This window comes from Paramisgurnus dabryanus, chromosome 13 (assembly GCF_030506205.2).
Source record: "Paramisgurnus dabryanus chromosome 13, PD_genome_1.1, whole genome shotgun sequence".
Classification (NCBI taxonomy): Eukaryota; Metazoa; Chordata; class Actinopteri; order Cypriniformes; family Cobitidae; genus Paramisgurnus; species Paramisgurnus dabryanus.
In genome coordinates this window covers 2,135,310-2,407,315 of record NC_133349.1, presented here as the reverse complement: position 1 = coordinate 2,407,315, position 272,006 = coordinate 2,135,310, and the positions used below count along the sequence as shown (strand labels likewise).

Below are 272,006 nucleotides of genomic sequence, written 5' to 3'. Positions count from 1 at the left end.
TGTTCCACATTTTCTTTAACCCCACAATTTTCACAGTTCTCACTATTCCTTTTCCCCATTAAAAATAATGTACCATTCAATCCTGTGTGATCCACTCTTAATCTTGTTATTACTATTTCCTCACGCCTAGTCATTTCCAACTCCCACACATTCCTGTTTATTCTTAGATCCATCTATATAAATCTTTAAATAATTAAAATTATATACATGCTTGTTTAACTCCTACTTCCTACATTCTCTTTTCTTTTCTAATATATTAATATCAACCTTTAATTCTGGAAAAAAACATGGTGGTATTCTACTAACTGGATTGGCGAAATTTAAAGCTTCCATTTCATATTCCCTCACTTTCATTTCTCTAGTCCATCCATTCCAAACCCAAAAACCCCTGAAACTTGGAATACTTCTAACATTCCTGTATTGTATCTTTTGCTGGATTTTCTTTCCCACTTCCTTTCAGTCTAATCCAATACGCCATTGCCAGTTTTTTTTCTTCTTAATTCAAAGGTATCTCTCCTGCTTCTATAAGTATGTTTGGGCAAACTACTGAGCAGGTAAACAGATACCGTATTTTTATGATGTCATCGGACTATAAAACACTAAAATATCTTTATTTATTTATTTGTATTCAAACTTGTGAAGAGATAAACCAAATACAAAGTTATTTTCCTTGTTTAAAACTAATACCAACACTTACAAACTCTTGAAATTCATCAATAGGCTACAAAACTCAACTAAATTTGTTTGCTTACAGCTGCTGAGATGAGAGCCACTATGCGAGTCGATTTCTGATGGCCCTTCAGTAAGACAAACAAACACATGCTGTTGTGGATCAACTTTTCAATGAGTATGAATCAAGAGTCCTGTTGGGATTCTGGTGAGTGTAAAACGACTCTCCATTAATCTCTCTTGTTATATTATCACATCAGATGTGTGTATATCTCTGATGATATGAGCTTCCTGAAACAGGCAACTGTTACGTGTCAAAAACCATGGCAGGGTTGAACTTGTAACCTTTTCTTTTCTAACCACCTCAAAACGACATCACTTTTAGTTTCAGCCTCAATTTGACACCAAAATATCACCTGCAGTGTATTCACTTCATATCTGATTTATATTTACAAGTGGAAATTATTTGGACCCTCATGAATCAAATCTTAGACTCCCGATTCGATTCAAAATCAATTGTTGACGTAATTAGCATACAGTATTTGCACTTAAGGTTAGACTAGATAGGACTTGTGTTTCTTGTCTCTAAACTTTCATGTAATGTATTTTAATGCAACTGTGTGCTTAAAAAAGCCATTCTCATTTCTGATTTCTGACAAATTGTTGACTCATTAAATCTTCATGTTAACATTCTACTTGTTACTTCCACGAACTGTCACTTCATCTGATCATTATCATTATACACCTACGTTCAGGAGCAGGGGTTTTGGCAGTATTCATGTATTTGTCTTATACAGCGCACTCAGCGCCTCCATCTGGATTACAAACTAAGTGCATATTTTTACAGAAGTATGTTCATGTTCTTATGTCTAAACAATCACTTACAGGTTTTGGGAAATGTTCATTTATTGACAAAACAGATGCCGTAGGGATTCGGTCTTTGAAGTATTCAGCCTCCGGAGTCCGCAAGGCGAACTGAAATGATCCAGTCTAGCCTACGGAGGGAGTTGCGTCACCAGCTGTTCCTGCCCAACACGCCTGTCAGCTGGAATCAACAGCAGAGATGTTTCAGACCTTCAAAAATATAGATGGAGCCAGATATGTTTTATTTTATAAAATATGATTTTTCATTTGTGAATCGATTTAGAATCACCCATGTCCGCATCTCAATGTACTGTAGAATCGATATTCCCCTGGCTGAAAAAATAGCATAAACCAGAATAATTCCCATGCTGGTGGTGCTGGTTTAGCGGGTGGTCACCAGCAAACCAGCACCAAAACACAACATATGCTGTTTTTCCAGCAGGGTCCCCCACCCCTATGTATATTGCACACAAATTAATCATTTACTAAGTACCAGGATTGACACAATATATTTTTATGGAATGAGCTTAACCAAACTTTGCCAAGCTCATGGGCCTGCTGAAAAAAAATACCATACCAGCAGCATAAGTTGTGTTTTGGCTCATTTGCAGTACGTCTCTAAGACGTTTCGTAAAATATGTCATATAGACATACTGAAGATGTCTGCAAGATGTCTTTGATTTAGAATGTATGTAAAACAGCCCCTTTTAAGACCTTTATCAGATATTTTTACACATCATATGTATTACAGATCTTTAGCAGACATCTTCAGACCTCAGTACCTGTGTCATCTGCATTAAAATGCAACGTTGTAACACTGAAAGGTTTAATTATTATTTGTTTGCGAACAACCGACAAACTAAACGTAGGTTAAAAGTAGCAAGCTAACTGTTAATTGTGTGGCTGCTACTCAGTATAATCATTTTCAAGAACATTATGTAAATTAGGTCAATTATAGCCAGGGGAGCCCCGGTTTTATGACATTTTATAAAATAAATTAATTTATCATGAATTCTGTGTAATTAAACCTAAAATAATAAGGCTACTAACCAACAGCACTACTTTATATAGATTAATATGTTTTGTTTAATTAAAATGTTTAATTTTAGAACAGTTTTGGTCATACATTTCCTACAAGGGGGGCCGCACGCGGAAAAAGTTTGAGAACCACTTGCCTAGGATATAGACGAACACCAAAACGTAAAGGAACAGTATGTAAGAAATGTATTTCAATTAATCATAATATGGCCTGATATGTTACTAGACATTAAGACATCATTTTTATTTCAAATACTTATATCACTCACAACATTGGTCTGGCCAGGATATTGTCATTTAAAAAGTGGAGTTGCAGCCCTCAACTGATGTTTATGTTTTCATGTTGTGTACTGGCTACCAGTTGTGAGATTGCAGTACCAGTTTTGACCACAATCCTACATACTGTTCCTTTAACATGAACCTATAAAGAAATCATAGCAATTTATGTAAGAAAAATTGGTAGAAAGCCTCCACATTTCTTACCTTTACCACCTTCTTACAGTACATGAAGTAAGGATGTTTGTTCGGATCCCAACAAGTCAAGACAAACTACTGAGCAGGCACCAATCAGAGGCCACATTTTTTATGATGTCATCATGACTTCTTACAAATTGTTTTACAGTATTTTAAAACTACACAACATTAAAGTACACAAATCTATTTTAATACAAAATATGAACCATTTTCATCAACACTTTTCAATACAAAACCCTATTTTATAATTGAAATACATGGATCATATAAATATTAAATAAAGAAACATGTGAAGCAAATAAAACTTTTGTAGCAGATGGAGATGGCAGGTGTCTCAGTACTGAGTATGAATTATCAGTCATTAAAGATCTTTAATGTTGAGGTATCTTCCTTATATTGAGATATGCAGTTTCCTCCTGATGTGAATGAGACAAAAAACTCATTCTGACAATAACAATAATGTACTTGAAACATGTTGCTATATTTGGACAATTTAGGCAGATATTATATCAAAATATTTCTGGTGCAAATACATTCAGGGTCCTTTAATATCCTTCAGATGTTTTAATGCTCTGCTGTTACAGATTCTAATGTGTAGTTTAAGAGCCATAACTGCCTGGTACAAGAAAAGGTTTTCATCACAGAATAAATCAAATCAAAAGCAACACTTGGTAATATATCATATTTGGCCCAGTGATTTTAATTCCATTCCGCAAACTGTTTCAGCAGTTTTCCTCTTCAGCCTTTGTCATGTTAATAATTTTGCATGTTGTTAGGCAAAACTAAGAACCACTGGCTTTACAGAAATATAAATTATTTTCACACGATGCCTCCACAAGAATTAAAAAAAAGTTGATCATTATTCAAAACGTATTAAAGCATTGTCTAATGCAGTGGTTCTCAAACTCGGGATGTCATGGGAACCTATGTGCATTGCGTGTTATGTCAAAATATGTGCCTGCTGCATACCCATCGAAAGGGTTCATGATAAAAGAGACGCTCATTTCTTGCAAGACACTAACTTGAGACTAAACTTTGATTACAAATGAGATAAAGCGATTATCTAGCAAATGCGAGCATCTCTTTTATCATAAACCCTTGTAAAGCGTTACGTAGCAGGCATGACGTGCGATTTACATGGGTTTACATGACGCAAGGAACACATATGGGTGCTTCCCGCGAAATTAGACTTATGAGGTGTCATGAAACATTTTGATAAAAAAGTAAATGCTATCAAAGTAAGAAGCATGCAGTTACAAACATCTCTTCATGTACTATTTTGCACATGATTTCAAATGACATCATATAAACCAATGTTGTTAAGGGGAAAATTTTCATTACCGCAACGTGTCCATGACTGGATTTTGTTCTTTGACATGGAAATATTTATAATTAAAAAATCTAAAAAATAAAAAGCTTCAGTGCATGTTATACTATAAACATTTACAGTAAAGAAACATGTGGTGTTTGGTGATCATTGGTAAATGTAGAGACAATAATAAGGAATATAAATGTGTCCAAGACCAATTTTCTCATCCTCCGCAACAATTTTCAATCATAATTGTTGGAAGGGACATAATTGACTGTGACACTCAAGATGGCTACCAGGTAAGCAGTTTGTATTTTTTCTCTTCAGATAAAAATTGAAATTTTATTTGTCATAGTACCTAGACAACTTTTAGTTCTCATTACCGAAACATGAATTTGTAAATGGATATATTTAATTTAATATCATGTTGCGGTAATGATAATTTTTGATAATGATAATCTAAAAAATGTGAATAATTCTATAGGATTATATGAATAAAATAGTTTTCCTTTATTAATAAAAAAATAGCAAAGAAATGTAACACATGATTACATAAATACAGAATGTGCAAATGTTTTGCATTCAGCATCCACTTGAGTGGTCTGAATACTAAGAATGTAACTTCGGTCACATTGGTGCATCAGAATTTCATAACACTGGCATTGGCATTGATTTACATCTACTGATGATGGTTGACTATCAAAAAATATATAAATAATAAAAAATAAGCTAAATAAAAGCATAGCATCGGTGTGCTTCTAATCCTTAGAGATTCTACTCAGCCATAGCACTCGACACATCCAGCATCGCAAATGTAATATTATTATGTCATTGGGATGTGATCTCTCTGTTCTCTACTTTGCTGTCCCATCTTTGAACAACAGACAGAAGAAGCTGAGTGACAGCCAAGCATGGCCATGCGCCTGATCAGCTCTCGCAAGACGCTCTTGAAAGTCTCTCGGAACGCTGAAGAAGAAAAGTAGAAGATGAAAGGATCGAGACACGCGTTTAGTGTACAGGGGACCAGAGTACACAGCCTCCATTCGGTGCTGTCGCTGCCACCATATCCCACAACAAGAAATATGTTGAAGGGTATGAAACAGATAATGAAGACCAGGAGCGTTACCACAGCAATGGCTCTTTTACTTATCTTGGCGTTCATATCTGGTAGATTGGAGAGGATGTGGATAAACTTAATGTAGCAGAAGCAGCAGATGAGAAACGGTGCACAGAGAAGCACAACGAAAATCTCCAGACGATACGGCATGGAAATCTTCAGCTGTATGTCGCTGAATTCCTCTTGGCAGCTGTTCCTATCAGATGGGTTGGTGAAGTTCTGGTTTGGAGTATAGCGGTAGTATGTGATATAGATAATACTGCACTGTGCAAAGGAAATCAACCAGAAAAAAACTACGGCTACCACTGAATTTCTAGGATTGCTTTTTAACTTGTATTTTATGGGGAAGGCCACACCCAGGTAGCGCTCGACGCTGATGGCCGTCAGATGAAGGGTGCTGTTGTAGATGGTGGAGTAGTAGATAAAACCCGTCAACGGACAGAGGAAGTACGGCAGCGTCCACTTCATGTTGGCTGCCTCTACCATACGAAACGGCAGAAAGCAGAGGAAGATCAGGTCTGAAATAGTTAAGCTAAGTAAGAGGATAACTATAGGGGTGGATCCTTGGTGGATCTTCTGGCAGAAGGCGTAAAAAGCCAAGATGTTGGCAGGAAGACCTGTGATGAGGGTGAATCCATAAACTCCTAACACCAGGTTACTGAGAGTCACTGTCCACGCCATTTCTACAAACCTGTAATATAGAGACAACAATAATGAATGCATAAATAATTGAGGAATTGTATACAATTAAAAATAGTCCCCTTGGTTACTTTCAATAGCAGGGGACTATTTTCAGGCAGTGCGTAATATCACTACGCCTGCTGCAGCCATGTTACGGCAGCAAAGTCCTTGATTATTATGCCATTTTGAGAGTATAGTTTCTAGCCATATCTGCCGAGAAAATCACAACTTTACATTTTCCGTCAGTCTTAGTACACAATGCTAATGTTCTAACCAGATTCAATGGATTTTGCTAAGCTATATGCTAAAAGTGCTAGCACCAGACCCGGAGATCAGCTGAATGGATTCCAAAACGGTAAAGGGGGTCACACACCGGACACGCCGCGTCGAGTCAAGTCACGTCTAGGACAACTCGGAGGTATCGTACACCGGAAGTGCACATTAAAAAGCGCGAGCTTAGACAGATAGTGTCTACTTCAAAATGCAAAATATATGTTAGCAGCCAATGTTAATCGTTAATGATTTGGGACAAATATGATGTTATTTAATGTTAAACTATGTGAGTGGCACTACGTTGCGCAACAGGAATTATTTTGAGCAACTTCCTGAGTTGTAGCTGGGCGCCGCGGACAGGCACCACCTGTCGGCGCCGGTGTGCGTATACTCATAGAAAACAATGTGTTTGATTTTTTTAGAGCGCGCTGAGCTGCGCGTCCAGTGTGAGACTCTCTTAAGAATCAAATTTTTAACTCTAGGGGAGCTGGAAAATGAGCATATTTTCCAAAAAAAGTGGAATATCCCTTTAAACGAGTTCACGTTTGCGTCTTTTTGGCTTAAACGGACCAAATGCTCAAATGTCAGAATAGCCTTGGTCACCCCCTACCCACCCTATTAAAAAAATTCTAGTCCCAACCCTGCACTGAAAATAGTGATGTTTTACTTTTTAAAACATTTTAATTTGTATTTTTTATATTTTGTAAATCAATCATGAAATTAGTATTTGAAACACGTAGGTTTAAATGGTAAGTGTACCCATTAAACCAGGGGTGGGCATTACTGGTCCTAGAGGGCCACTGTCCCACAAAGTTTAACTTCAATCCTAATCAAACACACGTGAAAAACCTAATCAAAGGCTGCAGGATTACTTGGAAATTTAATTCGGGTGTGTTTTAAGGTAAACTTTGTAGCCCTCCAGGAACAGAAATGCCAACCCTAGCTGCATTAAGCCCACTCCAGACGTTTTACTTAATTCATACAATAGCCTACCTTCATTTTATATTCTGAAATGCACAATAACAAATTAATAAAGAGATAAATATTGCATTTGAAATCATTGTATTTCCTATAAACAATCTTAATATCTATGGAAAACACTTATGATTTTGATGGGCTTAATGGGTAAACTTACCTTATACGTTTTTGTGTCAACTCAAATTTCTGTCAAATCGTCCTTTAACCTTGTACTTGCGCAGATTCGACGCAAAACCGCTGATGAGCTGCTGCGGCGTCCGGTGTTATTTGTCAACATGCATACCGCAAAAATGCGCACTGCCTCTGCTCGTGTACACAAATATCGTGGCTTAAACTTGTAATGTTGTACAACATTGAAACCCTTTATTATTTTTTCGTGCACAACGGGCAAACTTAACGTAAGCTAAAAGTATCTAATGTGCTGCTCCGCATAATAGTTTTTAAGTAGGCTACATGTACGTTCTTTTGCATGGGGTCTTAAACAACACCAAAACGTAAATAAAACCTTTATACCAATTTATGCAAAAAATGAGAGAAAGCTGACAGCTCGCGCATTCCTTACCTTGGCCACCTACATGTGGAATTTTCTCTTCTGATCTCAACAAGTCTGGGCAAACTACTGAGCAGGTAAGCAACAAACAGATACCGCATTTTTATGATGTCATAAGATACAAAAATACAAAACACTAAAATATATTTTTCTCTTTATTTGTTTTCAAACTTGTGAAGATATAAACCAAATACAAAGTTATTTTCCATGTTTAAACTCATTTATATTTGAAAATCAAATGCCACATTTTTATTTTATACTATAGCCCTACTTTTAGTTTTACAAAAATGCAACATTTGATTCTTGCATTTTATTTGCGTGACCCGGAAGATATTGACCCGCAGACAAATTATGTTAACCCTTTGATGCACAACATGGGTCAAAACCCATACTGAAAAATCCATCCAAGACCAGCATACGCTTGTAGTTGGTTTTAGCTGGTTTAAGGTGGGAGTAGCTGGTTTAAGCTGGACCTGTCAAAGCTGGTCAAGGTGACCAAAACAAAAAAAAGTGACCAAAACACAGCTAGACCATCTTGTTACACTTGCATATTAAAAGTAAATAAATTTTAAAGCATTAAAAATATATATTTTTCCCTCCAATAATTTTCATTCCAAGGAAATTTATTCACGTCGCATTGGAAGAAAAACTTTGTTTATGTTATGAACCTGTAAACATAAGTTTGGAAAAGTTTTAAATGAAATATATTTTCAAAATCTACTTTATAAAATGAACTTGTATTAAGCATATATATATAAAATATATTTAGGCAAAGAAAAACATATGGGATGTAAAATTAGAAATGTATTTCCAAATTCAAAAATTTTTCAATTGAGCATAACATTCTACAAAATATATTAAGCATATATTTAAAATATATTTTAGCCAGATAATTTTTTTTTTTTGCTTTATGGGTAAAACCAGCTCTCCAACTTATGCTGGTTTTTATTTTCTATATCTCTGCAAGAAATTAATTTTATCATTCAGTGTTCCAGTTATTCCTAAACTAAAGTTTTTTTTTTTTGCTTTTTTGTACACAGCACTTTTAATGCACAACATATCTAAAATAACCCATATTTATTCCCTATGCCATTTCAATCAAAGATTAGTGTTGTTGTTGTTTTTTTTTTTTTTTTGCTGAATATTTAAAATAAATACATTTTGTCATTTATTATTTCAGTTCTTATTTTAATATCTTTCTGATTTTCACAAATTATTATATTAATTTTTTTTTCTTACTAACAAACAAAGTGTTTTTGTATTTCTACATCAATTTTACACAGATGGTTCAGAAATGTCCCATATTACAAACATTTTATATTTCTACAAACACATTTACTGTGGAAAAACTATTCTACACATTTCACAACTCAGTGGCTGTTTTGTCTATTTGATGCAAGTCGTACATGTTTTACAACAGAAAAGATTTGATATATCTAGGATCCAGTCCACACAGAAACTAAAGGCTGATCTAGAGCTACATCTGTGCTCATCTCATCACTGATATATCATACAGAGTAAAAATATAGAAGACATAACAGTTCACATAAACATTTTAAGGGCGGATAACACTTTGTGTTTCCTAAAATATTGCATGACCTCATTTGACTTCTTGCTGTTGTTGATCACACCTCTGGGGTGGGGTCTAGATCGCGGTCTTGGTCTCAAGGCATAATTTCCTGATTTGAGTATTGGTCAAGTACCGCAGTTTGTTTTGCAGTATCTGAATGAATGAATGCTGAAATAAACACAAAATAGACAGTCCAGATTCCTGGAATAGTTTTGTTTTGGGTGTGATGTTGATATGGGTCTGATGTGAGATTTGGGGAAAGGACTGCAAAATAAGAAGTTATGAGTAAAATGGTTTCCTTTATTAATAAAAAAGTAGCAAAGTAATGTTACACATGAATACATTTTTCACAGACAATATAGATAATGTTAGATCGTGTCTTATAATATATGTTCGAAAATGCAGCATTGTAGCTTAAAAGATGCAGTTAAATGTAAAATACAGCAGGTACATTTCAGATACATAATGATAAAAATATATATATAAAAAAATAAAGTACATGCAGGTTCACTAATCCAGACAAAGTCTCATATTTTGGGGTATCAAAGTCTTTGAAATGATTTTACTTAGACAATGTTAATGATATTAAGATTTTATTTTCATGTTCTTTATATTATGTAGGATGATTTTATGTAGAAAACAGTAAGTCATGACTTTAGCTGGGTTTTCACAGGTCAAATACAAAATGTGCAAATGTTTTGCATTCAGCATCCACTTGAGCATCTCTGTAGGCTGAGTACTAAGAATATAACTTCAGTCACATCGGTGCATAAACTGGCATTGGCGTTAATTTACATCTACTGACAATGTTGACTTAAAAAAAAATATTCAGCCACGAAAGAAAAATAAGAGACCACTTCAGTTTTGATTTTAATCATCGTTTCTAGGTGAATTGTGACCATTTCAGTCAATGTCTGTTGAATTTCAACAAAAGCAAACATTGGGAGTGACATTGGGTCACTCAACAGCAAATGTAAAAAATTTCATTTTTCAATTTTTCAATGTAAAAACATTCATTTTTTGTTGTTGAGAAAAGAATTTTCTTGTTTTGACAATGTTTCTTCCACTTCAATTTTAGTAAATAAATGCAAATAAACAAATCATGTTTGGCAAATTTGGCAAAAAATGTTATCTGTAGTTCACAGAACGAAACTAAATTTATAATTTTACTTAAAGGTGCAGTGTGTAATTTATAGAAGGATCTCTTGACAGAAATTCAAAATAATTTCCAAAACTATATTATCATGGGTGTATAAAGACCTTTTTATAATGAACCGTTATGTTTTATTACCTTAGAATGAGACTTTTTATCCCCTTACATGGAAGTCGCCATTTTGTGCCGCCATGTTTCTACAGAAGCCCTTAATGGACAAACTTTTTTTACTAAGTTGTCTCCGATGGTGACATGTTTTTCCGGTGGTGGCTAACGTAGCTTCTCTATGTGTTTCAAAAGCGAGGGGTGAGCAGTGGACTGAGCCATCGGTTGCAATTTGCAACCTCACCACTAGATGTCGCTAAATTTACACACTGCACCTTTAAACACATACCTATAAAATAGAGCCAGTGAAATGGTATCTTAATTTTTCCATGGTTGTATAAATAATTAACATAAGCAAGAAGACGCATAGCACTGGTGCTCGCCACAGCACTCAACACATCCACCATCACCACAAATGTTATGTTGTGACATCAGTGGGAACTGTCCGATCGCTGAACTCTCTCCCCTGCTATCCCACCTCTCAATAGGGGGCAGTAAAGAGCTGAGCGACAGCAAAGCATGGCCATGCGCCTGAGCAGCTCTCGCAAGATGCTCTTGAAAATCTCTCTGAATGCTGAAGAAGAAAAGTAGAATATGAAAGGATCGAGACACGCGTTCAGCGTGTTGGTAAGCAAAGCATACTGTCTCCATTCTGTGCTATAGCCTCCAATATATCCCACAACATGTGTTAGGCTGAATGGCATGAAACAGGCAATGAAGACGAGAAGGGTTCCCACCGCCATCCCGATGGCTCTCCTTCGCTTCATGGTGTTGATGTTGGGTAGATTGTAGAGGATGTGGATGAACTTGATGTAGCAGAAGCAGCAGACGAGAAGTGGAGCACAGAAGAGCACAATGAAAAGCTCCAGACGATACGGCAGAAGGATCCTCAGCTGTTCTTTATTGAATTCCTCGTAGCACGTGTTCCTCTTGGATGTAGCGGTGATGTTTGGGTTTAAATAATGGTATTGCATGACATAAACCATACTGCAGTGTGCAAAGGAAATCAACCAGAAAAAAGTTATGGCTATCGCTGCATTTCTGGGATGGCGTTTTAACTTGTATTTTATGGGGAATGCTACACCCAGGTAGCGCTCGACAGCGATGGCCGTCAGATGAAGGGTGCTGTTGTAGATCATGGAGAAGAAGACAAAACCTGACAGCGGACAGAAGAAGTCTGGCAGCGTCCATTTCATGTTTGCCGCCTCTATCATACGAAATGGCAGAAAAAGGAGGAAAAGCAGGTCTGAAATAGTTAAACTCAGTAGAAAGACATCCATAGGTGTGGACCTCTGCCGAATCTTCTGGCAGAAGGTGTAAAAAGCCAGGAGGTTGGCAGGGAGACCTGTGATGAGGGTGAATCCATAAACTCCTAACACCAGGTTACGGAGAAGCACTGTCCACGCCATTTCTACCACCCTGGAATAGAGGCAAAAAAAATAACAAATACATAATTTGTAAAAATAAAAAATCTTTCTCAACAATTCAAGTTCATACTTTCAGGCTGCTTTTGAAACATTTGATGAAACTGAAATTTAAAATGAAAATGTAATTTCATATTTTTTGCAAAATAAATGACAAAATATGTTTGCAGTTGCATATTAACAAGGTCATTTATATTTACTAAAAACAAGTGTAGCACATAAATCTATCTTGTTCTATTGTGTTACTTTCGTCCAAGCTGACAGGGTCAAAGTAACAATGCGCTATATGTTCAAAGTAAAATTATACAGAAGTCATTTTACATTTAATAAAAATTCCACCTGGTATTGATAGACCACACTTGTGAGTTATTGACCACAGCAAAAATATATCTCTGTCTATAACATTAATTGCATTTTCTTAAAAAATTTTACTTTCGCCCCAGCTCTCCCCTTTTAGTAATAAAAACCTCAAAGCAGGACTTATTAAAGCGACACAATAAAGCTTTAATATGTTTCAAGCATTATTTATTCAAATGAACATGGAACTTCTGTCATTTTCAATGCCCAACAAAGATTTTACAGGCACAAAGTCAACTTAAAGAAATGAAAGAAGACTTACCTACCTTAATAATTCAATGTAACAAATCACTTTCACTCTTAAAGTTGCTTGTGCTTCTTATAACGGCCTCGTGGTGACATACCTACAGTATAATGACATAACAGGAAAGAAGCAACATTTGCTTCCTGTTTTAATTTAAACAGTTATAATTTAATATAATATTATACAAAAAAATTAACAACATTGTATGTTACAACATGACTATCGAGTATTAATGCAATGACTTTTAAAACACATCTAGTATTAGGCCAGATCTCATATTTCTTATACATACTGTATGAACTCATCTGAACTGAAGAGTGAAAGGAGACAATATGATTTAAATATAATAGCATAATATTTTCTAAAATTATGTGATTAGAAAAGTCATGACAAATGTTTTTACATTATATTTTTCTTTAGGATTTTTTAAAAATATTTTTTAAGATGATACAAAAGTTTTTTAATTTTAAAGTATTTTGAATGCAAGACGTAGGCAATTAAATCAAGTCAAGCTTTAATGTCATTTTAACCTAGCAACACAGTACATAATAAAATTAGACAACGTTTCTCTATAGACCATGACACTGAACTAGAAAACAACACAGAACTAAAGACTAAAAGTTTTTTTTTAACAAAATAAAGTTCATGTGAGCAAGACAGAAGAACAGTGCAACAACAAATACAATACAACACTACACACATTCCTACAATAAAAAGAAATAAAAACAAAAAATGCCAACCAGGTTCTCTCTGCTTAGCCATCATAATACGTTGCATCATTGGAGGAACTAACTCACGTCTGTTTCCCGAAAGCATAGTTACTTTTTCTCTGTAATAGATGTCATAGCACAGACCACAGCTCGATAACTGTAGTTTAAACCACACCAGTTTGTAAATGTTCGTTGGAAAGATGGTTTCTGAAAAACATACAAATTAAAAAAAAATGCTGTAACAACGGAACTTGCGACTATGGTTGGCAAATGATGCTTTTGGGAAACTCACCCCATACAGATTCGTATTACAGAAGAAAGTGCTTGTTAACATGTCCACATGTGTTACAGAAGCTGTCTGGGCCAGTGTGGTAAAAGTGTTAGGGTTAGGTTTTGAGTTTACAGGGTTCCCACGGGTTCTTGAAATTGTAAAATGTGTAAATCTGGGGGAAAAATTCAAGGCCCTGGGAAGTTTTTGAAAATATACATACATAGATACAGGTCATTGAAAGTGCTTGAATCTATTTTATGCAAGAAGTTTTCTGTAAAAAAAAAAAAAACACTAAACACTAAATTAAAAAAAAATTCTAGAAACATTTGCTTACCCCATTGGCAGATTTTTTTCGCTTGTTTTATGCACAAAATCACTTAAATTTGATATTCTTTTCTAAAAACTAGACTTATTTTCTTGAGTTGTTTTGCTCATCAAGAAAAAGCATCCCTGAGGCTATTTTGGGGATTTTCGCCTGGATTTGGCCTACCCAATTTCAAAAGCTTCTCATACCCACATGCAGAGGTGCACATACAAAAGTTTGGTATCATTTTACAGGAAACCTTTTGAAATTACATAAAACACTGTTAAAAGTGGTCAACATGGTTGTATGTGTTGTCAGTCCTCTAATAAACACAAAAATAAATAGGCACTTTTTGATGTTTTTTTTCTAAAGTCTTTATTTAAAAGTGTATAACTCTGGCCCTGAGTGGTAACGAAACCTGCAGACAGTTTTGTTTAATTCCAGCAATTGCCAGCTTACAGAGGAAAAATTCATTTTTTCTCTATCATAATAAATGCAAAAGTTATTTTACTCCAACTGATGGGAGGAATAATACGCTTTTTGTATACAATGTCTGCCTAAAAACATTTGAAGTGCTCCCATAACCACATACAGTGGAATAAATGCAATATCTTTATATCATTTTGCAGAAAACCCTTTAAAGTTACATAAAAAGCTGCTGTTTGTGACAAATTTTGTTATTTATGTTGTTTTTCATATGATGAAACACCAAATTTTCTTTTTTTATGTTGTAAATACTGTCTTTGATAGTGTATAACTCTGGTTCTGTGTGCTCTAGCAGACTGCAGACAGTTCTGGTTGTTACCAGCAGCAGACAGTAAACACCCAAAAAAAGAATGAACTCTTTAGCATGTCGCATTCAAAAGTTATTCTTATTTTACTGAAGGGTGTGAAAATACTATTTTCATATAAATATTAATTTTTTGTTTTGCACATATAATAAATAGCAAGGGATTATATATGCACACAACCAAAGAAAATGCTGTGAATGGACTCATTGTTTAGAGTAGGACCTAAGATAAAAGATGGTGTATCATTTGTGGCTATATGTGCTATCTGAGGCAGTTCACACTCAAGTTTCACATATGTTTACAAAAGACCATTTTTTACCTTATTATTCATTCAACGATTGTTGGATATGTGTTAAAAATAGAGCAAAAATAACGATGTAGACTTATTCCTGAGAATGAGAGCTTTCATTTGATATAAGACTTGCCCATGTTTGTCATACTTGAAAAATATGAAATATGTGAATATTAAATCATATAATAAATTGTCGGGGGGTGATAGTGTAAATTAAGTGTAAATAACTTTCTTACAGTAAAAGATATGTCAAAGTGATGCATATCTGCAGAAAGAAGAGAGTCTAAGCTTTCAAACAGTATCTCATATGTGGTACTGGGGTCCATGACAGACCATTAAAAATTAAAGGAATATTTTATATTAAGTCAAAATAAGATAATTCTGGACCCGGTACAGGGTCCATAGAGTCAAACAAGTTAATTTAACAAGAAAATATTAGCTTGAAAATCATATTTTGCAATGTAATATTTGACTTTAGCTGGGTTAGGGTCACATACAGAATGTGCAAATGTTTTGCATTCAGCATCCACTTGAGTTTCTCTGTGGTCTGAGTACTAAGAATAACTTCAGTCACATCAATGCATCAGAATTTCATGAAGTTAGCTCTAGCTTTAATTTACATCTATTGATGACATAATAAACAGGCAAAAAGAAACAGCACTGATGTTTATCTAAGCCTCAGAGATTCTCAGCCACAGCCATCAACACATCCACCACCGCAAATGTTATGTTGTGACATCAATGGGAACTGTCAGATCTCTGTGCTCTCTCCTCTGCTGTCTTACCTTCAGCAGGGGGCAGTAGAGAGCTGAGTGGCAGGAAAGCATGGCCATGCGCCTGATCAGCTCTCGCAAGATGCTCTTGAGAGCCTCTCTGAATGCTGAAGAAGAAAAGTAGAATATGAACGGATCGAGACACGCATTCAGCGTGCAGGAAATCAGAGTGCATAGCCTTACTTCGTTTCTGTACATGCCAAAATATCCCAGAAATTGTGATATGTTGAAGGGCCTGAAACAGATAATGAAGACCACTAGCGTTCCCAAAGCCATCCCGATGGCTCTCATCCTCTTCTTGGCATTGATGTTGGGTAGATTGGAGAGGATGTGGATGAACTTGATGTAGCAGAAGCAGCAGATGACAAGCGGTGCACAGAAGAGCACGATGAAAATCTCCACACAACCGACACATACAGTAGACGATCAGCTGATTGAAATTGAATCATTGAAGTTTAATATATTTTCACATCTGCGATTTTTGCGAAATCCAGACCCACACATCTAATAAATCTAAAAATGAGATTTGGAGCCTCAACGTTTGATTTTAATCTTTGACACTTAAAGATATTAAGGTTATATTTTCCACACAATGTTCTTTACATTATGTATAGGACGATTTTATGTAGAAAACAATAAATCACAAAAAATTTATGTGGTTTTTCACACATGGGTCAAATCACCTTCATACTGTATACTGGTCAACCCACCAGCCTCATTTGACTAGCTGAAACATCCTATTTTAACTATGCTAGATCAGTACTAACCAGCATAACCAAGTGTGAAAATCATCCTGTTTTGATCTAGATTTGATCAGTAGCCTACTCTAAAGGGAACACACTATAAAATATGCAAAATTAACACACAAAATACTCACAAACACTTTAATACAGAGCTAATATAAATGTGTTTGCTTACAGCTGCACACTACACAATTGTGAGTCATTTTCTGGCCCTTCAGCAAGACAACACATAGTGTTGTGCAAAAAAACCTCGCTTTTTCAATGAATGTGAGTCAAGAGTCCTGTTGGCATTTTTTTACTTGATTTACAAATGAAACAGATAAGGATTTGGCAAAATGACAAAAGAAAAACATTTGGCAAATGTTTTTTAAGAGCAATTTAAAAATGGCATTTAAAATTATGGGAACATGTAATAAGGTTGTATTATAAACATGAGTAAATGCGTTACAACAAACAATGAACAATATAGTTTTTCAGAATATATTTATTCTTGTTAATGTAAGTTAATGTCAATACAGTTATTCATGTTAGTTCATGGTGCATAAATTAATTAATGTTAACAGATACAACCCCTGATTTTACAAATTTTTTTGTATACTTATTTTGTAATTTTATATATTTTTTTGTATAAATAAATTAGGATTAATAAATGCTGTAGAAGAATTGTTCATTGTTAGTTCATGTTAGCTAATGCATTAACTAATTTTTTAACAAATACATCCTTATTGTAAAGTTTGAAATTATTATTTAATGTAATATTTTATTGTTTAATTTATATGTTTTAAATCAAGAATTAAATAAAGAGTTTTAAAAAATATATTTTTTTATTTAAAAATGATTTTCAAATTCACAAATGTATTGTTCTTTTTTACCTTCATTTTTAAAAACATTAATAAAAGAAAAACATTATTAAACATGTGCATTAATTTTTCCTTTTTCAAAGTGATTACTTTTTTTCATTTTTATGTTTGAATCAATAAATCACTAAATTAATTCTTAATTTAATTTTTAAGCGGCTTCGTTTAATTACCTTGAACAATCATGAACACTTTAAACAAGAGTTTTCTGGCAATAAAAATTTATTCATTAATAGTAATAATAACAAAACACACAGGACAACTTTAGTAGCATACAATGAGAAACTTTCATATGTTTCACACATTATTTATTAAAATTGACATGGTACAATGATTTTACAGTCACAAAGTGAACTCAAAGAAATAAAAGAAGCAAACCCTTAATACCTTAAAAAAAAAAACGTACCTTTAATAATTCAGTTTCACAGATCACTTCCTTTCTCAAATGTTGCATGTGCTTCTTATATAGGGTCTCATTGTGACATTTACAGTATAATTACATAACAGGAAAGAAGCAACATTTGCTTCCTGTTTTACTATAAACAGTTAAAATTTATGACAATATTATACAAACATACATTATATATTAAGGTGTGAAACACTGTAACTTTATATGTACAGCCAATGATTATACTTATAAATTTCAGGCATGAAGTCCACGTGACTCCAAGATTATGACACAGAGCAAGATAGGGAGAGATTTTAAGGCTGGAATTTACAGTGGCTTCTTATCAGAGACCATGAGGATCATAACTCATGACGCCATCATGAATCCCCTTAATGTGCACAGGCAACATCACAACTTAAGTCATTAAACTTAAATGGCATCAGCTGACTTATATATATATATAACTTATAACTTAACTTATAAAGTAATCTGAACCGTATGTTGCCTTATTGATTTTTTTTTTCACCTGTAGGAAAGATACAACAACACTTTGACACACACAATGTCTGTAATTGAAAGAATGATCGGAAAGCTTAAACATAGATTTCAGCGAGCTGTGCATTGAGCTGTCAAGGGCTTGCAAAATGATTATGGACTGTGTGTTTCTTTTTAACATGTCAAAGACGTAATCTGCCTTTGAAAAGGATGAAGTGGAGAGCCATGAAGCAGAAGTGGCTCATGAAGCAATTCTGCAACAAGATTCCCAGCAGGCTGGATTTGCTCTCAGAGATGCAATTAGTAGCAATATTGGTAAAAAAAAAAAGTATTATTATTATTATCTTATTATTATTATTAGTGGTAGTGGTAGTGGTATTAGTTTTAGTAATAGTAGCGTATATTAATGCTAATGATACAATGTAATATTATCGCACTTGCAATAAAACACAATGTTATTTATTGCTAGGAGGAGTATTAATATTTATATAAATGAATTATTATTTGTATATATTTATTTTGTTACTATATTTGCTTTTATAATTTTATTAAAAACAAAATTTTTATCACATGTATTTATTCGTCAATTGATGTGATGTTTTGTCCAACAAGTTCACATATAAAGACAAATTTTATGAATTTTGAAGTAAAAATTCAGCTTTTTATATTTTTTAGTAAATGCATTTGCACTTCAAAATAATAAAATTTGTATTGGTCTGTGCAGATTTCCTTGTTTGTTCCTTGACATGTGTCTTTAACTTTTGTTAAACAAAGACCTTATTTTTTGTGACAATCCAAAAGTCTATGGGAAAAATGTGGGCTTTAAATAGTAATTCTTTAAATAGTAAATTTCATTCTCTTAATGCAGATTCATCCATTATTGTGTAATTACTAACCCTAACCCATACAAGTTATTAAGTACGATCACAGAAGAGGGGAGCGGGGTAAGTTGTCACACTGTTCATAACTCCAATACTAGTGGCTTTATCTCAAAAATTTAATATCTACTTTGTCTGATGTCAGTCTATGAGGCGTCTATATGTAATGTTTATAGTCATAACTCTCTTTCTAAAGGTCTTGGAAGCACCGATTTGAGATTTGCATGATTGAAATCTCAAGCGATAAGTTAGGGTGAGCATTCTGTAGCTCGCTTACATCCCAGTAGTTCAAATAAAGTGCCTCCTTTAGTATTAGTGCTGGGGGGATCTACATTCTGAAGACGAGAACAGTTGTGAATTTCTTTGGTAAATAAAATGGTCTTCACTTTGCAGTCGCAAACTTCAATACGCAATGAGTTGACCAGAAGGGAGTTCTTGCACCATTTAGGGTTAATCTAACACTATCTTGTCACAAGATGGTGCTAGATTTTATATTGATTCTTTTACTGATTTTTTAAGATTCTTGTATTTGTTTGCAGACTCACTAGATGGTGTATGAGTTTTAGAAATATGCATGAATCATGATTTAATCAGCTGGTTATATGTGTAACGAGATAAAAAACTCAATAACATTTATATGTGAGTAAATCCTGCATTAATGAAATGCATCATTATTGATGTTGCCGCATGGTGGCGCTATAGCCCAGGGAGTTCAAAGGAGAGCAGAGTAAGGGAGAACTGCTGTGAAAGAGATCATGGTTATAGTATACTTTGATAAAGCACATGTCTCAATGTGGAGAGAAGGACTACTGATTAAAATACATAATATGGGTATTGGCGGAAGGATGTATAATCAGATTTTAGACTTCTTATCAGATTTCATATTAAAGTTGGAGATGATTTTTCAAATGATGTTAATATGGTAAATGGTATTCCACAAGGCAGTGCTATTAGTCCAATGCTGTTTAACATTATGATAAATGACATTTTCGAAAATGTTGGTACAGGCATGAGCATATACACAGATGATGGGGTTATGGAAAAGAGGGAAAATATGAGACATATGATTTATAATATTCAGAAAGTTATAATAAAAATGGAAAGATGGACATATGACTGGGGATTTAAGATGTGAATTGGTAAATCACTGTAAAAAATTTCGTAGAAATTACAATGTTGTTGCAGCTGGGTTGCCGGTAATTTACCGTAGATTTAAATTTATGTTATTTACTGGCAAGAGTTTGTTCAAAGTTAAATAAATTTTAAATATTAACAAGTCTTTATCTTTACAGAATAAAACTATACAATAACAGCCTCATGCAAAGCATTCTGGGAACCAGAAATCATCATCAACCTTTTTCTGTTTTTTGCTTCAGATTTTGTTTCCCAGAATGTTTTGCTTGATGCTGTTTTTTTAGTTTTACTCTGTAAAGACAAAGACTTGTAAATGGTAAATGTTTATTTAACTTTGAACAAAATGTTGCCAGTAAATAACATAAATTTAAATCTACGGTAAATTACCGGCAACCCAGCTGCAATTTCTCCGGATTTTTTTTTTACAGTGTTAGGCTATATGCTTTTTGCCAGGTAAAGAAAGTTAGGATCACTAAAAAAGTATTTATTCAATTTACGAATTTATTTATTTTTAATTTTTTTTAATGTAGCTTAAATAAATTGACTGCGGCCATTTACCTTAAAAAATTGAGTCAATTGAATAAAAATTTTTTTTTTAGTGAAATATACAGCTTAAATTATGGAAAGATTAACAAAGTTCAAATATTTAGGATTATGGTTTGATAAGAAATATCTCTGGAGGACACATGTTAAATAGATTGAAATTAAGTGTATTAAAGTACTTAAAGGGACACTCCACTTTTTTTTAAAAAAAAAGGGCTTATTTTACAGCTTATTATCATTAATTAAGACAAAAGTAAGAGAATCATGGCAAGAAAAATAGAACATAAATAACCAAGGGTGATATTATTACAATATCCATATATATATATATATATATATATATATATATAAATATACAATATTCAATTAATGTCATGTTCTTTAAAGGGAATTGCTCAAGATAAAAAGTGATTTTATTAAGATTAATGCTTGGACTTGGACTTTTTGGGTTTAAAGTCAACCCTATGTTTAATGGTAAAATTTGATGAGTGTAATGTTACAGAAAATGTGGAGCATATCATTTGATTTATTAATTTAGGACAGTGCACATTAATAAACATTTCTGTAAATGTGCCAGTGTTAGCCAACAGGCAAATTTTTAACTGTATTTCATTTCATTTGGCAAGATGTTATATTATGCACAAAATAAGATATACGAGTTGGATTTTGGGGGCAGATGAGAACATGATGGAATGTAGTAAAGTTATATTCAAGTTTCTTAAAGACACAGGGTAAGAGCACGGTATTAGTATGATTATTTCTAAGATTTTTTCATATGATAAGTGCATGAAGCCCTGAAGTTGCACATCCCTGTACAGTAGATGGCGGTATGCACCTGAATTAGCAAAAGCCAGTAAACACTTTGTAGTGTTTTTGTATGGGATCATTTCATTTTATTCATTGCCAATGCAATCTGTGAACTTTCCACGTGCTTCCTAATTTGATTTATTTGAATAGGTCTGGAACGAAAACATCAAACTTACCACATCACTTTAACTGCTCTGCAGGTAGCAGCAGCAGCACCAAAATAAATTTGACATCATCCATGTCCACAGTGCGCGTGCGTTTATACACATGCTGCTTAAATCTTTAAATGTCACATTATGGTTAATATTTTCGTGAAGCAGATAAAGTCTCAAATATATGATAGAAAAAAAAGAGAAAATGAAAACAAAAGCGAAAATACCTTCTATGATTTTCTAAATTGGATATGAAACTGTGCACGTCCGGGTGACTTGAAGCACAGACGCTCGCGCTCAGCTGCCTACACTTGCGGTCTTTGCATTTGACCACTTGACTACTTAAATGAGTTATTTCCTGTAGGCTATTTTGTTCAAGTGGGCGTGAAGATCCATCTTAAGCGTGCATGTAGCTTTACCTGATGGGACACTAAGATATACTAAGATATACACACTTACAAATATATATTTTAAGTAGCCTTAATAAAAAAACACTGCACTAAGGAGTATTTTCCCAGACAGGGTTTAGGTTAACCCAGGACTACTATACTGCCCTCCAAAAGCTAAGTGCAGTAACTACGCAAACACTGAAACCGAGAAAAATGCCCTTAAAGTTTTTTACACCAGCCAGTCAAACATGCAACAATTTTGGCACAAACATTTCTCTGAAATTGGACAAAATTGAACCAGGAGACTTTGTCACAAGACACAACAGGGGCACGTTCAATCTCACACCGGTGCGCAACGTTTTGCTACGATTTCCGGGTTGAACGACATGTTTCCTGGAAACGGTGTGCAACGGAATGCAACAGGTTTTAGAAGCGTTTTCTCTTGTTTGGTGGGTGTGTCAGAAATGTCGGTCCAATCAGCGGCAAGATGTATAAAACCACGCGATAGTAAAGAGACAGCTCGCTCAATGGGTTCAAGTTGGAATGTTGTCTTTCATTCTGGACAGCAAGGTCAGTGACTGAAACATTGAGGGTATTTTACAGTAATAAACACACATTTATAACGATTTCATCAGGCTTTAGAGACATTTAAAAAAGAACACAAAGATTGGCCTCTCAGCTACCGTAGTTGCAAATCTTGCGTCATCACAACAGGGTGTTCAATGCATCACCGTTTCAGTTTAATAAACGTTGTGCAACGTTTTGTCGGGGCTGAACGCAGCCCTGATCTCACAAAGCCCATTTTAACCCTTAACTCATTTTTGACCAAATGCGTAGTTACTGCGCTTTGGCTTTGTAGGGCAGTATAGGCCTTTTTAAGTAATTTAAGATGTTTTTTTACAAACAGACCTTACAAAAAACAAAAACAAAACAATGAAATATGTTAAAATGAGTTTAAAAGTTTTTTAATTAAAGCAGCTCAAACATGCATTTCTGGGATACCCTGTACTGTAAAAATGTTAAGAAAGGATTCCTTTTTTTATTAAGGATACTTAAAAAATATATTTGTGCGTTTTCTTTAAATGAAATGAACACATAAACGATTGTGTTGGACTTGATGAGACTATTTCCAGTGCACTTATTTATTGCTGTTCTTGTGTTGCCATAATTGCTTCTATTGTTTACCTCACTTGTACAAAAGCGTCTGCTAAAACTTTATTTTGTGCGTGCAGCTTTATTAAAGTTTATTGTTTATTTTAGTAGTCCCTGAAAAAATGACAATTAATGTTGTTTTTAATTATGTGAAAAAAGCAGTTGCAGATGTTGTAAACGTAACAATGTTTGCATTAATGAAATGTGTAAAACTTTCCGTTTTACTACCAAAGAATGTGATATCCATTTATTATCTACAATTAACGTAGGCTACAATTAAAAGTTTCATATGCTCCGAAGCGTTATTCGAGATGTGGGTTTAGTGTGGGTAAAGGGCACTGCAGTTTGCCACCTACTTCCTGTCGAGTTACTATGGGTATTTGTGGGTATTGAACGCAGCAACTAGTGACGACCGATGCCGCAAAACCGCTGAATAAAATAACTTCCCAAAGTGTCTTTTATTTATTTTTTTTGCATTTTTTTCGAAATAAATTATATTTCTGAATCTGAAATATGTTTTGATAGTTTGATAGAGTTGCTAGTTTTAGGGCAGGGAAAGTTGCACTCTACACATTTTTTACACATATCTTTTTGTGTTAAGCTTTTAATTTTCTGTGTTTTATTTTAACACAAAATCAACAAGTTCTGTTAAAAGGAACACAAAATGTGTTGCTTCAATAATAACACAGAGATGGGTGGATTCTGGGACAAAGCATTTAGTGTGTTGTCCCAGAATCAACACTAATGTGTTGTTTTAAACACATCCGTTCTAAGAGTGTATGTGTGTGTGTGTAGAGAGAGAGAGAGAGAGAGAGAGAGAGATTAATAATAATAATATGTTTATTTTTATAGCGCCTTTCAAGAACCCAAGGTCACTTCACAAAAAGATACAATTAAAAAAGTTGTACTGTTAACTACAGTTAAAATACATGTTCAAAGGTTTCTCCTGTTGTTTAATAAATTGTTTAGCTGACTGTTTACCACAAACATTGCTCGGTGGTTATTAAGACATTTGACCGGATAGGTGTGGGTTTATCAAAAATAATGCATACACATGGAACATTTCTTAACCAATCAGAACAGAGCATTAAACAGTCCTGTGGTATAAATAAATATAAACATGATCATTGTCAATCTGTATAATGCATACTGCACACCCCATGCATTTCTGTGTGATCCAAACTGATTACCAGTTCATTCAAGTTACAGTTTTTATCAATATTTGTTTGTTCTCTGGGAGTTGAATCACATTATATTCGCCAATTACGATACTGGAACACTACAGGATAAACAACAATTTAAAAATCTTTTTATCAGTTTATCAGAAGGTAACAGGCAAAAACAGGATATGTTTGCTATAAAAAAACATTGCAGAACAGGACGTGAGGCCCGGGTGAGATGTCAAGAAGTTGTCTGGAAATAACCTCTGCTGGTTTGTTTCCAGGTTTGAGAGAATCATCACACATTTACACATTATGTAGAAGTAGGTGTGTGTTAATCTGTCAATCTAAAATTTTTTTAAAGATTGCATGTTTAGATATTACTACTTTAACTGAATAACAAAGTTAAATAAGGAGATATTAAGGGTGAAACAAAGGAACTTCTGTTGTATATGGAGATGGCAGCTGTCCCAGTACCGAGTGAATTATGAGTCATTATCTTTAATGTGGAGGTTTCTTCGGTAGCTATACTGAGAGAGTTCAACCACAACACAACCTGACAAAAGCAGTTTCCCCCTGCTTTGGATTCAAATACACACAAAAAAAACCCTTTCTGACAATAAAGATAATGTGTTTGAAACATGTTGCAATATTTAGACAGAGTTTAGGCAGATAATATATCAAAATATTGCTGGTGCAAATATCAGGAAACATTCGACATCCTTCAAATGTTTTTATGCTCTGCTGTGTTTCCGTCATTATGATTCGAAAGGCGGGGTGCATGATTTTTGAAAAACACTTTGGAAAAGGGAGTCGAGTACTAAAACACACTTGTAGCCAATCAGCAGTAAGGGGCGTGTCTACTAATGACATCATTACCTGGGTTGCGTATGTGTGGGGCGGATCTATCAAAAGCAGGTCCAGATTCTACTGGGGTAGGGGCCTGTTTGTTTAAAGGACAAGTTCGGTATTTTACACTTAAAGCCCTGTTTTCAGATTGTTTATGATGAAATAGAATGGTTTTGACTGAAATTTCGACATTTGCGGCTGCCCCGAGAATTTTCGGGTGTTTGTTGTTTCACCTCCCACCTCTACAATGGCTTTATAGGTGCACAGGAACAATCCTTCCTAAAATGCATTAAACTTTTGCAAAGACATGAAACTCAACGAGTGTTCGGGGTGTTCACTGATATGCTCACACAAAAATCGCTGCAAAAGATGCTTTCCAACAGGTGTTTAGCATTCGTTGTAAACTTGTGGACCTATTTTTCCAAACGCCTCACACTCGTACAGGGACGTGCACAGGGCGGTTGCTCAGGTTGCCCGGGCAACTGCCCATATGCCCTTCTCGACTCAAGTTGCCCTTCCGAGGTGGAAAAAAATAAATTGTACTTTTACTTTATTTACACTATGCAGCGATCCTTCGTTACTGTATTTTAATTAATTACGAAATTTGTATTTTATTTTTAAATTGCTATCTTGTGTTTCTGGCGTATTTTCGCGAATTAATGACTCGTTTGAGTCGATTCCTTACAAAGTGTTGCAAATAAACGAGTCTTTTGAGTCGTTTCTTTACAAAGCGAATGGGCCAAACGTTTTAAATTGGTTCGCAAATCAGTTTGAATGAATTGTTCAGATCGCTGCAAAAACGGAATCGTTCGAAGCTGTTTTACTCGTAACCTATAAGCTCGCAGAATATAACCAGTGTTGGGTGACGTGGAAATGAATTTACCAATCTTTTAACTAAAAGCAAAACTTCACATATGTACCCGCCATTACATACACGCGACCTGTTCGTCGTCAGACACAGTTAAACGCGTGCAACCTCCAGAAGCATTGTAGCACAGATTGAAGAAAATCCATCGATGATTGACATCTGATTCGCTGTATTGTACTATATGATGTAAGTGATTCTCACAAAACACACGTGACATGACAACGTAAGAAAACATGAGTTTTGTCTAAATCATTTTTATGTAAGTGTAAACTGTCAATGTCCTCAGACCATCTTAGGAGATTTCTAACTTTATACATATGCAAAACTGTTGTCAGTTTACTTGTCTGATATTTCAGCTATAAGCTACATCAACATTGAGCCTAGAGTTAATTTGTTAATTTGAAATGCTTGTCTATTCTGTGTTTGTATTCTTTTTTTCTGTACTGTTTGTGTACGTTGCAGTTTTACACATACTGTAGAAATGCCCTTCATAAGTATTCTTCTGTTTGTTGTGTAGTCAAGAAATGTCTAAACATTAAAAGATGAACATGAGGCAAAAGTAAAGAATCTGTCACATTATTTTTTTTTAATGGTCACTTAGCTGTGTCCTGATTGTTTACAGATGAAAAGCATAAAATGTGTAGGATCAGTTTGATTCACTTATGTGCATTTGTGTACAACACACATAAGTCAGCATTTAATGCTGTTGCTCCTTGTTGTTAAAGCATGTATGTGTTGAAACATAAACAAAGGTTAATAAAATGTGACATTCTAAACTTCTGACATACTGATATTTATCTTACCAATTTCTGGTCTCCACAGCAAACAGAAAAATCTTGTCTTTACAGTTCTGATACTTATGGAGGGCACTGTATTGTGTGTATGTGTGTGTGTGTGTTTGCTCGTGTATATCTAGATTTATTTTTTCATGAGTAACTAGTCACTCGCTTCTTGAGTATTATTTTCTTTGCCTACTTTTTACTTCTACTTGAGTAATTATTTATTTAGTTACTTGTACTTTTACTTGAGTAAAGTTTTTGGCTACTCTTTCCACCTCTGTTAAAATCCTCATGAATCTAGGCTGAGTTTGCCACGTTTAAGCCTAAATAATCAGACAGATAGCAGCTAGCTACAGCTTGGAGACAAGCAGCCTAGGCTACAATTTTTTTGGTAGGCATTAGGCAAACATGTTTGCTGATTTTAATAAAGACCCTGTTATTCTCAGTCCTTCATATAGGTCGTGAGTTTTAAAAAAAAAATTGGGGGGGTGCCCTTTATTTAGGTCAAGGCAACTGCCCCTAAAAATTCCTGTGCACGTCCCTGCACTCGTATATTCTTCCATTGAGAGCTTGAAAAATTAACACTCCAGCCCAGTTGGTGGCGATAATCCGCCTTTGCCAATTGCAAGAATAGAAACAAAGTTCCCGGCGCGGAGTACCGTACCTCACAGTAGAGGTCTTCTCGGGTCCAAAGAAATGTACCCGACCCGAAATGACCCGAATCACTTCATACCCGAACCCGACGTGCATAAATAAAAAAAATTTAAAGAAAGACCCGACCCGAGACAAACCCGAGAAAATTAGACCCGAGTCCCGACCCGAACTAGTGAATTTTTTTTTAACCCGACTGGAACCGAATGTAAACGGCACTGACGTGTGTGCATTCTGCAGACCCACGCGCAGCAGTCAGACAGAAAGAAACTCCGGTGGCCTTGCAACCAATTTGGCGAGCTGCTCCATTCGTTTTACTTTGTTATCTGACGACGACACCAACGTAACCGCTAAAATGTACATTTATAATTGACTGACATGTTTGTCTCAACGAAAAATGAACCTTCTGACAACCACACAATGTCGCAAGCGCTTTTGGCAAACAGATGAGAGGTTTGAAAAGGACATTGACGCACACAGGCGAGGTGTTCGTGTCTTCTCGGGTCCGTTCAGAAAAAACACATTCATTTTTAAATTACCCGAGACCCGATGCCGCTATTATTGGACCCGACCCGTGTTCGAGGCACATGTGAAACTTTTTGACCCGAACCCGATCGGGTCTCGGGTCGGACCTCGGGTTTTCGGATCTAAGTGGACCCGTGAAGACCTCTACCTCACAGCACATCTAATACAAGTCAATGGAGTTGGATAAAACTACGATAAAACCTGTTGGAATGCGTCTTTTGCAGCGAATTTTGTGTGAGCATACCAGTGAACACCTCTGACAACTCAGTGAGTTTCAAGTCTTTGTAAACAAAAGTTTAATGCATTTTAGGAAGGATTGTTCCTGTGCACCTATAAAGCCATTATAGAGGTGGGAGGTGATACAATAAACACCTGAAAATTCTCGGGCCAGCATCATATGTCGAAATTTCAGTCAAAAGCGTTCTATTTCATCATAAACAATCTGATTTATTAACGAAAATAAATACCTTCCGGTAGCGCCGCCATCTTTGTCGCGTCACATTCAGGATGAGAGCTTACACAGCCTACGGAGGCTACTCTGCTGCTGCTCTGTGCCCCCGCCCTCCGAATTTGTCATACGTCACTAAGAAAAGTGCGTACACTACGCTAATACTCTCTCCTGAATACAGAGGAGTCTAAGATGGTGGCGCTACCGGAAGGTATTTATTTTTGTTAATAAAGTTTTAAATATGGATATTTCTACAACAACACCGCACGGATTACCCTCAGAAGACCTTTGTTTATCATCCTGGAGCCGTTTGGATTTATTTTGTGAAGGATGGACACACTTTTTTTGGACTTGAAGTTCGTGGACTATGGGTGGACCCCGTAACATCACATTTAATCAACTGAAAGATCTAAAACATTTTCTAAAATATCCGAAAATGTGTTTGTCTGAAAAACGATGGACATATGCAACTCGGACAGCATGGGGGTGAGTAAATCATGGGTTTAATATCATTTTTGGTCGAACTATCCCTTTAACACAGTAAATGCTCATTGAGAGAAGTACTGTACATCACATCCACAACTTAACCACAAGCGCCACTCTTCATAACACAAACTCTAATAAATTAATAAGATAAATGAACATTAAACATTATAAAGTCTTTCTCTACCTAAAAATGCATAAAATAACACTAAATTTTAAAAATGACTCTCCAATGGCAGTTGCATGCAAAGCATGCTGGAAAAAAATAGATCCACACCCAAGTTAGTACTACAAAAATCATTAATGTGGTCCCAACATAAATTTAAGTGGATTGAAAATGATAAAATTAGGTTGACATAAAAAAATTGTGTTGTATTAACTTGTTTCGTTTAAGTAAATTAGACAATTAAAAGGAAATCAATAAACTATAGTACATAAAGATTTTGTGTTAGACTAAAGTAATTAAATATATATATATATATATATATATATATACACACATACACATACTTTTGCTCTTAATTAGATATTTTAAATTAATTGAACACAATTTGAATGTGTCCTTTCTAAGAAGGGCTTGAATCATTTTTTTGAGTGTTAGTTTGTCAATTACAAGCTGCACTGCTAATAAATTAATAACTTGCCCCATAGTGACAAAATGCAGTCCTGTCTCCATTTTCCAAGGGTGTCTTGTTTTGTTTACTGTTGGTTAGGTTACCAATACCACCATCATTCACCTTAAACAACTTGATGGAAATGCTAATTCGCAGTTTGATTCATTTTACGTTTTGACGGAAACCCAGTCTTTGTAGTTAAAGAGCCATAACTGTCTGGTACAAGAATATGTTTTCATCACAGAATGAATCAAATCAAAAGCAACACCTGGTAATGCCCAGTTATTTTTATTCTGATCATAAACTTCTTTGGTTATGTATAACCAGTTTTTGTCAGTTTTCCTCTTCAGCCTCTGTCATAATAATTTTGCATGTTGCAGAGCCAATGCAGCTGATGAGAATTTTTAAACATATCATCGTTGAATTAAATGACTTTTGCATTATTGTGTATTACCGTTATTTGATGGCAAAATGTGACAGAAATAAGAACCACTGACTTTAGTGAAATATGAAGCACTGCTTCTTCATATAAAATCCTATCCAATCCTTCTTGATATCACAAAAGCATGAGAGTGCAGAAATGTTTGAAAGAATGCAAATAAAATTAATGTTTCAAGCTGATCCAGATATGCACACTGTAAAAAATACTTTGCTGCCTTAAAATATTTTGTTGAATCAACTTAGATTTACACGTCATTTCAACTTACTATTATTTATCTTGAGATGAGTTGTTATAACTACAGGTGAGTTGTTATAACTTATAAAATATAGGTGAAAAAAGTAAACTTCATTTTATAAGTTGTAACAACTCATCTCATCTCTAGATAAATAATAGTAAGTTGACATGACTTGTTAATCTGAGTTGATTTAAAAAAAATTTAAGGCAGCAAAGTATTTTTACAGTGCTGCAAACAGAATATCCTGCAGATGTCTGCAATTATAAAAAGTCAACTATTTTCACACGACGCCTCCACAGGAAATACAAAAAAGGCTCTTGTAGACTCTGGTAACCGTGTTATGTTCTGCATACAAGTCTTTAGGTGGAAGTAGGTCAGTAAAACACGTCGTCATATTTAAGACAACCGTGCATGGCACAACTAATACAGAAATAGCAAATCTGTAATGTCCGCTTTGGCCTTTTATACAGTATAGTAAACTCTTGGGGTATGACCAAAACACATATACAGTAAACGTATCGCACAGAAATGGCGTTCTCGCTGTAATTGAGGCGTTTAGGTTATTGTTTAATCCAGGGGCGTCAGTTTGTGTTAAAAAGTGGTGGGGACAAAAGATTAGATGAAAAACCATTACAGCAGGATGGGAAAAATATTGAATAACGACACATCAAAATGGGCATAGTGTAGGCCGATCAACAACACAAAAAAACTCAAAACCCTCAACAATGTCGACTGCACATGTAACAGTCCCTGCAACACCAGCTGAACCGAACAGTCCCAAAGCACCATACTGTAGATAACAGCAGCACGTTAAGTCAATGATTACAATGAAATTCATAACATATGTAAAAGAAAACACACTATAAGCACACACCACAACATATGTGACGCAAAAAATGATTTTCAAGTAAAAATGTTCTTTGTATTTTGTCTTGTTTTCAGTAAAAAATATCAGAAAATTCTTAAATTAAGATGCTTTCTCTTGATAAGCAAAATGACCTCAGAAAATAAGTCTAGTTTTTAGACCAAAAATACCAAATGTGCATAAAACAAGCGAAAAAATCTGCCAATGGGGTAATAAAAGAAACCTTGAACTTTTTTCTTAGACATTAAATTCAAGAAAAATTCAAGAACAAATTGCTTACCCCATTGGCAGATTTGTTTGCTTATTTTATGCACAAAATCACTTAAATTGTATATTTTTTGTCTAAAAACTACACTTATTTTCTTAGGTCATTTTGCTCATCAAGAAAAAGCATCTTAATTTAAGAATTTTTAGATATTTCTACTAACAACAAGACAAAAATACTAAGTAAGAAAGTCATTTTTGCAGTGTAAGTTGCACAGGTATTGTTAGATTTTTCAGAATATTTTAACCAAATGCTTTCAAAAAGTGGTGGGGACAAAATCAGCAATTTCAAAAAGTGGTGGGGACATGTCCCCAGCGTCCCCAGTGTAAATGACACCTATGGTTCAATCATTATTCAAACTGTATATAGTGTTAAGCAGCCGTTGTCCAACAGCAGTAAGGCTTCTTCTGGCTTCCCATCATCTTTCAACCCAGACTCTTCTATATACTAATTTAATTTCTGTGACTCATTTCTATAGTTTGGCTGATTTGTACGAGCAACAAGCCAAATTTGTTAAGACGTTGATTAAGAGTGGGCAGGCATGACTTATAATTTATTTATTAAACTCTGAATTGTGAACAGGAATGAGTGCGGGTGTTACACCGAATTATGTGGCCATGCCATTGAAGTAGGTGCCGTTGTCAGACTAATGAGCTCATCACATCACAGTCCTACATATCACCAGGGTTACAATATTAAAGACATAACTGTTCAGATAAACATTGCAGGAAAACTCCAGAGCGCACACCACTTAAACAATACTTTGGGTTTATTGCATTAGGTTACATCATTTGATATCTCTCTGTTGTTGTTCCAAATGTGCACCGGACATGGGCTGTGCTTCAGATCATAAGAGCCATTCATAACAAGACACTTTTGTCCAAAAGTCACTACTGTACACGTGTCATATAACACATCACCTGGAACAACGTGTGTTCAAAGATCTTTCTTAACACTTAAAATCATGATGGTCAATGGAAATCATCCTCTTAAAGAAGGAAGAGAAACCTGCTGCAGATTCAAATAACAACCACAGTGTAAAACTGAAGTGTGAATACTTCATACAACAGATCACTATCAGATTTCACTACATTAGACTTGATCTGAAGGGTAAATGTCAATTAATGAAATAAAAATGACTGTAAGAAGATATGAGTCATACAGTTTTCCTTTATTAATAAAAAAAAGGAAATTAACAAAGAAATATTACACATGATTACATTTATAGCAGATACAGATAATGTTAGATAAAGTCTGATAATATCTGTTAGAAAAAGTCTGATAATATCTGTTAAGATACATTTGATAATATCTGTTAGATAAAGTCTGATAATATCTGTTAGAAAAAGTCTGATAATATATGATAGAAAAGTCTGATAATATCTGTTAAGATAAATTTGATAATATATGTTAGATAAAGTCTGATAATATCTGTTAGATAAAGTCTGATAATATCTGTTAGATAAAGTCTGATAATATCTGTTAGATAAATTTGATAATATCTGTTAGATAAAGTCTGATAATATCTGTTAGATAAATTTGATAATATATGTTAGAAAAAGTCTTATAATATATGTAGATAAAGTCTGATAATATATGATAGAAAAGTCTGATAATATCTGTTAAGATAAATTTGATAATATCTGTTAGATAAAGTCTGATAATATCTGTTAGATAAAGTCTGATAATATCTGGTAGATAAAGTCTGATAATATCTGTTAGATAAAGTCTGATAATATATGATAGAAAAGTCTGATAATATCTGTTAAGATAAATTTGATAATATCTGTTAGATAAAGTCTGATATTATCTGTTAGATAAAGTCTGATAATATCTGTTAGATAAATTTGATAATATCTGTTAGATAAAGTCTGATAATATCTGTTAGATAAATTTGATAATATGTTATAAAAAGTCTGATAATATCTGTTAGATAAAGTCTGATAATATATGTTAGAAAAAGTCTGATATTATATGTTAGAAAAAGTATCAGACTTTTTCTAACATACATTATCAGACTTAGATGAACATATATTATCAGACTTAGATGAACATATAGTATCAGACTTATCTGTTAGATGAAGTCTGATAATATCTGTTAGATAAAGTCTGATAATATTTGTTAAATAAAGTCTGATAATATCTGTTAGATGAAGTCTGATAATATCTGTTAGATAAAGTCTGATAATATCTGTTAGAAAAGGTCTGATAATATCTGTTAGAAAAAGTCTGATAATATCTGTTAGATAAAGTCTGATAATATATGTTAGAAAAAGTCTGGTAATATCTGTTAGATAAAGTCTGATAATATATGTTAGGAAAAGTCTGATAATATATGTTAGAAAAAGTCTGATAATATATGTTAGATAAAGTCTGATAATATCTGTTAGATAAATTTGATAATATATGTTAGAAAAAGTCTGATAATATCTGTTAAGATAAATTTGATAATATCTGTTAGATAAAGTCTGATAATATCTGTTAGATAAAGTCTGATAATATATGTTAGATAAAGTCTGATAATATCTGTTAGATGAAGTCTGATAATATCTGTTAGATAAAGTCTGATAATATCTGTTAGATAAAGTCTGATAATATATGTTAGAAAAAGTCTGATAATATCTGTTAGATAAAGTCTGATAATATCTGTTAGATAAATTTGATAATATATGTTAGACAAAGTCTGATAATATATGTTAGAAAAGTCTGATAATATCTGTTAGATAAAGTCTGATAATATATGTTAGAAAAAGTCTGATAATATCTGTTAGATAAATTTGATAATATATGTTAGAAAAAGTCTGATAATATCTGTTAAGATAAATTTGATAATATCTGTTGGATAAAGTCTGATAATATCTGTTAGATAAAGTCTGATAATATCTGTTAGAAAAAGTCTGATAATATCTGTTAAGATAAATTTGATAATATCTGTTAGATAAAGTCTGATAATATATGTTAGAAAAAAGTCTGATAATATCTGTTAGAAAAAGTGTGCATTGCAGCATTGTAGCTTAAAGCTTAAATATAATGAGACTTTTAAAGATGTACAATAAATCTTTGGTGTCTCCAGCGTGTGTATGTGAAGTTTTAGCTCAAAATATCATAAAGATAATTTATTATAAGATGTTAAAATTGACACTTGTGTGAGCAAAAATGTGCCATTTTGGGTGTGTCCTTTAAATGCAAATGAGCTGATAAAAGGATACACTTATTGCAAATGATAAAAATATATACAGACAACAAGAAATAAAGTACATATACATTTGTGAATATTTAAACTATGAGACCCTGTCTGTTCAATTCAGACTAAAGTTTCATTGATTAAAGATATCAAGGTTATCATTTCACAGAATGGTTCTTTGTAGAAACAGGGAGTTATGACTTTAGCTGGGTTTTCACAGGCAGGGTTACATCAGAATGTGCAAAGTTTTGCAATCAGCATCTGTTTGAGCATCTCTGTGGTCTGAATACTAAGAATGTAACTTTGGTCAGATCAGTGCATAAGAGTTTCATAACACTGGCATTGGCGTTGATTTACATCTACTGACAATGTTGACTATGATAAAAAACTGTATATAAATATTAAACATAAGCAAAAAGAAGCATAACACTCATGCTCATCTAATAATCCGAGGTTCTCCAATCTCTCATACTCAGCCACAGGACTCAACACATCCAGCACCGCAAATTTTGTCTTGTGACATCATCATCAGTGAGAACTGTCATAAGATCTCTGTGTTCTCTCCTCTGTTGTCCCAGCTCTTAACAGGGGGCAGTAGAGAACTGAGTGGCAGCCAAGCATGGCCATGCGCCTGAGCAGCTCTCGCAAGATGCTCTTGAAAATCTCTCTGAACGTTGAAGAAGAAAAGTAGAAGATGAAAGGATCGAGACATGCGTTCAGCGTGCAGAAAAGCAGCGCATACTCCCTCCATTCGGGGCTTTGGCCTGTAACAAATCCCACAACATGGGATATGCTAAAGGGCATGAAGCAGGCAATAAAGATCAGCAGCGTTCCCAGCGCCATCCCGATAGACCTCATTCGCTTCTTGGAGTTGACGTTGGGTAGATTGGTGAGGATCTGGATGCATCTGAAGTAGCAAAAGCAGCAGATGGGGATAGGAATGCAGGAGTACACGACGAAAAGTTGCAGACGAACCGGCAGGAGGATTCTCAGCTGTTCTTTACTGAATTCCACATAGCAGGTGTTCCTCATAGATGGGTCGGTAATGTTCGGGTTTGAATGATCGTAGTATTGAATGACATAGACAATGCTGCATTGTGCCATCGACAAGATCCAGAATATGATGACGGCAAACACTGCATTTCTGGAATTCCGTTTTAACTTGTATTTTATGGGGAAGGCCACACCCAGGTAGCGCTCGATGCTGATGGCCGTCAAATGAAACGTGCTGTTGCAGATGATGCCGTAGAAAACCAAACCCGTCAGCGGACAGAGGAAGAACGGCAGCGTCCACTTCATTTTTGCTGCCTCTATCATACGAAACGGCAAAAAGAATAGGAAAACCAGGTCTGAAATAGTTAAACTTAATAGGAAAACATCCATAGGGGTGGACCTCTTGCGGATCTTCCGGAAGAAGGTGTAAAAAGCCAGGAGGTTGGCAGGAAGACCTGTGATGAGAGTGAATCCATAGACTCCTAACACCATGTTACTGCGAGTCACTGTCCACGTCATTGCCGCAGATTATGTAGAAAATTCTTTCTAGGAAACAAATGATTGTGTTATTGTTAGGCACTTTTAAACTTCCTCTTACATCTCATTACGCTTAGTGAAGCAAAAAAACATCAGCAAACCCCATCATCATCTTATTATTTACACACAGTAAGTGTTTTCAGAGTCTAGGACAGCACGGTTTCAGCACTTCACAAAAGAAATGTCAAAAACGTCCATCCCACGCTGTTACTGGGGCAGTACCCTTTAACAGGTCTTAATATGTACCATTTAGGTACAGATGTGTATATACTTGGTACCAATATGTACCTCTGAGGTACTAATATAAACTCTTTGGGTCGGTTTTCCAGACAGTGTTTAGCTTAAAGGCGCTCTAAGCGAATAATGTGCGACGTCACTTCCTGTTGATGTTTGAACTGTTTTCAAACAGACAGAGCGTAGCTAACTCCTCCCCCTCCCCCTCCCTTCCGTGCTTTCATGAACGCGCCCAACCCCCACCCCCAAATCCTTCTTGTCGTTTATTGGCTGGAATACTTTGTTTTGTTTTGTGCTGCTAGGTTTGGCCATTTGTTGATATTGCCGTTTGTGAAGCCTGGGCTGTCTACAGAGATCGCGTTTTTTTACAGTTTGATCAGTGGACAGGCAGCAAGCAGATAGTGAGGAGATGTTTCCGGTATGTAACAAAAAATGTTTTATGGTCTAAAACGCTTCAATTCGCTTAGAGCACCTTTAATCCAGGATTAGGCCTTAGTTATATTCGGACATTTAAGTCATTTTTACAAATAAACATCACAAAAAACAATACGTCGCATCTTAAGACCATCTAATGATCTACTGATATATGATATAAGTCCTGTATAATGTATATGTATACATCTACTCTGTGCGTGCATGCGTCGGTATATATAGCCGAGAAATCAGTAAGGGGATTTCTAAGTGGGCTATTGACACAAAGTTTTCGCCAGATGTAGCCATCAAACCAAATATTGAATTCATACAAAGAAATCAGAACATTTAAGTATACAAGTTGAGTCATAATAAATAAAGTGAAATGACACAGGGAATAAGTATAGAACATATGAAGAGAACAAGGTGCAAATGGCATAGAAGGCCAGGGGATCACCTGAAATCTGTCAGTATTGAGAGAGAAACCCTGCCCGCTATCAGTACTAATTGATATCAGCTGCTTTAGTCCTAATTGATGGCCTATAAAGGCTTCTCATTACCCAGGAGGCACACAGGAAAGACTTCATGATGGCTAAAAGCAAAGAACTCTCTCAAGATCTTCGTAATCTTATCGTTGAAAAGCATTTTGATGGGAATGGTTATAGGTGCATTTCAAGAATGCTGAAAGATTCTGTGAGCACTGTGGGGGCCATTATCCAGAAATAGAAAGAGCATCACTTCACCATGAATTGGCCACGATCAGGTGCTCCACGTAAAATTCCTGTTTGAGTCCAAAGAATAATCAGCAGAGCCAAGAACCACTCAGGCAGAACTTCAGGAAGACCTTGCTTCAGCAGGTACTGTTGTTTCAAAGAAAACTATAAGCAATGCACTGAACCGCCATGGCATCCATGCACGCTCTCCATGCAGGACTCCATTGCTGAACAGAAAGCATGTTGAGGCTCGGTTAAAGTTTGCGAAAGAGCATTTGGAGAAGCCTGTGGATTATTGGGAGACTATGTTCAGATGAAAGCAAAATTGAACTTTCTACACACCATGTTTGGAGAAGAAATGGCACTGCCCACCACCCCAAGAACACCATACCAACAGTTAAGTTTGGGGGTGGAAGCATCATGGTTTGGGGCTGCTTTTCAGCAAGGGGTACTGGCAGATTTCATATTATTGAAGGCAGGATGAATGGAAAATGTACCAAGACATTCTGGATAAAAATCTGCTGCCATCTACCAGAAAGCTGAAAATGAAAAGAGGGTGGACATTTCAGCAAGACAATGATCCCAAACACAAGGCCAAGGAAACAATGAAGTGGCCAGTCAATCACCTGACCTAAATCCTATACAAAAACTATGAAGAGAACTGAAGATCAAAGTTCATAAAAGAGGCCCAGTTATCTTCAACATTTAAAGACCATTTGTGTGGAGGAATGGGCCAGAATCACTCCTGAGCAATGTGGACGATTGGTCTCTCCATACATGAGGCATCTAGAAGCTGTAATCATTCTTCATCACACTTATTCCCCGTGTCATTTCACTTTATTTATTATGACTCAACTTGTATACTTAAATGTTCTGATTTCTTTGTATGAATTTAATATTTAGCTTGATGGCTATATCTGGTTGGAATATTGTATCAATAGCCCACTTAGAAATCCCCTTACTGATAAAAATGCTGATGTGTAAAATACTTATTTTCCCCGCTATATGTGTATATACATATACTGTATATATGCAGCCATTCTCATGAAATGCATACAAATGTACGTACATACGCCAAATTCCAATTTTGCGTGCATATAATATGCCAGCCCTTCCCGTTCACTTATATGGCGCATCCTTTCGTGTCGTTTTATTTATTGGTTTCTCATTTGTTTTCAGTTTTTTTTACCATTGTCGCTTGGGCTTGGAGCAAGTCTTTGTAACATAAAAATGACATCCTAACCCAAACCTCAATTCTAACCCCAACTCCAAGCGACCATGGTTTAAAAATACACAAAACATGGAGAAACCTACATATTAAATGACATCCAAAACCGAAATCTAACCCAAGAGACAATGGTTTAAAAACAGAAAACACATGAGAAACCAATAAATAAAACGACATGATAAGATGCACCGTATAAGTGAACAGGGGCGTCGGACTGGGGGTAAAACCAGTACTGATTACCAGGGCCCCAAAGGAAGAGAGGGCCCTTAAAAAGTCTGGACTATATTATGGGGGTGGGGCATGGGGGCCCATCAAGACTGCCAATGCATAGGGCCCGAGATCTTGTGCAACGGCCCTGTAAGTGAACAGGAAGGACTGGCATATCATATGCACGCAAAATTTGAATTTGTGTTGTATGTATTGCTTGCACGATATTCACACTGCGTTCTATTTGTATGCATTTGATGGGAATGGGTTGATTATGTGAATACGTATACTGTATATGTGTGCATAGGTATAATGTAGAGAGCAAGACAGGAAGGATATGCCGCACCTCACACCTCCGTGGTGATACACATTAAATGTATATACTAACCTGCATGCTTAAAATAACCTGACGTACACCTTACTTAAACATTATGTGGCAGTTTCCCAGACAGGGTTTATTTTTAATCTGGGGCTGGGCCATGGTTATATTTGGACATTTAAGTCGTTTTTACAAGTATACCTTCCCAAAAACAGTAAATAAGGACATAATATAGGTTGTGCTGTATATGTAAATGAGATCATGTAGCAAACTAATTTCTAGTGCACATCAGAAATGTAAAGAAATGTTTTTTTAAAGGGACGGTCATCATGTTGCAATACTCCAGGTTCAGGGAATAAATGCTTTTAAATTGGGTTTTAAGAAAGAAAGGAACCTTGGAGAAGGCGCTGTTGACGTCTAGGTCTTCCTGATGGTGATTGTATCTACAGTATAAAGCATCAGATAACACCTTTCTGTTCTACTGATGACATTCAGGATGCTTCAGTCATTCATGTTAACATTATCTTGCTTCTGTTCCATGTGTGTATTTTTAAACATATGCTAATTTTCAATTTGTCATTTACAAGATATTTAATTCACAGTGATAACACAGGAAATGTGGGTTTCTGATCACATGCCTTATTTTCCTATTAAAACCAGCAGCATCTTATCTAACAGCATCTAAACACCGAGATGAGCTTTAGGGTGTTATATAAAACTATTCTGCAAACTAGGCAATTTTAATAATGACATTATCATGCAAATTACATTTTTTCGAATAATCATATTTATTATTATTATTACTATTTGAAGTGTGATGTCTTTATATATATATAATTATGTATGCATGCAGTGATGCAAATGTTAAATTGATTATTTAAAGCAATTTTTTTTAATGATAACAATAATATTATCCCGAGGTCCAGAAAGTTTTACGTGTCTCCTTATTTATTATAACACCTGATCCAACTCATAGTCCTTCTTCCAGAATGGTTAACATGTCTCCCTAACAGGCTGATGAGTTAAATCAAATGTTATAAATAAGGAGACATCTAAAACATTCTGGGAGGGGGGCTCGAGGACCAGGATTGGGAAACACTGGATTACAGTAACACAGGTGTGTGTTTAAGATGAAAACCTACTTTATTTTACTGTAAACTGTCAATTTAAAGATTTTTTGTATTTGGTCATACTGATCACAAAAAAATAATACAATCATATCTGAAATTCCTAGATAAGATGCATTTGTTTCCTGGTAATGTAATGAGTAAATCAATCTCTCCAAACTCACCATTTAACTTAATATATAGCACATATATGCAGTTTATAGTTTGTCATTGAGGCAAACTGGACACAACATTTTACTTTTGAATCATTCAAGTTCTAAATTAATCATCGTAAACCGCTCCAATAAAAAATAGAAGTTAATTCATAGCCTACCTTTAATGAGTCAGTCCAACACCTCAGAATCAGATGTGACACCACGTATTAAAGAGCTTGAATGATGTCACTGACACATGACACTGACAATACATCAGGAAAGAAGCTGCCCACCTTTCAGATCTTCAAAAGTAAAATGTATTCCAGTAATCAAGCTCGCAGCAGAAAGTCAGAGTAGCAAGTTTCTAATGAAGAGACTTGACTTCCTTCCTTTTTTTAAGAATGACCTCTTGAGATACTAAAATAGATTATTTCATTTCACAACACAAATTGTTTTAAAGCAGCTTTAGAGAAAACCATGACCTAACGTCTAAAGCTCGGGTGGGAGGATGCAGGTGACAGTGGAAAGAGAAAGAAGGAGAAGATGTTTAGATGGTGAATGGGGAAAAACCGTGAAGACTTAAAGATCTGCATCTGAATGAAAGTCCTTTTAAGCACATAAATGCACACATGCAAAAACCCGACAAGTTCAGAGTAGTACAATTTTTTGAGTTGGTTTATCTAAATTCGTTCAGGAATTGATTTCCACAAAATTTTAAAGAGCACGTATTACATCGCTAAAAATTTCATTTTGTGTATTTACAGTGAGGAAAATAAGTATTTGAACACCCTGCCGGTGTTGTAGTACTCGAGACTCTGACTCGGTCTTGAATCGGTCTCAAGATCATATTTTAATGGTCTTGGTCTTGTCATGGACTCGTGAGCATTTTTAATCGGTCTCGACTCGTTCTCGAATACATTTGGAATCGGACTTATTCTCGAGTCCACACGAGTCGCTTTTACGAGTCGTTTCTTTAAACTGATGTAAGATTGATAAGAACAATGGTTGGGGATTTTTTGCGCGCATCAAACTGGTGCGAGGTCAGACGGTCAGATCTGAGGAGGTTTTTGCACTGCCATGACTTTTACCTCAGTCCAGTGAGATTTAAGCATTAGATAAGCCGCTGTTACCCAAAATGATTTTATGAAACTTTATTAAAATAAACAACTAAAGTGTCAAGTTTTTAGGGTAAACTCCCCTCCACTTGAGCAATAGCAAGAAACTGCAGGATCTCTTAAACCTAAATAAAATCAAATCCTCATTTTAAAGAAATTTGTCTTTTTACTTAATTTTGTTCAAAAACGCTAAAGATGTGTTTAGTGTCAAGAGAGGTCACACTACACACAAATGATACTTAAAGAAGAGATTTAGTCCTGAAAATTTTAATTTCATGTATTTTCTGTTTGTATCTAAATAAAATAGATTAAAAAATAAATATGGATGGACATTAAAACTTCTAAAACAACAAGTCTGGTGGTGATGGCCTAAGACTTTAGCACAGTACTGTAGCTTATTAGCAATTATCTTTATTTAAATTAATTATTATTTCGTTTCATAAATAATACATTTACTTTGTAAATGTTTATGCTGTGGTTTGTGTTACAGTGGACCTGTGTATATTGAAGGACCTAATATTATAGAGTGGATTTCAAATCATTAAACTGCGGGTGACTTTGACATTTTTAAAGGATAATTCCGGTATTTAACACTTTGGGTCTCATTTCTGGTTTGTTTTGGATGAACTACAGTGATGGACACAGAAATTTTGACAAAGGGTCGTGTCTTGAGTTTTTGACTTGTTTAGAAGCGTCTCTTGACTGCTTCAGAATGGAAGTCAATGTCCATGCACAAACATGTCATTAAAACAACACGTAACGTTCATTTTCAAAACTGTACTACTCACCGAGTGGTGCGTGGTGTTTGTTGATGTTTCAGCGCGGAAAAAACCCGCTCGCTGCTGGCTTATTTGAAAAACGCCAAGCTTCCATTGGAAACAATTGAAAACATGCGCCGGCCACGGGCGTAAAAGTTTTGGTGTACCCAACCCCTTACAGAGGTCAAACATTTCCTGTAGTTTTTCACCAGGTTTGCACACACTGCAGGAGGGATTTTGGCCCACTCCTCCACACAGATCTTCTCTAGATCAGTCAGGTTTCTGGCCTGTCGCTGAGAAACACGGAGTTTGAGCTCCCTCCAAAGATTCTCTATTGGGTTTAGGTCTGGAGACTGGCTAGGCCACTGACCATTTGGAGGCCACGCCAGAACCTTGATATGCTTCTTACAGAGCCACTCCTTGGTTATCCTGGCTGTGTGCTGTGGGTCATTGTCATGTTGGAAGACCCAGCCTCGATCTTCAATGCTCTGAGGGAAGGAGGTTGTTCCCCAAAACTTTGCAATACATGGCTCCAGCCATTCTCTCCCTAATACAGTGCAATCACCCATGTGCAGAAAAACACCCCCAAAGCATGATGCTACCACCCCAATGCTTCACAGAAGGGATGGTGTTCCTGGGATGGTACTCATCATTCTTCATCCTCCAAACACTTTTAGTGGAATTATGACCAAAAAGTTCTATTTTGGTTTCATCTGACCACATGACTTTCTCCCATGACTCCTCTGAATCATCCAAATGGTCATTGGCAAACTTAAGACGGGCCTGGACATGTGCTGGTTTAAGCAGGGGAATTTCAAACCATGACGTCTTAGTGTATTACCAACAGTAACCTTGGAAACGGTGGTCCCAGCTCTTTTCAGGTCATTCAACAGCTACTACCGTGTAGTTCTGGGCTGATTTCTGACCTTTCTTAGGATCATTGAGACCCCACGAGGTGAGGGTTAAACAATGGACCTTTTTTCACCAAGCTGCTTGGCAATTTCCCCGCGGCCTTTTTCAGCCTTGTGGAGGTGTACAATTTTCTCTAGTGTCTTTGGACAGCTCTTTGGTCTTGGCCATGTTAGTATTTGGAATCTTACTGATTGTATGGGGTGGACAGGTGTCTTTATGCAGCTTACGACCTCAAACAATGTAGGAGTATAAATGGAGTGGAGGTGGACATTTTAAAGGCAGACTAACAGGTCTTTGAGGGTCAGAATTCTAGCTGATAGACAGGTGTTCAAATATTTATTTGCAGCTGTATCATACAAATAACTAGTTGAAAAATCATACATTGTGATTTCTGTATTTTTTTATGTCTTTCACAGTGGACATGCACCTACAATGACAGTTTCAGACCCCTCCATGATTTCTAAGTGGGAGAACTTGCAAAATAGCAGGGTGTTCAAATACTTATTTTCCTCACCGTAAGTGTTTGCATGGTTTATGGTTCTAAAAACACTTTATTTTTTACATACCGTACATCATTGTTGCTCCATTAATCCATGCCTCCCTGAAACGTGTTGATTTTGTACAAAGCTCATCATTCTGAAAAGCGCTGTCCTCCGATTGGCCAGATGTTGTGATTGGGCTGAATACCTCTGACGTCAACAGGAAATGTGACGCTCCTTACCATGTTTTGAAGATTAGCTCCCAATGCAATACTAACAGTTAATTTCATCTTTTTTATCAATACGAGCCGAATCTGATCCAGAAAAATGCAGATGACCAAGCTAATCGATGGAAGTTACCTGTGCAGCTTGAGCAGAACATAAAAGATTGGTAAGGTAAGGATACTAAAACATTAAAATCATGTCTGCATTTGTGATTGAAGAAACAACAAACAACAATTGCTTTTCTGCACTGCACAAAACACTGCAAAAACAAAATGTTTGAATCATGGTTTAGTAAACTCTTAATATGCAACAGTGCCCTGTCCCAAATGGCGCACTTCATGTGGACTTTCGGTCTCGTGGCCTTAAATTGCGCGTTCTCGCTTAGTCTACGAGTCCGTAGGGTGTCCCATCTGTCATTTTTACGCTTTGAAGTGTGCTCAACAGCGCCTCCTTTGCCCCCTTGATGCGGTCTTCAGCGAAGCCCGCACTGCAGCAGGCTTCACGCACTTTGCCAACCCAGAAGTCCTTGCGAAAGGGCAATCAGACCAATCAGACGACGGAAGGGAGGAGTTCACACTGACGGGCAACTTATCTACCTATTTCCGGTGTGATGCTCGAGTCTGTCCCAAAATACGATTCCGGTGCACCCACGTGGACTCGCATCAAGGGTCCCTAAAGTCTGGACTACGTGATGTCATCAAAGTGTGGACTCTGAGGAGGACCACAAGTCCGGAGTGTGCCATTTGGGACAGGGCGATAAACGACTAACAGGCTGTGAATCAGAAGTGGGCGGAGTTATGATAAAGGCCGGGGAAGTAAACTGTTGCCTACAATCCGTGTGTTTGTTGTAGTCCAAGAAAAGAGATTTATGTTGGAGACGATAACTTGTATCATTGTTTACTTTGGGATATGTATCTTTTGCATATCGGTAACGTACTAATACACTTACACACCAAAGGAAATGTAAAAATGTATAAAATGTGCTCTTTAAGTAAATAATATTTATAAATAAAAGTTTATATTTCATTGTATTTATTTTTGAAGTACACTATACTTAAAACTACTGTTTTACTATATAAGTATTGTTTCCATAAATTTTTTGATCAGACAATAGACAGAAACAGACAATGTGACTCATGTCTATGTAAGTGTGAAGAAACTGAGCTCATAGCTGCATTGATAACCACACAGTTAATGTTTTTGATAAATAAAGCAACACATATCTGACCTACAGTCTGAGCACAGGCATTACACTTCTGAGCAGGGAACCACAAAACTAAAAATAGCAAACTCTTTTAAATCTCCAACATAAATGAATTTTTAACACTACTGTGTCTTCCTCTTTACTGAAAACTACATAAAATATCACTTAATATTATGCTGGGAACTTAAAAGTATGCTGGGAACTGGAAATCCTCCTCAACCAATCGTGTTGATTTAACATTAAACTGAAGTAAATTTGCAGTGACTCTTTCTTAAGCTTAACTTTCGGGCAGATTAAATGCCATAAACCTCATAACAACCACCAAAAGTTTGTAATTATTTGCAGTGTTTGTTAAAATGAAGCTTTTGTATTGAAATGACTCACATTGCAAGTTATAAATAAGATTTTTGAGTTACCCAAGTTCTTTGACTCAGTTTTAGTTTGTGGAACTCAACATGGTGAAATTGTTGAACACACATAAAACTTTTAAGTTGAATAAACTTTTTTCACTGGTTTGAGACAGTTCACTCATTAAATGAGTACAATTTACGGTTCGGGTATATAAACTCATCTAAAGGATTAATAGGAACACCATACTAATTTACATACCTTAATTCTACGTGGCATTGATTCAACAAGGTGCTGAAAGCATTCTTTAGAAATGTTGACTCATATTGATAGGATAGCATCTTGCAGTTGATGGAGATTTGTGGGATGCACATCCAGGGCATGAAGCTCCCGTTCCACCACATCCCAAAGATGCTCTATTGGGTTGAGATCTGGTGACTGTGGGGGCCATTTTAGTACAGTGAACTCATTGTCATGTTCAAGAAACCAATTTGAAATGATTCGAGCTTTGTGACATGGTGCATTATCCTGCTTCAAGTAGCCATCAGAGGATGGGTACATGGTGGTCAACAATGCTCAGGTAGGCCCTGGCATTTGAAAAATTCCCACTAGGGGCCTAAAGTGTGCCAAGAAAACATCCCCCACACCATTACACCACCACCACCACATCACCACCAGCCTGCACAGTGGTAACAAGGCATGATGGATCCATGTTCTCATTCTGTTTACGCCAAATTCTGACTCTACCATCTGAATGTCTCAACAGAAATCGAGACTCATCAGACCAGGCAACATTTTTCCAGTCTTCAACTGTCCAATTTTGGTGAGTTTGTGCAAATTGTAGCCTCTTTTTTCTATTTGTAGTGGAGATGACTGGTACCCGGTGGGGTCTTCTGCTGTTGTAGCCCATCCGCCTCAAGGTTGTGCGTGTTGTGGCTTCACAAATGCTTTGCTGCATTCCTCGGTTGTAACGAGTGGTTATATCAGTCAAAGTTGCTCTTCTATCAGCTTGAATCAGTCGGCCCATTCTCCTCTGAACTCTAGCATCAACAAGGCATTTTCCCCCACAGGACTGCCACATACTGGATGTGTTTCCCCTTTCAAACCCTAGAAATGGTTGTGTGTGAAAATCCCAGTAACTGAGCAGATTGTGAAATACTCAGACCGGCCCGTCTGGCACCAACAACCATGCCATGCTCAAAAGTGCTTTTAATCAGATTGCTGCTTAACATACAGTAGGGCCGCATTTACATTGCACGTTTGAAGTAACTCAATTTGTTCCCTCATGTGGCACAGATCGGATATGACCCATGAACGTGTAAGCAGCAATAAAGCGCATAGTAAAAATTCATATGTGGAAATAAATCTGATATGAATCGGATACATTAGCATCCACAATGTCAGCGGACAGATAAGATATTACCATCTCAAGATATGTTGTGCGTCATTGAAAAGGTGATGCTGGCAACTGGCAACTGCAACTCAGGTTGACACCACCTGCGATCACATGACTCTTCATATCAATAGAGGACGACGGCTATGCTTAGTGGATTAATGTTAAAGTTTAGTTACTTGTTACAGCTCTATAATCTTGTATAATAATTTTGTCTTGTGTCCATTGCATAACATTTTACTTCCTCTGTGATAATTACCTTGAAATGTTTTGCAAAGTGTTTGGTGTAAATGCTGATATCAGATAAAAGTCACTTTTAAAAGATGATGTAAGTGAGTCGTCAAAAAAATATGTGATTTAAGCAATTTTGAGCGTGGCATGGTTGTTGGTGCCAGACGGGCCGGTCTGAGTATTTCACAATCTGCTCAGTTACTGGAATTTTTCACGCACATTTCTAGGGTTTACAAAGAATGGTGTGAAAAGGGAAAAACATCCAGTATGCGGCAGTCCTGTGGGCGAAAATGCCTTGTTGATGCTGGAGGTCAGAGGAGAATGGGCCGACTGATTCAAGCTGATAGAAGAGCAACTTTGACTGAAATAACCACTCGTTACAACCGAGGTATGCAGCAAAGCATTTGTGAAGCCACAACACGCACAACCTGGAGGCGGATGGGCTACAACAGCAGAAGACCCCACCGGGTACCAGTCATCTCCACTACAAATAGGAAAAAGAGGCTTTACTTTGCACAAGTTGTACAGTTGAAAAAATGTTGCCTGGTCTGATGAGTCTGGATTTCTGCTGAGACATTCAGATGGTAGAGTCAGAATTTGGCATAAACAGAATAAAAACATGGATCCATCATGCCTTGTTACCACTGTGCAGGCTGTTGGTGGTGGTGTAATGGTGTGGGGGATGTTTTCTTGGTTCACTTTAGGCCCCTTAGTGACAATTGGGCATCATTTAAATGCCACGTCCTACCTGAGCATTGTTTCTGACCATGTCCATCCCTTTATGACCACCATGTACTCATCCTCTGATGGCTACTTCCAGCAGGATAATGCACCATGTCACAAAGCTCGAATCATTTCAAATTGGTTTCTTGAACATGACAATGAGTTCACTGTACTAAAATGGCCCCCACAGTCACCAGATCTCCACCCAATAGAGCGTCTTTGGGATGTGGTGGAACGGCAGCTTCGTGCCCTGGATGTGCATCCCACAAATCTTTATCAACTGCAAGTATCCTATCAATATGGCCAACATTTCTAAAGAATGCTTTCAGCACCTTGTTGAATCAATGCCACGTAGAATTAAGGCAGTTCTGGAGGCCAAAGGGGGTCAAACACAGTATTAGTATGGTGTTCCTAATAATCCTTTAGGTGAGTGTATATATTTGCTGTGGTCAATAACTCACAAGTGTGGTCTATCAATACCAGGTGGAATTTTGTAAAAATGTAAAACGACTTCAGTATAATTTCACTTTAAACTTAAGTTTAGACCACACCTGCAGGGACGAAAGTAACACAACAAAACAAGATAGATTTTTGTGTTACACTTGTTTTTATTAAATATACATGACTATGACCTGATGTTAATATGTAACTGCAAACATATTTTGTAATTTATCTTTGTAAAAAAAATTATGAAATTACATTTTCATTTTAAATTTTAGTTTTATCAAATGTTTCAAAAGCAACCAACAGTACAAACTTAAATTGTTGAGAATAAAAAAATGTAACAGTTTGAACACTATGAAAATGAAATTCAATATAATTAGAATAATATCAATTTTTTTACATAATGCAACAGTATTGACAGCGGGACAAAAATAACAAGTGATACTTTCGACCCGACAGGATCTCCTCACATTTAAACACGATTTACTTTTATTTTGAAAACTCTGAAAAGTCAAACTTTAGGATGTGTTAGAGCACTAAATAACCTGTAGATTGATCAGTATTGTAACATATGAAACAAGAAACACAACGCGTAATAAGAACAAAATGATCGCTTTAGGAATTTACTTTCTGGATCTACACATGGAAAATGGTGAGTAAATAATGCCATATTTGTCAGCTCTGTCAGGGGTTGTGTGCCTAAGATGCTGTCGTAGTTTGGCATGCAACTCATTTTGTTACTTTCGTCCCGCGTTACTTTTGCCCAAGTTCTCTCCTACAGATAACTGTTTTGTACTCCTAAAATTTGGTACAAAATTGTTCCTTCAGACACACAATAGGTCCTTTATGGTTAAATCCATGGTTACTTTATAATTATTGGTCATCATAACGTCACTTACACTTTATTTTCACTAGATGGGGTAAAAGCCATAAAATCTTTATTTCTTATTATCTTTACACCTTTTATGAATACTACATCTATGAAGAGATGACATCCACCCTGCCCCCTTGAGAACTTCAAATAATTTTTATAAGAACAAGGTGCAGGTTTCTTTTTAAAGCAGCTGTAGAATAATACACAAATAAATGAACAAAGCATGACTCTAAAGCTGTGCCAAAATTTCTATGGTTTAATGATATGATGTTGATAGCCGATGTCCTCAAAAACATCATCCTCAGTTTAGTTTGGACTCAGACTCATTTCTGGACTTTATAAGGAAAGCAGCACAGATGACCCCATTCTGCCCTAAGTTTATTAACCATCGCACGCAGCATTTGCTTTTTATCATAACATACAGCCGAGGAAAACATTAAAAGACCACTCCAAGATTATTTTCAGCTTTTCCACTATTTATAATGCATGCATGTAAAACGCAATATATTGACTTCCAAAGTAGGAAAAACAAATATTATGGAAGTCAATAATTACAATCAGCTGTGTGCTTACCATCAAACGAACAACATTACAAAATGAGAAAGTGAAAATGATGACAGAATTTTCATTTTGGGTGAACTATAACTTGAATGGCAAAACTGGAATGGTCTTGATATTTTTTAAATATACAGCCGCAGAAAAAAATAAGAGACCATTTCAAGATTATTTACAGTTTTTCTAAATTATTATTTAAATTAAATACTATTTATAGGTATGCGTTTAAGTAAAATGATAATTTTTGTTTCATTCTGCCAACATTTCTGCCAAGTTCCTATTAAAAATAATGTTTTCATTTGCACTTATTTACTGAAAACTGAAAAGGGAAAACATGGTCCAAAAACACCCCATAAAAATAGCTTTTCGATCTTGAATACTGTCGAGAAAACATGTATTTCTCAATAACAAAATACTAATGTTTAACATGCATTTTAAGAAAATGTTATATAATGAATATACATTTCATGGTATGACCCTGATCTTTTATCACATCTTTAATGCATCTTTGTATACACTCAGTCTTTTACATTGCTTTTATATTTGCTTTTGTTGGAATTAAACAGACACTGACTGGACAGAAATGACCGTATTACATATAGAAATGAGAATTAAAGGCAAAACTGGAGTGGTCTCTAAATTTTGTGTGACCTGTATGTGTGACCCTGTCTGTGAAATCCAGACTGAAGTGATGAGATAAGGAGCACCAATGTTTCATTTTATTCATTTATTTCACATTGATTTCAATCTTGACTCAGTCAGTATTAAAATATATCAAGATTGTATCTTAAGAATGTTCTTTACATTATGTAGGATAAGTTTATGTAGAAAATAGTAAATCACAAAATAAATGACTTTATTTGGGTTTATACAGTCAGGGTGACATATAATAAACCAGGCCTGTTTATGCTAAAGTTATTAGCATTTTTCACATCATTAACATGCTAAATAAAAGAGATAAATTAATATGAGTCCATGAGTCGAGTCTCCTTCATACACAGATGCACAATCCATCCACGAACGCACCGTAGCGAAACGCGCTAACTGAGCAATGACATGAAGGATCTGTGAGCAGAGGACTGAATAAACACAAGAGTGTCAGTCCATTATTTATCATTTAGTAGTTCAGCTCAAGTCCTGAATCAATTTCCATCAGTACTGTCCTGATATGCACACGATGGCCTGTTTAACAGCCACACAGCAGTGCCAGCGAGAACGAGAGATCAGTCCTATTATTAATAATGCGCTTTTAGAAAAAAAATATCTTGTGCTTCATCCAAACAGAAACAGAATGTGCTTTGTAAGAAGAGTTTTTTTTTCTCAATGCAAGCGGTTTGTGTTTTCTCAGTGCCTGGGTTTTCCTCTGTGGACCTAAAAGAAGTAAATAGAAAAAGAAGAAATGCTTAGTTTACTATAAATCATGTCTACAAGCCCTTTCCTAAAGCTTGGATCAGCACAGTAAAATGCTTATTCCAGTGTCTTACTCAACATTTTACCCGTGCCTACCAATCATTACTGATGAATGTGTGGGATTTGTAATTAAGCAGAGGGAGGGATGGGGACCCAGCCAGTGCTTGAAGTGGGCCGGTACTCACTGATACGAGTTACCGGCTCTTATCTATTTTTTAATCTTTAGCATACCTGCACTTTTTCATGCGTTACGGTCAAGGGCGTAGATTTGGTTTGAACATTGGAAGGGGGTTATACGTTGGTATGCTGCCTGTTTTTTTATGTAAAAAATATATGTTTATGTGTTGTGTTATTGAATCATATATATCTATCTATCTATCTATCTATCTATCTATAATGGATGACATTAGCTAAGATAGCTAAAATATGTGGGGAGTGTACTTGGCAATTACACAATATTCTCATACCTCTCTCAGTTTTGATTTTTTTACCGACCTTCTTTGAAGTTATATATGAAGAGTTTGTTTCCAAAACGCAATAAATAAATTTTTATTAATTTCGGTAAAAACGTGTTTTCTATACCAAGAAAGTGACAAGATGAAAACCATTATTTTCGGTTACAAACTTTCACATAGAATCTTTAGGTTATAATAACATTACAAATTTGAATTTGATTTTCAAAGATTTTTTTTTTTTTTAAATCTCGCAAAATGCAATAAATCTAAAAAAGTTTAAAAAGGTTTTTTTTTCAAAATGCTATAAATCTATTAAATTAATATATAAATGTGCATTCATCTTTTTCATGTTATATTCATTTAGTTGACTAGTGGTATACACTGATTAAAAAAAACATTAATGGCATTAATCAAAACAACCTTACTTTGTCATATTAAGAACACTGTCATTGCTGCGTCGTCGCTGAACTTTTTTGACAGTGATCAGCTGTAAAATGTTTTGGTCCGGCTCGATTTTCGTTGACTTGGAGTAAAATAATGTAAAGTTTTTCATAAGATCCCCTGGGGTCAATGTGTTAGCATGACAGAAGCTTGATGGTGTTGGGAGAACAAGCAACAGCCGGCATTTTTTCGTCGCCCGAGTGGCTTACGATTCTTTCCCGCCTCAGAAAACCATCACAGGTTTATCAATGCCATCAAAAGTTTTATTTTGTTTTTGTTTGTTTGTTGATCATGAAGTACAAAGTAAATGAAAAAATATTGAAATTATATTGATTTTGGTGTTTATCACGTTTTGGAACCAAACGCTCAATTTTTGGTGCTAACATTACCCGTACTCTTCCATTCAAATACCACTTGCGTTGTTTTGGTAAAAAAAAAAAGTGAGGCATTTGTTTGGCGTCACCAATTGGGTTCAATGGAGGGGGGATATTTTTTGTCTTAACTCATATTTTATTAGGATCAAAATTCACTTTTCATTTGGTCTACTGTGGTTTTCATGTTGAAATATTGGGGGGGTTGTATTTGACAAATTTGAATATTGGGGGACACTACCAAACTACAACTCCATGAACACTCCCTGCATATAAATTCAGTATCTGAGAGCGAGATTCCAGTTTTGTGCAAAGGCAAATGAAACCATTCGTGCTCACGCATCATCATCTGCTTTTCTACTTTTGCACTGTTTCAACCTTTCGACTGTTATCAACACATTAAATACAGTCTAAAATCACAGAAAACATGATCAAGTTTATAAAATAAAATCTGCATAAACTAGTTGACAGTAAAATTAATGTACATGTCTTGACTGAGCAGTGTTTACTGCTGTTGTTTATAAATCTAAAGTTTTTTTGTGTTTATCTTTTAGTTAATCTTATTCACACCTGCACCACTTTTATTAGATTCTTTAAAAGCTACTCTATTTATGCCGTACTAAACTGCTGGTCTCATGCAGCTAAATAAAGGGTGGTCAATCTGCATTTGAAAGGGTTTTAAATCTCTATGGGGCAGCTTCCCAGACAGGGTTTGGAATAATCCAGTAATAGGTCTTGGTTATATTTGGACATTTAAGTGGCACTGCCATACATTAAGATGTTTCAGTGTAAGATGTTCTCAAATTAGGGCAGATCAAACATGCATTTCAGTCTGAAAATAGGAAAAGGCATGGCCGGGAAACTATCCATATGGGTTTTACAACCTCTAATTATCAATGTCAAGTGAGTACCAGAACTTTTTCCCATTTCGAGCACTGAACCTAGCAAATTACAACCCTCCCAAACATACATGTATGTACAGCACTTCAACCCCCCCAAATCGACTACAGCCTTAAACACTAGTTCTGTTACGTTATTTAAACAATTTCCAGCTCTCTCCACACACAAGAAGGTCATCTAGTTCAGTGGTTCTCAACGTTTTTCCTGGAGGCCCACTGCTCTGCACATTTTGTATGTCTCCCTTATTTAACACACCTGATTTAAATCATCAGCTCATTAGTAGAGATCCATATGCAGTGGGCCTACAGGAACAGAGTTGAGAACCACTGATCTAGTTTGCCTTACTCACTGCTATCTGCAATGCTTTTTATGTGTTAGGTCTACAGCGTGTGATTCTTGAGTTTAATCCCTGATGCAGAATCACACATAAGTGCATTAACATACAAGACAATACAGACAAGAGCTGCGACTCACCTGCCGCACATGTGCAGGCTGTCCATGCATGGCTGGGTGCATGCCTGGGTGCATGCCTGGGTGCATGGCTGGGTGCATGCCTGGGTGCATGCCTGGGTGCATGCCTGGGGGCATGCCTGGCATTCGCTGAGGGCTTGTATGCCATACTCGAGTCTGCCTGTGCATGTTTGGAGATCTGTGTGGTTGTGGCATGTGAACGGGTTGCCGGACCACATGCACAGGCTGGAGGTTGCGCGTCTGGTGCACGCGTTCCCGTGGCAGCGCCTGGAACTCGGCTGGCTGCAGCACCGGAGGTGGAGTGGGTGGCTTCTTACCTGCTTTGTTGAGCTTCTGTGTGGGTTGAGAAGGTTTAGATGGAGCACCGGGGTTCTGCAGGACGGCTTGAGTCTGCTGGTTTTGGTTGATGAAGGGGTTCTCCGTCTGCAGGACGGCTTGAGTCTGCTGGTTTTGGTTGATGAAGGGGTTCTCCGTCTGGATGGTGTGCTGGCGAAGGGCTTCCTGAGTTAGAGGGCTAGACGGCTGTGGCATGGTCTGCGTGTGATTTGCTCTGGCACCCGTTTGTGCTTGTGGATGGGTCGCTTGTGTCCGAGGACGATCGTGTGTCTCGGTGTGATAAAGTATGGTTGCTTCTTGAGGTAGATTCTGAGGAAAGTTCTGACTCTGAGGGAGTCGGGCCTGAGTTACTGCTTGTCTAGGGGCGGTCTGGTTTTGAGACTGTATAATGTTCTGCACATCGGGGCCGATTTGAGAGTGGTTAGGTGCGACCGATCTCTGGGGGTCTCTTCCTCGGGTCGCAGGAGCTGTCTGGGTCACCCCACTTGGAGGTTCGGCAACTCTGTGCCTCTGACCGGAACGAGCACCCCGTGCGTCTCGTGGGGATCTAGGCCGCCGCTCTAAGGATCCACCGCTGTCCGAGCTGTCAACTTGGGGGTTGGGAGGTTCTGCAACTCTGTGCCTCTGACCGGAACGAGCACCCCGTGCGTCTCGTGGAGATCTAGGCCGCCGTTCTGAGGATCCACCGCTGTCGGAGTTGTCATTTTGGGGGTTGGGGTAAGCTGGTGTCCCCCGCCAAAGGTCCCACGGCATCTGAGTTGGGTTGGAACGTCGGGGAGGCTCTTCTTTCGATGACTGCGAGTTGTCAGGGCGACGTCTGGTATCTGTTCGGTTACTAGGATGCGAGTAACTGGTCTGAATGAGTCCACTGGGTTGATGAGATCTATTCAAAGCATCGTCAACCCCGGTCTGTGCTGTATTATCCGATCGTGGAGAGCCACCCTGAGATGGATTCAGATGATCGGGGTTAGTGTTTTGTCTCTGTGTCGTGCTTTCCCTCTGGTCAGCGTGTTGGTGACTTGGGTGGCTTGCTTCTTGAGGGTACGTGTTGAGATTGACATTGACTGTGTGAGGCTGTGCGCTTATGTGCTGGTCAGTATTTGGCAACGTGTTGAGGTTTACATGAACTGTAGGGACAGGCGCACCAGGTTGAGAATTACCCGTTTGAATCAAAATGTTAGGATTCTGTTGGGCAGGCTGTGGGTTCGACCTGGAGTTGTTTGGATATGGATAGCCATTGTTTGAAAGTGCACTTAGGTTGTGCTGGAAAGCATCAGTGCTCAGATGTCCATTGTGACGGAGTGGGTTGGTGTTGCCAAGGCCGTTTTGTGCCGTTGCATGAATGTTCCCATTGCTGTTATTGGGAAGACTGGTAAAGATCTGCTGGTTCTGTGAGCTCGAGTTGTTTAGGTTTCCATTGACAGGAGGATTATTGTTGTTGTGCAGTGGAGGAACAGAAACCTGAAAGAAAGGTCCTTATTGATAAGCATTAAAGCAGTGGTGTTAAATGCTCTTTATCAGGCCATAAAATTTCTCAAAGACTACATCTATAAACTAGCTGTACAATCGTTTCACTCATGTGTCTGCCTGATATCTATGTAGACTTCAGTTGAATTATTCGAAAATAATGGACACCCAAGGTGGTAATCCGGCACGACGCAGGTGTGCATTATTTTCAAATAATAAGGACCGGAGTCACTTATTCCGCTTATATCACGGTTTACCACAAACATTGTTCTGGTGGTAGGGCTGGACAATAATTCAATATCAATATAATTCACTGTATATTCCAATAACGGGAATATGGTTTCTAAACACATTTCCGATATTTCGATACACATTACAACGCCCCATGGCCGTTCATGTGTCATGCCTTAAAACGTGAAACGTGTGTTAAACGCGTGTCTTTCTTTCAAAGTGCTTCCGTGTTGTCTTTCATAGCTAAGCAACCAGACCCATGGCGACTTTTGGGCCGAGGTCAAAGTGCTGCAAACTAAGTGCTCTTCCGCCATACAATATAGTTCTCATTTTTATCCGCTTAAAAAATCAGCACGTTTTATTTTGTGCCACCATACTTACTCATATAACTAATCATGTAATGGTCTTTAAATAGGGAAAACATGGAAGTGTATGGTGGCTTCAAAATGTTATTCCTGTTTGGATCCTAAGGAATGAATGGGGCTAGGCTAAATGCTAACACATTCATGACACACTGTACAAAGATTAAGTGCATGCATTGAAAAAAGATAGGTATGTATTAAGTTGTCTAAGTTGAGATAAGAACATAGTAAAATATTGAAAAATGGTAATGTTTTCCTTTAAACTTTTCGGTTTGAGCCCCCCTTTGTTGGTGCATCCCTTTATAGCCCCCCGAAACAAATTAATGATATAAAACAATCTCAAATTTAAACAAAACATTAAATGATTCAAATGTAGTGTTGTTTGGTTAGTAGCCTTATTTTTCTAAAAATTAATAAATTAATATATTATGTAAAAAGTCATAAAACTGGGTCCCACTGGCACCCTCTCAAACCCGCCAGTTTGAGAACCAAAATATAACTTTCACATTCCCATTACTTTACAATACACACAGCAGAATATTAAAATGAAGAAAATAACTTGTGTTTACCATGTGGCCGTTATTCTGGTTTGCTTTCTGAAGTTCAAAAGCTTCCTTGACTCTTTGATCAACTGCAATTATAAACACGCACGCATGTCAGTCTTTACCCTCCAGCATCATAACACACAACAACAAACAGCAGTAATAAAGATGATATATACCTTTTCTTTGTCGCAAAAGCACAATAATGACAATGATAATTATGAGGAGCGCAACAAAACAGGCAATAACGATACCTGCCACAGCTCCTCCACTGAGACAAGTGCCTAGAGAGAGATTTAAAGAAGGATTATAACTGGTTAATATTATATAACTTGCTTCCAGGAAAAGCATAAATGACAATTCATAGGATTTTCTGGGAAGTTGCTATTGTGTTTTTTCAGTATTATTGTTCATGTTTATCGTGCAGGAAGAGGTGCATGTCTAGGTTTTTGTGATTGATGCTTGACTTTGCAAACCCCATTTATAACAGAAGACATAAATAAAGACAGAACAAGACTAGGACTGTGTCCAATAAAATAAATAAAATCATTGCAGGTGGAAGAAAATTTCTTCCGTTGTGGTAAAACTTGCATTCATCAATCTGTGTTTGATTACTTACTCACCAGACGAGGAAATGAATGACACGCAAAAAAATGAACCGATCAGTCACAGAAGTGCGGCCAAGGACATTTACTCACCTACAATGAGCACATCAATCTGCTGCGCAGATGTCGCCCCTGTGATGTCATTTCGTGCTGTGCAGGTGTAACGGCCACCCTGACTGGTCGAGTAGATCTGCAGATCCAGCACGCCAGTGCCCGACTGGCCCGCGGTCACCGGTTGGCCGTTAAGTTCCCACGAGAATGAAGCTGGAGGTAGAGATGCGGATGTGCAGGTGAGATGGACGGTTTGGCCGACTGTTGCGTCTCCTCCACCAACGCACGCAGATGAGGTCTTATTCAACTGTGGGGCATCTGGACCATCTGGAGACCCGACAGAGTTAGGGATTATAAATCCTGTTTAATGCTATTATGCATCACTAGAGTTGGATTTTAAAATCTTACAGCAATGATGCATATTCAGAATGGATAATTTTACTGTACAGTGAATCATTTCTTTTTTTACTTACAGTAAACGCTGAGGCTGGAGCTGGCAGTTCGAGCACTGACAGAGTTGTTGACCGTGCATGTATATTGTCCTGAATCATCTCTACTGGCCGGACTGATGACCAGAGATCCACCATTGATTGTAATGCGGGTGTCAGAGGACAGTGCACCACCTCCTTTACCCCAAAGCACATTGACATCAGTGCCCGCTGACCATTTGCAAAGCAATGACATGTTTTTGCCTTCCTGAGGCACCCCGGGTAGAGACAAAGTCACTCCATTCACAGCATCTGAAAATTCAAAGCCAGACACATCACATCAGGAAAATGTATATAAACTATATCATATACAAACATAAAAAACATTTAGTTTGGTTATAAGCAGACATGCATGCAAGGTAATACAAAATTTAAAAATTATGTCTTTAATTGATTTTTTCATTGAGTAAAACAAAACCATAATAAACATTATAGTTATTTTATACCACGGGTCTGTTGAATGCTGTATTCTGATTGGCTGAGAAATGTTCCGTGGGTATGCATTAATTTTCGATAACCGCACACCTAACTTGTGAAATGTCTTAAAAATAGGCACCAGAGTAATGTTTGTGGTAACCGTGGTATAAGCGGAATAATTGACTCCGGTCCTTTGAATTATTTGAAAATAATGCACACCGTCGGTGTAACGGCACGACGCGATTATTTTCTTATAATTTAATGGCCCGTAGTCAATTATTCCTTACATAATAGTGCTAGCTTACAAATAGATAAACTGGCTAGCTAGCTAGATACTGTATAAACACATTTTGGTATTTGCTAGTTAAACTGTAAAAATGCAGAAAGTATTGATGGGCGATTCGAAACATTTACGAAATCTTTTGTTTCAAATCATTGGTTTGGAGCTTGTTTCAAACTTTCCAAAGTCACGTGATTTTAGCAAACGATGCTTCATTACGTCATAACCGTTTCGAAAATCCAACGATTTACCACTAGGGGGAGTTGATCACAAATGACCAGTGTAGGTGAACTTGGGTCAGTTTTATAATAAAAGTTCATAAAACATTCATCCTTCTGACTAATAACACGACCATTTTGTCTACTTTTTGTTTATAGACAGATTTAATGACAAAAAATGTGCATAATTAAACAGAGTTTGTTTTAATGAATTGTTTGGCAAAAATAAAACTAAAAACACAGAATACACTTTTAATTATGTCTTAATTAAATCAAATAACTTATTTTTCTTAAAAACATATTTTTAGAACAATCTTGCTATTATTTTGTAAAAAGTGTCAAATGTTTGGACAGATTTTGCTGCTTTTACACTATTTTGACCAGCAGGTGTCATCAGCGTGTGTGGTGTTACGAACGCTTTTAAAAACGGAATCAATTTGCGAAGCAATTGGTTCAATTGATTCGAAGCTTCGAAAAGCTTTGTTTTTCCCATCACTAGAAAGTGTGGCTTCTGTGGTAGTCAATGCCTGGATGATCCTCCCTTAAAGGCGGGGTGTATTATTTCTGAAAGCCAATGTGGACATTTGAAATCACCTAAACAAACACGCTCCTACCCGAATAGAATCTGGACCTTCTTTTAATAGACCTCCCCCACACATACGCAACCCAGACAACGATGTTGTTCATAGACACGCGCCTTACTGCTGATTGGCTACAAGTGTGTTTGGTAGTCGGCCCGACTCCCTTTTCCAAAGTGTTTTTCAAAAATAATGCACCCCGCCTTTAAGTGATATATAGAGCCGAGGACATTTTTATTTCAGGGGAGTAAGTGTTTGGGAGGGGTATTTTTAGACACAACTTTAATTATCTCACCTAAATGTTTTCTCAGTCAGTGAGTGTATTTGTCTTTAAAATGGCATTTTGTTGTTGCACGCTAGCTTACACACAGCACAAGGAAGTTTTAAACACATTTACTGTATGTAATATCTCGTAAAGATGGACATTTTGACATTATTTTGTGTGCAGAATTCAAGAAATGATCTGTGCATGTTATGGATGAATGCAAGTACATGCAGGGGGTGTGGCCTCAATGGCCCTTCAGTAAGCAGTGTGCTGTGTGTGCATGTGACTGAAGAATGTGCAGGGTAGACATTCAACTGAAATTGCATTAAATCTTGTCGTTTTAAACTAAATGATGCTGCAAGATTTTGTGCAAGTCTGCAACACTTAGCTAATTGAAAATCTTACCCAACACTTTGAGCTGTATCGATTGTGTGTTAACCCCGAGTCCACTGGATGCAGAAGGTTCGACTGAGACACTATAAGTGCCAGAATCACTAAGCTGGCTGTTGGTGATTGTAAGCTGAGTGGCGGTAACAGAGATTCTGCCCTGGTATCCGGGTACTTGTAGTAAAACCGGCAATCCGTTCGTCCACATGGCCAGTGTGATGTTTCCTGGAGTAATCCATCTGATAAGGGACGCATCAGAAGCCGTCTGTATCGTGAAGATCGCATTGTTTCCCGACGCCACCAGCACTGGGTTTTTCACAAACTGAATGGGAACAGGGTCCAAACACACGACGACCAAAGCCAGACCTGGTGGAACCAGAAATGTATTAATGGAGACCAAAGTCAGACTTCAGTCCTGTTGTCATTGCATTAGATCAGTCCCTTATGAAAAGTCAGCTGCTTTCAAGTGTCCCTTTAATGTGTATCATTTAAGTATCATATCTTCTTGAAATAAACCATTATTAAATTATGTCAACTACATGTATATCAGTATGTGTACAAGCTTTGTTCCTTTTACTATGTAATGTTATGAAAGCATAGTAAAAGGCATGAATTAATGAACGAATACAAGTGAAGAATGCAGGTAAAGGTGAATGAATAAGGTGTGGCGTGAAGTGAAACTTGAAATCTTTATTTCTCTCACCTGTCAATATGAAAACAACAGCAGGATGCAGCAGGATGTTCATGTCAGTCTGGAGAGCCTAAACACAAACATAATGTTAGTTTCAATCTATAACATATTAACATATTAACATATTACAGTATGTATAAACATAATATACGATCGTATTACAGAAATAATCATCGTATGAATCAATAAATAAACATTACAGTCCATTAGGGTTATTGATTGTATTTTCATGAAATATACTGTAATGTATACTTACTAAAAAGACTACTTCTTTTAGATTTCATCTTCATAAAGTACGTGTTTGGTCTGAGAACCTGACGCGCGTGTTTACTTCCTGATTTACCTGTTCTGTTATCACTTGGCTAACACAGGTGCATCGTTACTATATCAGAAAAACAAATATGAATATATAACAATATAATAAACTAAATAAAAACGCGTTGTAGTGTCTCACACACACACACTGTCGATTTAAAATAAGTTTTTATTACTTACAAATTGCACACCGAAGTTCTCCAAACATAGCCATCTGAAAACTACTAGACCACAAGCCACGCCCATCCTTTGTGTAACGCTTGTTTGACTTCATACGGCGCCGCAAGAACCGACAAGCGTATGACGTCAGAGTACCGCGAGAACAATTTAAGAAATCATATGAAGTCTGATTTCGTCTCGCGGAACTTTGACGTCATCCGCCTGTCAGTTCTAGTGGCGCCGCATGAAGTCGAACAAACTGCGCTCGTTTCTCAATCAGAAGGTTGCAGCCTGGGAGCCTGCTTTTATTAGTCAACTACATTACATTCGCAAATCAAAAATAAAGAACAAAAACTAAAAAAAAAAACAGAAGACAAGAACAAAAACTAAAAAAAAAACAGAAGACACTGACAAACGCCAAATACAGACTCGAATTTTACAATAAAAGTACCTTTTACATTTTTCTCAACTGAAGCGACTATCTTGTTTTAGAATATTAACAATTATCAAGTTGATTATTATTTTTAGGTAATCGTATATTGTTGTAAATTGCTTGACTTGTGGATGTAATGCTTAGTTCACTGAAATAAAGAAATAAACCAGGCTTGATGACGTACCCCATCAGTATTTTTTTATAACCTATAAATACCTTTTCCTGGCTCCCTGTGTGGGTAACCTCCCTAAAAAGATGAATTATAACATGTCACGAAAATAAAACTATGCTGATGTTCTTATTAATTTCCAGACACGCCCCCGTTTTCGGCCGGCCCATTTGTGGAGTTCCGCAGAACGAGTATTTGTCCTGAAGTCTTCACAGAGAGAAGATCCAATAACCTACAACGGCAAACAGAACATGACACGGAACATTAAACTTTAAGATTCAAAAGTCAAGGTAAGTAGGCCGAAAAAATAATAGCTAGGCTATCTAATATCTATATTATTGACATAAAATTCAAAACAAACCTGAAATATTAATAGTCTTGGGTTATTTTCCATAAGTAACAAAGTCTAATGTTATCTTCTTATTTAATTAGCTTTGAATTGTATATGTTTTATTGCTCTAATTATCTCTGAATGTTCAGGTGTCATGGGTTTATGGATGCTGGTCTGGTTTCTGTTTATGTTGTCTCACAGTGAGTTGTCTGATCTTATTAAATGAAATTGCTTGACTCCCATATAACCTGTGTATGCTAACCATTTGTTTCCACTAACATTACTTCAACAAACTAATGGTATTCAATTTCTTGTCATCAGTGCTGGTGTTTGTTCATGGTGGAATATCAGTGCAGTTTAAAACTGGAGGACCCTTGTATGTGGCTTTGGGTGAAACCCTGGTTTTGGAAGCTGTTTTTATAAAAAATCCAGAGGATAAGATCGACATAGTGACATGGGAGCGTGAAAGAGGAAATGTGAATGTGAGAATAACGGTCAATGCAGACAAAATATCTTTGGAGAAGGAAAAGGATAAAGCACTTTTGCGGATCAAGAATTTAAGCCAAGAGGATATGGGGACCTACAAGGTGACTGTTACAGACAGTAATGGACTCCAGAAGCAAGCCTCAATAGAAGTCAGAAAAATGGGTAATTACTGATCATGTAGGCTATCCATACATTTACAGCAATTAAAAGCCTGCTATTTCTACTTCCATGACTGAAAGAAAATTACTTTTAAAAAGAATCCAAATGTTTTAATACAAAAATAACAACAATTTAAATAGAAATAAAACAAATAATTTTTTTAAATATTAATCTTAAACTAATGGTCTGCTTTCTCTGCTTAGTTTTTTAGTTTACAAATTCTGCCATTTAAATAGGGAATCGGCATGGTGCAAGCAACTATTTTAGACTGTGCACTTGGCGCACAAACCATTTTCCAGATGCTAAATTAGCAAAAGTGGATTCGGACACATCTTTTAGATAATGCGCTTAGATTGTTAAAATAGAACCCTAAATGTTTACAAAAATATCTGGATTTTAAATCTTTAATTTCCAAGTTCATAAGTGATGTCACTGATTTGGGAAAAATCGGATTTTCAATATAAAAAGTGATTGTGGACTGGATTTTTTTTTACCTTTTATCAGTCTTGGGCTTGTCAAAGATTAGTAAAAATATTGGATTTGATGCATTGCTAGTTTTTGTGCACCATCAGATTTTTTTTCTCCCTCGTTACAGTTCGTGGCTGTTTTTGCCCCACTGACTTCCATTATAATGACATTTATTGATTGCAAAGCCATGACACCATATAATCATGCATTGTTGAATGTTGGTGGTTTTTCCTTTTGCTAAGAGGTAAAATTTGTCATTTTTACTGTTGATCACCATGTGGCATCATTAACCCTTAAGATAGGCCTGTTTCTGGCTTTTACATTGAGTTATATGTATAACAGCGTGCGTGTGTGTGTGTGTGTGTGTGTGTGTGCGTGCTTACAGTAAATGAGGGAGAAAAAAATGAAATCTGATGCCACACAAAAACCAACAATGCCTCAAAGCCAATGTTTTTACTTATCTTTGACATGCCTAAGACTGTGATAAAAGGTAAAAAAGTCCAGTCCACAATCACTTTTTATATTGAAAATCAGTCATTTTGTCTGTTTTTCCCCAAACCACATAATTTATGAACATTTATGATCATTTATGAACTTGGCAATTAAACCTTTTGTAAACATATAGTAGTTTTGATCAGGACTGATATTAACATTTTAATTTAGCGGATGTTTTAATCACGAACAACATGAAAGGGTATTTAATCTTTCCAAGATGTTTAGCACATTTTTTTACCTGGCAGATGTATTCTAGATTTTTAGCAGACACATCTGGGGCTGCTTTAAAGCAACACTATGGAGTTTTTTTAACCTTTAAATAATGTCTCTAAAATTATTTCAGTGATAGAACAACTTTTAAGTGGACAAATTGTACTTTTGCCGCAACCTGAGCAGCCTCCTAGCTGCTACAAGCACACTCTGAAAGTGACGGTGGAGGGTAGGAAACACAGCCCCTCCCCTCACCCTGCCTGCAGAAGAGTGTCTGATACCAGGCACTGTTGCGCTTTTCAACCACATGGGGGAGCTGTAAGTCATTTTTACATGGAACTACATAGTGTTTCTTTAAAGAGCTTCTATGGTCCAATTCACAATTATACATTTCCTTTGGTGTGTTAGTGCATGTTAACGATATGCAAAACAAAGGTACAAACCCCAAAGTAAACTATAAGGGATGCGATAATTTGTATGTTATTATAATTGCACATCTCATCAGTAAAGCCGGTTCTGTGATTAGAAATAAATCACCATCACCTGCTTTCAAATGGAGCGGCATTTACTACACCAAGCCGTAGTTTGCTGACAATCGGGGCAATTTCGCATTAATTATGGTGGACGTATCGCCTGCGATATGGCCCAGCTTGTCAGTGAACTATGTCTTTGTGTGGTAAATGCCGCTCCATCTAAATACCAGGAGATGGCGATTTACTACTAATCAAGGAACCGGCTTGAAAATTCTGTCATCATTTACTCACACTCACGTTTTTGCTAACCCACATACATGTCTTTGTTCTGATGAACACGAAGCAAGATATTTTGAGAAATGTTTGTAACAAAACCATTCGTGGACCCCATTCACTTCCATAGTAGGAGAAAAGAATACTATGGAAGTGAATGGGGTCCACGAAAGGTTTGCTAACAAACATTTCTCAAAATATCTTGCTTTTTGTTCATCAGAACAAAGACATGTATACAGGTTTGTAACAACATCAGAGTGAGTAAACAATGACAAAATTTTCATTTTTGGGTGAACTATCCCTTTAAAAGGTACCACGTCATAAGGAACGATATAAACAGATCTGGATGTCTTGTATTGTTTTCTTCAGATGATCCGCCAAAAGCATCAGTTGTGTTGGAGTGTAACGTGGATACCATTCGTGTAATACAATGGGATGTCCCTCAGTTCTCTTGGCTGGTGGACGGCGTTCCAGTAATCAATCAAACAGCGCTGTTGTCTAACGGCAGTAAACTCGACATCTCAAAGGTTCCTGGATACAACTACACCTGTGTTATCAGAAGCAGTCTGGGAACATCTGTGGCATCATATCTGACATTAAAACATACTGAAGGTAAACCATTTACTGTACTGTATATCACAAAGAATATGACATTTACATCACATCACTTTTATTCAAAGCCACTTGCAGTGCATTCAAAATATACAGTTTTATCTGGGAATATCTGCTGCCAACACAGTGGATAAATACAATGTAACTCATTTTCCCTTTTAAATGATAGGAAGAATCTGCCAATTGTATTGAAACGAAATTGCTTTTACCAGCTGATATAAGTTATTGTCTGTCTGGTGCATCACCAAAAGCACAAATGGACGAAGTCAAAAATCATATCGTGCTGCTCCCCGCAGCAATGTCCCACAAATACTCGCATGCTCAAAGTCTAGTGTGACCGCGGATTTACTCAGATGATGCAAATCTTTTTGACAGGTAGAGTTTAATATTAAACATCATTAAAGGTCACGTTCTTCCTGATCCCATTTTTCGTGGGTCCATTAGCCCCTGCACTAAGCTATTCAGCTGGTAACACTACTATAAGCTAACTCTCCCAATGTTCGACCCAAGTGAAAAAAGCTTCTGGGGTGGTGTTTGCCTCGAGTTCATGGTGCAAAGGACCCTAGGGTGAAATTAAAAATGCCCAGTCGGCACATAAATAAACCATGCAGGACCCATATATGCATTCCTAGTTCAAACCCATGCCCACTTGGCCCATAAATATGCTATGTAGGACCCATATATGTGTTCTCAGTTCAAACACATGCCCGATAGGCACCATGCCTGTCCCATATACTGTAGGGCCCATGTAATCAGCTCATATGGGCTTTCTATGTACTTCAAAACCTACATGGGACCTGCTGACTTCACCCAGCCAAAGCCCATGCCCACACAGTAACCATGGAACCTGTACTTAACCCATCTGGGCCCCACATGTCATTGCTTGCTGGGTCATCGTGTCTTTCCACTTTTCCCAAACTCAAAAAACTTTTCCACCAGACAGCCCTAACCATAATGTAAATAAAATCTTCCTACCTTATTTTCTGCTTATTCAGGAACGTCACCAAGGAATGACTGCCCACGCGTCCTTCACCATTAACTGTAAACAATGAAATTCCCCTCCATGATTTCTCCCCAGTTTCTCGCTGACGATCGGTAATAGGTACCTGTGGGGAGTAGGGCAACACCATCATCTACATTCAAAATGTTTAACAAACACTCTTCTTGTTCGGGCTTCAGTTTACAAATGCCAGGAATATTCTCCACAACAGAGCAAATAGCATTCTGTGCCTCCATGTATGCTGTAAATTACAATCTTACATTTGGCACTTAGCGTCTACGTCACGGCTCTCAAAATTTTATATAATTGAATACAAAAGTGTGTGTTTGGGAAGTTTGTTGTTGTTGTTTGTTTGTCATGTTGTTAAGTTTGTATTCAGTGTTGTGTGTTTGATCCTCATTAGAATCGAAGGCATGTCATTCTTCTTACAGCGGACTGATTACTGTTGGTATTTTATTAGCACTGGGTAAGATCCCATTTCTTGACTTATGCTTAATATATCACCCAGCCCCAAAACAGACATATCACTTTAATGGGTTATTTATAAAACGATTTCTTAACAATAAGTTTCTTACATTTTTTATTAAAGGGGACAAATTATGAAAATCAGACTTTTTCAGGTCCCCAGTGCTTCTATAAACCTAGAAAATGTGATAAAGATCAACCCAGTAACTTAGTTTTGGTAAACCATTCTCTGCAGGCTTGTGGAAAAATAGATAATTGAAATTTGGCTCCCTTTGTGATGTCAGAAGGGGATCTTATTATAATAATACCACCCCTTAATCTGCACTATCCAACCACAGCACTGCCATTTAGTACAGAGATCAGCTCATTTGCATTTAAAGAAACACACCCAAAACATCACATTTTTGCTCACACCTACAAAGTGGCAATTTTAACGTACTATAATAAATTATATGGTATTTATATGAGCTAGAACTTAACATACGTTCTCGGAGGACACCAAAGATTTATTTACATCTTAAAGTCTTGTGAAATGTACCCTTTAAAATAAATATTATGTTCATTCAATGAAAGATGATGTGGGTATTTTTACTGTATTTTAATTCTTGCGGTGAACATAATGGGGCGTTTTCCAAGACAGGGTTTAGATGAATCCAGGATTAGGCTTTAGATGTATTGGGACATTTAGTTTTTACAAACATACCTTACAAAAAACATTACTGGTGTGCATCTTGAGATAAAATAATTGCACTGATATATATTAAGATAGGTCAGTCCAACATTTTTCCAGGTATAATTCCAGGCTCAGACATACAAATTAGTTTGGGATTATAGCCTTAAGTCTGTCTGGGACACCGCCACTTTGTGTTTAATTGGCAAAAGTTGCCAATAAATGGTTCCTCTTAAAAGCATCCCTATTAAATGTACATACTGTATAATGAAAACAACTAGTCATTTTCTTCTAAGATATTGATTGATTTTATAATTACTAATTATATAACCTTTTCTTTTAGATGGATTTTCATAAGAAAATGCTGTCAAACCGGGCATTCACCAGTTCCCTGTGCTTTTTGACTCAATTATATTTTTTTATTGTATTGTTTATTCTATGGTATTTACTTTGTAACACATTTCAGTCTATATGTTTTTCATACTATTTAAGTTTCATCTGCTCTCATCTGCTGTCTGTGATACATAAAAACACTATTTATATTAAAACACTAAAAAAATTTATATTTTGAAGGAATAGTTTGTTGCTTACTACCTCGCATGTTTTCTTGTCCTGTGTTATACATTAAACGCAGTGTATGAGATTACAAGAATAAAATAGTTCATTAATCACACTTGGAGTGTTTCTCTAACATATTGTGTTGAAAGAGAAAATGGTGCCTTTATTACACAGGAATGGGAAAAAGGAAATTCCAGATTGAAAATATTGTGACACCCAGGACCTTGTCAAAAGCAAAAGACTAAACAAGACAAACAAGATTATGTGAGCAATACCATCTGGAATTAGGATGTTACTTAAAAATTATAATTATACAACACTTATGCCTTTCCTCCTGATCCAAAAGAAACTCTAAAATCTGTTTCTATGATCAAAAGAATAAAAATTACAAAGTTAGATAACTTTTTCTTCAAACTATTATCTCTGTGCCACTATAATCTCTTAATGGATTTATTTCATAATTTGAATTATTTTCAAACTATTGTCTTAATAATAAAGTTAAAGAAGTGTCTTTTAAATTATTATATACATTTTACCCTGTCAAACATTTCATGAAGAAATATAAAGCTGATATTGATATAAGATGTTCATTTTGGCAAGTTCAAACGGTAATTATGTACCACTTATTTAAGACATGTCATTATACCAGATAGTTTTGAAAAAAAAATGTGAAGTTCATTAATGACAATATTTAGGAAGGTATACCAATAACTTCTAAAGGCATAGGCCTAGTTCTGGGATACTATATCTGAGTAATTGTAAACTTAATCTACTTTCTGTGCAAATTTCATATACACAAATCTAAGTTCACCATCAACACTAAACCACTTCTTAATGTATTTCTAAAGACATTTAACATGTATTTAAATACTACTGAACCATTGAACAAAAAAAGCACAAAAAAAAATATTTTAATAAATAAAGACTTAATTTGTATACTTTAACTGACACATAACTTGATGTCTTGCCCTCTTTTTATTTCTTTCCTTTTTTTCTTATTGTTTTTCTTGTTTCTTTCTTTAAACTATTAACAAAAATACAAAAATGTTACATGCTTCTTTTGTACATGTTTATGTCACAGTTTGTACAAATGTTACATTTATATAATGTATATAATGTTTATCTTGAAAAAAAAATGCACCAGCACCCAATCGCATTTGTTTCTTTTCTTGCGATTGAAAAGTTTCACTTAACGTTTGGATGGAAACCCAGATACGTATGTATACTGTATATTATATTGTTTATAACATTTTTGCACTAATTAAAACATGTCCTGTGCCTTAACTGATAACAGCCTGGGTGCACTGAAATGTCAGTGCCATAGGATTTTGGCATCTTAAAGGTGACTGTTATAGACAGCAATGGACATCAGAAGCAAGCCTCAATAGAAGTCAGAAAAATAAGTAATTATTACTTCAAATTCTGTGGTCTGAGTGTTTTTTCACAAGCCACAGATAACCATACATTTCAGAGATGTCTATTTGACATCCGCAAAATGTATTTTTGTATTTTAGACTTATTTTGAGACATTTCCTGACTTGATGGCCTGTAAGATGTTTATGACTTGTCTCTTTCCAGATGTTTAGTAGATGTGTTTACCTGGCAGATGTGTTTACCCGGCAGATGTGTTTACCCGGCAGATGTGTTTACCCGGCAGATGTATTCCAGATCTTCTCTGCATGCATATTTAGGTTTAAAACATAACGTCATAAATTACTCATACGGAACGAGATAAATGGATCTGGATGTTTTGACTTGTTTTCTTCAGTTGATCCGCCAAAAGCGTCACTTGTGTTGGAGTGTGGTGTGGACATCAGTGGTGTTTTACAGTGGGATGTCCCTCAGTTCTCTTGGTTGGTAACACAATCCACCGATCAAACACCGATGTTGTCTAACGTTAGTAAACTCGACATCTCACAAGTTCCTACAAAAAACATTACTGGTGTGCATCTTGAGATAAAATAATGGCACTGATATGTTTCAAGATATGTCAGTCCAACAGTTTTCCAGGAAAAATAGCTCAAACATACAAATTAGTCTGGAATTATAGCCTAAAGTCCGTCTGGGACACCACCCCTTTGTGTTTAATTGGCACAAGTTGCTTTTCTATTGAAATAAATGGTTCCTCTTAAAAGCATCCCTGTGCACATGTTAAAGGCGGAGTGCAAGAAAAACACTTTGGAAAAGGGAGTCGGGCCGACTACCAAAACACACTTGTAGCCAATCAGCAGTAAGTGGCATGTTTTCTAAACGACATCGTTGCCTGGGGTACATTCAAGTTCAAAACGGTGCGCAACGTTTTGCTACGGTTTCCGGGTTAAACAACATGTTTCCTGGAAATGGTGTGCACAAATGTGCAACAGGGTTTGAGATACGTTTTCTCTTGTTCGGTGGGTGTGTCAGAACCCAAATCCATCAGCAGCAACATGTAAATAAACCACGCGGTACTCAAGAGACCGCTCACACAATGGGTTTAAAATGGGATTGGAAATGTGTATACGCCAGTTCCCACGCAAAGGTTGTGATAAAAAAACAAACTTAATGGGAGAATGGGGTCTGAGGATGATTCATGTACTCACACACTTGCAGGTGATCTGTGATTTATAAAGGGAGCATTGCTTTGTTTTAAAAATCTTAATATTTTTGGGCATATGCCATTTTTGGCTTTTGTGCATACGTAGACTTTTAGTAAGGGTCCTACGCACAGTTTTATAAATGAGACCCCTGAAATGAACCCATGTACACAACACTGTACTACTGTCATAACTCACATATTAACTGTTTTAATCATTAGTTATTCAGTTGAAACAAGAGGTTTCAACACACACAGGTGGCAGTGAGTTATAACACAGTACATGATGAAAATGATCAAAGTAAATTCATGCATACTTGTGACTGCTCTTTATCTGTGTAGTATTTATCCTGCTGTGGTTATAACAGCGCTAGGACTGTGTCAAATAACTTATTTATTTCATCTTTAAATGCAACTATGTTGCCCAAAGTGCTGCATACATCTAATTCACACTCAAATGTACCACATACAGTACAGGCCAAAAGTTTTGACACACTCACTCGTTCTTTATTTATATTTTTTCCAGATAACTGAATAATAATAAACTTGTCCAAACTATGGCATAACACAAATGCAACTGTGGGAATTATGTTGATGACTAAAAGCATCCAAAATAAATCAAAACTCTGCTATATTTTATTATCTGAAGTGCATTCACCCTTTGCCTAGAAATTGCAAAACCATACTTGTGTCATTTTATAAAGCAGCTTTTTGAAGTTTCACTTTAGGATGAATTTGAAAGAATATTGAAGGACTTCACATTTAATCCGGGCTCTTATTGGCTGCTTTTTCTTCAATGTTCAGTGTAAGTCATCTATTTCAAAAATAATATTGTAAAATAAAATGTTAGTTTTTTAATAACAGAAAGTAATATGTTTGGCACAGCTATAGCTTTTGTCTACAAATGTAATTTCAAGCAATGAACCATACATCATCAGATTAAATGATTTTTAAGATCATAGTTACCATTATAGTCAAGTGTGTCCAAACTTTTGGCCTGTACTGTATACAGGGTTCCTACAGGTTTCTTCAAGTTAAATTCAAGTCTTTTTAAGACCTTTTTAAGACCATTTGTATAAAAAATTAATACCCATTTCACGTCCCTACCAGCAAAGAAAAACTAAAATACTTAAACTTGTGTTCATTTATTTTTCCGATGTGAAATGGGTAAAAAGATGATAAGCCAAGCAAGTGTGAAAAAAATTTTTCAGTAGGCCACAAGAAAGTTTGCCAAACAATGTTAAGTTGTTAAGGAATTTCTGAGATTTTCTTTGATTTTTCCCGCTTCTCATTTGCCTGTTGCTGTGTTGTGTTGCAGTCTATGGTTGTGGTGATCTTCATTTACTGAAGGTATCACGTGTTCGCAGTATTTTGTACTGTGACCCGGGACTGTGTTGCGTTCTCAATTATTGGATCCGCCACTCTTTATTTATACTACTTTATTAAACAAACAGAGATGCAAACACATGTATGTTCAAAAAAGAGAAAGGTAATCTAAGCCCTCACACCCAGGCAAATATCCAGATACTTAGGCTACATTGCCACAGACCCCTGCCATCCCTACCAACCTAGGTATATACTGTAGAGAAAAATGAAATTCGAAAATCAAAAGACGCTGACATTAATTTGGAATATTCAATTTCATTTTTTATGTTAAACCAAAACTCTTTTTTAACTATCTAGCACTTCTTCTTGCTTTACTCCTTCTTCCTCTTCTTCCTGGCCACCTCCTGCAACGTATCCAGGGCCTTCCATCTGGCTGCATTCATTTATATTAATTTCACATTATATTTCATAAATCCAACCATAAATGAACAAAGCTGACAATGTTTGTCAAAGCATCACAAAACACTTTACTGTTTTTGCACTGACATATGTGTAGATGACCCCTTTTATCAAACTCTTTTGAATACAATAATATGTATAGTATATTAATGATAGAAAGGTCTAGAGATTATAAATGTATTCGGTGTGTTATGGTTTATGTAGTTTTCTTTCCTTTTTTAGATAGAGCAGAAGCAGTAAAAGTGCCTCTTTTAATTCCTCTCTTGCAGATTAAAAGAGCTTAATCCACTTATTATTTTAGATTCAAAAGTCTACTTGCTGTCCCAGTGACTGGTGACTTTATATTAGAGCTTTGCGTTTTTTATATCTAGAGTCAGCTTGAGCTTTGCTCGTGCAATGGGCTTAATTAACATTCACATTGCTTTTTTGCTACCATCTTTGTGATCTTTGAGCAAACTTTTTAGATATAAAAAGATGGTTAATTAATAAGAATATTATTAAACAAAGGGACGGAGAAAGAAAGTGCAGCGCGTGGTCGTGACTTTCAAACCAAGCCAGTTGTTATCGCAATAGAAACGGAGGCACGCAGCTTGAAACTGCACGTGAACATTAGCGCTGACTGACTCTGATCACGGCCGGTTTCCTATCGCCTCGGGTTTTACACATAATGTTAATCGGACCCGGTCCTCCGTGAAAACCTCTATGCATACAACTCTGCTCAAGTTCAGAAACATGTGACGCTGAACTCGCTTCATGTCGCACCCAATTCATCGAGAAACAGAGAGCATGTGAACGTACAGCAGATTCATCGGGAGAGACACGATGTGCTCGCAACCAAAATGCCATTAATAATAAAAAGGCGCAGGCGCCGAAAAGCGATGTGTTTGCATCCCTGATTTAATCAAAATGTGGTTGACAAAGAAACTTTTAAGGAAAAATACAATATGGAGAAGTTACATACAGCACAATTTTTAAGACCCAGACATCAAAATTTAAGACTTTTTTAAGTCTTTTTAAGGTATTATTTCCAAATTCATAAATTCAATGCTTTTAAGGCTTTTTAAGACCCCGCGGGAACCCTGTGTATAATAACTATTTAAATAAAATTAAACAATCATTGTAGGTGGAAGGAAATGAAAACTACTTGCATTCATCAATCTGTGTTTAATTACAGTCTGGAGAGCACGAACGCAAACATCATGTTAACTTTCTTCAATCTATAAAATATTAAACGTTAAGTATTAACCTAATTTACGATCGTATTATATACTGTAAATAATCATAGTATGAATCAATATATCATACACGATAGAGTCAGAGTGCATTCGAGTTATTGATGGTATTTACATTAAATATGTTACCTTACTAAGAAGACTACTTCTTTAAGGTCATCTCTTATAAAGTCATCTTCATAAAGTACGTGTTTACTTCCTTATTTACCTGTTCTGGTATCACCTGAATTTACGAAGCACCGCTTCATGAAGCTTCGAAACATTTATGAATGTTGTTTCAAAGCGTGTTTCAAACTGGCCATGTCACGTGATGTTAGCAAACGAGGCTTCATTACGTCATAAAGTTTCGAAACGTTTTCCTCATTTTTATTTTTATTTTATTTTTTCAGATAAACTCTGATCTGAATCTTTAGGACAAAGTTTCTTCTGATCGTAAGGCAGAGGTTTGTGTCAATCAAGTAAAAACATAAAATCGAAAGATAAAAAATCCGATGGTGCACCACTAGGGGGAGTTGATCACAAATGACCAGTGTCTTATATTGTTAAGTGACCTCGGATCAGTTTTATAATGTTCAAAATAAAATCATTTCATAAAACATTCTTATGACTGATAACACTACAGTTTTTCCTACTTTTTGTTTTTAGACATATTTAAAACATGTGCATAATTAAAAGGAGAGAGCATTAATGATCTGGTTGCCCTAAATAAAAACACTTTATACACTTTTATTTAAAGGCTTAATTAAGTTACATTTAAATAAAGTTAAATATATATATATTTTATCTTGCGAGCACCACTAGATTATTTTGTAAAATGTGTAAAATGTTCTTGTTGCTTTTACAACAGCAGGTGGCGCCATATTTAGGTGTTTCGAGCGTTTTAAATCATTTTGGAAGCAAATATCAGATTAATAATAAAAAAATTATCTCTTTTAGATTAATCATAATCTAAACCTAGTACCAAATCCTTCCAAAACAACATACATTCATCAATCAGTGAGCTTTTATTTAATATCCCTGCTGAAAAAAACACTAAAACCATTACAGAAAATTTTTATGGTTTCCATTAAAATACCAATAGGAACCAGCTTTTACCATTAAAACCACAACACTGTAGTGTGTTTTGGGCCATATTCCATTAGAACCAATACGATTCCCAATAAAACAGAAATAGAATTTATGTGATGGTGTCTATTGGTTTTTGTAGCAGGGATGTTGACTGCATATCGATAGAAAATTAAATTACATGCTCTCTGGAAAATAAATTAAGTTAGTATTGGCATTTTTAGGCTGCATACGCCATAAAGACTGTATTGTTTTAGAATATTAACAACTTAAGGTTGACTATTATTCTTAGTTAATCGTAAATTGTTTTAACATGCTTATGAATTGTGAATGTAATGCAGTTAACTGAAATAAACTGACGTGCAGACTACATAGGCGACCTCGTTTGAGAAACGGCCTGGCCATGTTTCCATCAACATGATTTTATGCGCATTTTAAAGTATCACAAAAAAACAGTGATGGAAACTAAAAATTTCGAATAAAAATCACTTAATTTGCAAAAAGGTTTTTACGCTCGCTTGAGGTGGTTTTTGACTTGTGAAAAAGAGTAAATATGGAAACGCATTTGCCGAATAAATTCTGACGTGGCAAACATTATTACGGTTTAATAAAACCATAGACTGTAAAAAAACAGTACAATGAGAAATATGCAATTAAAATATATATATACAATTATTATACAATCAACAAGCCAGTGTTAAAATAAATAAATTAACAAAGAGAGAGAGAAGGAAAGAAAAAAAATTAACTAAACTTATGGGTCTGCTCTTTCCGCTGACGTTGTCTTTACCATATATGGGGCTCGACGTCATCATAACGCCCTTGCGACTGCCTGCATTTCTTCAATTTCTGCACTTCATTTAGTTTGGCAATTACAAGCTGCACAGCAAGTAAGTTAATAACTTGCCACAGTTAAAAATAAAAAGTTTTAAAGCGTGCCCTGTGGTGAGTTATCAATACCACCGCAATTTTCGGGACATGGCTTAATCCCCACTAAAATATACGTTTAACTTGTCTTAATAGCCTGTGTGCTCTATCAGTGCGCAACTTTCTCTCAAGGCACACCCTACTGAGAAACCTCCCTAAGGAGATTGATACAAACTATGTCATTAAGTTAAGACACGCTCGCATGCAGCACCAGCGTCATTTCTCCTAAAGTCTTCACAATGACAAGATCTGATGGAGTTACTTTAAATCATATTGCGTTAAACTAAACATGTCACGGAACATTAAAACACGAATTTAAGATTGAAAAGTCAAGGTAAGTCTTTCTAATATCTTTATGATTGACATACAATTCAAAACAAAAGTTAAATGTTTCGTTCTAGAGTTATATTAACATGTTTGACAAAGTCTAATGTCATCTTCTTATTTAATAAGCTTTGAATTATATATGTTTTGTTGCTCTTTTTATCTCTGAATGTTCAGGTGTCATGGGTTTATTGATCCTGGTCTGGTTTCTGTTTATGTTGTCTCACAGTGAGTTGTCTGATGTTATTAAATTAAATATAATCTCCCATATAACCTTTATGACAACCATTTGTTTACATGAATATAACTACAACAAACTAATGGAATTGAATTTCTTGTCATCAGTGCTGGTGTTTGTTCATGGTGGAATATCTGTGCAGTTTAAAACTGTAGGACCCTTGTATGTGGCTTTGGGTGAAACCCTGGTTTTGGAAGCTGTTTTTATGAAGAATCCAGAGGATAAGATTGATATAGTGACATGGGAGGTTGATAATGGAAAGGAGAATGTAAGGATATCGGTCGACCCTAATACAGACAAAATATCTTTCGAGAAGGATAAAGCGCTTCTGCGGATTAAACGTATAATCTCAAAGGATTTTGGCATCTACAAGGTGACTGTTACTGACAGTAATGGACACCAGAAGCAAGCCTCAAAAGAAGTCAGAAAAATAGGTAACTACTTCAAATTCTTTCTTCAAAGTGTCCCAGATAACACACATACTGTACATCTCAGAGATGTCTATTTGACGTCTGCAAGATGTATTTTTGTATTTCTGAGATTTTTCCTGACAGATGTCATATAAACATTAGAACATGCCTGTAATGTTTATGGTACAATGTGCGTTCCAATTCAGTGGCTGTGTCATTTCAAGGCCGTATTTGAAAGCAAATGACATCACCGGGGCCGCGTCGAAGGCAGTCCCAATTTGAAGGCTCCTTCACAGCCTTGGCTTTCCCAAGATTCAATGCGTGCCGTGACTAGGGATGGGACGGTATGAAAATTTCATATTATAGTGACCTAAGTTTTCACGGTTATCAATATTACCATGGTTTTGTTACAATGAGATGGAAAGGTTAAAAAAGAACTGATTCAAACACTGAAAACATTTGAACAAGTTTTATATTTGAAAATCACAATTTAATATTTCATGTCCCTGAAATTATTTCTGTGGTAAAAAAAATGTCTAATAAGTTTACCGTGAATGAATCCCTAAAAGGGGCCATGGCACAAGACTTTTTTAAGATGTCAAATAAATCTTTGGTGTCCCCAGAGCACATATGTGAAGTTTAAGCTCAAAATAACATATAAATAATTTATTGTAACATGTTAAAATTGCCACTTTGTAGGTGTGTGCAAAAATGTGCTGTTTTGGGTGTGTCCTTTAAAATGCAAATGAGTTAATGAAATTCAAACACTGATCACAATGATGGTGGTTTGTTGCAATTAAAATTCAATTGTGCTTTTCTCTGCACTAAATGGCAGTGCTGTGGTTGGATAGTGCAGATTAAGGGGTGGTATTATTATAATAAGAGCTCCTTATGACATCATAAGGAGAGCCAAATTTCAACAACCTCTTTTTATGTGCTTGTAGAGAATGGTTTACCAAAACTAAGTTACTGGGTTGATCTTTTTCAAATTTTGTAGGTTGATAGAAGTACTGGGGACCCAATCATAGCACTTAAACATGGAAAAAGTCAGATTTTCATGCGATGGCCCCTTTAATTGCCTTCTTGTGCAAAAAACGATGTTGTGCACGCCTGGGTCGAACTGATTCTGGCTGGACAGGATTTACAGCGAGTTTTTAAATCACGCTAATCAAACACGGTTGTAATGATAATTACATTTTAAATGATAATACTAACCGTCAGGACATTTTATCATGGTTAATCGTAAAACTGGTAATCGTCCCATCCCTAGCCGTGTCGTCTGGGTATTTAAATCTGTAGTTAAATAAAAGTGTATATTTTACAAATCAAAGGTCCTTGTGACTGTTCTTCTATTATAAATGATGTTTTAGTGATGTGGATTAATATTATTGCTAAGGTTGGTGAATTTTACATACTGTTGGATAGTTTAATCTGTGTCAATGTGTTATAATAATTAAAAATAAAAAAAAATCAGCCTCCATATTTATTTGTAAAAGTTTGATAGGTCTCAGCTGTTGTGTCCTGATAAGCATAGTGAGTGGGAACAGCAAGTGACGAAACTCCCTCCGTAGGCTAGACCGTCTCATTTCAGTTCGCTTTGTGGCCTTTAGAGGTTGTTGCCTTCAAATATCGAGCCTTGCCTTCAAAGTCATCGGCCTTAAAATGACCCAAACCCAAAATTGGGATGCAGACTGAATGCAAAATGTCTCTTCCTAGATGTTTTATCTGGAAGATGTATTTCAGATCTTTAGCAGACATCTTACAGACCTCTGCTATCAGTAGCTGCTTTAAATATTTTCTTTTCATGTAAAGCTATATTTAGGTACCACGTCAGGAACCAGATAAACAGGTCTGGATTCTTAAATTGTTTCCTAGATGATCCGCCAACAGCGTCAATTGTGCATGTGTTGGATTGTTGCATGGACACCAGTGGTGTAATACAGTGGGATGTCCCTCAGTTCTCTTGGTTGGTGGACGGCAATCTGGTAACCAATCAAACAGCGCTGTTGTCTAACGGCAGTAAACTTGACATCTCACAGGTTACTGGATATAACTACACCTGTGTTATCAGAAGCAGTCTGGGAACATCTGTGGCATCATATCTGACAGCAAAACATACTGAAGGTAAACTATTAACTGTACTGTATATCACAAATAATATGACATTTGCGTACGTGTGGTCTAAGTTGTTTTTACGTTTTGCATACATTTAAAATAAATTTTAGTATTAAAGGTTTTTGTTGAATCATGATTTGTTAGCACATTTTACGAACAAATTTGTGCGTATGCATGCTTAGTGAATGAGACCCAATGTTTTGTCTAAAGACACACACCTGTAGTGTTTTTTCTAAGGTTTGTTTGTAAAAACTTCTTTAATGATCTAATATAAATAAGACCTGGATTAACCTAAACCCTGTCCAGGAAACCGCCCCAAGAAGTACCATTTTAATATTTTCAAAATGAAGTTCATGTGATGTAAGTAAAGTCTGAGGAACACGTTTGATTATAACTACAGTAAGACTTTGAAACAAGTTGTTGAAATGGAAATCTTGAAGTTTTTATTTGCATTTCTTACTAAATTGCAAAAACTTTAAGTACGGTCTGTTAAGATTATTTCCAGTGTGACGAAAGATGTGTTTAATTTAAAAGTGTACACCGTTTTATTATTATATGCTCAGTCATTGTCTCCAGATGATTGTATCAGATGTCATATTTAGCCAAGTAAAATGTAATATAATTTGATACAAAAGTGTGTTTTTGGGAAGTTTTTGTTGTTGTTTATGTGCCATGTTGTTGAGTTTGTATTTTGTGTTGTGTGTTTGATCCTCATCAGAATCGAAGGAGTGTTGTTCTTCTTACAGCGGACTGATTACTCTTAGTATTTTACTAGCACTCATCCTCTGTGTGGCTGGGTAAGATCTTATATTATTTCTTGATTTAAATGTCTGGAGCTGAGTGATATATTAAACACTTTAATGGACTCTATTGGCTATTAAGTTTTCTAGGGATTTCTTAAAGGCGGGGTGCATGATCTCTGAAAGCCAATGTTGACATTTGAAATCACATGAAAAACACCCCTTCCCCTAAAAGAGTTTGGACCTTCTTTTGATAGACCCGCCCCTACTGCAACCAAGGCAACGATGTTGGTTAGTAGACACGCCCCTTACTGCTGATTGGCTACAAGTGAAGAGCTCTTTTCCATAACGCGATAAATGCCATTTAAAAATAAATGAGTGTCATGTCACTTGGTTATGTACTGAACCGATTCACTGCTCCATGAACGTTTCATGCCAAAACACTACATTTCCTTGTTAAAATGTAGAAACAAGATGCCGTTCTTTTCCAAAACGCGATGAGCGCCGGAGCCTATTTTTATCCTAAACGCGATTTATCCTCTCGACCAATCAGAATTTAGTGAGCGTTCGACGCAATCCAATGGTAGCTCTCTAAACAGAGTTTTGTTTATGTTTATCCATTCCTCAAAGTGAGCGCTTTAAACGGTGTAAACACACTTGATGGCCTTGATGAGCCAGTGAGACCTACACCTGAGATAGAAAACACCGACTGGACAAAGAAAATAACAGAAAAAGAAGGTTCGTCATTTGGGTGATATCTGCAAAGCTGTGCTTTTTGGATTGGACCTATGGGTGTGTTGTTACATGGTATGTCATTGCTATAGAGCAGGGTGAGGGGAGCTTGTGTGTGTGCGTGTGTATAACTCCTAATGTCTTGGAGAGAGAAATGTGAAATATATTAAGCAAAAGAGGTTGCTAACGCCCTGCTAAGGAGGAAACTGATATGGTAGAGGGAGTAATAGCAAGTTAGTTATGTGTAATTCTGTTTATTTCATACTGGCTCCAATGTATATCACAATCTGAATCATTTACTTATTCATTTATAGTATGAAGAGTTCCTGAGTTTATGTTGCATGTTCTCTTATTTTTATGTTTTTTTAGGACAAACCATCAATTTATGGAAAAATTGATGGATTTTTTTTGAAAAAAAAATTGAATTTATAATCAACAATATTGTTGTTTGATTTAATAATCATTATTCAACATGTTCAGACTGAGCAAAGAAAACAACAACATTTTAACAGAATAAATTGAATATTCACAAAATGTGTGGGTCTAGGTAAAAATGTAACTTTTCCTGAAAACTATTGAAATGGATTTATAGCGTTTTGGAAAAGATCTGCTCAAATGTTTTGGTACTCGGTGAACTCCCTTTTCCATTGTTTTTCAAAAATCATGCACCCCGCCCCCTTTAGATATATTGGGACATTTAAGTAGTTTTCCAAATTTACCTTACAAAAACAACTATACATCTTGAGATAAAATAATGGCACTGATGTGTTTCAAGATATGTTAGTCCAACAATTTTCCAGGTAAAATACCTCATAATTAGTCTGGGATTATAGCCTTAAGCTCATCTGGGCCCTTGTGTTTACTTGGCACCAGTTGCTGTTTTGTTGAAAAAAAAAAAGGTTTCTCTTAAAAGCATCCCTATGCACATATTATGAAAACAACTAGTCATTTTCTCTTTAGATATTGATTGATTTTCTACTTACTAATTAATTTCTTTTTACACAACTTTTCTTTCAGTTGGTTTTACATAAGAAAACGCTGTCAAACCAGGCATTCATCAGTTTCAGGAGCTCAATGACTCTCAATTATCATTTTTTTTATTGTATTGCTAATTTCATGGTATATTTACTTTATTTCAGTGTTCTACTTTATGTTCATCTGTTCATCTACTGTCTGTAATGCATAAAAACAGTTTTCTTTCTTTTATAGATCCTCTTTTCAGTGTAGTCATGTTTTCAAAGCTGATTACCAGAGATTTGACTTGTTGAATGGAAAAGCAATATGTTTGTTTTGGAAATTTTGACTTTTTCCTACATGGAGGCAAAAAGTTATTTTGTTTACAAAAATAGATATATTTTCTAAGGAAAACACAATTTTGTTGCTTACTACCTCACTTGTTCTCTTGTTCTGTGTTATACATTAAATGCAGTGAGATTACCAAAATAAAATTTTGTATGAATCACAACTGTGATGTGGAGGGTTTTTCCATAGACATATTGTGTTGAAAGACAAAATGGTGCCTTTATTACACAGGAACGGGAAAAGGAAGTTCCAGCTTGAAAACATTGCAACGCCTAAAGACCTTTACCTTGAAGAAAGCAAACGACTGAGCGGATAAGATAAGTGACCAGAACTCAACCCATGTACAGTGGCGGATCTAGACCATTTCAACTGGGGGGGCCAATCTGGGGCTAGTTGTACTGTTAGAGGAGCCAGTTAGATTTAGACCTTATTCTTGTCATATTATTTTCTGCATTGCACTGCAAAAAATTATTTTTATAGTATTTTTGTCTTGTTTTCAGTAAAAATATCTAGAAATTAAGTCTAGTAGTATGTCTAGTTTTTAGACAAAATGTATCAAATGTAAGTGATTTTGTGCATAAAACAAGCAAAATATCTGCCAATGGGGTAAGAAAAAAATCTTAAATTTTTTTCTTAAACCCTAAATACATGTTTTATGCATAAAATCACTTACATTTAATATTTGTGGTCTAAAAAACTAGACTTATTTTCTTGGGTCGTTTTGCTCATCAAGAAAAAGCATCTTAATTTAAGAATTTTTTATATTTTTACTGAAAATCATTTTTTGCAGTGTGCCTTAAAGACATTAACATGCCAAATACCATGTTTATGCTACTGTCTAATTACGGATGTAAAAAACAACGATTGTAAAAATAATTTCACACCCCACATTTAGGGGGGCCACAAGGGGGTCCAAGCTTGTTGTCACAGGGGCACTGGCCCCCGCTGGCCCTTCCCTAGAACCGCCACTGCCCATGTACACAACTGTACTGAAATAACTAACATGTGAGCTGTTTTAATCATAAGTTATTCAGTTGAAACAACAGGTTTCTGCAGACAAACAGGTGGAGGTGAGTTATAACATGTCTGATTTATCTTTAATGAAAATTATGAAATAAAATTCATGCGTAAAGTTAAAAGTCATTTACTTATGACTGCTTCGATATCTGTCTAGTGTTTTTCCTCCTGTGGTTTATGGGTTTTCTTCTGCATACTTGCATTGCACCACTTTACTTTTTCATGTCTGCTGTGAGATATTCTTTATAATATTGTACGACAAACTCAATCTTTTGTGTTCATCTCAGTGCTTGCCAGACATAATGATGCATTTTGAGTCTTGCTGTCTCAGTGTTATTGTATTTTTATTGTGTTAGCCAAACAAAGGTCATAGTCCACAGGATATACAGCTTGAATATCCTGCTTTGTATAAAAGCATCTGGCAGGCATGCACATGTTCTGCCAGTTTATCAACTTAAGATAACTTTTTTGAAGTATATCCAAATTAAAACAGCTTCTAAAATGAGAAAAAAGCTAGGGTGGGGTAGGACTTAAATTCGTCCGTCGAGAATTGATTGGATTGTTGGAAGTTAGGTCATGTTGCTATTTGGTTAATCGCTGCAATCTTTTCCCGAGCTCGGCCCTCCGACCGTTTCTCATGACTGGAGGATTATGAGGGCACATTCATTTTTATAAGCTTATAAATAAGTAATTTGTAAATATTTCCCAAAAAAGAAAGTTTTTAATTTCAATTTCATTGTCACTTAAAAATGATATTAAACCGTTAAATTGTTATGTGAATAAATTCAAGATATTTTTAATTTTCAGGATATTTTAAGGAAACATCCCAGGTGAAAAAGTAGTACAATTCCATAGTGTAATAATTAAAGTGCTTTATTTTCGCACACTAATTTTGTACTTCATATACTAAAAATTCATCTTTAGTACTTCTTAAGATGTTCTTAAGATCAGCTAAGTATACTTCACTGTGCTATTTTGAGACACCTGCATGAATATGAACTAAAATGCACTTTTAACATACTATCTCTGTATTAAAAAATTTATTTAGTTAACACTTGTTAACTTTCATACAAAAATGGGTTCAAGTTTACTACAAGTGGTACCTAAATACATTTTTAGCACATTTAAGATCATATTCATTAGGGTGTACTCATTTTTGCATCACCCCATTTGATTTAAATGAGTTATTTTTGTGTCCTAAAGATGGTCAGTGACTTTTACCCTTTTGTTAAAAATAAATGTTTAATAAAACGAAAGCAAAGTGGTCTCATATTTACCAACAAATGGAGAAAAATCTTAATTTTCAAAGGGGGTGTACTAATTTATGCTGTGCACTGTGGGTGTGTGTGTGTGTGTTATACATACATACATACATACATACGTGTATATGTTTTTTATTTATAAAAACATTTCAATTATAACATGCTACACTTTATAAACACTAACTGTTTGTTGAGTTTTTGTGATGTTATGTTACAAATGCTGTCAGTAGAGTTGAACAGTGTCAACAACACAAAACATTTCACACTCCCATTCACATCATTTCACTGTGTCATGAAACCGAAACACGTCACACCTTTTTATAGTCAATCACTGAGACACATAAACATTGTTTACATTTCTACTACACCCTCATTTCAATAGAAATGTTTTCTACCTGAATTATTGCTCTGATGTCATCCAGCACAACAATGAAGGTGGAATGCGATTTTTGAAACTCCTAGGTAAACAGTAACATGAAATGTACTTAAAATATTAGAAAATGCTGTCATCATTTTTTCACCCTCATGTTATTGTTTACCTGTATGAGTTTCTGTTGAACACACAGTGATGGTAACCATACAGTTGACACGACACACTGACTTCCATAGTAGGAAAAACAAATACAATGAAAGTCAATGGGTAGCATCAACTATGTGCTTTTTAAAATTACTTAGTAAATGATGACAGAATTTTCCTTTTTGGGTGAACTATCGCTTTAAGTTTATCCTAAGAAGTAGGCTACTACTACTACTACTACTACAGATTAAAGTGTTTTTCATGTTAAAGGGATAGTTCGCCCAAAAATCATCATTTTCTCATCCTCAGGTTGTTCTACACCTGTACACAACAATGACGCAACAAACACATATTTTGAAAACGCAAGCAATACACCTGACACTCCGAACACTTATTTTGAATTAGCGCCCCTCGGATGAGCAGTCACGAGCCGCCACTGCTGGTTAGTGTTAGCGATGTCTCTGATTTATTGCTGAAAGACAAAATCCGAACTTTTTCTTTATGGCCTATTTTGCTTGTTTTCGTACTAATATCTGGCAACACGCGGTGACCAGCATCTTAACAGTGATCAAATGGCGTCTTTTAAAAGATGATGTGAGCGGGTGGGCAAGAAATCGGATTTGCAGATTTGCAGTGTAAATCCAGCCTTAGATGTACTATGTCTAACGGTACATTCACACGGGGTGTAAGTGTTAACGCTTAACGGAAGGCTTGTCTGAAGCATGGCCAACAGCCAATCACTGTGGCCGCATAACAAGCTCCGTTCTTCCATAAACGTAATTGGCTGGCTCTGCCTAGGTTATTTGCATAAGGCGATATGATGGGCTGACGCATGCGTTGCCGCTTGAAAAGTTGAGAAATGTTCAACTTCTGCCGCGAGCAACGGCACTGACGCGGCGCCGACGGATCCACAATTCAGTTCGCCAACGCTTGACGTCACCCATTAAAAGTGAATGGGAAGCGTCAACGCTTACGCCCCGTGTGAATGCGCCGTAAACCAGAATCCTTATCTGAATTTTTTATGATCTTTTTCTCTGCACCTCTCAGCTGTTAGACTGCTGTTTATGTCCTCTAGATGTAGCGCAGAGGTCCGTTCACAGGTCTCACTGCACAATCGCATAATGCCATAATCAGACCTTCCTAAAATTCTTCCATAGACAGGAAACCCTCTAAATTGTTGCATTCAACCATGTTCCTGACATCCACGCCTGTCCCTGCCGGATATGCACCAGCCTGCAGTCTTTTGTGGATTTCCCGTTGGCTCTTTTGTGGATGAGATTTTACAGCAGCTGACACAAAGATAAGAGATTAGAACAATTTATCATGCATCACATGAAATGGGTGCTTCCGTTGACTGATACTGGAAAGTTAGGGCGGACTTAAAAGGGAACATATTTCAACTGTTTAAGTGCTATAATTGGGTCCACAGTGCTTCTATCAACCTAAAAAATGTGAAAAAGATCAACCCAGTAACTTCTTTTGGTAAACCATTCTCTGCAAGCATGTGAAAAAATAGGTAATTGAAATTTGGCTCCCCTTGTGATGTCAGAAGGGGATAATACCGCCCCTTAATCTGCACTATCCAACCACGGCACTGGCATTTAGTGCAGAGATCAGCTCATTTGCATTTTAAACTACACACCTGAAAACAGCTTTTTTGTTCACACCTACAAAGTGGCAATTTTAACATGTTATAATAAATTATCTATATGATATTTTGAGCTAAAACTACACATACAGGGCATCAATGACAAAACATTGTAGGCTTACCATACACATTGCTTTGACATACCTGATGCTGAAGTGTAGTCAGGGGCATAAAATAAGAAGAAATCATAAAAAAATTCTTATAATTTACTCACCCTCATGTCATTTAAAGGACAAGTTCGGTATTTTAGACTTAAAGCCCTGTTTTCAGATTGTTTATGGTGAAATAGAATGGTTTTGACTGAAATTTCGACATTTTCGGCTGCCCTGAGAATTTTCGCGTGTTTGTGTTTCAGCTCAGACCTCTACAATGGGTTTATAGGTGCACTGGAACAATCCTTCCTAAAATGCATTAAACTTTCGTTTACAAAGACGTGAAACTCACCGAGTGGTCAGGGGTGTTCACTGATATGCTCACACAAAAATCGCTGCAAAAGATGCTTTCCAACAGCTGTTTTAGCATTCGTTGTTAACTTGTGGACCTATTTCCCCAAACGCCTCACACCCGTACATTCTTCCGCTTAGAGCTTGAATAATAAACACTCCAGCCCAGGTGGTGGCGCTAATCCGCCTTTGCCAATTGCAAGAATAGAAACAAAGTTCCCGGCGCGGAGTAATACCGTACCTCACAGGACGTCTAATACAGTCAATGGAGTTGGTAAAAACTACGATAAAACCTGTTGGAATGCGTCTTTTGGAGCGATTTTTGTGTGAGCATACCAGTGAACACCCCTGACCACTCGGTGAGTTTCACGTCTTTGTAAACGAAAGTTTAATGCATTTTAGGAAGGATTGTTCCAGTGCACCTATAAACCCATTGTAGAGGTCTGAGCTGAAACACAAACACACGAAAATTCTCAGGGCAGCCGAAAATGTCGAAATTTCAGTCAAAACCATTCTATTTGACCATAAACAATCTGAAAACAGGGCTTTAAGTCTAAAATACCGAACTTGTCCTTTAAGATGTCATGTCTGTCTTTGTTCAGTTGAGAAGAAATTAAGTTTATCGCCAAAAACCACAATTTTGTCTTATGTTGTGCCAGCATGACCTTACATATTACGTAATCACGTGAAAAAGTCATGCATGAGGTTTGCAAAACTACCGCTCCAGTGTTTACAAGTGTGAAGAAATAGGAATTGATGTCTTTGTGTCAGTTTATCGTTTAAAATGGTGCGCGTCTGTGCGTTAAACATATGTAAAGTGTGACCTTTTGGTGTGATTACTTAATACGTAAGGTAACGCTGGCGCATCACATGGCTAGCGCAAGACGAGGAAATCCTGAAATGTTTTCCTCAAAATACTTGAAGAAAGAAAGGCATAAACATCTTGGATGATGTGGGGTTGAGTAAATGATCAAGATTATTTTCTAAAAGTGAAATATTCCTTTAAACTTTAAAGGTCATCTAATATGGCAATTTTAATATTAATCTCAAGTGTCGTGAGAATGTTCCTGTGAAGTTTTAAGTCCAAATTCACTATAGATCATTTATTATATCACATTGAAAAAGCCCATTATTGGGTGTGCAGGAGAAAGTGCTGTTTTTTGGTGCGGTCTCTTTAAATGAACTGTTGCTTCCCTCTCCATCTATACTGAAAACACACACGGTTTTAATAAGACAACACCTTACGCCATTGTGCCTAATAAATGTGGTAATATTTTATGTGAAGATTTAAAATAGAAATGATGACCTAACTCTGGTCTTTGGATGGCTGTGGTTGAGGCCCGACAAAGTGCTGTCAGTTTGCTCGGAAAAAGGCAAGAGCTCGTCTTATGAGACTTTTAAGGTTATATGGGGATTTAAAATAAGGAGTTGACAGATTTGTACCATAACAGGGTTGACACAAACAGACGACACAATTATGTTCAACCCACATATAAAAGGGAATTTTTCATTAGGTGACATCAATGGGGCAGTTTTCCAGAAAGTGATTAGTCTAGTCCTAGACTAAAAAAATTAAGAGCTGTCCAAACTGAAAACAACTTGCACTGAAATATCTTAAAATACATAAGTGCCCTTTGTTTTGCCTCAAAGTGCACCAAAAATCTTTCCCTTTTTTTTCTTTTCCCCCCTCATGTATTTATTTATCTATCTATTCATTTCTAATCTCTTCCCACCCCTGTACTAAGTGTATTTGTTTTTATTATTTAGACAATGTGTCTGATGTAATTACGAGGAATTTTTTAACTTCTTCCACCCTGAAGCTATTTTGGGGATTTTCGCCTGAATTTGGCCTACCCAATTTCAAAAGCTTCCCATACCCACATGCAGAGGTTTACATACATTTACATTTGGTATCATTTTACAGGAAACCCTTTGAAATTACATAAAACACTGTTAAAAGTGCTAAACATGGTTGTATGTGATGTCAGGCCTCTAATAAACACAAAAATAAATAGGCGCTTTTTGATGTTTTTTTCTAAAGTTTTTATTTGAAAGTGTATAACTCTGGCCCTGGGTATCTCAGCTGCAGATAGTTTTGTTTGATTCCAGCAATTGTCAGCTTACAGAGGAAAAAGGAATTTTTTCTCTATCATAATCTATGCAAAAGTTATTTTACTCCAACTGAAGGGAGGAATAATACCCTTTTTGTATACAATTTCTGCCTAAAAACATTTGAAGTGTCCCCTTAACCACATACAGTGGAATAAATGCAATTTCTTTATATAATTTTAAAGAAAACCCTTTGAAGTTACATAAAAAGCTGCTGTTTGTGACAAATAGTGTTATTTATGTTGTTTTTCATATGATGAAACACCAAATTTGGTTGTTAGCAGCAGAAGACAGTAAACACCCAAAAAAAGAATGATCTCTTTAGCATGTCGTATTCAAAAGTTATTCTCATTTTACTGAAGGGTGTGAAAATACATTTTTCATAAAAATATTAATTTTTTGTTTTGCACATATAATAAAAAGCTAGGGATTAATTATGCAAACAACCAAAGAAAATGCTGTGAATGGACTCATTGTTTAGAGTAGGACCTAAAATAAAAGATGGTGTATCATTTGTGGCAATATGTGAAATCTGAGGCAGTTCACACTCAAGTTTCACATATGTTTACAAAAGACCATTTTTTACCTTATTATTCATTTGAAGATTGTTGGATATGTGTTGATAATGGATCAAAAATAACGCTGTAGCCTTATTCCTGAGAGTGAGAGCTTTCATTTGATATAAGACTTGCCCATGTTTGTCATACTTGAAAAATATGAAATATGTGAATATTAAATGATATAAAAAATATGGGGGGGTGATAGTGTAAATTAAATGTAAATAACTTTCTTACAGTAAAAGATTTGTCAAAGTGATGCATATCTGCAGAAAGAAGAGACTCCAAGCTTTCAAACAGTATCTCATATGTGGTACTGGGTCCATGACGGACCATTAAAGATTAAAAGAATCTTTTATATTCAGTCAAAATACGAAATTTTGGACCCGGGACAGGGTCCTCAGGGTTGAAGAGGCTAAGTAAAATGTACTGCTTTTTAAAAGTACAAATTACATAATAAAATCGACTTAATAATGCATGAAAAACATATTTTAAATAATTAAATAAATGTTTGATTCATTTTAATCATTTAGGTAAAGTCAATTAGTTTTTTTTTTTTTATTGAAGCATTGCTGTCCTAAAAATATTAAATAAATTGTATTTACTGTTTGTTATTTTCTTCAACATAGTTCTATAGACTTAGTATAAATAATACAAGAAAATATCTAATACGACTTACTATTCCCACACAGTTCATTTGAATTAATTGTGTATTTATCATCATTTTACTTAGGAAAATCTAGTTTTCAAAAAATGTTAATATTATTATGTAGACATTATGAGAGGTAATCTAATATATATATTACTACACCAAAAAGTTTGTTTTTTCAGTGTATAATTGTTTCAACTTTTCTCCAAATGACATCATCTTCATATAATCTATAGATGTAAGGCTCCTACCAGAGGTCAAGAAATGTACTGTATTCACTGTGATGCACCCATGTATTGCTTATGCCATTTCTGCAGCTGGCCTTTCTTTAACAAAAACTGGATGTCATACCGTGAGCCGGGTATCCCACAATGCAATGCACTAAACCTGACTTCACATATGAACAGCAAGTCAGCAATGATCTCATTGAATTATGATTTAATAAACCATCAAAGGCCATTTCTCAAACATATTTAACAGGCATTAAACATAGGAGGCTGCGTTTGTGTGTATGCGTTCGGTTTCAAAGATTCAGTCAGATGATATTTTGCTTGCAAACTACACCACATATCTATGCTGTGGTTTGATCTATAATGCATGAACAGTACAAGACAAAACACCGGGTTCGGTTTCAAAAGCAAAGCTTTTTATTGCAAGTATTAGTGAAAGATACACTCTAAACTGAAGCAAAGCAACACTAAAAGGCCATTGATCTACAAAGAGAGTATTATAAAACAAAAGAAAGACATTTCAAGGTAAAAGAAAGATCCCTTGGTACATTAGAGAGAGAGAGACACGGAAAGAAGAAAGGACAAAGCCATAGAGCTCCCGGTATTAAGAGATCATCCTGACTCGACGGAAAGGGACGACTGTACTTTGGCTTTCAAATGCATCAAAAGACGGCGAGAATCACACCACGTGAGTACCAAGAGATGAAAAATGATATTAGGAGTGAGCAATGATTATCCTCGTGACAGACGTTATAATAATTCGATGGTTCACAGTCCACTTTTGGAATGCTGGAGCTTGACGTTTCAGTAAACCGTTTTGTAAACATTTTTAGGAATCCACACCAACTTGCCTGGAGCTCGATGCCTCTGTCCTTCTAGGAAATGACAACACGACACTTTGAAATACAGACGAATGTCGTTACCGTCCGGCTTTATGTTTTCACACATCTGGACTTATCATCACACAGTTAGTGGTTAAAAAAAATAACCGAGATGCCACGAGAGAGTTAGTACTGTATGCCGCGCACAACTAAGGCGTTTGACAGACATCTCAGGTGAAAATTAAAGAATACAGTTAAGGCTGAGGCTCATTTATAGATATATAATTATATTTATATATATGTCTGAGTGGAATGGGACCCCTCCCTTCAAAAAGACTCTGGCACGAAGACAAATAAACTCAAGCGAATGACAAAACACCTGCTTCTCTACGCTATATACGGTAAGCACCAGACGAATCTTTTCTGTTCATCCACAAGCCGAGGAAACTCGTATGGCTAAGTTTAAACCGGCTTTATATTTTATTTCAAAACGACCAAGTCACCGTGGTTCAGATGAGATGCAATGCGACGAGCTCTCTCCGCAAACGCTCAGTTTCGGATGCGGGGTCGAACCCAAAAGACACAGATTAAGGAGGAAGTGATGTCAACGAACAGGTCAACATCCTCTGGGTTGTGCCATCCCTGCTGTCCACTCTGCTGTGTTTGTGCTTGTGTATGAGAGGAAGTCAGGGGTTGATTGACAGGTGATGAGAGGCAGACGTCCGACCCCCAACCCTCTGACCGAAAACACTGCGCTCGCTCAATAAATACACCGTTAAATATTTCCCATATATATTTCTAATATATTAAAAGAAAAACATTTAAATAAAAGCTGGCTCAATAAAGAAGAAAACGATACGTGTTAGGATTTATAAACTATTATTTTTTTCTTAAAGATATTGTCAGGCATTAGTCAAGCATTATACTGGGTTAATCTAACAACATCCAGGTCATTCGTTCACACCTCAAAATTATATTACAAAGTTTTGCATTGTAACGTTTCAATGACAATAACGCATTTTTATTTGTATATAAACTGCACCCAAAGATAATGCATTAAACGTTTAACAGGGTTCCCACACCTTAGTTAACCTCAAAATCCTTTCAACGACTTTCCAGGTCCAATACCTTCAAATTTAAGGACTAAATGTGGGGACACATTTCAAGTGAGAGCAGGTTACACTGTGTTTCCTTTAAAGATACATTGTTACAGTTCCCTTTCGAGGGAACTCGCGCTGCGTCACTCGCGCTGTGATACTTTGGGGATGCCTCCAGGGATAAGTGCGTCTGAATGTGTATATCAAATTCAACCAATGGTGAGGCTTAACGACGAAGACAGGGTGACGCGGGAGCCAGGAAGTATATCGCTATTTGAAATATTGCCAAAGATGGCGTTACAGGGACGCAGGAAGTATGGCAAGAGAGACGCAGCGTCTCGTTCCCACATACGTAACCTGAGACGTTTTCATGCATCAAACACAACTATGCAAAAAAGCATTTTGGTATAAATCAACATTCACATACAGAAGATATAAGCATTTAAAGCAAACAGTTAAGCACGTGTGCCTAAAACATCTAGAATTTTTATTTTGTTATCCTACACTAAACAGGGAATAAAATTGACTTTTTTTTCAGAAAACTTCTTGCATAAAATAGATTCAAGCACTTTCTTTGACCTGTATATCTATGTATGTATATTTTCAAAAACTTCCCAGGGCCTTGAATTTTGAATTTACAAACTTTCAAGGACCTGTGGGAACCCTGGTTTAAGATGCGTAATTTTCATTTGAATAAAAGTTACAATGCAAAGTCTTGAAAAAATAAAAGCTTCATTTCATTCAACCAAAATATTTTTGTTGATTTTTGATGTAAAACATGACAGGATTTTGTAAGATTCAACCGTTCGCAGCTTCTTTCACTCTTAACGTTTGCAGCATACCAAGGTAAATGAGGTGCAGTGTGTTGAAATCTGTCATCGAGGTAAATTTCCCTGGACCAATGGGCACCCGTGTGACAAATACAAGCCACCAGGGTCACATATATTATGTTATCACATTGAGTGTTTTTAAGTTTTGCACATAAAGATCCATAAGCCACTAAAACAATAATGAGACGCCGGTGTAAATCTTACCAAGTCATCCTGGTGTCTCTCTCAGCAAAGATTTTAAGTACAAAGTATCATCTTTTGCTGGAGTATGAGATAAAAGGGCTTAGGAAGGAAAGCAAAGCGCTATGACTTTGTTTCCCGTTTGGATGGCAGTCTATAAAGTGCTATGCTAGGCTTTCCAGGCTTTAAAGTGTCCGCATACGAACGCCTCGATTGGTCCGGACCCCTAATACAGTATGATACAGAGCTCAACCCTTCGTTCATATACTTGGCATATATCGTCATTGTAATCTCTGAATATACAAGGAGGCATCATTATGAGCCTCTCTATCAAAATAAAAGGTGTTGTGTGTTTGCATGTGCACACCTTTCATCAAGGTAAGATAAATAAACTCTTTGATCACTCACTTTTAGTTTCTGATCTTCAGCACCATCGAGAAGAAAGGCACTTTCTACTTTGACCGCGTATTTAGACCCTCCCTAAAGCTCGAAAACAAGGATGACAAGACATCTGATTTGGAATTGGACTTTTGTGTTCAATCCTTCAAGAGCAATTTCCGCGCGTAAAGACCAACATTCATCTAAATAACGGAAGCTACGAGCAATAAACGTCTCACAATTCACGAGCCTTCGGCGCTCCTGCCAACAGTTTCTTTTTCAGTTTCTGTTTAAAGCAAGCAATCCTTACATGACAATCTCTAGATAAAAAAATAATGAGGCAAAACTTTCTGTACCTTTCATTTTACGGTTCACCCAAAAATAAACATTTTATCAACTCATCCTCATGTCATTCCTAATGTGTCGTTTTCTTTTTCTTTACATTCAAGAAATGTTTTGCTGACAAAACAAATGAATGTAACAAAATATGAAGTAATCGAATTCTTCTTACTGTTCTTAATACAACAGTTTTTGGTAAGAAACAGAATGAAATTTATGTTATTATTTTGTGATAGCAACCTGCTGCCTGTACATTAACTAATGCAGACTCTCTGTGAAGAAAACGCGTTTACTTTCGGTTTTAAAATTAGATTTGGTATTACCGCATCATTTTGTAATTACATTTAACCGAGCCAGTGTCACTGAATCACACATCCTCACATATGAGGTAAAATTGAATGCAAAAATCCGTTCCTCTAATAATTTTATCTAAAATAATTTTTTTTTCATTATTGAACATTAAACTCAATCACGTGGCTCATGATATTTTTGTTGTTTGTATACTTTATGGATTTAAAATTTCATCAATTTTATAGGATAATGCAAAATGCATTAATGAAACAATTAAACAAGTCATTAAACAAAATTTAATTTTCAGATGTAGCCTAAATATGATGCCAATATGTCATTATTCCGATCGAATAGCATTTGATATGAAAGTTAGTCAGCACTTTAATTTTGGAGGTTTTTGCATGAAGGCAGGGGCGCTCAAATTGTTAGAAATGTAATGGAAAAGACTGAAAGCTCTAGATTTCATTTGATGTCCGTGTATTCACAAATTTCTGTGAGCTGTGCACAATGTGCCCCCTTAAAAAAATGGTGCATGACGCCCCTGAATTGGTCCTTTAAGGAAGTTGTTATTATGCATGTTCAATTGTTCATTTTTTTATAAGTTTCATTTTAGCGAGTAATTCGATGCTATAGAAGCAGAGCGTGTCGTTACGATTGGCGTGGTTGAATTGGACATGCAAACGTTTGGGTGAAAGTTTGATACTGGCTCGGACATTTCCTTGTGCGCATGCCCTGGCTCCAAACTGGCGTTTTTACGTAACATGGCAGCGCCCATGGTTGGACATTTTTGGCTTCAATTTATTACAATGGGAGGAGGAGACGTCGCATCGACTGAATTTAAATAAAAAACTAGTTGTACTGGCACATGTTTACATAATATTTCTTCAGAAAGATCAATTTTTTCTATTAATTTTCCATTAAATGATGTGATTTGATGATCTGATTTTTTAAAGCATTTTATTAACCTTTTGCAACTGTTTAATATTCACCGTTGTTTCAACGCTGAAGAAACTGACCTTATTTCAACCAAATTTCAACGTTGAAGGTCGGTCATATGCCTGCGAGGTTGTTCATATGAAAATCTGAATTCCTTATTTGGGTTTTATCTAAACATTTATCTTAATGATATTTATTTGATGTTTATGCGCACAAAAGAGCATTTACATGACAAATAAATTTTAAATTGGGTTTGCATCAGTGCTTTTTTACATTTCTAGTAATTGTTCACAAAACCATGATATTTGATAACCGTAGTGATTTTGGTCACTATAACTGATGTAAAATTTTCATACGGTTTCATTTCTAATTTCAATCTGTTCCTCACATAAAGCTATTATATGGCCAATTATATGGAAAACTTTATTCAGTTTAAAATGTATACAGGTTTGTAATGACATTAGGGTGAGTAATGGGTCAAACTTATTTTCATTTTTGGCTAAACAACACCTTTAAACCTGCCATTTTTTGCCAGGAGACAAATATTACATGCATGAATATATATCTACATAACGAGACACCTCATCGTCCTCATCTGTTATTTGGCATCCACACATGGATGATTTTACTTCCAACCTTGTTTCTGTAAATGCTTGAAGCATCAGTAGTGGTTATATTATGGAAGGTCTAATAAAAAACGGAAACAGTTTCAGTTGCTAAATCATTAATCCTCATGCAAACCGTACGTTTGTCAAAACGGCACATAAACGTCTTCACGACAGCCTGCTGCCTTCTTTCCAAATCCTTACAGGACCCATTTATACTGTACTTCAAATTTGATTCATTGCATAATTTATAAAACGGATCAGAATAGTTTTTGAATAGGTTCCTAGTGCTCTGTGCAGTTAAATCTTATGATCGTAATCTTACTCTGACTGGCCATAGTGTTGTACCATTCGACGCAATTAAAATCATACACAAATCTAATAAACAAACAAAAATAACAACAACAACATCATCATATCTCTGTCTAGATAAGAGACTCCTCTCCGATGAGAAAGAAATACACAACCAGCACCATTTAAACATCACACACATGATCCCACCTTATGAATTAAGTCTCCGATTTCTGATGCCGCCCGTGGGCCGCACCTGATAGCACCATGCATAATGCATCATTTAGTGCAGAAAACCATTGTAACACAGCCGGACCTGCTTCAGATGGGCACTGAGAGAAAGATTAAGGCACCCACGCTCACGTCACTCAATACAAGCTCTTCAAGTAAAATACTATACTGACCTCTAGTGGCCCTCCAGTGAATAACAAGCGTCAGAGCTCCTCCATAAATGTGATCCCAGAGCGGGCGATCAGTCCCTTGTGCACAGGCAAACTGAAGCATGTCTAGGTCTACTTTAACAAGTACAATAGCAGCGTAATCCTTTGAATAGGCAGGGCAGTGAAAATCGCGACGTAAGTTGCAATATAAAGTGAACCAGCATCACTGCACCGACTCGCATCTTAAGAAATTTAGGCCATACAGTTGAATTTGATTGCAACTGCGCCCTTGGTCTAAATGAGGTGATTTTTGACTTCTGGTGTTTTCGTTCGAATGCTTTTTGGGAAGCAGGCACTTATTAACACGCAGGAATCGCCGCTTCACTTTCACGAAAAAATAAAAACCATCAACATGCACATCTTCGACCCTCATTTTTCGCTCGCTTCTGCCAAAACTTTCTCTTAATATAGACTGCCAACGAACCGTAAGTTAACGTCATCCTGCTAATGGATTATTGCACTAAACTATGATGTGTCGTTTAACATGGACTGTGTGTTTAAATGGATAGAAAGTCTGCAAACAAAAAATAAATACTGGAGGGAATTTCAGACATTTAAAACCAAAAAAAAAAAAAAAAAAGTAAAAAGTTGCTGAAGCATATATCAAAAACATGATCGTTTCGCACGGTCATACATAAAAGCTCACAGACTGTATTTGGGGCCACCCCAGGTAGATATTATTGAGCTTAAAAATTATATGATTTCGCCCAGCAATGGCACTTGTCTAACAATAAAAGCTTGAATTTCATTTCTCTTTTCAACGCACAATTGGTTCTTCACAACACTTAAGTCACCACTGGCTACAAAAATAAGTGAGTTCGGGAGAGGAGTACATTGATAAAACGACAGCAGGCGTTCCCAAAACTTCATTTCTCTCAGTCTTTCCATCTGCTTCCATTTCGAACTTATGATGAAGGGCTGGACGACGGGGTAAAAGTGCCTTTAAAAAAACTTTGAGGTACAAGACGTGACGGGCAGGGGAATTGAACTTTACGTCTGCAGAAGTGGAGGGGGACGAAGAAGAGCTTCCCTTTTGGTTGTCGTGGAGGATTTGGAGGGGACGTGACAGAACGGCCTCATTTGGCTGGTTTAATATATTGCATAATAGTGCAGAGGTCCACTTGTGGAATTAAAGCGTGGGCCCTGTCTTCCTGCTGCACAGTGTCAGGTCCACATTTACCGGGCTGGGTGGGCCGCGCTTCCATCGCCACCAAGACCGACCTTTCAGGACGCACAGAACGGCGGGAGTCAATCGTTGTGACTGCATGTGTGTGTGTGTGTGGTCGACGTTTGTTTGTTTTTTGTGTATGACTACATGAATATGGTGGTTAATCTGAGCTGGTTTAGGCAAAGTACATGGTCCTCAGGGTGTCGTGGTGAATCTGCACAGCTTTGGCCAACGCCTGTGGATCCCGGCCGTTGCTCTGTCCGGAGACGTGGCTGCCCTCCGCACTGAGAAAAACATGGGGAGGTTTAGTAACATTGGTAACACTTTACAATAAGTTTGTATTTGTTAACAGTTAGTTAATGCATTAGCGAACATGAACTAACAATGAAGAATACCTCTACAGCATTTATTCAACTTTGTTAATTTCGCCATTTACCTAAAACTTCTCTTTACTTAAAATCAAAGTTTGTAACTGTTAACATTAATGAATGCATCATTAACTAACATTAACAAGAATTATTACATGATGAAAAAAAATATTGTTAAAATTAAAAGTATACATATGTATTGTTTAAAGGTCTTATGCTGCGTACACACCAAACACAAAGCATTGTTTCTCTTTTTTTAGATTTAACTTCGTTTCATGCAAATTTTTCACCTGAGTTGAATATTTTCCAACTTGTGCAAAGACGCATTTGAGGCAAATAAATCCACCAACTTGCGTCATTTACATCGCCCCGCGCGAGTTTGCGTCTAATCTTGTCTTTACATTGACTTTGTATGTAATCTACTCACCAAACCCGAATTCAACAGTTTGCAATTTTGAGAGCAAAACGGTAAAAGGTAAAACAGGTAAAAGTCGTTACTTAGTATAACCTCACTAAACACATGAGACTGAAGTCATAAGAATTAGAAATGCGGGTTTATCAGTTTCTTATTACTGCATTCAATTTTCCTGTATTTTCTAGTTGTATACTAATAAAGAGATTGAGAAATAAATATATTGTCAGTCACTATACTGTACTATTGCATAATAAATCAAATAAAAAAATTGTATTTGAAGCTTTTGAAATGGATGAACTGGACAAAATAATGATGGGAAGTCCTTCAATACTTTAAGATAATAAAAAAAATAAAAAATAAAAAAAATACCACGAACAAGATGCCGATAAAATGCCATAAGTACATCTTTACAAATTGTAGGTAAAGGGTGACTACAATAAAGAAAAATTTTGTCGCAATATTCCCATAGTTACATTTTTGTTATTCTATAGTTCAGTGGTCGCCAACATGTCGATCACAATCGACCGGACAATCCTTGAGGCTTCCCCTGTAGATCCCGCAAGTTAGAAAATAAATTATTCGATCCAGGGGTCTCATTTATAAAATGTGCGTATGCACAAAGCGGGGCTGGAAACATGCGTACGCCAGTTCCCACGCAAAGCTTGTACATAGGTTTTGACACATGTAGACTTTTAGTAGGGATCCTATGCACAGTTTTATAAATAAGACCCCAGGTCTGGACCATCGGGATCACCGGGACAATTCCCGGCAGCCTGGCGACTAATTTGCCCTGCTGCCAGTCAGCCGCTTTATTTCATTTATGTACCAAAGTCAAAATTTCAGAATTCGGCATTCAATAGAAAAATCATCAATCAATTTCACTGCACACGCGAGCAGGGTATTCAAGTCACACACGCCCCATGCCTCTGCAGCGTGTGTAGTGTGGATTGGTGAAGAGAGATGAGTCAAAATTTGACAGGATTCATTTTTCAGCACGACACCGTGACATGCTTTCCCGTATTTTATATATACATAATATAAAAAACACATGAGAACCTCGGTTTGTGGACTGCGCGTGAATGTTTCTTCAGCAACATTAAAAAACATGAAACATGTTCTGCAGATTTAATAGCCGAATGATAAGCGGTTCTAACAGAAATCAAGACTGAGGATGAACTGATTATTGCACAGTTTTAAATATCATTTGATACAGTAAAATCCCTGCTCACATGAATGGAGCTCATTTATCAATTATTATCAAGCTGTCAGACCTTAAATGGTGAACCAGATTTTTTTCCTTCCTTATAATAATGACTTAGTATCTTATTAAAACAAGATATGACTAAAATGATATTTAAAACATTGTAACTTGCATTTCAACAGAGACAGTGGAATGGACCAGTTATGAAAAAAACAATTAGGATACATATCTGATCTAATGTAAATGATTTAAGAAGTCTCTAAAAGAAGACCAATTGTACATAAACTTAATAAAAAAATTGTTACCGGTAATAAAATAACCGATTTATAAAAATCAGTTTCTGCATCATTCTCATAGCATTTACTACACCACTTTTACCAGCAGATGTCGCCAAACGTGCAGTGTTCTGGCAGTGTTTATTAATTTTGAGGACGTTTTTTTATTATTATGAGTTACGAAGTCATTATTATGATCAAGTTTCACACTGCAATGCCATACTAACTTTGATTGATACAGTTCTTAACATTCTTAACAATAGTGCAAGTTTTCCCCCTCATTTTGCCAGACGGAAAGTGAACACTTTAAATATTATGAGTTTCTTGGCATTTTGAAGGCATTTTATGTAATTCAAATACAATTAGCATTAATAAACGGCTCAAGTTGAAAGTTCAGTCTGGGCCCTTTGATAGATAGATCTTGCCTTTCATCAAGGCCGAGGTTGGGGTTCTTGGGCATAAAAAGTTTGGTGACCACTGCTATAGGTTACTATAATTCTCTAAAAATAAAAATTTAATGAAGAAAGTAATCCCAAGTAAAAAATAAACGTTTGATACTGTATATGACCTAGATCAATAATACTACACACACACACACCTGTCGTGTTCTTTGTCCACCAGGTGGTAGCGGGCACGGAAGGCCACCAGATGGGCATAGTAGGCTGGCGCAGGGATGGAGACGGAGCGGGTACAGCGCACATACGTGTGGCACAACTGGTAAGTGAGCAGCTGGAACTCATCAGCCGTGAAGCAGTTATCATCCCACAGGACGTGATAATGAGACGGTCGGCTCGTGCCCTGAAAACGGTTCAATAGTTTTACACACCAGCAGCTTACAGAAGACACAAAAAACCACAAGGGGTCTTTTGGGGGAATCTTAAAAAAACACATTGATTTTTTAAGCATATTTTGCAAAGAGACAATTAAGTCTGTTTTTGAACCATGAAAACAAACAAGATTACACTAATGCACAAGGAAAAAAAAATGTTTTGACATTATGTGTCATTGCCAAATCTTATTAGTTGCATTGCTGTAATAGACTTCAATACTCATTAGCATAAAATAAAAGCAGTATGACAATAATTATAAATAAAACATTTTTAAAATGTAATTTTATTCCAGTAATACTTTATGAGGATGAATCTTTTTCTTTTGTGATTTTAGTAAAAAATATGACCTGAACATATCTTCTGACATTTAACCTACGGCTCGATGACCGTGTCGGATTATAAAACATTTCTTTGTGCTTATCAAAACATAAATCCCCGTGCAAAATTATTTTGTCCAGTGGATTGGATGTCACAACACCAGGATACAGGCAGTTAAAAAAAAGCAAGTGGTGTAGGCCGTGTGTTAGTTTGTACCTGTATTCCAGCATGACTGCAGAGGTAAAAGTCAAACTCGTAGGGGTGCGTGATATCTGTATCTACTGTCGTACCAGCGGGAATGTTTCCACTACGACCCACCTGTGCAGAAAATTCAATAAAAGACCTTAGAGAACATATTCAACATCATCAAATAAAACGTTCAGTTAAAATACAGACAACAGCTTTTCATAATAAACACTTTAGACCTCGTCCACATATGAATAAATACATCTGAAAATAGAAGATGCATCATTTATGCACATGCACTTTTCCTCTCAGCACGTAAACATCATGTTTTGTATCATCAAGCTTTCAAGTAAATATATAAATGGAGGTTCTGAGAAAAGAGACCTTTATCATACAGAAATGATGTAAAAGCTTCGAACGCAGAAAGAAATACAACAACGTACCTGGAATGATTCACTGAAGGCCACACACACACACAAAAAAAATTATCTTTCCTTGAAGCACGACATTAGTTCTGTTGGCACCATATCAACATTTAAAATTCACACCAAATCAATGGCAGGGAAATTTCACATTTTACAATATCATTTTCAGTACTACAAAAGGGAAAACAATGGATGGTGCTAAAAAAAATTTTGTTTTTGTTGGCTATTTCAGTGAGACGCAGTTCTCATTTAGACATTACAAAAGTGAAATGGTACAGGTACTGACCCTCTCGTTGCGGTCGGCACAGAAGAGGCGTGTATGATGTCGTTTCTGCACCACTATATATGTGATACCAGGCTGGTACTCCTTCTCCAAACTGATACAGGCCTCTCGGATAGCCAGAAGCTCATAGTACAACACCTGCAGACAGAAACATCTTCATATTTACATGATCCATCTTGAATTCACAGTATAATAGTTGGCACTTATGATAGTGAGATCCGATCAATTATTTTAATATTTGGATTTCAGTAAATTTATGATCAGATCACAGCCTTGGATCAACCTCCTGGTGCTTATTAGTATACTTTTTTTTTGTAAAATAAAAATGTGTGCAAGGTGTGAAAGTACTGTTATGCCACACCTGTCTAAACTGGCCCTCGGATACGCCGTCTCTGTAGAAGATGATTCTTGTGGGTTTATAGCGGGTGGACTTGTAAAATTGGATGAGTAACTCTCGCACCATGGAGGCCAGGTCCTGAATTACTTCCTGTCTGGGCCTCTGGACACGAACTGTGGCACAGTATCTGCTTGGATGGGCATCCATACTTCCCACCACCTACAGACAAATACAACAAAGTACATGCTGTCAGTATATTACATACAGTTTTTATAATAAATCTTTGAAAATCAAATGATGGATTAAAATTTTTAATGTTTTATAACCTAAAGATGCTATGTGAACGTTTCTAACAGAAAATGGTTTTCATCTTGTCACTTTCTTGGTATAAAAACACGTTTTTACCGAAATTAGTCAAAACGGATTTATTGCGTTTTGGAACCAAACTCTTCATATAGACCGTTTTATCGGGTGCACGTGCAGTGACGCAACAAGTGTCTGGTCCGAACATCTATTTCCGGTTTCTGTTTGTTTAATGGTCTGACTAGTTGCTGAAACTAAACTCTTGAACAAATGCCTCGTCGAAAATAACAAATGTTTTGAGTTCTTATGTAATCTACGTGTTGTTTATTTTGCTTGTTAAATAAATAAACTACTTTAAAAGGACTTTGTTGTTATTTATTCTTTGCAGAGTTTACCGGAAGTTACGTGATGACCATGAAAGCCGCGTGTTTATGTTGTTACTGCTGGCACCGTCTATAGTCTTTAGGAACATTATCAGGAAAATAAAACATACACTGTCTGAAATTATTAATGCTTCCTGACACCAGCAAAAATTACTGCAAATATATAATAAATATTTATTGTACTGACAAATTGTGGAAATAATGGAGCTAAACTGACCGCTGCAATGGAGGGCTTCTTCCCATCTCCGGCAGGAGGATGTGTGACGTCTGCCCCTAAAAAGATGACGGGCTGCTGAAATACTGACGGCCTGAGAAGTAAACACACAATTCATTTTAAACATAGTTCACTCAAAAATGACAATGCTCTCATGTTGTTCCAGTCTTAAATAATTTATTTTCATCTCTCACCGTTGATGTGGCACCAGGATGTTGTTGATGCCACCGAGCTTGACGTTGATCTTGAGGCAGAGGTTGGAGAGCGTCTGAGGAGATGTTTTCACCACGTTCTTCACCTGAACGCACTGAGTGGCCATTCCTAAAAGAGTGTCTCCAACACGCTTCACTTCAGCTGTCAATCACAAACACACACAAACAGAAATCAGTGTCTGGTTCATTTACATGCAAGTGTGTGTTTGTGTGATGTCACAAGATCTCACCATAGACGGGTGTTTTTCCTGGCAGGATGACGATGATGAGCTGAAGTCCAGAGTATGTGTTCTTCAGGTGTCTGAACATGGGCTCCACGCTGTCTGCTCCCTGTGCATACTTACAGAAACACGGCTGACCCTGGATGGGCATCCCGGCGTCCTTTGAGATCTTACGCAGCTGGTCAGTAAAACCCCTAAGAGAATAAATGCAAAAATAAGTCTAGGTGATGTTTTGTCATAATCATTTAGAGTTTGCTTAAATCAATGGACTTGTATTTTAGCTCAGATTGTCTTACTTGAGAATCTCTTCTCGACACTGTCTCTGCGTAGCGAAGCAGGCGATGGCCCACATCTTGATCTCAACACCGGTATGAAACTGTTTTCCTCTCATATCCCAAACACCATGACTGGGTGTAGCCACGGTGCGATTCTGTAAGGACAGCGTACGGTTAATCTGCTGCATGGGACGCGTGCAAACACAACACAAAGCTGAAGTCATTGCTATATTGAACTGAAACCATTAACAAAAACAGCCTTTATATGTGCAATAAAAAAACATGTACAAATGTATACGACTATCAGACAACATCAAGTTGCAAGTTTATTGCAAAAGAATACTGCAAAGATAAAGCATCATTACATTTATTTTAAAAACAACTATAGTAAACACTTCAAGTTTGTTATTTTGTTAGCCACACACACACACACACACACACACACAACACAATGGCTGCATTGGCTGTTAGGGGACGTGAGTTTTCCAGGAGCGGGGCCATTCAGACAAACAGACACACAAAGATGTGGGTGATTGAAAGGAAGGGTACCATAAAGTGTTCTGTGCTCACCCTGCCCCCGTACTGTAACATGGGCGCAGGTAACACGCGCCCGGTCACGTGAGCCATCTCGTCTCGCACTTTAAACTGAAACTCCTGCACAAACGGGTCTGCTTCATAATTAGCACTGCGTACCTGCAAACAAACAGAGAGGTGGAGAAAAAAAAGACAATCAGCGAAATTGCACACTTCCTTTTCATTTACGTAAAAAACACTATAACGGTGCACTACCGTATTTTCCAGACTATAAGTCGCTCCTGAATAAGTGTCTGTACATGTTAAAGTGACATACAGTTATTTGAATAGGCAAATTTAACAAATCAAGTTTAAAAAGAACAGAAGTCATTCCGCATCACTGAATCCATTAAATTTCATAAATAGAGGAGCAGCATAGAGCGGACTCTTGCGGATGTAGACGGTAATGGTTTCTTTTGGTTCACAGGATATAATTTTGACGTACAAGTCGCACCTGACTATAAGTTCCAAGACCCACCAAACTATGAAAAAAGTGCGACTTATAGTACAGAAAAATAGTGAAATGTCAAGTTATAAATTGGATAAAAAAAGAAGTATAATTATTTTAAGGTGGTTGCCACAGGATTCTGTATAGATACTTACGACTTTTTTACGTAAAGATGTTTATAGAACAGTTAGATCCCATCCTTGATTCTGATTGGTCAATAGCTGTGTTTTATTTACAATTAATCACACCTATAACCACTGCACCCAATAATTTTGTGTAGAACTGCAACTAATGATTATTTTCATAATCGATTAATCGGGCGATTAATCGACTAATCAGATTAAAACAAATATTTACTCAATTCGGTTTTACACTTATTATTGCTAAGGCACCAAATTAGGGTATTCATGTGTAGAAGTGTACTTTTAAAAATGCAAAACCCACATACTACTACGGAGTTTTAATCATATAATATAATATAATATAATATAATATAATATAATATAATATAATATAATATAATATAATATAATATAATATAATATAATATAATATAATATAATATAATATAATATAATATATAATAACATAATATAATATAATATAATCCTTAAATAAAAAAAGTTTGTGCAGCTTTTAAAACATCTTTAAACGTCAAAATAATAATAAACAAAACAAATATAGTCTTCAGGGATGTGCTGGTGAGGAAATTTTGCCACAGATTAATAAACTCTCGAACTTGAAGAGAATTAACATTATTCGTTATTAACAAAATATATAAGCCATTATGATATGAAAGTGATATACATGCATTGTCACAGTAATAAAAACATGGATTTCGCACTTACTTAGATGCTTAGTTTGTGGTTCAATACTATTTTTATGAAAATCAAACACCAATTAAAACAAACAAACTCACTTATATTAAAGGACGAAATTAAACCTTTATTAACCAGCATTCGTTTGCACATTTCCTTCTGTCATTGTCCTGTCAAGGTTGCCAGATCCGCATAACAAACCAGTCGGATGACCATTCAAAATTAGTCCAAAAGCATCCTAATGACTAATCACAGCCCAAAAACTAACAACTAATAAACCTAATCCTTTCATCTCAACCTGCAGAAAACATCAACCTGCAAAAACGGTTTAAAAGTAGCCCAATTCAAAGCTTTGCCTAAAGGCAGAGGACCTGGCAACGCTGCCTTGCTTTTAACCAAGCTGGTTGCGGGGTGAGAAGAAGCAGCGCCTGATAAACGTGCAGCTCGTGTTGTATGAAGAAACAGTGCCTGACTTTAATAATAACAATAATTTTTATAGATTTAGTTGTTGCAGCACTCATTTTGTGCATCGCTGCCCACAACCCTAAGCTATTTAAACATATGTGAAACATATGGTCAGGGACTATTTTTTCCAGCAGAATGAAGACTTTTAGTGATTTTTCCTTATTAAAGTTGCGTTGATACATATTTTTTCGCTTTTAATATTTGTATTGTATGTTTAATATTTTATAGAGCAAAAAGGTTCTCAAGGCTGTGCTGTATCTTGAATAAATCACAGCTGAAGGGGTTGCATCACGTCGTGCCTAACAACATCTTTCAGCCATGACTTATTTACGACACAGCAAAGCCTCTTGCACCTTATTGCTTACTTAGATGCCAATTAATCTAATTTTAGTAATAATGGATTTAGAGCAACCAGCTGTTGTGAAACTGAACTATAATGAACTAACATGAACTATCCTGAGAGCGAACGCGCAGGCTGTTTGCCAGAAGTGCTTCGTGAGATCTCAGCTTAGATCCTGCAGCACCTCGGAGTGTAAAAATACTCTCACAGCGTTATTTTTAGCTCGGTCTCATCTTTTTAGAAGATTTCATTCGCCATGTCGGTAGTGTTTCACCCACGCTGACTCTCAACTCGTGTTTAGATTTCCACATCTAAATGAAATCGTAGTCGGACGCTCTGTTTCAAGGCCCAATCGGATCCAATTTAATTAAGGTACAAAGAGCAACGGTGATTTAAATGCATGTTATCAGCCGAAAACTCAGACAGACAAGGTAATCAGCTGGCAGGAAAGTTAGCGCTGTGGATCGGCGACCTCCATTAACCCAGACGTCAACAACTCAATCCATTCAGATTTACCACATGGACGGCGGGAAAGCAGAAGTTTATATTACATCACATAGCTGGCAGATACTTAGTTGTGTGTAACAAGCTGAATATAAATCACATTGCACAGCTTAAGTCTTATTATGAAGCTAAGACTTCAGACTATCAATCAAGCTGTAACATTGCAATAAATGTACACCTATTAAAAATACTAAACTCATACACTGTTTGTTAGCCATAAACTGCCTATGAGTTAATAAATATTATCTGCAAATATGAGATTATAGCAACTGTGTGTGTGCTTGCTAAATGGTGTATTGTGAATGCCCCGTATATAACATTTGGCTGCAAAAATTTAGTAACGTTTATGTTTGTGTTTACAGTACGAGGAACAAAAGTGATACCACTTACCAGTCTGCTGATCTCTTCCTGTCTGTCCGGGGCTGAACGTGCCGTGGCTTTGATCATTGTGGATGTTTGATTATCTGTCAGTTTCTTGATACAACGCTGCCCCGCTACAATATTGCAAACCTGCAAGAACATCAACACTGTAAGGGTCGAGAACATCAACTACGTTTATTGTTAAAGTACCGATGGCACAACTCACCTCCAGGGGCAGGTAGGTGTGTTTCTGCTCCTGGCCCACCTGTAGGCAGGGCAGATGGGGGTATTTGAGCTGCAGGTTGTATTTCTCTCTGAAATACTGGGCTACGGTTCGTTCTACAGTTTGTCCATTCTCCAACTGCAAGGGGAACCTGCAAAAATTAAGAGTGTAGATCAAATAAACCAACACTAGAGGGCACTACAATGCAAAATAGCTTCATTAAGTCTGAAAAATAAGGGCATTGGTCTCATTCACTAATTTGTTCATGACAAGTGCATTCGGAGGTTTTAACTAACAAATCATGAATCAACGAAACTTTCGTACTAAAATTTCTTCTAAACGTTTGCAAAAACGTAGACCACATGTACACAATAATCATGAACAAGGAAAAAGAACGCTATAATATATATCTGTGTTAAATATTTTTTATTTTTGTGTACGTCCGGTCTAAGTTGTTCTAATGTTTTTGCATACATTTAAAATACATTTTAGTATGAACGTTTTTGTTGAATGATTTGTTTGTTAAAACGTCCATACGCACATTTCACGAAATAATGTGTGCGTATGCATGTTTAGTGAATGAGACCCATTGTTTGGAAAAGCATAATACCATAATCTACATACGTATACGGAGTATACTAAGTGTCTCTTATAAAAAAAATATCTTAATAGTCCCCACATCCCCCAAAATCACACAGTGGCTATGTTTACATGCACAAAATTTTGTCACAAATTTTGACTGAATTTAATCTGATTGCAGGTTACAACAGTACAGATTAAATGTCATGTACCCTAAACATTGCAATCTAATTAAATTGTTTGTTTACAGTTACATTCTGTATTATCCAAACCGAACGTCTGCGCAAACGCACAGCCAGGGTTGCCAGATTCGCAAAATAAAACCAGCCCAATAGACATTCAAAACTAGCCCAAAATCATCCCAATGACTATTCACAGCTCAAAATACCAATAACTTATGAATTAAATAATTTCAACTTTAACCTGCAGAAAAGAATCAACTCTGAAACAGTTTAAAAGTAGCCCAAATGTGAACTTGAAAAAAGCAGATGACTTGGCAGCACACAGCATCTCCGTCAAATTTACGCTTTATCTCTGGATAAATGTACAAAGTCAAAGTTGAGTTGGAGAAAGTTATTCTCAAATAGGTTTTCGCAATGAAAACAATTTTCAAAAGGCATGACGATATTTTATTGCTTTATGCAAGGTTATGAAAGACATGTACAGCGTGTGACCCCATTACCTTAATAATGCGTTGCCATTGCCTTGCTATTGTATTTTTCTGTGATGGGAATATAAGACGTAAACTTAAGCACAATTATTCTGCACATGTGCACAATATATTTTTGCATCTGATTGAGAAAATACTAAATTTCACGCGTTTACATGTGCACTTTTCTTCTGATGATCAGATCACAGATCGGACTACACCACCCCTTTCAAAACGATCTTAATTTGCATCCGATCTACCTTAATCGTATTGATTAAGGTTTTTACATCATGAAGGCTTTTCAATCCAATTGAGCCATCAACACTAGTGCTGTGACGGATCGCAGTTGATTATTAATATGCAAATTTAAATAGGGAAAGGTTGTCATTTGCACGTGTTTCTAAGGCTTGCAAATGTTAACATTCAAGTGATTTAAAACATTTAAAACACTGCAAAAAGGTGCTAAAGTGAGCAGATTTCTGTACGCACATGCGGTTAAATGTGTCTGGTTTGTTATTAGATTTTTCCCACCCTTTTAATGCTGATCTGAAAAATTATCCGATCCGTGCCTCTAAAACCGTAATGTTATCCAAACTGTGAGTTTTGTGATCCCTCACAGCCCTAATCAATACAATTACAAACTGATTATTTGGTTGCGTGTAAACGTAGCTACTTGATTGGTTTATTATTTATTTCTGGAGTACGACTTAAATGTAAACATTATAGTACAACTTCAAAACAAATTATTCAGAACCCCTCCTCTAATCTGACATTGCCTCTGGGATTATTAACATGTAACACTCCACATCCCTCGACTGACTCACGTTTGGTGACTTGCAGGTCGGCGGGTAACATTACAGACTCGATACTTCCTCCGCATGGTTCCGCAGTGTGTCACCTCCACCTTCAGACCTGTACATAAACCACCCATAACTACATATGGAAACACAGTCAAACACACAGTTACACACAGAAACACAGTCACACATTCACATGAACAGCCGAGCCTACACACACACACATACACACAAACAGTCACACGCAAATGCAGTTACATTATAATAAACACAAAGATACAGAAGCATTGTTACACACCTTTGATTTCTTTGGTGAATTTGACTCTATGGGAGTCTGTAAGGGGTCGAGGCTGTTCGTCGATATTGTGGATGTCCAGAACTTCACACATGAACTGAATAACTGGCTGTGCTTTGTAGAAAGCTGTGGCTGAAACTGCAAAACAGGAAAGAAAGTAGAAACTTGATCAAAAATTAAAATGACAAGAGGTCACATCATGAGAAATAAAATTCCCTTGATCATTTGATTCAGCTAGTATCTCTCATTGTGCAATAAAAAAAGAAAAGCAGCATTCAACAACAGAAAAAAATTCTATTTAGGTCTTAGTATTACAGCAACACTTAATATCACTTTTACAACCAGAAAAAAAGGGTCTTATGTGTCCCAAAGTTTACATAATTGATAAGAGTCTTGGTCTGAACATGTCAACATGGCAATATTCAGTTATAGTCATAGCGCCTCCTGCTGGCATCATAAACAGGCATGTTTCACATTAGCTTAACCATACAGTGTTCAATCTGTACTCCAATTAATGTTTAATAAGACTTAAATGAAGGCATTGCTGTGCACTACCGTATTTTTCGGTCTATAAGCCGCGTTTTTTTTTTTCATTACTTGGCAGGTGCTGCGTCTTATAGTCAGGTGTGTGTAAGTCAGTATGAATTAATTTTGACATTTATGAGGCAAGAGACAACATTACCGTCTACAGCCGCGAGAGTCCGCTATATGGTGCTTCTGTATTTATGTAATTCAGTGGATTCAGTAATGTGGAATGACGAGTTGGCTTGTTCGGTTAATTTAGCCTATTCAACCTTCCAGGTAAGTTCTGTATGCTATGGTTTATTGTTTAAATAACTGATAATATTACTTTAACGTACAGACATCTATTCAGCCTGCTGTTCTGTCTGCTATTGTTTAGTTGAATAACTTGCCTTTCCAGATTAAATGTCTGTTCTTTGGCTTGGATTTTGTGAAATAATTTTCTAAATAAACGCGACGTATAGTCAACATTTATTATAGACCGAAAAAAACGGTAGATGGTATCTGACTAAGCTCACGCTATTTATTGTGCACTTCCGTTTTACGATACCTCTGAGTTGTCCTAGACGTGACTTGGTGCGGTGCGTCCGGTGTGCAACCCCCTTTAGTGTATTAGTTAAGGTTTCTCTTGTTATGAATTGTTTAAACATATATCTACTGAATGTTGGGATGAATTCTTGTCTGACTGCTAATTGTTGTACGTGTCTGCACTACAAGTCTATTCAGTCCATTATACTTTTAACATTGAGCATATGAAAGGAGAGGCTAGTCAGACGTTTCCCTCTCTTAATGGAGACTGGGAGGAGTGGACGATACAGCCAATTGACTTCTGGGAGTTTGAGAGAGCGGGAAAACCATGCAGACAGGGACACAGAACGGAGGAAACCTTTAACCCCCCCCCCCCCCCCCCCGGACCCCCCCAGTGTTTTTAACTTATGAAAGTTAAATAAAGTATTATTAAGATTTGTCTGGGATTAGCCTTCAAAGGAAATAAGCCACACCATCAATGTTGAGCATCATCTTCCACATGGCTGGCCGAACGGACTGATGGAAACCAAACCACACCTCTCTGCCACCTCCCAGAGGATGGTCGTAGCCCTCCGGGGCAGAAAAAAAGGAACGTCCCACAGGTGTGTACCTGCAAGAATCAAAGAAATGATTGGGAAAAACAATCCTAGACATTTTATAAAGGTCATATTTAAGTATCTACAATTTAATTGCTATGACTTTGCTTTGAATGTAATAAAATTATTTAAAAAAAACTAGCTGCCGTTTGACCAGTTTCACAAAGCGGTCTCTGGGAATGCATTTCAAATATTGTCAAAAAAGCAATATTAAATCCATCTATAGCTATATTGTTCAGTTCTGAGAGGAAATTGTGTTTCTTGTTCGATAAGGAGATAAAATTCGTCTGTATGTGAGATACTGTATGTGGAGATCTAATAGCTACACATGCACTCACTTCATTGATGGCAAGTGGCGGAGCACCACGTCCACAGCGTGAACAGGGTTCGTACTGATTGGCTTATCCAGTTCAAGGGGCTCTGGCATACTGCGACCCGTCAGTACCTCGTGTAACAAGTGCCAGCTAACCAGGGACACAAACTTTATAGTGACTTTAAAGGGTCGGTCTTTGCCCCCCTCGCCTGGCAGTGTGACATCCAGGTCCACCTGCAAAAACATAATGATGTTGTCTAACAACGAACTTGGAAATAGCAGGGAAGTACATAAGTGTCTTGATGACACTAAAATAGTAATGAAATATAAGTTTTTGGCTAATTAATATGAATGATAGTTACTTGCTGGCGTAAATTAAAAAAAATATATTTTTTAAACATCCTTAAGCGCACCCATGAAGACTCACTGGGCAGCCCACTAGGTTTAATAACAAATGCATTGTTTTTGTGTGCATCTCTCACCCCTGCAGGAGCCACAGGCAGTGGATTGGCTGTGTAGAGACTTTTCTTCCCATCATAAACTGGTCTTCGATCCCCAAAGATGGTGACCTTAAAGTGCTGCACCATGGAGTCCACGACCTCCCTGCAGAGATAACTCTTATCAGAAGAAACCGACAGAAATCAGTCACAATCTTCAATCTTTCGCACAGCCTACCTGTTCACACGCCGTGGACACTTCTCAGGCTTGATGTCCACCTCGTAGAGATAGACGTCCATCTTGGGGATCTCCACTTGGAAGCAGTTGGCCAACAGCTTGATGGGCTTCCCCATGGTGCCATAGCCGGGCCTCCGAGGCACTGAGAACAGGGGCTGGGCCCCAACGGCTGCTGAAGTCAAAGAGAAACGAGAGAAACAAAACGTAAGATACCAAATCTGGTTTCCATTAAAAAGTCAAGATGACTTGGATCACTCTCCTAATAAAAACTATAAACATCTCAAGTGGTTTTATGCAACATGCAATTGGATGCTCCATTTCTATTTCTATTCATGATCACTTTATTTATCATCCATGTCAAATATTAAGATTTATTTTATAAACATTGTATATAATAATAGCCATTAATTGCATTCACTGTATATTCAATAATTTTCACTCATGATTGTCATCATCACTGAATAATTTTTAGGGCTACATAATGATATTTTATATAATATAAATTATATACAAATATTTAAAAAATATATATAAATATATACAAATATATACATGCATGAGTGTGCATTTATATAAACATAATTATTATACACAGTACACATGAGAGATGTAAACAAAAAACTTATTCTGCAATCGATTAGTTGTGATTAACCCTTTAACTGCCCGCTCAACCAAACGGTTGAGCACATTTTGAGTCCCTATATTTTATTGAGAGGAGTACCTAACTTAACTCAAGCTGATTGAGCCATCTCTACTATTTGTGTAAGATATGTTTTGCCAAAAAAATCCACTAGATATCAATGTGTCAATCAACAGCACTTGTCACAACACATCTTGTTATGTGGATTTTAGAAAGAAAAAAATCACTTCTGTTATATGAACTGCTCTTGTTGAAATTTTGCGAGGAAACCATCTTTTTTTGACATATTACACTGTAAGAGCCCTAACTTTACAAAATTATGTTACTTGGTGCCATGAAAAAACTTTCGTATGTTTTGTATAATTTTTCTAAATCATGCTCAACCAAACGGTTGATTTGTCACTTTATGGTAAAAGTAGAAAAGCTAAGGTAATGTTTTCAGATCATCCATTTCTGCAGTCAGAGTGTACTATTTGCTATGAAATATACATTTCTGATCATTCACAGCTATTAATATCACACAGCTATTGTTATTTCTTATTTAATATATTGAGATCATTTCTTAAGTATGTATTTTTGCCACTTCTGGATATTTTTTTGAAATAACTATAATGAATTCATATAATTAATGTATGGAAATCATAATTACTCATTAATTAATCAATAATTACTTTTTAAATGATGTTTTAAATTGTTTGAAGGATTGTTTGCAACGTTGGCTTACTCTACACAGCATTGCTGGTTTACAAAGAAATGTTAAAGGGGCCATTTCACCAGACTTTTTTAAGATGTCAAATAAATCTTTGGTGTCCCCAGAGCACATATGTGATGTTTTACCTCAAAATATCATATAAATAATTTATTATAGCATGTTAAAATTGCCACTTTGTAGGTGTGAGCAAAAATGTGCCGTTTTGGGTGTGTCCTTTAAAATGCAAATGAGCGGATGAAGTGCAAACACCGATCACAATAATTGTGGTATTTTGAAATTGAAACTTAGTTGTGCTGTGAATTACTTTCTCTGTCTCTCCCTCTCTGGATTAAAACACTGGAAATGGCAGTGCTGTGGTTGGAAAGTGCAAATTAAGGGGTGGTATTATTATAATAAGGGCTCCTTCTGACATCACAAGGGGAGCCAAATTTCAATTACCTATTTTTTCACATGCTTGTAGAGAATGGTTTACCAAAACTAAGTTACTGGGTTGATCTTTCTCACATTTTCTAGGTTGATAGAAGCACTGGGGACCCAATCATAGCACTTAAACATGGAAAATCTCAGATATTCATGCCATGACCCCTTTAATTTATCTAAAAAAAGACAAAAAAAAATTATGTTGCACTACCAAACTTGACAGTGTGTTTCTTAAATCATAAAATACTAAAATGCCATTGTATTACTATCTTTGGCCTTCTTTTATTTTAGGTTTTAAATGCAGAAAGTCCTTATTTTTGTTACTTTTGGTCATTTTTATTGCAAAAAACATGAAAACATTTCATGTCCTGCGTTAAAATGAAAACCTGAAATATTTTAATATGTTATACTTCAATAAATAAAGAAGATTTAATATACAAAACCATTTTATTTTGATTATGTTTGTAAAAAATTAGTATTATAGTTCATATTTTCTAATTTCCATAGTATGCGTTTGAATTCCTTTAAGTGACATATCAACCGTTTGGTAGAGGCCGATTTAAAAAAAATGATGGGATGTGTTGAAAAAAATGACATTGATTGTGTTAAGTGGTGACATAAGGAGATAAGAAATGCAAACAAAAATTTTTTCAAATGCCTTTTTCTTGGTGTGGCAGTTAAAGGGTTAATTGTTATGCAGCCCTAATCATTTGTGAGTGCTACACCAAATCCTGCTAATGATAACAAAGACGCTGAATTACATTTGAAGTTAAATTATTGAGAAAGAATTCTGTTTGTTTGTGGACATGTTTTTCATGAACATACGGTCTCATAAGCCATAGGAAAGATGGGTGGTTTGGTTTTAAAAATCATTTGCCATTGTCTTGATCGAGCACCAGTGAAAGTGTGCAAAAACGTTTAATCAATGAATCGCTAATAATCGACTATAAAAATAGTGTTCAGGGAATGTCATTATCGATTAGTTTGCGATGTCACTTGCTCACTTCCCACTGCAATAGCACATATCATACCAGCCAAAGAAGAAACGCTGGCAAATGCCCACAGTTGGCCTACGAATGCTTGATGAAAATTGATGATGAAAGTTTATGAAATTTTAATGAGTATTAAATCTTAAATTGAATCAAACTTTACACTTTTGTCACTGCCATCGTCCTGTGAATCATCACACGGTCTCGCATCATCATGTAACTCCTGCACTATGTGCCACATTATGTATAAACAAAAATATGGCGCTATATTATGGCCCTAAGAAATCGATTTTATTTTTTCTCAAATTACGTTTTATTTATTCTTAAATTTCTTATCTGTTTTAATTAATGGTTAAATTTGATTTCAGTAATTAAATAGCATACCTTATCCATTAAAAACATTAAACAAAATACAACATATTGAAATAAATATTTCATAAAGGCCGATTTATTTTGGCTGTCACAGCAATGTACTACAACAATGCTACTGACAATCAACCAAATGTGTAGTTTTTTATTTTAATTATAAAACAATACTCATCTTGTTTTACTTCGCAGGCATCTATATTAAATGTAAATATATTAGTTATGAAACTGTCAGTCAATCATCTATGACTTAACATTATCTATAAATACAAAATAAACACTGCCCAGTCCTCAATTTTTGAAAGAAATGTTCAACTGCAAAAGTTAATCCTGTATTCATGCTTCGTATGTGCCCTCACGTCTGAGGAACATAAACGAGCTATGGTAAATAGATGTGAACAACACTGTCGCAAGGCGTACGCGTGGGAAGAAATTATAATATACCTTTATATTCCTTTTTTTATGTGCAACATTACACAAAAGAAAAATGTTTCCGCGCATTCCTGTCATTTGCCGATTAATAAAACCATGTAAAAAACTAGCATTTGAATCCAAAATTTACAAAATTTCGTGAAATAATATTTTTATGCTTGATTACGTGATTCTGTCTGCGTTTTTAGCGCATCACGTAAATCATAAGGCCCTACTGTATTACTGTGGGTTCACACCAGCAGCATTTGAGGCATCAAATTCGCATCTAGCGCGTCTTGTTTGCTGCTTGAACATTTTAAATTTACTCGCTTCATTCACGTGTGAAAGTCACGCATGAAATTCTAGTCATTGAGACATTCACGTGGAAATGTGCATCATGGGAGGGGCTTCTGCCACTCCACTTGCTTCCTGTAATTTCCCGCGGCAACGCTCAATTCAAGTCTACCGCGCTAAATGAGACCTCCAGACGCGCATCAACACATCTTCCCATTGACTAAACATTGAAATCACTCTCGCTTGACGCCTCCAACGCGGCTGGTGTGAACGCAGCATTAGGCTGATGCACTTGACTTTGTAACTGCATAGTTCACAGAGTTGCAATTGAGGGGTGAGCAAGTGACATTACACACCAAACTAATAATGACATTCACTGAAGAATTTTCATTAGGGATGCACCGATAGGATTTTTTTGGGTCAATACCGATACCGTTTTAAACAGACAAATTCTGGCCGATACCGATGCCGATACCGATATTAAACACTTGTATACAATACTATACAGTTGCTATTTTAGCTAATTTATTTCTGCATCAAATTATTTTTACTGAACATGGATTTTATCTAATTAACATTCAACTGACCAACCTAATAAGAGAGGCACAAATTAAGCTAAAACAAATATAATAAGACAGCATGACAACCTTCAAAGGTGGTTTTTGCTATTCAGCATTTATTTTATTAACAACATTAACTCATTTTTTTATACATATAATGGATTTCTTTATGCAGTTAATTAATAAACAATCGGTATCGGCCTCTCGTGCTATTGCCGAGAGTTTCAAATTCAACAAAAATCGGCCGATAATTATCGTCGGCCGATACATCGGTGCATCACTAATTTTCATAACCGATTATTATTGATTATTACGGATTTATTGATTATTTGTTGCAGTACTACTGGTAATGACTCACTGACCATGAAATACAAGCGGATTTGTTTTTCTTTGCTACAGAACCTCTTGACCCTTTGTGGAAAAGGAACGGGAGAAAAGAACAATAAAAAAGGAAATAAAAACGGTGAATCTAAACAAATCGACTGATGTAACCCTTAGATACAGGATGTCTTACCCATGAGTCACTTCAGTCCACGAACACGAAGTTCTGTCGAACTGAACCACAGCTACTGGACACTCCATGTTCTAGTGTCTAGGACATCTCTCACTTTTCTCAAAGACAAAGGTTTGATTTGAAACTCTTATTTTTGTTATTCTGTTTTGTACAAAAATGTTCAGTGCCCTGAGATTTATTAGACTAAGAGTGACTCATTTTGACTCACAACCTTTCCTGAAGAGAACACATTTGGTCTAAACACAGCAAACAGTCATGTTAAAAACAAACTTCTAGAAAAAAAAAAAAATCCCTCACAGAACCTGGCATAGGCGAGATTGAGCCGACAGAACAGCTGGGCTCCGATAGGAAAAATCTCATATTTCCTTTTTGGGGAAATTGATTTTCAACTATAACCTTGTAAGCGCTAACCCATTCTGTAGACTTCTGTAGAAGCCATAAGTCATAAATGTTATTAAATAAAAATTAAAGTAATTCATTTTACTGCCTTTGAAGAAATGCACATCGTAAACCCCAATGGTGGATCCACACATGGTTGTTACTGTGGTAATAGGAATTGCAGCAAAAAAATAAATATTAAAAATACTATGCAAGAGAACCAGTCTTCCTACATTCATAAAACAACTTATGTTTCTACATATCGTAAATATTTTTCATTAAACTTTAAATTCCAAGTCTCACAGCTGGTTTGTTCAGTTTTATTAAAGAGGAAAAACAAATGGAGCTAAAGTGGGAGGCAACTGCTGTCAGGAATCCAGCCTTCCTTTTACGTGGTGGGCCTCCTACAGCAGACACAGGGCTCTCCGAAAAGACCCCAGCCATTCAAGAGTCGCCAGACGAACAGGGGGGTCTGAAACTCCAGACATCTCTCCGCTACTACAAACCTTTGTCATGGAAATCACTGTGCCTCAAGGAGACGGACAACCATTAGATCTTACTCTAAACGCAGACACATGAACATGAACGCATGACATTTAAATTCAAACCAAAGCTTAAGGGAGTGAAAAGGACATTGGGAATTTTCTGACTTATGTTCAGAGGGGTTGAGTGCGTGGAGGCAACGAAGCTGGAGGACGATGCTTCTCAACCTCCGCGCATGCAACCACACACTGTACTCTATAAATGAGTCATTAGACGACACACTTCCTTGACTTCAGTCTCTTCTGTTCCAGTCGCTGCCTACTCAAAAGCACACAAACGTAACGCTCGCTCACTCACTGACACACAACATCAACTCCCTAGAGAGGGAACGTAGCCAAGCACCAAGGCCACTTGATAAACGAGAGAGAAAACAAGAATGAAGTGCGTACAGAGCCAAATAGGGCTGGCGTAAGAAATTGACGTTCAAGTAAGCTTTTAATTCATGCTGGATGTCACAGTTTGTGGTTGAGTGTTGCCAGTAAGTCCATAATAAAATAATTTACTAAAATAAAAAATGTTCTGTACTACTATCTGTAGTAATAGTTTCTGTACTATTCTGAAAAATATCTCTTATTTTCTCTCTCTCTCTTTTTGCCAGAATCAGCCAGAGGAGGAAGTACACTAGGGGTGGGCGGAATGACCAAAAATCTATTCCACGGAATGAGTCATTTTATTTCACGGAACGGAATATTTCACGGTATACATGTTTTTCAGTTTATATTGTTTTTTGATGATAAAAATGTACAGAAATACACCACTCACTATAGCTTTTAACTAAATGCTCACCACAGTTTTAAAATATGAGCATTGAATCTTGTTTTTAATTGAGCAATTAACTTTATGGACTATTGAAGCTATAGTATGGCTTCATTGTATTTTGTATTTATGCATACATTACATTAAACATATGCAACATGTAAAATGAACAGGTATAAATATATGCAAAAACCTACAGACAGGATAAATACCTGTATATGAGAGATGGATCTCTAGATATAGATATTATAAATATGACAGGTACTATGATGTGATGATCATAAAGTTTGTTTTAAGATATTGACGCCCTTTACTTTCTATTAGACCTCAACAATTGCAACTCTTTCTCGTCTTTCCGATCAAATATGTTTGTACAAGCAAATGGCGCGTCAAACTACATTGCTCCATCTTCGCACGTGTCACTGATATAAACGCGAGTTTTGTCTTAGCATGCTTAAAGTTCAGAAAACTTTACAACTATTAGCATCATGTGCGAGAAGAACCCTTTATTTGGCGTCGCAGCTCCTTGCGCTTGCCTAGAGAGACCTCTGCACGCGAGAGACCGGCCGGCTGCTGCATGAGGAGAGAGAGAGAGCGCGCGTGCGAGAGAGAGAGAGAGAGAGCGAGCAAGCAAGAGTTTTGCTGCGTGACCCGCGGTGGATTCACTGGCAATTTTTATAAAAAACTTACACAAATAACTCGTTCATTTTTTATAAGTGAACTATTTTACACGTTTCTGTTCCATATGCTGGAGGGCAGAGTTAGCCACGCCCACTTATTTGCATTCCGCGGAATAGACGGAATAGAAAAATCTGTTACGTCTGACATTTTATTCCGCGGTAACGGAATATACCGTCATACCGCCCAGCCCTAAAGTACACCAAGAGAAAAGTCAACAAACATTAACACAGCCAACCTAAACATAAGCTCTTAAAAGTTTTCTTGAAATGTTTTAATAAATCAATAAATGTTTAAGTATAATTGTGCTTTGTTTACACACAGTGGTACCGACTTTTAGTACAGAGAGTACCGTGTACTTTTTGTGGTATTGGTACTGACTACTAGATTTTTGGTACCATGTCATCCCTACTAGGGCTGTCACAATGATCAAATAATTGTTTCATCGCAATGATTTCAGATCACCGCAATGATTGCAAATCTCTCTAAAAAACATAAGGGGGAGCTGCAGTGCCTGTATAAACAAAACCGTATCAGATAGCGCTACTTAAAGCCATTCAATACAGTAGGAAATAAAGCATTTAAAGAACTGCTGCAATACTTTGATAAGCAGTATGAATTGCCAGGTAAAACATACATTTCCAAAACAGCAATTCCAAATTTAGGGAAGTGAAGGATGCTATTCTTAAGGATTTGTAAGGAGTTGATATTTTGCAGCCACTGCACACATGAGGTCCTGTACTAATATGGCCTTAGTAGGATTGGCTACCATTTAAGGCCTGTTCTGGAATAGTCCGTTTATTTTGATAGTATTTTTAGTTATTTTTCAGACACTTTGTGTTTATTTCCTATGATCAATTTCCAGTTTTTAAAACATATATTCATTAAATAATTACTTTCAGATATGTGTTATGTGTCAGGTAAACCTTGCAAAATATTTAAAGGAGCAGTATGTAAGAAATTTATATCAATTAATCATTAAATGGCCCTTATATGTCACTAGACATTAAGAAATATTTTTCATTTCAAATACTTATATCACTGACAATAGTGGTCTGGCCAGGATATTGTCATTTAAAAAGTGGAGTTGCAGCCCTCAACTGATGTTTGTGTTGTCATGTTGTGTATTGGCCACGAGTTGGGTTATTGCAGTTCCAGTTTTAGCCACAAGTTTTGTTATTGCAATACCAGTTTTGGCCACAATCCTACATAATGTTCCTTTAATTTAAATAATCACAACAATGTGTAAAAACTATTTCATGAAAACACAAAAAAAATATGAGAATTAAATGTGAAAGCAATAAAAACAGACAATTAATTGTCAATCGAAAAATCCCTAAACAGCCAGTTAATCATCACAATTTATTAGTCAATTAACGGCAGTCAAATTTCATAATATTGACAGCCCTAATTCCTAAATGCGACAGTCATGCGCATCTTGTCAGCTATGCCGGTTCCTTGATTACTAATAAATCGCCATCACCTGCTTTCAAATGGAGCAGCATTTACTACACAAAGCCGTAGTTCACTGACAAGCTGGGCCATAGCGCATACATATCATAGGCGATACGTCTGCAATAATTAATGCAAAACTGCCCTGATTGTAGGGGTGCACCGAAATTTCGGTCGCCGAAAATTTCGGCCGAAAATGGCATTATCGGTTTCGGGCCGAAATAAAAAATCCAGCCGAAAATGTAAACCGAAAATGAATGTCAACCGCGCCCCTCCCATCTGTGCGCTAGCGCTTGGGTTTCACTCACGGTGATCAGTCGTCTCCCACCCCTCCCCTTCGTGCTCAAGCAGGTTTCACTCAGGGTCGAGCCGTTTGCACGCGTCTGCAAAGATTAACATACATTTGGCGAATAAAGCAATGAAACACAACGTAACGTTTTTATGTGGAGCGACTGTTGCCCTGTTTAGGATTCACCCTCGGTCTCTGTATGTGCATGCGTTTAAGTGCCCTCGGTAGTGCACATACGAGAGAAACGCGTTTAAAAAAAAACAAGCAAACATAAAATCTCGCTGTTATTGACAGGGCACATATAAACAAAATTCTCTCCACAGTATTCTTTTTCTAATAAAAACATTTGTTTATGTCTTAAGTGTATGCATAGATTACAGTCAGATTAACCTACTTAAGTCTGTGTCATTAATGTTAATCAAACAACCCATGACAAAGAGACAAATAGCTCTAAAAATAATTATATATTTAATTGATTGTGTTATGATTCATTTAATTTGATTTCTGTACCTGATGCTAATTTCAGACCTTATTAATGTACAACTTTGTTCTCTTTTATAAATGTTTGCAATTTCTTTATTGTTTATTAGATTTTTCCCACCTGCTTTTTGCTGATCCGAAAAATAATCTGATCTGTGCCTCAAAAACTGTAATGTGATCCGAACTGTGAGTTTTTTTATCCGTCACAAACCCCTAGTAAAGTTAGTACACAGTGATGGCCATAAATGCAATTGTACTAATAATTGGCATAATAATTTATTTCGGTGTTTCGGTTTCGGTTTTTCGGCCTTGGTTTCCTTTTTTCGGTTTTCGGTTTCGGCCAAGAATTTTCATTTCGGTGCATCACTACCTGATTGTCAGTGAACTACAGCTCTGTGTAGTAAATGCTGCTCCATCTGAAAGCAGGTGATGACGATTTACTACTATATTATATTTTTGATCTATAAAGGCGTGACTGTTATTGCTTTTCACCTCTTTGGAAACAAAACCAAGAACCGTTAGGAATCAGATCCAATAAGTGGAATCGAAATTTGAAACAATGCCCAACCCTACCTTTAAGCAATCAAAGATACATGTCAATCATCTTTCAGACTTTGTTATCTACCGTTATTAGCTTGGAAAAGCAGAGATCAGGGAACAACTTCTAACTTTGAAGCCAAGAAAGTGCATCAATCCTTCACAGAACAGCTCCAAGGGGTAAATAGTCCTCTGCGGGTATTTGATGTGATTAAGCTAAAAAAAAAATCAATATTTCAAACTTTATAAACTGTATGGATTTATTTACAAAATCACATCGATTACCCGCAAAAAAAACTTTATGAACCCCTTGGAGCTGTTTTGTAAAGGATTTATGCACTTTTTAGGCTTCAGAGTTAGAAGTTGTTCCCTGATCTCTGCTTTTCCAACTTTGAAGTCCAAAAAGAGCATCCATCCTTCACAGAACAGCTCCAATGGGTTAATAAAAGGTCTTTTCAATTTTGAGGTTCGAAATATGGATCTTACAAATCACATCGACTAGAAGACCTTTATTAACCTATTGGAGGCGTGTGAATTATCTCTGTGAAGGAGGAATAAACTTTTTTAGGGTTCAAAATCACAAGTTTTTCTCTGATCCTGGTTTTCTATCGTTGTAAAGCTTGGAAGAGCAAAGACATTTACAAAATTAAGTTGTATAAGTTGTTGTACTCCAAATGTGCTCGTCTGAAAGGTGATGGACAATAGAGGGGTTTACCATTTTTGCTATTATAGTCGTATAATCAGTTTGTGTGATGGAAAACAACGATACCATGCTTAACAGCGGACTATCGGACCTCATGTCATTATGGAGCCATTTCCGATGAACCCATGTCTTCAGAACATAATTTCAACACATCCTGTCATTAAAATAGCTCAAATAAATTAGGACAGAGACCGTTTGCTTTAGAGATAAAAAACAAGAAAGCTAAACATTTCTCTACAAACCACCAGACACAAGATTGCTTCAACATACTGCTACACAAGCAGTAGGGAAGCAAGCTCTTAACTGAATGAATCTACTACATTAATGCCCTCGCTGTACTGCTGGCAAGCATTATGTCCTCAGGTGACCCATACACACAGAGAAAAATATGGGCTAGAAGTGACTGTGACTGGAGTTTATGCTATCAAAACACACATAGATGTAGCTGCCGCTCTCCAGTGGTTAAAAAACAAGAAATGAAGGTAATGTACTATTTTCTGGGTTCTCTTAAGGGAAAGGAGTGATTAACAATAAATCATCATTCAGCTGAGATGCGGTGCTGTTGCAGTCGGTGCTCTGAATCATTACCGCAGGAACTCATTCACACCGTGACCCTGTTTGCACAGTAACACCATGCCTACGGTGGAAGCGGATGACGTTGTATCGCGTCAGTTTGTGGTCGTCTACACTAAAAGCATCAAAGCTGCACAACATGTTTACTGACAACCAATCAGCTGTGAGGATCAGGACGTTGCAAGAGTGTAATGAAAATAAAATGATTTAAATTTGATGGCACTAACATTGACATTGCATGGGATGTTTTATGATAAATAAATAATATATATATATATATTTTTTTTTTTTTAATATATACATATATATAACTATTTTTAAAAATAGTTCATCGAAAAATAAATAACAGCAAGCAGAACTCAGCAGAGCAGTGTTGAAATATTGGTCATCAGTCCTAGCCTCAAATTTCCTCTGCTGTTCAACCCTAATTGCGAAGTACCAAGTATTTACCAAACCAACCCGAGACTACGACTGCAGAACAGTACTATAGTGTAGTTTAAAACCAGACCTGTTCAACCAACTACTGTCGTTCAACCAATCTGGTCTTATTCTAGATTTTCTCAGATAAATGTGCTGCTGTATTGCAGGCTGTCTACCTCTGCCTAACTAACTACAGCAAACACACACACACACACACACAATATAGCTCTTGTGAATAGCAGAGGTCTGGGCTGTGTGAACAGGGCGAGTGCTCAGCAAACAGGACACAATGACATCAGTCACGGCACAGGGTTCAGACTCTGACAGAACCGCGATGGGAAGTGTCAGCGACGTTTTGCGTCTGTGCAGTCAGATCAGAAAATACTGTAATCCGGAGATTAGGACATACGTTTCCAAGCAATGGCATTAGCATTGTGCATTTTGCTCTGCAATATGTGCTGTGCAAAATGCAAAAATTTTTTATACTAATATTAAATAGGGCTGTGTATCGATTCAGATGTTCCAGATCAATTTGATTTTGATTCATGCTATCAAATCGATTCGTTTCGATTCTCAAATCGATTCCGATTCTCGGGCCGATTTTTATACTCGATTTACGATTCAACTCAATAAATATAGATTATATAGAATATTATATTATATTATATTAGAATATTATATTATATTAGAATAAAGACTGAATGAATGCATGACAGGATTGCGTTTCTAAGTTTAATGTTTGCGGAAATAAATGTGGAAAATAGGGTTGTAACGGTATAAGATTTCCACGGTATGATAATCGTCACAGAAACTATCACGGTTTCTCGGCTTGCCGGTATTAAAGACATATTATTATTATTATCATTAGCTACAATGACCCTTAAATTAATAAAAAACAGATAGGGGTTTTGGGATGAGCATATGGTTTATTATATCAAACTTTTTTTAGAAAAAAAAACTTTCGAAAAATGTGATTCTTTGATTCTTAATTTATTACTATTTTTTATTTTATTATTTTAAATAAAAGGATAAAATACTCATTAAATTCTTTCAGAGCTGCTCTGGATATATTCATTTGTTGACATCGTCATATTGTGAGTGAAATGTATAGTTTTTATTATATGGCCTAAGTATAATCAACTTAAATTGATCCGTAATATAAATCACTTAAATGGGCTTAAGTGCCTCTTTTTGCAGCCACTCTTCATCCACATTTTTTGCACACCTGATATCCATCTTTAAGGGCAACCCTGCATTCGTTTTTCGTATGCCTAAAGTATTCCCATGCTGTAGATTTTAACTTTTTTTTGGTGGGGGATAGAGGTTAGAATTTGTAGTATCTGTACATAAACGAGTGGAGTCTAGCAGTCACGCCAAATGAAGTTGCATGTGCGTAGTAGCGCAGGTGAGATCTGCTTTATTTTTTTTTCCAAAACCGTGAATAAGCAAATGTTTACGGTATGATAATCGTAAAAGTTAATTTCAAGGTATACCGTCACACCGGTATACTGTTACAACCTTAATGGGAAAAAAAATTGATTCTCGGGCTTTAAGAATCGACTTTGAATCGACCACGTAGAAAAAAAACAATTAATCGAAAAATCTTTTTCCCCCAGCCCTAATATTAAATTGTGATTTTGTTTTAACCAATTGATGTTATTCTGCACTACATAGAGTTAGAAATGTATAAATAATTATACCTAAAGGAATAGTTCATCAGAAAATGAAAATTATCCCTTACACAAATTCCTTTCTTTAGCCAAATCATGTGTTTTTTTATTTACTAAAGATGTAACGTGAATAATTAGCACTGAAAAGGTGTGGTCTAGTTATTTTTGCGACTAACCTTATTGCATATGCATTAGAGCTGGGACAATTCACTAATCTGGCGATTCAATACCAGGGCTCAACATAAAGGACTGGGGCAAGCGTGAGAGACGTTCGGGCCAGTAAAAAGTATTGTCACTTGCCCGATCCGGCCAGTGCTTGACCCTCAGTAACTAAAACATATTTTCATCAATGTATATTTATTTAACATCTTGGAAGCAGACATTTACTTGGGTAAAACACGACGAAAGAAACAATGCAATATTTTGCACAGTTTGCTGTCAGTTTACAGGTAAAGCAGAAAAGTTGGGAGCCTATTTTCGTTGGAACATGTCTGTTATATGTATACAATTATATTTGACTTTTGAATTATTATTTTTAAATATGTGACACTGAAATTTTTTTATTAGGGCCAGTGAAAATATTGGCAGGGCAAGTGAAAACCTGAACCACTGGCCCGACCGGGCCAGTATAAATTTTGTTTTGCGTTGAGCCCTGAATACTATCCCAATACTTGTGTGCCGATTCGATACATATTGCGCTAATTGCGGTTATGTAGCTTCTGCGATTCGCCGTTTCAATTTTTGTGCTTTTTATTTGCTAAATAAAGATTCGACAATGAGAAATACTTTATTATAACCCTTAAAGAGACTGTATAGGAGTTAAATTAATAAAAACAATGCATAACATCTGAATTTTTATTTAAGGAGCATACACATACATGAGTAGAAGCAATACACTCCAAAATAAAATATAGTGCTATGTTAAACTGTACCAATGAATAACAAATGAAAAAGCTCCTCAACAATTTATTTAAAACTGAACAACATATTTAAAACTCAAGACTGCAAATAAAATATGCTACAAACTTCATGCATCACAGCTAGGTCCAGCTTGTTAAGCTTTGCTTATACAGTTTTTTACTTCTGACGCAATCTCGTCATAGATTTTAGGCACGGCTGTGTCTGCGAAAAACTTCCACAATGAAATAACGTACTTTGGCTCCAAAGTATAGATCATATTTTGAAAACCTGCTTTCTCTGAAGTGGTAATAATTTACTCACATCCACTGAGCTTTCTCACCAGCTTAAAACGGATATGATGTATTGTGTATCGACACTATTTTTGATCTATTATGGGGAAATTTTCATTTCATTTATATCTATGTGCACCAATTTATCAAAACAGGTTAACCAATACCTTATAGTTCTTAACAATAAATGAATTTAATCCACCATTCAGTTTTACTCATTTTCTGTATCCCTTTTACTGTAATTTAATTTGTGTTACAACTCATATCGGCCACATTGCATTCTCAATATCAGTCAACCACTAGTAGAGGGTGGCCGGTATTTGGCAAAATATGTGGCAGGGGAAAACTGCCTGAACCCCTGACCACACGAGTGTAACTTTATGAATACCATCCATTCTTGGTTAAAATTCCACCTCAAATGAATGACACACTTTGTGGCAAACAAATCTAATATGCCAAAGCAGCATAGTAAGAAAGCAATAGAAAATAAGCGAAAATCTGACAATTAAACTCAAACAAATGTATAATAAGCCTTGGTATAATAAATCCCTGTGTCTTTTACTCCCATATCTGCATCTGGGTCCTCTTCCTGGTCTAAATTCCCCTCACAGAGCCCCTTTGCCATCCCCCAAAAAACTTTTTCAAAGAAAAATACCCTAAAAGTCATAGAGGGCCTCATCTAGACAGAGAACCCCCATACGTAACACCCGTGAAAACATTCCCCAGACTGAGAAGCCACACTGAAGGTCCTTCCTGATCCACCTTGTGTTTATGGCCTGAACACTTTTAAGAAGCCTATAGTGTTGTCTTTGTGCAAGCTTTATATAAAAAGCATCACATTCTTGAGCTATGATAGGTCTAAACATGGGGTGAACAAAAGTGAATATAGAGGTAAATGTGTATACTGTAAACAGCGAAAGTTGGATCACTTAAAAATTACTTCAATTGGTAACACTTAAAAAATAAAGGTAAGGTTAACACTTAAAAATAAGTTTTTTTCAACTTAAAATGTCATTTAATTTTTATTTTAGGTGAAAAAGTTGAAAAAATTGTTATCAATCGAAGGTGTAACAATGCAACGACATGAACCGTGTGGCGCATCGATATGCCACACATAAAATATCGATATGAGCTACCTTTATTTTAACGCTCTTCGCTTCCTCATTCCTTGACGTAACGTACATACGCATTTTGCCAAAGTGCGTATTTTTGTTTACTTTCATGCGTTAGTGTCAGCAAGTGAATGCAATGCAACAACAAAGTGGTTGGAGCAACTAAAACAGAGCGAAAGAGGCAGAAGACGCTGTGACTGCTATCAGATGCAAATCTTGGGTTTGGAAATATTTTGTATTTGGAAAATGGATTGGACAAACAAACCTTTGCCAGCACCAGCTGAAACACTAAAGACTTTGACTGTTGCCATCATAAGCTTGATTTTGTGTGACATTTTTTCCTCATCATTTTTTTTATTTAGATAAAAAGTGTACGGAGATTGTGCCTTTTTTTAAATAGTTTAATTAAATGTTCATGTTATTTTTTGTCGTGCGTTATTAAAAATATAACTGCTTAACAAGGCATGTTATATTTAAGTATTGATAAATTAGAAGAATCGAAATTGCATCGAAGAAAAGTTTGATGTATTGACAAATAATGCATCGCTGGCGGAGATAATAAACTGTAAGATTTACAACCCTATTACCAATTGAAGTAATTTTTTAAAGTTGATCCACTTTTTACAATGTAGTTTATTCTTTCATTTTGGTAAATGAATAAACAACATTCTTGTGCTTATTTAGGTTTTGATCGTTTAAGTGCATATCAAACGTTTTAAGCATACTCGGTTACTATAACTGGTAAAATAATAGTTCTTCTATTAAATAATTCAGTTCAAAATTTAGTTTTAAAGTCCTATTTTCTAGTACTGTTGGAAAGCTAACCAAAATAATCAAAGCATAAGCAGGCAGACCTATCAAGCAGACAACAGTGGCTCCCCCAGACAAGTCAGACTAGAATTTTACCACCATGGGGTCCCCCTACTACCAACTTTCATTACACATAAAAAGCAATTAAACCCCTACTAGTTTAAAGGAAACTGCACTCTCCATAGAAACCAACCATACTATGTCATCTATGGTCAGTGGGAGGGGCTAAAGTGGCTGCTGTCGAAACCTCACAGAATGAGATGAAGCACATTGAACGGCTGCAAGTCCTGCTCTGATCTGGCATTACATCCAACTGAAGAGCTGCGTTTGAAAGGCATGCAGCACACTGTTACAAGCCAAACTTCAAACAACTAAAAGTGTTTTACGCCTTAAGGGTTCCTGAAAGTTCAATAAACAGTTTATGCAACCTGTGTGGGAAAATGACATCATTTTGGTCTGTACGCACCCACCTGTACTAGCAACATCTCAAAGTGAAATAACAGGGCTTGCCCTTTGTGGTGGCTCTCCTACTTCAGTGACAGGAAACATCTGATATTTATTAACTAATTACTAATCATATCATATTCAGAACCTAACTAATAATAACATACTGGGTTAAAGCATTATTATTTTAAACTGTTTCAACAGTATTGATTTTAATATAAACATTTTAATCTTTCATAATCATCTACTTGAAAAACACATGAAAATACATGATTTATTGTCTTCTCAAAGAAATCGTAATTTAGACCAAACCATTGTAACCTCGACTAAAATGTTTTCCATGATCATAAAAATCTTGTAATCTGCCAACGTATGCTTGAATAAATGTTACTTTTAAATAAAAACATACTTTCTTTAGAACAATTTTATTTTTAAATAAAGTTTTGAAAAAAAGAATATGGACTGAATAATGAAGAAAATGTAGTCAAAGTAAGTCCAGAGTAGAATTCTAAAGGCATATGGTACAAGATGATATATTAATTTGATTTATTTTAAATGCTTTTAGCCAACATAATTGCCACATAGTTATATTTGTGTTACTCCATTATTGATGAGTTATTAATAAACTATTATTTTAAAATGTGGAAAAACATAAATTAAGAAAAAGTAAGGGATCTACTGTAGTACATACATATAATGTAGAATAGGCATGGGCCGGTTACCGATTTCAATGTATACAAAGGTTTTAAAACCACTAACATTTTCTGTAATACCGTTTGCAAGGTATGAGCTGCGTTTCCACAAAATGTATTAAAACATTAAGTTATGTAATTTATATTTAATATATATTAAGAAAATATTTTTTTGAAAGAAAATCATAATTTAAAGGCTTTATTTTAACCCAGCAAACATGTTGTATGTTGCTTAAAAATAAAATGCATTGTATATGTCTGAAAATAACACATTTGAGTGTTGCAATGGCAAAACCGCAATACTGTAAAACGGTGGTATTTTCGCTTAAGGTTATCATACCGCCAAAATCTCATACCGGCCCATGCCTAATGTAGAATATTGTCAAAAGAAAAACTTGCATATTAAAAACATTAAAAACAAATGGCAGACTGTCATATAGGCCAGATTAAATAATTGGTCAATATTTGACCATCTTGAGAGATTATTAGTATTGGCAGAACAATGTTTGCTTGACAGATTAATAAATAACCTACACATGTATCAACTCTAAAATCTTTCGACAGTCTTGTCCTATTAATAAACAATTATTGGGTTTTTGCACTAAACTGTTTCATTGTCATATAATATACACAAACAGAATATTAGTATAATGATTAATCACAACTAATCGTTTGCAGAATAAAAGGTTTTTGTTAACATCATATATATGTGTGTGTATAATAATTATGTTTATATAAACACACACATGCATGTGCAATTAAAAAAAATATATACGTATTAAATATTCATATTATATATATATAAATATATATAAATATTTTTGATAATAAAATTATATAGAAATATATCTATATATGTAAATATTTCTTAAATGTATATGAACTAAAAAGGCGCTCAAGGCCCAAGAATATAAAGTTAAACATTAGTAAAAAAAACAGGTGAAAAAAGATTTAAATGCACTTAAAAAAAATCAAGGTTTTTAAAAATCTGATGATATGATTTATGACTGTTTGGACAATAAATAGAGAAGATCCTGTCACTAAAGGTAAAGGATTATTTAAAAAAAATGATTTCCCAAAATCAGCAGAGAATTTATACAGAACCAATGGGTATACCCTGAGGGGAAATCCAATCACAAGATAAAAATTAAAAATGTCCTAAAGCCCGTATCAAAAGGGGGCATTTCAGAGGTGACAAGAATATGGGGACTGTATACCATAAAGACATCTGACAAACTCTTAGTCAATACAGGAAACATGTTTTGTTCAAGAAACATAACACAAACAAACATTTAAAGGTTAAAGACACAAAACTTAAGAAATACACTTAAAAAAGACTTTGGTATTACTGACCCTGTAAATAATGAACTCTTGACTTTAGGTCAGTATGACTATGGGAGGTCACTTCCTTTTCACTAAAACAATTTACAGCATTTGTGGCAAACTAGTCTACTCCCCCCTCCATCTGACTAGTGCCTCTTCAAACCAAAATGACTCATAACATGAAAATCATAGGATTTAGTCATAGTCTCTAAATGCCCATCATGAGGAACAATGAGATAATTGCTCTCATCTAAACCACAGTAGAATTTTTTTTATCTAGAACTAATGTAAACACAAACGTACCATTACATAACAAATCTCTAAGTCCTTAACATAATTAAACAAGTCTCTTAAAACATTAGTAAGGTAAAATCAGTTTCGAGTCATTGGTGGGGTAGTCAGATACACAAAGACAACAGGTTTCCCTACACTTTTAAATAAATTAACATAAAATATCCAGTCATCTGTGATTATTGCATAAGGAGTTTCCAAAATCCATATTCAGATTGTTTAAATTCATTTAAATAAATGTGTAAATAACTGATTTTTCTACTTAAGAGGATCTAGACAAATAAATATTTAACTATAAAAGTAAGTAACACTTTCACTAAGGTTAACATTAGTAAATGCATGAGCTAACATGAACATCAGCATTTGCATTTATTAATCTTTGTTATTATTATTATATGTTAGTTAATGTCAATGCCTGATTTCGAAATATTGTTTGTTGTTAGCTTATATTAGCTCAAGCATTAACTAATACAATTGTTACCAAAATTTATATTTACTATCATCGTATTCATTACTTTTCCAAACATCTTATTACTTTCCATGAATTTACAAGGTCTGTAAAACGACTATATAACTTGCACTTCCAGATTTTTCATGACCGTGGGAACGCTGACGAAAGCGAAACGTTTCACTATACACTTTCTGCTTTTCAAACTATCCACACCTGTGTTTAGTCTACCCACACACCTGTATCAAAATGACTACTACATAGTCTACATGCACTAGAAATGATCATCTGCAGACTTTCATCTATTGCAAAAAATATTTTACTTTAGGATCACTGTGTCAAAATAGCAGAGACACCTGCACGTGAAAATGCTCTGGACGTAGGGATGCATATACAGGACACAATAAATGTCAAACTTATCTTAACCCAGCTTCATTTCACTTACAGAAACTACAATATGAATCAAAGTTCATTTATATTAAAGAGCCATAAAATCGTGACAGCCAGCTGCCTGACAAATCCAACAACATACACACCTGTAGTGCCGATTTCCATTCATGAGGTCTCTGTCCGGTTCCGTCCCCGGCCCGCAGTAGACGAACTTCAAAAAGTCTGATGGAGAGAAAGTCCCCACAGCCGCCCGAACCGGTTCTGACAGCCGAACCAAATGTTTGCTGGTTCGAATCCCGTCAAGAACCACCTTCCCTAAAGCTCGTATATCAAAGGGGGCCCTTTGGACCTCAAGGGAGAGTTCGGTGTCCCTCCCTCCCCTATCCGGTCCGGATTTCAGGTTCGACTGACAAACCGACGTGACGGCCAGCTAGCCAGCCAGCTAAACCGAGAAGTTCCCACTCAATCTCCACAAAACAGCCCAGAATGGCCGTTCCTGGGACGGCGACGTCTTCGCAAACGCTCCCCTGGGAAAACTGTGGCGGTTTGTTGAGATGTTATGTCGTTATAACGCCTGAAAGTCCACTTATTCCGTCTTCACTCTTCGACACACGGCTAGCCCGCTACCGCTAGTGGTCAGGCTAAGCAGCTAAGCTACATTCCCATCTGAGAGGAAAGAAAATCCCATTAAAACGTCGTGTTCTGTTTCCTCAAAGTCCCCGACACCAGTCGAACCCGTTCCCGAACCTGGTGGCTTTTGTGACTCGTTTGTTTTCTGCGTGTTTCTGCGGTTGTGGGGTGAAATAAGTTGGACTTGAACTCTGTCTTGGGTTTACTGGCTGTCAGACTCGCTCGAGCTAAATATGGAGCTCCTCCGCGAGTGCGACGCAACGACCTGACGCCAGTCCCGCGCTGATTGGTTGCCAACGGACAGAGGGCGGAGTCAATAATCATAAATGTCAATCATAATAATCGCTTATTGACTTTCATACAGTGCGTGTCATCCTAAAGGTTTTCCTAACATCAAAAATGCTCAGACTACCAATGAATCCGTCTTTCTGATAATAAATGACGTTTTTGACTATACATTTTATTTTTGAAAAACGAAACATTCACCAAGCTGGTTTACACATCATTCATATATTTTACGTCAAAACCACCTATTAACATTAAAATTAAAATATATTTTTTATCAAAATGTAATCCCAACGCCAGGGTGTAAATTTGGTAGAAACACTGGTGGTTGTCACGTATGTTTTCATGAATCCATGGGCGTAGATTTAGGGTGGGACGCTAGGGACATGTCCCTAGCAATATTCAGGGAAGACTGAATTGTCCCTAGCAATAATTTCGGCCAAACAATTAATCTGTATTTATATATAACCACTAATGTCCTTCTTATTCTTGTGTTTTCTATTTTTTACTTATTATATTTTTTTTCAGGAATCATTTAAATGAGAATAGAAATCTTTTGCAATCCCGTTCTGTAAAAATGACGCTCTATGTGGTACACAAACGGTTAACAGCTTTCGTTCTCTGCAATGCCCGCCTCCGTAACTCACATCGCTAATATGATTGGCTTTGCATTTCTTTAGTCCCGCCTCTCTAATCACATTGCTAATCTGATTGGATTAGCATTTCTTGAGTCCCGCTTCTCTAAATCACATCACTTTATGGGCTTGTCTTTACTCGCTACGTGTGATAGGATGGTTTCACTTTGTACAACGCGCCAAAGTTCACTCAACAAGACGCGCGTGATTATTCGGGCTACAGGTAAGTGAGGAAGAAAGTATTATTATACCCACTGTAACTGTTTCATTCACAAAATACGGAACAAGTTGTGTCACATAATGATTCAAGGACAGTGTTTTCACCAATACACGACAATCCCATGTTAACCTGAGGAGTTGCAAACTTTTGTTAACCTATAAATGGGGTAGCAAGGTTATTTAGGGGGTCCCTAATCCATGAAAGAAAATAACCCCAACATGGTAAAAACATGAATTCATGTCATGATTGCTGAATACTTTACATTACTGCACTGTGGTCATTACTTGCACAGATGTAGACATAATGTAAGGTTGCATTTTAAACTTAAAATTATTTTTTTTCACACTGATTAACTGTCTGTTAATGAAAAGAAGATTTAATGTGAACTACAGAAACGTTAATAAACGTTGTTCAGGAAACAGCATGATATACGTACCAACTTCAACACTGGGATTTTTTTGGCAAAATTAAATTAAGAATTAAATATTAATTGCATATTCTTCATTGTTATAAAGTAAATATGGTTATATCTCTATAGCTGCTTAGCCTGACCACTAGCCGAACCAAATGTTTGCTGGTTCGAATCCCGTCAAGAACCACCTTCCCTAAAGCTCGTATATCAAAGGGGGCCCTTTGGACCTCAAGGGAGAGTTCGGTGTCCCTCCCTCCCCTATCCGGTCCGGATTTCAGGTTCGACTGACAAACCGACGTGACGGCCAGCTAGCCAGCCAGCTAAACCGAGAAGTTCCCACTCAATCTCCACAAAACAGCCCAGAATGGCCGTTCCTGGGACGGCGACGTCTTCGCAAACGCTCCCCTGGGAAAACTGTGGCGGTTTGTTGAGATGTTATGTCGTTATAACGCCTGAAAGTCCACTTATTCCGTCTTCACTCTTCGACACACGGCTAGCCCGCTACCGCTAGTGGTCAGGCTAAGCAGCTAAGCTACATTCCCATCTGAGAGGAAAGAAAATCCCATTAAAACGTCGTGTTCTGTTTCCTCAAAGTCCCCGACACCAGTCGAACCCGTTCCCGAACCTGGTGGCTTTTGTGACTCGTTTGTTTTCTGCGTGTTTCTGCGGTTGTGGGGTGAAATAAGTTGGACTTGAACTCTGTCTTGGGTTTACTGGCTGTCAGACTCGCTCGAGCTAAATATGGAGCTCCTCCGCGAGTGCGACGCAACGACCTGACGCCAGTCCCGCGCTGATTGGTTGCCAACGGACAGAGGGCGGAGTCAATAATCATAAATGTCAATCATAATAATCGCTTATTGACTTTCATACAGTGCGTGTCATCCTAAAGGTTTTCCTAACATCAAAAATGCTCAGACTACCAATGAATCCGTCTTTCTGATAATAAATGACGTTTTTGACTATACATTTTATTTTTGAAAAACGAAACATTCACCAAGCTGGTTTACACATCATTCATATATTTTACGTCAAAACCACCTATTAACATTAAAATTAAAATATATTTTTTATCAAAATGTAATCCCAACGCCAGGGTGTAAATTTGGTAGAAACACTGGTGGTTGTCACGTATGTTTTCATGAATCCATGGGCGTAGATTTAGGGTGGGACGCTAGGGACATGTCCCTAGCAATATTCAGGGAAGACTGAATTGTCCCTAGCAATAATTTCGGCCAAACAATTAATCTGTATTTATATATAACCACTAATGTCCTTCTTATTCTTGTGTTTTCTATTTTTTACTTATTATATTTTTTTTCAGGAATCATTTAAATGAGAATAGAAATCTTTTGCAATCCCGTTCTGTAAAAATGACGCTCTATGTGGTACACAAACGGTTAACAGCTTTCGTTCTCTGCAATGCCCGCCTCCGTAACTCACATCGCTAATATGATTGGCTTTGCATTTCTTTAGTCCCGCCTCTCTAATCACATTGCTAATCTGATTGGATTAGCATTTCTTGAGTCCCGCTTCTCTAAATCACATCACTTTATGGGCTTGTCTTTACTCGCTACGTGTGATAGGATGGTTTCACTTTGTACAACGCGCCAAAGTTCACTCAACAAGACGCGCGTGATTATTCGGGCTACAGGTAAGTGAGGAAGAAAGTATTATTATACCCACTGTAACTGTTTCATTCACAAAATACGGAACAAGTTGTGTCACATAATGATTCAAGGACAGTGTTTTCACCAATACACGACAATCCCATGTTAACCTGAGGAGTTGCAAACTTTTGTTAACCTATAAATGGGGTAGCAAGGTTATTTAGGGGGTCCCTAATCCATGAAAGAAAATAACCCCAACATGGTAAAAACATGAATTCATGTCATGATTGCTGAATACTTTACATTACTGCACTGTGGTCATTACTTGCACAGATGTAGACATAATGTAAGGTTGCATTTTAAACTTAAAATTATTTTTTTTCACACTGATTAACTGTCTGTTAATGAAAAGAAGATTTAATGTGAACTACAGAAACGTTAATAAACGTTGTTCAGGAAACAGCATGATATACGTACCAACTTCAACACTGGGATTTTTTTGGCAAAATTAAATTAAGAATTAAATATTAATTGCATATTCTTCATTGTTATAAAGTAAATATGGTTATATCTTACAATGTGATTTTCTTTTTTTTTTGACAAAGACTTAAACAGTTACTGTTTATTAGGCCCTAGGTCATAACGAATTGTTTATTATAAATTTGGGATGGCCAGGGGTGGCGAGTCAGATGTTACTGAGTAAAGTGCATACTGAGTTGTCTGTTGTTTGTGTCAAGTAAACGGTGATAAACAGTTTTTGCAATGCAACCATTTTATTTATGTCCCCACCAATGCCAGAATCAAACCTACGCCCTTGCATGAATCATTGTATAAATATTGGGGTGGTTGGGGTTTACTTTCCCCCGGAAATTATACACCCCTGCTGTCACAACCTCTGAAATGACATTTCAGCTGACATCACCAAGAAAACTTAACCCCTTCCTCGAAACACCTGCCTCAATTCCAGTACAATATTATCTTTTCAAGATCTTACCAATATTTCCACCCAATATTTTTGTTTCATCATTTCACATTTTAATTTATTAGTAGGGTAGAGCAGGGCAAAACGAACACTTTTTGACTCTATCATTCAAAAAATATTTAAGTTAGATTAATTATTTTTTATGCAATCAACACACAAATCTCTGCTACAAATGGACACTTCAAGTTTGTTTACAAAACACTGAACAATTACACCGAAAGTGACAGGAGTGCAAATGTGACAACTTACCCCATAGGTGAGGTTCATTGTAACAAACAGAGGATTTATTGTAACACCTGCTTTAGGTTAAACACAAATAATTAAATTAAATTATGTCTATATACTAAAGGTGGATATTGTTTTTATATCTGCCTATAATATATAGATATCCACACATTCATCCATCCATCATCCTTCATCTAACCATCCTTGAATTAAGCATTAATGCATATAAAGACAAAAAAATCATAATTGTGAGTTATTTCCTCTGATACTGTATTAACAGTTATTATTTTGATGAATACACTGCAAAAAAATGATTTTCAAGAAAAAAATTATTAGTATTTTTGTCTTATTTTCAGTAAAAATATCTAAAAATTCTTAAATTAAGATGCTTTACTTGATGAGCAAAACGACCCAAATAAATTAGTTTTTAGACCCAAAATATCAAAGTTATTTTGTGCAAAAAACAAGCAAAAAAATCTGCCAATGGGGTAAGCAAAAAAAATCTTTAACATTTTTCTTAAACACTAAATTCAAGAAAAATTCAAGAAAAATTTGCTTACCCCATTGGCCATTTGCTTGTTTTATGCACAAAATCACTTAAATTTGATATTTTTGATCTAAAAAAAATATAGACCAAAAATATAGACAAAAATATATTTTCTTAGATCGTTTTGCTCATCAAGAAAATACATCTTAATTTAAGAATTTTTTGATTTTTTACTGAAAACAGAAAAAAAACGAAGATTTTTTTTATTGAAAATCATTTTTTGCAGTGTAGTATTTACATTTGTTTTTAAATGTATTTAAATTGTATTTATTTTCATTATCATTGAGGCTCCATTGTAACACTGTGTGACAACTAACCCCGCTGTGTAAAAATTTTTCAATCACAGCTATGTTACTAGGAGTTAATAACATGTTTCAAAATGGTGTTATGTTTTAGGTAGCAAGACAGTGATAAAAATAATATAAGGTTGGATTTGGTGACTTACACACCCAACTTAGAAATCAAGAAAAAAAACACAAAACTTTCATGACTCCAAAACACTCTTTGTAAAATATCTTAACCAAAACGCATCAAAACTTTTCACATGAGATCATCTTCTGAGAGTAAGAGAAAAAGACCAAAAACACAGATTGATCAGCCCTGTAGAAATATGTTAAGTAGCTGTGTTACAATTAACCCCGCATTAGTTTGTGCCCCGCTAACCCTTACATTACAATTAATGTACTAGAATTATAAATATTAACAAATGCTTGCAAGACACACTCAGCAATTGGCTGTAAAAAAAAAATAGTGACATTCTCCCTATCTTTAATAATGAAATACAATTGTATAATTAAAACCCATGCATGCAAACAGCCATTTAAAACACCAAACACTGCATTTAATAAAAAACAACTTTTATTTTCTTTAAAAAATAACCGTTCCGAACAAAGTCCTCTCACTATTACATACAGAGCCAAAACGACGTATGTGTCCATTCACTGAATCTATTGGGAAGTGCTATGATAGGACTGTTCTTAATCAGTGGCTTCAATATTGCTTCAAGACTGAGGTTAGTTGAAGTTTACTCAGTTACCCAGGCGGTTAACCATACGGTGCCCGTGGCTTCTGAGAATCAAGTACTGCATTCAAATATTTAGTCTAGGAAAGACCAGATTAAGTTCATACATTGGGGCATCAATAAAAATCACCTCGTTGGGTTGGTAAAACCTAACATATAAAAGCATGTCTTTGTATACATCTCATAAACATGATTTAAAATATAACATGGTAAACCATCTTAAAAACTTTTTGAAATACAACAGACCATTTTCAGGCTTCGAGGCTGATTTGAGGCATCTACCAACAATGTTGCCTGGTAAAGATTCATAACCCTTTTCATAAATGAAGTGTTAAAAGGTTCACCCGACAATGAAGTTTCTGTCATTATTTACTCAATCTTATGCCCTTTTAAACCCACACACAAAAAAAAGACTAAAAAAGGTCAAAAATGACAAAAACAAAAGTAATCTATTACAGAACTTATGAGTTATTGCAAGTCTTCAGAAGCCATACAATAGCTTTGTGCATGTAACACAAATCTACTGTATAGCTTAGATTTTAAATGCAGTGTCACATTTTTTGTCCTTTGAAGCTGTCATGGTCTCTATAATATGTTGTTGCATTAAAAAAACTGATTCTTTCCTCGAAGAAAACCTACCGAGCCCCTAAGGTGAGATTGGAGTAAAAAAAATCTAAAGTTTAGTTTCATGTGCTCACGTGAAACGTTCATGTGCTCACGCGAAACCTTCATGTGTAGAATTTTTTTAAAGTATGCACGCGAAAGTTTCACGTATGCACGCAGAAGTTTCACATATGCACGCAAATGTTTCACGTGAGCACGCGATAGTTTCACGTGAGCACGCGATAGTTTCACGTGAGCACGCAAAACTAAACTTTATTTAATTTTTGCTCCATGTCCCCTTAGGGGCTCCGTACTACCCAGTAAAGATGAGTAAATAAAAAAAAAATTCATTTTGGGTTGAACTATTCCTGTAAACCAAATGAAAAATATGGCGTCAGGTATCAAGTGCACAATCTTACTGTGATTACAACTAGTCTCCAATTACAACACGAGTTCAGTTTAAACATGCATTTCATACATCCAGTATATGACATGAACACATGGCATAACCTTCTCCTAAACTGTGGACAGTTTCCTGCATGCCCACTGCAACAACATCCATCAGGCGAAGGTAAAAGGTGCAATAAAACTGGCGATAAAAGTGTGTGTGTGTGTTTGTTCAAGGTGCTTGTGAGTTTGATAGGGAATGTGGCAGTGTTACTGGGGTCACCAACTACACGTAGTGGAAGCATTTGGTGATGTGGGTTGTCGGTGGCCCAACAAGAAAAGCAAAGCGTCTGTGTGCGGGAGGGTAGTGGGTTGCTATATACAAACAGTTATTCCTGCATGGTTGGATTTCTGTGCAGATTCAAACGGATGCACGGATTGTGCATCTCAACCGTAAATGTGCCGTATGTTGTTTGTACTGGCTGTTTTTGCATTGCTTACAGAGGTTAGTAAGGAACAATTTAACATAAAATGTTGCGTTATTCCAAACCCGTATTATTTTTCTGTTTTCCATACAACAAACAGATGATGCAAATGCATGAACATATGCCACTTATTTTTGATTATGAGTTGAAAGTATGAATCACTATCCATGTTAGTTGTATGGAAAAAGCACCATTTATTGTTGCCTTTGAGCGCTTTACATCCAGCTGTGTTTTGTGAAAAATAACTCGGGGCTGGAACAACATGAGAGCTAATATATATTCATCATTTCTGTCCAAACTATTCCTTAAAGTGGAGGAAGAGTTATGTGCACCAAAACTGTCAATCATGATACAACAAATAATAGGAGTGCATAAAAACGCATGTGTTAAAGATTAAGACCCCCTTCGAACAGTTGGCATCGCATTTGGCTGGTGCATAACGCTGGTTTCGGTGTAATGCTGATGCGAGTGCAGTTAACGCACCCTATGGTCCATCTATGCTAATTCAGCCGCTCTTTAACTAATGAGGCGAGTCTAAATACGACCGGCTACACCACTGGAGACACCTGCATTCGTGGCATGCTACAGTCGATTGCCGTCTGTACGTTTCACAGACTATAAATGCTGGGCTCGTGGTGCCTTTAAACTAAAACTAAGTGCTAATGTACCATGTATTCACAAAAAAAGAATTAAAAAAATATATCACAACAATAAAAAAATGCAATGAGTAAAACAATTCCTACACTCAGGGCATCACCCGGACATACAGGTTAAGAGGCATCTTTGTGGTGGCTTACAAAACGACTTGTTGGTCTGCATTCCTTCCCTCCGTATTGCATACGAACGTACATGTGGGAGTGCGAAGGTAGTATACAATAATACACAATTAAATAATAAAAAAGAGCATAGTTCGACCAGATCAAACGAAAATCAAAGTGTGAGATTCTGATTCAGTTCTGTTCACGTTGGTGGGGTTCAAAGAACTTGTAGCACCCAGATTACTGGCTCGAGGAAGAGTGTGGTGACCGGTAGATGCTTTCTCAGGCGAAGTACATTGTCCTCAGGGTGTCGTGATGAATCTGCACAGCTTTGGCCAGCGCCTGGGGATCCCGGCCGTTACTCTGTCCGGAGACATGGCTGCCCTCTCCGCTACGGATGGATACACAGGTTAGAAACCAACTTTAAACTGACCTTGCGTCAAAAATGCTAATGTCTTTATAAGATTTAAACATGCATTACACGGCTCGTTGAAATGCTTGATTCTGATTGGCCAGTCGCAGCATTTGCAGGTTTGTTATTCCTAGATAACAACCACTCAAAACCAATAAACATAGTAACCCGGATGCTGCAAATCATTTTGACAGGTACAGTAAACGGGTAGTGCTGGGCATAGATTAATCGCGATTAATCGCATACAAAATTATATATAAATATATATATTTATTTAGATTTTTAGATTTTATATATTAACAATAAAAATTAATATGAATATACAAATGTTCTGAAATGTATATGTGTGTGTGTTTAAATAAATATACATAATAATTACACACAGTACAGACACATATATTAGGCAAAAATGCACTTTTATTTTGTATGCGATTAATCACGATTAATCTTTGCCCAGCACTAAAAATAAATAAACACACACACACAAACACACACACACACGTATAATGTATGCATGTATAAAAAATATATTTATATGATATAGTGCTGCCTCACGATTAATCACAACTAATCGTTTGCAGAATAAAAGTTTTTGTTTACTTAATAAATGTGGGTTTACTCTGTATAACAATTATGTATAAATACACACACAGACACGCATTTATATAATTAAGAAACATTTACATGTGTATATACATGTTTATATTTATATTTATATATAATCTATATTATATATAAATATCAATATTTATTATATAAATATATGTTTTTCTTAAAATTATAGATGCACGTGTGTGTTTTTATAAAAACATAATTATTATACACAGTACACAAACATATATTATGTAAACAAAAACTTTTATTCTGCAAACGATTAGTCGCGACTAATCATGAGGCAGCACTATAAGTACTCATATTTATATGTAATATAAATTAAATATAAAAATGTATATACACATGTAAAAATTTCTTAAATATATACATGCATAGTCGCTTTAAGATGTGATCGTGGATCAAAAATTTTTGTTGGTCATGGATTAACTTTTTAATCAAAGATAAACCCAACTTACCCTTAACTTAAACCCTAACCATTTTATAACCCTCAAATTATTGTGAAATAATAGTATAAGAATTATTTAAAAGCCTGTAACCCAATCCTAAACGTGGATTTAACATACACCCTAATCCTGCAATCTGACTGGTTAAAAAAAATGTTGATCCAGGATCACATCCTACTTGGTAAAATCACATTTAACATACTTGCATCTGTTTTGTATTTTACGTATATATACATAATTATTATACACAGCACATCCACATACTGTATATGATGTAATCAAAAACTTTTATTTTGCAAGCAATTAATTGTAATTAATCGTTTTGCAGCCCTAAAGTTTTTATCCATATGTGTGTTCCCTGGATTTAAACCCACAACCTTTGCATTGCTAACACAAATGCAAATTGAGTCTTATGTTGTCTTTGGTATTAAAAAAGTTCATGAACTCACCTGTCATGTTCCTTATCCACCAAATGGTAGCGTGCTCTGAATGCGACGAGCCGGGCATAGTATGCTGGCGCTGGAATGGACACGGAGCGGGTACAGCGCACGTAAGTGTGACACAGCTGGTAGGTTAAAATCTGCAGCTCGTCGGCCGTGAAACGATTGTCGTCCCACAGGACGTAGTAGTGAGATGGACGGCTGGTGCCCTGAGACGAGAACGACAGCGGATGAAGGAAAAGTCTTGACACGCTTCACAAATGACAGTCAGGAGAAGCACAGAACACTGCTCACCTGAATACCCGCATGACTGCACAGGTAGAAATCAAACTCAAACGGATGAGTGATGCTGGTGTCAACCGTAGTTCCTGCCGGAATGTTCCCGCTTTTCCCGATCTGAACGGAAAGAGACATTACAATGAACTTGAGATTTTACAAACACCAAAAGATCTGACAATCGTAGTGTTTTAACACCATAAACTGTCAGTAGTAACATCTGCTGTGTACGTGAATTTATGCTGTGGGATCAGCGTTTGCACATTTTCATTGGTACTGGCATGCCAAACTGAATGTGTTTGTTATCATGTAGACATGTTGTCGTGCAGAACTCACTCTTTCTGACTTGTCGGCGCAGAAGAGGCGCGTGTGGTGACGTTTCTGTACTACTACGTAAGTAATGCCAGGCTGGTAGTCTTTTTCCAGCTTGATGCAGGCGTCTCTGATGGCCAGCAGCTCATAATGGAGAATCTATACACACAGAAATTATTAATCTTTCTTACATTAAATCAGATCATAGATCAGTCCCAAATCAACGACAGATCTAAACCAGACACAGCGCAAAGACATGCATGCTATGGTATGAAATAGATAAATGTGCCAACACAAAACAATCCCTTCACTTCAGGAGGTGAGCAAAAAAATATCTAAATATCTGCCATATAGGTCCAGTGTGTAGATTTTAAGCGTCATCTAGAGGTGAGATGTATTTTTGCTGCTACAACCGGTTTGTTGCTGCATCGCATTTACTTGCAACCAACGTGAAATGCAACGTGATTGTGAATTGCAACCAACGGCTCAGTCCACATCTCACCCCTCCATTTCGAAATGCATAGAGAAGCTACAGAAGTCGTCACAGCACCAAAAAAATCTAATCGCTAGCAGAGAAAATCAATATTGTATCGGATCGTAATGAACTGTCCGATACCCCTACAAAAGAAAGAAATTCATGCAGGTTTCGAACAACAGGAGGGTGAATAAATGACAGAATTTTCATTTTCGTGTGAAATATCACTTTAATTCACAATGTGATAACCTAAAGGTCCTGTTAAGCAGACCCAGATCATTATTACCTGTGGTAACTGTCCTTCTGGTACACCGTCCCTATAGAAGATGATTCTTGTGGGTTTGAATCGTGTTGACTTGTAGAACTGAATGAGTAATTCTCGCACCATGTATGAAAGATCTTCAATGATCTCCTGTCTGGGCCGCTGTACTCGAACTGTAGCACAATATCTGCTGGGATGAGCGTCCATACTGCCAACCACCTGCAGGGGCATCAGAGAAACAAATTAAGAGACTGTTTACTATTTATAGGTATGCGTTTAAGTAAAATTATTATTTTTGTTTTATTTGGTGAACTGCTGACAACATTTACCAAATTATATAATTAAATAATGTTTTGACTTCATTTTTACAGAAAACTAAAACTGGATAAACTAACAAATAGATGCAGAGTTTTCACATCTTGAATACTGCAAAAAAAACTAATTTATATTAATTTTTAAACACCACAATGCTAATGTTATTACATTTCACACTGCAAAAAAATGACTTTCTTACATATTATTTTTGTCTTGTTTTATTTTATATTTTGTCTAAAAACTAGACTTATTTTCTTAGGTCATTTTGATTTAAGAATTTTTAGATATTTGTACTTAAAACAAGACAAAAATACTAAGAAAGTAATTTTTTGTAGTGCCAAAAATGCACTGCAAAAAATGATTTTCAAGAAAAAAAAATCTTAGTAATTTTGTCTTGTCTTCAGGTAAAATATCTAAAAATTATTAAATTAAGATGCTTTTTTGATGAGCAAAACGACCCAAGAAAATAAGACCAAAAATATCCAATTTTAAAGATTTTGTGCATAAAACAAGCAAAAGATCTGCCAATGAGGTAAGAACATTTCTCTTGAATTTAGTGTTTAAAAAAAAGTGACCTTATTTCAAGATTTTTTTCTTATCCCACTGGCAGATTATTTAGTTTGTTTTAAGCACAAATAAACTTAAATTTGATTTTTGTCTAAAAACTAGACTTATTTTCTTAGGTCATTTTGATTTAAGAATTTTTAGATATTTGTTCTTAAAACAACACTAAAATACTAAGAAATAAAGTAATTTTTTGTTGTGCAAAAATGCACTGCAAAAAATGATTTTCAAGAAAAAAAAAATCTTAGTAATTTTGTCTTGTCTTCAGTAAAAATATCTAAAAAATTTTAAATTAAGATGCTTTTTTGATGAGCAAAACGACCCAAGAAAATAAGACCAAAAATATCAAATTTAAGCGATTTTGTGCATAAAACAAGAAAAAGATCTGCCAATAAGGTAAGAACATTTCTCTTGAACATTCTTCTTAAACACTAAATTCAAAAACAATTTCAAGATTTTTTTTTGCTTGTTTTATGCACAAAATCATTATTTTACTTAAATTAAGATGCCATTTCTTGATGAGCAAAATGACCTAAGAAAATAAGTCTAGTTTTTAGACTAAAAATATCAAATTTAAGTGAATATCTGCTTAAATCGGCCAATGGGTGAGAAAAAAAATGTTGAAATAAGATTTCTTTTTTCTTAAACACTTAATTCAAACAAAATTTTCTCACCCCATTGGCAGATAATATTGCTTGTTTAAAGCACAAATTCACTTAAATTTGATATTTTTTGTCTAAAAACTAGACGTATTTTCTTAGGTCATTTTGCTCATTAGAAAAAAATCTTAATAAAATAATTTTTAGATATTTCTACTGAAAACAAAACAAAAATGCTAAGTTACACTGCAAAAAATGATTTTCAAGAAAAAATCTTAGTATTTTTGTCTTGTTATCAGTACAAATATCTAAAAATTCTTAAATTAAGATGCTTTTCCTTTATGAGCAAAACGACCCAAGAATTTAGTGTTTAAGAAGAATGTTCAAGATTTTTTGCTTACCCCAATGGCAGATTTTTTTGCTTGTTTTATGCACAAAAACACTTAAATTTGATATTTTTGGTTCTTTAAACTAGACTTATTTTCTTGGGTCGTTTTGCTCATCAAGTAAAAGCATCTTAATTTAAGAATTTTTAGATATTTCTACTGAAAACAAGACAGACAAAAATACTAAGTAAGAAAGTCATTTTTGCAGTGTATATATAAGCTCTTTAGTCACAGTGGTATTTCTAATGATTAAATATATTTATTATACTATATATATTTGTTATTGTTGTTTACAAGAAAGGCAGAAACCAATTTTTTTTTGGGGCTGCATAACAGCTAATCACAACTAATCGTTTGCAGAATAAAAGTTTTTGTTTATATCATATACTGGACAGGTGGACTAATACATTTGTTACATTAGATACACTGTCTTAACATCACCTTTAATCTGATCATAACAGGATGTGGCATCACAAATGTCTTGACTGGGACTTGTAAACAACCAACTGGAAACCACAAAAATATCACAAACACCTTGCAACTACCCAGAAACCGCGACGTCCTGACAAACGCCCTTACATCACAGCATTGCATGTTATAAAACGATACTACAACAATGAGATGAGAAATAACACTCACAGCTGTTTTGAATAAGAAAGATTAAAAGGCACACGCCAGAGCAGCACATTACAAACTCTGCACTAGAAATATGCAAATAATGCAAAACAGACGAGCTTTAAAACGCCCATAGAGAAGATACAGAGAACTGCCGCCCTCTAGTTGCAACCCAAAATCAACATAAACCTTCTGTGGTCTGCCTCTCGTTCTCGACCCACATCAGGATCTCAAACGTGTCCGTCACCGTGACTCAGCCCTTTGTCACCATCGCTTGGCAACTGCAATAAGCCTACGAGGTTACAAGTGGTTGCGTACAGCAGTGTGTGAGATGATGTCATTTCCTCCTCGCCGTTGAGTCATCGGCGAGCCATTCTCACATCAAAGCCCCCGCCCGCCCCCTCCAAAAACATTACGCCCTCAACTCCTCGTTCTGTTCTAATACATGAACTCATGCGACTCTCAAAGCTCCAGAGAACAGCAGGGTGGGTCACATTTAAAAACCTCTTACTCATTCTTGCTATACTATTTAGAGATGGGTCAATGAAAGATTGCACTATTAAAACTTAATCATCTTAAACATCTTGGATTGTTGTTCTGAAAACATTTATGTGTTCATCCTGAAATTACCTAAATGGATGAATGGTTTCTCCATTGACCAAAAGCATCATTCATCCACACAGCCATTGGAACCATGCAGATTTTTACAGTAAACCATAGCATTGTAAATATATAAATTATTCCAGGCATACAATACACATTTGATTTTTTTCGTCTACATTGGATTTATGCGCGTTAAACTAATGCTGCAGGCAGTGTTGTAGTCGAGAGTCCGAGTCATGACCAAGACCAGATAAAGATGCTCTATTGGGTTGAGATCTGGTGGCTGTGGGGGCCATTTTAGTACAGTGAACTCATTGTCATGTTCAAGAAACCAATTTGAAATGATTCGAGCTTTGTGACATGGTGCATTATCCTGCTGGAAGTAGCCATCAGAGGATGAGTACATGGTGGTCATAAAGGGATGGACATGGTCAGAAACAATGCTCAGGTAGGCCGTGGCATTTAAACGATGCCCAATTGGCACTAAAGGGCCTAAAGTGTGCCAAGAAAACATCCCCCACACCATTACCCCACCAACAACAACCTGCACAGTGGTAACAAGGCATGATGGATCCATGTTCTCATTCTGACTCTACCATCTGAATGTCTCAACAGAAATCGAGACTCATCAAACCAGGCAACATTTTTCCAGTCTTCAACTGTCTAATTTTGGTGAGCTCGTTCAAATTGTAGCCTCTTTTTCCTATTGGTAGTGGAGATGAGTGGTACCCGGTGGGGTCTTCTCCTGTTGTAGCCCATCCGCCTCAAGGTTGTGCGTGTTGTGGCTTCACAAATGCTTTGCTGCATACCTCGGTTGTAACGAGTGGTTATTTCAGTCAAAGTTGCTCTTCTATCAGCTTGAATCGGTCGGCCCATTCTCCTCTGACCTCTAGCATCAACAAGGCATTTTCCCCCACAGGACTGCCACATACTGGATGTTTTTCCCTTTTCATACCACTCTTTGTAAACCCTAGAAATGGTTGTGCGTGAAAATCCCAGTAACTGAGCAGATTGTGAAATACTCAGACCGGCCCGTCTGGCACCAACAACCATGCCACGCTCACAATAACTTAAATCACCTTTCTTTCCCATTCTGACATTCAGTTTGGGGTTCAGGAGATTGTCTTGACCAGGACAACACCCCTAAATGCATTGAAGCAACTGGTTTATTAGATAATTGCATTAATGAGAAATTGAACAGATGTTCCTAATAATCCTTTAGGTGAGTGTATATCACCCAGCCCTGCTCAGATCTAATAAAATCTCTTAAAAAATACACAAGGAAGTTCAAAGAAAAATTGAAATGCTTACAGCCGTAATAGATGGCTTCTTTCCATCACCAGCAGGTGGATGAGTAACATCAGCTCCAAGGAAGATCACCGGCTGCTGGAAGACAGCGGACCTGCAAATCGGATTCAAAAAGAAGCAATGAGGCTTACGTCTGATTTCATTTATCACAGATCCACACACATGCAAAGTGTAAAGGCTCACCGTTGATGTGGCACCAGGATGTTGTTGATGCCACCGAGCTTGACGTTGATCTTGAGGCAGAGGTTGGAGAGCGTCTGAGGAGATGTTTTCACCACGTTCTTCACCTGAACACACTGGGTGGCCATTCCTAAAAGAGTGTCTCCAACACGCTTCACTTCAGCTGCCAAACACACACAAACAGAAATCAGTGTCTGGTTCATTTACCTGCATGTGTGTGTTTGTGATGTCACAAGATCTCACCATAGACGGGTGTTTTTCCTGGCAGGATGACGATGATGAGCTGAAGTCCAGAGTATGTGTTCTTCAGGTGTCTGAACATGGGCTCCACGCTGTCTGCTCCCTGTGCATACTTACAGAAACACGGCTGACCCTGGATGGGCATCCCGGCGTCCTTTGAGATCTTACGCAGCTGGTCAGTAAAGTTCCTGAAGATGACATGGACAACTTCAGCATTAAAATTCAACAGATGCTTGATTTTGTATTTCATTGCCCTCAGAGTCTTACTTTAACACCTCCTCCCGACATTGTTTCTGTGGAGCGAAGCAGGCGATGGCCCAAACTTTGATCTCAATGCCATTATAAAACTGTTTTCCTCTCATATCCCAAACACCCTGGTTGGGAGTCGCAATGGCACGATTCTGTAAACCAACAACAGCATGAGAAAGAATAAAAAAATACCACAATATCTTATTAATAGGCAACACACAACAATCAGATGCAGTAGTAGTAGTAGATATTTGTAGCAATAGCCAAAATTATCTCTTTTTATGCCAAAAATTATTAGGATATTTTATGTAAGGAATAATTGACGACGGGCCATTGAATTATAAGAAAATAATGCACACCCAAGGTGGTAATGCGGCACGACGGTTGTGCATTATTTTCAAATTATTCAAAGGACCGGAGTCATTTATTCCTCTTATACCACGGTTACCACAAACATTGCTCTGGTGCCTATTTTTAAGACGTTTGACAAGTTAGGTGTGCGGTTATCAAAAAATAATGCATACCCACAGAACATTTCTCAACCAATCAGAATACAGCATTCAACAGACCCGTGGTTATAAGTAAGGGATAATGTAGAGGCAGCCGGTAGTTATTGGGAAATAAGCCCCGACAGTGTGATCAGGACCCGACGCGAAGCGGAGGGTCTTGTATCACACTGAAGGGGCTTATTTCCCAATAACTACCGGCTGCCTCTACATTATCCCGCTTATTACACGGCTACTTGCCACAGAAGAAAAAAAACTGGACATGAATATGAATTTGAAACATTTTATTGGCATATTTGTTTTAAATTAACATTTTTATCCTTCCGCGAAACTTTGCACAGATGCATACAATGATCGTAATACCTTATTAAGATCCTCTGCTTCATACTTGTCTGTCTCCATTTTTTTCTCTTTAACCAGTCGAAGTTTTAATGCCCATTCTGTATTTTTTTGTGTGTAGGCTTCGTAGCTGTCATGCTCTATTTTGTCAAGTTCAGTCTCAGTAAGCTGTCTGTCTCTTGTCGTGGTTGTCGAGTGTTTGTCACAAGATGGCGCCAAACAGACAGTAATCTTTATTGATCTTTATTGGCGCGGAGCGATTTTACTCGTGCAAGTAGTTCCGGCTATGCGTTATTATTTTGGAGCGGTTATTATTTGAAAAGAACGAACCTGCAAATGTCTCAACTGACCAATCAGAATCAAGCATTCCAGAGAGCCGTGTAATAATAGAAAGTAAAGTATATAATATCACAAATTATTATTAGATCATGTTTCATGAAGATATTTGTTTAATTTCCTACTTTAAATATATATAAAATGTATTTATAATTAGTAATATGTGTTGTTAAGGACTTCATTTGGACAACTTTAAACTTCAATATTTAGATTTTTTGCACCCTTAGATTCCAGATTTTCAAATAGTTTATATTGTCCAATCTTAACAAACCATACATCAATAAAAAGCTAATTTATTTATTTAAGATGTTGTATAAATCTCAATTAAAATGCGAGCATTATGACCAGTGTTCGAATTATGTCAATGATTATCGGGGGGTCCTTAGCTAAGCCCCTCTGGCTAAACCCCGTCATTATAGTGCGTCATGATTTTGCAAAGTAAAATGTGATCCTGGATCAACATTTTAATCAAAGAAACACCAAATTATAAAGAAACTCAAACCCTTACCATTTATTCCCTTCAAATTAGTGTGAAATAATAGTTATAAAATAATTTTTTTAAATCGAATCGATCTGTCAATTCTTCCAGAAAACAGCGTGAGGCGCACTTGAGAGTTTACATTTATTTCAGACAGAAATCTTTAAGATTAGTTAATTGCAAAATCTGGACTAATAATGGACAGTATCGCTTTGTGGCAGCGCAGCAAGAATTTTAAATTCATGTAGTATTTTTATTTGAATAAAAACCAGGGGGTTTTATATTTTGTGCTTCATAGGAGGTCCTTTAATGCTTATAGGAGTCATGGGACCACCCCAGACTGCTTATGACTGATTCCAATCACATTTTTGTGCCAGTTTGTGAACAAACTTAAAGATCTGTAATGCAAACTTGTCAGAGCAGTACTACATCAAATGCTAAACATTTTGTGTAACGCAATACATTTTTAAAATCTCTATATTAGATATAATATATTTTGTATATAAATGTATGTGTTTATTTCTTATTATAAATGATTTCAAAAATATAATTTATTGTTCTAAAATGAATTGCTATAAAATTGTTTATTATATAATTACATTAAGAATGTTGGCATTGAAAAAATATGATTTAAATTAGTAGGAAATAAAATGAGAATTTTGCAGGCTTTGACTTACCAAAAAAAATTCATACTCAATTTAAAATGCAAACTTTATGCAAATTAAATCAGTTTATTTTCGACACAAGGGGTAAATAAAGTGTCTGGACTGTCAAACACAGAATTAAATGTTCATCATTAGTAAAGATGATTTAGTGTCGACAGCTTTGCTGATTTTAGGAGCAATTCAGTTTGGTTGCACTGTTCTGCATCACACCTGTACGGTTGTAAAAATAACTCGCTCCTCACTGCATTTACGAGACATCGCTTGATCTCAGCCGAGCTGTGACAGAGACCAGGTGCATTTGGGCCGCGTGATTGTGTTTGTGTAACGTGGTAAAGGCTGTGAAGAGACGAGCAGTTTAGTCTCTGTATGCTGCGAGTCTTACCCGTCCACCGTACTGTAGGATCGGAGCAGGAAGGACTCGCCCCGTCACCTCGGCCATGTCGTCCTTCACCTTAATCCCAAACTCTTGAATGTATGGGTCCAGATTGAAGTTAGCATTCTTCATCTGGGTAAATAACAAATAAGATTAGAATCAAAAATAAACTTGAACCCTTTTCTAAGACCTTAAGGTCAACATGACATCACAGCTTGTTTTACATTCATTAGTGTCTATGGATTTTATCCTTCAATAATTACCTGGAATATAAAAAGCCAGATTTGTTGCTTAGACAAAGCAAGTTATTACATTTTGAAAGCAAAGTGGTGAATGACACAATAAATCAGGGGTCTTTAATTCTTTCCCCGCCATTGGCGAGTTATCTCATAAATTAAGATAAAACATTTGCATGAAAAGTGTTCCTGATGAATTTTAATGTTAATCTGTAATACCGCGGTAATCCACTACATGGCGCACTTACCCAATTTATAAAAAAACTGAAGCAAAAAAGTTATTTACCAATTTTAAACTCTCTTTATGTTTTGATAATCATTCTGAATCTGATCTCTTACAAAATTCCTTCACAAAAATGCTATTATTACACAAAAAAAAGTATTTTTAAAGAAAAAGACACATATTTAAGAGTTTATGAGAAAAAATATAGAGAGAAATGAAATGTTTTTCCCTGTTTTGTTTGTTTGTTTGTTTGTTTGATTTATTTTTAGAAGAAAATTTTTCTGAAAGGCATTTTGTTAAACTTTTCAAAAAAATGCAGGCGTGGAATGAGTTAACTACTCTTTTTCAAAGGGGACAGATTTGAAAAATTTAAATATGACGTGGCCCAACTTCTACCCGTATTTTTACTTCTTAAATATTTTTTTACTTTTGCCTTTTATATATAATGTTATAGGCTAACTTATGTTGCTTTGTTACTTTTTGTTATAGGTCATATATTAAAAAACCTTTAAAAAATAAAAAAGATGCACACATCTTGTATCCAGTTTTTCCTTTTAATTACTCTACACTTTCTTTTTTAATATTTTAAATAAAAAGCACACGTGTTAACAAATATTCAACACACTTATTTTTGTATAGCACTAATTTATTTGTTTATAACTGTTTAACTTTCATAAATTGTAAAATTTCAAGTAAACATATGCATGCAACCAGAACATATAGGCAGTTCTCTCCTAATGACTTAAATTGCATTTCATGTTTCCTTTTTTTAACATTTGTAAAATATTTAGATTATAAACAGCACAACAATTTTTTCATGCATCCAAAGGTCAAATCGGATCCAAAAATTACGCACTCGCAGACGGTTGGCACCCCGCATAGCCCCTTTGTGACTTTCCTTCCAGTTTACGCTGATTTTAAATCAGACAAAGATGACCGGCAGGCCAGATAAAGATTATTTAAACATAAATTTCAATCAATATCATGATGTTTCGGTTTTGTCTTGTTCTGGGAGCAACTTCAGATATAAACCCAGAAGTGAACAAATGATTCAGAAGTTCACTGACTCATGGTTCGGTCTGGACAGCTCCTGACTGCTACAAGCTCAGGATGATTCATCACATCAGCTGGAGACTAATAACACTAATCGGATTTCATGAACCTCTCGTGATGTCATCTTCAATCATTATTAAGACCGAGTGTAGTGATGGGGAAGAGCCAAATATCACACAAGAGTAAATAAATCCACAATAATCTATAATTATTACCAGCAACCTGTTAATGTTCACTGGAGACGCAGCTGTTCATTTGTTTGTTGTTACAAACTGAGATATGATGTCGGTGATAATGGATAGCATATGAGCAATTCCAGTGTTATGGATGTGAGATTTGCAGTGGGTGATATACCGGTATGAAAGTGGTTCTTTTTAGATGAGGAAAATATGCATTATGGATGTGACAAAAAAAGACACATGTTTTTGGGAGACAACATACTTTGAAGGGTTTCTGTGAATTACCACAAACCACAAGCAATAATATTCAACAAACAGAGATGCGATGGCTCTCTAAAGAACAAAAAATATTTATTTTATTAAAAGTTTTGTGTTCGCAATTTTGAGAGAAAGAGACAACATTATGGACGTGACATTTTTCTGTTATGTATCTGACGATTCTGAAATTTGCACTTACTTAACCATGAAAAGTAATGAAAAAAAAAATGCTTTAAAACTTTAACAGAGACTTTGCATTGATATTTAAAGGAAAGATTGACATCTGATATATCAGTATGGGTAAAAACTTCAGGTAAAACTTTACTTTTTATAATAAAGTTGACATTTGCATAGAATTACCCATATGTGTATTTTTTAACCAGGAATATTTACTTAAAACTCCTGTTTTGTGAAACAAGACATATATTAGGGGGATCAGCATCAGAGGAAACTAAAGTTGAATCATGATAGGTGAGAAGGCTGAAAAATATAGATATGTTTTAGAGATGCATAACGATTAATCGCGAATAATCTATAGCAGAATTAAAGTTTTTGTTTACATTGTATGTGTGTGTGAACTGTGTATAGTAACTTTGTATAAATTCACACACATGCATGTATATATTTAAGAAATGTTTACATGTTTATATACATTTGCATATTTATGTATAAACATTTGTATATTTATGTACATACACACACACACATATATATTATACATGCATGTGTGCATATTTATATATACCTTATTATTATTATTATTATTATTATTATTATTATTATTATTATTATTATACGCAGTTCACACACATATATGATGCAAACAAAAACTTTTATTCTGCTATAGATTAATCGCGATTAATCGTTATTCATTCCTAGCTTTTAGCTGTTTTGCCCAGCCCTATAATACATTATGGGAAACATACTAGGAAAAGGTAACCATGACAACACCACAAGTAACTGCAAATTATATGGAAACCTTGGTGAATTTCCTGCACGCAACACTTACCAGTCTGCTGATCTCTTCCTGTCTGTCCGGGGCTGAACGTGCCGTGGCTTTGATCATTGTGGATGTTTGATTATCTGTCAGTTTCTTGATACAACGCTGCCCCGCTACAATATTGCAAACCTGCGAAAAACATCAGCGCCGCTGTAAGAGTCGAGAATATCATCCATTTTTTGGTAAAGTGCCGATGACACAACTCACCTCCAGGGGCAGGTAGGTGTGTTTCTGCTCCTGGCCCACCTGTAGGCAGGGCAGATGGGGGTATTTGAGCTGCAGGTTGTATTTCTGTTTAAAGTATTGAGCTACTGTACATTCGACCGTCTGTCCGCTCTCAAGCTGCAGGGGAAACCTGGTGGGAAGATTTATAGGGTAAAAATGTCATGTTTTAAATCTGTCTGTGATCCATAAACTACTCTATAGGCCTTTTAATACAATGCTTACACATGGGTTATATCATTTTTAATGAATAATTTCAAACTTTGATTATCATCATTTACAGATGTGCTTCAACACTACACTGCAAAAATGACTTCTAAAATATTTTTTTCCTAAAATTATTAAATAAAATTTCCTGTAATAGTTTCTTCTGTATATTAAAGGAGTAATCCACTTTAAAGATGGGGCCCATTGACTTAACATAGTATTTTATTTCCTACTATGAAAAGTCAATGGACCCCATCTTCAAAGTGGACTACTCCTTTAAGATTTTGAGTGGGATGTATACTGCAAAAAATTACTTTCTTGCTTAGTATTTTTGTTTTGTTTTCAGTAGAAATATCTACAACTTTTTAAATCAAGATGTATTTACTTGATGAGCAAAATGACCAAAAAAAAAAATCTAGTTTTTAGACAAAAAATATACAATTTAAGTAGATTTAAACTTGAAACAAGTATAAAAAATATATACAAAAATATCTGCCAATGGGGTGAGAAAAAAAACTAAAAATAAGTTTTCAATTTTTCTTAAACACTTTATTTAAGCAAAATTTTCTCACCCCATTAGCAGATAATTTTGCTTATTTAAAGCACAAATTCACTTAAATTTAATATTTTTGTCTAAAAACTAGACTTATTTTCTTAGGTCATTTTGCTCATCAAAAAATACATCTTGACTAAAGAATTTGAAGATATTTCTACTGAAAACATAACACATCCCACACTGTAAAAAAATATTTTCAAGAAAAAAAATTCTTAGTATTTTTGTCTTGTTTTCAGTAAAAATATCCAAAATATTTTCTTGATGAGCAAAACCTAGTTTTTAGACCAAAAATATAAAATTAAAGTGATTTTGTGCATAAAACAAGCAAAATAATCTGCTAATGGGGTAAGCAAAAAAAATCTTGAACATTTTTCTTAAACACTAAATTCAAGAAAAATGTGCTTACCCCATTGAAAATCTTTTTTGCAGTGCAGTCATAATATACAGAAGTAACTATTATAGGAAAGTTTATTTAATAATTTTAGAAAAAAAATTAGATTTTAGATATTAAATCTTGTAAAGATAAATCTGGATTGTTATTTTAAGATTCAAAATTTCCCTTAAGAAGACCTCGCAGATGATCTCAACACTCACGTTTGGTGACTAGCAGGGCGACGGGTGACGTTGCAGACGCGGTACTTTCTCTTCATCTGACCACAGTGAGTAACTTCAACCTTCAAGCCTTCAGTGTCCACCAAAAAACACAAGCAAACACAAATATAACAGGTTTTTAAACAGCTTTACAATGGATGAGCTACAAATCAAAAAATAACGGAGTCTGTACATAATCAAATTAAAATGGCAGGGTAGACAGAATGGGACATGTGTACAGTTGAAACACCTTATATAACTTATTTAAGTGTACATGAAGCTTTCACACATTGTATTAATGTTCTAATGAAAATGTATGAACATTTTAGAGATATCCAAGCGTCTCTCCAAGCATTTAGCGTCTCACGACTTATTTAAAGGTCCACTGAGTAGATTAGCGGCATCTAGTGGTGAGATTGTGAATTGCAACAAACGGCTCAGTCCACAGCTTACCGCTTCCTTTTGAAACGCATAGAGAAGCTACGGTAGTCACCACAGGACAAACACATCATCTTCTGAGACAATGTATTTACAAAAGCACTTTATAGAGCCCATTTATAAAGCGACTTCCATGTAAGGAGACCTGCAGTGTACTTAGATAAAAACGGCTCATTGTAAGGTAATAAAAATAATACAGTTCATTATGTAAGGTCTTTATACACCACTGATAATATAGTTATGTAGATTATATTGCATTTCTGCCAAGAGATCCTTCTGAAAGTTACACAATGCAAGATGTTTCAACTGTGGAAATGTCCCAAATGTACTCAGTCTACCCTACTTGGTCAGGATATTATCCCTCAGTTATGTTACCGGTATCTGGTTTGAGACCAGCAGCTTAAATGGACTGAAAACAGATACAATTTTTCAGACTCAGAACTTTTTTTAAAGAAATGGATACATGGATGAATGGAGTGAATGAGAAAATGGTGTCGATGACGCTCACAGTAGGAGTGTAAAACTACAATGAAATGCCTTGCAGCTTGGGTTGAGTTACTGATAATGCACGTCATCTCTAATGATATAACATTAGTCAGGGTCGGATGAAATAATGATTTTTTTGTGAAGTACATGAATACAGGTGGAAATTTAATATTTTGCTTTAAAAAACAACAGTAAAAAATGTTGCATCTTTCTTCAGTCTCTTTGAAGCAATGGGTCTTATTCACTATGCGTACGCACAAATCTGTGTGTGAAATCTGCCTACGGACGTTTTGATGAACAATTCCTGATTTAACAAATGATTATATTTATTATATTCACTGCAAAAAATTATTTTGAAGAAAAAAAAATCTTAGTATGTTATTTCTTGATGAGCAAATTTTTCTTGAATTAAGTGTTTTAGAAAAATATTCAAGATTTTTTTAGCTTAACCCATTGGTAGATTTTTTTGCTTGTTTTATGCACAAAATCACTTAAATTTGATATTTTTGGTCTAAAAACTTGACTTATTTTCTTGGGTCATTTTGCTCATCAAGAAAAAATATCTTAATTTAAGAATTTGTAGATATTTTAACTGAAATAAATTTTTTTCTTGAAATTTTTTTTTGCAGTGTATATATATGCAAAAAAATGACTTTCTTACATAATGTTTTTGTCTTGTTTTCAGTAGAAATACCTAAAAATTCTTACATTAAGATGTATTTCCTTGATGAGCAAAATTAACTAAGTAAATAAGTCTACTTTTTAGACGAATGTGTCCTTAAAACAAGAAAAAATATGCCAATGGGGTGAGAAAATATTTTTAGAATTAAGTGTAAAAAGTAAACTTGTTTCCAGTTTTTTTTCCGGCCACTGGATTTTTTTGTTGTTGCTTGTTTTAAGCACAAATTCACTTAAATTGTATATTTTTTGTCTAAAAACTAGACTTATTTTCTTAGGTCATTTTGCTCATCAAGAAAATGCATCTTGATTTAAAAAGTTTTAGATATTTCTACTGAAAACAAGACAAAAATACTAAGTAAGAAAGTCTTTTTTGCATATACATATGATACATTATTTTATTATAACATAATTTTTCTGTAAAAAACATTTTGTAATGACAATCTTCACCCTTTGCTTTGTCTCTTTTTTCAATCTTTTTGAAAGTGTCTGCTTAATGCCTAAATGCAAACGTGATGTAAATGTAATGAGAAGTCCAAACGTCAATCACTTGACCTAGGCCTCCTGTCTGTATTATTTTAGATACAGATGCACATCTTGGGTGAAGTCATATTATAAGTCTTCGTAATCGCATCTCATAAAGCCTGCTTCTTTTTTACCAATACCTGTTAGTCCGGTGGACACACCACTCATCTGGCTTCCTCCACCAACAGCAAAACCTCCCAAATTGAAAAAGCAAAGCAAAACAGAATTTTACCAATAATGAATATGATAATGGATTTCTTTCTTTTTTTTAGCTATTTTGCTCGGTGATTATACAAGTATCTAAAATTGTTAAGGTTGCGGAAAGCCCTTATATGGAGCTGGTTTGTGTACCTATGCAGACATATTTATATGTGCATATAAATACGAAAAACATACGCAATAATAAGTAAATAAGACCCATTGTCTGTAAACAAGCATGATATGAAGAATGACTCATCTGATCAAAAAATGACATGACAAATCCTGACTGGAAGTTGAGCTCATCCAATGAGATCACCTGATCAAGTGTTTGAATTACTGATGGGATTTCTACAGTGTTATTATTTGATGCAAGCAAATCAAGCGAAACAAAAGGAGATGTGAGAAGGAAATGAAATAAGAAGAGAGAAGAAGAGAAACCCACCTTTAATCTCTTTAGTGAAACGGACTCGCTGCGAGTCTGTAAGTGTTTTGGGCTGCTCATCGATGTTGCGGATGTCAAGAACCTCACACATGAACTCAATGACAGGCTGGGCTTTATAAAACGCCGTTGCAGATACTGGGAACCAAATGATTAAATAGCATTAAATCTGACAGTGTTCAAAAGCTTAAAGGATCCTGATCATTTACTCACCCCCATGTCATCCAAGATGTTTATGTCTTTCTTTGTTTAGTCAAGAAGAAATTAAGTTTTTTGAGGAAAATTTTTCTCCATATAGTGGACTTTAGTGGACCTCAGTTTACAGTTTCAATGAGGCTTCAAAGGGCTTTAAACAATCCCAACTAGAGGTGCGTAACGATTAATCACGATTAATCTATAGCCGAACAAAAGTTTTACTTTACATCATATATGTACGGAGCCCCTAAGGGGACATGGAGAAAAAATTAAATAAAGTTTAGTTTTGCGTGCGCACATGAAACTATCGCGCGAGCATGTGAAACTAAAAATTTTTTTTAAAATTCTGCACATGAAGGTTTCGCGTGAGCACATGAAACTAAACTTTTGATTTTTTTACTCCAATGTCACCTTAGGGGCTCAGTATATATGTTTGTGTGAACTGTGTATAATAATCGTGTATATATATATATATGCACAAATGCATGTATAATTTTAAGAAAATAAAATATATTCATATATTAAGTATTTATATTATATATATAATATAAATTATACATAAATATACAAATGTGTATATACACACATGTAAACATTTCTTAAATATATACATGCATGTGTGTGCAAAGTTATTCACACACATATATGATGTAAACAAAAACTTTTATTCTGCTATAGATTCATCGTGATTAATCGTTATGCATCGTTAGTCCATGATGTTTGAAAGCGAATGTTGATATTTGAAATTACCTAAACAAACACGCCCCTACCCCAATAGAATCTGGACCTTCTGTTGATAGACCCGCCCCACACATACGCAACCCGGCATTTGATTTGATTTGATTGGCTATAAGTGTGTTTTTGTAGTCGGCCCGTCTCCTTATCCAAACCGTTTTTCAAACATCGTGGACTCCGCCTTTAAGTATTACATAATAACATGGAAAGGTCATGGGTTACATATGTGAAACGCACACTTGCTGACCATTTTAAACAATAAACTGACACAAAAACATTAATTAATATCATCACACATACAACAATGTCTGAATGCTCCTCTTTCTCCACACTTGTAAACACTAGAGCGGTAGTTTCACATACGTCATGCATATCTTTTCAATGTGATTACATAATACGTAAGGTTGCGCTGGCACGTCAAACAGCTAGTGCAAGGCGAGAAGTTGTGTTTAAAAAGTACTTTTTCCGCGAAAATACGATCGTTTTGCTAGATAAGACCCTTATGTCTCAGTTGGGATCATTTAGGGCTAGGGATGCATAACGATTAATCGCGATTAATCTATAGCAGAATAAAAGTTTTTGTTTTCATCATATATGTGTGTAAACTGTGTATAATAACTTTGTATAGATAAATGCACACACATGCATGTATATATTTTTTTTTTTAAATTACATGTGTATATACATATGTATATTTATGTATAATTTATATTATATATAAATACTTAACATATAAATATATTTTTCTTAAAATTATACATGCATGTGTGTACATTTATATATACATAATTATTATACACAGTTTACACACATATATAATGTAAATAAAAACTTTTATTCTGCTATAGATTAATCATTATGCATCCCTAGCCCTAAATGATCCCAACTGAGACATAATTTATTTAGGGCTGGATTGTTTTCCTCAAAAAAAACTTCCTTAATTTCTTCTGAACAAAATAAAGACATTAACATCTTGGTTGACATGTGGGTAAGTAAATATCGGGATTTTTTTATGCAAGTGGAATATTCCTTAAACAAAAAAATACAATTTATGCCAATAATCAGCATCCCTTGTATAAATTCAGTCACGCCTCGCACCACTGGTTTTTATTACTGCGTACAGGAACAACATGGGGTGAGTAAATGATGACTACATTTTGGAGTAAATTATTCCTTCGAAAGACAAAAGGATGAGATCATACCATCAATGTTAAGCATCATCTTCCACATGGCTGGCCGGACCGACTGATGAAAACCAAACCACACCTCTCTGCCGCCACCCAGAGGATGATAGTAACCCTCAGGAGGTGAAAAGAACGAACGGCCGACTGGAGTGTACCTATGATTTACGGAAACAAAAGTTTAGATCTGAATGAACTGAATTACACTGACTGTTAACCATAAAAAAGCTCAGGTTCACATATAAACCAGTGCTTGTTTACAAGCTACCAAACTGCAACAGTGAGACAAATAAACAGGAGAAACTGTACTGCTTTTGGAAAGAAAAATACATGCCTTTAAGATAAAATAATCAGTTGCTTTATTAATAACAGCAGTCTCTCTCATCTTCTTGTTTTTGAATGTACTTTTGTGCATTTACTGAAATGTATGCATGCAAAATCACAGTTTTCCCAAAAACAAGGTTCACCAATAAGTTTGGAGGAGGTTTGTGTGTCTTATAAGTCAATGGTTACTGTACCTCATGGAGGCCAGATGTCTCATCGCAACATCAAGGGCTTGGACAGATTCGAGAGGGACCTGAAGACGTCCACTGACCAGCGTCTCCTGCAGAAGCCTCCATGACACCTTTGCCAACCACCGGATGGACACTTTAAAGATGCGGTCCTTCCCCTCGCCAGGGATGGTCACCTCAAAATCAACCTGCAACATCAAACAGTCTGAAATGAGACTTCAAATAAGCAGATATGAGTGACTACTGAGATGAATACTTATCAAAACTCTGACCTTCTGCTATTTTTTACTATCATTTCAATTTATGTGCAGTGATATTTACTAGGGCTGCAACAACAAATCGATAATAATCGATTGTGAAATTCGTTGTCACGTCACATGCTCCAGCACCACCATCAGACAGCGCAGACACACATCTGCTTTATACGGCTGGAGCTGTGCATTTATTGTTAAAGTCAGGCGCTGTTTCTTCCTGCGTTGCCAGGTCTTCAAAAGATTATATTAGAAAATATAGTAGTGTGTGGCTTTTTGCAATTCTAAAAGTACACTTCTACACGCGAATACCCTAATTTAGTGCCTTATTTAGCTATAAGTGGAAATTCGAATTAAGTAAATATTTAGGTTTTTATTCGATTAGTCGATTAATCGAAAAATATTCAAACGATTAATCGGTTATGAAAATAATCGTTAGTTGCAGCCCTAATATATTTACATGCATCTACTATTACTAAAACATTAAGAGGGGGTTTCCCAGACAGAGATTTGCTTAAACGAGGACTAGGCCTTAGTTTAAATAGGAAATATAACTTGTTTGAACAAACATGGCTTACTAAAAACATTACTTGTGTGCATTTTGGGGCAAAACAAAGGGCACTGATGTATTTTAAGATATGTGAGTGCCGGTTGTTATCAGTTTGGACAGCTCTTACATTTATTTTAGTCTAGGACTAGTCTAATCCCTGTCCAGGAAACCGCCCCGAAATGTGTTACATTAAGAACTCTGTAAGCGTTTTAAGTGCTCATTACAAACCTTTTCACTGCCTATAGGTAAAGCCAGGACAGTGTAGATGTTCTTCTTTCCATCGTACACCGGCTTTCGATCTCCAAAAAGCTGCGGTTTGAAATGTTGGACCATGTACTCCACAACCTCCCTGTGACGGTTAAAATGAAGAGCATGTTAGGACACTGAAACTTCAAATCAAATAAAAACTGTTTGGAACACCACAGTAATTTTTTTATAAATAATGTGCAAGCTATTATGAGTTAATTTCAATTATGTGATAAATATGGTTTTATTTTTACATTTATTACATTTGGTAACAGTTGCATTTGGTCCTGGTATAGCTCAGACTGCGTTGGGTTCAAACCCGGGAAACACACATAAAAAAATTGTATACGTTGTAATGCACTGTACGTCACTTTGGGTTTAAGCATCTGACTCATGGGGTGAGCTGTTGACGTATGATGTCTGTGTGTGAACAGGGTGCACAAGTTTGATCCCAGGGAATGAACTTTGCATGAAAGCCTATGCCAACTGCATTCAAATTTTGTACATTTTATTTATGCATTTGGCATAAACTGACTAAAACCAAAAATTGTTAGAAAAACAAACTCTAAAAAGTACATCATCACGATAAAAAAATAATGCAAAAAAATTATTTGCAGTGTAATTTCTTTTGTAGGTTTGGCTCACAACCCCATTCTCCCTTCATTTACGCAACAGACGTGAATGCGCTGATGACATGTATGATGTCTGTGTGAACAGGGTGCGCAGTGGTATGCAAAAACACATTGACAGAGAAGCAAAAATTGTCGCCCTAAAATCAGTATCGCTAAATAAAAGCAATCTTTCCCACTAACAGATCAGGGCATTAGAACTCAGGAAGTTTGAGGGCTGTTACCTGTTGACCCGCCGAGGACACTTATCAGGTTTGATGTCCACTTCATAGTGGAAAACATCCATTTTTGGGATCTCCACCTCAAAGTAGTTGGCAAGCAGTTTGATGGGCTTGCCAACGGTGCCCATGCCCGGCCTGCGGGGAGCCTGGAACACCTGCTGCAGGGGTGGGGGGTACGGCCCCATGGGCACTGCGGACAGGGCACAAAGCAGACAGAGACATTGATGATCAGGGGAAAGTTAAAGGGAAAGGGAGGGAGTTCAGGGGGAGGGTTGGGGAGATTATGTGTGTTGAGATATGATGACAGCAGTGTGTATGGACATGAGACAAAAGAGGAAAAGGAACAAAGATGATGGTGACCAAAACGGGAAAGGGGGTGGAAAGGCCATGAGAGGAAAAACCAAAGAGAGAACAGAGGGAAGGTGACGAGAGAGTACACAGTGTTTCACAACAACCAAAAACTATCAATTCAAAATAGATATTAATAGATTGAACACTGACTGCACACTGCACAGTAAGACAAATAAATATAAACATTACAATATAATAACACTGAGAAAACGAAATCAATAGATACTTTTTTGTTTAGTATGCATTTTTATAAATATTATTGATTCATCTTTGCAGCTCAACTCAGAGTTTATGTATTACAGTTAATGTGAACACTAAGACAAAATGTACACAACTATTTAAATAACATCATCAGCACATTACATTAAATTAGATTCAAGATAAGTTAACATTTATTCAACATTTTGGCCACAGTTCCTCTAATTTTCGAGATTTTTTTATAAGTTTTGCAACAAATATGAAAAAAAAAGATTTGTATTCACACGCACATGATGAGTCAAATCCTGCTGGATCAACAGGTTCTGCATGAGCCCATGCCAGCTCAATTATTATTATCATGGCATCTAAGACAGATACTAAAAAACTTCACTGCAAATGACACTAATAAAACAGTACTTTTTCATAGGGGTTGAATAAAATAGCTATGCATTGAATATAAAACTAATTAAAAAACCAAACAATGCAGATTAGCAGCATTTTCACTAGCAGTCTCATGGGGCGAACACACCAAATGTGAATTCAACAATTCACACGAGTAGACATACAAAGTCAATGCATGGACGCGAATTACACTTCAGTAGCATATTTTCAACATGCATGACATGTTTAAGGTGAATAGCACATGTTTTCGCACTGCACAGTTTGCGCTATTTGCCTCAAACGTGTCTTCACTCAAAGTAGAAAATATTCAACTCAAGCTAAAAATTTACATGACACAAAGTTAAATTCCCCAAGTAATCTAGAGCGGGGAACGCAATGTTTTACGTTTGGTGTGTACGCAGCATTAAGGCCGGGGTATACCTTTTTTCCGCGTCTGGCTCGCGGGCGAACGCTTCCGCCCAGCTTTCCAAGTATACTCCCTGTGGTTACATTGTACGCAATACAAATGATTTCTTATTTAAATTATTACTTTACCAGGCCGTCAGGGCAGCACTGATTTGGAGACATTTACAGTAAATTAAAACAGTAGGATAGGTAAAGAAAAGTAACGATCCACCATTGCAAACAAAGTTTAGAACAAACAACAAAGAACAGGAATCAAAAATGTTGGTAACCAACATGCTCCAAAGCTTTCTGCTCTTGCAAGAAGTAGAAGTTAAAGAAGAAAAACGATAATGCAGGGCTCCAGACTAACTTTTTTCACTTGGAGCACAGTGGCCCCCAACTGAAAATTTTAGGGGCGCAACCAGAAAATTTAGGGGCACATACCGTAAATCAACATGATGCCAAACAAATATTCACATTTCTACAAAGTAATACACTGTATTACTAATAAATACTTTGATGATAGATGCAGAAAGTACAATGTCCTGTTTTAAATTCAGTGTCACATCACAAAAAATAGGTCAAATTTACTGGTCGCACATGTGCGACTGGATGTAAAATTCAGTGGCACACTCTCAAATTTTTCCAGACTGCCATTTGGTGGCAGTCTGGAGCCCTGTAATGTGTGTGCAAATGCTGTCTATTTCCTTTGAATAATTGTTTGTAGTGGAGTGTCCCATCTAAATATTTTCATGCGGATGCGCTGTTGTACGTGGACTGTACGCGCACTGTCTGCGCGGTCTCAAATTTTCAGCTGCACGCGAACGTTCCATGCGGGCGACCGTGGATGACGAAAATGACGCCATGCAGACGGCGCGCATACACGGACATCCCTAGTATACTTTCGGCTTTAGACTCAACCATAGTTAACATTATACAAGATATAAACCCACTGACCATACCCCCCACACAAATAAACTGCACGCATTATATCTGTATATCAATCAGGGTGTAAAATTATAAACTACCAGTGACTACTGGAGAGATGTCACCTACACTAAAAAAGCTGAAGGTATACTAGGGCATCGCATTGACGTCATTTTCGTCATCAGGAGGGTCCGTGGTCATTTGCATGCACTGTCCGCAAGCTGCCCAAAATTTGAGACCGCGCAGACAGTTCGCATACAACAGCGCATGCATGTGAAAATATCGAGACAGGACACTCCACTACAAACAATAACACAAAGGCAAAAGACCGCATTTGCACAAACACCATCGTTATTTCTTCTTTTATTTTTACTTCTTCAAAGAACAGAAAGCTGTGGAGCATTTTCGTCACCATAATGTTTGATTCCTGTTCTTTGTTTTTCTGTTATTTTTTCTAAACTTTATTTGCAAAGGTGGATCCGCTACTTTCCTTCATCTATCCTAAATTTTATAGGTATGTGCAATATGGGATCTAAAAGTATGAAATGAGCAAAATCAACCACAACAAATGAAGTTTTTTATAGTTCAATAGAAAAACGGATTGATATAGTTAAAAAAACTTTAAGTGTTAAGTTACTTTTATCCTATTTCAGATTAATATGTAAAGACAATAATAAGCTTTTTGTAAAAGTAGTTCTTCAAAAAGTGTAAACATTGTGGCTCTATAAAGTTAAATGAATTTGGTTGAGTATCCAGACCAGCCACACACAATAACATTAGTTCAGCCAATGAATGAGCTTGGGGCGGGACTAACCGTTAATCCAACCAATAGCACACAGGAAGAGTCTTCAGGAGACCAGTTTGAATTACTTTGCATTTTCAACGTTATGCTAGCCATGCAAAAATGACATTATCTTTACTGAGGTGGTGTTCAATTTAGGGATATAAAAATTAAGATTTGCTACCAGATGTAAAATTTATCAGCAAAACTCAATTGAAAACCAGCGTGTTGACGCCTTTAACCCCTCGGCCCATGAAGAACACTCCCTCCATCATAACAAAGACCCCAGCTGCCCTCCTTCTCAAACAGGGGGAGAGACGGAGCGAGACCCCCACGCCTTCACATCAGCAGCACACACAAACACAGGGGCCCAAAACATTCCCAGCCTCACCATAGCAACAGCACAGCAACATATATTGTCATGGAGATCAGGAGACCCAGGGATACGTGGGGGTTTTGGGAAATCTGGACTATGGCAATGTGCGAGGACCTTGGCCTTATTCATCTTATAGTGCCAGCAAGCACCTCAACGTTAAACCAAGACAAGGTCATCAATCTTCTCTTACAAGGCCACTTTATAGCTCGGGTATGATTTAAGGTCTGTACGAGTTCCTGAGGACATTCATCTCATGGTGTTTCGATGAAAAATATATTAGGAGACTTCAACAAGTCTTGATCAATACCAAACTCTCCGTAGCTGTGAGCATACGCTGCTACGACAGTGCACATGCACGTGTCTTCTCAAAGCAACAGCAGATGGCTGAAAAATGAAGCCAGATCCAAAGTAACAATAGTGGCTCTCCATTAGGACTGGCTGATATATGTGTGATTCAATCAATGCACTTTTTATTTGCGGAGTACACTTGTAGAAAGCATGGCATAAGGCAAGTGTTGTAACTTGACAATACGTGAACATAAGGAGAGTTATTTAAATAGCAGCTCTGATTAACACTTCAGCAGCAAAAAAAAGTGTTAGAGTGCTGTTAAGTTTGATTCGTTTCTATGAATATGTTCACAACTTTTGATTCAATGATTCATTTATGTCATGACTCAAAACTGTTTTAATAAGTCAACTTTTAGAATCTAGGCAACAACAGCTGATTAGACGAAATAACAATTTGTCTGATGTGGACGAAAAAACTTTCCAAAGAAAATATATGCATATTAAAATAAAAAGGATGAAAAATGGCTTCTTTTCCATAGTAACTGAAAACAGAGGAATAAATGGATCAGAAAAACAGAAGGAACAATTTGGTATGGTGCTAAGGCCCAAGATGACCGGCTGCTCAAGGCACAAAACTATAATACATTGAAGGGTCAAAATCCACAGAGACGCCACCTGGCCAGTGCAAAGCCCCAGTGACCCCTTTCTTATTGCTCATTAATACACCCCAATTCAGAGGAAAGGAACATCAAAATAAAAGTTTAAAAACTAGTGTTGGACTACACTTTTCACTCTTTATATAAATTAACATGTAAATTAGCAAGATTTTTGTGTCAGATTTCAAAACTGACACAAGAAGAAACAACCACTTCTATTATACATCCAAGAGTTTCCATTCAATGTCAAACTTGATCATTTAAAAATGTCAAAATATCAGTGGATTTATCTGCCTGGCTGGGCTGGACAGGATGGTCAAACAAACAGAAATATTTAAATACATAAATATAATAAATTCATGCTCCCATACTGCTGTGCAGTGGAAGAGCATTGCATTTGCAGTGCAAAAGGTCATGGGTTCAAACCCAGGGAGCACATATACTGGTAGTAATGTGTACCTTTTAAGTGTCTGTCAAATGCATAACTGACTGTAACTGTAAATATGACAGGTCAGTGTTTTTACTAATTAGGAATATCATCTAACTTAATGATGATTTTAAAAATGAATCAAAACTGATTGTTCACTATTAAATATTTTTGTAGAAATGGCAGTATTACAGGCAGCTGTTTGCCAGTAACTTACTATAGATTTTAAATTTATGTTATTTACTGGCAACAGTTTGTTCAAATTAAATGAACATTAAACATTAACATGTCATTACCTTTACAGAATAAAATTATAAAATATCAGCCTCATGCAAAGTATTCTGGGAAGCAAAATCTGAAGAAAAAACTAAAAAGGTTGACGAGGATTTCTGGTTTCCACAATGCTTTGCATGATGCTGTAATTTTATAGTTTTTTTCTGTAAAGATAAAGACTTGTTAATGTTCATTTAACTGTAAACAAACTGTTTCCAATAAATAACAAACTTAAATCTACAGTAAGTTACTGGCAAACAACTGCATAACTACATCAATTTGTTTACAGTGAATTCATGACAGCTATCTTTAAATTAACAAAATTTGTCAAAAACTAGTTTTGTTTCAAGGTAGAAACCCTGAAAAGTTCTCCTTTCATACTGCCGTGTTCAGATTTTATAAATAAAAATGATTTCCTTTCTCTGCACTTCTTGAAAAAACTGTTTGTGCTCCAAAGTGGTGCACAACACCAACTATTTCTGAAAACATAAACCAGAACCAAACTAACCATATCCCACATCAAAATACTAACTGCAGCTTTCATGCTTGTTATTTACAAACATTAATCTACTCATCTGTGTGCATTTACACTATATATCGATAGAGGTGATATTAGTAACATTAAATGAAGATCAATACAGGTCACTTTCATCTCGTGCATCTGCTGAAGGCGGGCTTCACCCTTCCCACGACCCCTGACCTCAGATATTCCCTCTTCTTCTCCTCTGTATTATTTTTCACACTTTGCATTAATAATAAGCAGATATGTTATACTGTAGCAGTATAGACGTTCCTATGAAATGTTACATTGTATCATTAGCGCGTGGGCTGCAGTGTAACATTACAGCGTGATACAATGTTTCAATTCCACACCTAACGTAAGCAATGAAAACACGGAGAAACATTGTATCGTTTCACAAATAAAACCCCTGCAAAACAACTTAAAAGGCCAAAACCCACCAGCGCCAGATGGTCCCGGCTCCATCCCATCCACTTAGCCGCAAAGGGTTCACCACAGCCCGACCGTTCAATCGCCACGGCGCCCCGTCTCTGCGGCTGGAACCCTCCCTGACTCCCAGCCTCCTTCCCTGGGCGTACAAGATCGTCTTTGTCGCCCCTGCTGGAACCCCCCAGACCCGCAGGAGTTGGGGAGAGACAAAAGCTCCTCGGTTCCGATACGTAAAACGACTTGCGATGAGCCGCCTCCTCGGGGCTCGGTCTGTCCGTGACTGGATGGCCCCCTTCGGTGCGGCTGGACGGGCTCTTGTGTTTCGGGTGTTGTGGCTCCTGCTCACCGTTTAAGCAGGAATCTCCAACGGAACAAAAACCGTCGACCCGTCCCTCACCCCCTAAAGACCGAGAGCCCTTTTTCTTCTTCTCCTCCCACTGTTGAAAGACTGTTAGCGGTTTGTTTTGTTTACGCCCTCTACTGGGTGATTAAATATTCATTCATTGATTCAGACCCACTAGAGTCGACTACTACAATAAAGCGATATAAAATAAATTCTGATTTTTTTATTATAATGAATTCAATTTACATAATACCAAGGTAGACAGTCAAAATAACACAACAATACAATGAACAGTAAACATACATAAAGCCAGGGGGGGGGGGGGGGTAAATCAAGAATTACACAAATATATTAAAAGATTCACATATTGCATATGTTTTAGTTGCTTTCTTGTTATTTGAGTAAAAAAATGTCTTCATATACATTATACATTTCTTTTTAAGAACCAAAAATCAAGGGTTCTCTTTACGATATTTGCATTTATGAATATAAAATTTTGCATAAATTAAAATTAAGTTAATGATAAAATATTATTTTCTTTTATTGGAGGGAATATTTGTAATATCAAATAAAACATTTTCTAAGTATAGAGAAAAGTTGGGGTTAATATGTACAATTATAAATCTAGATAAATCTTTCCATAAATTTCTTACATGAGAGCAGTGACAAATTTTTTAAAAAAAGTTTCTTCTACTGTATCGCAAAAAGAACAGTTTAGATCAATATCATTTTTAAATTTGACTTTTTCATTTTTAACTGGATTTCCATTACAAATTCTTATATAATTTCTCAGCTGTTTACCATTAAAACCATTACAAAACATATTCTGTGTGTCTTATCTATTGGTGATGTATGGGATCCTATCCACCAGATACCATCCCACCAACAGAAGCAAACTACCAGTAGAGACCCATGCACAGAAAGCATTATAGTATCCTTTTAAATCAATACAATTCTCATTTTAACCATTAAATCCATTAAAATGTTTTTAACATTACTGAGTACTACATAATGCATGGTATTGCCTTTTCAATTTGTGAAGAACTTTACTTTGAACTTTAATTTGAGAAACATTTCCTAAACATAGGAAATTCCAGCTTTATGGATGTAACATTTGTAGTCAAAACTTGTAATATAATTTCTCAGAGAATGCCTTTATACTGTTTATATTTTTCAGACATCAGAAAAATGTCAGTCTATACTCATGTTTTCTATTTTAGATGAGGGAAACATGCATGCATCAAGGATGTGACAACATACTTCAAAATTCTGTGAATTAAAAGGCATTAACCAGAAACAGTAATACTTAACATATAGAGAAAATATGTCTCTTTAAAAAACATTTAATTTTATTTTAAGTTTTGTATGTACATTTATGAGGAAGAAACTGCGTTATGGATGTGACATTTCTCTGTTATGGAGGTGACAATTCTGATATTTGTACTTCATTAAACATCATCAAACAACATCACCAAAAAATCCTTTAAAAACTTTAATAGAGACTTTGCATGGGTATTTTGTGTTTTCACATTTTAAAGCAACACCAAAGAGTTTTTTTTACCTTAAAATAACGCTTCCAAAACAGTTTCAGTCATTCATCCACTCTAAACAGGGTGAACAGCACTTTCACATTCGCTTTGCAGCCCTCTATCGGCCAAAACCGCACTAAAGAAGTTTCCAACCGTCGGGTAGCGGTCCTGTAGTCCGAGTGAATACTACAAAAACTTGCTTTACGGCAGACCTACAATCCAATCAGAGCCAGCTATGCCTCAGTATTTATGACAGTGGGTAATGGACAATTACACTTCTAACCTGTAGGGGGAGCAAAGAGCAAAAACTCTTTGGTGTTGCTTTAAAAGAACCAAACCCCGTTCACTAGTTTTCACACCTAGTTCGTTTGAGCCCTCCAAACGCTCTTGGAGCACTTCAGTGTGTATATGTGAACAAACCAAGTGATCTCAGAACCCCCTAACAGGACCCAAAAGCGAACCGTATCAGACCACACCACGAGGTACGGTTCACTTTTGGGTTCTTTTGTGGTTCGATTTCTTTTTGACATGTGAAAGCAAAGAGATCCCGGTGGTTTTGACATATAACAAAATCAACTGCTGCACAGAAAGCTGGGGTCTGAGTTCTTATGAAGTTGTGATGTGAACAAGAAAGCATCTGAGATCCCTTCAGTTCAGAAGAGGACTAAAAAAACTATATTGTGAACAGCAAAAGAACTGAGGTCACATTCGACTAGTTCCTTTTCTGATTCACTTTAAGTGAACTGGGTTTGGTTCTTTTAAAATGAACTTTATGCGATAACACCCTTAAAGTGAACACAGGAATATAGAGGATATGAGGTCTATCCTTTGCTGCTGCAGATAGCCCACAATTCTTTGGCTAAAAACAGCCCTGGTATAGCCTGGATTTCCCACACAGAGTCACATATTTAATGTAGTCTGGCTCATATTTGCCTTATACCTTGCATATTTTAATTCATGGTTTTTGAGGCTGAGGATGCAGTGTTGAAATCTGTCTAATTTGTGAAAGATGCGCTTGTGCCAAAATACTGAAGTTTGCTAAGAAGTGCATTGATTCTGATTAAAGATACCAAAAAATTGTTAGCTGTCACTGACCTGCAACACACTTTTATATGACGCACCAGATGAAAGCTATAGAAGTGTGAAGTTGGCTAAATGAGCTTTAAGCAGACATCTGCATTAAAAATATACATTTAAACGTATCATTTGATTTATTCTGCACTCAAAAGTGTATCCAATATTTTGTCCAATAAAATTCACTTGTTTTGCTGAACAAGAACATATGTGGGTCATTCTACACAAAAGTCCACTTTTGGAATGGCAAGATGCCTTAAAATGTACTTATTTTTCTAACATTTAAATTTAGACCACATTATTAGATTACCCTTTGACTTTATGAATACACATGCAACAAGCCATGTTTGAATAAAGGCTTTTTAACATTTTGGAATTAAAAGTAATATGAATCTTTATGCATTAGACACATAAATAACAGCGTAATGATTTTTTTTTTGTCATAGGTGTTATGTATGACACAATGAATCACCTGTGACATAATACTAAAGATCGTTTTCCCTTCAACTATAATTAAGTAGGTGAGACTAAATTGTTACATTAAAGACTATCAGTGACACTTAGTAAAAAGCAGTTAGTAAAAGATCATAAACAACATTTAAAAAACTTAACCCAGATCCCTACACTGTCTGTAAAGTCGCTGCTTCATGCACTCCATTTAGCCATTAACAACAATAAAGAAAACTTAGAATCACATAATCTTGTGCTATTTAATGTAAAATAACTAAATTAATAGTTTTAAATAAAGATATAATATTATAATATTATCTATAAATGGGAGTCAGTGTTACCAATCTTTATTGGTTTCGGTTAAAAAGTTGACATAACTTATCAAACAAGTTGTTAAGTTAAAGTAACATAAAAATATATGTTGCTTTGAGAAAATGCTGCATTTTTTTTACAGTGCAGGAAGGTGACACCATTGACAATTTGCATGAAAATGCATTTTACAAAATGGCTGCTGCAAGGTTTCAAACCACATTCATCAGTCATGGTATACTCACTAAATTAAGTAGTTTAATCAATTTGTATTATATATTTTTACAATTCCCTAACAATAAAGTGTCATACCAGTGAATTCAACTAAAAGCTTCATAAAAATCATGAGAAATTTCTGATCACTGAAAAAGAGACAGTGAACTTTTAACAAGGCTTTTCATCATAGATCTTCAGAAAATGGGAAGAAGGAAGTTAAGTAGTCATCAGTGTGATTTTTATTTCAAAATAAGAGATTTTTGTTAAATGGTGACATAACACCAGTGACACAACTCCATGGGACAATACTTTCATTATTATATTTATTCACTTTTTTGCCAATAACATCATATATTTGATAGTTATGTATACATTATTGGATTTTAAATGATAGAAAAATCAGTTTTTGACCTCAAAATAAAGCACTTTACCTCTGTATATGACTGCCCTGCTGAAAAAACTGCATCAAACCAGTATGGGAATTATGCTGGTCTATGCTGGTTTAGCTGGTGGTTACCAGCATACCAGCACCAAAACACAACATTTGCTGGTATGACCAGCATGGGATGCTGGTGCTAATGCTGGATTTAGCTGGTGTTCACTAGCAAACCAGTACCAAAACACAACATAGCACTGGTCTTGCTGGTATGCTGTTTTTTTCAGCAGGGTGTGGGGACAAGCACTTCTGTGGCGTTAGAATTTATCTATATAATTAAAAACAAGCATTGCCACATTATGTAATAATAATATTGTTTCATTAAAAAAATTAAATAAATTGCAACCTAAATGTTTTCAGGTGTAGGCTAAGACTAGGGACAGAAAAAAATAACATTCCCATAGAATGGCCCATGTGCATAATATGTCCCATCATATAATCAAAATCTATGTCAACATATATTTCAAACTGAGTTTTAAATAGTAATCATGAAGACTAAAAGTGTGTATATGTTTGTGCACGCGGTTTTGTTAGTGTGTATTAAAATCAACGAATAGGACAGTTTTGTACACACATATAAGTTTTTAATTGCAAACTTCTAAGTTTGTCAGCACTTTAAATTACTATTTAAATATAATGTGTTTCTTATGTTTGCGTTTGCTGTCGCGTTTATATGACGTCGCGTTTATATGACGTCACGTCCGGGCAGAGGAAGGAGACGTCATCTTACACACAGGCTGTGAGTTGGAGCTTGATGATTTCTTAACGATCACCTTATTAAAGGTTTGATTAAAAATCATTTTGATTTGTTTGAATGAAATCTTCCTTTAATGCATGTAATGGTGTTAGCGTGCCAGTGTAAGATCGTGACGTGTCGCGAGGTAGCGCGCCGGGCATGCAGTCATAGAAAATATTATCATATTTAAATGAACATGGAGGTCCCATTATAGAAGACAGATTTGTGTTTTCTGTTTTACTGGTCATTGTTAAGTCAAGAGACAGACAGACTATAATTCTACCTAATGTACTTATATAGATGTTATTTTGATATTAACAGAAAGAAGAGTCATGTCGTGGATACGAGAGACTGAATTAAGTCTTCTCGAAAGGCTTACTGCTAACATCTTGAGGGTGAGCTCAATGATATTACAATCCATCTGAATAGTCAATGTAACTAACATATTGATTCAATACCATAATCATTTTATAAACTCTGTATTTTAGGCAGGACCCATGCCCAAACATGTTGCTTTTATCATGGATGGAAATCGACGTTATGCCCAAAAGAGACATGTGGAGAGACAGGAGGGCCACACTCAGGGCTTTGACAAACTGGCAGAGGTAAAGTAATGAAACCGTTAATTGGCCACAGTCATTTTTATAACTTTATAATCAACTGTTACACCACATTGGTTGTGTAGTAGCCAATTCCGTTCCTTTCTGGAATTTCTGTTCCCCCTTGAGTCGACAAAGCGTTTCGGCATGCGCAGGCACCTAAGAACAGCTCTAGCTAAGAACATTCTAACTTGCATATGTACAGAGTTTGTACAAACTTATACAGCTCACAACAATGAAAACAATAAAATAAATATTTAAAAAGACCAGCTGGGTGTACGTCATGGGGAACAGACATTCTGAGAGAAACAGAATCGTCTACAACAGTTGCAGCTTGATTCATATGTACTGTAAACGCTTGCAGACGCTTCGCTGGTGTCTGAACCTCGGTATCCATGAAGTCACCGTGTATGCATTCAGTATTGAAAACTTCAAACGATCCAGAGAAGAAGTGGATGGACTGATGGAGCTGGCCAGACAGAAATTCAGCCGCCTGCTGATGGAGCAGTAAGTTCCCCCCTGATCCCTCCTTTCTAAGTCTCTTTGAACTAAAGCGTCTGCTAATGTAAATCTCAATTCACAAACCAAACCACAGACCAACGGGTTGATTTATTATGATGAAAGAAGAACTAGTGTACACCCATAAACCTGCTAAAAGTGTTCAATTTAAAAATAATATTAAACAAGACTAAATTTCAATTTCAGCTGGCTAGTATTGCTTGATAATTGTTTCATAATTATATATATTTCACAATTACTTAAAGGAATAGTCTACTCATTTTCAATATTAAACTATGTTATTTCCTTAACTAAGAAGAGTTGATACATCCCTCTATCATCTGTGTGCGTGCACGTAAGTGCTGGAGCGCGCTGCAACACTTCGATGGCATTTAGCTTAGCCCCATTCATTTAATGGTATCAAACAGAGATAAAGTTAGAAGTGACCAAACACATCAACGTTTTTCCTATTTAAGACGAGTAGTTATACGAGCAAGTTTGGTGGTACAAAATAAAACGTAGCGCTTTTCTAAGCGGATTTAATAGAGGAACTATATTGTATGGCGGAACAGCACTTTTGGGAGTACTTCGACTCGGCGCAGTAACACCCTCCCTCTCCCATTATGAGAGGGAGAAGGGGAGCGGACTTTTCAGGCGAGTCGAAGTACTCCCAAAAGTGCTATTACGCCATACAATATAGAAATAGGCCAAATTGCTTAAAGTACATCATGTAGGTAACAAATCTGTAAAATGTGAATACATTTTTGTTTTCAGAGAGAATCTTGAGAAACATGGTGTGCGTATTCGGGTGCTGGGCGATCTGACTCTTCTACCTCTAGATCTTCAGCAGGTCATCGCCAAAGCTGTGGTGTCCACCAGAGCTCACAACAAGTAACAAATGCATTCTGTTGTTTCCTGCAATTCTTATCATTTTCATTTAGTTTTACACATGTATGATTATAATTTTTAAAAAACCTTTTTGCTTTTCACAGCAACTGTCAATAGCTATGTTTACATGCACCAATTTTCAACAGTCAATCAGTGATTGATTTAATCTCACTGTTGCAATCCGCTTTAAATGTTCATGTACATGTTTGTTCTATATGAGGCTGTTGACACCTGGTATCAAGATGCATTTTGGTCAATGTTTTGAGCTCGTCCACTTTCCACTAGAGCTGGGTATTGATTCAGATGTTCCAGATCGATTCGATTTCGATTCACAAGCTATCGAATCGATTCTCCTTTGTATTCCGATTCTCGGATCGATTTTTATGCTCGATTCTTGATTCGACTCAATGAATATAGATTTAATACAAATACTATATTTCTAAAAAAGAACAGTGAACATAAGTTTACAAGGGTAATTAATCAAAAGAAATTAATAGCCACAAACCTGTATATTAAACTCTTTGACTTTTATTTTAGCTACACTTGGGTACATTAAAACAGAACCCATCTCTAATTTTCAAATGCATACAATTATGTTAAATACAATACAAATGTATGCTGAAAAAAGTTATTCCTTGATCAAACAGGATCAGGTTATTTCATTAAAAAAAAAATCGATTTGTGGCCTTTGAGAATCGAGTTGGAATCGACCAGGTTTAAAAACACGATTAATAAATTTTTTTATTTTTTTGCCCAGCCCTACTTTCCACCACATCCAAAGGTAGTTGAAAACGCATTAAATCGGATTGCGGATGTGTAGACATGCGTTTGAAAGACCACCTGGTCACCGCCTACTCATCTAATGTGATGTACCAAGTGCAGTGTTTTTACATCGGTCCTCGCTTCTAGCGTGAACCCACAGTAGAAAAAAACTAAACTAAAACGGCTGCTCTCCGCCTCTTTCATTTTTGTTTCATTTTGCGGGTGAAATGTGTGTGAGCTCATTTCATCAATTGCGCTGAAATAACTGATAAAGCCAAGCCTTACATATGTTTACTTACAACACAAGCAGCTGTACTTCGACATAATATTAGTAAAGGTCAATTTAAACCCGTCATTTCTCCCACTTGTGGTTTAAGAACTGGCCCATAGACCACCCTCTCAGTAATCAGGACAGAAGCGGTTGAAAGTGGACAAAGAGACTGATTTAAAAACCAGGTGTAGACGTGAATGTGTCTCTCTGGTCCACTTGTGATCTGATCGACCAAAACACATCTTAATACCAGGTATAAACAGCCTGTATGATTCAAAACAATGACCATTTATTCTGCCCTACAAAGCGAAAGCGCAGTAACTACGCATTTGGTCAAAATTGAGTTAAGGGTTCAAATGGGCTTTGTGAGATCTGTTGTGTCTTGTGACAAAGTCTCCTGGTTAAATTTTGTCCCATTTCAGAGAAATGTGTGTGCCAAAATTGCAGTAACATGTTTGACTGGCTGGTGTAAAAAACTTTAAAGCCATTTTGCTCAGTTTCAGTGTTTGCGTAGATACTGCACTTAGCCTTTGGAGGGCAGTATTATGTGTCCCAATTCTGATCTCTAATGGAAAGCAATGGACTTTGCAAAGCTGTGAACAGCGTCTATCATCGAGTTCAAGCTTTTTCAAATAAGCGAAATGGGAAAAAAAGCTTTCCAATGCCATTACAAACACATGAACCCTGTAGAATGAACAGCGTGTGCTAGGCCTGGGGCGGTAACCGGATTACCGCCATACCGCGTTCACGTGACCCATGCCGCGGGTCTGAGCTCCTCACCGTCATAACCGCAAAAAAAAACAAAAAAAACACTTGAAACATTGGTCTGCACTTGTGTGTATATGTGGGGATGTTATACACGCAGCTTGTTAACAACCGCAACTTGTTAACTGAACATTAACTGATATGATTTTAATATTAAATTGTCATTGAGTAGAAATACAGGTGACGTTGTCTGTCACTCGTTAAAAGTAATACAACATTTTATCTAATTTGAACGTGCAAACAACCGCAACAGATCAACAACAGAATCAGGTTTCATACATTATCAAATTTTCACGCAACATAAAGAGCACGCGATCAGTCCGAGGATTAATATCCAACAAGGTTAGATTGTCTCTTTTTTCATCTAGCCTACAACAGTGGCCATTTCTTAAGCAGGACACATTTCAAAAAGTTTTGCTTTTGCGTCTTCTTTCTCTGTTTGTGGAAAAAGACAGATGTTTAGGTAAGGGTCGAGGACAGAAGCATTCTGTCCAAGCACGCGCAACGGAGGCGGACTGCCCAGGCGCGCGCGAGACAGACGCAGACTGCCCGGGCACGCGCGAGACAGACGGACCGCGTCATCTTGCGGACACACACGCGTCTCAGTGCAGCTTCCCAGCTATACTCAAGCACGGACACATATGCAGTACAAGTGATTTCTCATACAAATGGTTATTTTACCAGACCATCAGGGCAGCAATAATTTGCGTCATTTACAGGCTATTCACAAATTAAGGATAGAAAAGTGGCGAAATGTCTGTAGGACGTGTGGACATGCACAATGCGTTAACATTTTTTTTAACTGATAATATTAATTGTTAAAGTTGTTGAATGTTGAAATTGAAGAAATGTGGAAGGAAATAATATTCACTTTACATGTTCCTTAAGTAATTTGCACGTGTTTTGTATTGAAGATAAATAAATCATGTTATTTAACTCGTTGTCTTGCCAATAAACCGCAAAACCGTGGGAATTTGTTGATTACCGACCGCGGTAAAAAAAATACAAACCGGCCCACCCCTAGCGTGTGCCCCCATTCTCCTAATAATGCGTGTTGCAATGCCTTTGTATTACTGCAGGATCGTATGATCCAAAAAAAGAGGTAACGTGCACAAGGTATTTTTAGGGTCAGGTTAAAAAAACACTACGATTAATGCGTTTACATGCGTTATTTTCTGCTGTTGATCGGATCACAGATCTACACCACCCGTTTCAATCTGATCAAAATCTCAGTCGGATAGAGCTCGCTCCGATGTTTATATGAAGGTTTTTCAGTCCAACTGAGCCATCGATCTAATTACAAACTGATTATATGGTTGCATGTAAATATGGGATGCACCAATACTGGTATCGGCCTCGATACCACATTTTCTAAAGTACTCGTTAAAAGTCCCCCGATACCAGGGATCGATACCACGGTCTTAGAAAGGTCTATGTTTGAGCGGCTTGTAAGGGGTTAATGCCTCTTGTGTTGTCCAAAGAGGCAGAGTTTACAACAAACTGGAAAACTAGTTTTTTTTGTTAAATTATATGACTAAAGCTGTTACCTGTAAATTTAAATCATGTTTTTTTATTAAGTACTCGGTATCGGTATCGGCAAGTACTGAAATGCAAGTACTCGTACTCGTACTCCAAAAAAGCGGTATCGGTGCATCCCTAATGTAAATGTAGCTTGCTTATTATAAGAAAACAAATACATAAGTGCTGTTTTACAGTATGTAGCTTATGTTTGTTCTGACTCATATATTCCCTAACTGCTCTTCTCTCCAGGTGTTTTCTGAATGTATGTTTTGCATACACGTCAAGATATGAAATCGCAAATGCAGTCAAGGAAATGGCCTGGGGAGTCGAGCAGGGTTTAATAAAATCCAGGTAAATGCAGAATTTTTAGAGATGTGTATATCTCTAAAACACAAATGTACTGCATGAGGATACTTAAATGTGACCTTATATCCACCTTATTTTTGACATAAATGTGGGCGCAGCCATCTTTGAGCTCTTTTGTGTAAGACTTCCGGTGAGCCACTAAAGGTAATGGTAGTCGTATTGCGAGTGACATAGGTGTGCTTTTCGGCTGACTAGTTAATGTTTATTATGAAATCCAGAAAAACTGGCACAGTTTGTACAGTTAGGGGTTGTCATAATTGCTAATACAAATGCAGTAAATCTTTACAAAACATTTGTTTTGACTATAATCGACGCACCAGAGCTGAATGTGGATGTGGCACACACGCACCCCTGATCTGTTTTCACACATCCATACAGTAAAAAGTTTTATAGAAACTGCCAGTAAACAATAAATACAATAATTTTTTTAAAACAACTAATTTTATGCTGATTTATTTGTTCTGCTTGTATATTACAATAATGGTTTTTTTTTTTCAAAACAGATTACAATACAGAATATATAAGACATAAACTTCCTATTATTAATATATATTATTGTTCTTAATGTGTTTGCACATATTTTTGTTCTGTTTTAAATGAAAACGCAAATAATTTTTTTAAATAACCAACTCATGTCTCCCTCTAGTGTGTAATAAGCAAAGTAATATAACACACTCATGCATATTTAACATAAAACTAAAAATAAATCTAAATAAATGTAATTAATTGCTTAATATGTTTATTATGGGATATGGTTTATACTTAAATAACTCATAATGTGTTGAATGAGAAAGATACTCCTCGTGACAGTCAGTAGCAAGCGCCACATTCACGTGATGAGCTTAATGCCTCACCATAAAAACATTTATAATGGGACGTACACACCTAATGTGAATTCAATGATTTGCGCGAGTAGATTACATACAAAGTGTAATCGCGCGGGACGATGCGAATTACGTAAATTGGATGTTGCGATTGCCACGCAAAACGTTTTATGCATGACATGAAGTTTGGTCTGTACGCAGCATAACAGTCAATTAAAAATTGACATTTAAAAAAAACTCACTACAGGGGAACAGTTGGGACACTTGAAACATAGGCATGAAAACATTATTCATGTATGTTTGTGCATGCTCCCACGTTATTGTTTTCTACCGGCCGGCTATTGAAGCGGAAGTCTCGCACAAAAAAGGAAATGTGTGGCATCACTTACTTCCACGTTCAAAAATAAGGTGGATACTGCTGTTTCCTTATTGTTATCTTTTTAAGTAATTTATCTTTGTTCTCTGTGATTGTTTAGTGATGTGTCTGAGGTCTTGCTCAGTGAGTGTTTGTACAGCAGTAACTCTCCAAACCCTGATCTGCTCATCCGTACGTCTGGAGAGGTGCGCTTGAGTGACTTCCTACTCTGGCAGGTAATGGAGAAGTCCGGTTTGGTCAATGTTGTTTTCAATCCTTAAAGGTATGTTTAGTCACAAATAAAAATAACCCCTTGATTTAATCACCCTCAAGTCATCCTCGATGTATATGATTATCTTTTTACAGATGAACACAATCAGAGTTATATAAGACAATGTCCTGGCTGTTCCAAACTTTATAATGGTGGTAAATGGTGCTTCTGATCTAAAGCCCCTAAAAAGTCCATTAATCCGTCACAGAAGTAATCCAAGGGTTAATAAAGCCCTTTAAAGGGCAATTGATGTGATTTTGTAAGAAAAATATCAATATTTAATACTTTATTTGATGTGCGTTGACAACAGAGTGTGTTTCCAGCATATGACCGGACGTATCAAATCAGAGGCACCATTAAGTACCATTATAAAGCTTGGAACAACTCATCTAATATAACTCAGATTGTGTTAGTCTCAAAAACAATAATCATATACATCAAGAATGGCTTGAGGATCAGTAAATCATGGGGTAATTTTCATTTTTGGGTGCGTTATCCCTTTAAAAGTGTTCTATACAAGTTCAGGTCTGTTATAGACATTTGTGTTATAAAATCGATTACCATCGTAATAATTTTTTATAGTTACACTAATACCTTTTACAATAGAAGTCCAAAATACTGTTGATAGAGCTCAGCTGATCCTGTAACCTGTTTTTAGTAGCATTGTAATGGTGCGGTCACACTAGACTTTAAACATGCAAATATCTTTTGAACGTTGCTGCGAATATGGGCGGGATCGCTTTGTTCACATTTGCTTTACATTAGAGTAATATCACGCCGTGACGTACCGATGTTTTACTGGTCAAGTCTTCACATGATACAAATTTGCAGGTCAGAGTTCACCAGACTTGAATGCATTCACGTACGTATGTATGAAAGTCAAGGGGATGAAAAGTGTAGTGACCGCCTCTTAAAAGTATAAAAACAGGAGTTTCTTCTAATGTCATTTCACATAACAATCCTACTGGGAGCTGAAGGATGGCAATTTTGCATTAAGCGTGTATTATTATTTTTAATGTTCACCTGCAGCTTTTGACTGAATGTTTTTATTTTTTGTGCAAACTCCAGACCTCATATTCGTGCCTGGCGTTCCAATCTGTCCTGTGGCCAGAATATTCCTTCTGGAATCTGTGTGAAGCTATCTTGCAGTACCAGTTAAGCCATCGATCTCTCCAGGTAAATAGTTTTTTTTCCTATTTCTGTTATTTTAGTAACATGCATGCTCAAGTACGTTTTTTGTAAAATTTTAGGTTAGATGGTTTCCTGACACCAGTTATGTATCATCAATTAGCTCTTTCACCGGCAACATTTTTTTAAAAATGCCTTCCAAAAAATGTTCTTCTTTAAATATATAAAAGTGCAATTTATTTGCATAGGATACGCCGTAGGTTATCCGTAGCTCTGCATAGCCTGAAATGCACCTCACCAAAATTTTAAACGTGTCAGTTCTATGCGGACCGCAAGTTCTGTGATTGGTCGACTAGAACCCCTCCCGTCAGGTAAAAAAGTTTTGTTGCAACCTTAGTTGTTAAATATAGCTCCTCAACTTGGTCCATCAATGTTTTTACGCATGTCTGCTTGCGAGGAAATGCGGTGCAGATCTGTTTCACCTGAGGGAGGGGTTCTAGCAGACAAGTCCACGTAGCACTGCCGTGTTCTTACATTTTGCAAGAGGTGCACGTCAGGCTACGCTGTACAGTTGACATCGAAGTATAAAGTCAACTTTACTATACAGATTATTCGAGATACAAAAGCAGTAGTAATTTTAAAACTGCATGTTTACTGCTGTGCCTCATGACGTGATGTGTGTATTTGTGTTGCAGAAAGCTCAGGAGCTGCACAGAGAAGATCAAGTGTTACAGCAGATGGAAGCGGACCGTACGTGTGTAGCCGAACTCCTGCAGCAACGTGGGAATGGAAAACCCATGGACGCCCAGAGTCAACAGACAGCACTGATAAACTACACTGCCAGACGAGAGGAGAGGGTTCGCTGCTTTTTGGATGCCCTTCAGCACAAGCGAGACACTTTTTTAGATGATTTAAGCAGCCAGACAGTCGTTGCTTAGATTTGAACTTTTTGTATATACTGTTATGTAAATACTTAAGATCTGGAAGGAAGTTTCACCCCGTTTTATGGGGCCGTTGTTGTGTATGTTTATCATTGAAATGACCCCTGTAGACATGAATTACCAATCTTCAAATTAATTAACTTTGATTTACTAAGGGACTTAGTAATGCTAGAAAATGCAATGGGTGTAATCTTTTCGGTGAGCCACTGTTGTTTACCCCATAGATGCATACAGAGTTCTTTATGACTTGATAATTTGTGAACAAGTATTGGAGAACGATCAGGCTTTACACAAGATCTGAGTTTTTTTATTGACTGTAACCTTCCATATGACTGTTGTGATTTAAATCACTAACATAACTTGAACATTTTAAAATAATTTGGTATTTCTGTTTCAACTTTGAGACATATTGATCACAATCAATGCCAGTTCTTACAGGAAAAATTAAAATATAATAAAATATATTTATCTAACATTAATTGGAGTATGAGTCTGATTTTGTTCTAACTATAGTTTTGTTTTATTATTGCACAACTGGTAAAGCATAGTCCCAGCAACACCACAGTCATGGGTTCGAATCTCGGAGAATGTATGTAAAGCCTTAATGTTTATTAAGTGGCTTTAGATAAAACCATCTACCAAATGCAAAAAAGTTCTGATTTTCACTACCAATGTCATTTTTTGACACTTGACTGTGTATTAAAGGGATAGTACAACCAAAATGAAAATTCGGTCATTTTCACATCCTCATGTTGTTGTAAACCTGCATGAATTTCTTTTTCTGATGAACGCAAAAGAAGATATTTTGATAAATGATGGTAAGCACACAGTTGATGGTACCCATTGACTTTCATAGTAGAAAAATATCTTATTTTGTGTTCAGCAGAAAAAAGAAATTCAGACAGATTTTAAACAACATGATGAGAAAATGAAATATATCATGATCTGAATGTTTAGGCTTAAATGTTAATTTTTTTGAAGTTTTAAGTTGTGATTTTAGAATTTTTATATTATCTTTAACGGTAGTTTGACAAATAGTGAAGGTAAACAGGCAACAAAAGTCCAGCATACATCGTAACACTTTTTCTACCGTGTAATATGATTTTGTCTTAATTTTTGATAATTATATAATCGCCATACTACCGTCCCTGATAGTTATTATGTTGATGAATTTTCAATTCATTTACAATGTGTAAAACTGGTAATAGCGATAAGCTGGTAAATGTATTTAAGTTGATCCGCTTTAAAATCCCGCCCTAAATCCGCTTTGGTCGATAGAGGGCGCACATCTGACCCAGCATCAGCGGCAGCGTCTCTGAAACCTGAGCGGGGATTTCAGTCATTGTTGCTTTAAGAGATAAGCGACGCCCAGTGATACGTGATCACTTCCCCAGCCAATCCCTAAGCAGAATATCCAAAATCTGGTTTAAACCGGTTTCTTTCTTAAATTTCAATATAAGAACTTAATAAAACATATAGAGCCGTTATTGTATTTTACGCGAACCGCGGCGAGGCGTGCACGGCACCAGCGCACTGTTTACACAGCTATTATCATCCTCATATTTTTTTCGCGGATTTTTTGCAGTCAAGATGCCTAAAAGAAAGGTAAGGATTTAACGCAATAATCTCTATTTTTTTTGGGATTATAGTTGCGATTTTTTTGGAGGGATTATTTTTACGTGTAAATATATATACACGTTTTATTTGTGTTATGGTGGATGTGATCTATTGTGGTTGTGTAGTTGTTGTGTAATGGCGGACAGTCGCTTTTACTCGGTGTCAGGCGACTTGTCAATCTTACCGCGCCGTGACGAAAACAAGAGCAAAAATAAACTGGTTTATTGTAATAAAATGCAAGTTGCATTTGAAAACGGCTAACATTGTAATCACCACCCAGCGACATTATTTAAGCATTATTCGACCAAAATGAAACAATCCCGTAAAATCCGTCTAGTTTTGCAAATCACAAATGCTGTTGATCCTGGTTTAACTTCCAGTCGTGTAATATATTTAAAATGTATTTTATAACATAATGCGGTTACAATGCTGCAGATCTGTGCTAGGATTCAAGATGTGAGAAAAGGCGCGCAGTTCACCGCATACCATCGTTTGACCTCATATCAGATTAAAATAGCCATCGTGTGTATTTTCGACGCTAATGTGATGTGTTTTCGTGTTATTACAAGCTACATTGCTCTGAGTGTATTTTTTGTCAGTGTTGTGCATTACGCCTCGTCGAAACGTCAAGCTGCCATCTTTATAGCACCTGTGTCTTCACTGGTAGAAGACGGCGCCTAACTAGTTAACAGCTTTTAAATGTCGTCTAAGTTCATTTTTTCACATCGTGTCAATGTAAAAGATGCTTTTAGATGAGTTACTACGATTTCGTGTCGAAAAACAGAAGTAGTTTATGCCGTAAGCTGAAAATCGCCCTTCGTCGTTTAAAAGGCGCGTAGTGATGGAGTGAAACAAAAGGAAGCGCTGCAACCCGCGCGCACTGACGGTCCGGATTTGAATTTGAATATGCGCGGGAACGCGGAGCAGAAATCAAGTCAGCAGAGAAAGCGCTCGTCCGTTATGAAAAACAGTGGCGGTTTATTCTTGATGACGTCATGTCCTGTAACAGTCATAGGGAGCGTTTGATTTTTTTGCATTTTTTAAATTATTTTGAAAATTGTCGATTTTAACAAAAAGCTCTTTTGTTTTATTCATTTTCAGATTGACGGAGAGAAAGCCGCCAAAGGCAAGGAGGAGGTCTGTATTTTTTAATTACTACTTTTATTATTAAATTTTCGATGTTTTTTTCTCATGTTTTTGTGATATTATGGTTTGGTGCATGTCGTCATTGTATTTAAATCAGTATTGTTGGGTTGCAGCCAACAAGACGCTCTGCAAGGCTGTCTGCTGTAAGTATATTTACATATATTGCTTACACATTTAAATAAGCTTACTTTTAAAATAGTCTAATTTTATTTCTATATTGGTTTATAGAAGCCAGCTTCTGCTAAACCAGAACCAAAGCCCAAAAAAGCAGCCCCCAAGGTAAGAGTCTAAGGGTTTCTTTTTATAATTTTGCTAAAAAATATTGCAAACTTTTAAAAGGAACACGACTGAATGAATAAAGCTGAATGCACCGCCCATCTGTCAGTCATCCAACGGCTAATTGTTAAAGGGTCCCAAGCATTTAGTAGTCATTTTTATCATGTTTGTTTATATTATTGTCATCGTTTTTATTGTCAATCCTCACAGAAGGCGGCCAAGGGGAAGAAGGGCAACCCTGCTGAAAATGGGGATGCCAAGGCAGATCAGGTGGGTTTGGAAAGTAGATAAGAAAAAAAGCACTTACCTATTAGTTTGTTTATCGTTAAACCTCCAACAGCAGATAAGATTCTCAAAAAAATCTCAGCTTTTCATATCTAGAATGGCGTAAAGGGTTTGGAAAAGCTGCATCAATCAACATGTCTTATTAAACCTTTACCTAGCATCTGTAGCATCAGACGATATAAATATTGTGACTATTTTGTGTTTCAAAGATTAATTTTTTCCTCACTTTCTTTTAGGCACAGAAGGTTGAAGCTTCTGCTGATGCCAAATGAAAAGCTAATGAGTGTCTGATCCTTCAATGTACTTGGTGACTGTACAGTTTGAAATAACTATTTTTTACCAAGTTTTATATTAAGAATAACATTTATAGTTGACTTGTTGACTTGCTTTTGATGTACTGATTGATTTGACAGGAGTTACTCTTTCATTCATATCCATTTGTATCCCTTTTTTTTTTTTTTTATTCAAGCCGTTATATCTCGCTGAACGATTTGCCCTTGCTGAATCTGTTTTTAAAAGCGGTGAATGCAAGTATATTGTCCTAAATTTTGTGTATTTCTCTATCTTTCTTCCTTTCTTTCTTAGTTTATCCTCGGATTTTAAACACCAAACCTTCTCAAAGGCAGCTTTTAAGAGTGTTTCTAAAATGTTTTCAGGAGGCTTTTCATCCATTTTGTTAACATAAAGCTTACGAATACTGTATTTTCGTTTTTACATTCTTTTTTAAAAAGCCGTTATAATGAAATTGTCACAAAAAATTGAATAATAGGACAACAATGATGAATAAATTTGCGACATGAACTTTCAATTTCCTTAGAGGTGTGTGTTCTGAACTTGTCTTTTTTATTTTTATTAAGTTATGTTCTGATAAAGTGGAAGGATATTCAGTGACTCTGAAAAATGCTTTGTTTTAAATGGTTTTGAATAAAAAAATCTGTCCTGAATAAAAACATTCTTGTCATTTTCTTGCATGCATTCGACATGTGGTCTAGTTAAATACAATCATGAAAATAAGACAGTTAAGGTAAATTATTACAATTATGATAATTATCCCCTAAATACAATATTTGAATAGATAAATCAATACCAGAAGGAAAATAATAGCATGCTTTCTAACCAAAGTACCGTGCAATAAAATGAACACAGGTGACAAGAAACCACAACAGGAAGTTGCAAATGCACAATCCAAAAAGACACGAGTGATTAGTAATGTCAATGCATTAACTTTTCAATCACGATGTTATTTTAAAAACATAAATTTCTTCTGTTTTTTTAAGGACCCCCACTTGAGGCAGATGTCAAATCTATAACAAATTTTGAAAGAGATGTGTTAGAATCCCTATAAAATCGCAATTAAATGTCATTTTAATAAAATGTAAAGATGGAAAATTCTAAACTATATTGTTACCAATGCAGTTACACGTGTTTCCCGCTAGATGGCAGTATTGTATGATAAATCCATAGACTGTAAAAAAAAATCAAAGAATCGTTAGGTTGTAATTCATTCACTGTGCAGCAGGTGGCTTCACAAGTTAACTAAAACCATCTGCTAAATTCTCTCATTTATTTACAAACAACATACGTTATAACAATAAACAAACAAACACTTCTCAGTCTACGGAACAATTACGTTATAAAGAAATTATTGTTATAAAAGTCACTGTTTCCGGGCGTAAAGATGAGATATCTCCCATGAGAAGCGAATGTCACTGTTAAGGTATATATAATGCGATGCATTTTTACATTTGATGTTACATAACATATTTTCCTTATTTCTATACAGTTATACTGTTCTTATGTCTTTGCTGTGTGTTCTTAACATATTTTATGTGAAGCTCCTGTGCACCAATGTGTAAACTCGAAATAAATGTGAATTGAATCCATGTTTGTCAGTCATTGACTTAATAGGAGGCAAAGCTGCTATCAAACACGTTGTGTAGTGTCGTAACTTAATGTTACATCCTTACGACCTACTGGAAAATAGTGTAACAAGAAGACAACTGCCCTTTCTCCTCTGTCTAAAAAGATTTCCAATGTCCCTGAAAGTGCATACAAAATAGTCACACTGACCAAACACCACACGTCTCTTTCCACAGATATAATTTACATTCATGTTTTCTATATTTTTTCGGTGTAGTAAACTGATCATCAATTTCCTAGCATATTACACATTTTGAGATCGATAGATTTAAGGGACTTTTATTTTGGTTCTTGGAGCATGCCGTGCAGTGACGTCATAAGAGGTGCGCTCCCTGCGCTGCCGTTTGTGTGAGACCACTACAACAATACAAAATACTTTTTGGGATAGCTAAATATTTAAACAGAAGAGATTGTTCGACTTTATTGAAACCGTGTTAAATAACTTTAAAGGATTGTAATAGTTTTGTAAAGTATTAAGTGTTCCACGAGGTATGGAACAAAGGACAACAAAGGACTTCACATTGTTGCTGACTTTTTGGTTCCGCTAAAAAAAAACTTTTTGGTTCCGCTCAACGAAACTCAAGATTTCCTCAGGTGTTGTGGAAAATAATGCTTCTGTTGGTTTGTTGATGGCGAAATTTCTGAGTTTTTTTTGTTAACATCACCGGAAGAAGCATAGGTACCTTTTCGTTTTCAGTCACCACTTTTCATGTTTAACTATTGGCCGTGCGAGCTCGCCAAACTCTGTAGTTTGTAAAATTGTCTTTGTTTTTGCTGAAGTTGAGTAAAGACGTTCTTGAAATTGTAAAGACATTTAGTTTAATTGCTAAACTACAAGTGAACGAAAATTTAATACATTTGAACGACGACCACGGGAGTTTTACCTCCACCAAAATCTGCTTGAATGCCAGTGGCTTCTGTGCGTAAGATGCCATGCCACTTTATGTTAAAACTGCTACTGGTTGAATGGACAAAGACATGTAGTAGATGTCTTTATATATAGATTGAATAAAGAGTGTTGTTTGGTGTAATTAGTGGTTTGTTTTTATATATATCTGACTTTTCAGAAGTGGAATATGTAGAGGATATGGCAAACAGCTTATCCTGAACGATTCAAGTCAATATCTCAAAAATGTAAAAAGTTTTAGCAAAAAACTTCATAATTTTCATGATTCGGTCACACATTTTCTTGAATTTTAATGGAAAACATGGGACAAAATAAAGTGGTAAATTTTCGAGTTTCAAATGGCCAGTATTTTGTTATTCTTGAACCCATAAACATGATCTTGGTCTCATTTAAAAGCTTTTTTCAAGCTATTTCTATCTGAACAACTAGTTTTAGCATTTAACCATTTTAGCAACATATTAAGTGGGTCATGTATTTTTTTTTATAGCTTAACATGAATTTAAAGAAATGTTGCTTCTTTTCCATACAGTTCTTTACTTTTGCAGTTAAATATTTGATGATGTTTGTAAAACTGAACAGGGTCATAACTTGTAAGACATGGGAAATACAGTTACAAATGTACTTTGTTTTTGTTTTTTTCATTTAAAATGGTCAGATATTGTATGTTTATGTGAACAGACACCTTGTGAAGAGGACCAATCATCAGCTGCTGTCACGACACATTCAGCTCCTCTACTGTTGTAATGATGGAGTGTGTTAAAACTGACCCTGAATCATTCACTATAACACCTCAGCATACTGAAGAACAAACAGGTTTGTGTTCAATCTTATTGACTGATAAATAACAAAGTTCAGGAGATTGAGTTTTTGGCTAGTGATAGGCTGATTGTATTCAATATTTGGATTTTTCATTATTATCGGCATCGGCCGATAAATCTTTTCAATCAGCCAGGAAATTTCTCCATTACTTGAATTTGATGTTTTTAAAGAAAAGACACTCAGTGTCACTTGATGTAAAGCAATTTTTGGGTGTGTTCTTTAAAAGCAAATGAGCAGATCTCTGAACTAAATGGCTGTGCTGTGGTTGGATAGTGCAGATTAAGGGGCGGTATTATTCCCTTCTGACATCACAAGGGGAGACAAATTTCAAGTTTCAGTTTACCAAAACTAAGGGACTGGGATGATCTTTTACACATTTTCTGGGTTGATAGAAGCACTGGTGACCCAATTATACATTTTCATGATATGTCCCCACTTTAAGTACTTTAAAAGGGTATATGTATAAATGTTATGCATAACAAATGTTTATTTAGTTTCAACAATTTTCTGTTTACTGTAATAACATTTGACTTATATCGGCATCTATCATTAAAAAAAAAGCATTTGGGTCGACCACTATTTTCGGCTCTGGTTAAAACTTTATTAGAGCCGTACAATATTATAATGAGGAATTTGCTGCAAATGATGATAAAACAGAAAGACAGTCATCTTAATTTTTGTTTTAATAGACATAATTGGGGGTTTTTTTGCATTTTGAGATTAAAATGAGAATTATTTTTTTTGATAATTTAATTTCACATCAATTTTTATATATTATAGGCCTGACGGGAGTGAAAGTGGAAGATCAACAACAAAATGAAATGGAGGATGAACATCAGCACCACAATTTCATATGTGAAGAAAATTCATTCAGTTGCTCACAAAATGTTGAGAATTCACCTCAAGAAAGAAAAGAAGCCAAAATCTCAAAGAGTTTTCCACAGAAGACTCGCACTGGAAAAATACCATACACCTGTTCTCAGTGTGGAAAATGTTTTAAACAAAAACGATATCTTAATCATCACTTAAAGTGTCATACTGAAGAAAGACCATACACCTGCTATCAGTGTGGAAAATGTTTTAAACGAAAAGAAAGTCTTAATGCTCACATAAAGTCTCACAGTACAGAAAGGCCATACAGCTGCCCTCAGTGTGGTAAATGTTTTAAACGAAAAGGAGCTCTTAATGATCACCTAAAGACTCACACTGGAGAAATGCCATACAGCTGCCATCACTGTGAGAAGGCTTACAAACAAAAACGACACCTTAAGGCACATCTGGTCAGTCATGGAGATGGGAAACCCTTTGTATGCCCTCAGTGCGATAAGACTTACATAAGTAAAAACAGCCTTAAGGAACATTTAGTAAGTCACAGTGTTGAGAGACCATTTGAATGCCCTCAGTGTGGTCAATGTTTTAAACAAAAAGGAGCTCTTAATGCTCACATGATGTCTCACACTGGAGAAACGCCGTACTGCTGCCCTCAGTGTGGAAAGACTTACAATAATAAAAAACAGCTTAAGCAACATTTTGTCATTCATAGAGATGACAGACCTTTTGCATGTCCTCAGTGCGATAAGACTTGGATGAGTAAAAATCACCTAAACGATCATTTAGCAAGTCACAGTGTTGAGAGGCCATTTGAATGCCTTCAGTGTGGTAAATGTTTTAAACGACAAGGAGCTCTTAAATCTCACGCCATGTCTCACACAGAAGAAAGGCCATACAGCTGCAATCAGTGTGAGAAGGCTTACAAACATAAAAGAGACCTTAAGGAACATCTGGTCAGTCATGAAGATGGGAGACTCTTTGTATGCCCTCAGTGCGATAAGACTTGCTTAAGTAAAAACAGCCTTAAGGATCATTTAATAAGTCACAGTGTTGTGAGACCATTTGAATGCCTTCAGTGTGGTAAATGTTTTAAACGACAAGGAACTCTTAATGCTCACATAAAGACTCACAATGAAGAAAGGCCATACTGCTGCCCTCAGTGTGGAAAGACTTACAAAAATAAATTCCACCTTAAGGAACATCTGGTCAGTCACATAGTTGACAGACCTTTTGCATGTCCTCAGCGCGATAAGACTTGCGTAAGTAAAAACAACCTTAAGGAACAATTATTAAGTGACAGTGTTGAGAGGCCATTTGAATGCCTGACTGTGGTAAATATTGTAAACATAAAAGATATTATCTTAATTTCCACCTAAAGTATCACACTGGAGAAAGATCATTCACCTGCCCTCAGTGTAAAAAGACTTTTCAACAAAAGGGAACATCTGGTCAGTCACATAGACGAGAGACCCTTTGCATGCCCTCAAAAGTTTGTTTCGATAGGATTGCTAAGGAGACACCAGAAGACGCATAAAACATAAAAAGTTGTGACTTATCTCCGTGTGGAAATGCCTTCCTGAGAGCCGGAGACCTGGAGTGGAACCAAATTCTGGAGAAATTTCCTAAAAAGTGCTCACATTGTTTCAACTACAAACTTACAGAGAAAAGCGCTGGCTGCAAAAAGTGAACAAAGATCAACATCAATTTTCAGATCCACTACTCAAAAATATATTTTTAAAGCATTACATCAAGTGCTGAAATGTGTTTCTGTAGCTCAGCTCGTAGAGCGTTGCGTTAGCAGCAGTGCAAAAGATATTTGGTTCAATACCAGGAACACCTGATGAAATGTATTGTAACTTTCGTTGGATAAAAGCGTCAGCCAAATTGATTCAAATGTAAATGTTTTTTCATGTTGGAGTAGCAGAACTGTTTACTCATTAGGGGTAATTTGCAGGGGCGTTGCACAAGATCTCGGGCCCTATGCATAGGCAGTCCTGATGGGCCCCCATGCCCCACCCCATAATATACTCCAGACTTTTCAAGGGCCCTCTCTTCCTTTGGGGCCCTGGAAATCAGTACTGGTTTTATCCCCAGTCCGACACCCCTGGTAATTTGTTAAAAAATGCTAACAACAGTCTATATCTCCATCCATATTCTTAAAATCTATATTTTGTTTATCATGGATATGAAAGCAAGAGAACTATACATATTTGTGTCTGAAGTGAGATTATTAAAGAAATCTTTTTCCAAAAACAGAACATTTCTGTCATTATTGACTTATAAGCCAGGACTGCACATGTTAGATGTCTTCATGATTCACAGCTTTCCATTGTTAACTCAACACTATAGTTGAAAACATAATTTTGTGAATATGATTATTTTTAAACTTTAATTGTGATTAAGACGCAGTGTCATTTTATTAGTACATTCTGTATTGCAATCGTTTAACAAATGTGGGATATTTAACCTTGAATATATTTATTTTACCTATAGATTCATGTTTTTTATATTTCCTTTGATAATGTTTGTTCATTGATTTCCTTGCATTTCATGAGCAGAGATTACAGGGGCTTTTATTTTGCTTCTTGTAGCTGGGCGTGCAGTGACGTCATAAGATGCGCGCTCAGTGCGCTGCTACTCGGCTGTGGGAAGATTGATGTGTGTGTGAGGCGAATCAAACGATACATAATTTGCGAACTATTTAAACATTATTGAAGATATGTTAAATAATATTACATTATTGTGATACTTTTTTGTAAATTACTGAGCGTTCAACAAGGCAAGAAACAAAGAGATTTACTTCACTTTTAAGCCGTTCAGGTAACTTATGTATTTAAACCTGTAACATTAGATGAGCTTTGCATAGATTTTAAGAATATACATGTTCCTCTTTTTTTTTTATATATATATAAATTTATTTTCTTTAGCAGATGAATAATTGCTGTTGTATGTACATTTTAATGTGGTCATAATAACTTGTAAGACACGGGAGATACAGTTACAAATGTACTTTTGATTTTTCATTTGAAGATAGATATTGAGATTACAGATGTTGTATATTTGTGTGAACAGACATCAGTTGATCTATAAATACTGTGAAGAGGACCAATAAGCAGCTGCTGTCACAACACATTCAGCTCCTTTACTGTTTTAATGATGGAGTGTGTTAAAGAAGAGACTGATCCTGAATCATTCACAATAACACCTCAACATACTGAAGAACAAACAGGTTTGTGTTCAATCTTAATGACTGATAAAGTTTCAGGATAAAGTTTCTGCCTTTGGTTATAAAGTCAGAAAGAGAGTTGAAATGACAGCACATAATTTTAATAGACCACCATCACAATATATATATATATATATATGCATTTGTGATTAAATTGAGTACATTTTTTGTTAATTTAATGTAACAGTAATTTGTTTATTTTTGTTTAGGCATGACGGTAGTGAAAGAGGAAGATCAACAACAAAATGAAATGGAGGATGAACATCATCAACACCATTTTATAAGTGAAGAAAATTCATTTGGTTGCTCACAAACTGTTGAGAATTCACCACAAGAAAAAGCAGAAACCAAAATCTCAAAGAGTTTTCCACAGAGAGGACATTTAAATGTTCACATAAAGACTCACACAGAAGAAATGTCATACACCTGTTCTCAGTGTGGAAAATGTTTTAAACGAAAACGAAATCTTAATGTTCACTTAAAGTGTCACACTACAGAAATGCCATACAGCTGCCCTCAGTGTGGTAAATGTTTTAAACAAAAACGAAATCTTAAGGCTCACCTAAAGTCTCACACTACAGAAAGGCCATACAGCTGCCCTCAATGTGGTAAATATTTTAAACACAAAGGAAATTTTAAAGTTCACGTAAAGTCTCACATTGAAGAAAGGCCATACAGCTGCCATCAGTGTGGAAAGGCTTACAAACATAACAGATGCCTTAAGGAACATCTGATCAGTCACGGAGATGAGAGACCCTTTGTATGTCCTCAGTGCGATAAGACTTGCGTAAGTAAAAACAACCTTAAGGAACATTTAATAAGTCACAGTGTTGAGAGACCCTTTGAATGCCCTCACTGTGGAAAATGTTTTAAACAAAAAGGAGCTCTTAAATCTCACTTAAAGATCCACAGTGAAGAACGGCCATACAGCTGCCCTCAGTGTAGAAAGACTTACAAACATAAATTCTACCTTAACAAACATCTAGTCAGTCACAGAGATGTGATGCCCGTTATGTTCCCTCAGTGCGATAAGAGTTCTTTACGAAAGCAATGTCTCACTGTCTACACTTGTCCTCACTGTGGAAAGAATTTAGCATCAAAAGCAGATCTAGAGAATCACATACGAGTTCACTCTGGAGAAAAACCTTTCATGTGCCCGCAGTGTGACAAGAGTTTTACACAACGAAGAACTCTTAGGCAACACATACAAATTCATACAGGTGAGAAGCCTTGCCATCGTGCCATCTCATGCCATCTATGTGGTAAGAGTTACGCACATAAACGAAGTCTCAAATATCATCTGCTGTTTCACTCCAATGAAAGGCCGTTTACCTGCGATCAGTGCTATCGAAAGTTTGTTTCAGCTACACATCTAAAGAGACACCAGAAGACACATAAAACATAAAAAGTTGTGACTTATCATTGTGTGGAAATGACTTTCTGAGAGCAGGAGACCTGGAGCGGGACCAAAAGATCTGGAGAATATCCCTAAAGTGCTCACAATGACCATGTTTACATAATTCAATTATAATGGGATTTTGACAATATACTTTACCTCATGTAAACACAACACTTTGATAAAAATAATGCTATTAAGCTCATAATCGCAGTAAGTATAATCATATTCTACGTGGTGGCGTAGTTTGGCGCAAATTCATTTTAAACGTGACATTAGGGTGTTTTTACTGAACTCTCTCAACACAAACCAGGCATATGCCTTAGTTTAATTAGGAAATATAACTATTTTTAACAAACATGCCTTACTAAAAACATTACTTGTATACACTTTGATGCAAAACAAAGGGCACTGATGCATTTTAAGATATGTCTGTGCATTTTTTTTTCAGTTTGACAGCTCTTACATTTATTTTAGTCTTGGAGTAGTCTAATCCCTGTTCGGGAAACCACCCCTATATTTGAGTTTATCATTTGTCTGTGCATTAAGTTATGTGTGAATTCCTAAAATAAAAACTGCTTGTAAACAGGAGTAAAGAGGATAGCTTCAGTTATTTAAAGTTCTTATTGCTATTAAGTCCTTACTCTGATTATTGGAAATTATTGCATTATTGGTCTACATGTAAACGTAGTCATTGTTACAGCTATGGACTTGAATAGAAAAGCACTCATTGCAAAGATTGAGCAAAGATCAGCTTCAGTCTTCAGATCTACTTCATTACATTGACTCTGTGGTGAAATGAGCTGCCATCCATCACCTGATCATCGTCCATGACCACTTAATCCTTCAAAAAACATTTGAAGTCAAAACTCTTCTGCATTCATTGTAGTATACACTTATTTACATATTTTCACTTTAAAATATTTTTGAAAAAAGATTATTTATAAACCTCTCCTTCATACTGTTTACTTCTAGCGTCAACACTATACTTATAAGCATAACAAAGTATGATTCTTGTTGGCTTTTTAGAAAAAAATGTTAAATACTACCCCATTTGTAAACTACTTTGGATAAAAGTGTCTGCTAAATAAATAATACAATTTAATAAATGATCTGATGAGTTAAATCAGGTGTTAGATGAAGGCGATGAGTTGAGTATCACTGAATTACAGAATCTGAAAGATTAAAAGCTATCATAATAATAATGCGCTGTGCACTGTATTTTAATGTTTTAATTGTAGATATTGTAGTGTAAGCCTACAAGCAAAATGTAAGTATACTTTGGGCTTCATGTAGCACTCAACTATTCTTCTCTAAATAATTTTATCTATACATACATGATGTGCCCTGGCTCTTTCATGGGTTATCTGAAAAATTAGTTATTTGTTTCTGAATCATTCTGCACTAGTGGTCATGTTTATAAACATTATATATATATATATATATATATTGCAATATTCAAAGATATACTTTATTTCACTGTATTTTTGTGAAATAGTTTGCAGAAAGTGTGATATATTTTGTTATCTGTAATTAATTGCGATTAAGACGCAGTATCACTTATTAGGTAGATACTGAAATGCAATTGTTTGACAAATGTGAGATATTTTATCTTGAATATATTTATTTTACCTATACATTCATCTTTTGTATATTCTTATTTATTTTATATTGGTGTAGTAGATGATTGTTTATTAATTTTCTTGCATTTCACGAATTTTAGATAGATTGATTTAAGGAACTTTTATTTTGCTTATTGGAGCCTGTCGCGCAGTGACGTCATAAGAGGTGGGCTTCTGAGCAGTCGCTTGTGTGCGATTCCAACGATATAAAATAATGTCTTACTTTTTTAACAACTAAATATTTACATTTGAGCATTTAGCAGACGCTTTTATCTAAAGCGAGTTACAAAGATAAGTAAACAATCAAGCGATTTGTCACGGGGCAATAATACAAGAGGTGCAAGTTGTAATACAAGTTTACACGATTCCGATATATATATAGAGAGAGATAATTGTGGTACTTTATAGGACTAAGCGTTTCACAAGAAAAAAAATTGATTTATTTATTTTTAAGCCGTTCAGGTATGTATGTTTATTTAAATCTGTCACACACACACACACACACGCGCGCGCGCATTCATGTATGTATTTAAGAAACTTTACATGTATATATATATATTTATTCATATTTGTATATATTCTATATAAATTTAAAAAAAATTATATGCAAATAAAAATGTTCTAAAATGTATATATGTACGTGAGTGTGTTTAAATATACATAATAATTATTACATACAAAAAGCTTTTATTTTGTATGCGATTTATCGCAATTAATCTTGTCCCAGCATTTTTTATTTATTTATTTGAAAATTGATATTGAGATTACAGATGTTGTATATTTGTGTGAACAGACATCAGTTGATCTATAAATACTGTGAAGAGGACCAATAAGCAGCTGCTGTCACAACACATTCAGCTCCTCTACTGTTGTAATGATGGAGTGTGTTAAAGACGAGACTGATCCTGAATCATTCACAATAACACCTCAACATACTGAACAACAAACAGGTTTGTGTTCAATCTTAATGACTTATAAAGAACAAAAAGTTTCTCTTTTAGGGTAAAGTTTGTAGAACTGACCAACCATAACAAAAATCTGTTTTTGCACTTTGAGATTAAAATATTTGTTACATTTCACGTCAATTTGTTTATTATAGGTCTGACAGAAGTGAAAGAGGAAGATCAACAACAAAATGAAATGGAAGATGAACATCAGCACCACAATTTCATAAGTGAAGAAAATTCATTCACTTTCTCACAAACTGTTGAGAATTCATCTCAAGAAAGAGAAAAGGCCAAAATCTCAAAGAGTTTTCCACAGAGAGGACATTTAAATGTTCACATAAAGACTCACACAAGAGAAATGCCATACACCTGTTCTCAGTGTGGAAAATGTTTTAAACAAAAAGGAGCTCTTAATGCTCACATAAAGTCTCATACTGAAGAAAGGCCATACAGCTGCCATCAGTGTGAAAAGACTTACAAATATAAAAGACACCTTAAGGAACATTTTTTCAGTCACAGAGATGAGAGACCCTTTGCATGTCCTCAGTGCGATAAGACTTACAAACACAAAAGATACCTTAATCAACACCTGGTCAGTCACGGGGATGAGAGACCCTTTAAATGCCCTCAGTGCGGTCAATGTTTTAAACGACAAGGAGCTCTTAATGCTCACATGAAGTCTGACACTGGAGAAATGCCGTACACCTGCATAAGTAAAAGTCACTTTGAAAAGGAAGATTTTGTAAGTGGGACGTTCTATGAATGCCCTCAGTGTGATAAATGTTTCAAACACAAAGGAAATTTTAAGGTTCACCTAAAGTCTCACACTGGAGAAATGCCATACAGCTGCCCACAGTGTGGTAAATGTTTCAAACAAAAAGGAAATCTTAATGTTCACCTAAAATCTCACACTGCAGAAAGGCCATACAGCTGCCCTCAATGTGGAAAGACTTACAAATATAAAAGAGACCTTAAGGAACATATGGTCAGTCACGGAGAAAACAGACACTTTGCATGTCCAAAGTGCTATAAGACTTACAAACATAAAAGATACCTTAATCAACACCTGGTCAGTCATGGGGATGAGAGACCCTTTAAATGCCCTCGTTGCGGTAAATGTTTTACACGACAAAGAGCTCTTAATGCTCATATAAAGTCTTACACTGAAGAAATGCCATACAGCTGCGTCACTAAAAGTCACTTTGAAGAGGAACATTTAGTAAGTCACAGTGGTGCGAGGCCCTTTAAATGCTCTCAGTGTGTTAAATCTTTTAAAACCAAAAAGTATCTTAATTTTCACCTAAAGTCTCACACTGGAGAATCATACACCTGCCTTCAGTGTGGAAAGAGTTTTAGACATAAAATTACCCTTAATAATCACATGATGAGTCACGATGGTGATAAGCCGCTCACTTGTCCTCACTGTGGGAAGAATTTAGCATCAAAAGCAAATCTAGAGAATCACATACGAGTTCACACTGGAGAGAGACCATTCACGTGCCCACAATGTGACAAGAGTTATACTCAACGAGGACATCTTAAGGGTCACATACGAATTCATACAGGGGAGAAGCCTTTGTCATGCCATCTATGAGATAGAAGTTATGCACATGATTCATGAACAAAGTCTCAAAGGCTGTTTTGCTGTGATCAGTGCTGTCAAAAGTTTGTTTTGATAGGACTGCTAGAGGGACACCATAAGACGCATAAAACATAAAAAGTTGTGACTTATCTCCGTGTGGAAATGCCTTCCTGAGAGCCGGAGACCTGGAGTGGAACCAAATTCTGGAGAAATTCCCTAAAAGTGCTCACTTTGTTTTAACTCGCAGAGAAAACCGCTGACTGCAAAAAGTGAACAAAGATCAACTTCAGTCTTCAGATCCACTACTCCAAAATATATTTTTAAAGCATTACATCAAGTGCTGAAATTTGTTCTTGTAGCTCAGCTCGTAGAGCATTGTGTTAGCAGTGCAAAAGATCTTTGGTTCGATCCCAGGAACACCTTCTGATGAAATGTATTGTAACTTTCTTTGGATAAAAGTGTCAGCCAAATTGATTCAAATATAAATGTTTTTTCATGTTGGAGTAGCAGAACTGTTCACTCATTAGGGGTAATTTGTTAAAAAATGCTAACAACAGTCTATATCTCCATCCATATTCTTAAAATCTATATTTTGTTTATTATGGATATGAAAGCAAAAAAACTATACATATTTGTGTCTGAAGTGAGATTATTAAAGAAATTGTTTACCAAAGACAAAAAAAATCTGTCATTATTCACTTATAAACCAGGACTACACGTGTCCTGCACACGCCTTCTGCCGGTCGTGACAAGATCTGCTGACTCTGTAGCTGTCTATAAGAATCGGCTAAAAATACCTTCTCATCCACCATTACCTCACTTTCTAATTTAAGACTTACTATCTATCTCTTTTCCTTTTTTCTTGATCTCTATCTATACATGCTTATAAAAGAAGTGTTAGACTTGATGAGACTATTTCAAGTGCACTTATGTATTGCTGTTCTTGTGTTGCTATAATTGCTTTTTTGTTTACCTCATTTGTATGTCACTTTGGACAAAAGTGTCTGCTGAATGATTCAATGTAAAATTACTAAATGTTCATGGTTCACAGCTTTCCTCTGTTAACATTGTGTACAATATTTTTGAAAATATTATTTATAAACCTTTCTTTTATGTTTATTTTTAGCATTAACACTATTGAAAGCATAACTTTGTGAAGTATGATTATTGTTTAACTTTATTTGTGATTAAGACGCAGTATAATTTTATTAGTACATTCTGTATTGCAATCGTTTGACAAATGTGGGATATTTAAGCTTGAATATATTTATTTTATATTGACATATAGATTCATGTTTTTATATTTTCTTTGATGATTATTGTTCATTACTTATCTTGCATTTCATGAGCACAGATTGATTACAGGGGTTTTTATTTTATTTATTTTTTATTGCAAAAATACTGATACAGTATCAAACAATCTTGGATGACATATACAATAAGTATAAAGCAGGGAAGAAAGGCAATCAGTTGAAAACAAAAAAAAGCAAAAAATTTATAAAAATAAATAAATAAAATAAAATACAGAGGTAATAAGTGACTTAAGATTCATCAAATCATTATACAAATTCACAAATTTGACACTTTTTTTGATTATTAATCTTTGTTAGTGTTATAATTAAATAATTAAGGTCACAAAGAAAATTGTTTAATGTGGAAACTGATGAGGAAAATTTCATTTATGACTATAATATTTTGCCTTTAAAATACAAACATTTCCTATATATTCTATATTTGGTTTACAATGAGAAAAATTACAGAATACATCACACATAGTTAAATCAATGATCAGGTTGGATTTCGAACCCAGAAAATTTGACAAATCAGACCAAAATTCTTTTACAAGGGGGCATTTGAAGAAAAAGATGATTCACTGATTCAGTGGCAAAAATACAATTCAAATTAGTGTTACTAAATTTTGATATAATCTCATTAGTGGGATAGAAATTTTTAAATGTAATTCTTTAACTTTGTAGGGACACAAAATTTATAAGGTAGTATGCATGCTTTTTTCCAATTAATTTTATTTATTAAAGAATTCACAAAAAATCCCCCTCGGAGTTATTTCTTACACTGGAGAATCATACACCTGCCCTAAGTGTGGAAAGAGTTTTAGACATAAAATTACCCTTTTTTACTTTGAAACACATTTCTTATATTTCAATTTCAATTTCAATTTTCAATTTAAAGAACTTTATTGGCATGATTGTGTCACTTACAATATTGCCAAAGCATTATACATAAAACAAGAAACATACAATAACACAATATTAACAAACATTAAGGTGCAATTAAGCTAAGGTGCTGGGTGATGGATGAAGTAGCCTACTACTGCAAAATAAAATAGAATCAGAGGATATTTACAATATAAAGTTGACTTTGAAATATAAACATATGAAGTATACAAATGTACATTTATGGAGGCAGATGAGAGGTAAAATAAAAGTACTGTACAAGATCAGGGCTGTGGATTATTTCTGATGGTGTGTAACTGATAAATGAATTTAGCAGCAGCTGATGGGTGTCTGTCTTCCCCCAGTAACATCTTCATTTGATCTGAATCTGAAGAGCTATGAAACTCTGGTATGAGCTTTGAGATTTTGTCAAAGTGTTTTTCTCTAAGCTCTTTATATTTACCACAGTAAAGGAGAAAGTGTGTCTCTGTCTCGATCTCGTCACTGTCACAATGGACACAGATTCGCTCTTCTTTTGGGAGCCATGTTTGTCTATGTCGGCCTTTCTCTATTGCCAGACTGTGATCACTGAGTCTGTATTTAGTGAGGATTCGTCTCTGCTTTACATCTCTAACAGTGGAGAGATATTCTGACAGACTGTATTTTCTGTTTAGTGCCCGATAACATTCTAGTTTACTTTGGTTTTTACTTTCATTATCCCAATGATCCAAATATAAAGTTTGACTTTCTTTAATGATTTGGTTTATTGTGGTTTGTTTGCGTTCATTAGTGCTGGTCTGGAGTTTTAGAGCCAGTTGACAGATGGGACTGGTTTTAGGTCTCTTCTCTTGGGTTTTAAGGGCTTCATACTGAAGTGTGTTCGGTGGACTTGAGTTTAAGTGTGACCAGAATTTAAGGGAGCGTTTTTGGATGTGTATTATTAGGGGGTATCTGCCTAATTCAGCCCTGCATGCATTAGTAGGTGTTCTTCTCTGAACTCTTAAAATATTTCTACAGAATTCAGCATGCAGGGATTCCATTGGATGTTTGTCCCATTTGGAGTAATCTGTTAGGCATTGTGGAGCCCAAACCTCACAACCATACAGAGCTATGGGCATTATTACACTATCAAATATTTTACACCAAACTGTAGCAGGAATGTCTGTTTGTTTAAATTTGCCTTTGATGGCATAGAATGCTCGTCTAGCTTTCTCTTTAAGTGCATTTACCGCGAGACCAAAACCGCCTGATGCGCTGATTTTTAACCCGAGATAGTCGTAGTGTAAGGTGTGTTCTAGTGCAGTGTTTCCCAGAGTAAATGTGTATCTGTTATCCTGTAATCTTGCTTTTTTCTGGAAAATCATAATTTTAGTTTTTTTCAGATTGACTGTCAGGGCCCAGTTTTGACAGTATTTCTCCAGCAGGTCCAGATGTTGCTGTAAACCTTGTGCAGTGTCTGACAATAGCACCAGATCATCTGCATACAGAAGAGCTTTAATCTCGGAGTTGTTTAGGATGAGACCGGGTGTGCTGGATTGTTCCAGTAACACTGCTAACTCATTAATATACAAGTTAAACAGAGTTGGACTCAAGTTACAGCCCTGTCTCACCCCCCGCCCTTGACTGAAAAATTCTGTTCTTTTGTCACCGATTTTAACTCCGCACTTGTTTTCTGAGTACATGGATTTAATGATGTCATATACTTTTCCTCCTATGCCTGATTGTAGAATTTTATAGTATAAGCCGTCGTGCCATATCGAGTCGAATGCTTTTTTAAAGTCAACGAAACATGCATAAACTTTGCCTTTGTTTTTATGATGAACGTGTTGGTTGAGTAGCGTCTGTAGTGTGTAAATGTGGTCAGTGGTGCGGTGGTTTGGTAAAAATCCAATCTGACTTTTACTTAAGACGTTGTGTTTGGTATTTCTCTTAATACATTTTGGGTCAAAAATACTGTTGTTTTTAACTAAAAAACTGTTCACTTTTTTACAATGTCTTTAAACAATAAATGGCACCTCATTAAATAAAAAAGACCATTAGGTATAGCTTAAACTACTGTGAGAAATTCCTTATGGACAATTGGGGCTTTTATTTTGCTTATTGTAGCTTATCGTGCAGTGACGTCATAAGAGGTGCGCTCCCTGCGCTGGCGCTCGGCTGTGGAAAGATTGAGGTGTTTGTGTGAGGCGAATAAAACGATACAAAATATGGCTTAATATTTAAAGACGATATATTTTAACATTATTTAAGATTGCACTTTATTGAAAATATGTTAAATAATATGATATTATTGTGATACTTAATTGTAAAATACTGAGCGTTCCACAAGGCAAGAAACAAAGAGATTTACTGTACTTCACGTTTAAGCCGTTCAGGTAACTTATGTATTCAAACCTGTAACGTTAGATGAGCTTTGCATTGATTTTAAGAATATACATGCTCCTCCTTTCCATACATTACTTTAGCAGATGAAAAAATGTTATTGTTTGCAAAATTAAACTAGGTCATAAGAACGTGTAAGACATGGGAGATACGGTTACAAATGCACTTTGCTTATTTATTTGAAGGTAGATATTGATATTACAAATATTGTATATTTGTGTGAACAGACATCAGTTGATCTATAAATACTGTGAAGAGGACCAATAATCATCTGGTGTCACAACACATTCAGCTCCTCTACTGTTGTAATGATGGAGTGTGTTAAAGAAGAGACTGATCCTGAATCATTCACAATAACACCTCAACATACTGAACAACAAACAGGTTTGTGTTCAATCTTAATGACTGATAAAGAACAAAAAGTTTCTCTTTCAAGGTAAAGTTTGTAGAAATGAAATGACAGAAATGAATTTTAATAGACCCGCCATAACAAAAATCTTGTTTCGCTTTTTGAAATAACATTTTTTGTTTATTAAAGGCCTGACAGTAGTGAAAGTTGAAGATCAACAACAAAATGAAATGGAGGATGAACATCAGCAACACAATTTCATAAGTGAAGAAAGTTCATTGGGTTCACCTCAAGAAAAATCAGAAGACAAACTCTCAAAGAGTTTTCCACAGATAGGACATTTAAATATTCACATTAAGACTCACACAGGAGAAATGCCATACACCTGTCCTCAGTGTGGAAAGTCTTTTACACTAAAAGGAAATTTTAAGGTTCACCTAAAGTCTCACACTGGAGAAATGCCATACAGCTGCCATCAGTGTGGTAAATGTTTCAAACAAAAAGGAAATCTTAAGATTCACCTAGTGTCTCACACTGCAGAAAGGCCATACAGCTGCCCTCAATGTGGAAAGACTTACAAATATAAAAGACACCTTAAGGACCATTTTGTCAGTCACAGAGATGAGAGACCCTTTGCATGTCCTCATTGCGATAAGACTTGCATAAGTAAAAACAGCCTTAAGGAACATTTAGTAACTCACAGTGTTGAGAGGCCATTTGAATGCCTTCAGTGTGGTAAATGTTTTAAACGACAAGGAGCTCTTAAAGATCACGTAAAGTCTCACACTGGAGAAAGGCCATACAGCAGGATAAGTAAAAGTCACTTTGAGGAGGAACGTTTAGTAAGTGAGACATCCTATGAATGTCCTCAGTGTGGTAAATGTTTCAAACAAAAAGGAGCTCTTAATGTTCACCTGAAGTCTCACACAGAAGAAAGGCCACACACCTGCCCTCAATGTGGAAAAACGTACAAACATAAAAGAGGCCTTAAGCAACATCTGGCCAGTCACGGAGATGAGAGACCTTTTGGGTGCCCTCAGTGTGGTAAATGTTTTAAACGACAAGGAGTTCTTAATGTTCACTTAAAGTCTCACACTGGACAAATGCCATACAGCTGCCCTCAGTGTGGTAAATTTTTCAAACAAAACGGAGCTCTTAATGTTCACATGAAGTCTCACACTGAAGAAAGGCCACACATCTGCCCTCAATGTGGAAAGGCTTACAAACATAAAAGCCACCTTAAGCAACATCTGGTCAGTCACGAAGATGAGAGCCCATTTGTATGCCCGCACTGCGATAGGACTTGCATAAGTAAAAAGCACCTAAAGGATCATTTAGTAAGTCACAGCGTTGAGAAGCCATTTAAATGCCCTCGGTGTGGTAAAGGTTTTAAGCGACAAGGAACTCTTAATGCTCACATGAAGTCTGACACTGGAGAAATGCCATACACCTGCATAAGTAAAAGACACTTTGAGGAGGAACGTTTACTAAGTGAGATGCCCCTTGAGTGCCCTCAGTGTGGTAAATGTTTTAACCACAAAGGAAATTTTAAGGTTCACCTAAAGTCTCACACTGGAGAAATGCCATACAGCTGCCCTCAGTGTGGTAAATGTTTCAAACAAAAAGGAAATCTTAAGATTCACCTAGTGTCTCACACTGCAGAAAGGCCATACAGCTGCCCTCAATGTGGAAAGACTTACAAATATAAAAGACACCTTAAGGAACATTTTATCAGTCATAGAGATGAGAGACCCTTTGCATGTCCTCATTGCGATAAGACTTGCGTAAGTAAAAACAGCCTTAAGGAACATTTAGTAAGTCACAGTGTTGAGAAGCCATTTGAATGCCTTCAATGTGGTAAATGTTTTAAACGACAAGGAGCTCTTAAAGATCACATAAAATCTCACGCTGTAGAAGGGCCTTTCACATGCCCACAATTAGACACCAGAATTTCTCCACATTCTGGAGAAATTCCCTAAAAGTGCTCACATTGTTACAACTACAGACTTACAGAGAAAAGCGCTGACTGCAAAATGTGAGCAAAAATCAGCTTCAGTCTTCAGATCCACTACTTGAAATAACTTAATTTTAATGCATTACATAAGTGGTTTCCAACGTGGTGCCCGAGGGCACCAGGTTGCCCACACAGAGTCTGAGGTGCCCACCAAAGAATATTCTACTAATAGTCTCAATTGTAATACTTATTACATATTTTTTTACATTAGCTTGGCTTCTTTTATGTATGTTAACATTTTAAACAATGATAAAACATATCAACAAGTAAAATTAAATAAAATCAACAAGTAAAACAAAATCGTTTTAAGTAGACTATATCAAAAACTAGCCCTCCGCATAGTTTTATCCATTGTGGTAGCCCTTGCTCACAAAAAGGTTGGAGACCCCTGCATTACAGTGACTCTTTGCTGAAATGAGCTGCCATCCATCACCTGATCATCGTCCGTGACCACCGAATCCTTCAAAAAAAACTTCTGAAGACACAACTCTTCTGCATTTATTGTATTATGCACTTATTTACAACGTTTCACTTTTAACTTTAACATTGTGTACAAAATATTATTTATAAGCCTCTCATTTATGCTGTTTACTTCTAGTGTCAACACTATATTTGTAAGCATAACTTTGTGAATAGTGATTGTTGTTTTTTTGTTTTTTAAATGTTAAAAATTCTCCCCATTCGTAAACTGTTTTGGATAAAAGCATTTGCCTAATAAATAATACAAATGTATAAATGATCTGATGAAGGAGTTGAGTATCACTATATAACAGGCTCTTAAATATTACAAGATATTTTAATGTGGTGTACAAGCAAAATGTAAGTATACTTTGGGCTTCATGTAGCTGTTCTGAACACCTGTGCCCTGGTTCTCATGAGTTAATATTTGTAAATCAGTCTGCACTAGCATCATTTATTAGTAGATTCTGCATTGAAATGGTTTGACACGTGTGGGATATTTATATAATATAATATATTCGTTTTACTTATAGATTTATGTTTTTTTATATTTTCTTTGATAATTGTTCCTTTATTTCATTGCATTTCATGAGCTTAGAGATAGAGTTAAGGGGCTTTTATTTTGCTTCCTGGAGCCTGTCGTGCAGTGACGTCATAAGAGGTGCGCTCACTTCGCTGTCGGATGAGGGAAGATTGAGGTGTTTGTGTGAGGCGAATACAACGATACAAAAATATTGCTTAATTTTTTAACAACTAGATATTTAAGCATTATTAAAGTGTGAAAATGTGTTAAATGGCATTCCACAAGGCAAAGAAAAAGAGATTTACTTCAATTTTAAGCTGTAAGGTATGTAAGTTATTCAAATCTGTTGATGAGCTTTACATTCATTTTAAAGTCGCAATGAAATTCAAATGGAAAAACTGTAATTTGTTTTGGAATATTGTGGTATTTTATTGTTTTACAAATGACTGATCTGTGTGCTTCATTATTATTTTAAAATTAATGTTCACTCATAATCTTTAATCAAAAACGCAAATCTCCTCCCCTCCTCAAAACGATCTCTCTTTACTTCCGGTCATACGGTCATGCAGGTGGGCGGGGCAGATCTGGAATGTACAAATTCATTCCAGCAATACCTTTTTCATTTCTTTTTACCTCTTTTTAATTCTGAAGCTGGGTTCACTTGGATATACGTCACCATGGGGGAAATAAGACATTCTTAGCCAATTACTTCTGTTCATGGTGACTTTAAGAAATATACATGTTCCTTTTTTCCATACATTACTTTAGCAGATGAATAATTGCTGTTGTTTGTACAATTAAATGGGGTTATAATAACTTGTAAGACATAAAATATTTAGTTACAAATGTACTTGAATTTGTAAGATATTGTATGTTTATGTGAACAGACACCGTGTGAAGAGGACCAATAATCAGCTACTGTCACAACACATTCAGCTCCTCTACTGTTGTAATGATGGAGTGTGTTAAAGAAGAGACTGATCCTGAATCATTCACAATAACACCTCAACATACTGAACAACAAACAGGTTTGTGCAACCAAATGATTTTGAGAGCACGTTTCGATACTACATTGTCTCAGACGACAATATGTTTGTCTTGTGGCAGCTAACCGTAGCTTTTCTATGCGTTTTGAAAGGAAGGGGTGAGCTGTGGATTGAACCATTGGTTGCAATTCGCAGTCTCACCACTAGATGACGCTAAAATGTACACACAGCACCTTTAATTTAATTTCACATCAATTTGTTTATTATAGGCCTGACGGGAGTGAAAGAGGAAGATCAACGACAAAATGAAATGGAGGATCAGCAACACAATTTCATTAGTGAAGAAAAATCATTTGGTTGCTCACAAACTGTTGAGAATTCACCTGAAGAAAGAGAAGAAGCCAAAATCTCAAAGAGTATTTCACAGAAGACACAAACTGGAGAAATGCCCTACACCTGCCCTCAGTGTGAAAAATGTTTTAAACAAAAAGGAAATCTTAAGATTCACCTAATGTCTCACACTGCAGAAAGGCCATACAGCTGCCCTCAATGTGAAAAGGCTTACAAACATAAAAGACACCTTAAGGAACATCTGGTCAGTCACGGGGATGAGAGACCCTTTGAATGCCCTCAGTGTGGTAAATGTTTTAAACGACAAGGAGCTCTTAAAGCTCACATAAAGTCTCACACTGGAGAACGGCCACACAGCTGCCCTCACTGTGGAAAGACTTACAGACATAAATCCCACCTTAACAAACATCTAGTCAGTCACAGAGATGAGGAACCCTTAACATGCCCTCAGTGCGATAAGAGTTTTTTACAAAAACAATATCTTGATGATCACATAAAGACTCACACCGAAGAAAAGACACACACCTGTCCTACGTGTGAACAGAGTTACACATGTATAGAGTCCCTGATAGAACATCAAATAAGTCACACTGTCCAAATGCCTTTCTCTTGCCCTCAATGCCAAAAGACTTTTAGACATAATAAAACCTTTAAAAATCACATGAAGAGTCACAGTGGTGATGAGTCGAACACTTGTCCTCATTGCGGGAAGAATTGTGCATCAAAATCAAGTCTAGAGAATCACATACGAGTTCACACTGGAGAGAAACCTTTCACGTGCCCACAGTGTGACAAGAGTTTTGCACAACGAGGACAACTTAAGTATCACATACAAATTCATACAGGTGAGAAGCCTTTCTTATGCCATCTGTGTGATAGTAGTTTTGCAAGGTTACGAAATCTCAAATATCATCTGCTGTTTCACTCCAACGAAAAGCCGTTCAGTTGCGATCAATGCTGTGAAAAGTTTGTTTCGATAGGACTGCTGAGGAGACACCAGAAGACACATAGCCGGAGACCTGGAGCGGGACCGAATTCTGGAGATGAACCCTAAACGTGCTCACATAGAAAGCGCTGTCCGCAAGGAGTGAATGGGCAATTTTAGGCATCAGGTCCAAGCACATGATATGAAGTCCAGGGAATTATTACCAAAAGATTTATTTCAGTGCATTACTTGAATTGTAAAAGTTTGTGATCGTTCATAAAAATGTGTTTTAGAAATGCATGTTTTATGTTAATGGGTCATCAGCTGAAATATCTAATGGGTATTAATTTATCTGTAAATAAAATATAAAAATGTAAATTGAACTTGCAGATAGTAGTTTTCATTTTTATGCACATGTTTATTTGACCAAAACTAATTTATTTTGTGTAAACCTTACATGATAGTTTATGCTTTATGCTTTTTACGATTTTAAACAAGCTTAAATTTATGATGTTTTAAAATACAGGGATAATAAAGGGACTTTTATTGACTTACGTTTTTAATTGCCAAAAAGTCAGTTCCAAACAGTCATGGATGAAATAAATACAATAAAAATATAAAGTAGGAAAGGAAGACAACTATTAAAACAATAAAGAAAAAACAAAGAAAAAATACAGAGGTAATTAAGCAATTGATGTAACATTCATCAGGTCATTATACAGATTCACAAATTTGACACTTTTGGTTATTAATCTTCTTTCGTCGTTTTATAATTAAATATTTAAGGTCACATTTTTTTTAAATTTTGAAACTGTTGAGGAAAATTTACATTTATGAAACTTTTTTTACAGTCTATGCTTCAAACATAAAACAAAATAAACTGCAACAAATAAGAAAAACATACAGAAAGGGACTTTTTATTAAAAATTAAAAACAGGCCTGCAATAGAACAAAAAACAAATTACAAATGTCAAAGGCAGACACATTGCAATATGAACAGTAACAGTTCAAATATGAAAATGCAAAGAAGTGAAAGGAATAAGAATTAAGTAATTATAAATAATGAAAAATGTAATTAAACAAGGGGGGAAAAAATTTTGTAAAAATAAATAAATAATAATACTTTTTAATAAAATGTTGTAAAGGGTATAGTTCATACATTTGAAAGGGTATGAAGAGAGTTTGCAAACATTTCAAGTTTTCTGATAAAGTGAGGAATAGAGGAGTTATACAGAAAGGGACTTTTATTTTGATTCTCAGAGTGGTTACGTCATACGCCGTGCGCTGCAGCTCACCGCCGCCAGTGGATAAAATTAAAATTAAAGTATTAAATAAAACAAAAACATGTCCTACATCAAATTAAATCTTATTGAAAAATGTTTATATAGCATTACAATTATTTAATAGTTTATTTTAAAGTGCACAGTGGTGTTTTCTTGTACTTAGGCTAATATAGTTGAGTTTGAGGAGATTTAAAACCCTCTGTGCTTCTGACATGTTTTCTTGTAAATTAGCTTTTTTATAAGGCTCATGTTTAGTTTCAGTTGTTTCACTATTAGGCAGTAATTAAAATGCCTTATTTTCACAAACGTCTTTTATTGGTATGCTATTTAACAAATGTGACTGTTAACCCCCCCTCCACTTCTTAAAAATAATCCACTTCTTTATACAAGACATAGTAAACTGTTTCAAAATCACTGAAACATTGCGAATGATCAAAGTCAAAGTGTCAAACTTAAGAAACTAAAGCGCACATTAGGGGGCGCTGTGATTCACGTGACTGACACATAACGGGTTTCATTCAGGTCCGAGTACTCGCAGAAGACCACCAAAGTTTGTGATGTAGCCGTTGTGTTCAGTTTGAGAGGAATCCACTCTCAGTTTTACACCAACAACATTGAGGTGTCAACATGTTCAACCGTATCTTTGTTGGTTGTCCTGCACAGGAACTCTGAAAGGAGATATTGAGTTGTTTACTGTCCAAACATCCAAATTACAGCTGGGGCGAATGAGTTTTACTACAAAACATACATTTGACCATTTCTTGTTTTTTCTCACTTTGTTTGCAAATACACATAAGACGGAAACCTAAAGCTACATTCGCCCATAAATGATGTTACACTGTGAGTAAATCATAGTTTATTGATCAGCCAATTCAATAACATCACTGAGTTGTATATCATCTAAGAAAACCTATAAGGTCAGGTCAACTTTGACCCAAACGCACGAAAAACACATGAATACACCAGCCTATGGTGAAACGTGCAAGACGTGCAGGCTGTGTGCCACACGCGTACTCGTAAAGTCAACACTGGGGTCTGCACGTCCACATGGTCTTTAACGTGCTCGCTCGGCCACGCCCCCTTTGAAGCTGTAGGCCGACATGGGTTCTTATATATTGTGTAGGATCACTGTGTTTCTTAGTTTTCTGGCACTTTCATCCCCGGCGGCCTGTGTTCAGGTAAGCACAAACAGATTAAAGTGTTTTGGTGACAGTAGTTTCTGCGCAATGGTCACAGAGCGCATATGGACAAGTTTGCCTCGTTTTTAAAGGGACTTTTGGTTCGGTTTATAATGGCATACTTAAGGATTAAACAAGAACAGCGGATTGTGTTTGTATGTGTAGTTAAATGCTACTTTGCAGTTTTGCGACAGTTGCAAGAAATGATACAAACTTACACTGAGGTGAAGAAGTAATGCGCGGAGGTTTCTCTGGTTACGCATTGTGATCGATTGTGATAGTAACGAAATAAAATAATGTTTAGTTAATCATTTGCGTTTGTTAAAATAAACACTACCTTGCAAAGTGTTTTTAAGTTAATGTTTCATTCATTGTATGTGAAGTTGAATTTAACATGTCATTTTTTCATCTGTTTAAATTCTCTGATTCCTCTCGTCAATTAATTTAAGAAATATAGATAATAAAATCAGATATAGGTTTGCTTTTATTAATGTTAAAATCACACTCTGTTCATTATGGGATACATCTGAAAAAATATACCTTGAAAATGTTGGGTTGTTTCAACCCACAATGTTAAAAAATGCAACTTTTTGTCAAATCAGCATGTATTTTGTTACTTAAACTTAAAATAGTAGATTGAATTGACTTGAAAACCAAGTTGTTTTAACTTCATGCTGCATTGTTTAAACCCAACCATTGGTTTAAACTTTAAATTGACTTAAAAAATGTCTCAATACAACTCTGCATTTTTGTTTTAAACAATAAACCAAGCATAAGTTAATTTAAACTCAGTGGTAGGGTTTTAATTATAGATGACTTGATCCTTGTTACATCAAAGTTTGCATAAATAAGAAAACAACATGGTAAATAAACTAATGTTAAAGATAGAAGCTGATATTTTAATGAATTGGTTATTGACTTGCTAGTTATGCAATCCAGAGAAAAACAATCACGCAAACACAGTAACATCATTTCGTCATTGTTTACTGTGTCTCATTGCTGCATACATGTTAATATGTGTTAGTTATTCAGTTGGTCTCTGTACACACCTCTGTCTCTAAACTAGTTTCATTTTAACTTTAATTAGTTTGGATGAGAAGATGAAGGTGTGTCCAAAAGTAGTTCAATTTAAATTCAGGCCTTTGTCTATCACAATGTCAGATGTAAATGTAGTGTTTAAATCCACACATCTGTCATACTTTGAAATTAAAAGTGGTAAAGCAAAACAAATGATCTTTAGTCTGATATTATGGCTATCGGGTTGTACTTGTTGAACGGCACCTTTTAGAAACATTGTGTTGTCTGATAAAGGCCATAGGCTCATACATATGTAATTGTATTAACATCACTCTTTTGTCATTTATCAATGTGGCAGTTTTGTTAGACTTTTGGTATTTACATCATCATCTCGTGCTGCAGGGGTTTGAATATACAAACTATTGTTTGTATCAGTGGTGAGATCCACATGCTGATCAAGGACTCTTATCACTTTATCAACAAATGTCTCTGGTAACAAATGGTTAATCAAGACAGAGCACCATTTACATTTGGTATTTACCTGCATTACAAATGCACCACCTGCTATCTCATTTATTGAGCATCTACATCAGGTACTAAAATAGTGCAGTGTTCAATAGTCATAAAGTCCATGCATGCATGTGCATTTCCAAATTTATTGTGTGCACGTATTCATTCAAAGCTTTTCATGACGAGCAAAGTTTTAAAATCAGTAGTAGATTGATAGATAATGTTCAGTTTGTGTTCAAGACAATGTTTACACTACAAATGCACTCTGTGTCTGTAAGATTTTTCTGAATGAGGTTTCAGAGAATCAGTCAGATCAGATCTATGGTGAGCAGTTTTATCGCAGACACACAGAGTAAACGCTACTGCGATCGTCTGCTTTACTGCCATTGTTTGGGTCGACATGTGAAGGTTGAGGGGGGTTTCTATTGAAGGGCTTTGTAAAGGTTCAGCTTGTACAGTGATTGCAGTAGTTACATATAATAATGTCTATTTTTTTTTCTATAGTTATGTGTATATGTATAATTAAGACATTTATATACAGTACTGTGTAAAAGCCACCATTAGATTGATGGTTTTGTAGTGGCATAATGACCATATATAATTATTTCTCAGTCTCTGAATTAGAATAATTATGAAAAGAATGTTATGAAAAGAAACCATTTGTTATGAAAATTAAATTGTTGTTTTTTTAACTACAGAAAAGTCAAGTTTTAAATAGGAAAAATATAAAAAATCTTGGCTTATTTGTTAGCACGACGCTAGTGGTCTAATAAGATTCAATGGATTGTGCTAAGCTATGCTAAAAGTGCTAGCGCCAGACCCCAGAGATCAGCTGAATGGATTCAAAAACGGTAAAAACTCTAGGGGAGCTGGAAAATGAATTGTTTTTAATAAAGTGGAATGTCCCTTTTAATAAATGGTTTAACTTTTTGTTTAGTTGCATGTGAGTGTTTTTACACGTTTAAGACGAGTGTCAACAAGACCCGCCTTGGGGTTTCTCATCATTCTTGATGCACTGATGAATTAGATGAGGCCAGGGGTGAAGATTCAATCAATTGATCTGATTATCTAAATGAAGTAATAACTAGCCATTGATCATTTATGGCTGTTTAACACCATCTTAACGGCTTACGGTGATCATTGCCATGAACTTGATAGAAGAAGCCCATGCACTAAAATATTGTACCTTTTATAATAAACAAAAGGTTTCAAATTGACTGAAATATAACTCCCAGAGCTCTTGTGTCCCCTTTGTTGGGATCCAGAGATTTAGGTCAGTGATGACCGTGGTTACATCATACTTGGGGAAAATCTGTTTGGATGCATTCTGTATTCGGGATCAGTGAAGTGGAAGAGCCTTACGTAACCAAAACACACCGGGCATGGCCATGTGGTCTGAATTATAGAAGCACAATGTTCGGTGAATGCGGTCACTCCGACAGTCTCATCGCTTTGAATCAGGACATCAGGAGATGATCTCGCCCCACTGTGAACCCTTTAAACCTAAAGCATTCAATGCACGTGTCACTTTTATGATCTCTTGTTTCTCTGGATTTTTGTGGTTAAGAAGGTGAGAAAATTATGTCTGACAAGTTTGTTTCAGTACAACAGTGTTGAGTTAGTTGGTGAAGTGGGCGTGCACATGTGTGAGCCGGCGAGATCGTGATGAAATCTGACAGCTGTGCATGGTAAAGTGAGAGAGAGAGAGCGAGAGAATCAACCAATCTGCTTTCATGATATCAAGTTGAATAAAAAGGCGGAGCTCCAACAAAACTTCTTAAAGTCTTTTCCTTCGCAGGGTGCAGATGCTTTTGGCTGTTATTGGCAGAGTACTTCTATGTGCTTGAAGTGGCTTATTTTATGTTTAGGTATCTTTTAAAGAGTGAAACTCGCTGGTTATGCGTTGCAGCTGTTTTTGAACTGCATATTTTGCCTTGGAGTAACCTCAGCGAAATCAATCCCTTTATTCTGGGCAAGAGTACAATTGAAGTCAGGTTGGTAGATGCAGTCCAGACTCTTGTCTGTCATTCCCCTTCAGTCCTGATCCCGGCACAAGCGGTTCACTTACACATGGGAATTTCTTGTTTCTTTTAATTTTGTGTAGAGGATATTGTATGGTTGTGTTTTTTAAAGGATTTTTTGAGGTCTTGTCCACTTTGTGTCCAAGTAGATCTGAACAAACCAACCCACTATGCATTATCAGACGTCAGATTACAGTCGGAGATCTCTCTGAAGTCAGCTAGATATTTGTTCGGGATCGTTGCCTGCGGCTAGAAGTGTACCTTCCTTGTGCATCTGACGTGTTTGCTTCATAACAAAGCAAAATCTAAAGTTTTCGACTGAATAAAGCTCATCCATTGATGCTCTGACAATTAGACTCGGATTCAAATATGGTTTGGGTTTTATAATACAACACCTGTCATTCTGGTTTGGTTATATTATTGACTTTCCCTCTTTGATTTGCAGGACTTCAGCGTTACACATCCATCAGGAGGTTTATTTCAGTTGTTTGGTTTTCAAAGACGGCAGAGATGATCATCAGACTGGGCAGATTGACTCCTGGATATTTCCGTCTCTTGCAGGTATGTATATATACTTTTAGATCTGTGGTTAACTGCAGTTTCCTTTTTTAAATGCATGCTTTAAGTGTTTCTTACGTAATGCTTTTGTTAGTTAGTTTGCTCTCTCCAGACCCCAGCAGATCCACGCTTCATTCTTGCTGGCTAAAGTGACAAAAAATTATATGCATACATGGGACATAGCAGTTTGATTCTTCCGTCAAGTCTCATGACTTGAAATATATAAATAGCATGAACGCTGGGAGGCAAGAATGGCAAACATGTAAATGTTTCTTTATTAAAAAATTTGGATCTGCTGTCATGTACTCAAAGTGTTTGGGAAGTTGCATGTTTTGGAATAACCATCTAAAAGTAGAGACACTACTTTTCCGGACTGTGTTGTAGTAAGTACAGTAGCGCTGTTGTTGCGTTTTTTTTTTAGGTTTTCCAACCAGTTCAGTTTCTCCACTGACACTGCTGATGATTTTAATTTCAAGTCGCTTTGCACGCACAACTGTGCTGATTAGGAATGTTAATATTGACTGATTAACTGTTAACAGAAGGTAAAAATTGTGTCGACACGCGCCTAAAGACATTTAGCCACTTTTCTTTCCTTAATTTTTGAATGGCATGTAAATAATGTGAATTATTGCTGCCTGATGGTCTGGTAAAGTAATCGTTTGTATGAGAAGTAATTTGTACTGCATATGTCTGGTTTTGTAGCTGCAAGATGACGCAGTCCGTCTCAGGCGCGTCCGGACAGACTTTCGCTGATCTCCTCTGTCCTAGACCCTGACCATAAACATCTCTCTTTTTGCACAAACAGTGAAAGACGACGCAAAAGCAAAACATTTAGAAATGTGTCCTGACACATCAATTTTTACTTTCAGGAGAAAATCATCCAAAATGTTCATCTTGTCTGAATCCATTCAACATATCCTTCTAGACTGTATTATATTTGGCCCTGTGAGAAACCTTTTTTACTCTGTTGATACTTTTGAAAAGGTTTTCAATCAAGTGAATCTAAACATGGTTTTAAGATTTCTAGAGGAAATACATATTATACATCTTTTTTAATCTTCCTTTATTTAATTATACTTTATTCTCTCGCCATGAATATAACCTTATAAGCTCGTAAGGGGGTTTAAAAGAAAAGAAAGAAAGTGTGTCCTGCTCTAGAAATGGCCACTGTGGTAGAAGAAAAAGAGACAATCTGCCCTCTTTAAATATTAATCCTCTGGACTGATCGCGTGCTCTTTGATAATGTAATGTTGCATGAAAATTTGATAATGTATGAATCCTGGTTCTGTTGTTGCTGTTTGCACGCTCAAATAAAATAAAATAAAATAAAATAAAATAAAATAAAATAAAATGTTTGTATTGTTTTAACCGGGTCACAGACAACAGCCAACTGTTTTTGAAAACATAAAATATATCAAATGAAAGGACACACCCTCTGCTTTCAAACAAACAATAAACAAACAAAAAAAACGTTCATCCTATCTATATGGTTATTCTCTGCTTTAAACGCTTAAATATGGGTATTTTTCTTAAAAAAGCTGAAATAATTGCATTTTTGTTAAAGAATTTTGTTAGAGATCAGATTCAGAGCGATTATCAAAAACATACATGGAGTGTAAAAGTAAAAATTTTTTGCTTACATTTTTTTAATAAAATGTAGGGTTGTGACAATTAATCGGACAAATGTGCGTTTTCTCAATGAATGAATTACGATGAAATGCCGCCACATCCAAAATCTAGAGGGCGCTCTCGTGCAGAAACTCCATTGTGCCACAGAAGAAGTAGCATTACAAAACGCTATTCCAGGAAATATCTAGAGGCATATTTATATCGCTGTTCCTCAAATTGTTTTAGGTATTTTCATGATAATAAAGAATATTTTGAATGATTTTGTTTAACGAGTGTTGATTTTTTTTTTTTAAATGCACGTTATAAAAGACTCCGACTCATAGGCTAATGATTTAGATTGATAAGGACTTCCTACTGACCAGATGCCTTAGTACACGCACAAGCTGTGCATGAAACACAGAACCGCAGCCTTGCGATTTTAGACATACATTTTTAATGGGACATCCGATTAATCGTTACAGCTCTACAAATTACCATTTAAAAATTCATTAGGAACATGTTTTTTTTTCATTTAAATGTTAAAGGAATAGTCTACTCATTTTCAATATTAAAATATGTTATTACCTTAACTAAGAACTGTTGAATCATCCCTCTATCATCTGTGTGTGTGCACGTAAGCGCTGGAGCGCGTAATAGCATTTTATGGCGTAATAGCACTTTTGGGAGTACTTCGACTCGCCTGAAAAGTCCGCTCCCCTTCTCACTCTCATAATGGGAGAGGGAGGGTGTTACTGCGCCAAGTCGAAGTACTCCCAAAAGTGCTATTACGCCATAAAATATAGTTACTCTTTTAAATCCGCTTAGAAAAGCGCTATGTTTTATTTTGTACCACCAAACTTGCTCGTATAACTACTCGTCTTAAATAGGAAAAACGTTGATGTGTTTGGTCACTTCTAACTTTATCTCTAAATGGTACCATTGAATGAATGGGGCTAAGCTAAATGCTATCGTAGCGTCGCAGCGCGCTCCAGCGCTTACGTGCACACACACAGATGATAGAGGGATGATTCAACAGTTCTTAGTTAAGGTAATAACATATTTTAATATTGAAAATGAGTAGACTATTCCTTTAAATCTTAATTGACAAGATAACTCGTCAATGGTGGGGAAAGCGTTAATATTCAAATCTTATCAGTTAACGGTTAATTTTCTTTTAACAAGCTGCAGTTGTCAATCTGGAAAATTAACTGAAATAAACATCCATAGTGCTAATGCAAAAATTCAAACACTGTTTAGCTACATGACAAGTATAAAGTTAAAGATACTTACTAACTAAATGTTAATGGTATAGTTCACCCAAAATGTTTTACTCGCTCTCATGTTTTTCCAAACCTGTATAAATGTCTTTGTTCTGATGAACACAAAGGAAGATCTTTTGAGAAATGTTTGTAACCAAACCATTCATGGACCGAATTCACTTCCATAGTAGGAAAAAAGAATACTATGAGAGTCAGTAAATGATGACAGAATTTTCATTTTTGGGTGAACTATCCTTTTAACCTCAAACTTTGGCCTCCTGTCCTAATGCTTAAGGATTGAGTTCTTTTTAATCTTAACTTGCTCTTCTCTAAACCAGGTTGCTTTAATAAAGCTTGTTAACTTTGCCATCTTGTCGTGATCTTCTGCCAGCAGTTTCTGGCCGGGTGTGGCATCTTTTGTTGGATTCAATCTGAGCTCATTGACCACATGCTGTTTTATAGACCCTCAGGTTTCTTCATAACTAAAACTCATAATCCTCCACATAGTGATCTTGTTTCTTTCATTTCCATCAGTTCTTACTGGCATTAGCTGTACTTGGCCTCCAAACACTTCTGTCTGCTTTAAATTACAAACAGACAGAGTATTGTTTCACTCCTGCTTTTTCCAATTCCTTTATTTGTTTAAAACATTTAATTCAGTTTACCCAGACAGCTGTAATCTTTATAAAGTCAAGCATAATGTCGTATTTGTACTTTCTCCATTTGAGAACTTACTCCCCATCCTTTTTTGATGTTCGTCTACAGAGTCAGGTAGCAGGAGAGGTGCAGGCACCATCATGTGATCGTTCCACCAACCAAATAGCCATGATGCTGGCCATCATGGGTCTCAGTCTGTCCTACTACAGTGCCAAACAGATGACCGAGAAGGTTCGCCGAGAGCCGGTGCCATGAAGACTCTCCTGCGCTCTGGTTTGTTGGACCTCCAATCCGAATGTAAAGTCGGAGCGAAATGACCACGTGCGGCACACTACATCCCTTTTATATCAGAAACTGGATTTCCAGCAATCACTAAACCACGGGAAGCAATTCTGGGTCTTCTGCTAGGGGTTCTCTCACTTTAGTTTAACTCTCAGCCGGGTCTGGAGGGGGTTGAACTTGGCTTTGTTTGGGTTTGTTGGCTTGAATCTTGATAGTTGACTTGGTACGTGAATCAGAGAGTCGATTCGTACTGCTGTAAAACTTTCTGCACATTATTTAGGGAAAATCTGCTGCTACTTTGAGCCATAATGCCTTTAAAGGGAACATCATCTGGTATTGAGATGTACCAAGCAACTAATGAAAGAAGTGCGCGACTGAAAGGATTTATGTTTTTGAAGAAACTTCACATAGGCCTGAGTAGGCTACTTGAAAGTTTCGGCTCAGATCTGATCTTTTAATACGACACTACTCGAATATCTGTGAGTTATCGGTACTACACTGTGATAGCTTTTTGAACAAATAGACATTTTTTTTTTCATTGTAACTAAAACGATTTTCATAAAACTTGACCAGCAGATTTAACAACAATCAGCCGTTACTTTTTGCAATTGCATGAGTTTGTAGTTTTTAAATGCAGTCTATAAAATTATTTCTAATAGTTTTTTATGACAATGTGGTTTATGATGTATATGTATGTTGTTACATTTTTAAAAATGAAATTGATGAACAAATAAAGCTGTGAATTTTCCCAACATGATGAACTTTAATAAATTCTGTTGAATAAAACAATATTTGAGGAATGTTGCTTTATAAAATCTGTTTGGTTTTTGATGAAATCCCCCACTAATGCCAGACATCTGAGTTTCTTTATTAAAGGATTTTGTGTTCTGTGGAACAGGAAGTGGTCATAGCCCCAAGCGGCCGCTTCCTCTGTCAGCACGCGATATTTGTCTACCAGCCTGTCTGGTTGTGTTGTCTTTAGTGCCTGACCCATTTAACCAAACATCATAATAGCCCAAAATATGAAGATGTTACGTACAGACGCTGGGTCAATGTAGGCCTCCAAAACATTCATTCTTGAGTTAGGGTGTGATGCAGGTATAATGCATTCATAATGTCAGGGTGGGGCAGCAGATGTGTTCTCAGTGTTCGCATGGATGCTCAGGGCAGATGTGATGCTCTGTGACAGGCCAAGAACACATTGCGTGACACGTGTTGTACCACCCATCACATTTGGCTCCTCCCCCCATTTCTCATCACTGGGCAAATTTGCCCAAAAACACTGCGGGGGCAGTTTGACATTCAAGCTTAGGACACGAACCCAAACGCTGCCGCCCTATTGGCTGTCCAGTGATGCGTCATGATGTCGTTCCTGTTGCGAGCTGCAAAAACAAAAGGATCAGGAATCATGTTGGCGACAGTGCAATACGCATGGTTGCTTCATAAAAAAACACCCAAAAGCCTTTTTTTTTATTGTAGATGAGATGGATAAACAAATAGACTTTAATATGAGTAGACGGTGGCTTTATTGATTTTTTTATATTTGTATATTGAATGCTTTAAAGATTGTGAGACTGATGCTGTCAGTATTAATGTGTCTACAGCATCATTCATAATATTGGTGTCTAAATGTAGTATCTTCATGTTGTTTCTCATGTAATGTTGCTATACGTCATTAAATTCATTAGAATGAGATTTCTCTTCCTCGTGCTGTGCTGTGTATCCTACAGTTCAGTTGCTTTTCTGGTGGGTCTTGATGTTGTCGTGATGTTGAAGTCTTTTGAGCTTTAAATGGTAAATTCTTTGAACTGATAAAAACTTTTTGTGCATAAGAAAGGAAAAAGCAGATCCTCTTGAAAAAGGGGAGGTAGGGTTATGTCATATGTTATTAACAACAGAGACTTATGTTCATTTTTTCCTCTAGATGTCAATAATCATAAGACAGATGCTGGCATCATGTTTTGTGACATTATACATTCATCAACAAAAAACACAAAATGAAAGAAAATGAAATTTAAGTAGAAAAAGTGGAGAGCCCCTAAATCACATCCTAAAAATCAACTTAAAGCAGAATTAAAACCATGTCATGAATGTAGATCTAAATATGTGTGCCATGGGTGGAACATCCAGACCCCACCCACATGACATCATACACCCATACATACATTAATTTATCCATGATCGTATTTTACATGTGTTATCTAAAGCAGTGGTTTTCAAACTGGGGGCCCCCAGGGGGGACGCGAGATGGTGCCAGGGGGGCCCCAGTTTTATGACATTTTATGAAATATAGAAATACATTAATTTATCATGAATTCTGTGTAATTAAATCTAAAAAGAAAAAAGGCTACTAACCAAAAGCACTACTTTTTTGTATTATTTAATGTTTTTAAATTAAAATTTTGAGAACAGTTTTTTGTCACAAATTTTCTTTGGGGGGGCCGCAAAGGAATGTACCTTACACAAGGGGAGCCGCACGCTGAAAAAGTTTGGGAACCACTGATCTAAAGAATCATGTAAAGAGTCTGATTTTGTAAGTCTGATGTTTTGAGTCTAATGTTTTGAGTCTGATGTTGTGAGTCTGAGGTTGTGAGTCTGATGTTTTGAGTCTGATGTTGTGAGTCTGAGGTTGTGAGTCTGATGTTTTGAGTCTGATGTTGTTTGTCTGATGATCTGTCTGATTTTGTGAGTCTGATATTGTGAGTCTGATCTTGTGAGTCTGATGTTGTGATTCTGATGTTTTGAGTCTGATGTTGTGTGTCTGATGATCTGTTTAATGTTGTGTGTCTGATGTTGTGAGTCTGATGTTTTGAGTCTGATGTTGTGTGTCTGATGATCTGTCTGATGTTGTGAGTCTGATCTTGTGAGTTTGATCTTTTGAGTCTGATGTTGTGTGTTTGATGATCTGTGTCTGATGTTGTGATTCTGATCTTGTGAGTCTGATGTTGTGAGTCTGGTGTTGTGAATCTGAAGTTGTAAATCTGGTGATGTGTGTCTGATGGTCTGTGTCTGATGTTGTGAGTCTGATGTTGTGTGTATGATGGTCTGTGTCTGATGTTGTGATTCTGATCTTGTGAGTCTGATGTTGTAAGTCTGGTATTGTGAGTTTGATGTTGTAAATCTGGTGATGTGTGTCTGATGGTCTGTGTCTGATGTTGTGAGTCTGATGTTGTGTGTTTGATGGTCTGTGTCTGATGTTGTGATTCTGATCTTGTGAGTCTGATGTTGTAAGTCTGGTATTGTGAGTTTGATGTTGTAAATCTGGTGATGTGTGTCTGATGGTCTGTGTCTGATGTTGTGAGTCTGATGTTGTGTGTTTGATGATCTGTGTCTGATGTTGTGAGTCTGATGTTGTGTGTTTGATGATCTGTGTCTGATGTTGTGATTCTGATCCTGTGAGTCTGATGTTGTAAGTCTGGTGTTGTGAGTTTGATGTTGTAAATCTGGTGATGTGTGTCTGATGGTCTGTGTCTGATGTTGTGAGTCTGGTGTTGTGAGTCTGATGTTGTAAATCTGGTGATGTGTGTCTGCTGGTCTGTGTCTGATGTTGTGAGTCTGATGTTGTGTGTTTGATGATCTGTGTCTTATGTTGTGAGTCTGATGTTTTTGTGTCTAATGTTGTGTGTCTGGATCATGCTAGAACTCTCTGTGTCTGTGTGTCTGTCTAATGTCCCTCCTCACTTCTGATCTGCTCTGTCAGTAGAAGTAGGGCAATGTGTTCTAATCTTTCATCCGTGTGATTTCTTACTTTAATTTGTTCTCATCAGGGACTCTTGAACCACTTTCACGATCCAATAAATTGCTAAAGAAATCTGTAATATAAACAAATAGACCAGATAACAAGATCAGAAATATGTATTGTAAAAGTAATTTAATAAGCATTTGTGCCCTCAATGTTATTTTGACTGCATAAAAGTTGTCAAGCATGATTGCAATCTCCCATTGACTTCTGTAATACTACAGTTTGCCTTAATTGAATTAAACGTATTCATGCTGAGTCATATTTACATTTATGGATTTGTCACTGTTAGTGTTTTTAGTAGGCCTACTGAATAAAATCATCTCTCTCTCTCTCTCTCTCTCTCTCTCTTTCTCTCTCTCTCTCTCTCTCTCTCTGCGGTGCCTGATGTTTGGCTCAACACCAGACAGGAGAGATTTTGCCTAAAGCACAAACTCTGTGTGTGAGGTTTAACAACTATTGAGTTTGTGCTTTAGGCAAAATCTCTCCAAACATCAGGCACCGCAGAGAAACATTCCTGAAAACAGCCACAATCTCCTCTGTTTGGAAAGATAATTGTACTTTTGGGCTCAGTAAAATAGAGAAGTTAAAATGATGACTCAAGAGAAAGAAAACAATCTCTCCATACAGATTACATCTCATTTTAAAGCTGGAGGTTCATTTAAACCAAAGATGATTGCATGTAATGTTCACCCATCACTGTTTTCTATTGCAAACACGTTGACTGGATTTCAAACTAATGCATCTAAAAAAACAACACATTTCAACAAAACAGTGCCTAAACTCAATTACAGAAAATTTACATGATATATGTCAGCTTGTCAATTCTGAGGGTGTGGTTTATGAATGAATATTCATGAGGAGCAAACATGTTCAACAACCACAGATCACAATGTAATAAAACTGCTCTCTAATGTTTATAATACGCTCGTGGCATAAACGTGTCCTGTGTGAACTCGCTGTTTAAGTGTGAAAGTGATTTACGATGCATTAGGAAGTTTTTGTGTGATTTCGTGTCTCACTTTAACGTTGTTGATGACTCTTGCAGTAATAGTTTGAAGACTCCGGCCAAGCTTCCTCTTTCACTAGAAGATATTAACTTATATAACTCAAGAAAGAAAACTGCTATTCAAAATAAAGCAGGAAGGAATTGTTAAAAATATTACAAAAACCTACAATAAAATACATTTAAAAGCCTTAACATTTACGCATATTGTTATATAACCAGTTTTCCTCAAAGACCTGTCAGCTTTATAATGACTATTATTAAACTGTCAAACATGTGACGGCTACATGTGAAGGAACAGGTGCTGGAAGACATCTGAGTTCAGGTGAAAACATAGAGGCCTGGCATGTAGTAACAGAGCCAAAACTCTGATTGGCACAAGATGACGGCCAAGTGTGACAGCTTAGGAAAGAGCATACGGTTTCACATTTATTCCCAAACATTCATTCACTGTCATGGGTTTCATGCATGAGATGGCACTTTAACTATTGGTCAGATGTGTCTGTCCCACATCTGATGAGTGTTTTATTAAAGTGATAACAGCTGAATGTGGCACATGGGTTGTGTTCGATTGGTTCGAGCAGGTCAAATGACAGAGTTTCATTAAGTGCATATAAATCTGTTTTGGGTTGTCATGTGATGTTGATTACTAATCGATTAATAACTTGTCTACTGTAGAGTTTACATTTACTCATATACATAAAAATATAGCAAAATTAATTATTGAAAAGCTCCTTAGAATTATTTGATTTTAAGGCTTAGATTAAACACAATATATTAAACAGATCAAATCAAGGGGGAAAACCAAAAGAGTGCAAGTGATTTTGAGTGATATATATCAAATGAAAGCTCTTGATACCGAAAGGATACAAATGAATTCTTAAGGTTTGGAGTTATAAAAGACTGAAATTAGTACACAAAGTCAGATCAAACCATGTTTTTTTTGTTCTGGCCCTCCTGTAAAGTAAGTCAAATGTCACGACTGGTTTTCACTCTTCGAAATGTTAAGGAAGCACATTATTTATGCTACATTTTCCTTTCAACTCCTCCCTAAAAGCATATTGTTGTCAAGATGTGAGTTATGCTATGCACATTATGTTGAGTTTTTTAATAGTAAAACAGCAGTTTTGTTTATTTGTATTGATTTATTCTGAGATATACATGGCCCCATACCGCAAAAAAAATATTTCTTTAGCTCAAAAACATGTTTTAAATATTATTAAATATATTTAAATTTTAAAAAATATTTAGTTTTAACCTTCATATATTAACATATATATCAAAATGTATTTCAGCACTGTCAAAAAGTGCATCATGAAGGTAAAACAATTTGTCAATTTAACCTATTTTAAGTTTTGACCTGCGATAAGTTAAAACAAGCTGAAATTGTTTACCTTAATTTTTTAAGTTACATAAAAATTATATGTTGATTTGACAAAAATGCTGATTTTTTTACAGTGAAGGGCAACAAATACATTTCTAATTTTACAACACAAACTGCAAAAAATATGTTTTTCATGCCCAAAATTTAAAAGTTTGTATAAAATGTAACATTATAAAAATACTTTTTGTAGCTAAAAATATATTTATTTTAATCTTTTCATATCTGTTATGTAGTTTACAGGTTTGTAACAAAGTTTTCCTTCCAGTGCAACGTGAATATTAATGCTTTAAAATATATTTTAAAATAAATATACAAAAAACGGCAAAAATATATTAGTGAAAAAGATATTTTTGTAATATATTTCAGTACATATATTTTTTGTCCATTTTTTATTTCAAATGATATTTGAAAATATATGTATGGGGCTACATCACCCATTGTGAATGTGCAGGAATGAGTTTGTGTGTATTTGAGAGAGGACACACATGGCTGTCAGCTCGCTAAACTGGAGGCTTTTGGGTAAGATGTAAGTTCAAACATGCAGGAAAACCTGCAGAGTAACTGTTCTGAAACCAGTCTAAACCAGTTATCATGAAGAGTAAAGACAAGGGGCGCAAACAGAATACAAACAGAAGCAGGAGAAAATAAACCTTTTGTGTACCAAAGAGGTTCTTCAGATGTTAAAGTTTCTTTATGCACCCATTCAGCCAAAAATTGCTCTTTTGTGGCATCGTGAAGCACCTTAAATTTTAAAAGTGTTTATATTATCATAAATGCATAAATTGCACTTTTCTCCAAATGTAAAAGTAACATTGCATTGCATACTCAGTTCACTAAAGGCAGCACAATGAGAGTTTTACTTTATGGCAGTGTGGTGAGACATTTGAGAAATGCTCTTGACTGTGTATAGGTTGGTTAGGGTGGTGGCTGAGTGAGTTATTTACAGCATGTTGGTGCATACTGTTGCTCGAGACCACTGAGGCTCTTATGCACCGACTCAGATTACTATATGTTATATGAAGGCCAAAAGACAAATGTTACTTATGTAACGTGAATGAAGTGTTTATGGCATGTGTCAGGTCATCTCCATTGACAGAGTATTGATGCCGATTGGCGAGGTCCTTCTTGGCTCTCATGCAGTGAGAATATCTCATTGTTTTGTATGTTACACGATCAGCCCTGCAGATTTCGAGCTTGCATTCATGCCATTTGTTCCCAGTAAACAGCAGGTTTACAACGTAAGATACATTAACCTCTTTATAATGGCTCTAGACATGCATTTTAGGGTATTACTGTGGTAAAAATGAACACAGCAATGAGTTTCAACATTTTTGGGAGAGGTGAATGAGGTTAAAGGTCAAACTTGCAATAGGACTCCATGCACTCTATATGCTGCTGATGTCATGAACTATAGCTCTTGCATGCTCTTGCTTTAACAACAAACTCACTTCAGACATCTTTTTAGTAACAGTGTTGACAGGACAGAAATCATAATGAGTTTTATTTTTAATTCTTTTACATTTAATCTTAATCATTTTAAAAAGCAATAACCTACAGTACTAGCACCAAGTGTTTTACCAAAGGGTGCAAAATAAAAAGATCTTTTATTTGTTAAATATTATTGTGACATAAATGCTGTAAGCATAATAAATTAAAGTGAGATGAGTTAAATCAGATATCAGGAAAGGTCAGTGTTTAAATTCTTTTAGGGTCATATTGTTTTGTAAGATCTGCAGAGAAACACCCTGTTCTGCAAACAGCATATGTGTATATATACATATAGGCTATCAACTGTATAAATACATGCATGTGTCTGCAGGGCATCCGGCTTTATCACAGTGGTGTATATCAGATTATCACTTACATAGAGACAGAATGAGTTACATAACACATGCAGACAGTTTAAAACTGGTATAGAGAGGATGACATATTTCACAAGTCAAACCTTTATACATTTATGCATATAAAATATATATTTATGTGTACTTCTGTACAGGGTTTTTTGCAAGTGCATGGTTTAGGACATTAGTTTTAAGGGAATAGATATAGACACAGATAAAGACTGGTAATGTGACATAAGGGTTTTGTATAAGGAGAACATTGTGTTCTGTACATTTTGTGCAGAAAAACGCGCGGCGCATCTTTAAAATGCGCTCTGACGCCCCCTGCTGGTAAATGTGGGAATGTGTCCGCCGCCGAGTATTACAACTTGAATCATCCTTAAAATAAATGTAATAACTTTAAGTAGATGTTTAAGATAAAATATTATAATTAAAGATTATGGTTAGACGAACTAGAAACAGATGTTTTTCTTTTTTGCCTGTCTGAATGTCTAGAAATAATTCATTTTAATCAAGAATTATGAATGCATACAGACAATTTAATTCCAAATGTATTTGTATTTAAACTTTTCATTGTGCAATCATTCAAATGAGCTCATGGAGAGCAGAAGCGTCCATAAAACAGAATGGTGTTGGTGGGATTGTGTCGGATGAAGAACAGGAAGGGATGATCAGCATTAAAGATCTTTGGAAGCCGTAAACATTTGGTCATTATGACAACACCAGTAGCTGCAGCTGCTTCTGTTCCCTCTTCATTGACTTCAACAAAGGATTTATGAATCACCTCAGACACCACCAGATCATTTTTGGGGGACATAGCTGAAAAATTTGCCTTCCCTATGTCAAAAGCATCCACCATTCCCAGTTTCACCAGCAGATTCATCATGTCATAAGTTTCTTCCAGCTTGAATTTAGGGAGAGATATCTCAACTTCTAGTTGATACATGTTGTCAGGTTTGGTCCACTCCATGAGCTTCTCATAGGTCAGTGTTTTCTCCAGCTGGATAAGAGAGTTATGTTAATGTCTATCTGTTGATGTGAAATAAAGCTTTAAACACTCTCAATCTCTCCTGACTCACCTGTTGAAGTCCAGTGGTGTCGTCTTCAATCTCATTTGGAAGGATGATCAACATACTCAGATTCTTCCCAACATACGGCAGCTCCAGGATCTGACTGTTCACCTCTGGGATGAAGGTCACAGGAAACTCTGACTTCTGTTTCATCATCTTTACTTTTTTAGTTTTATTCTGTCAAACATCAATGAGAACATGATCAGTAACCCTTCATGTCAAAATACTGAAGTTCATACACAAGAAGATCATTGAATCTCACCTTGTTCACTTTAAATCGTTGATCAACAGTGGCTTCCTTTTTGAATTTTTTCTCCCAGTTTCCTTTGAAGTAGATGGCGTTCACCAAAACCAAACGTGTCAAATTATTGAGGACCCCATGTTTTAGCAAGTCTTTGATCTTCCCTGAGATACAAATAAGATATTTAGAAACTCTTTAGCACAAATGAAGACAAACACTGATGTACTTTACAGCAAGGAACTATCAAAGAATCTTTAATTTTGAAAGCGCACAGTAAAAACTTTCACCTTGTGTGTTTTCCTCCACCCAGTTGTTGATGTTGACGCGTGCAGCTTCTGAGTTTTTTATGAAGTCCACAGACTCCAGTCCAGCCTGGTAGTATTTCTGAGTCTCACTAATGAATTTCTATAACACAGCATCAAATGAAATGAAGTGAAAGTCACATTAGATCTGAGAATCTTTATTAACACGAGTGAGAGACTGAATAAACTCATCTTACATCAATAAACTGATAGGATTTCTCTCCATACAGACGATTGGCAAGGCTCAACATATATGGGACTCCTGGTTCGTTCAACTCGCTCATGAGTTTGTTGTAGCTGGAATGAATTTGGTCTTCAGTTTTGTGCCCAGGTGTTGGGTGAGCAGGAGATTTCTGTTTGCAACAATATAAACTATATAAAACACACCAAAGAATCCCACATTACAGCAAACACATCAAACATTGTTATTTCAATTGTGACATCATTATGTTTATTTCTCATGACTGGAGGAAAGCAGGTACCTGGGGTTTCTGATCTTTGGGTGGTTCATGTTTAACTTCACAACAGCCAGATGTATTGGGTTTCTGGGTCTGTGGCAGAACCGCTGGTCCAGGTTCTGGAGTTGCAGCCTCAGGTTTCAGAAGTTTGTTAAGACACAGAACCTAAACAAACATTAATGAGAGAATTCATAAAAAACACAACTTCAATATTCTAATAACCAAGTGGTCAAATTGTAAATTTTATTATTGATGTGGTCAATAGGGATGTGCATCTCCATAACTGAGTCTGATGCGATACCCATCTCGATGCATAGCTTATGATACAATATACAAGATGAAGCAGAATTATTTGATGTAGTGACGTCATTTCAACTAAAACAGGAAGTGCTTGTGGAGACCATACACATTTTTTTAAATAATCAATAGCGTTTCATTTATGACACATGTTACACAGCAAAGCAACATTTGACAGCTTGTGAGCACCACAGTATTAAAATAAAGTCCTGATTTAGACAGAGTCCCTATATATATGTAATGATCTCTGTGTCCTATACATTTATTTTAAAGTCATGTTTTGTGATTCCATGTTTGTAGTCTTTGTAGTTCTGTTTCTGATTGGTTCTTGTTTGTGCCCTCAGGTGTTTCTTGTCATCTTTTTTTACTCCAGTATATCTATAGCCCTGTGTTTCAGATGTCTTTGGTCAGTTGTCGTTGATTGTAAGTGTTGTTTCCTGTGTTTATTTCATGTATTCCCAGCCTGAGGATTTTGTTTTTGTCTTGTTTTAAGTTTATTTAACAAAACACTGGATTTAAAGATACAGAACAACTGACCAAAGACAACTGAAACACAAGGCCAAATATACTGGAGGGAAAACATTAGGCTTGTTCGACTTTATGCGGGACAGCCAAATGACGTCAAAATACCGCGAGAACGATTAGAGAAATCATACGAAGTCTACAGGCTTGTTTGAGATGCAGCTTGCCTCGCCTGAAATATAGGCGAGAGTAGCCGGCTGCAGTGAGGGGAGGAGTAAAAAAAGTGTAGGCAATCCGGACGCTTCATGAATCTCGCAGTGTTGTTGACTGCAAACGTCAGCAATGGAAGAGATCGCGTTCGCGTATTTTATCGCGGATTAAATAGATGCAACTGAAAAACCAACAAATGCATTTACATTAAGATGTTTATAAGGAGAATCAACAAAGCTGAACTGTTCATTATTGGAAAAGGCTTCTTAGTAAATGTTAGGATGTAATCTAAGTCTAGACGTAATACAAATTCGTTTCTGTGTGAAATATAAACAGCACACTGTACAAATAATACAACACCAATATATAAGTTTAAAGGAATTTATTAATAATATAAATGTCATAAGTCAAGAACAAGTTGAATAAATATAAAAACTACTGCAGGAAGTGGAGTTTTTAGAATTAAAAAGTCATCAGCTGACATTCCCGGGCAAATCAGCATTAAGCTATGTCGTCAGCAAGTCTTTTCCCATCGTGCTTTTCGTCAACGCAGTCGGTGGAGAGCAACTGCGCTCGGCTGTAGAATCCGACGAGCCCGCCTCTCCATCGCGAGAGTTATTTTGTACACGTCAGCGTGACATCAGAGCAAGTCGGACGTAAGTCGGACACTTTTCTAACCGGAATGCATCTTGCGCTGATCACCGGTGCGATTCTGCGCAGAATTTGCTCATCTCAAACAAGCCATAAGGTGTGTTCGACTTCATGCGGCGCTGCGCAGACCGATCGGCGGCTGACTTGAAGCAGTGCATTCCGGTTAGTATTTTTGTCCGACTTCAGCTGGCGCTGCAGGCACGTGACTGTGTCATATGGTTTTTAAGTACCGCGAGAGCGTTTCGAGAGTAGCCGGCTAGCTCAGCCGGTGCAGCTTCTCCAGAGCGGCTGCCCGGAGTTGTGATGACGTAACAGCTTTACGTGATTGGTCGCCTCATTGATGACAACGATCACGTGCGTTTCAAGTTTATGCTGCGTTCCAGGCAACCCGTAACCCGTAACTCACGAGTTCAAAACCACGCCTCACGACTCTGAACTGGGAGTACATCGATCTAGTACGAGTTCACGGGTGGGAAGTCACGGGTTTGACTGCCGTTCCAGTGCACTTTCACCGGTAGAAGGTTGTAAAAACACGAGTTACGGGCTGCCTGGAACGCATAAGGTCGTGAGTCGTGGTTTTGAAGTCGTAACTCACGGGTTTAAAAACCTGCCTGGAACGCACCATTAATCCAACCTTTAGTCCCACTTATAAACATTATAAATTCATGTTTTAAAACAGAAAAAAACACTTTAATATGCTTAAATATGTTATATTGTGTCGTGTAATAAAATAAAAATGAAAATAATAAACTCTATTGGTATTTTAATAATATAGGCTTGTTTCCCGTTATTTTCGGGTATACAGTATAAGCAGCAATTAAAATATTCGATATAAAATGTTTCTGGTTGCAGCTTTTTATTAAAAGGTTTGTTTTTATCAAATTCAGCTTTTAATTAACTTCATTTGCGATTAAAAACAAGGAAACACGGCGCACACGTCACTACGGCAAGCAGCAGGTGTCCAGCTTGACGGCTCCGTCTTCAGTTCCTCCCTCGACTGCAAGCGGCAAACCTCGCCGATCGGTCTGCGCAGCGCCGGATGATATCGAACACACCTTAGGGAGGAACTGAAGACGGAGCTGTGAAGCCGGACACCTGCTGCTTGCCGTAGTGACGTTTGCGCCGTGTTTCCTTGTTATTAACTTGTTTCCTTGTTATTTACTGCTTTGTAAAATCATTGTCTTTTATGAGCTGTTGTATTGTTTAAAGGGCTCATATCATTAAGACATTCTTTATTTTTCAAAACACTGTTAACCCAGAAATTGTCTTTACTTGAACAATGAAGTAAACATCATTTAGGATTTTGTGTTTTGCACGTATACTTAAAAAATAAATCTTAGTTCATTTAACTTTTAGGCATTTAAAATCTATTAAACTAAAATATTCAATTAAAATGAACATGATATTATCAGTACATGTTGTCAGGAATACCCATAATCCTTTGTGCATAAATAATATTTTTTATGACAGAATAAAAACTTTACTTTAATATTTGTTTTTTTAAATATTTAAAGTTTAAGCTCTTATATTATTAATGTTGTTTTTTTGTAAATGATAATTTTGTGAAGTCACCGTTCAGGTAATCAGTGTTTACTTACATGATCCCTGTTCAGCAGCACATTTTATTGTATTTCTCTCCACAGTATACTGACAATTCATGTCAATAACACAAATATACATTTTTCAATGATTAATTAGTCAGTCATGAGTTTTGTGTTACAATAATTTATAACACTAAAAGTAATATAATTATAAATGAATAAAAAATTTAAAATCTTTAAACTCAGTTAATTGAATGGAGATGTTGGACAGAGCAATTGATAATTTAATAAGTTAAATTTACTTAAAATTAAGTGTACTGAACTTTGCTAAATTAAGTTAGAATTACTAGAAATGTTAAGTTAAATGAACTCTTGTTTTAGTTTACTTTTTTAAGCAATTTTAGGACAACAACTTCCCCCCATTTATTTTAGGTAAATTCAGCTTGTCTGGGTTTACATTGAAAAAAGTTTATTATACAATAAAAAAGATACTGTAACTTCCTCTCCAGTCCAAAAAGATACATTTTTTCAAATACTAAACTGCAAAACAACTCATTAAAAAAACAGTATTGATTTTAAACCAGTGGTCTCTGGTGTCCGATGGCACCATCTGCGAGTTTGTGAGTTGCCTGCCAAATCACATTCTATTAATATCCTTCATTTTATATTTATTTATATTCGCTTGGCTTCTTTTATGTATGTTGACATTTTAAACAATGATTAACTTAAGTAAAATCAAATCAAAAAAGTCTTTATCAATAAAGTAGCCCTCCATATTGTTTTATCCATTGTGGTAGCCCTTGCTCACAAAAAGGTTGGAGACCCTTGATTAAATATTAAATATTCAATTAAAGGAATCTACATTAACCCTGCCGCCAAATCACAGTTTATAAAGAGATATCTGGACCTGTTATTCCTAAACACAAAAAGAACCCACATCCCCATCAACTAAACACGTCTGTCTATTAAAGATAAACTGTGTCATCACCTGTAAGATCTGATCTTTTGTGTTTCCTTCAGCACCAAGTGACAACATGGCCAGAGCCGAGGAGATGCTGAGAGGAGAGTAGAAGACATTTCCACTTGTGTTTATCTCACTGATCTTCTTAAACACATTGAGAGAGAATTGTGTGTTTGCTGCTGATAAAGACTCCATTTTCACAACCTGAACAAAGTGAAAATGAAACAGAGATTGAAAGAGATAAACAATGATTCATTACTCATCAGTAAGTTCAATGAAACATTCACATGGTAAGCAGTTCCACCAATTTGCTTAACCTTAACTTTTCATTTAACATCATAACAATAATATTTGAATTTAATGTAAGGATCTATAAGAACATAACATAAGGATCTTAATTAGCACAAACTATTGTCTCTGTTACTATTAGCTGTATTTTAATTGATAAATCATATAATGTAATATTATATTAGAATACAGTAAACATTGCATGAACAACACAAAGAGAAATGTAAGAAACATTACCTAGAAACTATGACGTCCTCCTGTGTGTTAGACTAAAGCTGTATGACTTGTTTGTCATGAGAGTTGTTTGTATAGCGATGCCGCGCCCTAAAACGGACAGACTCATGAAAGAGGAACGTCATTGTCTAAAATGTTTAGCATTTTTTCATCATGCTTTACCCCCTTAAACAATAATGACTGTCTGTAGACACCATCACAAAAAATATACAGGTTATCATTAATCTCAAAGAGGCAGGATCATTTATTTATCACTAACATTACATACATTAAAATGGACAAATAAAAAAGTGCCTCTTAATATTCCTTACAAACTAAAACTGATATATATTCTCATTTTCTTCATGCATCAAAAAATAATGCATTTCACCTGGTCTCAAACAATAGTTAACTTAGCTGACAAATGCTATAAATTCACTCACACTACCAGCAGCAGTAGGGTCAAACAATTGCTTTCCACAAATTAAAAACAAGCAGAAGACAAACAAACAAACAAAAAAAAATACACACAAATTGGTTATGAATGTGCATTGTCCCATTTCTTAAATAAATAAACTCAAACTCAAAGCAGCAAACAGTAGTGTTGTAGTACTCGAGATCGGTCTTGGTCTTGAGACCGGTCTTGAGACCACTTTTTAAAGGTCTTGGTATCGTCTCGGAATCAACCACATTTTTCAGACAAAGATGACTCAGAGTTTTATTTCAAGACCGGTGAAGACCACAAGTGCTGGCATATCACAATTTTTTTTATAATTAACTATTAAATAATTATTATAATTTACTGATTTTTACGGTGCCAATTTATTATTTTTTTTTTATTATTTTATCATCTTCTCTCATGGCATACCCACACACACGCACACGCACACGCACACACACACACACACACACATACACGAGAAGTGCCTAATCATGTGCATATTCCACAAGTATTTTAATGCAGTGACTTGCATTGGTCTTGGTCTTGATTTGGTCTCGGCCTGTTTTGGTCTTGGTCTTGACTTGGTCTCGACCCTTCAAAGTCTTGGTCTTGTCTCGGTCTCGGCCTGTCTTGGTCTTGATCATGACTTGGTCTTGGTTAAGGTGGTCTTGACTACAACACTAGCAAACAGCACAGAGAAGTATTTGCTTGTAATTTTATTTGTAAAGATAAAAATAATTAACAGTATAAGTGCACACACACATTACATGGTTATGTGTGTTTATGAGGTACAGTTGGGCAAGGCATGTTTTCCCCCTTTTCTCTAAGAGGCTGTTTACACTTGGCATTAACATGCATTTTTGTCGATCGGATCACAAGTGGATGACGTTAATGCCAGGTGTAAACGGTGTTCAAAACGTTTTGAACGCGTCCACTTTCGACCACTTTCAACCACATCCAGAGGTAGTCGAAACCACTTTCGATCGGATCGCTTTGGAGTTGCGGAACGCAAATGTGGTTGAATGTGTTCGAACAGCCACACGCGACCGCCTTCTCTCCGCCCATTTATCTAATCTGAGGTATTAAACACAAGTTTTACGTCTTTTTTGACTTCTGGCGTGAACATACGGTAAACAGCGCTATTTTTAGCCTTTCATTGATAAAACTACTGCGGGTGTTCTCTGTAGTTTCGTTTTGAAAGCGTGAAAGTTGCGCGATCCTATTTCATCAATTGTGCTGAAAATTCAGAGAAAGCTCTCACATATACATGTCACCCCCAGGGGCTGGCTATGTTTGACTGAAGCCATGCCCCTTCTCAACTTCCACCTCGAGGAGGTCCCCAAAGCCAACCCAATGACCAGACAACACGAGAACAGGTAAGTAATAATAAAACAATCTTTATTTAAATATTTAAAAGATCTTGGGGAATGGGGAAGGGGCAATTAAAACTAATGAGTCTCTGGCTCCTCCCTCCAGGGAGACTGCAGCCACGGGCAGGCAGGGGCAGGGGCAAGGGCAACGGGGGTGCAGACCACCGTATGCCGGGGGGAGGGGAAACGTCAGGCTCCGGCCTGGTCCCTGCTATCCGTGGCGCCCTCCTTCTTCCTTCCTGGAGGCAGAGTACAAACAGTGTGACTGGTAAGTGAACTTTCCGCTATCTGCGTACCTTTTCTGTTCGGCAGGGGGTCTTCGCCCCGCGTGCCTTCACGTTTCTCCGTCGTACGTTCACTCTCTGGCTCCTTGTTCTCCCCAGGTGGCCGCTGAGACACAAAAGCACTGTTACTTGGATTTTTGGATGCTTCTCACCTGGTCTGCTGTTTACAGCGCTTGGTAGGTATAGCTTCCTCCGCAGGTCCAGCAGAGGGGCGAAGATGGCACACCGCCTCACCGGGTCGAGCGCTGCCCTATCCCCACTACCCGTAGGGCGATCGAATCCTGGACAGGGGCGCCCCTTTGTAGAGACCACGGGGCGGCGGAACTCTTTCGCCTCCGCCTCTGCGACAGGGGCAGACACAGGTAAGTTTCCAATACAAATAATTCCAATGTTGTACTCACACTCGCTGACAGCTCTTAATCTGCGTCACTTCACGCTCCAAACAGCACACTGCGTATAGTAGCTGGTAATTCCTAAGGTCGTTAGCCTCTCCGTCCTCTGCCCAGTGAAAAATGGATGATGCGGGGTTTCGTCTGACAACACACAGCAACCCACAGCAAATACACAGCACCACTTCAACGTGAAAAGTTTACTAATTGCAAAGACTCACTCACCACACTATCAGTGTACACAACAAAGGACGCCCTGCATCCTCCACTTCGTTTGGGCTGAATGAGGGCGATGGAAATACGACCGGAATGGTAGTTCGTTGCTGTGGCTGTTTGGATGGACGCTTCTGCAGCTCACCCACCACGCTGTTTCAGGGGTAGGGCCGCCCTCCTTCTCCTGGAGGTATCCAACGATTGCACAGGTTAGTTTTTACAATTCACTCAACACCAGAGTTGACACTCACAGCGGTTTGCCTTTGTTTACGTTGCAACACAAAGTCGGTTTCCTTCCTGCTTTACTCCTTTAATTGTGCCACTTAGACCAATGTTTCTTCTACCCGTAGGATCTTCCTTTAACTCCAGCGTTTCCACCGCAAACAAACTCCAAAACACACGGGGTGCTCCTTTAAGAGACCCACAGCTCGCCTTCCTTTCGCCTCTTGTGGCTCCGTCCTCTTTCCGCGCGCTTCCTAGCGCAGCCCGGATCAACAGAGCCTTCGGGCTCTTCAAAAGGTGCGTGTCTCTTTCCTGCCTTTGGCAAAAGGAGCTTCCCCGTGTCAATCGCCTCTCGTGTCCATCGCTGCTTTTTCTGTGTTCCTGCAGAGCTATTTAAGTGCTTCATTCCCCCACAGCCTCCAATCACACTTTACTTAATTAATTCATTTCACCTGTAGCGAATTTGGCTTCGTTTGTTGCTATAGAGAACCAGGAAGTAAACCGGTGCATAAAAAAATCTGCCCGGGCGGAACCTCTCCTCTCCATTTTTGGTTCCGCCCCAAGTCACCTTGTGACATACACGTAAGAAACACTGTGCAGCATGTTTACTTGCTAAACAAGCAGTGGACTCCGACATAATATTAGTTTGCGTCCATATAAACTCATAATTACTCCCGCTCGCGTTTGAATGACAGCAGAGAGACTCGCCCACCGTCTCACGGACTGTCCCCTCACAGTATTCAGGACAGAAGTGGTCGAAAGTGGACAAAAGAGACGGATTTAAATACCAGGTGTAAACGTAATGTGTCTCTCTCATCCACTTGTGATCCGATCGATGAAAACACATCTTAATACCAAGTGTAAACAGCCCCTAAGGCTCAGCAGTGATAGCGGTACCATACGTGACAATCACATCTTTACAAGAAGGAGCTCATGGACAGCAGAAGCGTCCATAAAACAGAATGGTGTTGGTGGGATTGTGTCGGATGAAGAACAGGAAGGGATGATCAGCATTGAATGTCTGTGGAAGTGGGCGCGCAGCATGAACCAATGGGAGTTTAAAAAAATTTAGCCGCTGCTGCTTCTGTTCCTTCTTCATTGACTCAAACAAAGCATTTATGAATCACCTCAGACACCACCAGATCATTTTTGGAGGACATGCCTGAAAAATTTGCCTTCCCCATCTCAAAAGCATCCACCATTCCCAGTTTCACCGGCAGATTCTTCATGTCATAAGTTTCTTCCAGCTTGAATTTAGGAAGAGATAACGCAACGTATTGTATCTTCACATTGTTAGGTTTGGTCCACTCCATGAGCTTCTCATAGGTCAGTGTTTTCTCCAGCTGGATAAGAGAGTTATGTTAATGTCTATCTGTTGATGTGAAATAAAGCTTTAAACACTCTCAATCTCTCCTGACTCACCTTCTGAAGTCCAGTGGTGTCGTCTTGAATCTCATTTGGAAGGATGATCAACATACTCAGATTCTTCCCAACATACGGCAGCTCCAGGATCTGACTGTTCACCTCTGGGATGAATTTCAGAGGAAACTCTGACTTCTGTTTCATCATCTTCACTGGTTTAGTTTCATTCTGTCAAACATCAATGAGAACATGATACTTTAATCCTTCATGTCAAAATACTGAAGTACACATACAAGATCATTGAATCCCACCTTGTTCACTTTAAATTGTCGATCAAATGTATTTATCCCTAGGAATTTTTTCTCCCAGTCCCCTCTGAAGTAGATGGCATTCACCAAAACCAAATGTGTCATATTATTGAGGATTCCCTGTGCCAGCAAATCCTTGATATTTCCTGTAATACAAATAGATATCAAATAACCAACTTGGAGTGAGCCAATAACGGTCCCTGGGGTTTTCAACATCTGCTCGGATTGTGCTTTGGACTTTTCCCACCCCTTGTCGTCACCGCTGGTTCTGTCCAGCCCACCCCTCGTTTAATCGCTGTTGGATAGCGCTGCCGGTCCCGTCCGGTTTCCCTTTTCGCTCTCCCTTACCAGCCAATCCGAAGCTACATCAGCAGACACAGCGACACACCTCTGCTCATCCTCAGCGCGCCAACGGCACTGGTTCGTTAGAGCCGAGTTGTGCCTCTCTGCCCACTGTCTCGGGGGTTTCTCCATTTCTCCTCCCCTGCTCCCAGAGACCTAGAGGTCGCCTCGACTCGTCGGACCAGCGGCATCGCTTCTGGTCTCTCCTCCCTCCTCTTCGTCAGCTCAGTCACCGTCCCGCCCTCACCTCTGGGTTTTCCTCATTCCCCATTGTGTCTCTTACTCCACCCTTCCGGCTCGTTGGGCTCCTCCTTCCCGTAGACGTCACCTTGGGATTCCCTAGCTCTGGCTCTGCCTTGTGGCTCTGGATCCCCTCCTTCGTCTCGGCCGGGAGACCGACCAGCTACGCGCCGTCCCTCCAGATCCTCGGCTCCCCTCGGGTTCTCCGCTCGCGTAGCCCCGCCCTGGATACTCCCTTCTAGTGTCAACGCTGTCGTCTGTCCCCAGGGTGAGACTAGGATCTCCATCACCCTGGCGCCCTCCGCCAGCGTCTCCACCCTGGGGCTTCGTCTTGTCTGGTCTCTGGGCCCCGCTCCAGACCATTCCCTCACCTCTCATCACAGTTTTTTTTACTTTTTTTTGTTGCTCCCTCCCTCTTGCCTCTTTTGTTTCATCCACGGCGCGAGGTCGCGCCTACCGGGAGGGGGCGTACTGTCAGGGTTTTGGTTTCATTTAGTTTGTTTTCATCACTGTTCATCAATACTCCTTGTGTTTGTTACCTTTAGTTAGTCACACCTGTGTTTAGTTAATCAATCATTATTAGTTACAGCTGTTTGTCGTTAACATTTACCCTTTATAGTTTGCCCTAATGTGCCTGTCCATGGTTCGATCATGTCTGTATTTATCCTTGTCGTCGTGTTCGCTGTCTTTCGTGATTAAAGTCCTGTTAGCTTTTATAATCCCGCCTGTTGTCATCTAGTGATGGCCAAATGAGGCTTCCTGAACCACTGAGGCTTTCTAGCCCATTGGTTCGCCAAAAGGTTCATTTACTCGAAGCCTCATGAAACAGTGTACTCTCTAGTGACACCTGCTGTGCAAAGCAATGTATCGCACACAAATCTATTCATCCAGAGCAACCAAATTGTCATGGTGTGGGCTTTTGAATAAAGTATATTAAATAAAGTATTTTACTCTGCTTGTGTTAACCTATGTACACACAACTCATACATACACAACTTTGTGTTCAACTATTCAGTAGTTCTTTGGGTTAGTGATAACAGTAAATGCCCCGAATGAGTGTAAATAAATTATAGTGTGCAGTGCTGACTGGGAATGCAATAGTGCAATGCTTATTGAACTGGGAGTGTGGAACAGCAAACTGCAACACAGAAAAGTGTTTACTGGTTTTTATTTTTTTAGATGTCACATCACTATTGTCATCTTTTAGGTTAGAGAACTGTGACAGACCGCAAGTGTGGGTATTTAATATGTTTTTATATATTTAAAGTTTAAAAAAAAATTCACAGTGGTTTTAACCTTGTGTATTTTTCTCCACCCAGTTGTTGATGTTGACGCGTGCAGCTTCTGAGTTTTTTATGAAGTCCACAGGCTCCAGTCCAGCCTGGTAGTATTTTTTTGAGTCACTTATGAATTTCTATAACACAACAAATGAAATGAAGTGAAAGTCACATTAGATCTGAGAATCTTTATTAACACGAGTGAGAGACTGAATAAACTCATCTTACATCAATAAACTGATAGGATTTCTCTCCATACAGACGATTGGCAAGACTCAACATATATGGGACTCCTGGTTCGTTCAACTCGCTCATGAGTTTGTTGTAGCTGGAATCAATGTGGTCTTCAGTTTTGTGCCCAGGTGTTGGGTGAGCAGGAGATTTCTGTTTGCAACAATATAAACTATATAAAACACACCAAAGAATCCCACATTACAGCAAACACATCAAACATTGTTATATCTACTGTAAGGTCATGTTTGTGTCCCATGAACCTGGAGGAAAGCATGTACCTGGGCATGGAGCACCACTGGGAGTTTATGTTGAAATTTCCAACAGCCAGATGTTTTGGGTTTCTGGGTCTGTGGCAGGACCACTGGTTCAGGTGCTGGACTTGCTGCCTCAGGTTTCAGAAGTTTAAGACACAGAACCTAAACAAACATTAATGAGAGAATTAATTAAAAACACAACTTCACTATTCTAATAACCAGTTGTTGAATTTACTTCATTCATCCCAATGGAAAGCATATTTACACTGTCTGAATAATTTCTTATCCCCTATGTGCTAGACACCATGGCCCTGTCCCAAATGGCACACTCAGGACTTCTGGACTTCCTCACATCATGTAGTGCAGACCTTAGGGACCCTTGACCCCTTGAGTCCACATGGGCACACAGGAGTCGTATTTAGGGACAGACTTGAGTGTCACACCAGAAATAAGAAGAGAAGTTGCCCATCAGTGTGAACTTCTCCCCTTTCGTCATCTGATTGGTCTGATTGCTCTTTCGCAAAGACTTCTGGGTTGGTAAAGTGCGCAAATTCAAGAATTTCAGGATAGCGCCATTTCATGGTCACATGGTGTTGCTCTTCGTTTTGTTGTGTGTAGTCGTGTGTTGTTTTTGCCTGGATTGTGTTGGGGGCTCAAAATACTCAAATTCACAGATTCATAGTACATTTATTTCATGCTTTAATAGTTGATTTGAACAGTAACATTTTCAGCATTTTAGCTAAGCAGTAATGATATTCATCATAATTTTGATAAATAGCTATTTGCAGTCCTGCATTACCACAATAAAAGTCACCCCCAAATTTTTTTAGCACCAGCCACCACTGAATTTCACCCCCTTAAACAAAAAAAATATTATTATATTTGTTGAAAGAACATTTTGAAGTTTCATTTTTACAGTGTGTGACAATCACATCATCTTTCCCAGAAAAAGCTCAAGGAGAGCAAAAGCGTCCATAAAACAGAATGGTGTTGGTGGGATTGTGTCGGATGAAGAACAGGAAGGGATGATCAGCATTGAAGATCTCTGGAAACGTGTAGCATTTTAGCATCATGCCAACACCAGTAGCTGCAGCTGCTTCTGTTCCCTCTTCATTGACTTCAACAAAGGATTTATGAATCACCTCAGACACCACCAGATTTTGGGGGGACATGCCTGAAAAATTTGCCTTCCCTTTGTCAAAAGCATTCACCATTCCCAGTTTCACCAGTAGATTTTTCATGTCATAAGTTTCTTCCAGCTTGAATTTAGGCAGAGATATCTGAACATTTTCTACACTCATCTTGTCAGGTTTGGTCCACTCCATGAGCTTCTCATAGGTCAGTGTTTTCTCCAGCTGGATAACAGAGCTATGTTAATGTCTATCTGATGATGTTAAATAAAGCTTTAAACACTCTCAATCTCTCCTGTCTCACCTTCTGAAGTCCAGTGGTGTCGTCTTCAATCTCATTTGGAAGGATGATCAACATACTCAGATTCTTCCCAACATACGGCAGCTCCAGGATCTGACTGTTCACCTCTGGGATGAAGATAAGAGGAAACTTTGACTCCTGACTCATCATCTTCACTGGTTTAGTTTCATTCTGTCAAACATCAATAAAAACATAATACATTAACCCTTCATGTCAAAATACAAGAAGATCATTGAATCTCACCTTGTTCACTTTAAATTCTTGATCAAAAGTGTCTTCCCTCAGGAATTTTTTCTCCCAGGTCCCTTTGAAGTAGATGGCATTCACCAAAACCAAATCCGTCAAATCATTGACAATCCCCTGTGCCAGCAAGTCTTTGATCTTCCCTGAGATACAAATAGATATAAAATAACCAACAAGGGAACTTTACATAGCACAAATCAAGAAAAACTTTAAAGTACTTCACTGCAAGGAAGCATCAAAGAGACATTAATGTTGTGACCATTATGTTAACATTAAAATTTAAAAAAGATTCACAGTTGTTTTAACCTTGTGTGTTTTCCTCCACCCAGTTGTTGATGTTGACGCGTGAAGCTTCTGAGTTTTTTATGAAGTCCACAGACTCCAGTCCAGCCTGGTAGTATTTTTGTGTCTCACTAATGAATTTCTATAACACAGTAAATGAAATGAAGTGAAAGTCACATTAGATCTGAGAATCTTTATTAACACGAGTGAGAGACTGAATAAACTCATCTTACATCAATAAACTGATAGGATTTCTCTCCATACAGACGATTGGCAAGACTCAACATATATGGGACTCCTGGTTCGTTCAACTCGCTCATGAGTTTGTTGTAGCTGGAATGAATGAGATCCTCCTGTTGAACAGAAGATTTCTCTTCACATCAACACTAATAAATATAATTTGACAAATACATCAAACACTGTTATTGTTACTGTAAAGTCATGAGGTTTGTGTCTCATGTATTCATACTGAACCTGATCAGCTGACTCAATATCTGGTCCAGATTTGTTAAGACACAGAACCTACAACAAAATTCATAAAAATAAACAACAACTATTCTAATGACTCAAACACATCCACATCTCATCATTTTGTGCATTATAGAAAAACATGCCCAAATATGTGACAACTGGCCTTTATGTGTCATCACCTGTAAGATCTGATCTTTTGTGTTTCCTTCAGCACCAAGTGACACCATGGCCAGAGCCGAGGAGATACTGAGAGGAGAATAAAAGACATTTCCACTAGTGTTTATCTCACTGATCTTCTTAAACACATTGAGAGAGAATTGGGTGTTTGCTGCTGACAAAGACTCCATTTTCACAACCTGAACAAAAGTCAAAGAGAAGATTGAGAGAGAAGTATACCGTTTAATTCATGGAGAATTATTCTCAAGTTAATTATGACATAAATGCCCTTGCGATCGACTGGTCGACGTATTGGACACCCCTGTGCTAACACATTGACCCCAGGGAACATACATGGTACACAGGCACAGGTCAAAAACAAAGAAACACAAAACAGAATGACAGGATAAGCGCTTGGTATAGAGACATTGGCCCTCATTTATCATACTTGCGTAGAAACGGGCGTATATGTTGGCGTAAGATTATGCTTACACTCCTCTCACCGCCTGATTTATGAAACTGTGCGTACCGATGATATTCAGGTGTACGCAATATCTGCCCTTCATAAATGCCGCGGCTGAAAACGATCGTCATTAGAATAACATGCCCATATAAATTCAAGTCTCCGCCTCCCCCACGCCCTCATTTTACGACATTGACACATGGAAGACGGCAAAGAAGACAAACCGGGGAAGTGGAAAGAAACAAAATTATTTTATTTGGGAGTTTAAAGAGCGGGATTAAAGACATTAATAATTACATGACATTTTGTAATATTTGTATTATTATTTTTATTATTAATGATGCTTAAATGATATTTAGAAGAATAATTATTTATTATTATTATTATTATTATTATTATTATCATTATTATTTACTGTTGCCTACATCTAAATTATATGTCTGCTTAATGGTTCGGTTAAGTTTTTTAAAAATAATATTTTAAAATGATGTAGTAACTTTTGTAGTCTGTTTTTCTGTATTTACATACAGTTGTTTGTTAGCTAAGATCCAGTTTGATACGGAGCTCCGGATATAATTCAAATTAACAATTTGTTGCCACGACATCCACATGTTTTACTAGGCTAATTCATAATTTGAAGTAATAATAATTGTAATAGTAATTACAAAATATTATAATAATTAATTCCAAGGAACAAACTGTTGAATATTGGGAACTAATTTTATATTTATGGCCATACTTTAGACTAAATAAGAAAAGGAAGTGTCCATAATGTAGCATAAAAGATAATTCGTGGCCATGATTTTGTCCGCATACTATCATATGATCGGATTTATGGCTCCATTCAACACAAGCATTTTACCTTTCCTATTAATGTGTAGCTATTTATTTATCATCGAATGGTATGTAACTAGCTTACGTTTTGATGCATTATTACCATGTTTTCGTAGCAGATCCTTGTGCTTTCTTGCAATGTGCCGCTTCAGATTCCAGGATTGCTAAACTTTTACAGTCTCTCCGCAGTCCCTTTCAATGTTTTCTTCCTGTCAATCTTAACTTTGAATTTTACTTTACATTTATGTATAAGGCTGAATTCCATAACTTATTGCTAGACGTTTCTACAGATTCTCGAACAAATTATCAAAGGGCGTTCTGGATTAAACGAGCGGTCCTGAGCGAACGGAATTTTCGGAAAAAGGCGCTCTGATGGTATTACCGCACCGCTCAACGCTCCGATCCGCTCACGTGCTCTGCCCTGAAACGGCTCGCAACATAAGGAATACATATGCATACAAATCAAATGCTTTGGTAAAGTCACACAACATTGAAGTTCATGTTGCATAAAAATAAACACTGAAGTTTATAATTACTATGTTTTAGTTTTTTTTTTTTTTCTACAGTGGGTCATAATATATCATATATTTTAGTTTGTCAGTGCGTTGTGGTGTTAGGAAGTGTTTGCGCATTTCTGCACTAACTCAAAATGTGCGTACACCACCTCCTGAGCTGGCGTAGGATTTGAGCGTGCCGTACGCCAATGTCCATATTGATAAATCTCAAAGTCACCGTGGTTTTGGGTGTACGCCAGGTGTACGCTGGAAATTTGGTGTACGCACTTTTGATAAATGAGGGCCACTGAGTGTGAAAATGGTTTAAATAGTCCAGATAATTGGCAAACAGGAAATAGGTGTGGTGCTGTTCAGACTGGTGCAAGGGATGATGGGTAATGGAGTCCTGAGGCAGATATGTAGATGAAACCTCTGAAGGCCAGCAGAGGGAGCCATGATAGCTATCATTACATACTCAGTGTCAATGAAAATCAAGCAGGACCAAAATATTTTACAGCTGATTCCTTTCAAAAACGTTCAGTGATGACATGTGTTCTTAATATGACAAAATAAGTGTTTTGATTAATGCTATTAATGTTTATTTTTTTATCAGTGTATACCACTAGTAAACTAAATTAATATAACTTGGAAAAGATGAATGCACATTTATATATTGATTCAATAGATTTTGAAAAAATTATAATAATTTTTTTTTGCGGAAAACAAATCAGTCTTTATAATAAATCTTTTAAATTCAAATTATGGAATATTTTTTATGTTATTATAACTTAAAGATGCTATATGAAAGTTTAGTGGTTTTCATCTTATCACTTTCTTGATATAGCAAACACATTTTTACCAAAATTAGTGGTAATTTCAAATATTTAATGAGTTCTTGAAAAAGACAAGCAACAAAGAGATTATGAAATAAGTCTTACCTACAATGATCTTCTCCTGTGTGCCACAGCTGAATAAGTTTATAACTTAATGTGGGTATTGTTTTTAAGAACGATGCCTCGCCCTATAACACCTCATGCAGGTGTGCCAACTTTTGAGTTTAGCTTGCAGTGAGTTTTACCAGGGGGAGAGGGTGTGTAGAGAGTTGGCATCTTGGGGTGGTTATTAAATTATTATTCATATTATTATTCACTAAATGATTATTAAAATTCTATGTGGGCTGACGGGACAAAAGTAAAACTTTTTGGAAGGTGTGTGTCCCATTACATCTAGTGTCAAAGTAACATCGCATTTCAGAAAAAGAACATTATACCAACAGTAAAATATGGTAGTAGTAGGGTGAAGGGTTGGGGCTGTTTTGCTGCTTCAGGACCTGGAAGACTTGCTGTGATAAATGGAACCATGAATTCCTGAAGGACAATGTCTGGCCATCTAATCGTGACCTCAAGCTGAAGTGAACTTGGGTTCTTCAGCAGGACAATGATCCAAAACACACCAGCAAGTCCACCTCTGAATGGCTGAAGAAAAACTTTGGAGTGACCTACTCAAAGTCCTGACCTCAACCCTGTGGCATGACCTTATAAAGGTTCATGCTTGAAAACACTCAATTGTGGGCCAAAATTCCTCCACAGCGCTGGAACAGACTCATTGCAAGTTATCGCATGCGCTTGATTGTAGTTGTTGCTGCTAAGGGTGGCCCAACCAGTTATTAGGTTTAGGGGGCAAGCACTTTTTCACTCAGGGCCATGTGGGTTTGGATTTTGTTTTCCCTTCATATTAAAAACCTTCATTTAAAACTGCATTTTGTGTTTAATTGTGTTATCTTTGACTAATATTTACATGATCTGAAACATTAACGTTTGACAAACATCCAAAAAAATAAAGAAGAGGGCAAACACTTTTTCACCCCACTGTACAATACTGAACACAAGATCACTGTGTTCAATATTAAACACAAATATAATCACACTGAAATAAAGTCATCATAAGGTTTGTGTCTTATGCTTTCATACTGAACCTGGCTTTGCTGTTAAACTAGTGGTTCAGCTTTAAAAAGTGTGTTGAGACACAGAACCTACAACAACATTGATGGGAGAATGAATCACTTAACAATTCTAATAACACAAACATTTATTTTGAGTACATTCATGCATGTAATTAATATGAATGCATTAAATTGTAAATAGAAAACACATTTAGTAAGGAATAATTGATGATGGGCCGTTGAATTATAAGAAAATAATGCACCCCAAGGTGGTAATGCGGTATTACGCGAAGCATTATTTGCAATATTTTCAAATAATTCAATGGACCGGAGTCATTTATTCCTCTTATACCACGGTTACCACAAACATTACTCTGGTGCCTATTTTTAAGACATTCGACAGGTCAGGTGTGCGGTTATAAATTATGATTCACATTCACATAAATTATGATCTAAATTAGATTTTAATTGTTTTTAGATATTGATCTAGATCTTATCTTATGTTGAATTCGGCCATCTGGTGTTTAGAAAAAACATAAAAGAAATACAATTTAGGAAATAAATAATTTCGACCAGCAAAGGCACATACAGTAGAGACCCATTCATTTAAATAAAATATATTAAGACATAGTTTCATGTTCTTATAGACCTCTGCACATACAGTACATCTTAAAAGAGCTCTATCTTCATCTAGTGGTGGTGGTAAGCTAAACAAGGTTTATGATACATAGTTGGTATTAAGTCTATCAATGAGACTACAAATGATAAACTAAGAGTACCAAGTAAAATCTTTTGGACTTACTATAATAAAAAATAAAATGTTAATTAATAATATTCGTCTGCAAACTCAACATTTGTATACAAATTATTTCTCTTTAAAACAGAGATGCTATTTTGTTAATAATCCAGTTAAAAAGTACAGGTTCCAGGAAATACTGTATAAAGTTATTATTGCATTTCTTTTGGCTTTTGTTTGACTAGGAAAAATGCTGAGCAAAGTCTTTTTATTTGATTCCAAAATGATTGAATCCATCATTTTAACAAAAGAAAAACAGAGGCAATTAATGGTTAAATTCATCATGTCAAAATATGTGTTTAGCGTGTCATGTGAACCTATGTGCATTACGTGCGATGTCAAAATATGAGCCTGTTGCAGACGCTTCGAAGGGGTTTATGATAAAAGTGACACTCACGTTTGCCAGATACTCGCCTAATATCATGTGTAATCAAGAGTTTACTGTTAAAGGAGTGTCTTGCAAGTATTTTGTGAACGTGAGCGTCTCTTTTTTCATAAACCGTTTCGACACATGTGCAGCAGGCACTTATTTTGACAAAACGCATGATGCACACGTGTTCACATGACGCAACAAACACATATTTTGTAATGACAAGCAACACACATGACACTCCGAACACATATTGTGAATTCGCGCCCATCGTAACGTCGAAATGTTTAAGAATAATTTGTTTCGAATCAAAGCTTCGGAGCGTGTACGTATCAAACCCATTGACGTCACATGATTGCACAAATAAGGATTCATTACGGTCTCGAATCTCTGTAACTAGGTGGTTTTTATCACAAAGTGAACCCATAAACCAGAGTTTACTGTGATTTTATCTGATCTCAGATCAATTTTATTATGTAGCTTCACAAAACTCTTGTTTGTGTACTGAGTAAACATGAAGCACTTGTTATGTTAGGTGCGGATCTTGACCCTTTTTTACAGGGTCAGCCACCCTGTCTGTCATCTAAACCCCCCTAAACGTATTAATACCTGGGAAACGCTGGGCGATTTTCTTCATCTTAAACGATTTTAAATCAATTAAACGTGACTTCAGAAAAGCAAATATTGTGGTAGTTCTTGCATAAGACATTATAAGCACTTGTATTGTCGCCAAAGTTGTCCAAGTCGATATTCTTTCTCAATATTCATAATTCATGTCATGTTTGTGGGTGGCTGTTTTTCAATTCCAAAAGAGGAAAGTTCAGACTTGCAAGTTCAGATTCAGAAGAACAAACTCCCCAGGACAGATTTCGGTTATATTGCAAATCTAACAGCAATACTCGAGGTCGTCATTCAGTCTAACCAATACATGCAGCCCAAGCTATTCTTATTTCAATGTATTTTTACAATAAAACAAAATATAAAAAAATCCAATGCACAATGTACTCTCAATATACCAATCAATAGGCTATGCCTACGTAGACAAGACGTCAGACTTAAAAAATTCTCTGTTTGATGACGGTCTTTTGACCTAGGAGTTTCCTCAATTAATGTAGGTAATTTCTGCGGTCTCATTCTCAATGGTAATATTTCTTGGATTTGTTTTGTAAAGGTCCTGTAAAATACGATTACATGCTGTCTGGAATCCTTTTCATTTATTATTTGGCTGTTTTCGTGCTAAAAATAGACCATTGGTGCTTGGCGACATTAGGAAAATCTGGGCATGGATCAAAAAAAGATCATGACATAACCTAGACGCGCTGTCTCCTATTGTTACAGGAGTGGAAGCTCAGACAGTAATACTCCATTCCTAATTTTACTGTTGTTTGCACTATTACGTGGCAGTGTTTTTACTTATATTAAATTATCTTTATTTTAGACCATTTGATGACAATTTATCATGAGGGGATAAAAAAGTATTCATCAGAGGGCAGGGATATAAAGATCTCTGCCCCCCCCGCAAATCACACTTCCTGGATATATCCAAAGGGAATATTTTATGTTTAACTATCAGAGACTGAAGGGCAGAGCAACTGCACTGAGCCAGCGGCAAAAAACACGGCGCTGACCACCCGCTAATCACCTGGAACTCACATATCCAAAATCGTGGAGGAAATTAATAATTAATAGGAAGGTGCCTTCTTTTCTAACTGACCAAAGATTTACAGTGCATTCATCTATATTCTCAACTGAATAGTTCTTAAAACTTCACTTTATGACACAGAAAGAGTAATATTTTGGATATTGTGCAAGTTTAGGGTCAAACAATTTGCTTACCACAAATTTTTATTTTGTTTTACTTTTACAGCAGAACCACAGAAGAAGACACAGAAAACAAAAGTGTGAAAATGCTAAAGCAAATAATGCCAAGAATTTATTGTTTGTCATGTATACTAAGTCATGGTCTAGTTGGAGAGTCTGGCTTGTATCCTGAAGGACACAGATTTGCTCCTCAGGCTCTGCAGTGATTGTAGCCATACAATACATGACAATCACATAATCTTTACCAGAAGGAGCTCATGGAGAACAGAAGCGTCCATAAAACAGAATGGTGTTGGTGGGATTGTGTCGGATGAAAAACAGGAAGGGATGATCAGCATTGAAAGTCTTTGGAATGTCGAGGCGTCCCATAAGGAGCTTACCGACAATACCAGTAGCTGCTGCTGCTTCTGTTCCTTCTTCATTAACCTCAACAAAGGTTTTATGAATCACCTCAGACACCACCAGATCATTATTGTGGGACAGGTCTGAAAAATGTGCCTTCCCCATCTCAAAAGCATCCACCATTCCCAGTTTCACCAGCAGATTCTTCATGTCATAAGTTTCTTCCAGCTTGAACTTAGGAAGAGATATCTCAACGTATTGTATCTTCATGTTGTCAGGTTTGGTCCACTCCATGAGCTTCTCATAGGTCAGTGTTTTCTCCAGCTGGATAAGAGAGTTATGTTAATGTCTATCTGTTGATGTGAAATAAAGCTTTAAAGACTCTCAATCTCTCCTGTCTCACCTTCTGAAGTCCAGTGGTGTCGTCTTCAATCTCATTTGGAAGGATGATCAACATACTCATATTCTTCCCGACATACGGCAGCTCCAGGATCTGACTGTTCACCTCTGGGATGAAGGTCAGGGGAAAGTCTTTATCCTGATTCATCATCTTCACTATTTTAGTTTCTTTCTGTCAAACATCAATGAGAACATGATCATTAACCCTTCATGTCAAAATACTGAAGTTCATACATAAGAAGACACACCTTGTTCACTTTAAATGGTCGATCAACAGTGTCTGGCCATAGGAATTTTTTCTCCCAGTTCCCTTTGAAGTAGAGGGCGTTCACCAAAACCAAACGTGTCATATTATTAAGGATACCCTGTGCCAGCAAATCCTTGATCCTCCCTGTGATACAAATATATTAAATACAATCTTGGAAACTCTGTATAGCACAAATCAAGACAAAGCTTGCGTCCAAATACCCACACTTGCGGTCTTGTCCACTTGAGAGCGCGTGCATGAGACAGAAGGTGCGCAAAGACTGTCCTGTCTTAAAACTGGAAAGTGCAGTGCCCTTAACCCACACTAAACCCATACTCTCTCAAATACTGCTTTGGAGCGGTATTCAAGGCTAATCGTATCCCATCATGCATCATGTTCGGGATGTAAATCGTGAGACTTTTAACCAAACCTCGCGAGATGTTACAGAAATCTTCAATTGTAAGATAATAAATGGATATGACATATTTTAGTAATAAAACAGAAAGTGTTACACATTTCATTGCAAACATTGTTTTGTATTTTGTAAAACATCTGCAAATGCTTTTACCACATAATTACAAAAAACATTAATTGTGTTGTTTATTCATCGACTACTTAATAAACAAACTTTATTAAAGCTGCTTGCACAAAACAAAGATTTTTTTTTTTTACAGATTCTGCTTCTAAAAGTTTCAGATAAGTGTAGATAATAATCTAAAAGTTTAGCAAATGTTAATTTCAGTGTGCTATGTGATCATTTTATTAAAGAAGCACTTAAATAGCCTAAATAAAAAACGTATAGGTTTTGGTGCAAATTGATGCCACTTCCTGGATTTACTTTTTCCACTTGCTAAGTGTATCCCATTGTATGGGGGGGAGCCAAAGATCCGGAGGGCTGGAGCAGAGCTGGTGGATCTCCCGACCGACGTGGAGGTGGGGATGCAGACCTTCATGGTGGAGCCAAAGGGGACAAACCCCCAGGAGATGTCTGGAGATCGAAGGAGCCCAAGCGAGCTAGCGGGATGGAGGGAGGGACGGTGAAGGAGTGAGTGGAGTCCAAAGGAGAGGGCGGGCTGACAAGGGAACAGGGCGGAGCCGGAAAGGTGAAGGAGCCTGGTGGAGATGGTCAAGGGATGGGAGTGGATGAAAAGGAGGGAGGAGACCGCTGGACTGATGGGCTGAGGCGACCTCCTGTTCTCCTCCACCATCCCCAGAGACAGCTGAGAGAGAGGCGCACCTCTGCCCAACCTACCCAGCGACGCCAACATGCTAAGGGTGAGCTGGGGGGTGACTCTGTACCAGGTGGTGATGAGCTGCTGGACTGGCTGGTAACTGGAGAGGAGGAGGGAGAGAGAGGCCGGACGATGAAGATGATGGGAAGCTAGACGGAACCAGCGGGGACAATAAGTTGAGGAAGCAGTCCACTGCACAATCCAGCAAAAAGTCATAAGCTCCAGGCACCATCAAAAGCTCACCCTCAGCGGTGGGAGTGTGGACAGAGCTCTCCTCCACTTCCACTCGGACTCCCATGTTGCTCAACAGTGAAGCTGGCTCGTGCACCTGTCCAGGGGAGAGGACTTCCAGAGTGCCGGCGACGCTGGGCTCAGGGGGTTACTCTGGCTCACAGGTCACGCAGGCAATGTCCTCTGAGGTGTTGGGTGAGTCACAGCAGGTCAGCACCCACTCCACAAAAGCGGCAAAAATTGTTCCAGGGACCGTTGTTGGCAGGCACGTCTGACATATAATTTAAGCTAAATCTATAGAAATCAGAGCGAGCTCTCAGAATAATGTGTTGCCTCACATTCACCTATTTACTCATTCATTCAGACACTGATGGCAGTGTCAGCCATGCAAGGTGCCATCCAGCTCGTCGGGAGCAGCTGGGGTTAGGTGTCTCGCTCAAGGACACCTCGACACTTGGTCAGGTGGAGCCAGGGATTGAACCACCAACCTTCCGGTTTGTAGACAACCTACATGAGCCACTGCCACCTCAGGTGGTCAAGTGCAAAGACCACTGGTGTGGGTATTTGAACGCAGCCATACTTTCAAGTACTTCATTGCAAGGAACCATCAAAGAGAAATTAATGTTGTGAGTGTATGGTAACTTTTAAGTTTAAGACAGTTTTAACCTTGTGTCTTTTTCTCCACCCAGTTGTTGATGTTGACGCGTGCAGCTTCTGAGTTTTTTATGAAGTCCACAGACTCCAGTCCAGCCTGGTAGTATTTCTGTGTCTCACTAATGAATTTCTATAACACAGCATCAAATGAAATGAAGTGAAAGTCACATTAGATCTGAGAATCTTTATTAACACGAGTGAGAGACTGAATAAACTCATCTTACATCAATAAACTGATAGGATTTCTCTCCATACAGACGATTGGCAAGACTCAACATATATGGGACTCCTGGTTCGTTCAACTCGCTCATGAGTTTGTTGTAGCTGGAATGAATGAGATCCACCTGCTGAACAGAAGATTTCTCTTTACATCGACACTAATAAATATAATTTGACAAATACATCAAACACTGTTATTGTTATTATAAAGTCATGAGGTTTGGGTCTCATGTATTCATACTGAACCTGATCAGCTGTCTTAGTATCTGGTCCAGATTTGTTAAGACACAGAACCTACAACAACATTCATAAAAAAAAATATTTCAATAACTCAAACAAATCCACATCACTCTCATAATTCTGTGCATTAAAGTAAAAAATGCCCAAAGATGCAGAAACTGGACTTTATGTGTCATCACCTGTAAGATCTGATCTTTTGTGTTTCCTTTAGCACCAAGTGACACCATGGCCAGAGCCGAGGAGATGCTGAGAGGAGAGTAGAAGACATTTCCACTAGTGTTTATCTCACTGATCTTCTTAAACACATTGAGAGAGAATTGTGTGTTTGCTGCTGACAAAGACTCCATTTTCACAACCTGAACAAAGTGAAAGTGAAAGAGAGATTAAGAGAGAATTATACAGTGTAATTCATGGACTAGTTCAATTGAATTTTTTATTTATTTAAGTATGACATAAATTAATACATTATTGATGTGGTCTTACACAAGAAATCGTTTATTGAGTTCTCAAGAAAAAAAAGCAACAAAGAGATGAATGAAATAAAAGTCTTACGTAATGATCTTCTCTTCTGTGTCGCAGCTGAATGAATGAACTTGTGAGTTCGTTGGGGATCTTGTTTATAAGAACGATGCCTCGCCCTAAAACGCCTTATGAAAGAGGAGGGATGTTGTTTGCAAACAGAGATGACGTTTTTTGTGGGCGGAGCCAAACTGGTTGCAGAAAGTGACAGCTCTGCAGTAGCGGTGTGTTTTAGCATTAAACCGTATGGATCCGGTGTTCTGTCGAAGTCTGATTGCCCTATGTTTCTCTTTAGTGCAATGTTTCTTATAGCGTTTTCATCACTTTACGTTTATTTTTTAGATAAATAAAAAGTTTATTAGCTTACTGATATGCATGTACGTAATGTATATGTATTGTTCTTTTTTGCTAAATCAATTAATTTTACAGTCTGAATCGCTACTACATATAAAAGCAATACTATCATGTATATATATAACGTTTATTAAATATTTCATCATTTTCCTGTTTTCTATTATTTCTTCCTTATGTTTATACCTTACGTGTTTGTTCTAAAACTATTATTAAAGTATTATGTTTACACATACGCCTGTTTATATATTAATAAAGCTTTACATCATGCGTGTGTGCGCGCGCGCGCTATATTTATATATTTATTAAGTATGTAAACATAATAATTTTAGAACAAACAGGAAGACATAAGCTAAGATATAAGGAAATAAAAAGAAATAATAGAAAACGAAAAAATATGAAATATTAAAAAAAATTGGGATATTATTGCTTTTTCAGTATAAAAACATTTATTTTGAATAAATTATAAATGTAACGTGATAGAAACACATCGAACACCGGACACTCTACTTTCTATTCTAATTATTAATAGATTTCCAGATGATTTCATCGCTCCAGTCTGTCCGTTTAAAGGCTTGCAATATAAACTATGAGGTGCCCCTAGGGACTTTTTTCAGAATTACCATGCATATACATCTACTTTTCCTCTCACATACACATATGAAACCAAAATCATTCACATACTATAATGAAATGCTCACACACATACAAGTGAAATGCTTTTACAAACACAACTGAAACGCTCTCACACATACAACTGAAAATATTACATTCAAAAACACAACTGAAACGCTCTCACACACACAACTGAGATGCTCTCATACAATTGAAAATATAACGCTCACACACACACAACTGAAACGCTCTCACAAACACAACTGAAACGCTCTCACACATACAACTGAAATGCTCTCACACACACACACACACAACTGAAACGCTCTCACACACACAACTGAAACGCTCTCACACACACAACTGAAACGCTCTCACACATACAACTGAAACGCTCTCACACATACAACTGAAACGCTCTCACACACACACACACAACTGAAACGCTCTCACACATACAACTGAAACGCTCTCACACATACAACTGAAACGCTCTCACACACACACACACAACTGAAACGCTCTCACACACACAACTGAAACGCTCTCACACATACAACTGAAACGCTCTCACACACACAACTGAAACGCTCTCACACATACAACTGAAACGCTCTCACACATACAACTGAAACGCTCTCACACACACACACACAACTGAAACGCTCTCACACACACAACTGAAACGCTCTCACACATACAACTGAAACGCTCTCACACACACAACTGAAACGCTTTCACAAACACAACTGAAACGCTCTCACACATACAACTGAAACGCTCTCACACACACAACTGAAACGCTCTCACACACACAACTGAAACGCTCTCACACACACAACTGAAACGCTCTCACACACACAACTGAAACGCTCTCACACACACAACTGAAACGCTCTCACACACACAACTGAAACGCTCTCACACATACAACTCAAACGCTTTCACAAACACAACTGAAACGCTCTCACACATACAACTGAAACGCTCTCACACACACACACAACTGAAACGCTCTCACACATACAACTGAAACGCTCTCACACACACAACTGAAACGCTCTCACACATACAACTCAAACGCTTTCACACATACAACTGAAACGCTCTCACACACACAACTGAAAAGCATTTCAGTATGTTGTGTGAAAGCATTTCAGTATGTTGTGTAAAAGCATTTCAGTATGTTGTGTAAAAGCATTTCAGTATGTTGTGTAAAAGCATTTCAGTATGTTCTGTGAAAGCATTTCAGTATGTTGTGTAAAAGCATTTCAGTATGTTGTGTAAAAGCATTTCAGTATGTTCTGTGAAAGCATTTCAGTTGAAACGGAAGCTGGTTGAAATCTCCAGTCCAGTTGGTGGCAGTAGTGCACCTCAAGAGACCGAGTGTGGGCGAGAGAGAACGAGTGTGCGGGTAAAGGATCAAATAAACATACTGAACCATTTTAACTTACGGTAGCATTAAGTTGAGGTATCCTGCAGTTTTTAAATATGCCTTAAAACTTTTATTATCAATTATAAACTATTGTATGGAGTCAAGGGATTGGGGGCGTATACAACTCGCCTGCGTGTGTTGCGTCATCAGCTTGAATTGCAGACGCAGACTGAGGTGGAGCTGAATCAGACAAGAGACATGCGGCTGGATCAAAGTAACGGTATGTGTAAAATATTGTTTTCTTTTAATTCGCCAGTATTAAAATGGCGTTTAGTTAACTAAATGAACACGTTTACTCAAATTAAAGAAGTTAGAGACTAATCAACGCGGTGATTTTATTAGCAGTACACTTGCCGCAGACAAGATAAGTAGAAATAATACTTCTGTACTTTTACTAGGATAAAGCCATGTTTTGATTAGCATTTGTATTACAAAATCATGGTTAAACTGTAGGGCCATGGTAAATTCGTGGTTACTACGGTTTTTAAAATACCATAGTTAAACTGCTTTAGTGTTTTATGGGTCGTGGCACATCATTATGAGTCCTTTGTTATTGTCACATTAGTTTGTGTTTCTGAGTTTGTAACCGCATGGCATGTTTACTCTGTCTCTCACAGGCAGAGGACACACTTTGCATGGCTTGATGGTAAGTGTCTTAGTACTGTAGGAAAGATTGCTTATGCTAACTTGTGTAACCTTTTCATGAACATATAAAATATCTAATAATTCTGTTGTTGTGTGTGTTCCAGGTGTTGTGAACTGGAAGAAATAAAACATTCGAGGCTCCTCCGACAACAATTATCCTCTTTGAAAGTTTATACTGAAGGACAATGTTCTTTAGTTTAAAACCTTTTGTTTTGTTATTGAGATGATCAAGAACTGTTCTTATGTTCTGTGATATGTTTGATCTAATGAGAAAATTAGAAAGAGCTGATAAACTCTCCACTGTTTTTCAGAAAAATCCTTCAGTTTCTGGATATTCTCTCCTTTTCCCGCATCTTATTAAGCTCCATATTAAAGCTTACCTGGGGAAGAGTCTGTACCTTATCTGGTTGTTAAGTCATGACGTAAGGAATTTTGTTTCCGGGTTCAAGCCTCCACTCATTCAATAGAGGATATTATTTAAACAGCCCTTTATGAGCACTATTTATTCATATCACACATTTAAGATATATTTTATAAATTTGCAGACACATTCTCTAAGCTCACAACGTCACAGACAACAATACTTTAACAATTCATAGACGATTAATTATTTCCGGTCATCATGGATTTCAATATGGAGATAAAGGTTAGGATTGCGTTTTTTTTTTTTTTTGCTAGTTTTACACTGCACTGTAAGTGTAAATTATTATTGTATGTTGTTTATTTAAGGTGTCTGATGGGAGCATTTGGACCCAGAAGTTGTGCTGTCAGACTTAACAACCGGATACATACTAGGGACAAACTCTCCTGGAAAAGCACTTCTGATATTACTTTTGTTTCTCAACAAATAATTGTATCATGTTTGGTATTATTTTCGATTTAAAGGTACTTTATTGGCATGATTGTTTGTAGGCACAATATTGCCAAGCATATACATTAAACGCAATAGTAACATGTGGAAAATGTGGAATTTCAATAAGGTGAAGAAGTACTAAATACATCTGAATCAGAGAATATTTATTATAGAAAACAGAATTTAAGATATAAACATTCGAAGTAAATAAATGTACATTTTAAACAGAGACATGTGAAAGGTAAAACAAAAGTGCTGTACAGATCAGGGCTGTAGTTTATTATTGAAACTGTTTAAATAAATTTAGCAGCAGCTAATGGATGTCTATGTTCCCCCAGGAACATCTTTATTTGGTCTGATTCTGAAAAGCTGTGAAACTCCACTTTGAGCGTTTTTTGTAAAGTGTTTCACTATAGGATCTTTACATTTACCACAATAAAGGAGAAATTGTGTGACTCTTGACCTCACCACTGTCACAATAGACGTTCTTATTTTAGCCATGTTTGTCTGTGTCTGCCTTTATTGCCAGATTATTTTCTCTGAGTCTGTATTTGGTAAAGATTAATCTCTAATGCTGTAAAGACATTCTGCCAGATTGTATTTTCTGTAATTTTGTATTATTTGGCACCCTATGAATGAAGCAGAAATGTTAAAGTGGTTATTCCCCATCCGGACACTGTCCCACCACTGGATACAGGCAATTTGCAGTGACCCGCCACCCTACCTCACTGGCACACTGCACTGTAAGGTCGTTTCACTAGTTATGTCTTCTGTTTTATTCTTGATGTATGATTAACGATATCAAATCTTTCCTTTTAAACTGATATTAGTGGAAGGCTAAAGTGATCGTTACCTTGATGTCAAACATTAATCATTATGAGAACATAACTTTACATGTTTGAAAATTTCAATTGCATTAGATTGGTATTTCTCTTTCTTGTAAACCAAGAAGGATTTTCATTATAAAGTTATCTGAAATTCTTAGTAAATCATATGCTTTCCTATCAGGTTGTAAGAATTTGCTTTACAATTATAAATAATATATGAAATAAAAACAATGAAAATGGAGTCAAATAAACTTTAATTCAACGAACGTAAAACTTTCAAAGAGGATAATTGTTGTCGGAGGAGCCTCGAATGTTTTATTTCTTCCAGTTCACAACACCTGGAACACACACAACAACAGAATTATTAGATATTTTATATGTTCATGAAAAGGTTACACAAGTTAGCATAAGCAATCTTTCCTACAGTACTAAGACACTTACCATCAAGCAATGCAAAGTGTGTCCTCTGCCTGTGAGAGACAGAGTAAACATGCCATGCGGTTACAAACTCAGAAACACAAACTAATGTGACAATAACAAAGGACTCATAATGATGTGCCACGACCCATAAAACACTAAAGCAGTTTAACTATTGTATTTTAAAAACCGTAGTAACCACGAATTTACCATGGCCCTACAGTTTAACCATGATTTTGTAATACAAATGCTAATCAAAACATGGCTTTATCCTAGTAAAAGTACAGAAGTATTATTTCTACTTATCTTGTCTGCGGCAAGTGTACTGCTAATAAAATCACCGCGTTGATTAGTCTCTAACTTCTTTAATTTGAGTAAACGTGTTCATTTAGTTAACTAAACGCCATTTTAATACTGGCGAATCAAAAGAAAACAATATTTTACACATACCGTTACTTTGATCCAGCCGCATGTCTCTTGTCTGATTCAGCTCCACCTCAGTCTGCGTCTGCAATTCAAGCTGATGACGCAACACACGCAGGCGAGTTGTATACGCCCCCAATCCCTTGACTCCATACAATAGTTTATAATTGATAATAAAAGTTTTTAGGCATATTTAAAAACTGCAGGATACCTCAACTTAATGCTACCGTACAAGTTAAAATGGTTCAGTATGTTTATTTGATCCTTTACCCGCACACTCGTTCTCTCTCGCCCACACTCGGTCTCTTGAGGTGCACTACTGCCACCAACTGGACTGGAGATTTCAACCAGCTTCCGTTTCAACTGAAATGCTTTCACAGAACATACTGAAATGCTTTTACACAACATACTGAAATGCTTTTACACAACATACTGAAATGCTTTCACACAACATACTGAAATGCTTTTACACAACATACTGAAATGCTTTTACACAACATACTGAAATGCTTTTACACAACATACTGAAATGTTTTCACACAACATACTGAAATGCTTTTCAGTTGTGTGTGTGAGAGCGTTTCAGTTGTATGTGTGAGAGCGTTTCAGTTGTGTGTGTGAGAGCGTTTCAGTTGTATGTGTGAGAGCGTTTCAGTTGTGTGTGTGAGAGCGTTTCAGTTGTATGTGTGAGAGCGTTTCAGTTGTGTGTGTGAGAGCGTTTCAGTTGTATGTGTGAGAGCGTTTCAGTTGTGTGTGTGAGAGCGTTTCAGTTGTGTGTGTGAGAGCGTTTCAGTTGTGTGTGTGAGAGCGTTTCAGTTGTGTGTGTGAGAGCGTTTCAGTTGTGTGTGTGAGAGCGTTTCAGTTGTATGTGTGAGATCGTTTCAGTTGTATGTGTGAGAGCGTTTCAGTTGTGTGTGTGTGAGAGAGCGTTTCAGTTGTATGTGTGAGAGCGTTTCAGTTGTGTTTGTGAAAGCGTTTCAGTTGTGTGTGTGAGAGCGTTTCAGTTGTATGTGTGAGAGCGTTTCAGTTGTGTGTGTGAGAGCGTTTCAGTTGTGTGTGTGTGTGTGAGAGCGTTTCAGTTGTATGTGTGAGAGCGTTTCAGTTGTGTGTGTGAGAGCGTTTCAGTTGTATGTGTGAGAGCGTTTCAGTTGTGTGTGTGTGTGTGAGAGCGTTTCAGTTGTATGTGTGAGAGCGTTTCAGTTGTATGTGTGAGAGCGTTTCAGTTGTGTGTGTGTGTGTGTGAGAGCGTTTCAGTTGTATGTGTGAGAGCGTTTCAGTTGTATGTGTGAGAGCGTTTCAGTTGTGTGTGTGAGAGCGTTTCAGTTGTATGTGTGAGAGCGTTTCAGTTGTGTGTGTGAGAGCGTTTCAGTTGTGTGTGTGAGAGCGTTTCAGTTGTGTGTGTGAGAGCGTTTCAGTTGTGTGTGTGAGAGCGTTTCAGTTGTGTGTGTGAGAGCGTTTCAGTTGTATGTGTGAGATCGTTTCAGTTGTATGTGTGAGAGCGTTTCAGTTGTGTGTGTGTGAGAGAGCGTTTCAGTTGTATGTGTGAGAGCGTTTCAGTTGTGTTTGTGAAAGCGTTTCAGTTGTGTGTGTGAGAGCGTTTCAGTTGTGTGTGTGAGAGCGTTTCAGTTGTGTGTGTGAGAGCATTTCAGTTGTGTGTGTGAGAGCGTTTCAGTTGTGTGTGTGAGAGCGTTTCAGTTGTATGTGTGAGAGCGTTTCAGTTGTGTGTGTGTGTGAGAGCGTTTCAGTTGTATGTGTGAGAGCGTTTCAGTTGTATGTGTGAGAGCGTTTCAGTTGTATGTGTGAGAGCGTTTCAGTTGTATGTGTGAGAGCGTTTCAGTTGTATGTGTGAGAGCGTTTCAGTTGTGTGTGTGAGAGCGTTTCAGTTGTGTGTGTGAGAGCGTTTCAGTTGTGTGTGTGAGAGCGTTTCAGTTGTGTGTGTGAGAGCGTTTCAGTTGTGTGTGTGTGTGTGTGTGTGAGCGTTTCAGTTGTGTTTGTGAGAGCGTTTCAGTTGTATGTGTGAGAGCGTTTCAGTTGTATGTGTGAGAGCGTTTCAGTTGTGTGTGTGTGAGAGCGTTTCAGTTGTGTGTGTGAGAGCGTTTCAGTTGTATGTGTGAGAGCGTTTCAGTTGTGTGTGTGAGAGCGTTTCAGTTGTGTGTGTGAGAGCGTTTCAGTTGTGTGTGTGTGTGTGTGAGCGTTTCAGTTGTGTTTGTGAGAGCGTTTCAGTTGTGTGTGTGTGAGCGTTATATTTTCAATTGTATGTATGAGAGCATCTCAGTTGTGTGTGTGAGAGCGTTTCAGTTGTGTTTTTGAATGTAATATTTTCAGTTGTATGTGTGAGAGCGTTTCAGTTGTGTTTGTAAAAGCATTTCACTTGTATGTGTGTGAGCATTTCATTATAGTATGTGAATGAATTTGGTTTCATATGTGTATGTGAGAGGAAAAGTACATGTATATGCATGGTAATTCTGAAAAAAGTCCCTAGGGGCACCTCATAATAAACACCTACGTTTATCTTCAAATGGTATCTTCGACAATGGTATTCTATAAAAATGAAAGCCATCTTTTTTGGCATTCCTATTCTGACACACAACAGCACAACAATAAAATTAACTTTTTTGATTTCAGCAAATGACTGCAATGAAACAAAGAGTGAAAAATTTAAAGGGGTTTGAATACTTTCCGTACTGTATTGCAAATGGAACAGCAGTACTCAAGGTCGTCATTCAGTCTAACCAATACACGTACATAAATGTACACCAACACGTGCGTCTCATAATGTAAATGAATTTTGACATGTTCACATACAATTATCCAAGCCGTTGAATTATAAGAAAATAATGCACACCCAAGGTGGTGTGGTACGAAGCGGAGTGCCGTTACACTGCGGGAGTGCATTATTTTCAAATAATTCAAAGGACCAGAGTCAATTATTCCGCTTATACCATGGTTACCAAAATATTGCTCTGGTGCCTATTTTTAGAACATTTTAAAGGTTAGGTGTGCGGTTATTGAAAAATAATCAACACCCATGGAACATTTCTCAACCAATCAGAATAAAGCATTCAACAGACCCATGGTATAATGCAAGTACAACGTTCATGTTCAATGTTTAGGTTGACGCAGTGGGTAGCACTGTAACCTCACAGCAAGGCGGTCCCCAGTTCGAGTCCCGGCTAGGTCAGGTGATGGAAACATGCTCTCCATGTGCCAGTGTCAGTTTACTCCGGTTTCCTCGCACAGTCCAAAAACTTGCAAGTTAATTGAATTGGAGATAACAAATTGCCTCTCTGCTAACCTGTGTATGGATTAACTTGTGTGGATTAACTGGTTCTTGCCATAGATATTGGAATGGTGTAAAGAATTCGGAAAGAAATGTTAAAATTAACATGTACTAAGATTAATAAATGCAGTATAAGTGTTATTTAATGTCAGTTCATGTTAACCAATAGTACCTTATTAAAGTGTGTTACCTAAATATATTAAGTTGTTGTAGACATAGTTTCATGTGTACATCTTAAAAGAGCTCTATCGTCATCTAGTGGTGGTGGTAAGCTACAGAAGGTTTATGATACATAGTTTGTATTCAGTCTTTCAATGAGACTGGAAATCACAAATAGTACCAATACAAATGTATTGAACTTACTATAGTAAAAAATAAAATGTTTACTAATAATATTTGTCCCCAGCCCAAAATTTGTATACATTTTTCCCCCCTTTTTCTGTTTTGTTGGAATCCAATTAAAAATCCTAAAGCATGGGTTCCAAAAAATACTGTACAAAGTTCTGATTGCATTTCTTTTGGCTTTTGTTTGACTAGAAAAAATGCTGAGCAAAGTCTTTCATTTTATTCCAAAATTATTTAATTCATAATTTTAACAAAAGAAAAACAGAGGCACTTAAGGGTTAAATTAAACACTTTGATTACATAACTATATAATTATCAGCATTAATCCAAATGACAATCTTCAGAAATCATCAGCAGGAGGAGCTCATGGAGAGGAGAAGCGTCCATTAAACAGAATGGTTTTGGTGGCATTGTGTCGAATACAGAACAGGAAGGGATGATCAGCATTGAACATCTGAGGAATCTGTGACATCCTGGTCATCATGACAACGCCAGTTGCCGCTGCTGCTTCTGTTCCTTCTTCATTGACTTCAACAAAGGATTTATGAATCACCTCAGACACCACCAGATCATTATTGTGGGACATTCCTGAAAAATTTGCCTTCCCCATCTCAAAAGCATCCACCATTCCCAGTTTCACCAGTAGATGCTTCATGTCGTAAGTTTCTTCCAGCTTAAACTTAGGCAGAGATATCTGAACGTCTTGTATCCTCATGCTTTCAGGTTTGGTCCACTCCATGAGCTTCTCATAGGTCAGTGTTTTCTCCAGCTGGATAAGAGAGTTATGTTAATGTCTATCTGATGATGTTAAATAAAGTTTTAAACACTCTCCTGACTCACCTGTTGAAGTCCAGTGGTGTCGTCTTGAATCTCATTTGGAAGGATGATCAACATACTTAGATTCTTCCCAACATACGGCAGCTCCAGGATCTGACTGTTCACCTCTGGGATGAAGGTCAGAGGAAACTTGAACTTCTGATTCATCATCTTCACTGGTTTAGTTTCATTCTGTTAAACATCAATGAGAACATGATCATTAACCCTTGTGATGTCAAAATACTGAAGTTCATACACAAGAAGATCATTGAATCTCACCTTGTTCACTTTAAACTGTTGTTCAACTGTGGCTTCCTTTGGGAATTTTTTCTCCCAGTTTCCCTTGAAGTAGATGGCGTTCACCAAAACCAAACGAGTCAAATCATTGACGATCCCCTGTGCCAGCAAGTCTTTGATCTTCCCTGTGAGTCAAATAAGATATTTAATAGCCAACTCAAGAGCCCTACGTAGCAAAATTACCTTTAATTTTGACAGCACATTAAGTAATTTTAACTTAAGAACTTTCACGTTGGTCTTTAACCTTGTGTCTTTTTCTCCACCCAGTTGTTGATGTTAACGCGTGCAGCTTCTGAGTTTTTTATGAAGTCCACAGACTCCAGTCCAGCCTGGTAGTATTTCTGTGTCTCACTAATGAATTTCTATAACACAGTAAATTAATTGAAGTGAAAGTCACATTTTTTTTTTATTAACACGAGTGAGAGACTGAATAAACTCATCTTACACCAATAAACTCATAGGATTTCTCTCCATACAGACGATTGGCAAGACTCAACATATATGGGGCTCCTGGTCTGTTCAACTCGTTCATGAGTTTGCTGTAGCTGAAATGAATTTGTTCTTCAGGTGTTGGCTGGGATTTCTGTTGGCAAAAATTAAAACAACATAAAAACTTTGAAATACACATTAGTCTACTATAAAACGACTCAAGAATAGATCCCACATATACCGAAAATACACCAAACACAAGGATCTGAAATGAACACTTGCCAAGTCCTCATGAAAATTAACCATGTTTTTTGTGGTGAAAGTTTTTGGTTACAACTGTAGTAAAACCATGGTTAATTTTTGCAAGGTTAGGGTTAGGGTTACAATTGCCAAAAATTGTAGCGCGAGTTGGCCGGTACCATTTAACAGGGCATGCATGGTGGCGATAGAGAGCCCAAATGATCTGCAGTTTTAACTAATGCTAACAAAACCTTACTGCATTGTGTTACCCACATATGTGACCCTGGATCACAAATACAATAACAAAGGTACATTTTTTAAAATTGAAATTTTGACAGCATCTAAAAGTTTGTTAGGATAGGACAAAATATTGAGAAAATCGCCTTTAAATGCAGGGTCCATGATCTCCGAAAGCCAATGTTGACATCTGAAATCACCTAAACAAACACACCTTCCCCAATCTTTTGATAGACCCGCCCCGCACATACGCAACCCAGGCATCAATGTTGGTTAGTAGACACACCCCTTACTGCGGATTGGCTACAAGTGTGTTTTGGTAGTCGCCAACTCCCTTTTCCAAATTGTGCACCCCGCCTTTAAAGTTGTCCAAATAAAGTCCTTATCAACTGCATCCACTCACAAAAATAAAGTTTTTGATATAATTAGGTTAGGAAATTTACAAAATATTTTACATAATATCCTTATGATTTATTTTAATAAGTTTGACCCATACAATGTATTTTTGGCTTTTGCTACATATAAACCTGTGCTACTCAAGACTGGTTTGTGGTCCAGGGTCACGCATGTTTAGTTAGTGTAGAAAAAATACTTTTGGCTGGTAGTCACCTACAAAAAGTTAGTGTTAGGCCCTGTCAAACATTGTTACAGCTACTTTAAAGTCATGAGGTTTGTGTCTTATGTACATATTCATAGTGAACCTTGAGGAAAGAAGGTATCTGAAATTTCTGAGTCTGCTGCATCATTTGTGGTTCAGATTGACCCTTGGTACAGACGGGCATCTGAGGTTTCTGGGTCTGCTGCTGAAGCGCTGGTCCAGAAGTTGCAACATCAGATTTCACAAGTTTGTTAAGACACAGAGCCTACATCAATGAGAGAAAAGAATAAATCCAATATTTTAATAACCCAAGCTTTTGTGAATAGATGAATGTATATTTAATTGTGAATATGCATTCATTTCAGTGCATAAATAAATTGTATTTTGTTTGTTAATAAAATAACAATTTCTTAGCTAGAAACTGTGACGACCTGCATATATACCCTTCAGATTTATTAAATTAAAACTGCAGAATTACATTCGTACAGTTTGACTGATCTTATGTTTAATTCAAACAACAATACTGAAACCATAGCACGACCCAACCCAGTATGACAGACTCTCTTCCTGTGTCCTGCCCTTCAACAAAATCAATTTAAACATGAAACCATGGAAAGTCATGTCTTAACGTGCACAAAAGAGCTCTACATTACAGGAATAAACACATCATGGTCACATCTGAAAGAAAGGCAAATACTGTACTGGCACTCCAGCTTTATTGAAGGATCATTGCCTCATTCGACCTGCCATATTTTGAAAAACTGTTTTTTTAATGCAAGGGTTCCCAAACTTTTCATGACATGACTCAGACAGGTAAAACCTACCTTAGGACCCACCAAAATATTTATTTGAAGAAATATGTGAAAAAACACACAACGTTTTCTTTTAGGGAAGAGTGGTTCATATTGTCCTTCATATTGTTTGAATAAAACATTACTTTAAATGCAATGGCAAAAAATCTTACAGTAAGAATTCATTAATTGGACTAAACTATTTACCACAACAGTCAACTTTTCGTGACTCACCTTATCCAACTGTGCACCCCACAAGTGGTCCCGCCCACAGAATTGCAAGCCCATGCTTTAAAGGGTTCACATCATGTGCAAAAATTTATTTTAAGATAAAAGTGTTTATTATACTACTTTCAGGACTCAGAACTTACTCTCCAGTCTACAAAGATCATTTATTAAACTAAGCTTTTTGACATTTTGATTCAAACACAAAATGACAGTGAACATTTACTTGTCAACTACACCCTACACTTTCTCTCAACATCACAGGTAATAAAGAGAAACCAGAACATGCAATCATTCATGATCACCAAAAGAAACTCACATCCCCATCACTCCTAACAGATAAACTGTGTCATCACCTGTAAGATCTCATCATGTGTGTTTCCTTTAGCACCAAGTGACACCATGCCCAGAGCCGAAGAGATACTGAGAGGAGAGTAGAAGATATTTCCACTAGTGTTTTCCTCACTCATCTTCTTAAACATATTGAGAGAGAATTGGGTGGTTGATGCTGACAAAGACTCCATTTTCACAACCTGAACAAAAGTCAAAGAGAGATTGACAGAGATATGATTAATTACTAATATCAGTATAACAAGTACAATTGAAAAATGAACATTAAGAAAAAAGTCCCTACAGTAGATGTCACTAGGGCAGAGTACTCTTAAAAAGCAACTATGTACCATTTTGGTACAGATATGTATACACCTTTGAGGTACTAATAAGAACTCTTTAGGTGTACTTTTCAAAATGGTACCGCTCCAGTGACAGCTAGGGAACATTTTTGACTATTTTTTCTGACAGTGTACTTGTGACCGTAAAACTGTGCAGAACATTAATGTCATAACATTGAACTTTGCATATTTTCAGCTTTAAATGAAATACAATCAGATTGTCAGTGTGGTCTTATACCTTGTATTTCTACAAACAATTCGCTTATAATTTATTCAAAAATTCAGAAATCCTTCTGATTTAGTTTTGCAATCAGATATATCTTTATTTTTTACACATTACTACACAGACGAATCTCAATGTTCAGGAATCTATTGCTTTTGTTAAGGTACTGTATATAAGTATATTACAGCATAATACAGTAAAAATCACATAAAAGTAACAAAGAGAGGAAAGAAATAAAAGCAACTTACAATACTCAGGAACGATAATGATCTCCTGTGTGTCTCAGCTGAATGAATTGTTTCTCATGGGTGTTGATTTTAAGAACGATGCCTCGCCCTAAAACCCCGCGCCTCATGGAAGAGGAATGTTGTCGTCTGACAACTCTGTGCCACACCAGATAAAGAATCAACTTTACTGAATCAATGCTGACGACTTTCATTTGCCTTTTTAAATAAGTCTGCATTTATCATGAAATTAATTAAGCTACTTGTTGCATGAATGCAAAAAAAATACTTTTAATGTGACACTGCAATAGTTTTATGGCTGAATGATATTTGAATGGATCTATACAACATGGAAAAGTTTATAACACACACAGCAGTACAGCCAGGTTGTTGTATTTAATTTTGGATATGATAAGTAGTTGAATAGTGAAAGTGTGATGTTGTCATCGCTACATCTGACAGTATACAGAGATTTTTGTTATATGGGTGTTCCATTGTTCTCAGGTTTGGAGCAAGTAAAAACACATCAAGAATACACATTGTCAATCAAAGCTGATGATCAGGATAACATTCTGGCCTGAAACAATGTCAGGGCTGTGTCAGGGGTGGCAAGGCGGATGAACCCAAACGCAGACACTGATAGAAAACTGAACAATTTATTGAACAAAAAACAAGAAAACAAAAAACCACGAGGGGGTTAAACAAGACAATATACACAGGACCGGATAAACACTAAACTGGACTAGACTATGACATTAAACTAGACTTTGACTGACTAAACACTAATAACATACAATGAACAGACAATAAACTTGGCATACTCAATATAAATACAGACAGGAACAGAGCTTGATAACACAGTACAATCACAGACAGAACACTGGGCACAAAGACTTTAAATAGGGACAAAATAACAAGGGGAACAGGTGAGAAGGATGACAGGTAAGGGAGCGGGTAAAAAGTGACGAGACACAGGAAATACGTGGTCTAGTATAATCAATACAGACCACGTATTCCCCACATAAAACATTGTACTGTCAGAACCCTGCCATACTGGACTAAATACTAAAACAGGACAAGGTTCCGGTAGGATCCTGACAGACAAGCTATGACAATGAATGGGTTAGAATGTAACAATAAGAAAAATAAACAAGGGAGGAGAGGTGGTGGAATGACAGTGTTTATCTTGGGTGGTCCAGGTTGAGTGTAAACGGGTGGGGTTTGAGTTCTTGGCCTTCGTGGTGTAGCAGAAGGCTGGGTCCGTGCAGACCACAGAGGCTTGGAGGGGGCAACATAGGGTGGCCTGGCTGAGGGGAAACAAGAAAAGGGACTGACGAGGAGGAGTCGGAAACAGAAGGTGGTCCAGTGCTTCTCGCGGATGGCAGAGAATTTATAGATGGCATGGATAGGGAGGCTGAGAACCAGGTGGAGTGACAGGGTGACGAGGGTGGGACTGACATCGGGGGCAAGACAGGGACTGTGACAGGGGGTGCTGCGACCGGCAGCGGAGAATAGATAGAGACCATGACAGGGCGCGCTGTGGCCGAC

At 36.5% G+C, this 272,006-nt stretch overlaps 17 protein-coding genes, 3 long non-coding RNA genes and 1 pseudogene across 44 annotated transcripts; 11 read left to right on the top strand and 10 right to left on the bottom strand.

Moving 5' to 3' along the window:
• Positions 1-4,856: 4,856 nt before the first annotated feature.
• LOC135717739 (free fatty acid receptor 3-like) lies at positions 4,857-6,158 on the bottom strand. Its single transcript, XM_065239919.1, has one exon. It carries the CDS (start codon positions 6,150-6,152, stop codon positions 5,178-5,180), a length of 975 nt encoding a protein of 324 aa, XP_065095991.1. The 5' UTR covers positions 6,153-6,158; the 3' UTR covers positions 4,857-5,177.
• Positions 6,159-11,199: 5,041 nt separating this feature from the next.
• On the bottom strand, positions 11,200-12,194 carry LOC135717740 (free fatty acid receptor 3-like). Its single transcript, XM_065239921.1, has one exon. It carries the CDS (start codon positions 12,188-12,190, stop codon positions 11,213-11,215), a length of 978 nt encoding a protein of 325 aa, XP_065095993.1. The 5' UTR covers positions 12,191-12,194; the 3' UTR covers positions 11,200-11,212.
• Positions 12,195-34,448: 22,254 nt separating this feature from the next.
• LOC135717741 (free fatty acid receptor 3-like) lies at positions 34,449-41,044 on the bottom strand. Its single transcript, XM_065239922.2, has 2 exons — positions 40,936-41,044; positions 34,449-36,392 (listed from the first exon to the last, which is right to left on the bottom strand). The coding sequence occupies exon 2, from the start codon at positions 36,363-36,365 to the stop codon at positions 35,382-35,384; it is 984 nt and encodes a 327-aa protein (XP_065095994.1). The 5' UTR covers positions 36,366-36,392; positions 40,936-41,044; the 3' UTR covers positions 34,449-35,381.
• Positions 41,045-50,674: 9,630 nt separating this feature from the next.
• Positions 50,675-61,539, bottom strand: LOC135789220 (uncharacterized). Its single transcript, XM_065298948.1, has 10 exons — positions 61,479-61,539; positions 61,240-61,365; positions 60,996-61,053; positions 60,311-60,658; positions 58,133-58,399; positions 57,702-57,986; positions 57,183-57,287; positions 57,031-57,092; positions 54,069-55,862; positions 50,675-51,388 (listed from the first exon to the last, which is right to left on the bottom strand). The coding sequence occupies exons 3-10, from the start codon at positions 61,036-61,038 to the stop codon at positions 51,362-51,364; spliced, it is 2,931 nt and encodes a 976-aa protein (XP_065155020.1). The 5' UTR covers positions 61,039-61,053; positions 61,240-61,365; positions 61,479-61,539; the 3' UTR covers positions 50,675-51,361.
• LOC135789222 (uncharacterized) lies at positions 57,872-68,374 on the top strand. Of its 2 annotated transcripts, XM_065298951.1 has the most exons (8): positions 57,872-58,002; positions 58,135-58,251; positions 62,203-62,349; positions 62,540-62,590; positions 62,712-63,038; positions 65,324-65,566; positions 66,970-67,032; positions 68,045-68,374. In XM_065298951.1, the coding sequence occupies exons 4-8, from the start codon at positions 62,545-62,547 to the stop codon at positions 68,056-68,058; spliced, it is 693 nt and encodes a 230-aa protein (XP_065155023.1). In that variant the 5' UTR covers positions 57,872-58,002; positions 58,135-58,251; positions 62,203-62,349; positions 62,540-62,544; the 3' UTR covers positions 68,059-68,374. The 2 variants fall into 2 exon arrangements, with proteins under 2 accessions (XP_065155023.1, XP_065155024.1); XM_065298952.1 differs by lacking the exon at positions 66,970-67,032.
• A 7,252-nt stretch (positions 68,375-75,626) lies between these two features.
• LOC135789221 (uncharacterized) lies at positions 75,627-82,113 on the top strand. 2 transcript variants are annotated; one of them, XM_065298949.2, is made up of 6 exons: positions 75,627-76,174; positions 76,342-76,392; positions 76,510-76,836; positions 78,625-78,936; positions 79,646-79,724; positions 81,417-82,113. In XM_065298949.2, the coding sequence occupies exons 2-6, from the start codon at positions 76,347-76,349 to the stop codon at positions 81,475-81,477; spliced, it is 825 nt and encodes a 274-aa protein (XP_065155021.1). In that variant the 5' UTR covers positions 75,627-76,174; positions 76,342-76,346; the 3' UTR covers positions 81,478-82,113. The 2 variants fall into 2 exon arrangements, with proteins under 2 accessions (XP_065155021.1, XP_065155022.1); XM_065298950.2 differs by having other exon boundaries at positions 75,983-76,174; positions 78,688-78,936; positions 81,417-82,102.
• Positions 82,114-90,527: 8,414 nt separating this feature from the next.
• Positions 90,528-133,403, bottom strand: ago3a (argonaute RISC catalytic component 3a). 5 transcript variants are annotated; one of them, XM_065298954.2, is made up of 19 exons: positions 132,672-133,403; positions 112,441-112,612; positions 112,248-112,368; positions 111,791-111,999; positions 111,330-111,466; positions 109,810-109,944; positions 109,539-109,647; positions 107,490-107,637; positions 107,294-107,413; positions 104,305-104,448; positions 103,777-103,910; positions 103,490-103,674; positions 103,242-103,401; positions 103,051-103,141; positions 102,172-102,366; positions 101,814-101,948; positions 101,133-101,234; positions 100,367-100,566; positions 90,528-97,793 (listed from the first exon to the last, which is right to left on the bottom strand). In XM_065298954.2, exons 1-19 carry the CDS (start codon positions 132,688-132,690, stop codon positions 97,685-97,687), a joined length of 2,625 nt encoding a protein of 874 aa, XP_065155026.1. In that variant the 5' UTR covers positions 132,691-133,403; the 3' UTR covers positions 90,528-97,684. The 5 variants fall into 5 exon arrangements, with proteins under 5 accessions (XP_065155026.1, XP_065155028.1, XP_065155027.1 ...); XM_065298956.2 differs by having other exon boundaries at positions 104,326-104,448; XM_065298955.2 differs by having other exon boundaries at positions 109,539-109,626.
• Positions 133,404-138,908: 5,505 nt separating this feature from the next.
• Positions 138,909-170,563, bottom strand: ago1 (argonaute RISC component 1). Of its 2 annotated transcripts, XM_065298958.2 has the most exons (20): positions 170,149-170,563; positions 164,129-164,315; positions 163,258-163,378; positions 162,235-162,416; positions 161,738-161,874; positions 159,609-159,743; positions 159,106-159,159; positions 156,842-156,929; positions 155,470-155,617; positions 155,272-155,391; positions 152,323-152,445; positions 149,635-149,768; positions 149,371-149,555; positions 149,131-149,290; positions 148,951-149,041; positions 144,582-144,776; positions 143,845-143,979; positions 143,527-143,628; positions 143,242-143,441; positions 138,909-141,713 (listed from the first exon to the last, which is right to left on the bottom strand). In XM_065298958.2, exons 1-20 carry the CDS (start codon positions 170,171-170,173, stop codon positions 141,605-141,607), a joined length of 2,631 nt encoding a protein of 876 aa, XP_065155030.1. In that variant the 5' UTR covers positions 170,174-170,563; the 3' UTR covers positions 138,909-141,604. The 2 variants fall into 2 exon arrangements, with proteins under 2 accessions (XP_065155030.1, XP_065155031.1); XM_065298959.2 differs by lacking the exon at positions 159,106-159,159.
• Positions 170,564-175,172: 4,609 nt separating this feature from the next.
• dhdds (dehydrodolichyl diphosphate synthase) lies at positions 175,173-184,898 on the top strand. Of its 2 annotated transcripts, none has more exons than XM_065298961.1 (9): positions 175,173-175,233; positions 175,552-175,625; positions 175,719-175,835; positions 176,194-176,336; positions 177,102-177,218; positions 180,784-180,885; positions 182,201-182,315; positions 183,419-183,526; positions 184,174-184,898. In XM_065298961.1, exons 2-9 carry the CDS (start codon positions 175,563-175,565, stop codon positions 184,414-184,416), a joined length of 1,008 nt encoding a protein of 335 aa, XP_065155033.1. In that variant the 5' UTR covers positions 175,173-175,233; positions 175,552-175,562; the 3' UTR covers positions 184,417-184,898. The 2 variants fall into 2 exon arrangements, with proteins under 2 accessions (XP_065155033.1, XP_065155032.1); XM_065298960.1 differs by having other exon boundaries at positions 175,188-175,277.
• Positions 184,899-185,827: 929 nt separating this feature from the next.
• On the top strand, positions 185,828-188,693 carry hmgn2 (high mobility group nucleosomal binding domain 2). Its single transcript, XM_065298962.2, has 6 exons — positions 185,828-186,024; positions 187,138-187,173; positions 187,296-187,325; positions 187,411-187,461; positions 187,669-187,728; positions 187,980-188,693. The coding sequence occupies exons 1-6, from the start codon at positions 186,010-186,012 to the stop codon at positions 188,013-188,015; spliced, it is 228 nt and encodes a 75-aa protein (XP_065155034.1). The 5' UTR covers positions 185,828-186,009; the 3' UTR covers positions 188,016-188,693.
• A 1,291-nt stretch (positions 188,694-189,984) lies between these two features.
• On the top strand, positions 189,985-194,441 carry LOC135789228 (uncharacterized). Of its 2 annotated transcripts, none has more exons than XM_065298964.2 (3): positions 189,985-190,257; positions 191,249-191,383; positions 192,170-194,441. In XM_065298964.2, the coding sequence occupies exons 2-3, from the start codon at positions 191,314-191,316 to the stop codon at positions 193,594-193,596; spliced, it is 1,497 nt and encodes a 498-aa protein (XP_065155036.1). In that variant the 5' UTR covers positions 189,985-190,257; positions 191,249-191,313; the 3' UTR covers positions 193,597-194,441. The 2 variants fall into 2 exon arrangements, with proteins under 2 accessions (XP_065155036.1, XP_065155035.1); XM_065298963.2 differs by having other exon boundaries at positions 189,985-190,342.
• Positions 194,442-194,836: 395 nt separating this feature from the next.
• Positions 194,837-197,992, top strand: LOC135789230 (uncharacterized). The gene is made up of 3 exons (XM_065298967.1): positions 194,837-195,040; positions 195,293-195,449; positions 195,656-197,992. Exons 2-3 carry the CDS (start codon positions 195,374-195,376, stop codon positions 196,849-196,851), a joined length of 1,272 nt encoding a protein of 423 aa, XP_065155039.1. The 5' UTR covers positions 194,837-195,040; positions 195,293-195,373; the 3' UTR covers positions 196,852-197,992.
• Positions 197,993-199,260: 1,268 nt separating this feature from the next.
• LOC135789229 (uncharacterized) lies at positions 199,261-201,807 on the top strand. The gene is made up of 2 exons (XM_065298965.2): positions 199,261-199,414; positions 199,564-201,807. Exons 1-2 carry the CDS (start codon positions 199,339-199,341, stop codon positions 201,003-201,005), a joined length of 1,518 nt encoding a protein of 505 aa, XP_065155037.1. The 5' UTR covers positions 199,261-199,338; the 3' UTR covers positions 201,006-201,807.
• A 3,498-nt stretch (positions 201,808-205,305) lies between these two features.
• On the top strand, positions 205,306-208,620 carry LOC135789231 (uncharacterized). Its single transcript, XM_065298968.2, has 3 exons — positions 205,306-205,542; positions 205,777-205,933; positions 206,088-208,620. The coding sequence occupies exons 2-3, from the start codon at positions 205,858-205,860 to the stop codon at positions 207,875-207,877; spliced, it is 1,866 nt and encodes a 621-aa protein (XP_065155040.1). The 5' UTR covers positions 205,306-205,542; positions 205,777-205,857; the 3' UTR covers positions 207,878-208,620.
• Positions 208,621-209,043: 423 nt separating this feature from the next.
• LOC135717742 (uncharacterized) lies at positions 209,044-211,665 on the top strand. Of its 2 annotated transcripts, XM_065239924.2 has the most exons (4): positions 209,044-209,218; positions 209,782-209,922; positions 210,150-211,076; positions 211,212-211,665. In XM_065239924.2, the coding sequence occupies exons 2-4, from the start codon at positions 209,847-209,849 to the stop codon at positions 211,283-211,285; spliced, it is 1,077 nt and encodes a 358-aa protein (XP_065095996.1). In that variant the 5' UTR covers positions 209,044-209,218; positions 209,782-209,846; the 3' UTR covers positions 211,286-211,665. The 2 variants fall into 2 exon arrangements, with proteins under 2 accessions (XP_065095996.1, XP_065095995.1); XM_065239923.2 differs by having other exon boundaries at positions 210,150-211,662.
• A 1,795-nt stretch (positions 211,666-213,460) lies between these two features.
• Positions 213,461-222,331, top strand: LOC135789232 (uncharacterized). Of its 2 annotated transcripts, none has more exons than XR_010547513.2 (3): positions 213,461-213,617; positions 217,611-217,726; positions 221,356-222,331. It is a non-coding gene; the product is annotated as an uncharacterized lncRNA (long non-coding RNA). The 2 variants fall into 2 exon arrangements; XR_010547514.2 differs by lacking the exon at positions 213,461-213,617 and adding an exon at positions 216,929-217,138.
• A 6,897-nt stretch (positions 222,332-229,228) lies between these two features.
• LOC135789233 (leukocyte elastase inhibitor-like) lies at positions 229,229-256,689 on the bottom strand. 14 transcript variants are annotated; one of them, XM_065298970.2, is made up of 9 exons: positions 242,662-242,779; positions 236,218-236,304; positions 235,720-235,896; positions 231,595-231,735; positions 231,310-231,465; positions 231,098-231,215; positions 230,832-230,974; positions 230,579-230,746; positions 229,229-230,499 (listed from the first exon to the last, which is right to left on the bottom strand). In XM_065298970.2, the coding sequence occupies exons 3-9, from the start codon at positions 235,885-235,887 to the stop codon at positions 230,095-230,097; spliced, it is 1,299 nt and encodes a 432-aa protein (XP_065155042.1). In that variant the 5' UTR covers positions 235,888-235,896; positions 236,218-236,304; positions 242,662-242,779; the 3' UTR covers positions 229,229-230,094. The 14 variants fall into 14 exon arrangements, with proteins under 14 accessions (XP_065155042.1, XP_065155044.1, XP_065155043.1 ...); XM_065298972.1 differs by lacking the exons at positions 235,720-235,896; positions 236,218-236,304; positions 242,662-242,779 and adding exons at positions 256,177-256,353; positions 256,550-256,689; XM_065298971.1 differs by lacking the exon at positions 236,218-236,304.
• On the bottom strand, positions 238,013-243,280 carry LOC135789240 (leukocyte elastase inhibitor-like; annotated as a pseudogene).
• A 2,091-nt stretch (positions 256,690-258,780) lies between the features above and the next one.
• LOC135717743 (uncharacterized) lies at positions 258,781-260,380 on the top strand. The gene is made up of 3 exons (XR_010520364.2): positions 258,781-259,137; positions 259,535-259,563; positions 259,667-260,380. It is a non-coding gene; the product is annotated as an uncharacterized lncRNA (long non-coding RNA).
• LOC135717744 (uncharacterized) lies at positions 260,372-262,479 on the bottom strand. The gene is made up of 3 exons (XR_010520365.2): positions 262,110-262,479; positions 261,684-261,712; positions 260,372-261,580 (listed from the first exon to the last, which is right to left on the bottom strand). It is a non-coding gene; the product is annotated as an uncharacterized lncRNA (long non-coding RNA).
• A 3,440-nt stretch (positions 262,480-265,919) lies between these two features.
• On the bottom strand, positions 265,920-270,620 carry LOC141279954 (leukocyte elastase inhibitor-like). Its single transcript, XM_073811525.1, has 8 exons — positions 270,483-270,620; positions 269,697-269,873; positions 268,428-268,589; positions 267,266-267,403; positions 267,065-267,182; positions 266,803-266,945; positions 266,548-266,715; positions 265,920-266,476 (listed from the first exon to the last, which is right to left on the bottom strand). The coding sequence occupies exons 2-8, from the start codon at positions 269,862-269,864 to the stop codon at positions 266,072-266,074; spliced, it is 1,302 nt and encodes a 433-aa protein (XP_073667626.1). The 5' UTR covers positions 269,865-269,873; positions 270,483-270,620; the 3' UTR covers positions 265,920-266,071.
• Positions 270,621-272,006: the final 1,386 nt, after the last annotated feature.

Excerpts from the sequence above, each read along its gene's own strand:
- LOC135717739 (XM_065239919.1), bottom strand. The coding sequence starts at position 6,152 with ATGGCGTGGACAGTGACTCTCAGTAACCTGGTGTTAGGAGTTTATGGA.
- LOC135717740 (XM_065239921.1), bottom strand. The coding sequence starts at position 12,190 with ATGGCGTGGACAGTGCTTCTCCGTAACCTGGTGTTAGGAGTTTATGGA.
- LOC135717741 (XM_065239922.2), bottom strand. The coding sequence starts at position 36,365 with ATGACGTGGACAGTGACTCGCAGTAACATGGTGTTAGGAGTCTATGGA.
- LOC135789220 (XM_065298948.1), bottom strand. The coding sequence starts at position 61,038 with ATGAACATCCTGCTGCATCCTGCTGTTGTTTTCATATTGACAG. Across the intron at positions 57,288-57,701 it reads GATTGATGTGCTCATTGTAG|GCACTTGTCTCAGTGGAGGA; the intron begins GTGAGTAAATGT and ends ATCTCTCTCTAG. Across the intron at positions 55,863-57,030 it reads ACCAGAATAACGGCCACATG|GTTTCTGTTCCTCCACTGCA; the intron begins GTAAACACAAGT and ends CCTTTCTTTCAG.
- LOC135789222 (XM_065298951.1), top strand. The coding sequence starts at position 62,545 with ATGGGTTTATGGATGCTGGTCTGGTTTCTGTTTATGTTGTCTCACA. Across the intron at positions 62,591-62,711 it reads TCTGTTTATGTTGTCTCACA|TGCTGGTGTTTGTTCATGGT; the intron begins GTGAGTTGTCTG and ends TCTTGTCATCAG. Across the intron at positions 63,039-65,323 it reads AATAGAAGTCAGAAAAATGG|ATGATCCGCCAAAAGCATCA; the intron begins GTAATTACTGAT and ends TGTTTTCTTCAG.
- LOC135789221 (XM_065298949.2), top strand. The coding sequence starts at position 76,347 with ATGGGTTTATTGATCCTGGTCTGGTTTCTGTTTATGTTGTCTCACA. Across the intron at positions 76,837-78,624 it reads AAAAGAAGTCAGAAAAATAG|CTATATTTAGGTACCACGTC; the intron begins GTAACTACTTCA and ends TTTCATGTAAAG. Across the intron at positions 78,937-79,645 it reads GACAGCAAAACATACTGAAG|AATCGAAGGAGTGTTGTTCT; the intron begins GTAAACTATTAA and ends GATCCTCATCAG.
- ago3a (XM_065298954.2), bottom strand. Across the intron at positions 107,414-107,489 it reads ACACCTACCTGCCCCTGGAG|GTTTGCAATATTGTAGCGGG; the intron begins GTGAGTTGTGCC and ends ATGTTCTTGCAG. Across the intron at positions 101,949-102,171 it reads CCGAGGGCCAGTTTAGACAG|GTGTTGTACTATGAGCTTCT; the intron begins GTGTGGCATAAC and ends TTCTGTCTGCAG.
- ago1 (XM_065298958.2), bottom strand. The coding sequence starts at position 170,173 with ATGGAGCCGGGACCATCTGGCGCTG. Across the intron at positions 162,417-163,257 it reads TACCTATAGGCAGTGAAAAG|GTTGATTTTGAGGTGACCAT; the intron begins GTTTGTAATGAG and ends TTGATGTTGCAG. Across the intron at positions 141,714-143,241 it reads GTGGATAAGGAACATGACAG|CGGAGAGGGCAGCCATGTCT; the intron begins GTGAGTTCATGA and ends ATCCATCCGTAG.
- dhdds (XM_065298961.1), top strand. The coding sequence starts at position 175,563 with ATGTCGTGGATACGAGAGACTGAATTAAGTCTTCTCGAAAGGCTTACT. Across the intron at positions 175,626-175,718 it reads TTACTGCTAACATCTTGAGG|GCAGGACCCATGCCCAAACA; the intron begins GTGAGCTCAATG and ends TCTGTATTTTAG. Across the intron at positions 175,836-176,193 it reads GCTTTGACAAACTGGCAGAG|ACGCTTCGCTGGTGTCTGAA; the intron begins GTAAAGTAATGA and ends AAACGCTTGCAG.
- hmgn2 (XM_065298962.2), top strand. Across the intron at positions 187,174-187,295 it reads CCGCCAAAGGCAAGGAGGAG|CCAACAAGACGCTCTGCAAG; the intron begins GTCTGTATTTTT and ends GTTGGGTTGCAG. Across the intron at positions 187,326-187,410 it reads GCTCTGCAAGGCTGTCTGCT|AAGCCAGCTTCTGCTAAACC; the intron begins GTAAGTATATTT and ends ATTGGTTTATAG.
- LOC135789228 (XM_065298964.2), top strand. The coding sequence starts at position 191,314 with ATGATGGAGTGTGTTAAAACTGACCCTGAATCATTCACTATAACACCT. Across the intron at positions 191,384-192,169 it reads GCATACTGAAGAACAAACAG|GCCTGACGGGAGTGAAAGTG; the intron begins GTTTGTGTTCAA and ends TATATATTATAG.
- LOC135789230 (XM_065298967.1), top strand. The coding sequence starts at position 195,374 with ATGATGGAGTGTGTTAAAGAAGAGACTGATCCTGAATCATTCACAATA. Across the intron at positions 195,450-195,655 it reads ACATACTGAAGAACAAACAG|GCATGACGGTAGTGAAAGAG; the intron begins GTTTGTGTTCAA and ends ATTTTTGTTTAG.
- LOC135789229 (XM_065298965.2), top strand. The coding sequence starts at position 199,339 with ATGATGGAGTGTGTTAAAGACGAGACTGATCCTGAATCATTCACAATA. Across the intron at positions 199,415-199,563 it reads ACATACTGAACAACAAACAG|GTCTGACAGAAGTGAAAGAG; the intron begins GTTTGTGTTCAA and ends TGTTTATTATAG.
- LOC135789231 (XM_065298968.2), top strand. The coding sequence starts at position 205,858 with ATGATGGAGTGTGTTAAAGAAGAGACTGATCCTGAATCATTCACAATA. Across the intron at positions 205,934-206,087 it reads ACATACTGAACAACAAACAG|GCCTGACAGTAGTGAAAGTT; the intron begins GTTTGTGTTCAA and ends TGTTTATTAAAG.
- LOC135717742 (XM_065239923.2), top strand. The coding sequence starts at position 209,847 with ATGATGGAGTGTGTTAAAGAAGAGACTGATCCTGAATCATTCACAATA. Across the intron at positions 209,923-210,149 it reads ACATACTGAACAACAAACAG|GCCTGACGGGAGTGAAAGAG; the intron begins GTTTGTGCAACC and ends TGTTTATTATAG.
- LOC135789233 (XM_065298972.1), bottom strand. The coding sequence starts at position 256,344 with ATGGAGTCTTTGTCAGCAGCAAACACACAATTCTCTCTCAATGTGTTT. Across the intron at positions 231,216-231,309 it reads AATCCTATCAGTTTATTGAT|AAATTCATTAGTGAGACTCA; the intron begins GTAAGATGAGTT and ends GCTGTGTTATAG. Across the intron at positions 230,500-230,578 it reads ACACCACTGGACTTCAACAG|CTGGAGAAAACACTGACCTA; the intron begins GTGAGTCAGGAG and ends TCTCTTATCCAG.
- LOC141279954 (XM_073811525.1), bottom strand. The coding sequence starts at position 269,864 with ATGGAGTCTTTGTCAGCATCAACCACCCAATTCTCTCTCAATATGTTT. Across the intron at positions 267,183-267,265 it reads AATCCTATGAGTTTATTGGT|AAATTCATTAGTGAGACACA; the intron begins GTAAGATGAGTT and ends ACTGTGTTATAG. Across the intron at positions 266,716-266,802 it reads AACAGTTTAAAGTGAACAAG|AATGAAACTAAACCAGTGAA; the intron begins GTGAGATTCAAT and ends GATGTTTAACAG.